The sequence below is a fragment of the Prionailurus viverrinus genome, chromosome D2 (genome assembly GCF_022837055.1).
Source record: "Prionailurus viverrinus isolate Anna chromosome D2, UM_Priviv_1.0, whole genome shotgun sequence".
In the NCBI taxonomy this organism is placed as follows: domain Eukaryota; kingdom Metazoa; phylum Chordata; class Mammalia; order Carnivora; family Felidae; genus Prionailurus; species Prionailurus viverrinus.
The window spans coordinates 48,079,686-48,329,936 of NC_062571.1; the positions used below are offsets into that span (position 1 = coordinate 48,079,686).

General features: G+C 38.7%; 3 protein-coding genes and 1 non-coding gene across 13 annotated transcripts; 2 read left to right on the forward strand and 2 right to left on the reverse strand.

The window, feature by feature from the left end:
* Positions 1 to 35,449: 35,449 nt before the first annotated feature.
* Positions 35,450 to 173,252, reverse strand: PARG (poly(ADP-ribose) glycohydrolase). Of its 7 annotated transcripts, XM_047825474.1 has the most exons (19): positions 172,759 to 173,237; positions 166,425 to 166,491; positions 164,831 to 165,814; positions 163,340 to 163,523; positions 156,973 to 157,095; positions 156,773 to 156,856; positions 151,019 to 151,093; positions 110,598 to 110,690; positions 107,169 to 107,326; positions 97,587 to 97,666; positions 93,148 to 93,208; positions 89,030 to 89,105; positions 82,646 to 82,793; positions 67,398 to 67,476; positions 64,834 to 64,942; positions 55,129 to 55,234; positions 39,843 to 39,971; positions 38,996 to 39,158; positions 35,450 to 35,876 (listed from the first exon to the last, which is right to left on the reverse strand). In XM_047825474.1, exons 1-18 carry the CDS (start codon positions 172,976 to 172,978, stop codon positions 39,004 to 39,006), a joined length of 2,931 nt encoding a protein of 976 aa, XP_047681430.1. In that variant the 5' UTR covers positions 172,979 to 173,237; the 3' UTR covers positions 35,450 to 35,876; positions 38,996 to 39,003. The 7 variants fall into 7 exon arrangements, with proteins under 7 accessions (XP_047681430.1, XP_047681432.1, XP_047681431.1 ...); XM_047825476.1 differs by having other exon boundaries at positions 35,450 to 39,158; positions 173,189 to 173,252; XM_047825475.1 differs by having other exon boundaries at positions 35,450 to 39,158; positions 173,040 to 173,237.
* Positions 173,253 to 173,311: 59 nt separating this feature from the next.
* Positions 173,312 to 200,406, forward strand: LOC125147819 (mitochondrial import inner membrane translocase subunit Tim23). The gene is made up of 7 exons (XM_047825112.1): positions 173,312 to 173,561; positions 175,809 to 175,867; positions 183,158 to 183,251; positions 184,018 to 184,102; positions 187,440 to 187,498; positions 189,261 to 189,371; positions 199,926 to 200,406. Exons 1-7 carry the CDS (start codon positions 173,456 to 173,458, stop codon positions 200,039 to 200,041), a joined length of 630 nt encoding a protein of 209 aa, XP_047681068.1. The 5' UTR covers positions 173,312 to 173,455; the 3' UTR covers positions 200,042 to 200,406.
* On the forward strand, positions 186,273 to 186,476 carry LOC125148530 (small nucleolar RNA SNORA74). Its single transcript, XR_007145609.1, has one exon. It is a non-coding gene; the product is annotated as a small nucleolar RNA SNORA74 (small nucleolar RNA).
* A 1,001-nt stretch (positions 200,407 to 201,407) lies between the features above and the next one.
* NCOA4 (nuclear receptor coactivator 4) lies at positions 201,408 to 226,578 on the reverse strand. Of its 4 annotated transcripts, none has more exons than XM_047825111.1 (10): positions 226,457 to 226,578; positions 210,777 to 210,931; positions 209,381 to 209,521; positions 209,118 to 209,206; positions 208,541 to 208,649; positions 206,693 to 206,785; positions 206,024 to 206,170; positions 203,940 to 204,935; positions 203,354 to 203,494; positions 201,408 to 202,993 (listed from the first exon to the last, which is right to left on the reverse strand). In XM_047825111.1, the coding sequence occupies exons 2-10, from the start codon at positions 210,915 to 210,917 to the stop codon at positions 202,988 to 202,990; spliced, it is 1,863 nt and encodes a 620-aa protein (XP_047681067.1). In that variant the 5' UTR covers positions 210,918 to 210,931; positions 226,457 to 226,578; the 3' UTR covers positions 201,408 to 202,987. The 4 variants fall into 4 exon arrangements, with proteins under 4 accessions (XP_047681067.1, XP_047681066.1, XP_047681065.1 ...); XM_047825110.1 differs by lacking the exon at positions 226,457 to 226,578 and adding an exon at positions 217,895 to 218,027; XM_047825109.1 differs by lacking the exon at positions 226,457 to 226,578 and adding an exon at positions 217,264 to 217,871.
* Between the last annotated feature and the right edge of the window lie 23,673 nt (positions 226,579 to 250,251).

Here is a 250,251-nt window from a genome sequence, read left to right on the forward strand (position 1 = left end):
CCTGCTGTCAGCACAGAGCCCAATGTGCGGCTCAAACTCACAATCCATGAGATCATGACCTGAGCTGAAACCAAGAGTCAGATGTTTAACTGACTGAGCTACCCAAGCACCCTTATTTGGAGATATTTTAAGGTCCGTATGGTCAAAGACCATACATGTTCAATTTACGATTATATCCCCAGCATTTAGCATAATGCCCAACTTATAGTATGTTTTGAGTAAATATTTGTTGGGTGAATAAATGAATGAGTAAATGGACACTTAATTTGGATCCTTAAGGATAAGGAAGTTTGCTGCAGAAAGGCAGGGTTCACTGAAATTTCTTTGATTAAAAGCATTAGAAAATTACTTGGGGGGTTATGTCAAAAAGGAGTTGATAGGAAGACTGTCAACTCATAGATTCGAAGGGAAACTGAGGAATTAGTCTCAGGAAGTAGGGCTGAGCCAGAAATGGACTATCTCATCAAGCCTGTTATGATGTTCAAAACTCAAATTCCAGGAACAGGGAAGCTAAAAGATCTGGCTTGTCCTGAAGTGGGGGATGGAGGCCTGGACTCACTCATCTGAAACACACGTGGGTTGAGAAGCAAAGCAGATAGTTCTTGGGATGCTGGTACAACAAGAAGTAGGAGTGAGTGCTGTGGAGGAAAAAACAACACATGTGTACTGATGACCTTTAACAGAAAAGTACTTATTAAAATGCAGAGTTGTATGAAGGGCTAGGGGAATGGGAAGTGCCTACATGTATGCAGGGACTGGTGGCCTAGGCGAATAGGACTGGACCTTGAACACCATTTCAAGGGGTTTGGATTCTATCCAGTAGGCCATGGGACACAAGCAACATTTTAAGCTGTGAAGGAGATGGTCAGATTTGATTTTTACAGAGCTTTCTCTACCAAATGGAGGGAGGATAGAGTGGTAAAAGGTCGGAGTGAAAATATATCCAGGTGAGAAGCACTGGCAGTAGAAATAGAGAAAGGGATACAGATTTGAGAGACATTTAGGAATCAGCTCTGTAGGATCTAAGGGTTAACGAAGCATGAGTGATGGGGACAATGATAACTCACAGGTTTCTGGCTTTAATGAGTTGGTGGGGGTAATGGAAATTCTCAGTAAACTGAGAAACAGGAAGAGATACAGTTTGGGGAGCATAACAGAAAAGTTTACAAGCTGGAGCCACCAATGAGCCATTTAAAAAAGAGGAGTGTGACTTGGAACAACAGTCAGGAGCAAAGCCCTAGCAAATCAAAGGGCTCCAGAGCCTCCCATTTGTCCATAGTGGTCTTGAGAGTTCATGAGGAAAACAGACAGCAATGGAGGGAGAGAGAACCACACTATGGAGGGAAGCTAAGTCACCAAAGGGGCTGAGCAGTGCAGCCAGAACAGAAGGCACTGCTGTGGAAGAAGTCAGGGCTGCTAGGTCTTCCAGCCTAATTGATGTTCTGCTAATTACACTGATTAAAGCAAACATTTGGGGGCAATCAAGGCTCCCGTGAGGATAGCTGCCAGTCTCAGAAGACTGAGAAGCTTTGATGCATGGCCACATTTTGGTAAACATTTTTACAAAATGCCTGTGTACTACTTCTACTTTAAAAATACACACTTACAAAAACATTAAATGGATCCATGAGAATATAGTTCTGCAATTTATTCCTTTTTTTTCGTTTGTCTTGATGATCTTTGTTTTAATCTCAGGATGTGTAAGACCATCTCATTCACTTTAATGGGTATATTGTGTTCATTGAAGGGGATGTATAATGATTGTATTTAACTTCTCTCCCATTGAATGGACATTTACATTGTTTTTGACACTCACAGAAATAAAAGCCCTCTTACATAAATCCCTTAGCATGTGTGCATCTTTTTTGGTAACATTGATTCCTAGAAGTTTTAACACTGGGCTAAAAGATATGCATGTTCTACATTTTAATAGGTACTGCCTTCTGTAACACCATGCCTATTTATGTTTCCCATTAGCATTTGAGAGTTCCTACTTCCTTACATGTTGCCAAGACTTCTTATTATCAGTGTTTTTAATTTAATTTGTGCCAATCTGATAGTTGAAAAAAACTTCACTTTGTTTTAGTTTGCATAAAACTGATAAGTGAAGTTGAAAATCTTCCTGTATGTTGATGATTTTGCATTCCTTTCCTGTGAATTTCCTATTCGTGTTCTTTGTCCATTTGTCCATTGGAGTGCTTACACTTTTTAATTGATTCACATAAACTCTGTATGTATATTCTGAATAAGAATTTTTTGTGTGTTGTAAATGTTACAAATATTTCTTTCTCTTCCTCTGTCACTTTGTCCTCTGTCTTTTAACTTTGTTTACAGATGCTTTAGCCATATGGTAATTTATGCTTGTCATGTGGTGAATTTTGTCCCCCCAAAATTCATACTCTGATGTCCTAACCCCCAGTACCTCGGGATATAATCTTCTTTGGAGATAAGGTCATTAAAGAGGTAATCAAGTTAAATTGAGGTCTTTAGGGTGGGCTCTAATCCAATACGACTGGTGTCCGTATAAGAAGAGAGCATTTAGACACAGACATCTTCACACACAGTTAACATCATGTGAAACAGAGGAATAAGGCAGCCAGCCATCTGCAAGACAAGGAGAGAGGCCTCAGAAGAAACCAACCCTGGTGACAACTTGATCTTGAATTTCTGGCTTCCAGAACTGTTAGAAAATAAATAAATTTATTTTCTTTATTTTAATGTTTATTTATATTTGAGGGAGAGAAAGAGACACAGGGTGCAGGCAGGGGAGGGGCAGAGAGAGAGACAGAGACAGAATGTGAAGCAGGCTCCAGGCTCTGAGCTGTTAGCACAGAGCCCAAAGCAGGGTTCAAACTCACAAACCATGAGATCATGACCTGAGCCAAAGTCAGACGCTTAACAGACTGAGCCACCCAGGTGCCCCTAAATAAATGTATTTTAAATAAATAGTTTAAACCCTCAGTCTGTGGTACTTTGTTATGATGCCTGAGAAAAATAAATACAGTGCTGTTGTTGGAGGCCCCCACTCCTTGATTTAAGAACCACTCAGAACTCCAGGGTTTTCCCTCAATTCCAGCTTCTCCTGGGGCAGAAGAATACTAATACTATACAGAATTAGTATAGGCATTCTACTACACTATCCTCAGGCAGGATAGGGATGGCTCATTTTATCCTCTCTGTTAGCTCCCTACTAAAGTCTGCCTACAGTTTATGTGTACATTTAGTTTGTTCTTTTCCTCTCCCATCTCTCTATATTATTATTTTGAAGAGACATATCAAAAGGACAGGTCATCAGCAAGAGGCCAGTGTTCCTGGGCAGATTTTATCCTCACTTTTAAAAATGTGTCTTTTGGGGCACCTGGGTGGCGCAGTCGGTTAAGCGTCCGACTTCAGCCAGGTCACGATCTCGCGGTCCGTGAGTTTGAGCCCCGCGTCAGACTCTGGGCTGATGGCTCAGAGCCTGGAGCCTGTTTCCAATTCTGTGTCTCCCTCTCTTTCTGCCCCTCCCCCGTTCATGCTCTGTCTCTCTCTGTCCCAAAAATAAATAAACGTTGAAAAAAAAATTTTTTTTTAAATAAAAAAATAAAATAAAAATGTGTCTTTTACACAAAACAATTGACATAATACTTCACTTACTTAGAATAACTTTAGCATTTCCCATGTTAATTATTTATAAACGTGATCTTAATGGCTTTAAGTATATAATAATATACTTTTTAATATTTTATTTTAATAAAATATAGTACAATTTTCTTTTAATTTCAACATGAGCCATTCTCTGTGGCCTCTGGCCAGACCTCACACTGTTTGCTTTGTTACCACTGTGATTACTGCTCCCACCAGAGTTGGATTAGATGTCATCTCAATTAATCTTTACATTGAAGAGATGAGGAAACTGCCATACACAGAGGTCCCTTGTAAACAACCCCATAGGTGGAGGCAGAGTGATGCTCTGTGTATCGATAAGACATATCAGAGTAGAACTCTGAGACTTCCACTTCTAGTCCCAACACCCATTTAACGGACCTGGCAGCTGAGAACCCACTGAGGTTCTGATATTTGCACAGGATCACAGAACATAGCCAGGTGCAGACACCTGGCCTCCTGCTTCTTCATCCTGGCTCTTTTCACGAGCCAGTCTGCCTTTTCACAAGCTCCACACTCTCCCCTAAAGAGGGCACAACCCAGGAGGCACCAGGCTATCAGGGACTTCCCTGGACAAGCCTCGGCCCCAAAGGAGTCCAACCTCCCCCTTCAAACTCTCTCCTTTTAGTGCTTGGGGATGGTGACCTATGCATGAAAGAAAACTTCGATAACTCAGGTCCCAATAGCTCAGAAACAGTTGATCAGCCTTCAATTTCAAGATATGTTCAAATTAAGCTTAATTATGCATATGGTTGTCTTAAAGCAAATTTATTAAAATCAGAGATATGGGTAGGGGACATTTTAAAACCTAAACTTCTTTTTTTGAGATACTTTTAGTTGTAAGGAATAATAATACAGAGATTCTGTGTACTCTTTACCCAGTTTCCCCCAGTGGTAACATCTTGCAAACTTATAATACGATATCACAACCAGGATACCGATGCTGATACAGTCCAGATACAATACATTTCCATAACAGGAGAATCCCTCATATTGCCCTTAACTACGTCTGATGTTGTCACTATTTTTTTTTTAATTTTATCCTTTCCAATGGGTATATAATGAGATTATGGTTTTATTCTGCATTTCCTCGATGGCTAATGAACATCTCTTCAGTGCTTTGTTTACCATCTGTATATCTTCTTCAGTGAAACATCTCCTGGTGTCTTTCTATCCCTTTTTCTAACTGGATGCTTTTTTTTCTAATTTGATCCTTTACTGTTGAGTTTTGAGCTCTTTATATGGTCTAGATACTAGTCATTGGTCAGCTCTGTGATTTGCAAATATTTCCCCCCAGTCTACAGCTCGTCTTTCTGTCCTCTTACCAGGGTCTTACCCTGAACAAAAGTTTTTCAATTCCGGTGGAATCCAATTTTTTAATTTTTAATTTTATGGTTCATATTTTTGCTTTCCATCTATTTTTTTTTTTTGCCTAGCCCTAGATCCTGAAGATTCTCTCCCTTTTTTTTTCCAAAATTTTTCTATTTTTACATTTATATTTAAGCTCATTATGTATTTTGACTTAATTTTTGTATAAGGTGTGAGACTTAGGCTGAGACTCTTTTTTGTTTGTTTGTTTGTTTGTTTGTTTGCTTATGGATGGGCGATTGCTCCAGCACAATTTGTTGAAAAGGCTATCCTTCTGATATAGGCTGGTCAGGTCTGAGAACCCAGAGAAGTTCCCACAGGACCAACCAAGAGGATCCTTGGCTTTGCACAAGGTAGAAATCAAGCACAAGCCAAGAGGAAGTGAGAGCAGAATTTACTGAATAGCATAAGTGAAAGAGTATAGCAGACCAAGTGTCTGGGGAGACTCAGAAAGGAAAGGAGAGAGAGTCTCATCTTTGCCTGGGTTCTGGGGGTTTTATTGAGGATGGCATTTTGCTATACGTGACCTCTCAGGCATCCAGGAACTGCCAAAACATGGACAAGGACAAGTGCTCAGGTGTCCTCCACAAGTCATTTATGGGGTCTTGGCATCATGGTGTCTAGAGTCAGTGTTTCGGACATAAAAACCTTGCCTGGCCACTCCTTTGATGTTATCTACTGTGCTAGAGGAACTGTGAAGAAATCATTAAGTCCTTGACGTTTACAAGGAGGACATACATTATGTGTACTATACGGCAGGTGTAAGGCAAGGGTTCAGGGCCTAGCAAAAAGAGAGGCAGGAAAAAGAGCATTCCTTCACAAGCTCCCTTCAAGTTTCCCTGTCTCACTTCCTCTGTTGAATTACTTCTAGACCTTTCTCAAAACTCAACTGGCCATATTTGTGTGGCTTTATCTCTGGGTCGAGTTTGACTGAGATATAATCCATATACCATACAACTCACCAATTTAAAATGGTGTTTAGTATATTCCCAGAGTTGTTTCACCACTCCAAAAAGAAACTTTTAACCACCTTAAGAAAAACAAGTTGTTCCAAAACATAAAGCATATTAAAAATTATCTGTGTGTGCTCCAAAGTGGAGAGCAGACCTTCTCTGATAAAGCTGTGATGTAACATTAGTCTGGGCACAAGACTGGAGTGGTCAGCTCCACAGAAAGACCCCAGAAGCATTTTGACTAGTTCCCCACAGTCATAGCTGCCTCCCACAGGTTTCAACTGCCCTCAGCATGGAGCCTTGGACTCTAACCTCCAGAGGACAGACCAGAGTCTCCATCCTGGAAAATGGAACCCCTGCTGCCAAGCGTCAGAATCAAGTCTCTGTCTCCAGCTGGTGCTTTATACTCTGCCCTACGACCGGGGTGGGGGAGGGGGCAGGCATGGAACTTCGATGACACTGGGCTCTCTGTTTGGAGCAGCAGGGTACTGAGGCAAGTTCAGCCTCCAACCCTCCACAGCAACTGAGGCCTCCCACCTTCCAGAGCAAGACCCCAGGAGAGGTCACATCCAGGCACTGGAATGAAGGAAACAATCCAGGCATTGCCCTGGCTCCAGGCTCTTGCACCTACCGCAGTGCCCTCACAGGCGGCTGCACCTCAGGCCCTTCTGCCCCAGCTCTCGGGGTCCGGTGGGCTTCTGCTCCTCCGTGTAGTCAGTTTTCAGCGAGCAAGGTGTCCCTCTGAGGAGGCCTGTTGCAGTGCCTTCCTTGGGAGTCCCGAGGCAGGGGGCCGGCAGCTGGGCTCCCAGCCAAATAGCTCGCCACCACCACCACCGGTGTCTTCCTTTCTTGCCACTCCGGGTGTCGACTCCGAATGGCAGGCATCCCGCTGGTGAACCACTGTTGTCCTGGACAAGCTCATGGACGCCGCCTGCGTGCAGGCCTCCGGTGGGCTAGGCGATATCAGTCCCCGGAGAGCTCAGGCAAGCTCTCATAGGTAGGGTCAGCAGGGGTAGTAAGAGGGCCTTTGGGCTGGAGCCCTGAACCAGGAGTAAGGCTGCGTACTGGGCGAACGCGGGCAGAAGCATAAGGGAGGAAAGCCCCAGGGAGGCTACCTTGTCTGGCTGTTTAAGGGATGAAGGGCCATTTCCTAGAGCGCAGGTTTTGGAGGAGGTAGAGAAAGGAAGAGAGGCTGCAAGGGCGGGTTGGGGCCAGACATCCTTCCCCACTTGTGGGTTTAGGGACGCGATCCAGGGACACAGCCGCACGCGAGCTGAGCGGCGGGAACCTGGGTGGGAACCCCGCGCGGCCGCCAGCTCCCTCTCTGGGGCGGGTCTCTGGACGCCCCGGGGGATGACGCCCGGCAGTGCGCTCGGGTCTTGCACCCCCGCGGTGACCCAACTTCTAGACTGAAAGCACATTTCCCCGCAGACGCGCGTCGCTCCACCGCAGCCAAGCGCGCCAGGCCGAGAACGCCGCCCCAGTGAGTCTCCGAGCCTGCGAAACGCAGTTACTGCGAGCGCTCCGCTCATCAGCCTGTGGTCGCGCCTGCCTGAGCCGGGCTGCCCGCCCCGCACTCGCCCTGAGCTGGAACAGGCAGCCCTGTGTAGAGGTGCGGGGCAGGAAGGCGCCGACCATTTGCTGAAATGGGCTCCTGGAAGGCAGCCCGGCCCACCTGTCGTGGACCTCCTCAGGGAGTCTCCCGGAAGATACAGTCCAGGCCCCGGGAAGACGCGGCCTGTGCTATAAGAAAGCCACAACTCTCTTAAGAGGGGCCCGAATTTCCTGCAAAATGGAGACAGACAGCTTGAAATCCCACACACCATATGAGCCCTTGGGTATGAGGTCCCTCCCAGGCAGGGTCAGACAGCCGGACCCCTACGCTTGCCCTCCTGGGGACTGGGGAAGAGGACAGATGTATCAGAGAAGACTTCCGGGACTGGAAGGAAAGAATGTTGGAGTGAAAGGGAGGAGGAGTGTTGTAGGCAAAGGCGTGGAGGGCCAGCAAGGGTCGGGCAAGTCTGGGGAGGGGTGAGAGCAGGAGCAGCGGGGGCTCTCTGTGGCAGAACACCCAGTGCCCCGGAGCAGGACTTGCAGTTTGGATGGGAGGCATCATCCAGGCCCAACAAGGGGCCTCAGATGTTCTACCTGACATCTGAGTCAAAAGTATAGCATAGGGGATATCGTCAATAATATTGTAACAACGTGTGGTGACAGATGGTAGCTACACTTACCATGGTGAGCATGGAGTCATGTATAGAATTGTCCATTCACTGTGTTGTAGTCCTGCAACTAATATAACATTGTATGTTAACCATACTTCAGTAAAAGGAAACCAAAACACCAAACTCTGTGGAACCACTTCGGAGTTTAGGTAAGGGACATGGTCAGATTTTATCTTAGAAATATCATTCTGCGGGGTGGTGGAGGACTGGTAGGAGACCAGGCAGAGGCAAAGAGGGAGGCCCCCAATGGAGGCCTGTGTGAACTGCCTGCGTACCATCAGGGCCTGAGGGGAGGGCCCCTAACACAGTAACACTGAGGTAGGACAGCCTGGTAGTGGTTCTGACGGAGAAAGAGCCACAGGTGCAGTCCAGGCCCCTGGGGAGTATGCCCAAGGCCCCGTATGCCTCTCAGGGAGAGGATCGCCATGGTTTAGGAAGCCACGGTTCTTGCAGGGCTGGGCCTTACTATTATTATTTGACACCAACAGAATTGTGTTTCCTCACTACCTTGGAGAGCGAATAGGAGCTCAAGAGGAGAGGAGTCCCTGCATTCATGGCGGTTCTGGGGTGGTTTCAGGATATAGGTCATTCTCAGCAGGTTCAGTAAGAGCCCTCAGCTCTGGATATTCAAAGAAGCAGGACACAGATGTAAAGAAGAAAACAAAAGAAAAAACATCAAGGTGATTAACAAAGCAGACAGAAGGCAGACACTCTTAACCGAGTTGCTTTTTAGAGTCAAGATGTTTTAAAAATTGCGATGCTCATTATAGAAATGTTTAAAAGCACAAAAAAAAATTATGAGAAAAAATATTCATATCCTCTCACTCAAACTCAAGCACTTAGTTGAGTTTCTCACTTAGTGTTTTCCTTCATTTCTTACTTAGTTTTCAAACTTTTAACACAGCTGTTGTTACATTGTCTTCTCAACTCACAGAGTCCCTTTTCACTTAAGAATATCTCAAAAGCATTTCTCATTATGTAACAAACTTTCCTGGGTCATCTTAAACATTGCCACATTGAACAAATCACTCCAATCCTGGCCTGCCAGGTTCAGCCTAATCCCTGACCCCCAAACTCCAACGAATCCACAAATTATGAATGCAAATGCCATTTTGCTTTACTTGCCTTTTACATTTTCGAAAGACAGAGAGACCGAGTGTGAGTGTGGGAAGGGCAGAGAGAGGGAGACACAGAATCTGAAGCAGGCTGCAGGCTCCAGGCTCTGAGCTGTCAGCACAGAGCCTGGCACGGGTCTTGAACTCATGGACTGGACCATGAGATCATGACCTGAGCCAAAGTCGGGACACTTAACCAACTGGGCCACCCATGCTCCCCATAAGATTTTTTTTTTTTTAAGTAATATCTACACTTAACGTGGGGCTTAAGCCACAACCCAGTGATCAACAATTGAATGCTCCACCTGCTGAGCCAGCCAGGGGCCCCTGGCTTCCTCAGTCTTATTAACTCCCTTTCCCCCCCTGAAAAATATTTAGGTAACTCTAAGCACAGTGACAGTGACTTATAGCAGTATAATTAACTTCCTGTGGAAGCTAGGAGGAAGTGTAGGCCGAGGTTAGTTAATCAGATTGGGATAGTCTCCTATCTTGTATGAAGCATGTGAGCTACAGTGACAGCCTTAGGAAATAATCAATGCCATTTTAGGCTGGGTTCAGATTGAGGAAGAACTGGGCTATTGAAACATAGAGACCTTGCCTCATTATTTAAACTCCACCACCCAAAAAAGAGTTTGCAACATATTCTCAGTGGTTGACCCAGGAGAGGGAAGGAGATATTTGTCATTATTCACACTGTGAATTACAGCTAGAAAGAGGGTCTCTGCTGACCTTGAAGGAAACCGTAGGCCTTATGTTCCGAGCTCAGAGACCAAGGAACATGAGTGCTCAACATCTTCCAGGAATTGGGCTCCATTGTGGTCAAGCCCTTGCTCTTCAGGTGAGGGTCTACAAGTCAGAGGCATGGGCAGCAATGGGAGCTTGTTAGCAGGCCCTGCCCCAGACCTACTGAATCAGGATCTGTATTTAAACGGCATCCCCAAGTGATATGCCCTTTAAATTTGGGAAGCACTACTCTCTGTAACAACAAGAATCCTTCAGTTTTTTTCTTTCAGAAAAGGTATGACTATATGTTCAGGAATTCCAATCTTTGGGAATATCTTTTCTTTTTCCTCTTTCCAGGAGGCAATTATTTTTCTCCCAAGTGTCACTGGGGAGCATTTTCCACTATGACTTTTATGGAAGATCCCACAGGAATATGAAATATAAGGGCCTTGCCTGTGTGTGACTCACAGATAGACTATATCTTCTCAGGAAGACATTGCATTGTATTTTTAGTAGATACATGTTTAAAGTTTTTGCTATTGTTAAGTAATTATAACCAGCTCTATTTCTTCTCTTTACCATTTTTCCATGGTCGTATCATGAACCAGGCTCCAACTCAGAGAAAGGGGCCAGGTTGTGGCTAGAGGTGCACAATCCCCTTGCTGAGGGCATGGCTGAAGAAACAAATCTCTGGGAGACTGATGAACTCTTAATTCCTTGGTGGTTAAGGAGATGCTGAACTCATCACCTCCAAACTGTTAGAAGCCCACTCCTTCACTACAATTAATTGCTTTATCATAGGAGAAAAACCCTGATACAAGGGATAACTGAGGACTTTTGGCACCAAATCATCTGGTCAAGTCACAATGTCTAGAGTGTACATTGTGTGATGAAATAACCCAGTGTGACGTATTGGGTGGGCCTAGGAGTAGGATAAAGGTGTGCAACAGTCTGTTAAGATACTACTTTTAGTCATTAAGATCTGAGCACTCATGTTGCAAATGGGCAGCAGATGTACAATGGCTTTTGCTTCAATGAATTACAGTTTTGTTTTTTTTTTTTGCTGTTCCTAAGAATATTGTAGCTTAGTTGCTTCTGAACACTAACACCAATTTACAAGATAACATAAGTCATGATGAAAGAGACCTGAAAAGGGAAAACAGGGTTTAATAAACTAGTCTCTGGGTCAGAGCATAATAACATCCTTCTTCAAAGAGCTGAGCTAAGCCTGCAGCCAGGCATTAGTCAGTGACTATCAAAGAGGTCTGCATGCAAAATGTGAATGCCAACTGAATGCAGGAAGGCTCTCCTTTTCCTGACAAGTAAGTTGTCACTCTCCTGAGACTGTACTGTGTGCCAGATCCTGAGACTGTACTGTGTGCCAGATCCTGTGCTGGGGACAGTGAACATAATATGCTCAAGAGGCTTACAGTCAGTGCAGTAGAAGCAGATAAATGAACAGGAAATTATGACCCGGCATAAGTCATGTCTGATGGCAAGTGCAGGGCCCGGAGCCAGAGATGAGAAAAGTTAACACTGGAGTTAAAGCTGGCATAATATCAGTCAAGAGAAAAAACAGCAGAAATCTTGAGTAAATAGTGATGCATCTGGAACCTGGAAAAGAAAAAAAAAAAAGAGCTTGTAGAGGCCAAAAGGGGCCCCAGAGTCCCCCAGACACAGGAAGTGTATTGCAGGGAGCTGGCCTTTCCTGTCAGGTTCAGGAGCAAGGGCTTCCACATGCAAGAGAGGACTTATTGGGGGTCCTCATTTCTGGTCCTGGCTTGCATGCTCTTTCTGCCTGGTTTTTCTGGGCCTGATTTTTCTGGTCTATCTGAAGATGGGGTTAGACCAGATGATCTCTGCAAGTTTCTTTCAGGTGGGACATCCTATAGCTGCTACTATTTTAAAGTTATACAGAACTGCATCATCTCAAATGCTCACTGAGAGTCATCTCAATGTATATATTGTATTGCTTTATGATATAATTTAGTTTTGCTTGTTACAACTCATTGTATCTGTCAGACTACAAAGTATACATGTTAAAAAAAAAAAAAAAAAGGGCAAGCCAGAGACAAAAGGGAAAAGAGAATGGCTTAGGGATGTGAACTGGGTGAAAACAAGAGACCCTTTTCATTCCTGAGTGCTTAGCTTACAAAGGGAACCCCAGCCTGTCTTGGGATGGGATGGATGAAGGCCACTCATCCATCACAAACTTTATCCTTCTTCCACCATCCTCAGAGTACATGTAAAACAAGAATACTCGTTAGTTAACTGGAATCTAATGAGGATGAAATCCAAGCCCACCTTCATTGAATCTGAGCCACACTGACAAAAGACATGAAGCATACAGAGTGAGACTGAGTGCTGGAATCCTGAAAACACTCAACAAGAGAAGTTTCCAGGCCCTTTATCTTAATAAAAGCTGCAGGACCAGGTGGTTTGTATCTTTTCTTTAATTATCTGTTTCCTGAGTTAAAAAGTAATCAATAGCCTATGTCTGCCTTAAAAATAAAAACACCAAAAATAAAACACCTGAAATAAAGAAGAAAAAAAGACAGTAGCATTAAAGTCTATGAAATGGTTATAAAGATGGAGAAGGGGAAGCTGATGTGAGCAAGTATGACAGAGGAGGAGTCATCATCACTCAACAAATACTTGGGGTTTTGCTGTTGGCTCTGTGATCAGTCAGTGCTGGGTACTCAGAAATGAAACAGTCAGTCACTGTTCTGCTAAAGCAGAAAGAGGAGGCAGAACAAAACCCAGTGCTAAGACTTGTATATGCTTACCCCTCAAAGTGTTTCCATGGATCAGCAGCATCAGTGTCACCTGGGACAGTGTTAGAAACGCACAGTCCTAGCTTCGAGAAGAATGCTGGTGCAATTTTGATTGGGATTGCATTGAATGGGTAGATTGCTTTGGGAAGTATTGACATTTTAATAATATTTATTCTTCCAATCCATGAGCACGGAATGTTTTTCCATTTCTTTGTATCTTCTTCAATTTCCTTCATAAGTTTTCTATAGTTTTAAGCATACAGATCTTTTACATCTTTGGTTAAGTTTATTCCTAGGTGTTTTATGACTCTTGGTGCAGTTGTGAATGGGATCAGTTTCTTTATTTGTCTTTCTGCTGCTTCATTATTAGTGTATAAGAATGCAACCAATTTCTGTACATTAATTTTGTATCCTGCAACTTTGCTGAATTCATGTATCAGTTCTAGCAGACTTTTGGTAGAGTCTGTCGGGTTTTCCATGTACTTGACTTCATCTTTGCCAATTTTGATGCCTTTGATTTCCTTTTGTTGTCTGGTTGCTGATGCTAGGACTTCCAACACTATATTAAACAACAGTGGTGAGAGTGGACATCCTTGTCACATTCCTGATCTCATGGGGAAAGCTCGAAAGAATGAAATATGGCCTTTTGTAGCAACGTGGGTGGAACTGGAGAGTGTTATGCTAAGTGAAATAAGTCATACAGAGAAACACAGATACCATATGTTTTCACTGTTATGTGGATCTTGAGAAACTTAACAGAAGTCCATGGGGGAGGGGGAAAAAAAGGAGTTAGAGAGGGAGAGAGCCAAAGCACAAGAGACTCTTAAAAACTGAGAATAAACTGAGGGTTGCTGGGGAGTGGGAGGGAGGGAAGGGTGGATGATGGGCATTGAGGAGGGCACCTATTGGGAGGAACACTGGGTATTGTATGGAAACCAATTTGATAATAAATTTCATATAAAAAAAAATAAATGCACAGTCTTGGGGCACCTGGGTGACTTGGTTGGTTAAGCACTGACTTTGGCTCAGGTCATGATCTCACAGTTTGTGGGTTCGAGCTCCACATCGGTCTCTGTGCTGACAGCTCAGAGCCTGGAGCCTGCTTTGGGTTCTGTGTCTCCCTCTCTCTCTGCCCCTCCCCGCTCTCACTCTGTCTCTCTCTCAAAAATAAATAAATATTAAAAAACAATTTTTTTAATCAAAAAAAAAAAAAGAAATGCATAGTCTTTGGCTCCAGAATCAGAATCTGCATTTTAATAGGAACACCAAAGTTTTAGAAGCAGTGCTCTATATCGTGAGGGGCTGTGGGCGACATGCAGTCAGGAGGAGAAGGGCTGACTCTGCCTGAGAGAGTCTAGAGAAGGCTTCCCCAAGAAAGTCAGTTTGGGGCTGGATCTGCAAAGATGAATAGGAACTTACTGGTTTGAAAAGAGAGGAAGGAAATTCCATTGAAAAAAAGGGGTACGATGAACAGGTAGCTTACTAAGAGAGATGAAGCCGAATTGGAAACATAGGCTGGAATCTGATTTTAAAGATATTTATCCACCATTTAAAGGAACTTATGGGTTCTTTTTTGTTTCCTAAGGATGGAAGTCACATACAGAGGGAGAACATTCTCTGGGCACCGTACTGATGTTTAATCAGTGGCAGGGTGTTCGATGCACATTAGAGGTACTGATGGCTTTGTTCACAGTGGAAATATATTTTCAGGGAGAAAAATCAGGACAGACTAGTGCCCTCCAGGTTTGCTGAGAGAGAATGGGTGTCCATGAATTTGAAGAGAAACAGAAAAGAAAATTTCCACCTAAGGGCTTTTCTTTCTGAAGGCAATAAAGGCAAGGAAACTATCAATTCCCCTAAATGGTATTAAACTGAAACACAGCGCCAAGGGATTGGAAATTAATTATTCTTAGAGGCAAAGTAGCAGCTGTTTAATCTTTTAAACAATCTCATGAAAAGCCAAAGCAGATAGAGAATACTTGCCTCACTTTAGCTGAAACTTCATGCTAGCTCAGGACTCAAACTCCAGTGTTCAGATAAGGATGGTCAATCAATGGCCAGATCAATTGGATGTTGAATTGTTGCCCAGGATTCTGGCTCTAGATGTGATTACCATCCCTATGCAGGCCCAGGCTCTCTTCATCTTCCAACTGCCTGGATCCTTTCAGTGATGAGCCAGAGAAAGCCATGGGGCTTTTAAAAGTGGCAGAAGACATTTGTCCTACCATTATAATGATTATTGACTTCTTAACTGCCCTATGTGTGTGGAATGAGATAGTATATCAAATCTAGCACACATATATATATATATATATATATATATAGAGAGAGAGAGAGAGAGAGAGAGAGAGAGAGAGAGAATCTCAAGCAGCACAGAGCCAGATATGGGGCACGAACCCATGAACTGTAAGATCATGACCTGATGCTCAACTGACTGAGCCACCCAGGTGTCCCAGACAGCTCGCACTTTTAGAGGTAAACTTGTCCTAGCATTTGAAAGTGACTTATTGTAGCAAAAGTCCTTGGGTCATTGGGAATGTTAATTGGAGGCTAAAGTGTATGAGAAGGAAAAAGCAGAGCATTAGCAGGTAGCATTAGATCATGCTGCAATGTGTACAGGTGGCAAAAAAAACAAAACAAAACAAAACAAAAAACACCGTGGGTCGGCGGGAGGCTTCTAGTATTAGCATCTATTAAATGCTGGCCGTAGAGGCGTGCTTTACAGTGTTCACCTCTAATTCATTCCATAGCCCTGCAAGAGAGCTGTCATTAGTCCCCATTTCAAATGAGGAAGCTGCAGCTCAGTGGAGATGGTTATTAGGGACCCATAGCCAGGATGTGCAGAGATGGGATTCATATCTAGGTCAGACTTATTGTTGACCACAGCTCACTACCACTGTGTGAACACTGCTCTGTCACTCAGAAGTCTCTAAGAGCCTGCATGTTTGCTGCAAGTTTGTCTCGCCTTCAGAAAATTCACCAGAACAGCAGAACAATAGACAAGAACCGCATGGGTAAAAGAGGTTATTGAACAGTGATTGTTAAATTATATAAAATTTCTAAAGTATAGCAATGATTATTTTACTTTAAAAGCTTCACTTTACAAAAGGCTTCAGCATAGATTTTACATATCCAGCTTCTAAATGCACTTAGGATGATCTGTTTATAGATACTGAATTTGTAGTCCTTTCAGGACACAGTTGTCATGTCTCTATTTTACAGACAAATGAATATTTCACATAAATGCAAATTTACTGATCCACTTGGCTCCTTGAGATACTAGTAATAGTAAATCAATAAGCATTTATCTATCACTTATTCAGCCAAAGATGCTGTACTAAATCCTGGAAGAGAAATAATCAGGCACCCAGTCCTGCTCTAAAGAGGTCTCTGTCCAGCAGGGGAGATGAATCAAACAAATGCAGAATTAAGTCTAGGAGGTGTTTGTTTGTTTGTTTGTTTGTTTGTTTGTTTTGTGTTAGTGACAATAGGGGGGGAAATTAAAGAGAGAAAGGTTTCACCAGACTGAAAAGTAGTCATGTGATACTCATTAGAGAGACTCAGAAATGAGTATTGGGATCAGGTTCCGGAGGCTTAGGGAAAACTGTGCAGAGCCAATTCTTGTCCCTGGGTTTAGAAGGGAGATAAGAGATAAGAGACTCTTAAATATAGAGAACAAACTGAGGGTTGCTGGAGGGGTTGTGGGTAGGGTGAAGGGCTAAATGGGCAAGGGGCATTAAAGAGGACATTGTTGGGATGAGCACAGGGCATTATATGTAGGGGATGAATCACTGATTCTACTCCTGAAATCATTATTGTACTATATGCTAACTAACTTGGATGTAAATTTAAAAAAATAAAAAGCTAAAAAAAAAAAAAAAGAAAGCCAGCAAACCATGAGAAAAGAGCAAGAGTAGAAAGGAATAGAGAAGAACTGTAAAAACAACCATAAAACAAGTAATAAAATGGCTATAAGTACATACCTATAATAATTACTTTCAATATAAATAGACTAAATGCTCCAGTCAAAAGACATAGGGTGATGGAATGGATAAAAAAGCAAGACTCACCCAAATGCTGCCTACAAGAGACTTATTTCAGATCTAAAGACACATGGAAATTAAAAGTGAAGGAATGGAAAGGCATTTATCATGTAAATGGCAATGAAAAGAAAGCCAGGCTAGCAATACTTATATTAGACAAAACAGACTTTAAAACAAAGCCTGTAACAAGAGACAAAGAAGGGCACTCCATAATCATAAAGGGAACAATCCAACAAAAATATATAACAATTGTAAATATTTGTGCATCCAACACAGAAGCACCCAAATACATAAAGCAGCTAATAATAAACATGACGGAGTAATCGGTAGTAATACAATAATAGTAAGGGACTTTAACACTCCACTTACACGAATGAATAGATCATCCAAACAGAAAATCAGAAAGGAAATGTGGGGGTGCCTGAGTGGTTTAGTCGGTTAAGCATCTGACTCTTGATTTCAGCTCAAGTCATGATCCCAGGGTTGTGGGATCGAGCCCTGTATTAGGCTCTGCCACTGACTGTGGAGCCTGCTTGGGATTCTCTCTCTCTCCCTGTCTCTCTCTCTGTCTCTCTCTCTCTCCCCTACTTGACATATGCTCTTTCTCTCTCTCTAAAATAAATGAATAAATGAATGAATGAATGAATGAATGAATAAATAAACATTGAAAAAAGAATTCCCTTCCTCTTCTGTCAGTGTAGTTAAGTGCATCTTTCTTTCTTTTTTTTTATTTTTTAAAAAATGTTTTATTTTGTTTTGAGAGAGCACAAGCGGGGGAAAGACAGAGAGAGAGACAGAGGATCCAAAATGGGCTCTGTGCTGACAGCAGCGAGCCTGATGTGGGGCTCAAACTCATGAACCACAAGATCATGACCTGAGCTGAAGTTGGACACTCAACAGACTGAGCCACCCAGGGCCCCCAGTGCATTTTTCTTTTTCTTTTTTTTTTAATGTTTATTTATTTTTGAGATGATGCGAGAGACAGAGTGAAGTGGCAGAGGGGCAGACACAGGGAGCACAAAATCTGAAGCAGGCTCCAGGCTCTAAGCTGTCAGTGCAGAGCCCGTCACAGGGCTCGAACTCATGAATCGTGAGATCATGACCTGAGCCCAAGTCGAGCACTTAACCGACTGAGCCACCCAGGTGCCCCTGCATTTTTCTTAACAGATGGCTTGGGAAAAGATATATGTGTGAGGGGGAATTTCATACAAACTTTGACTTTTTGGCTCTTTTGTCTTCTAAGATCCTACATTTCCCTCTCTTGTTTATTTTTTCTTTTCACCACCCAGGCTTCAAAAGTCATTCTTCCCCCCTTTTCTGGCATTTTTGTAAGGATGTTAGGACATACAGAAAAGTTTAAATAATTTTCCAGATAACACTCATATATTTATCACTTGGATTCTACAATTAACATATTATAATTTTTGCTTATTACATATTGGTGAAATTACCTATCCATCCATTAATCCATTTTATTTTTGATGAATTTCAAAGCAAATTGCCCACATGACTACATTTCCCCTTAAGTACTTTATTTACCTTGAGTATCATTAAATAGAGGTCAATATTTCTTTACAATTTTTAAACTTTTTTTTTTTTTTGACAGAAAGAGAGCACAAGCAGGGGAGGGGCAGAAGAAGAAGGAGAGAATCCCAAGCAGGCTCCATGACCAGCATGGAACCCAACCTAGGGCTCAAGCCCACGACCGTGAGATCATGACCTGAGCAGAAATCAAGAGTCAGGAGCTTAAGCTACTAGTAGAGCCACCCAGGCACCCCTCTTTACAATTTTTAATGTAAAATACACATTAAATGAAAAGCACAAGTATTTACTATACATTTGCTAAATTTTAATAATTGCATACATCTGTGTAACCTAAACTGCTATTGAGATATAGAACATCGCCATCACCCTAGACAGCTTTCTTGTGCCCCTTCGCAGTAAATCCTCTACCCCTTACTCAACATTATTCTGATTTTTCCACCATGGACTAGTTTTGCCTGTTTTAGAATTTCCTATAGTGAAACTATATGGTATATCCTCTTTTGTGTGGGTTTGTTTTACTCAGCATAATGCTTTTGAGATTCATCCATGTTCTTTTTATCAGTAATTCATTCCTTTTTATTTCTGGGTAGTGTTCTATTGTATGAATATGGCAGAGATTGTGTATTCTTCTGCTCATGACCGTTTGGATTGTTTCCAATTTGAGGCTATTAGGTAAAAGCTGCTATGAATACTCTTGTGCAGGTATTTTTACATACATGTGCTTATTTCTATTGGGTAAATGTGAGGAGTGGAATTGATGAATCATAGGGTGAGGTCTCTTGAGTTTTATAAGAAACTGGAACATCTTTATCCAAAGTAGTTGTATAATTTTACACTCCCACCAATGGTGAAGGATTCTACTGATCTGAAGGCTTGCCAATATTTAATGTTGTCAGTCTTTTAAATTTTAACCATTTGCACACCTTCTTTGGTGAAATTCAAAACTTTGCCCAATTTTATTGTTATTCCTTTCTGTTGAGTTGTCAGAATTCACATATTTTGATACCATTCCTTTGTCAGATATAAGTCTGGAAATATTCATTCCTAGTCTGTGGCTTACCTATTCATTTTTATGTGTCTTTTGAAGAGCATAAACTTTCAATTTTGGTAGTCTAATTAATCAACTTTATCTCTTATGCTTAATATTTCCTTGACTGACCTAGGAAATTTTTGCCTATCATGAGGATATTCTAAGTTTCCCCCTTTAAAAAAAATGTTTAATTATTTTTGAGAGAGAGAGAGGCAGAATGAGAGTGGGGGAAGGGCAGAGAGGGAGACACAGAATCCAAAGCAGGCTCCAGGCTCTGAGCTGTCAGCACGGAGCCCCATGTGGGGCTAAGGCTCATGAACCGTGAGATCATGATTTGAGCTAAGTCAGACATTCAACTGACTGAACCACCCAAGTGCCCTGTAAGTTTCCCTTTAAAAAAGCTTCATGGTTTGGGGACCCCTGACTGGCTCAGTCAGTAGAGCATGTGATTCTTGATCTCTGGGTTGTGAGTTCAAGCCCCATGTTTTGTGTAGAGATTACTTAAAAATAAAATCTTTAAAATCTATATATAAATAAATAAAAATAAAAGCTTCATAGTTTTAACTTTTATGTTTAGGTCTATGATCCATCTCAAATTAAATACTATATATGCTGTGAGATAGGGGTTAATGTTTATTTTTTTTTCCATGTGAGTATACAGTTATTCCAGTAATGTTTGTTGAAAATTTTCCTTTTCCCATTGGAATTTTCAGGCAACTTTGTTGAATCCCAAATTATAATATAAATTAAGGGTATATTTCTGGCTCTCTATTCTGTTCCAATCATCTATTTCATTATCTTTATTATAGTGTCAAACTCTCTTGATCCCTGTAATGTTATAACTTTTGAGATTGAGTAGTTAATTCCTCCAACTTTATTTTTCTTCAATTTTGCTTTGTATATTTTATGTTTTTTTTTTCATTTCCATATACATTTTAGAATCTGTTTGTTAATTTCTATAATATGTCTGGGGGTTTTCTTTTTTTTCTTTTTTTCTTTTATTGGGGGAGTCTGGGGGATTTTCATTAGGATTATATGAGAAGGAGAGACAGAGAGAGAGAGAGAGAGAGAGAGAGAGAGAGAGAGAGAGAGAGAATATCTGTAAATCAATTTGAGAGAATAGATATCAATATCAACAATATTGAACCTTCCAACCCAGGAGTATTGTGTATCTCTCTGCTTATTTAGATCTCCTTTAATTTCTCTCAGTAAAGATTTGTGGTTTTTAGTGTATAGGTCTTGCACATCTTTAGTTAATTTATTTCCAAGTTAATTTATTTCTGTGCTGATAGCTCAGAGCCTGGAGCCTGCTTCAGATTCTGTGTCTCCCTCTCTCTCTGCCCCTCCCTGCTCATGCTCTTTCTCAAAAATAAATAAACATTAAAAAAAAAAGATTTTCTCTGTAAATGATCATGCCATTTGAAAACTGAGTTTTACTTTCTCCTTTCTGATCTTTATATCTTTCATTTCATTGTTTTGCCTTATTAGAATGGCTAGGACTTCCAATACAATGTCAAATAGAAGTAGTAGAAGTGAGCATCTTTGCCTTGTTCCTGATCTTAGGGGGAAATATTAAATATTTCATCATTAATATTAGTTGTCAATTATTCAGAGATGCCCTTGATCACTCTTATTTCCTCTATTTCTAATTTGCTGAGAGTTTTTGTCAGGGCAGAGTATTGCATTTCCTTTCTAAAACATAACCCTCCTCTCCTAGAAGCAACGCTTTTCAAAGCTAGCACCTAGAGTCCCATAAACTATAATGTCCTTTCCTTTTACAGTGCTCTGATCTGCTAGGACAGTTCTTCAGCATTTAACATTTTTAAATGGCCTCAATGACATGTAATTCACATACCATACAATTCACCCATTTAAACTGTACAATTCAGTGGTTGTTAGTGTATTCACAGATAAATGATCACCACAATTTTAGAACATTTTCATCACCTTAAGAAGAAACCCAGTATTCTTTACCTATCATTCTGTTTTTCTTCCATTCCCTGTCCTCAGCCCTAAGCAACAACTAATTGACTTTCTGTCTCTATAGATATTCCTATTCTGTATTTTCTCATAAATGGAATAGAATGTGGTCTTTTGTGACTTCTTTAATTTGGCATAATGCTTCCATATATCAGTATGTAGCATATATCATTACTTCATTTCTTTTTTATGGCCAATATTTAATTGTATGGAATATACTACATTGTGTTAATCCGTTCATTCACTGATGGATGATAGGTTGTTTGCACCTTTTGACTATTGTGAATAATGCTTCTATAAACATTCACATACAAGTTTGTGTGAACATGTGTTTTTACTTCTCTTAATCTATTCCCTTCTGTTTAATTGTTTGAGGCGGGACTATTTTTATGTTCCCAGCAACAGAGTTTCAGGGTTCCAATTTCTCCACAACCTCACCAAACATTCTTATCTGACTTTTCAATTCTAGCCATCCCACTGGGTGCGAAGTGGTATCTCATTGTGGTTTTGATTTGCATTTTCTTGATGACTAATGATGTTGAGCATTGTCTCATGTGCTTGTTTGCCATTTTTGTACCTTCTCTGGAGAACTGTCTACTCAGATCCTTTGCCCATTTTTTAATTGGGTCATTTTTCTTGTTATTATTGTGTCATAAGTGTTATTTGTATAGTCTAGATAAAATTCCCATATCAGATGTGATTTGCAAACATTTTCTTGCATTCTCTAAGTTGTCTTTTCACTTTCTTGATAGTGTCTTTTGGAACTCAAAAGTTTTAAATTTTGATGAAGTCCAACCTACCTATTTTTTTATTTTACTGTTTGTACTTTTGGTGTCATAGTTAAGAATGCCTTATCAAATCTGAGGTCATGAAGAACTTTTTAATTTTACTTTTTTATTGTGGTAAAATATACATAAATTTAGCATTTCAACCTTTTTTTAAGTGCACATTTCAGTGGCATTAAGTACCTTCACATTGTTGTGCAACCATCACCACTATCCATCCATAAAACTTTTTCATCATCCCAAACTGAAACTTAGTCTCCTTCTAAGTCCCTGGTAAACACTGCCTTCTGTCTCTATGCATTTGACTACTCTAGGTACCTCATGTAAGTAGAATCATACAATCTTTGTCTTTTTTTTTTTAATCTGGTTTATTTAACTTAGCATAACATCTTCAAGGACTATGTGATGTATGCTGTAGCATACATCACAATTTCCTTATTTATTAAAGCTAGATAATATTCCATTGTATGCATACACATTTTGTTGATAAACTCATCTATTGGACATTTGGGTTATTTCCATCTTTTGGCTATTTTGAATAATGCTACAATGAACACTCTTGTACGAATATCTGTCAAGCACCTGCTTTCAACCCTTTTGTGTCTAAACACAGAAGTAGAATTGCTGGATCAAATGGCAAATCAATGCTTACTTTTTTGAGGAACTGCACGATCATTAGGATTTACTCCTATATTTTCTTCTGAGTTTTATAGTTTTTACTTCTATGTTTGTCTTTGATCCACGTTGAGTGAATTTATATTCATGGTGTGAGGTAAGGTTCCAACTTTATTCTTTTGTATGTGACTATGCAGTTGTCCCATCCCCATTGTTTAAAAGCCTATTCCCCACCCCCCCAACCCCAGAATGGTGTTGGCACCCTGGCAAAGAATCAGTTGACCATAGATGTGTGAGATTATGTCTGGATTCCCAATCCATTACACTGATGTATATATCTGTCCTGGTGCTAATAAGTTTTAAAATTGGGCAGTGTCAGTCCTCCTACTTTATTCAGGATTTTTCAGAATTGTTTTGGCTACTATGATTCTTTCGAAATTCCATGTGAATTAGAATCAGCTCATCAATTTCTATAAAGAAGTCAGCTGGGAGGGATTCTGTTAGTGATTACACTGAATCTGTAGGTCAGTTTGGGGAGGACTGCTATCTTAACAATATTAAGTCTTTTGATCCATTTATTTAGACCTTTAATTTCTTTCAACAATGCATTGTATTTTTTAAGTATAAGCTTTTCACTTCTTTTATTAAATTTATCCCTAATACTTTATTCTTTTTGATACTATTGTAAAAGGAAGTGATTTCTTAATTTCACTTTCAGTTGATCCTTGCAAGTATATAAAAATATAATCCATTCTTGTATATTGATCTTTATCCTGCAAACTTGCTGAACTAATTTCTTTTTTTTAAATAAAACTTATTGTCAAATTTGTTTCCATACAACACCCAGTGCTCATCCCAATAGGTGCCCTCCTCAATGCCCATCACCCACTTTCCCCTCCCCCCAACCCCCCATCAACCCTCAGTTTGTTCTCAGTATTTAAGAGTCTCTTATGGTTTGCCTCCTTCCCTCTCTGTAACTTTTCCCCCCATCCCCTCCCCCCTGCTCTTCTGTTGAATTTCTCAGAACCCACATATGAGTGAAAACATATGATATCTGTGTTTCTCTGCCTGACTTATTTTACTTAGCATAACACTCTCCAGTTCCATCCACGTTGCTACAAATGGCCAGATTTCATTCTTTCTCATTGCCAAGTAGTATTGCATTGTATATATAAACCACACCTTCTTTATCCATTTATCAGTTGATGTACATTTAGGCTCTTTCCATAAATTGGCCATTGTTGAAAGTGCTGCTATAAACATTGGGGTATAAGTGCCCCTATGCATCAGCACTCCTATATCCCTTGGGTAAATTCCCAGCAGTGCTATTGCTGGGTCATAGGGTAGATCTATTTTTAATTTTTTGAGGAACCTTCACACTGTTTTCCAGAGCAGCTGCACCAGTTTGCATTCCCACCAGCAGTGCAAGAGGGTTCCTGTTTCTCCACATCCTCTCCAGCATCTATAGTCTCCTTATTTGTTCATTTTAGCCACTCTGACTGGCATGAGGTGGAATCTCAGCGTGGTTTTGATTTGTATTTCCCTGATGAGCAATGACGTTGAGCATCTTTTCATGTGCCTGTTGGCCATCTGGATGTCTTCTTTAGAAAAGTGTCTCTTCATGTCTTCTGCACATTTCTTCACTGGATTATTTGTTTTTTGGGTGTGGAGTTTGGTGAGTTATTTATAGATTTTGGATACTAGCCCTAGATCCGATATGTCATTTGCAAATATCTTTTCCCATTCCATCAGTTGCCTTTTAGTTTTGTTGATTGTTTCCTTTGCAGTGCAGAAGCTTTTTATCTTGATGAGGTCCCAATAGTTCATTTTTGCTTTTAATTCTCTTGCCTTTGGAGATGTGTCAAGTAAGAAATCGCTACGGCTGAGGTCAGAGATGTTTTTTCCTGCTTTCTCCTAATTTATTAGTTCTAAAAGGCCTTCAGTGGCTTCTTTAGGATTTTCAAATACTACATCAAGTTATCTATGAATAGAAATAGTTTTATTTCTTTCTTTCCAATCTGAATGCCTATTATTTCTTATTTCAGTTGTTTAATTGCCTTGGACAGAACTTCCTGTACAATATTGAATAGAAGTGGTGAGAGCATACATCCTTGTCTCATTCCTGATCTTAGGGGAAACTACCCAGTGTTTCACCATTAAGTATGCTGCTACTTGTGGGGGTTTTGTAGATGTTCTTTATTAAGTTGAAGAAATTCCCTTCTATTGCTAGTTGAGTATTTTTAATCATAAAGGTGTTTGGATTTTGTCAAATGCCTTTTTCTGCATCTATTAAGATTATCATGTGATTTTTGTTTTTATTCTATTGAATGATGTATTACATTAGTTGATTTTCAATTTTAAGCCAACCCTGCATTACTGGGATAAACGCCATTGGCCAGGGTATACTTCATTTTATATGTTTGTTGGATTTGGTTTGCTGGTATGTTCTTGAGGATTTTTGACTCCATATTTATAAGAGATAATGGGCTGAAGGATTCTTGTCCTGTCTTTGTCTGATTTTAGCATTGGAGTAATACTTGCCTCAGAAGGATTTGGGAAGCACCAGTGCCTCTTCTAGTTTTGGAAGAGTTTGTGAAGAACTGGTATTGATTCTTTGAATGTTTGGTAGAACTCAACAATGAAGCAATCTAAGCCTTGGCTTATCTCTGTGGTTACTTTTATAAAATTATTTAATCTTTTTATTTGTTATAGATCTATTAAGATGGTCTATTTCTAGCTTGAGTCAGTTTCAGTAGTTTGTGTGCCAGCACACTCCAAAATACATTCCCCTTTCCATTATTTGTTGGCAAACAATTGCACATAGCATTCCTTTAAAGTCCTTTTTATATCTGTAAGATTGGTAGTAATGTCCCACTTTCATTTCTGATTCTAGTAATTTGAGTCTTCTTTTTTTCCTTTGTCACACTAGTTAAAAGTTCACCAGTTATATTGATCTTTACAAAGGGACAGATTTTTGTTTCAGATCTTTATTTTCTATTCTCTATTTTTTTCTGCTCTGATCTTTATTATTTCCTCCCTTCTACTTAACAGATTTAGTTTGTTCTGCGTTTTCCAGTGTTTTAAGGTTGAAGTTTAGATTATTGATTTCAGATATTCCCCCCTCCCCTCCTGGTAATGTAGGCACTTATAAATACAAATTTGTCTCTAAGCACTGTTTTAGCTGTATCTCATAAATTTTGGTATATTGTGCCTTGATTTTTACTCATTGCTAAGTATATTCTGATTTTCCATTTGATTTCTTCTTTGACCTATTGGGTATTTAGGACCACTAAATCGTTTAGAATATATATATTTTTATGTTTCCATTGCTATTTCCATTCTTTGGATGATTACTTATGAAATTTTTTTTTTAATTTTTTTTTCAACGTTTATTTATTTTTGGGACAGAGAGAGACAGAGCATGAATGGGGGAGGGGCAGAGAGAGAGGGAGACACAGAATCGGAAACAGACTCCAGGCTCTGAGCCATCAGCCCAGAGCCTGACGCGGGGCTCGAACTCGTGGACCGCGAGATCGCGACCTGGCTGAAGTCGGACGCTTAACCGACTGCGCCACCCAGGCGCCCCACTTATGAAATTTTTAACATGCATATTAAACTTTCATGTGTAACAATGTCTCACACCATCACTTCAAAAATATAAAAATGTCAGAACATTATTCCTGATCATTTTCCTCCAAAACTCTATGCTATTGCTATCCAATATTTTACTTTAGTCCTTTTTTAAAATGTGTATTTATTTATTTACTTACTTACTTACTTACATATTGAGAGAAAGAGAGAGAGAGAGAGAGAGAGAGAGAGAGAGAGAGAGAATCCCAAGCAGGCTCCACACTGTCAGTACAGAGCCCAACTTGGGGCTTGATCTCATTATTTGTGAGACCATGACCCAAGCCAGAATCAAGAGTTGGGCACTTAACCAACTGAGCCACCAGGGCCCCACTTTAGTCCTTGTTTTTAACATCACAAATTAGGCATTAATGTTGTTCTTGTTATACCAACCATTTTTTAAACTATATTTACATATACATTACTATTTTGTTCATTACTCTTCCTAAAGTATATCCTTTTAGAATTTGATTTAGTAAGAGAATGATAAAAGTAAACTCTTAATTTTTGTTTTATCTCTAAATGTCTTTATTTTCATTCTTGAAAGATGGTCAGCTGGGTTAACAGTTACTCTTCTAGAATTTGTAGATATTATTTCATGAATTTTTATTCACTCAATATATTTTACTCATTATTATATAATTATAACTTGCAATGAATAAAAATCAATATACCAATAATTTTTGTAATTATATAATTATGTTATATTGTAATAATATTCTTATTTCATTAGTTTTATTTCTTTGCAGAGTATCACTTCTGTCTTTCTGCTTTTAAGATCTGCTTTTAGTCTCTTTTATTATACAATTGCACTCTGATGTGTTTAGGTATTTCATCAGTCCTAGAAAATTCTTGTCGAATATTACCTTTGTTCCATTTTCCCTAATCTTTTCTGGGACTCTAATTACACTTATTTGAGATCTCATTCTGTCCTCTACTTCTAATTGTTTTAAATTTAAAATGTTTTTCCACATAAAAAAATCTTCATTGTTTCCACCTGGTCCAGTTTAGAACTGGGAAGTATATAAGCAACTGTTCTGGTGACAGGTGAAATCCCCAAGGCCAGGGACTGAGCAGTGCCCTTCGAAGGCCACTGAATTCAGGAGGTCTCTAATTATGCTTGAGAGTGAGTCTTTCAAAGAGGTACTACCCAAGCCTGTCCTATGGAGATTGTTCAGGCGGAAGCCCATCTTCTTGACGAGTTTCATGTCCTGCTTTAGAAAGTGGTTCTTCAGGAAGTAACAGATAAGAGGGACTGTACTGGCAGAGCACAGAAGATGCAGATCTAGCAGTCCAGCTTTAGTTTCTTCTCTAGAACCATGCAGGTCTCCAAGGCATATAACGTGTATCTGGACTCATATTGAGATGATTCCTGCTATTCTCAAAGAAGGCATGTCACCACACTGGTTTTGCAAGGAGGCATTTGGTGCTTTTGTGTTTACACCTTTCCAACTCACAGATGACACACATTGTTTAAAGTCACACTGTTTTGATTAAAATAATAGCCCAGAGAGAGTTAGGTGTTAGAGGTTTGCAAATGCAAGTCAGCCAGGTAGTGGATAGTGGTCCTGACCTCATTTCAATAATTCTGAAGTATCTGGTGCTTTTTTTGGATATAGGCACTAACCACAAAATACAGTGTTATCAGTGCTGTTAGCCAATTCTTTTGCCAGTACCACACTGTTTTGATTACTGTATTTTATAGAAAGACTTGAAATCAAGTAATGTCAGTCTGCTGATATTGCTCTTCTTGTTCAATATTATGTTAGTTATTCTTGGTCTTTTGCCTTTCCATATAAACTTTAGTATCAGTTTGTCTGTATCCAAAAATAACTTGGCTTGGATTTTGATTGGGATTGTGTTTACTCTATAGATCAAGTTGTGCCTTCTTAAATATAGAGCCTTCCTTTCCATGAACATGGAATATCCCACCATTCATTTAGATTGTCTTTGACTTGTTTAACAGTTTTATAGTTTTCCTCAGATAGACTGTGTATATATTTTGTGAGACTTATACCTAAGTATTTTATTTTGGGGGTGCCAATGTAAATGGTATTGTTTTAATTTCACATTCCAATTGTTTATTCATGGTATACAGCAAAGCAATTGATGTTTGTATATTAACTTTCTATCCTGCAACCTTATAACAGTTTATTAGTTCCAGAAGGTTTTCTGTGTTTCTTTTTGTGGGGTCATTTGTTTTGTCATTTCTTTGGGATTTTCCAGAGTCATGTCATTGGGGGAAAATGTTTTATTTCTTCCTATGTCAGGGAAAAATAATATATCTATATATCTATACATCTAGATATATATACACACATATACCTTTCACTGTCACATTGCATTAGCTAAAACTTCCAGTCTGATGTGGAATACAAATGGTGACAGGAGAGATCCTTGCCATGTTCCTGATCTTAGCAAGAAAGTTCCTCATTATTAAGTATGATATTAACTGTAGATTTTTGTTGTTGTTGTTGTATTTGAGTAAGTTTCCCTGTATTCTTGGTTTGCTGCGAATGTTCATCTGGAATGTGTCTTGGATTTTGTCAAATGCTTTTTCTGCATCTATTGCTATGAGCATATGACTTTTCTTCTTTAGCCTGTTGATGTGATAGATTTCATTAACTCAACCAGCCTTGCAAACTTGGGATAAGTCCCACCTGGCCATAGTCTACTTGTATATGGTCTTTATTGCTGAATTGTATTTGCTAAAACTGAGGATTTTTGCATCTATATTCATGAAGAATATTGGTCTGTAATTGTTTGTGTTTTTACTCTCTTTGTCTGGTTTTGGTATCACGGTAATAAATTGGGGGGTTTCCCTCCTCTTCTATTTTTAGGAAGATATCGTATAGGCATGGTGTTAATTCTTTCTTAAACAGTTGGTAGAATTCTCCAATGAAACCATTTGGATCTTAAGATTACTTTGTTAGATTTATAAAATTATAAATTCAATTCTCTTAATAGTTATATGGTCAAATAACATATTTTATATTGGATGAGTTCTAGTAGTTTCTATTTTTTGAGGAACTGCTTCATTTAAGCTAAGTTGCCAAATATATGTGTCAGTTATTTGCAGTATTCTATTATCCTTTTAATGTCTGCTGGGTCTGCAATGCTATCCCTTATTTCATTCTTCATATTAATAGTTGGAGTATTTCCCTATTTTTTCTTTCAGTTTTGTGAGAGGTTTGTCAATCTTTTGGATCATTTCAAAGAACCAGCTTTCTGTTTCATTTGAGTTTCTCTATTGATTTTTGATCTCTTACTTCATTCAATTCTACTCTTCATTAATTTTTGCATTCTGCTTGAGTTTATATTGTCTTCCCTTAATTTCTTGGAACTTAGATTGATTTGAGATCTTTCCCTTTTTCTAATGTATACATTCAGTGACTTGAATTTTCCTTTCTTAGTTGTGTCCCACAAATTTCTATACATTTTTATTTTCATTCAGTTCAACATATTTTTCTTTTTTAATTTCCCTTGAGAACTAAATCCATGGGCTATTTATTTTTTTTTTAATTATTTTTTTTAACATTTATTTATTTTTGAGACAGAGAGAGACAGAGCATGAACGGGGGGAGGGCCAGAGAGAGAGGGAGACACAGAATCTGAAGCAGGCTCCAGGCTCTGAGCTGTCAGCACAGAGCCTGATGCGGGGCTCGAACTCACGGACCGTGAGATCGTGACCTGAGCGAAGTCGGACGCTCAACCGACTGAGCCACCCAGGCGCCTCCATGGGCTATTTAGAAGTGTGTTACTTTCTAAGTGTTTGGAATTTTTTCTTTATGTTATTGATTTCTAGTTGATTCCATTGCATCAGGGGACGCATTTTATATGATTTCAATTCTTTTAAATCCCTTGAGGTTTGATTTTGGTCTAGGAATGTTCTTAGTATATATTCTATAGGTACTTGAAAAGATTGTGTATCTATAAGTGTCATTTAGATTTTGTTGACTAATGGGATAATGTAGTTGAGTTCTATATCTTTGCTGATTTTCTACCAAATTGTTCTATAATTGTTGAGAGAGGAGTTTTGAAGTCATTAACTGTAATTGTAGTTTTGTCTATTTCCCTTCGTTTCTGTCACTTTTTTTCACATATTTTGTGCATAAATATTTAGTATTGCTGTCTTATGGGTGGATTGACACTTTTATCATTATGTAATATCCCTCTATGTCCCTAATACTCTTTCCTCTAAAGTCAACTTTGATATTAATATAGCTATGTCTGCTTTCTTTTGTTTGCAAGGTGTGTCTTGTATGCCATCCTTTAACTTTCAACCTACTTATTATATGTGAAGTGAGTTTCTTATAGAAACATCGTTCATTTTTGGGGTCATATGGCTTTTTATCCCCCCTGCCAATCTCATTTACATTTAATATCTTTATAGTTAATGTAACTATGATGTGTTAGTGTTTAAGTGTGCCATTATTTTTTATTTTCTGGCAGTTCTCTATTTAACATTTTTGTTTTCTTTTCCTGCTTATTTGTAGGTTAATTGAGCATTTTTTAGAAGATTCCATTTTGATATATCTATAGTGTGTTTGAGTGTACTTCTTTCTATAGTCTTTTGAGTAGTTGCTGTGGTATTACATTATAAATATATATCTTATCCAAGTCTATTGATGTCAACATTTTACCAGATTGAGTGAACTATAAAAACCTTATCTCTATACTCCTTTACCTTCCCATTTATAATTGTCTTAATTATTCCCTGTACCTACATAAAAAACCACAATAGGTAGGTTTTATGTTTTACTTTAACAAATCTTAGAAAACTGAAGTGTGTTGTATTTACCTATATTTTTATTCTCTATGTTCTCCCTGATGTTCCAAAATTCCTTCTTTTATTATTCCCTTTTTGTTTTAAAATTTCCTTTAGTCATTCTTTGAAGGCAGATCTGCTGGAAACAAATTCTTAGTTTACTTTCATCTGAGAACATCTTGGTTTCTTCTTCGTTCCTAAAAGATATTTTTCCTGGATATACAATTCTGCACTGACAGTTTTCTTTCAGCACTTGATAAGTATTGTGCTACTTCCTTCTGGCCTTTGTTGTGCCTAATGAGAAATTTGTCATTTGGTTTGTGTATGTCTTACAGGCTATGTGTCATTTTTTTGCTGCTTTTGAGACATTTTCTTTTTCTTTGATTTTCAGATGTTTCATTATGTGTTTTGGTGGGGATTTTGGGGTTTTATCCTGTTTGGAGTTCACTGAGCTTCTTGGCTACCTTGCAAAATCTGGGATATTTTTAGAAATTATTTCTTCAAAATTTTTTTTTTATCACCCCCACCCTCTTCCTCTTCTCCTGATTTGGTTATACGCTATATATGTCCCTTGGGCTCTATTTATTTTTTCAGCCTATTCTCTCTCTTTTGTTCAGACTGGCTAATTTCTATTGCTATATCATCAAATTCTCTGACTCTTTCCTCTATTTTCTCTATTCCGCTGTTGAACTCATCCATGGAGTGTTTTTTAAATTATTATTATTTTAATTTCAGTTATTTTATCTTTTGGTTCTAAAATTTCCACTTGGGGGGTGCCTGGGTGGCTCAGTCAGTTAAGTGGCTGACTAAAGCTCAGATCATGATCTCACGGTTTGTGAGTTTGAGCCCGGCGTTGGGATCTGTGCTGACAGCTCAGAGCCTGGAGCATGCTTCAGATTCTGTCTCCCTCTCTCTCTGCCCCTCCCCTGCTCATGCTCTTTCAAAACTGAATAAATGTTAAGAATAAATAAAAAAATAAAATCTCCACTTGATTTTTCTTGTATCTTCTCTTTGTTGTGACTTTTTCATTTATATCAAGAGTGTTTGTAATTGTTTGTTACAGCATTTTTATGACAAGCTGAGATCTTTCTGGACCTTGGAATAATAAGTGATATTTCATTGAAAGTTGAGCACTTTGGATATTATGTTATGAGATTCTGGATCTCATTAAATCTTGTGTTTTAGCCCTTCCCCCCGATACCACTCCAGTTGGGAAGCAAGGCACTGCCTCAATACAGCCAGCTGAAGATGGAAGTTTGTGTTTTCCTCTCTATTTTGAGTGACATACAGAGAAAAGGGAGGCTCCTTGGCACTCCTGGGAAGAAGTTGGAGTTCAGGCTCCACCATAGGCTATGGTGACATAATTCTGGCTTGGAAGGGGAGCACCTTGTATCCTCACTTCCCCATGTATCCTCCACTGAATGCAGGAGGGTGGCTGGAAGTGTGTGAGTGGCCTCACAATTCTGAGAAGTGATGAAAAGTCCTGACTCTGTTAGGCTTATTTGATCACTTAATGTGAAGGGGGAGGGCACCTAACAGCAAAGGGGAGTGGAGCCTCATTATTTCTAGGTGGAGGCAAAAGTCCAGTATCCTCATGTGTTCTCCACTCACACTGCACTGGGGAAAGAATCTCTTACAACCCACATGATTGAGGCACATTGTTAGAATCTGGAAAGGGTGGAAGTCTAGGCTCTACACATTATCATCGCTGGTACTGGCTCAGTTTTTTCTGCGGTGTTTGGCTAGAGTAGAGCAGTTATTACATAAAAGTTTTTTGTCTTGTTAGGCTGCCCCTTTCCTGGTCCTTCGGCTACAGAGAGCAGGCTTTTCTTGGGCCTTTCTTTACTTGCACTAAGAATTTCCAGGGAACTCACTACTGTATCGTTCCTTGGTTCCAAGGACTCCCTTAGCCAGTCTTGTCTTCTCTTCCACCTTTCAGTGTCCTCTTATGTTTGTTTTATGTATCACATTCAGGGTTTACAGCTGTACTTAGCAGAAAGAAAAGGGAAAAGTCTGTCTACTCCATATTTTGGAATAAGAAGTCCTTTCTCTATTATTAGTGTCAGGATACTGTGGTAATTAATGTCTTTTAGAAACATTGATTTACAGATGAAACAATGTCTGGGATTAACTTAAAAATAATTTCGGGGTGGGTAATGGGTAGAGAGATAAAGTAAATGAGATTAGCTATGAATTGGTAATTGCTGAAGATGGATGATGTATGTATGGAGATTCATTACTCTATTTTTGTATATGTCTGAAATTCTCCTTAAAAAGAAAACCATTTCCTGACCACCCAGTCTAAGTCATATTATAGGCTCTTACCTATGCTCTCCAATACAGTATAAATGTGATAAGAAGGACCAGTCTATCTTGGTCATAATTACAGCTCCAAAGCTTAAAAGTGGCATAGAGACGGCATTCAAATTACCATGTTTCCTCAAATATAAGATGCCACAGATGATAAAATACCTTTATTTTATGTATTCTTAAAAAAACCCACAAGTTAAATTATGACATAGCATCAATTTTTAAAAGTATTTGAATTTCAGATGCTACAGTATGGGGGAAAAATGCTCATTTTCTAATTAACGAAATATGGCATTTGTAGAATAAAGACTCAGTGAGGTCAAGATAATGATGACAATGCTTTGCAAGTATTCAAGATGAGGGTATATTTCTGAAGGTTTAATCAATTTTGCAGTGAATATATTTCTTCCCAAATATTGAAAATTTATGTCCTAGTTTATAGGTTATGGTTACAAACTTGAACAGAAAATCCAACATTTTGACATGATGGTCTCCACCCTTTCACCACCAAGGATCCCTTTTATTATTTTATCCCCAAGGTCACCATATTTTGAAATATTTTGATATCAAGTAAAACTCATTCGCTAAGCTAATTTTCTTCATTTTTCATAGATTAAATGTGTAGTATTCAAACGGAGGTGATATAATCTCAGCTAAAATAAAAGAAACTTGACCTTTTACCTACCCTACATGACTCACTACAGGGAAAAGTACATTTCCATTAAGAAATCTACCTTTTAGTTTCCAGTGCTACTTTCTCAGAATCCAAGAACTGGTGGAACTGAGATGGCAGGTGCTGGATGGCAGCTCCTATATTAAGTCAAGAGAGGATACTAAGGTAGCCAGCCCATCTTAATGTTACACTATAAGTTAGCCCATTTGTTTACACATTTCTCCAACACAGGAAACTGTGTAAAGGAGTTCAATGTTACAGTGAACTGACATGGTGCAGGGTCTATTCAAGATTCTAAATTGACAGCACAAAAATTCAATTGTTTTTTCTAGGATGAACTGGAACAGAGTAGTGAGAAGAAAATACAATTTGTGGAGTTTTAGATCACTTCCCCTTTGTGTGTCAGCTTAGATCTGAGTGCAGAGGGCAAGTGATTCATCTTTGCACCCTGAGCAGAAACTTCAGTGGATACTCACAGAAGACACCTGTGTCTATGAATATGTGAATGGATGGAAGGACAGTGGTCCTCAGAACCTTCAAGACATCTTCCCAGACCCTGATTTGAGCTTTCTTAGAAGATGGGAATTAGGAAAAGGGAATGTACACCAGGAAACATTACCTTAGGAACCTGGAAGGGATGAAAAACTAATGCAGCCAGAATTCTCTTTACCTTTGGAAAATTCTTCATGCCAGTGACTAACTCTACATTCTTAACACCTAATGTGGAATAACAAATCTATACGTAAAAATTTTCACCAAATGCGTAAGACACACTCTACAATTTTAAGAGACTCTTCTTTTTTTTAGTGTTTATTTATTTTTGGGAAGAGAGCCACAGAGAGAGTGAGTGCAAGCGGGGGAGGGGCAGGAAGAGAGGGGAACAGAGGATCTAAAGCAGGCTCCACGCCGACAGTACAGAGACCAATGTGGGACTCGAACTCACAAACTGTGAGATCATGACCTGAGCCAAGGTCATATACTCAACTGACTGAGCCACCCAGGTGCCCCCAATTTTAAGAGATTCTTAATAATAGAGAACAAACTGAGGGTTGATGGAGGGAGGTGGGAGGGGATGGGCTAGATGGGTATTAAAGAGAGTATTTGTGATGAGCACTGGGTGTTGTATGGAAGTGATGAATCACTGAATTCTACTCCTAAAACCAATATTGCACTGTATGTGAAATAAAATTTAAATAAAAAAATAAAATAAGAGCATGCACATGAACATCTTAAATGTAGCATAATTATTTGAGAAAAAAGAGGTAGTAACAAGGGGGTCAGAATTTCTTTATTCTCATCCTACAAAAATCATGTAAACAATAGCACAGAGCTCTCCTTATTCCCAAGTTCAAAATCATCATTACATGGTAACCCTATATTTAAAATAAAAAGGAAAAATAAAACCAGTTATCAGGCAAACACAGCAGTTTTGGATGTCTTGTATGGGAAACTTTCTCCTTTGGAGGTTCAGTAGATCTGTGTGGGAATCTGATGATGGGGGACAAAGGACACTCTGTCACAGGCACAGAGAACAGTGGTGGCTCAGTGGATTTTAGTAGTTTGTTCCAATAAGTATTCATTCGGACCCCCTTCCAGCCCCCAAACAAGAACAGGATTATATATTTGAACTCAAGTGCCAGCAATGGCTGGTCTTTCCCTTACCTCCAAAAACAACGGATTGGAGCAGATCCACAAGCCTGAAAGAAGAAAGTACAGGACTTCTAAACTTTACTTATCATTAAAGCAGACATACTAGGATTCAGGTTTTCCTTACATCAGAAAAAAGCCATAAACATGCAGCCACACAGATTGGAAAAGACCAAAAAAAAAACAAAACAAAAAAACAAAACAAAATAAAAAACAACCAAAAAAAAAAAAAAAAAAAAAAAACAGGCGAGAATCTATACAACCGCTTCTCTTCCTGTTGAAGTTTTTAAGAACGTAACCCAGCTAATTTTTGCCCCATCATATTCTTGCAGTGGGACAGCTGAATCAGTATTTGGTTTCCAAAGCAATAAATATTGGTTAAACACCTGGCAAGGCAATCATGAAGCCTGGTTAGATTTCCTTTCAATCTCCCCTTTGAGTACCAGTTTGGGTCTGCCTGCCCTTAATGTCACTTCAACCAGCAAGAAAAGAAATAATTCTCTCAGAGATATTTTAATGCACCCCACTGATAACGTCATTCATTATGAAGAATAACTTATAGTAGGAACTTGGTAGAGAACAACAGTGTCAGAGCCTTTGCTCGGTCAGGTCTCTGCCAGAGATGATAGAGTAAGTTTCCTTTCACAAAGAACTTCTGGAGGTTGAGATGATGGTATTCCCTAACCTCTGGGCATCTGTTAGTCCATTGGAAAAATGGGCTAAAATATGCAAAGCAACTAGCACAGTATGTTATTACATACAGTAATACATACAGGAGGTGCTCCATAAATGTTTCCTGGTCAACTATAAAGACTGAAATTTATTGAGTACCAACTATGTGCCAGACCCCACGAACACTTCTTTATATACACTATTCCCTAATAAGTGCTAATAGCCCATTTTCTAGATGAGTTAAATAAGGCTCAAATATTAAGTTTATTTAGAGAATTAGCAAGATACATGGCTAACACTGGAACCTAGTTTGTCTGATTTAAAATCTCAAATTTTTTCCATGACTCCGCATTGCTTCCTTAAACTGTTACTTCATTTCAGTGAGCTAGACAGAAAGCATAAAGCAAGTGAGCTATATTAACATAAGAATTCTAAACTAAAAATACCATTTCATGCCTCAATAGATGAAAGGGAAGATAAACAACATGAAGGAAACAATAAGCCCCTAATGAAAGAGAATAAAAAGGTGCAGTTAAATGTCTTAGAACAGACACCCGTTAATTAGAAGTCTGATTTTTTTCCCTCTTTTTATAGAGGGCATTCCTCCTGTCTCAAAAAATGGACATTAGTTCTCTTTACGTTCCCTTTGATTAAACTGTCCCAATCCCCGAATGTACTGGGACAGAGTAGGCAGGTCTTCTTCTTTGAAGGCCCTCAAAAGAGTGAGGCACAGGTAGATGGCCAAGTCACTAAGCCTGTTCATCAATAAGAGTTGAGTCTTAGAGTCTATGTTCTGGAATATTAGGCTGGGTGGTCTTACCTGGATTTAATGATTTCTCTACCACATGAACCATCCTATACTGCTCCTGTATTGTTTTAAAGAACTGTTCACTTAGTCTTGGAGCTGGGTAAGAGGAAAATGATATGGAGGCAGAAAAAAGAAATGAAATATAACTATGAATGCTTAAACAAAGCTCAGAATGGGTTGGGAAGGAAAGAGAAGACTTTAGCATCAGTAGAAATAAAGCCAGACAACTTGGATTTGGGGAGATGTTTAAAAATCTTAGTACTATGGTAAAGAACTTCATTAATGACAAGTGGCTGCTGTCAGGTGCCAAATTCCGAATAAAAAGAGTTGCAGACATTGGCCACAGCCCCATATTTTCCTGCCAATACTGACACCAGGAGTTTGGACCATCCGCCAAAATTCCTTACTACTAGGATTGGACCTCCAATAGCGTTTTCTGACAGTTGACTATAAACTAGAACTTCAACAGTAATAGGTTAGAACTATTTTAGAAATATGAATAAGTGCTTTGTGATTAAACTCTACTCTCAAAACAGAATCGACTTTTATTGAAACCTCTGAAAGACATTATTATTTGTTTGCCACCAGCTTTAAATGGATACAACTGTAAATAAATGATTTTAAACAGAGCCCCTGATAAAGCCTAAACCTAATCATTTCCTATAATTCCAGTTTTATTTGGGTGTTATGTGCTTGCAAACAGACACACTTAAAGAACATGTATTTATATACATATAAAATATAGATGATATGGGAGTTTCTGACAAATGATTTGTTAATGAAAATTTATTAACTATGTAATCATTGAATACCAGAGAAACTTTAATATATACAAATCATGTGAGTTCTCAGTTCCTAAACTTTGGTTATATGAATATGCCTCAAGCACCAGAGAACAAACAATAATTCTAATTTGAAAAGAAAAAAAATCCCAAGAAACAAAAAAAGCCTTCAACTCCCTTTGTTCTTTTCTTTTTAAAACGCCATTTGGGGAAACTCTTTTATTCTACATTTCCTTCCATCTTGGTCAGTTTCCAAAAAACAGTATTAATAAAAATTGAACAGGGAAAAAAGTATAGACAAACCATTTTAGATAAAGGTGATGTCTCAAAAGAACTATATCTGGAAATTATTCTGTCTTAAATACAAAATCGTTTTGACCTAGGAGATTTACATTATGTAACATGTATAAAAAAATCCTCAACTCTTAATTTTCAAAATTCAAAAACTCAGGCAACACAATCTTAACAAGAGTTGGGGGTGAAAGGCTTACAGGGAGATCTTTAGCAAACCCAGTTAAAAAAGTTCTTGGTTTTCAACTTCTTCCCTGGCATCTGCTAGCTGCAGAGGCAATGTGCATAATATATAGGCATCAAAAGAGACCTGATGGACTGAGCACAACCCTTCATGGGATTTCACAGGAAATCTGATGGGCAAAAGAAAGAAAAGCTGAAGAATGAAGACTGAAATAGAAAAAAATGGAAACAAAATATATCTAAGCATACGTAAGTTAGGATGGAGGGGGCTTACATGTACAAACTGACAACTGCATATGTGTGGAAGGGACTGCATCCTTGCCCACAAACTGGATTATATACACATTTATATTAAATTAAGTCAGTTCGTATATTACACCTGACAATTCAAACAGGATGTTTCTGGTGAGAGGTGGAAGGAGGTTCTATTTACTCAGTTCCTCAGGCCCCAGTCCTCTGTCCTGGCTGGCTGGTGGTCTCTGTACAGGACTCCACGGCATGGTATATGAATGGATAAAGCTTGATGTCTGGTCCGGGGGTCGAACAGTTTCTGCATTCTTCGTTGTAATACCGTAGCAAGAGCTTATACACTTCTCCTGGAAAGTAAAGGCCAGACCAAAACCCCCATTTAGGTAAAAAGATGGATAAAACTACTAAAGAGCACTCTAGTTTTCTCTTAATCTAAAAAACATATGCTCATTTTTGGCTTTTGAAAATAGAGTATGAATTTCATATGCCTGAAAGGCTTTCCTGACATAAAGTTAAAAAGAACAACAACACATAAGTACCTTAAAGAAACTACTTATTAGTTCATGATTACAACAGGCTATACATGGTATAGGTATATGTGGTATTCGGCCACTTATCATTTTGGGAGTTTGTGGCAACTTTACTTCTACATTCAGCTCCCAGGGTAGCAAGGCCTTTCAGGTCCAGCTGAAATACAGAAATGAGCATGCTGTTATGTCTGATAAGTATGACTCAGAGTGAGACCTCTTAGACCTAGACTTACCTTCCTACAGTATCCCTCTTTTAGTTTTCTATATGCATAAAAGTAAAAATGGATACTAAGCACCGGTTTCTTGGCCTTATTTTAATAAGCTGACATACTCATTCAAGATTGCAGATGAAACTTTGCCAGAAAAGGATTCTGCAGACGTTGCCCATCTAAGACTTTGTCTGCCTTTCTCAAAGTCATACTTTTATTTTTTCTTATCCACTTATCCTGGATGGTGGACAATCTATCTAGACACCAAGTGTCAAGACTATCTCCTACTTACCAACGGTTAGTTTCCTTTCAGTAAGGAAAGTGTGCATGTTGTAAATGTCTCTCATCAATTCTGAGTCCCCAAAGGTGAAATAAACCACATCTCGTTCAGCTACAGCAGCTGCCATTATCTGTATTAAGGCTGTAGCAAAGAGAAAAAAACACAGCTATGTTATGACACTTTCCACCAAGACACATTTAGTTCTTTCAACCAGCTAAATTATAGCTAGTGTCCCATAGCTTTATCCTGAATTAAAGATTTATAAACCTAATATAATATACACATTATTAGAAATGGCAAATACAGATGGGTATAAATCATCTATCATGTGACTTTTCAGATATGCTGCTGAGAATATCATGAAGCCACAGGATTCCCACACAAGCACCTTTGTGGGGAAATAAATAAGGGAAGGTGCATCTAAGGCAGCACAATCAAGGCACTAAGTTGGTTGTATTTTTTTTTTTTCTTCTTATGTTAATCTGGAACTAAACTTTTTGTTTGCTTGCTTGATTTATTTTGTCTTATTACATAGTCACCAGTCTTTTGTATCAGAGGAGTCTCTGTGAATTTTCCTGACCAATGCACTTGGGAGGTTCTAATGCTCTCATTAACCCTATAGCAAGCATTCTCAAAATGGGTTAGAGAACACACCCTCATCCCTCCTGCACTCCCAATTACTACAGCAGAGAGGGAATGTTACTGAAAACATTGAACAGTAACTCTAGTTACTGCTGGAATGGGACATTCATTGAGAACCACTGTCCCCAGGAATCAGAGTTATAAATCACTGAGCCTGAAATATATTCCCCAAAATTAATTTCCTTTATTACCTTAATCTCAATAGACAAAACTTATTTTATTTTTCATTTAAAAAATTTTGAAGACTTTACTAATTTTAATTCCAGTATATTTAACAGATAGCATACAATATAGTGATTCATCAGTTCCATATATTATTCACTGTTCATCAAGATAAGTGTACTCTTGGGGCACCTGGGTGACTCAGTTAAGCGTCCAACTCTTTTTAAAAAAATGTTTTAATGTTTATTTTAGAGAGAGAGAGAGAGAGAGAGAGAGAGAGAGCGAGCAGAGAGGAGAGGGAGACACAGAATCTGAAACAGGCTCCAGGCTCTGAGCTGTCAGCACAGCTGAGCCACCCAGGCACCCCTAATCATCCAACTCTTCATATTAACTCAGGTTGTAATCTTGTGGTTATGAAATCAAGCCCCGCATTGGGATCCACTCTGAACTTGGGAGTCTGCTCGGGACTCTCTCTCTCCCATTCCCTCTACCTGTCCCTGACTCGCACTTTCTCTCAAAATAAATAAACTTTTGAAAAAAAAAGAGGGGAGCCTGGGTGGCTCAGTCAGTTAAGTGTCCACCTCTTGATTTCGGCTCAGGTCATGATCTCGCAGTTTGTGAGACTGAGCCCCACATCAGGCTCTGTGCTGACAGCGGCATAGCCTGCTTGGGATTCTCTCGCTCTTAAAATAAATAAACTTAAAAAAAGAAAGATAACTTTACTCTTAATCCCCTTCACCTATTTCACCCAACCTCCTCCCACTACCCCTCTGATAACAATCAGTTTATCCTCTATAATTAAGAGTCTGTTTTTTGGTTTGTCTCTTTTTCCTCTTTGTTTTATTTCTTAAATTCCACATAAGAGTGAAATTATATGATATCTGTCTTTCTTGACTGGCTTATTTTGCTTAGCATTATACTCTATAGATCCAACCATGTTGCTGCAAATGGCAACATTTCATTCTTTTTTTTTAATGGCTGAATAATATTATAAATATACACATACATACATATACATATACATCTTCTTTACCTAGGATACTTGGGCTGTTTCCATAGTTTGGCTATTATAAATAATGCTGCAAAAAACATAGGGATGCATATATACCTTTGAATTAGTGCTTCCATATTTTTTGGGTAAATAACCAGTATTGTAATCACTGGATCGTAAGGTAGTTCTATTTTTAATTTTTTGAGGAACCTCCATACTGCCTTCCACAGTGCCCATACTAGTTTGCATTCCCACCAACAGTGCATGAGGGTTCCTTTTCCTCCACATTTTCACCAACACTTGTTTGTTTTTTATTTTAGCTGTTCAGACAGATGTGAGGTGATATCTCACTGTGGTTTTTATTTGTGTTTCCCTGATGACGGGTAATGTTGAGCATCTTTTTATGTGTCTTTTGGCCATCTGAAGGTCTTTGGAGAAACGTCAATAGACAAAATGTATTTTAAATAACAGTAAAACTGAATATAGGTATAATAAATGCTTTTCACTAGTTACATATTTTTTCCTTCATTAAAGGGGAGATGGGAATCAAACTAAAACATTTTGGAAAACAACTTCTGTAGTTTTGATTTTTGAGAGTATGTTAAAATTCTTATATTCAAAAAAAATTAAAACAATAGGAATGAGAATGGAAAGGAGCCTATAACTGTAAACAAACAAAAACAAATTAGCCTAATTTTATTTCAAAAGAATAACATAACTTCATTGAAAGGAAAAGAAAAAGGAAAGGATGGAAAAAAGAAATAACTAATCCAAGTAACTTATGAACATAATATATGACTAATATACTGTCAGTCTTGGGCAAGGAGAAAAGAATTACAAACAAATCCCAATTCTTTTTACTAGGTTTGCTTACCATAGTAGTTCAAGCAAAACAATTTTGAAACTAGTTTTGAATATATTACAGGATTGAGCAAATGAGTAAATGTGTTGATAGTGTTGGGAGCTGGGGTCCTTACCATGACAGAGGGGACACACAGACATGGAATATGGGAAGCCAAAAGTAACTGTGGAGATGGATTGAAACAGAAGGCACTATTGTGTACTCACAGACTTGTAAAATACATACATTTGTGTGTGTGTGTGTGTGTGTGTGTGTGTGTGTGTGTGCATTCTTAGCCTTGTCTGCTAAAATGCTTTAAAAGACACCCCAGCAGCAATGAGCACATCTAGTGCCCAGATATTGATCTCTAATACCATTCCCCTTTAATTTTTTTAATATTTATTTTTATTTTTGAGAGAGAGCGAGCACGCATGACTTGGGGGGTGGATCAGAGACAGAGAGGAAGACACAGAATCTGACACAGACTCCACGTTCTGTGCTGTTAGCACAGAGCCCGATGCAGTGCTTGAAATTATGAACCACAAGATCATGACCTGAGCTGAAGTTGGATGCTTAACAGACTGAGCCAGCCAGGCACCCCTTTAAAAGAAGACAGCCCAGCAGCATTGAGCACATCTAGTGCCCAGATCTTTGTCTCTAATACCATTCCCCCTTTAAAGGAGCTGGATTCCTCAGGGAAATGCCTGATTCCATGGTTAGGACAGGATAGGTACAAGATAAGCCCAGGATATTTTGTTGTACCAGAAAGTAAAGAAAGTGATCAGGATACAGGAGTCAGTTTGAAGGAGTTCCCACCAGCCAAATCTGGACAAGCTAGGCACCAAAATATTAAGTATAGTAAATAAATTGCAAACCACTGAAAAAGTATGAATTCTTGAGTCCACATATAATAAATAGATAATATATAATAAATAAATGGAGAAAAAGAATGAGGGCTCTTGCTCACTGGAGAACATCAAAGATTAAATGGTAAGCATGGAGGAAGTGATAGCACAGGATAATCCTCCTTTGCAACCATCATGGTAAAGACTGAATCAGGCAAAAATCAGTAAAGAATACCAAATCTAATGGAAATTTTGTCTTAAAGCATCTTCCCACAAATTGCTTATTAGCTACAAGGGAGAGGAAAAAACTCAGTATCTGTACAGTGGAGAAATCAGACAAAACCTTGACTGGGTAATCAAAAATAGCATCACCAATGGGGTCAGATGGCCATCAGGTGCCTCTATCACCTATGCAGTGCTCTGACTGAGAATGTATAACCTCAACCTAATTATGAGGAAACAGCAAACTCTTTTTTATTCTTTAATTCTTTTATTCTTTAAATATGTCAATGTCATAAAAGACAAAGAAAGGCTGTAGAAATACTCCGAATTCAAAAAGAGGCTAAAAGACATGACAACTGAAGGCAGTACCTGACCCTGGACCCTGTATTGGAGGGCAAGAAAGATATAAAGGGTTTTTACGAGGGCACCTGACAGAATTGGAACATAGATGACAGAGTAGATAAAAATATTCTATCAATGTTCATTTATGAGTTTAATAACTGTAATGTGTTTATATAAGAAAATATTTTATTCTTAGGAAACACACACTGAAGAATTTAGGAAAAGGAGCATAAAGTACATAAATAACTTAAGCACAAATGGTTAAGAAAAATTATGCATGTGTTCATATATATAAACGTCCATATATGTACACACACACACACACACACACACACACACACGGGTATTTATTTTTCCTTTCGTAACTTTGTAAATATGAAACTATGTTCAAATAAAAAGTTTTAAGAATTATGTAAGAAGGAAAAATATATTTAAGTTGAACTAGTAAACTTGACATAGTTGAGTATTCCCAAATTTGGGAAAGAATCTAAGACTTTATAATACACGTGAGATTCTAAAACACCAAAGTATTTCCTAATTTCCAAACTAATATTTATTGAGTATCCACAACGTGAGGTACCATTACTAGGCCTCATTAATCTTGGAGTATTGAAAGTAATTAATCTCAAATAGAGATAAGTTTTAATTAAAACTACTCAACCAATTTATGCATATGTTAAAGCTTCGGTACACTCAATTTTAAAAGGTTCCTAATTAACCTAAACTACATATAAAAATGGAAAAATGAATTGTCATTTTCCTCTACCATGAAGTACCATGTCTTACCTTCTAGTTTGAATGAAAATTTGGCTTTAAGTATTTCCTATTTAAAAAAAGAGAGAGAGATCCAAAGAAAAACACTTCTAGTCTTATTTTCTCCTTATATACAGAAATACTAGATCACTGGTCATTTGACCCTTAAGAAAATGAAATATGAATAAAAAAACTTTCACAATTTATCTCCCTATAGAATTTATTTTAAAAATGCTGGAGCTAAGCTTGACAGAGCTACAAAAAAAAAAGGCCAGATCATGGGGCACCTGGGTGGCTCAGTCGGTTGAGCGTCCGACTTCGGCTCAGGTCATGATCTCACAGCTCGTGTGTTTGAGCCCTGTGTCGGGCTCTTGCTGTCAGCTCAGAGCATGGAGCCTGCTTCAGCTTCTGTGCCTCCCTCTCTCTCTGCCCCTAACCTACTCACATTCTGTCTCTGTCTCTCTCAAAAATAAATAAACATTAAAAAAAAATTAAAAAAAAAAAAAGGCCAGATCTTAATAAGAGAAACCAATTCTCACCACATTTTTGGTTTCACATCCATTTCTATTTGGGTACACACTGCAATCTGAGCATGTGCCAGACAGTTTGGGACTACAGACTGGAGACCTGAGTTCAGTCCTTACCCATCTGCTAGCTATCTAGGATCTATGACTTTGGTCAACTCACTTAACTCCCTTGCCTGCATTTTTCCCAGCTATGCTATGAAGGAGTTAGATCAGACGATCCCTAAAGACTCTTTCAGAGTGTAGAATTCCATAATCCCTGCTATAATTTTTCTCCTTGCACTGGATATTAGACTATAAATACACAAGTGAAATTTTCAGAAATATAATCTTGACTCCATATATCAGTAATCACTAACAAAAGATAATTTTAAACAGAACTGTTTTCAGACCTTATTATGTACAACATCCTCAGGAACTTTGCAAATCTAAATAATTAAGTCTCATGATTTAGGTGAATTCTCTTGCATCACAAGTTAGATGAGAATAAATCACAAATCTAATAGGGTATGTGGACTGATTCCAAGTATGATATAAAAGCATCAAATTCTAACTTCAAGCACAACTAGGTGCCAAAATAATCACTTAAATTAACCTGCAGGGAGCTGGGTTTTAATTTTCTTTTTGGCATCAACGTTAAGCTATGAAGAAAATTCAAATAAATATAAATGACATCAAAAAGCAATTCATAAGGTCCTCTTGCAACAAATGAACCAAACCAAAAATGAGTAAAATGATGGATATGCATACCACAGGTGTGGTTTGAGGCTATCAGCATGTAATATTAGTAACAACTGCTACCACCAAGTTCTTAAACATGCTGAATGGTTCTAGCAGCTTTAAAAAGCACAAACACAAGACTTACAAGAATTAACTCAGTTAATCCTTACAAAAACTGAATAAGGTAAATGTAAGTATTACGTCCATTTTGAAAATAAGGCAATATAGGTATCAAAAGGTTTAAGCAGTTTGTCTAGGGTCACAGACCAAAAAGCAGTGGATCTGAGGGTTGAACCCTGGCAGTCTTGACTCAGACGCACTCCCTCAACCACTACTCTGCAAACCTGTCATGCCAAGTCATTCTGCTCTACTCCAAGCAACATACCATGTGCCAGTCCGAAGAATTTCCTCATGTTGTTTACATTATTTAAATGCATGCTGGCAAATAAACCAAATAGTATAGATTTGAAAGTGTTGCTGATGTTTTTCTAATGAAACCCAAGGTGTTTTTTGTGCTCTCACACCCAGTTACACTGAAAGCTCACGGCTTTTTGCTCACTCTTCTCAGCCAACTCTTATTCTGTAGTTGGGGTCTTGTTCTCTGGCTACTGTTTTTAATCAACATCACCGGCAACTTCCACCTCCCCTCCACCTGAATATTACCAAAGGCCCCATCGTTGATCTTTCCACCTGCTTTAAATGCACTCTCTCTTCAAGAATTCAACCATCTCTAGAATGGCAAATCCCAAATCCAGATCCAGATTCAGAATTTGTGGCCAATGAAGATTAAACAGCAAGAGTGCAGACACTGGGCTCTAGGGCATCAACCCTGGTTTGTATCCTAACATTGCTGCATGCTATCCTTGTGACATTGGGCTACTTACCTCTCTCTGCCTTGACTATTTCACCTATAAAGATAAAAATAAAGCTTACCTAATACATTGTTATGAGCTAATATATGTAAGGAAAGCACTTAGTATAACAATTTCTGGAACACAGAATGTTTGTAGACATTCTCAACTAACAACAACGATACAACAACAACAACATACTGGTTTTTGCGAAAGGCCAAATGTGAATTTTGATTCTGACTCCTACTAGGTCTCTCTTTGGGCTTTTTTACTAGCCTCTTTTTGAACCTTGGTTTCCTTATCTTAAAAATGTGGCTACAAATTGAAGGGTAACCATGCAAACTAAAGGAGAGAATGCAGTCTTTCTTAAACATGGCTGATCATCAGTATCTCCCAGACAGTTAAAATTTCCCAAAGCCATTTCCCAGATCCACTAACTAAGTGGCATCTCTGAGGTGCTGATGACAACCATTCCACTCACTCTAGACACCTTGAATGCATTATCATGTACAAGACCCCATTCTAGACACTGGGCCCACAGACAAGGACAATGTAGAAGTGTTAAGAAAGGAATATTCTTATTCAAGTGTGTAAGAGCAAAAGGCTGAGAAAGAAATGGAGTGTGGTGTGTTCTGACAGAAGGAAGCAAGGTGATAAGAAGCCTGTGGTAAGAAAAACTGAACTGAACTGGCCCATACTTCTATTCTAACCTTCCATTTTTTATTGACAGTCACCTCTTCCCCAGTTCTACAAACAGACCTCCCACAAACCCCAGCCAGAGGGATAGGCTGGGTCAACGATAGCATGGTAGAAAATGATTTCTCAGAACTGTCCAGGTTCCTATCTTTTCTAGATCAATGATTTTTCTGGAGTTTAGCTATCTTGATTCCAAAATAGCAAAACAACCAGTAAACACATTATTTAAGTTTGGTGTCAATGGGATATAAGGTATGAAGGAAAATAAATTTACAAAAAGTTTCTATAATTTCAGGGAAATTTTCATTTAATATAAATATGCAATAAAAATCAGCTGAGGGGCACCTGGGTGGCTTAGTCAGTTAGGCGTCTGACTTCGGCTCAGGTAATGATCTCACGGCTTATGGGTTTGAGCCCTGCATCAGGCTCTGTGCTGATAGCTCGGAGCCTGGAGCCTGCTTCGGATTCTGTGTCTCCCTCTCTCTCTCTCTGCCTCTCCCCGGCTTGTGTTCTCTCTCTCTCAATAATAAATAAACTTAAAAAAATAAAAAAAAAATCAACTGAAAAACTTCTGAATCTCACTGGGCATGTGTCCAGTGTTTACTGACTTGCTGACTACAATGATTTGGTTCAATAGATAGGAAAGTGATCTAAGTTGGTCCAATTTTTTAAATGGAGGAGTTCTCCTTTCCACTAGGGTCACTCAGTTGCAGTACTGTAAACCTGGAACTGTTTGGTCTCCAGCTCCTGCCATGGAGAGATAACCAATGGAAATAGAAGAGAATGAAGGTATCATCTTCAGAGAAGCAGGCATTGGAGAAACCAACACACAAGAGGAAGTGTCTGATCCTAGGATCCAGTAATCCCTGAGGCCAAATCTACCCAGTCTTTCTCTGCCATATCAGTAGACAGTGGCCATTCAGGCTTAAGTGATTAGGTAGATTAGCATATCTTAAAACTAAAGAATCCTAATACAGAACTTGGTTGCAGTGTTGGCAGTTGGGTATAGGTAGGACAGGAAGGAGGATCTTTGTGGAATAGTTAACACTAGAGTGCTGTCTTTTTTTTTTTTTTTTAATGTTTATTTATTTTTGAGAGAGACGGAGACAGAATGCGAGTAGGGAAGGGGCAGAGAGAGAGGGAGACACAGAATCCGAAGCAGGCTCCAGGCTCTGAGCTGTCAGCACACGGGGCTCAAACCCACAAGCTGTGAGATCATGACCTGAGCCGAAGTCAGACGCTCACCCGACTGAGCTACCCAGGTGCCCCAGTCTTTTTTTTTTTTTTTTTCATTTTAAATATTTATTCATTTTTGTGAGATGGGAGAGAGACAGAGCACTACCAGGGGAGGGGCAGAGAGAGGGAGACACAGAATCTGAAGCAGGCTCCAGGCTCCAAGCTGTCAGCCCAGACCCTGATGCAGGGTTTGAACCCACGAACCTTGAGATCATGACCTGAGCCGAAGTCGGACACTTAACCGACTGAGCCACTCAAGCACCCCTAGAGTGCAGTCTTAAAGGAATACAGGGAATTAGGCAGATGCTAATAGGCAATTTCAGAAGAATGTGCAAAACCCTAGATTAACGAAAGGCATACAGGGTTGTTGAATAAATTTGTTAAAGAGAAATTCCTTGGGCATATTTTATTTGCAAATCACTTTTAGGTAGCTAAGGTAGGGAATGGGTATAGAAAAGAAAATACACAGGAGTACAACATCAAGATACCTTTAATTACAGTAAACTAGCAAAGGCATAATTTTCTCAAGTCAGGTAACACAGTATGGAGAGATATAAAAAATAAACATTGAAGGAAATGGAAGGAGGAATTGACAAAAATATAATAGAACTTTAGAGTACCACTCAATACCTTCACAAAGCAAGCAGACAAAATTAGAGGGATACAGGGTCTGAGCTAATAAGTATAGAATCTCAAAGACATAGAATAAGTTCTACATCATTCAGAGACATCTTTTCATGTACCAATATAGCATCTACAACAACTGTTATGCCACCAAGAGTAGCTCCAAAAAAAAATTTTTTTTAAATAATAGGTAAAAAGAGGGGAGCCTGGGTGGCTCAGTTAGTTAAGCATCCAACTTCAGCTCAGGTTATGATCTCGCAGTTCATGGGTTCGAGCCCCACATCAGGCTCTGTGCTGACAGCGAGGTGCCGGGAGCCTGCTTTGGATTCTGTGTCTCCCTCTCTCTCTGCCCCTCCCCCAACTCATGCTCCGTCTCCCTCTCTCTCAAAAATAATTTTTTTTAAAAAAAGAGGTAAAGAAACCATTTTATTTTTAAACCAACCATTTAAAAATGGTTTTAAATTATCTCCTAAAAATCTCATGGATATCCGGTGGTACCCTTAGAGCAGAAGCCCACTTCAGTCTCTAACTGAGATGGGATGAATAAAGCCACAAAAAGAAGCTACTTCTAACAATGAAAAAATGCCAAGTAACCTACAGAATCTTACACTCTTCCTGAGTCTACTAGAGAGCTGTGTTGTTGCAAGGCAATCAAAGTATGACAACCCCCTCCAAGAAGATACAAACTATGATCTTTGAAAGAGCACAGGAGACAGAGGTAAGCACCATACAAATGGGTAAGAATAAAACAGCTAAAACTTTAACATAAAATTTAAAAGCCAAGTGTAGACTGGGGGGTTACTTTGGAATAATCAGGAGCCCGAGAAATAGAGAGTTCACACTCACTCAAAAGCTCTTTTTCATAGGCTTCCACAGGGTGCTCAGAAAGATGAAGGGCCAAGAGGAGGACAGAGAGAGCCCACATGGTAGCACAGGCACACAGGAGATGACTGGCTGCTGGTGGGCGACAGGCACCAAACCCCTCCCTCTTCCCCATGTCCCTTCTTTTCTACCCTCTAGTTCTAGGGACATGGGCTGCTTTGGGGCAGAAAGTTGTTAGTAAATGTCTGTTGAATGAATGAATATATGAAAAATATTATCTTAACAGTTGTCAGCAGAATGTATAATGAAAACAGTTCAAAATCAAATTGTTGTAAATTGCAATCCTCCTGTATAGTTAGGCAGAAAGCATATTAACAAATATTTAGTCTTATTGCTAATAAAAGAAATAGAAGTTTAAGGATCTGCATATGCCCATGTTTGCTCTGCATGGTTTTTTTTTAAAACTATCCTTCCTTCCTTCTTTCTCTATTAAGGTAGGGATAAGCATCTGATGGTTCAAAGAGTCTTCGTGAAAGGTTTGGTAAGACCTAGGGACAGATAAAGATGGCCAGTCAAGAAAAAGTTAATATTGGCTGTGTCTTTATCTACTCTCAAAGGGTTTTAGCTTTCCAACTTTTCCAACCTTGTATCATCTCTCAATACTCTCAAGTGGACCATAGCTTCTTGATTCCTTTCTATGCACCTGCTCTACCTCCCTAATACCAGGTCATTAGCAAACATCTCTTTATTGGTACTCTCTTCTTTTGGAGATTCATCTAGGATTTAAATGCCCGCTTTGCCCATGTCTACTATGTGACTGATGAGAAAGTGAGCCTATAAAAGAGGAGTTTATAATGTCTTGATGGCTGTTTTTCTTAACTGAGATATAACTGCCATATAAAATTATGTAAGTTTTCAAATATACACTATGATGATTTGGTATTTGTACATATTAAGAAATGATTATCACAATAAGTATAGTTAACACCCATCACCACACAGTTACAAGATTATTTTTACTTGTGATGAGAACTTTCAACATCTACTCTTTAAGCAATCTTCCAATATGCAATACAGTTATTACTAATTATAGTCACAACGTTATACATTATATACCCATGATTTATTCATTTTATAACTGGATGTTTGTACATTCTAATCCCTTTCACCCATTTCACCCACCCCCATACCCCACCTCTGGAAACCACCAATCTGTTCTCTGTATCTATGAGCTAGGTGTTTTGTTTTTGTTTTTAATATTCCACATAAAAGTGAGATATACACTATTTGCCTTTTTCTCTCTCACTTATTTCACTTAACATAAAAATGCCTTCAAGGTCTATCCATGTCGTCAGAAAATTTTTTACTAAGACTTTTTGTTACAGAAACAATATAAGCTTAAAACAGAAAAGTACAAATTAAAAAAAAAATCTGTATCACTCACCTAGAGACAACCATAGCTAATCTTTGCACATAAACAGATGAACACAGAGAATCTCAAATTTGTGATATTTCATATTTATCATTTGATTTTCAGAATTGTTTATAATATATATACTATGTATTTCCCCCATTCGGCAGTATTCTAAAAACATACTTCCATATCGGCAGTTGTATTTCTGCAATAGTTTTAATGTCTACATAATATTTCGTTACATAGATGTACCACAGTATCTTTCTTTTCAAAATCAGTTTCAGTAAACAATTCCCCACTAAAGGATAAATAACTACTTCTAATTTTTATGATTATTCAAGTGAATGAAGGAGAGGGAATTGTCAAAACGTCACTGTTAAGTTTAAATCTCAATAATTGGGAAAATGAACTATATAATGAAACTCTTTGAATACTATGCTTGGTACTCACCAAGGGGAAACAAAACTGTAATCAGAGAAAAATATTTTTATGCCACAAAGAAAAGAAAGGAAAGGAAGACATTTATAAAGCTTCTCAAATTGTCCATCACAAATGACCAAAGCTTATGGCAGACCTGGTTTTTTGGATTGATGATACGAATCTACTCATTCATTTTACTTCACAGAAAAACAGCAAAATCGTCTGCCATAAGATCAATAAGCCCAGAATGAAAAACAGGTTTCCTCAAATTGAGGATGATAAATAATTTCATAAAACCTAAAAATTCTTTCTTCTATAGATTTTCAAAACACTGAAAATAATAACATGCAGGTTTTGTTTCTGATTATGAAAAAAATGTGGGTGAAAGCCTTTAGAATGAAGGAAAAGATTTCTCTAAGCATGCCACAAATATGTAAACACATAAAAATTAAGTCCACGTGACAACAACCCAACAGGCTGAAATAAATGAAAAAATACCTGCAACATAATATAACAATTAATGATATTTCTTTTTTTTTTTAAATTTTATTTTTAAGTAATCTCTACACCCAACATGGGGCTCGAACTCATGACCCCAAGGATCAAGAGTCCCATGCTCTTCTGACTGAACCAGCCAGATGCCCCAATATTTCCTAATATACAAAGAGTTATTACTATCCATTGAAAAGTCAAAACTATTTCCAAGGAGCTAAATGGGCAGAAGAGTGAAAAAAACAATTCACAAAGCAAATAAAAATGGCCAATAAACATATAAAAACTGTTGAACCTCAGAGAAATTTTAAAAATTGACAAAAATCCCTTGTTAGTGAGGATTCTTATGCAGGGAAGACAATAGAAATTGATACAACCTTTCAGAAGGATAACTTGCAACAAGTATCAAAATATAAAGTATATATGCCTTTGGGTTATTAATCTCACTTCTAGGAATTAATCCTAAGAAAATAATCATATATAACATATGTAATTATACACGGCAGTATTGCTTATAAGATTAAGAAAATAAACCAACTGTCTATAAAGGGAGAACCAGTGAAATAAATTATGGTAAGTAGAAATACATACAACAGAATACTATATAGCTATTAAAAATGTTGACAGTACATTTACATTTGTATGGTTTTCAAAAAGAAGAGGTCAGAGCATAGACTGGTGTTATGTTATTAATGTCAAATGGTTACACAGATTGTTAATAGGAATATCTGAAAAGATGATCGCCAAAAACGTTAAAAATGAACTCTGATGATTTTTACACACTTCATAATATTTTTCTGGATTAAAAAAATAATAAATGTGACATTTTTACAAAAATAACATACTCATAAATAATGACAGACTCAACTATTTTATTCCCAGCGAGGTAGATTTTTATCTATATCTAGTTTGGCTATCAAGGCCAGTTGGCTGTTTTCTGTTTTATTTTATTACTTTATTAACTGTAGTATAACAAAGAATTTCAAAAACCTCGGAATTTCCTGAATGTCTTTGTTATGCTAAGGAGGACTCTGGGTGAGCCCCTACATAGCTACAGGATTGGGATTTTCAGCCACTGACTTCCAGCAAATGGAAGGAGAGTTGAAACTGAGTTCAATAATGGGGCCAATGATTTAATCAACAATACCTATATAATGAGGCCCCAATAAAAACTTTGGACATCGGGGGGCGCCTGGGTGGCGCAGTCGGTTAAGCGTCCGACTTCAGCCAGGTCACGATCTCACGGCCCGTGAGTTCGAGCCCCGCGTCGGGCTCTGGGCTGATGGCTCAGAGCCTGGAGCCTGTTTCCAATTCTGTGTCTCCCTCTCTCTCTGCCCCTCCCCTGTTCATGCTCTGTCTCTCTCTGTCCCAAAAATAAATAAAAAAAAAACGTTGAAAAAAAAAAAAATTAAAAAAAAAAAAAAAAAAAAAAAAAAAAAAAAAAAAAAAAAAAACAACTTTGGACATCGGGATGCCAGGGTCATGAGTTCAAGCCCCATGCTGAGGTGTGCAGCCTACTTAAAAAACAAACAAGCAAAAACACTTTGGACATCAAAGGTCAGTGGAGCTTCTCGTTGGCGAACACACTGATGTATGAGGAGAGAGATGTGCCCTGACACCACAGCGAGAAGGCATGGAAGCTCTGTATTCCCTCACAGATCTCACCCTATGTGTATCCTTTATAATAAAATGTAGTAGCACCTTCCTGAGCTCTATGAGTCATTCTAGTAAATTATCAAATCTGAAGGAGCTTGTGGGAACCTCCTAGATTGGTAGCCAGTTGGTCAGAGATGTAGGTGGCCTGGGGACACCCTGCCCCCAGACTTGCAGCTAGAGTCTGAAGTAGAGGTGGTCTTATGGAGGACTTTGCCCTTAACCTGTGGAATTTGCACTAACTCCAGGTAGTTCATGCCAGGATTGTATTGCAGCACACCTAGTTGACGACAGACCAGTTGGGTTGACACAGAACAGTATCCTTCTTAAGTAATGATACAATACCATTTTCTACGACTGATACTTTTGAGAGTAAAGTAAATGTCATAATTTGGTAAATGGCCAGTAGCTTTGATCAGATTTTGTGATTTTTCTACCATAAACAATAAGATGTAAGAAATGTTTATCCTTCTTGGGTACCCAAGTGGTTCCTTATCTATGTTCTTCATGCAGCTCTCCCAAGCTGTACTCCCACATATATGCACCTCTACTAAAGCATTCACTACTATATTGCATTTTCTATGCTTCTCTCTCATATGCCAAATTGTGAATTCCAAAGCAGGGACTACATTTTATTCACCTTTGCATTCTGAGAGTCTACCACAGTGCCTACAACATAGCAGGTGCCTCACAAGTTTGGTGAATGAGTGAGTCAACGAAATTGCTCTATCAAAATCACTTCTGTGAAGGAAAGTGCTTAACGGGTACTTTGGTTTGAAACTTCATAGTCATTCTGGACTCTTCCATCCCTCTATTCAACTAAATACTGGTCTGGTAGACTAAAGAGATCTTTACAGGGAAATAGCAAATAAAAATAAGTATTCCTTTAAATACAATAAGGAAAAAGAGGATGGTGTCAAATACTGTTTTTCTCTTCAATCTTTGTGGTCTCTTATTGTATAAAACAGAACATTAGAAATCCAAGTTTGAAGGACTTTTTCTCTGTAGTCAAAATGCTTATCATTCTAACAACAACTTATTTACTTACCTTTTAATCTAGCATCACCGCCAAAGGCACCACAGCCCCAGTTTCCTGTGGCTACTGCAGAAAGATTCTCTGAAGAAACTCCAGGACGGAGAAATCCACAGTAAGCCTGCAGGATGAAAGAAACATCACAGTGTGTGAGTGACTAGACACTAACAGTATTTCTGACTGATGTACTAAGATCAGTGGCTATTACCAAGCTTATGCTCTATTTTTTCTTTTTCTTTTCTTTTTTTTTTTTTTTAGGGGCCAAACTAGAGGGAAAACTAGAAAATCCTGGGATTATAGAAGAGAGTAAGAAATGATCAATTCTAGTATTTATTTGTTTTCATGCTGGGCCAAAGCCCTTAAACCAATACAGACAAGTCTCAGTTTCTTTGTCTGATTCAAACAAATATAAATGAAAATATCAAGGTATTTCAAGAACTGATGGGATCCCAATTACAAACTACTAGGAACTGAAGGGAGGAAAGACACTTAACATATAGCTTTATTTGAAGGCTTCTGAACACCATTTTTTCCATTAAGGTAAAGAGTTATCACCACTGTGCTTCCTTAACACTTGCTCTCTCAATTACTGGGACTTAAAGACTAGTAACTGTGTATGGGATTCCTATACCTGGTTATAAAATAATCTTTAAGGTCCCCTCTAGCTCCAAGATTCTCTGGTTTCACAGCTCTGCTTTAAGCTAGAATATTTTAACATTCGCTAGTCACTTTGAGAAAAGTATGATCTATCCTGAGGACACTGGCTAAGTCTTACTTAGAGGAACATTTAATTTTGTACATGAGAAGACTGCAGTTTAAGCCCCAAAGTTGTAGATTTCCATCTCTTTGCTGCCAGCCTAGTTGGTCTTTCTCAGTTTTCTGAAACTATCAGACTATATTAAGAGGTTTAATGTAATAGCAAAGCAAATCTCCCCTGGGTTCTCTCAAGTAGCAAACAAAGCCTAAAATATAGCTTATGTATAATAGTAAATAAAATAAAAAGAATGATCTGTGACAAATGTTCCTAGAGAAAAACCAAGGATAAAGAAAGATGCTTCCATGAAACCCACACATAGAAATACAGTAAATTGCTCTCTGAAGTTTCCACAAAGGTATAAAAATTTATTTTACACACTGTCTGGATAGATTAACAAGGCTATTCCTTCCACCCCCTCCTAGGCTGTAAATCCTGACAGATATTAATTATAAGTTGGTACCAGACCATTATTCAATGCTGTGGTACAGAGCTTACACTAGAACTCACAAATTACCTGTATAATCAGATGCATGGAGCTTCTGAAAATCTCTTTCAGATCAAAAATATCAAGAGCTCAGGTTTGTTTGGGTTTTTTTGCAGGTTCTTAAAAGACACAGAGTCTCTGCCTTTATGCCAAAGGGGGAGAAAAGCCTCTGTCAGAATACACATAACTTTGCCGCTTGCTTCCCTGTCAAATTCTCCTCAACAGGCCTACATGAAGATGATGATTTCTTAGCCTCCTGTTAGTGCCGCCTCTCTTTTACACTGTCAGAATGGCTTTAGTCTCTTCCTATTGCCATCTCTACATATCTGGGCTGACTCCTCTTTAATGAGCAAACATACCTTGGTGAAACCAGAGCCTAACAACAGAGAATTTGAAATATTTATATTATTAGAAGAAAAGTCTAATGTAAAGTGCTAACCAATTGTGCTAAAAAAAAAAAAAACCCAAAACTCCACAACTATCTTGAAAAATGGCCATAACAAAAACAAACTATAAAACTGAAATTAACCGGCATTTCGTGTTTTAAGCAAAACAAATCAAATAATACTTTAAAAAGTTAATCAGAAATTAAAAGATATAAAACAATTCAGAGTAATTAGGTACAAAGAGTAACTATTTGAGGTGCGTGGGTGGCTCAACTAGTTGGTTGAGCGTCCGACTTTAGCTCAGGTCATGATCTTGTGGTTCATGGGTTCAAGCCCTGTGTAGGGCTCTACACTGACACCGCAGAGTCTGGACCCTGCTTTGGATTCTGTGTCTCCCTCTCTCTCTGCATCTCCCCTGTTCATGCTCTGTCTCTGTCTCTCAAAAATAAACATTAGGGCGCTTGGGTGGCTCAGTCGGTTAAGTGTTTGACTTCAGCTCAGGTCCTGATCTCACCTTTTGTGAGTTGGAGCCCAGCATCAGGCTCTGCACTGACAGTTCAGAGCCTGGAGCCTGCGTAAGATTCTGTGTCTCCCTCTCTCTCTGCCCTGCCCCTGCTCTCTCTCTCTCTCACACACACACACACACACACACACACACACACACACACACACTCTCTCTCTCTCTCTCTCTCTCTCTCTCTCTCAAAAATAAATAAACATTAAAAAAAACTTTTAAAAATAAACGTTAAAAACTTAAAAAAAGAATAACTATTTATAGTGATTAAATGCAAAATTCTTTTATTCTGTTTAAACCAAGCATTTCCAAGGTCAGACATAAGAGAGAAGCAGCAAGCTCTTCTAAGTCTCCTTTAGAGGAACAACCCATACTTCTCCCTTCTGCAGTAAGGAGAAATATCCCTCAAATGCTAGAGACCAGAGCAGGGTCACTAATCACGGAATCATTTCCTTTTACAGCAGTAACAGTAAAACAGGGCTTTTACAGCCCCTGCAGTAACAAATAAAGATCAGATAAGGATAGAGACCTCAAAAGAGTGGAGTTGCCAAGTTCTTACTTCAGAGGGAAAGGTACTAGGAGTTCTCAAGAACTCCATGCTGGCAACAAATACATCCCTCCCCCCACCCCACACTCACCGCCAGAGAACTTGAGGCAATTTATCAGAGCAGTAAGAATAAAAAGAAAGCCAGCTCAAACTCTATAGTCACATCCTGACCATAATCACTAATGACAGCTATTTATTTTTTATTAATAAACAACTTTAAAGGGAAAAAGAGGAAGCATTCATACCTTAGGACAGTAAGTAGAGAATACCAAAGAACACTCATCTCAGAATGAGTTTTGATGGGAAGGAAAGAAGAGAAGGAAGACAAAGGTAATTCTAGTATCCCAAAGGATACAATGGGGAGCTTTGAGAAAAGCAAGAGGCAGGAAGAAAATACTGGTACCTAGAGGTAAAAACTAGAGCCCAGCCAGAAAGTGATGAGATAAATACAGAGATATAGGATGGAAGCAAAGAAAGTGAAAAATAAAACCAAGAAAACAGTTGTAAAAACCTACAGGCCCAGAACTGGACCTGGGAAATAGATGGTACTCAAGGGAATAGTCACAAAAATCCATGCACACACATGCATGAGCACACACACTCTTAAGTAAGAGCTCAGGCTTCAACACCAAGTTTAGCAGGCTCAAGTAGATAAAATTAAACTATGTCTTTCATTATAATGGAAATAGATTATACTGTTAGCTAGAGTAATAATTTACAATTATTATTCCCAAAGAGTCACTTATTTGGAGACAATCTACCACTAGTCTAACTTAAATTAATACACAGTTGGTACCACTGCTGATTTTCTGAGGTCTTATAATATTGTGATCTCTTAAAAACAAACACAATATAAAAAGATCCTTAAGAATCTTGTGGAAGAAAATAAAGTATTATTAATCAAGAGTCTTAAAATTGTCCTTAGAGGGGTGTCTGGCTGGCTCAGTCAGTACAGCATGAGACTCTTGATCTCAGGGTTGTGAGTTCAAACCCCACATTGGGCATGGAGCCTATTTAAAAAAAAAATTATCCTTAGATTAAGTAATAACGATTTTGCAAAATTTTCATCTTTTGTAAATTTCTTTTGTTATTTGATTAAATAACAAAGAGGTCTATTACTACATTACGTGTAATGAGAAAAACTTGGGACTACCAAGTTATTCAAAAATAGTAGTTCAATTGTAGTACACCAATCCAACCAGTTTTATGGCCATTAAACAAATTATTATGATGATATTAGAAAATGTGAAAAATATTTACAATATATAGTTGAATAGGTAAAATACAAAGTTATAGGCAACTTTTGAATACATTTTTATGAAACTATTCATGTGGAAGGACGTACAAAAATGAAAACAACTATTTGAAAGGTAGGATCACGAATGACTTTTTTCTCCACAAAATAATTGGGGGAACCTGGGTAGCTTGATCCTGGCTCAGGTCAACAGATAGAGGCCCCTGTGTTGGGCTCTGCACTGACAGCACAGAGCCTGCCTGGTATTTTCTCTCTCTCTCTCTTTCTCTCTCTCTCTGTCCCTCCCCGACTTGTGCACAAGCATGCATTCTCTCTCTCAAAATAAATAAATAAATGTTAATTGTAACATTACTAGATAGACTAAATAAAATGAAAGAATTATGCAGACCTTAGTTTCCTTATGTGTGAAATCAAAGATTGGATTAGGTTATCTATGATTACTCTGATTCTTTATATTAAGAGATTTAAGAAAAAACTCACTAAAAATGACACATTTGGGGCTAATATTTCTGAAAAGTAAAGTGACACATACAACTGACCCTTGACAAGGTGGGTTTGAATTGCATTGTCCACTTACATGCAGATTTGTTTGATAAGTACACTAAAGTATTGCAAATGTATTTTTCTCTTCCTTATGATTTTCTAAATAACATTTTCTTTTCTCTAGCTTATTTTATTTTAAGAATACAGTATATAATACATAAAACATACAATCTACGTGTTAATTAACTCCTTATGCTGTCAGTAAGGCTTCCAGTCAATAGTAGGCTATTAATAGTTAAGTTTTGGGGGAGTCAAAAGTTATATGTAGATTTTCAGCTATACAGAGGATTGGCACCCCCACTTTCTGAGTTGTTCAAGAGTCAACTGTACTTAAGAAAATATTATTAATGATCAGATGTTGAACTCCTCCTCCAGTTTAACACTCTCTCAACTGGGCTATCTAGGCTACCCCAGATGTTGAACTTAGAAATACCAGCATCTAGGGGCACCTAGGTGGCTCAGTGGGTTGTGACCAACTTCAGCTCAGGTTATGATATCAGGGCTCATGGATTCAAGCCTCATGTCTGGTTTTGCGCTGACAGCGTGGAGCCTTCAACGGAGTCTCTGTTTCCCTCTCTCTCCCTGCCCCTCTCCCACTTGCTTCTCTCTTTCTCTCTCAAAAATAAACAAACATTAAAAAAAAAAAAAAGAAATACCAGCAGCCAGTATTGAATGGTTTTGTTAATTAAGCTCTGGTTTAATAACAACCTCTTTCCAAATTTGTTGATGGGTAATAACAAAAAAATCCATAAATGGTGGTGATTTCCTGTTGGGGTGGTCTGTTTGCTTCGTTCAATTTCTGATCCAGAAACCTCTATGAAATGTATTCATTACTTAATATTACTTGAATGAGTCTAACATGGCTAAATACAACTTTTCACAGATGATTTCTTTCTTCCCTTGCTGAGCTATATGCCACTTTTGCAAGCTAGAGTCATAAATCCTTCCAACTACAAAGATAATTTTCCTCTACAGTGTCACCCAGCTGATCCCTCACAGAATTAAACACTGCTTCACAGTATCAGTTAAATAAAAGACAACAGACTCTTCCTTTTAAAAACCAACTCTGCTTGCAGGTCACGATGTAGGTCCAATAGGACAGGTGGAGCCTAGACGGAGCAAACTGTTTCCAAAGGGAATAAAGCACTTTGTGGGACTGCCCTTTCAGTTCGACCTGATGACTAATGCCTAAAAGTAGCAAAAGAGCCCACAGAATTCAGAGATCCACATTGAATTCTGATGGTGAAAACTGGTCTTACGCTCTGTTGCTTCCTAGGTAAAATGAGTTTTCTGTTCCTGCCCACTTTCTCTCTGGCATGAAAAAAAGTTGAACTGTACAAGTCACCTTTAGAGTAATTTAATACAGACTCTTCTGCTTTAAACCCAAGTTTATCAAACACAGCAAGGTGTAAATCACTTAATATTCTCTCCAAGTTGTGTTGTCAGTTTATGTAAAACTCGGCCGCCATACTAAAATTCATAACTCTATTTTAATAGGTAAATGTAACCAATAAATGATGGAATGCTTTTATTTAGAAGACCCAAAGCTATTTGAATTAGTTCTCTAATTAACTTGCCAATGACATTTAACAAAATCATTTACTGCTTTCTTTTTTTCCAATGAAAGAATTAGAAAACTAATTCTCAGGGGCACCTGGGTGGCTCAGTCAGTTAAGTGTCTGACTCTCGATTATGGCTTAGGTCATGATCTCACAGTTTTGTGAATTCGAGCCCAGCTTTGGGCTCTGCACTGACAGTGTGGAGCCTGCCTGGGATTCTCCCTCTCTCTCTGCCCCTCCCCCACTGTGTGCGCACAGATCTCTTTCTCTCAAAATAAATAAATAAACTTAAAAAAAAAAAAGAAAGAAAACTCAATCTTGGCTAAAAGAGAAAATGTTTTGGAATACAGCAGTGAATGAAAGAACATATATTTATCAAGTGCCTTCCTGTGTGCCAGGCCCTGAACTAGGTGCTTGTTCAATGTTAGCCCACATGCTAATGAGCTTACTCTACACCTGTGCTATTTTCTTGTCTTAGAGAATTTAATAAATAGGCTGGTGGGGGGAAAGTCTTCAAAGTTCCTTTAAAAAGTATATCAAACAATAAAGGATACGGAGAAAAGCAATCAACTAGAAGCTTGCTCGCTGTTTAGGATTGTGATTTTAAGAGAAGAAAGAGGTAACCAAGGACATATATGCTTGCAGGAGATTGTCAACGAAATGCAGAGAATATTCTCAGTGATTTAAGATGGAAATAGGTAAAAAGTCTGGAAAGAGACCTAGTTATAGTGATATCTATGTGAAAGGAGTTACATTTTTAAAAAGTGGTTTGAAGTCAGGGGAACCTGGATTCAAGTCCTGACTTCATCACTGCCCAGCTGTGTGACGTGAGGCAAGTTATTCAACTTCTTGAGGCTCCGTTTATGATCTCTAAACTGGAAACAAGAAGAGTATCTACACTTCCCTGGGTGGTTAGGATTAAATCAGACATCAAATTTAAAGTGCTAAGTAGAGTGCCTAGCATGTCATATGCAATCATTTAATGTTAGCTATTATTTTCACTATTGCTATTTGTATAATTAAAAATTTTTTCCACCACTATTTGACCGCAAAGAACCTTTTATGAACTATAAATTAGACTTACTTGCATACTGATATGAACAATGGCAGGTTGAAACAGAGAACTACATACTATAAATCCATCTGCTTCATATGGTTTCATCTATTCCATACTTGAATGGAAAGTAGACTAGAGGCTTTATCTGGCACGTGAAGAATATGTAGGAAATATCTATAAATTTGTAACATTTTCAGTGATTTAAGATAACGTAATTATATCTAAAAAGTTTATCTTAAAAAACTGTGTTAGTAATTTCTAAGAAGTTTAATGACTCACCAACTAATGCATTTAACAAATATTTTTGAGAAGTTCTCATAAGCAAGGCAGTGTGCTTGGGACTGACTGATTTGAGTCAAATAAAACATCTTCTGTTGCCAGGTTAAAGGCTCATTCTTTTTGTATGAAGTGAGTTTCCTAAGGACTCTACATTCTACAAATACTTATATCTAATTTAACCTATTCACATACACCAAGGTTTCATATCTTTAACTTTCTGCTGTCTTTGAGGAGAGGCAAAAAGGTTAGTGCTATATAAATAAGTAAATGTAGAGAATACCAATTGGCCATGGGTAATTAAAAAAGATTTATTTATGCCCAGGATTATTTTTTAAAACTATATTTGCAGATAATTTCTAAATGTGAACAATCTAGCTCCAACAGAAAAGTATTTGTGAGAATATAAATTTTTATCCATAAGAATATAAATTTTTATCCTTTAAATTTTTGTTAATGTATGATTATGGTTAAACACATTCCCTTTACACATATTTCTTTTCCAAACTACCTACTGCTTACATAAATGTCTTCTATTATCAGTGACCATGACCATCTGACAAATTCATATGTGTTTAATAAGGAAGGAATATCTGATAAAATCTAAAGATAAATCTCATTCTACTTGATATGCTATATAATACAAATATCATGTATTTGGAAACAGGAATTTGGAATAGTGAAAGGCTTACATTTAAAATGTGTTGAACATAATAAAAGATATTTTGTTCTAGAATCTCTGACTTTCAGAATCAGGTAAAGGAGAGAAATTATACCTGCTGATATACCAAACAACAGTCTTTCTGCATAGGTTTTCTGAGAAATTACTTTAAAAAAAAAAAAAAAAGAAAAAATATATACACGTGATTATCAGTTACCTAAGTTTAACTTTGGAAGATAGTGCATTTACTTACTCTTCAAAAAAAATTTTTAAACATTTTTTTAAGTTTATTTATTTGAAAGAGAGAGAGAGAGAGAGAGAGAGAGTGAGCACATGCGCAAACGGGAGCAAGAAGGGGAGGACAAAGAGAGAGGGAGAGAGAGAAAATCCCAAGCAGGCCCTGCACTGCTAGTGAAGAGCCAGACTTGAGGGCTCGGTCCCACAAACCATGAGATCATGACCTGAGTGAAACCAAGAATTCGGCACTTAATGAACTGGGCCACCCAGTCACCCCTACTCTTCAAAATTTTTAAGAGATCCCTTTGAGAACTGTAAACATTAAAATAACCTAATAGATTATGTATGAGAAAACACTCAACAATTAGATTCTCAAGTAGATCAGAACACAAGATAATAAATGTCTTTACACTCAAAATATATACCAATGTGTAAGAGTAGTAAAAGCCGCTATGGATTATTTGGTTGTTTACTTTACTAACTATAAGAAGGGCAAGGTGTTTGAGCTAGGATAAGCAGAGTAGCACAGAGAGGCCATTTCTGTGGTAAGACCAAGCAGAAACTGTGACGAGGATATACTTAATGCCAGAAGTGCCAGTCCCAGGGCACTCCCAATCCCCTTGCAATGGTACACTCAGTCTGCTGTCATAATCAAAAGTCTATGTAGGGACTGGCAATGTGTAGCCATGCAAAACCACAGATCTCATTATCTTAACAAACAATCTCATAACAATGTGAGTTACACAATGGTTTTCAGAATTGGGTCAGTTTCCTTGGCTGTTAATTTGAGGATCTAAAATTATCAATCATTTTGGTAAAGCCCTAAATCTAGAGAATAGAATCAGTACTCTACTGTATGATAAGAGTTTATTTATATGGTTAACAGAAGTGAAAATCTGAATAATAGGTATGGCTCATTTTCATATTTCTGTAATACAATTAGACAAATGATTGTAGTAGACAGCACTGAACATCACAGAAAATCACAGATTCTATCATAAATATGCCAAATTATCTAATCAATAAACAGTTTACAAGTGAATCTTACCTATAATAAAACTTAACTTTTATGGCTTATCTGCATCAATCCTAACAGCATACCTTTGCAGAGACATCATTGAAAGGTGTGAAAAAAATTTTTAGCACTCATTCACTTCTATATGGTTTTAAAATAATAATGTTCCAAAGCAAGTAAAAGTACTTGATGAGCTAAATGCATGTGTGGGGCTCACTATCAAGCAACAGTCTATCTGGCATCAGTAATCAAGCAATTACGAAATGGAAAGTACATCTTGTACAAGCTGACAGACCCATTAAATCAGGAGAGCTGTGGGCAGACATACTGACACTGCAAGAATTACCAGAAAGCATTAATTTCAGCATTAATAAAATGGCAGTAAATAGATGACAGTTGCCAGATGAACTAAGAAATGAGGTTACTGGCCTTGTTAAGCTCGCGTCTGATTTTCTCAGGCACAAACTGGTCGAGGTAGCGTCTGAAGTGAAGGGCATCAATGGCGACGATTTCGGTGCCACGCCGCTGCCAGGCGTCCCTGGGGCAGGATGAAAGGGGCAAGATGACTAAGGAAAGACACTCACAAGATATAACCCTTGTGAGGCCGGGTTTCTGAGAATTTGGCAGGGTTAAAATATTAAAAATAAACCAACAAACCAGTAGCCATAGGTATCAGCAAAACAGGAGGGCAGAAAACACCATTTTATTCTTAGATTTCAAGACATTCACATTATAGACTGTTAGGCATTAAACAGTAACATGAAAAATTATCAAGAGATGACAAACATGACCTATTGTAAACAGGTACATCATTTACAGTGAGTCTCAGAAGTTAAAGGATTTAGGGGCCACACAAAAGGAACTTAGCTCTTGGTTTTCCTCTAAGACTAACGAGACGTCATTTGTATCTTGACTAACGCCAAAAAAAGAAGAAAAAAAAAAAAAAAGGTCAAAAAGCTCATTCCTCCTTGGCTTTCAAAGACCTGCTCTTTGGGGCTTGGGTTTGTAACATTGCCATGTATCACTATCATCCAAAACATAACCCCAAGAAGTCAAGTGTTACAAAAAATGTGTACTGTGCACAACTGCAGACAGTGCAAAACTATTTTTAAAAAGACAAACACAGTAAAGCAGACAGTAACACACTGCCTGTGGAAATAAGGACTGGGTGAGATGATTTTGGAAACGTGAAATTCCAAATATTCCAATATTCTCTTTACAGACTTACATAAATTGACATGCCAAGCAACTTTTTCATGCTGAAGAATGGCAACAGAAACCTTCATGTTAGTCTGTAAGTAATTATCAGCAATTAAACATCCACATAATTGTTGCAACCAAATATTTTAATCAAAACAACGAGAGAGAGACCAGGGGTTGGATTTGAGATATTACGAAGAATAAGTTTGCAAGGGTAGGTGGGCAACTGCTGATTCTGAAACAATGGCTCTTTTTCATACATACACTCACTCACACACACACACACACACACACACACACACACACACACTTACTTTCAGGTACCATTTCTTTCTTTTTTCTTCCTTTCTCCAAATTTTTATTTAAATTCCAGTTAGTTAATATACAATATAATACTAGTTTCAGGTGATTCATTAGTTACAAACATCACCCAGTGCTCATCACAACAGCCCTCCTTAATCCCCATCACATATTTAACCCATCCCCCCACGCATTTCCCCTCCAGTAACCCTCAGTTTGTACTCTATAGTTAAGAGTCTGTTTCTTGGCTTGCCTCTCCCATCCCTCCCACCCATGTTCATTTGTTTTGTTTCTTAAATTCCACATATGAATAAAATCATATGGTATTTGTCTTTCTCTGATTGACTTATTTCACTTAGGATTACACATTCTAGTTCATTCGCGTTGTTGCAAATGGCAAGATTTCATTCTTTTTGATGGCTAATATTCCATTGTGTGTATATATGTATGCGTGTATGAATGATGTATGTAGGTATGAATGTGTGTGTATATGTCAAATCTTCTTTATCCTATGATCCAGCAATTGCACTATTGAGTATTTACCCAAAGGATATAAAAATACTGACTCAAAGGGATAGATGCACCCCAATGTTTACAGCAGCATTATCAACAATAGCTAAATTATGGAAAGAGCCCAAATATCCATCAACTGATGAATGGATAAAGAAGGTGTGGTATATATATACACAATGGAATATTATCTAGGCACCATTTCTATAAAAGTTCACCCCTGGTAAACCAATTTTGTGAGGAAGCAAAAATGGCAAAGTATAAAAATATTTTTCAGTCAGAAATAAGGAAACAGGAACAGCAAAGTTTACTGCTGTTAACTGTTCTGTGGCATTAGGCAAGCTTTCTCAACATGTTTCGCCACCTATTTAATCTCACAGAAAAATTCAGGATAACTAAATAAGCCAGTTAAAGGCTTTAAGCTCTAATAAGAACTTATTCTAAATAAGTTTGGCCTTGGAAGTGAACCTCCACTGACTCCTTACAACCTGGAAGCTGACAGGTAAAGAACAAGAGTCCTGGGGTGCCTGGGTGTCTCAGACTGTTAAGCATAGGACTTCGGCTCAGGTCATGATCTCACGGTTTGTGGGTTTGAGCCCCGCATCAGGCTTTGCACTGACAGCTCATAGTCTGCAGCTTGCTTTGGATTCTGTGTCTCCCTCTCTCTCTGGTCCCTCCCCTGCTTGTGAGCTCTCTCTCAAAAATAAAATACACATCAAAATTAAAAAAAAAAAAAAAAAAAAAAGAACAAGAGTTCTGCCCTTCTTGTTCTTGGCTTAGACTTTTGGCTTTTATTTCTCTGTTCTTCCCTTTTGTATATGGAAATGGTAATACTATTTTAACTATTAATGAACCTGTAATACCGAACATAAAAAGGCAGTTACATTTCTGAAATAAGAGTAGATGGGAGACAGAATGTACTAGGTCAAGCCCACAATCCTTAGCTTTTGGTCAAGTGATACTAAAGTCAGAAATGAACTCACCTTTCACTCCCATCTTCGTGACTTCGGGCCCAACGATACGTTTCAGCATAGCCTGTGTATTCACTGTACTGTTCGGTACCTGAAACAAATAATCTGCCATTATTTTTTGGAAAGATTTTTCTTAAAAGCTGCATGCTCTAAAGGGTCTTGTTAATAAACTTATTTCTCCTTTCTAGAAATACCTTATTGGCAAATGTCAACTGAAACAAAAACCAAAAAACTCCATTGGTCTTAATGACTTGCTATTATTTTCTGTAAGGAAGAAAATGACACCTATAAAAGCCACTGCAATGTTTATTGTACACAGATAAATGTCTTGATCAACAGAGAAAACAAAATATGCTCTGTCATACTAATCTCTTTCATGAGGGATGCCTGGGTGGCTCACTCGGTAAAGCATCTGGCTCTTGATGTCAGCTCAGGTTATGGTATCACAGTTTTAAGTTCAAGCCCCACATCGTGCTCTGTGCTGACAGCACAGAGTCTGCTTGGGATTCTCTCTCCCTCTCTCTCTGCTCTTCCCCCACTTGTGTGCTCTGTTTCTCTCTCTCACAAAATAAACTTAAAAAAAATTTTACATAAAAAAATTTCTTTCGTGAGGAGTGCAGTGACTTTTATAAAAGTCCAATGTCTTCAATATTAGTAATCTGATGGTAATATTTAGTTTGTACTATTGAGAAAGCAATTTTACATAATGACATTCCCTGCTAAGAAAAGAGTCATTAAAATTAAATCTAGGACTTGCCTATCAACATGCAAGTGACTTCAAAGGGCATTTTTTTTTTTAACGTTTATTTATTTTGGGGACAGAGAGAGACAGAGCATGAACGGGGGAGGGGCAGAGAGAGAGGGAGACACAGAATCGGAAACAGGCTCCAGGGTCTGAGCCATCAGCCCAGAGCCTGACGCGGGGCTTGAACTCACGGACCGCGAGATCGTGACCTGGCTGAAGTCGGACGCTTAACCGACTGCGCCACCCAGGCGCCCCTTCAAAGGGCATTTTAAAACCAGTATATTGTGATATGAGAAAGGGAGGGGAAAAAAAGCATAATTAAAATTCACTTGATGAGAATGTGCACCAAGGCTGCCACTTAACAGAGATTTCTACTTTTATTTTTAAAAGTTTTTATTTATTTAAGCATAATCTCTATATCCAATGTGGAACTCGAACTCATGACCCTGAGATCAAGTTACATTAAGCTCCTCTGACTGAGCCAGCCAGGCACTCCCAGAGATTTCTACTTCATCAGACCTGAATGTCAGGAGGTATGGTGCCAAAGTGTCCTATTATTTAACTAAATAAAATCATTCCAATTCCTACGATCAGCTCAGTAATCACTTAATTTTCAAGAATCAACAAAACAGTAAAACGAAAAGCTGAAAACCCTGAGCAAGACAATACTTTTCATAAAGAAAAAAGAAATTAACAAAAAATAAACAAGACAACACTGACAACTAATATTAGTGACATTTTTTTTAGTCCAAGTGCCTTAATTTTGCCAGTAAATAAAATGCAAGCAGACTGACTTTTTCAATTTTTTTAAAATGCTTTTTATTTATTTTTGAGAGAGAGGGAAGGAGGGAGAGAGAGAGAGAGAGATCACCAGAGAGGCATAGGGAAGGAGGGGATACAGAATCTAAGGCCAGCTCCAGGCTCCAAGCTATCATCACAGAGCCCGATGTGGGGCTCAAACCCGTGAACAGCGAAATCATGACCTGAGCTGAAGTCAGATGCTCAATTGACTGAGTCACCCAGGTACCCCCTGACTTTTACAGACAGCTAGAACACTATTTATTAACAAATGACTACTCATACAATAAAGGCCCAATACTGAAGATATCTGTGACAGAATATTCAGGGAAAAAATATTATTAGAATATACAGTATTTCAGAAAAAAATATAAAAATAGAAAAGAAGGAGGGGGCATCTGGGTGGCTCAGATGGTTGAGCATATGATTCTTGATTTTGGCTCAGGTCATGATCTCACTGTTCATGAGACTGAACTCCGTGTCAGCTCTGTACTGATAGCGAGGAGCCGGTTTAGTATTCTCTTTCTATGCCCCTCCCCCGTTCTCTCTGTTTCTCTCCCTCTCTCTAATAAAGATTTACCAAAAAAAAAAAAAAAAAAGGAAATGGGGTGCCTGCCTGGCTCAGTTGGAAGAGCACGTGACTATTGATCTTGGGGTTGTGAGTTCAAGCCCGACGCCGGGTGCAGAAATTACTTAAATAAATAAATAAGCTTAGCAGCGCCAGGGTCGCTCAGTCAGTTAAGTGTCCGACTCTTGATTTCAGCTGGTGGTACGGTCTCATGGTTCATGGGATCGAGCCCCGTGTTAGACTCTGCACTGATAGTGCAGAGCCTGCTTTCAAGTCTGTGACTCCCTCTCTCTCTGCCCCTACCCTGCTCTCTCTCTCAAAATAAATAAACTTATAATAATAAAATAAACAAATTTAAAAAAATAGAAAACATGTTTAATAAAAATAAAAATAACTTAAAATCAAGTCATGACATGCTAATTATGAACTGTCAATTCTTCACCCAAAAGAAAATTAATTTCATTTTGGGGGTCAGGTTAACTTCTAACAGGTTACTTAAACAACCTGAAGCTTTTATACACAAAGAGTAGTAAATGTGGTCATTAACACTGCAAATGACCTCTACATTTAACTATTAATTTACAGACAGAGAACAGAGAAACATGTTAAATACCACCATGAAAATGTAATCAGCAACATTTAGACCATGGGAAACTCTATAGGACCAATAGTCTGGGCTGCTTACAAAACATTCATAAGGAAAGTAAAAGAGAGAGGAACCTATGAATTAAAAGAAGCAAATATGACAACACCAATCATAAGAAAGTGAGAGTAGTTATATTAATATTGGATAAATCAGACTTCATGTGAAGGAGTATTACGAAAGATAAAGAGGAATACTTCATAATGATAAAAGGGTCAATTCACCAGAAAGACATAACAATTATGCTTTTATTTTCAATTCACATTTGAAAAATTAATGGAATTCATCACATTAACAGATTAAAGAACCCCACATAATCATATCAAAAGTTGGAGAAAAAATAAAATTCAACACCCATCATGATTAATATTTTCAGCAAAACTAAGAATAAAAAAAAAAAAAAAAGAACTCCCTCAATCTGATTAAGGATCATTACATAAAAACTTACAACTACCTTCATACTCAGTGATAAAAACATTCCACCTAATTCAACACTGTAGTGGAGTCCTAGTGGCTGCAATAAGGGAAATAAATAAAGAAAGAAAGAAATAAAAATAGAAAGAAAAGTCACAAAGAGAATAAAAAAAATAAGACTATCGCTATTTGCAAATGTTATGACTGTTCATGTAGCAAATCCTAAGGTATCACTAGGAAAAGAAAGAAAGAAAAGTTACGGAAAAGGAAGAAAAGCTCGTAAATAAATGCAGTAAGATCAAAGATAAGTCTATATACTAGCAACAAACAATGGGGAAATAAAACTTAAAAATCCATTAATCATAGCATCAAAAACCATAAAATACTTAGGAGTAAATATACCAAAGGTGTAGAAGACACCACTGAGAAAAAGTAGAGAAGATTTAAATAAATGGCGACCATGTTCAGGGGCTTGAAGACTCAATATTGTATTTCTCAATACTGTAATTGCAAATTTTCCTCAATCCTGTTAATATCCTTAGCAGGCTTTCTTTTTTTTTTTAATAGTAATTGAGATGGTGATTCTAAAATTTGAATGGAAATGCAAAGAACCTAAAATAATGAAAATACTTGTGAAAAAAGAACAGAATTGGAGGATTCAGCTACCCGAGTTTAAGATTTACTTAGTTGTGACCTAAGGAAAGACCAATAGATAGATCAATGGAAGTAAATAGAATTCATAGATAAATCCACACTTGTATGGTCAGCTGACTTACAACAAAGGTGCTAAAACAATCCATTGGGGAAAGGATCATCCTTCTGACATGCTATTGCAATAATTAGATATTCATACAGAAAAATATCATAAACTTTAACTGCTACCTCACACTATGAACAAAAATCATTTTGAGATAAAATAACAGGCATCAACATAAAACCTAAAGTTATAAGACCTCTAGAAGAAAACACAGGAAAATGGCTTTAAGACGTTGGAGGTACATAAAAATTTCTTAAATAGGACAAAGAAAGCAGTAACCTTAATAAAAATTTTAAAAGACTGGGGCGCCTGGGTGGCGCAGTCGGTTAAGCGTCCGACTTCAGCCAGGTCACGATCTCGCGATCCGGGAGTTCGAGCCCCGCGTCAGGCTCTGGGCTGATGGCTCAGAGCCTGGAGCCTGTTTCTGATTCTGTGTCTCCCTCTCTCTCTGCCCCTCCCCCGTTCATGCTCTGTCTCTCTGTGTCCCAAAAATAAATAAACGTTGAAAAAAAAAATTAAAAAAAAAAAAAAAATTTTAAAAGACTAGATTAGGTCAATGTTAAAACACTTTTAGCAAAATGCTTAGGCAAGACTGGAGGAAAAATATTTGGAAAACAACTATCTGACAAAAGACTTGTGTTCAGAATACTGAGGAACTCCTAGAGGTCAATAATAAAAATATACAAACAACCCAATCTAGAAAAATAAGCAAAAGACTTAAACATCACAGAAGAAGATACAAAATTGGCCAATGACTACATGAAATACTGGTGAACATCACTAGTCCTAAGGGGAATGCAAATCAAAACCCCAGTGAAATACCACTATGTACCTGACAGAAGAGCTAAATCAAAAAGAATGACAAAACTAAATGTGGACAAGGATGTCAGCTTAACTCCACTTAACAGGTTTGCTTTTTGCAGTGGCAAGGCTTAGAAGTTATGAAATCACATTCTGTGTATTCTAGGTTTATGCAAATGAGAAAAGAGGAAGGCTAGAATTTATGCCATGATGTTGGATGGCAATGAGAGGTACCCATAGGAATTCATGGTTGTTTGTTGGTATGTATATGCGTGTGTGTGGTTAAACCATATACCTCCTGGCTCTGATGATGAAGGCATGGAAGCAATGACTCTCTTCGTAGCAATAAGGAATAACCAATTCAACTCCTGATTTCTAAAAATTACTCTATATCCAGGACTCCTTGGAGAAATGGCAGGGAATATACAAGATTGAGTTTAGAACATCTTTTTATGCCAAAAAAGAAGAAAGTGCATTAAAGAATGATTGGTGCATTGTCAAAGGAACACAATAGCCAACTGAAGGGGCTCTCACTGACCAAATCTGGAATAATTTAGCATCAAAACAGATGCCAATAATGGATTATAACACATTGAATAAAGTAAGAATCCATGCATTATAGAAATTTTAATATACATAAATAAGAGAGAATGGAAAATCTCCCTTACAGTAGAGCGCCAACTACTAAATGCAGAAGGAATGATGGAGTTAAGAAAATGGGTGCTAAAATTAGTGGCCAAATGTTTGATGAGGACAGGAAATTTACACTTTCAAAGTATGTAAAATATATAACTACAAATTAATTAGAAAGGGAAAATACTAACTTGACAGTGGAGAACCTGGCACATCCTACCTCAACCAAGTCCTGACACTTAATATCACAGACACTGAAACAAAGTGGTATTACTATTCTCAAAAGATACATTAGAGCAGGACACATCATTTCAGTGGGATTCCAACTAAAATGAATAAACTGAATCTAGTTACAAAGAAACATTGCGCAAACCCAAAATAAGAGACAATCTACGAAGTAATTGGTATATATACTTTAAAAATATCAAGGTGAACAAATACCAGGAAAGGCTGAGAAACTATCCTGGTTGAAAGGAGTCAAGATGTGATCCACTACCGGAGTAGACTGGGAGGAAAAAAAGCTACAAAGAATATAATTAGGTTAACTGACAAAATGAAAATGAAAATATTGAGTAGGAATTAACTCATAGTTCTTTATTAATGTTAAATTTCCCAATTTTTATAACTTTGCTGTGCTGACTTAACAGAATTTCCTAGTTATTAAGAAATATACAACAAAGTATTTGGGGTAAAAGGGCACAAAGTTGGGGCACCTGGGTGGCTCAGGCAGTTAAGTGTCCGACTTTGGTTCAGGTCATGATCTCATGGTTCGTGAGTTCAAGCCCTGCGTCAGGCTCTGTGCTGATAGCTCAGAGCCTGCAGCCTGCTTCAGATTTTGTGTCTCCTTCTCTTTCTGTCCCCAACATCCCTGGTCACACTGTGTCTCTCTTTCAAAAATAAAATTTTAAAAAAATGGGGGGGGGGGTCATAATGTCTCCAACATACTCTTGGACAGAGATGAGGAAAAGAAAATAGAGAAAGAATGATAAAGCAGATGGGGAGAGATGTAAACTGGTGAATCTGGGTTAACAATATATGGAAGTTCCTTATATTATTCTTGTAACTTTCCTGAGTCTGAAGTTTCTCATACACATGTAAATATAAAAATATCTATACAATATAAATAAGTATCTAAAAAGCTATCAAAAATACTCCGTTTTCACAGATGATTAAAATTTCCCATAACAAAAACTTAAAAGACTTAAACTCAATACTAGAGTTTCTAGTCTATTACTTAGCATACTGCTTCTTAAAAATAATTTTTCAAAAATTTAAAATAATGTATACTTAATTCTTATAAATTCATCTAGAATTTTGGATAAGATACTCAGCTACAAATTAAGAAAATAAACTACAGAATTCATGTTTTTTGCTAAGCCTTCCTGGAAACCATAAGTAGAGTTGGTGGTCCCTTATCTGTGCTCCACAGTACTCTGCACAGAACATCAGTCAGGAACTTCAACATGTTAAATTGCAATCTGAAAGTCAGTTATATTTCTACACAGTAGCAATGAACAATCAGAAACTGAAATTATAAATATACATTTACACAGCTATAAAAAAATATGAAATACTAAGGAATAAACCTGAGAAAATGTAAAAGTATACAGTGAAAAGTATACTACTGAGAGAAAGTAAAGATGACCCCAATAAACAGAGATATCTCATTCATGTGTCAAAGACTAAATATTGTTAAGATGTCAATTCTCCCCAAACTGATCCACAGATTCAAAGCAGTCTTGACTAAAAAGTCCAGCAAGCTTTTTTGTAGATATTGATAAATTGATTCTAAAATTCACCAAAACAACTCTGAAGAAGAACAAACTTGGAGGGCTCACACTACCTGATTTCAAGAATTATTATAAAGCTACAGCAATCAAGACAGTATGAAAACAAAAAGAATAAATCAGTAAACTGAATTTCAAAATTAGAAACTTCCATTCGTTAAACATCACTATTAAGGTCATGAAAAGACACACCACATATATCTAACAAAAGACTTGTATCTGGGGGACCTGAATGGTTCAGTTGGTTAAGTGTCTGACTTCGGCTCAGGTCATGATCTGACAATTTGTGAGTTCCAGCCCCACGTCGGGCTCTGTGCTGGCAGCTCAGAGCCTGAAGCCTACTTTGGAGTCTGTGTCTCCCTCTCTCTGCTCCTCCCCCACTCACACTCTGTCTCTCTGTCTCTCAAAAATAAATAAACATTAAAAAGAATTAAAAAATAAATTAAAAAATAAAAAGAGAAAGACTTGTATCCAAAACATATAAAGCATTTTCAAAAGTCAATATAAGAAAACAAACCCAATTAAAACATGGTGCAACAGTTTCATATATGTAGCCATATGTCAAAACTTCCCTAACTGTAAACTTTAAATATATAGTTTACTGTATGCCAATTATACCTCAATAAAGCTGTGGAAAAGGTAATCTAACTCCCTCACTAGATTACCAGTTTCTCAAGGGCAGGATTATAAGTCATTAACATTTGTGTCTATATTAGCATTTTGTAACGCAAGTATATAAGATGCAGGGGTTGGCCCAGTTGGTGGAACATGCGACTCTTGATCTCAGGGTCGTGAGTTCAAGCCTCACATTGGATATGGGCTTACTTAAAAAAAAAGAAGAAAGAAGAAAGAAAGAAAGAAAGAAAGAAAGAAAGAAGAATATAGAAGCAATTAAGTACTTGCATAAACATAATTATTAACAAACAAAACCGGAAGAACATTATATTAACTGAGGTTAAAATAATAAGTCCAGAAAGACTTAATCAGAAAGTACTATGCAATTGACACATATAAAAATTTCACATTTACAACGACAGGGTGGCATGGTAAAAGGAGCACCACACTGAGATTAGGAAACACGAGGGACCCAAAGTGAATCCTTAAGTAACCAAATTTCTCAGGGGACTTCCATTTCAGCATATGAATATCAAGCTTGTTAATAATTTTTGTTTTGTTTACATCATAGAATTGCTTGGAAAGCCATAGGAGTTTAAAAGTCTTCAAAACCATAAAACAGTTAGTATTGGTGTCATCAAACTTAACTTTATAAAGAGGTAGAGAAACCAAAGACACGTGATTTCATTTACGTGAAGTTTAAAAGCAACCTGGTCTCCTGACCTGACTGGAAATAAAGACAGCTATGAATAGTTCTGTTCCTTTCTAATTTTTGTCCAGCAGTGGACAAGCTCCATTTCCTTATTTATAAAAAACAAAACAAAACTGCCTGCTCTGATCTCTTAACTACAAAAACAAACACCTCTTCTGTCTTTTCAAAAGAAAGTGGTTGAAAAATATAAAATACCAATTATTATATTTCTATTTTAGGTTAAGATGATTTTAGTCTTCCTTCCTAAAAGAAACAAGATTAGATTTATTTCCTTCAGGTATGGGAAATCAAAGATGCATATACAGATGCTTTTGCTCTAAGAAAATTAAATCCTGGTTTTTCTGAGTAGACATCCTTCAAAATTATATCAACTGTCTGTTCTGAAAAACAGATACCCTTGTTTTAAATTCAAATTTATTGATAAACTATGATGAAACACAAAGGTAAAAAGCGATAATAGCAAACAAGAGAAGACAACTGAATGACCTTTGTGGTAGCTCTCTGTGGGTATAGCCTATAAGACTTCGTGCTCACAGACAAATCTTCACTTAAGGAAAAACGAGAAGGAATCCATTAAAATCTGTGCAAGAGTTCATGACAGACTAATGAGTTTTTAGATTTGGTAATACATGTTCTTATCTTCTCTTACAAATAATGAAAAATTTATGAAGAACTAAGGAAAAAATATTTGGAGACTGAAAAAATTCTATGTATCTATGGGTTGTGCTCTTGGAAAGAAGGTTTATATGAAAGCAAAGCCATCTACCCTGCTTTTCTTAGGAGCACTCATACAGTGGTGATTATGCAGGAGATAGAACATTCTTGACTTTCATTCCCATGATCAATAAAAATGAAGAGAAGCTAAACTCAAACTGAGTTTGGATCCTTCCCAGTGAGCTGGTATCATTTAGTTAGCAATGGGCTGTTTTTGTAGTGATGGGCCTTCAGTGTTGTTGTTCTATAAGAAGCATCAATACCATAAGCAGTGGTATCCACTTTTCTACTTTCTAGCAGATCTGCTGACATTCACAAAAGATGTTAAGAATCTGTGACATCTGGGGCAATTCTCTTCAGTAGAGGGCAGGTTTTATTTTAAAGGTACTAACATTCTGTTGAGTAAGTTTTATGTCTAGGCACCTGCTTTAAGTGCTCACCATACAGAAACAACAAAACTCCCAGAACCATGATAACACCCTTTGGTAGTAAAGCTATTTTGCTAGATGATGTAGAAGAACATGAAAAAGGGTAAAAAAGGAAAAGGTTGGGGCGGGGGGGAGAATGCAGTTTCTTTCCTTCTATCTATATTTACTGAAAAGTTTTACCCATGGCTGCCTCCAGGGAGGATCACAGCAAATAGAGGGATAACACTATCTGGATAAACACTATTTGCCTGTTTGCATGACCTGTTTCATATTCATTTCAAAGTCTGATACCAACCAGATACCCCACAATGATGATAAATTTAATTTATTTCTAATTTCTCAAACTCTTCTACAGATTCAGGCAGCATAGTCACAGCCATTAGCTCATTGAGCCTGGATGAATCATAGAAGCAATGGAATTGATCAGGCAGATAGATTGCAGTGCATGGTTAAGAGTCTCCTAAGAAGGAAGATGGCAGAAATCCAACATCAAATAGATGATGAAATGGCCATTTCCATTAAGAGAACATCACATCACAGATATTAATTAGAAGGCACTATAATAGAATTAAGTGGATGTGAGGGAAAATGCTGAGTTAAAAGTCACCCCGGATGTCCCTAGCCTGAAGTAATTATAGATGCGAAGGTGAGTCATGGATCTGCAATTTTCCATTCATTTTACAATAGCTGTAGGTAAGGTACAGAACAGACATAACTCCATAGTGATGATCCTTTTTTAGACAGAGGACAAACTATCTTTAAAAAAAAAAAAAAAACAAAAAAAAAAACCAATTCTAGTATTTTCCTTTTACTATTCACAGGAAAATTACATCTTTTATTTACAGCAACATTAACGGTAGATAAGAGACTCCCAAGTAAAAAAGAAATGAAGCAAATGAAACAAATTAGCTTTGAGTTTAAATGCCCAGCATTCTACCAACTTTTTTATTTTAAGGATGGAAATTCATCTTTAAAACTAAGGAGGGATTCTGTTCTGAATCTTCAGTTCAAATACTCATTTAGCTGCTAAAAATTAAAAATCTTTTAAAGTATTATTTGACACACCCAAATGTTGGAGGCAGTCACATTCCAGACATTAAGAGCTCTCTCAAACATAATGAGACTAATATTTAAAGTATCTATTGGCTTTGGGGCGCCTGGCTGGCTCAGTCGGTTAAGTGTCTGACTCTTAATTTTGGCTCAGGTCATGATCTCATGGTTCGTGAGATGAAGCCTTCCATCGGCCTCTGTGCTGATGATAAGGAATCTGCTTGGGATTCTCTCTCCCTTTCTCTCTGCCTCTCCTCCACTTGCTCTCCTTCTCTCTCAAAATTTTAAATATAACAACAACAACAACAAAATATCTATTGGCCCAACAATGGATTTAGACAGTTTAATTTTTTTGTTCTGCAATTCCTGTACTTTCTTTTCCCCTAATACATTTCAACTGCATCCTTCCTATCTGCACACATGATAAACAATAAATGCAGACAGAGGACCAATAAGTGAGTTGAGACAACACTGAAAATAAAAGGTTTGTATCTTTACATTTCAGTATAATCTGGATCACAACCTCAGAATTCCAGATGAAATACTTCAGGTTATTAACTTCAAATAGTTGAGTTTTTATCCAAGAGGAAGTTTCTTTGCTGAGGCTCCATTCTTAATTTCCCATATAAACTTAAAAAATTAACAATTTACCTTACCTCACCAAAAAGCAGAATCACAGGGATATTATAAAAATAATAAGATATCCAAATACTGCACAATAACTTGTTAAAAGCCTTTTTCTTTTAACCAACAAAAACTTACAAAATATAAGGACACATCAGCAAAATTGATTAAGTAAAAACCTCTGAAAAATTCCTCCTCCATAAAAGCAATGAGAACACTGGCAAAAATTGTGAGAATCAACTTTTTATGAACTGTGGGAATAACCAAAGGCTTGTAGCAGTCTGAGGAGGGTTTATTAAAGAAAATTGGCTGAATCTTGGAAAAAACAATGAGTTTTATGATGTTTTAACTTTCCTTATTCTTATTCAACTCTTGCAAGCTCTAGAGTAGCCTTAAAATCCAACAGTCTGCTATAAACATTGGGGTACAAGTGCCCCTATGCATCAGCATTCCTGTATCCCTTGGGTAAATTCCCAGCAGTGTTATTGCTGGGTCATAGGGTAGATCTATTTTTAATTTTTTGAGAAACCTCCACACTGTTTTCCAGAGTGGCTGCACCAGTTTGCATTCCCACCAACAGTGCAAGAGGGTTCCTGTTTCTCCACATCCTCTCCAGCATCTATAGTCTCCTGATTTGTTCATTTTAGCCACTCTGACCAGCATGAGGTGGTATCTCAGTATGATTTTGATTTGTATTTCCCTGATGAGTGACGCTGAGCATCTTTTCATGTGTCTGTTGGTGTCGCATTCTCAACAATAGCCAAATTATGGAAACAGTCTAAATGTCCATCAACTGATGAATGGATAAAGAAATTGTGGTTTATATACACAATGGAGTACTACGTGGCAATGAGAAAGAATGAAATATGGCCCTTTGTAGCAATGTGGATGGAACTGGAGAGTGTGATGCTAAGTGAAATAAGCCATACAGAGAAAGACAGATACCGTATGTTTTCACTCTTACGTGGATCCTGAGAAACTTAACAGGAACCCATGGGGGAGGGGAAGGAAAAAAAATAAAAAGAGAGGTTAGAGTGGGAGAGAGCCAAAGCATAAGAGACTCTTAAAAACTGAGAACAAACTGAGGGCTGATGGGGGGTGGGAGGGAGGGGAGGGTGAGTGATGGGTATTGAAGAGGGCATCTTTTGGGATGAGCACTGGGTGTGGTATGGAAATCAATTTGACAATGAATTTCATATTAAAAAAAAACAAAACACCAACAGTCTATAATCACAGTGAAAACCACCTAAGGGTTCAGAAAAAGGTTGAAGCTCCTTCAAAGCCCCATTCTCAGAGAACTGTCATCATCTAACCTATCTGGTGGTTCCCTGTAAGACCTCACTCACAAAGCTGCCTTTATTTGACCTGACTTGGAATTTACCCAGTACAAAAAACCTAATCCCCAAGGTTGTTCGTTGAAAACAATTACATGGAATTGCTTAGCAGTATGGCTGCCTGAGGCAGTAGATATCAGTTAGGGCAAGTAATAGCCTTATCAAAAAGTTTCAAAAGAAAAGCTGAGGAATGAGATATCTGTAGGGGGCTTTAAAAAGTTCTTAGTATTCCCAGGAATCTGGAAGTCTATATGTATGACCATGTCTGTGCACATGCTCAAGAAAGACCTGAGAAAGTCCTAAGCTCACTCCTCAGACCTTGAGGCTCTGTGCAAGCAGGAAGTGAAGTGCGAAGTACAAGCAGGAAGGAAGTGTCATTGGCCTGGTTGAGTGCTGAAGGTGAGCCCCAATGTCCACATAGAGCCCTTCACTAAAGACTGAAAGACTTATTGGCTCTAAACATTTAAGCAACCTTCGTCCAATCATTAGCTAACCACTAACCTAACCCAGCAGAGACTAATGGTCACATATAAAAAAGAATACAGACTTTACAGAATTAGTTTAGAAAGGTTACGAAACAAGAGCAAACAGCAACAAAAACAAACTCTAGGCAAAGGGGAAAATCTGATTTTGAGAGTTGCTACATTATTCAAATGTGTGGTTTTCAACAAAAAATTGAGATATGCAAAGAAAAAAGAAAGTAGGCCCATACTCAGGGAAAAAAAGGGAGTAAACTATAACTGTACCCAAGGAGCCCAGATGTTAGACTTACTGAACAAAGACATTAGCTATTTTAAATATATTAAAAAAACTAAGGGAAATTATGTCTAAAGAACTAAATTAAAGTTTGCAAATAATGCCTCACAAATAGAGAATCTCAAAGAGAGAGAGAGAGAAATTATTAAAAAGAAAAAAAAAAAGAACCAAATAGAAATTCTGGAGTTGAAAAGTACAGTAATCAGAATAAAAATTTCAGGGGCACCTGGGTGGCTCAGTTGGTTGAGCATCCTTGACTCTTGATTTCGGCTCAGGTTATGATCCTATGGTTTGTGAGATCAAGCCCCATGTCTGGCTCTGTGCTGTCATCACAGATTGGGATGCTATCTCTCCCTCTCTCTCTGCCCCTTCCCCCCAACCTCAAAATAAATAAATAACCATAAGAAAAAAAAGTTATAAACATTTTTCACTGGAGGGACTCAAAGGCAGTGAAAGGAAGCACAAAAAAGAATCTGTAAACTTGAATATAGGTCAATTGAGATTATCCTGTCTGAGGAACAAAAGAATAGAGAATGAAGAAAAACGAACAGAGCTTCAGAGACCAATAAGACATCATCATGTATACCAACATATGCATAATGGGATTCTCAGAAGGAGAAGAAAAAAAGGGACAGAAAGAATATTTAAAGAAGTACTGGTCAAAAATTTACCAAATTTAAACATTCAAGCAGCTCAATGAACCCCAAATAGGATAAAATCAAAGAGATTCTAAACACGTCATAATCAAACTGTTCAAAGACAAAGAGAAAATCATGAAAGTAAAACATAAGGAACAAAATGTTGATACTCTCTTGAAGGTTGTCTACAAATAAATCTGAGACAAAGAGAGTGGCTTCAAGAGTAGATCTCAGAGTCTTAGTTCAGACACGTACGTCTTTGGAGGTAAATTAGTTGAGTATAAATTTTATGTAACTCCTAGGGAATGGTTTTTCTCTCACTGTAATTTTTCAGAATAACAATCAACCAAATTCTCCAACCCAGTTAAATATTTAGTTTCCCACACTAATCTCAAAGCGGCAACAGATTCAAAAAGGATAAGAAATCTTCTTTTGCAGAAAGATAGAGGCATCAGCAGCTGATGACTGATTATGGCTTTTATGTGGGAATGTTCTTTTAGGTACCTGAATAAAAGACTTAACTTATGTATAGTGGCTGATTAAGAATTTGAGAGGTGGGAGTTAATCACTAATTTTTTGGTAGCTGTTTCACAAGAAAGTACAGTGACATAGTTGTATATCAAGCTAAAAAAAACTTAAGAAAAAAATTTTAATCTCAGTAATAGAACAAAAGTATAAATTTTACTGTATTTCCCTCTCTCCTCCTTCCATATTAACTTAAATCAAGAAGAGGCATTTAGATCATCACACTTTTTCTCTCAGGATTAGAAATTAGGGTAAACATGAGGTTCCTGATTTATTACTATTCAATGAATAGTACTCTGTTGTACTCTCTTTGAATACTGTAAGTATGCTTTTTAAATGTATATACATCTTCATATTGAAGTATAACAAAGCACTTTGGAAACATAATGGAAGAATAATAACAGAATACATGATCAAAGACACATCACTATCCTCTTTTTAAGGGCATAACATAAAATTTCAAACTGGAGGGTAGCGTTTATCCTTGTTCCTCAGATAAAGATGTCAAGAATGAAAAGGTGGGTATCAAGTGTCTTACTCAAGACTAGGAAAATAGAACTGGAACGATTTCCAAAAACCAAGAATAAATTAATCAATAAAAACATTGGGACTAAGGCCAATGATAGAGAAAAGCTGTATCTGGGTGGCCTCTAGTCTTCATGATAGATACTCATAGGTGGGGAAAGCTACTTTATTGTACAGACTTTCCAAAACTAACCTGTAATGATAAGACATTCATTGTGATCCAGCACCTCAGTGAAGAGCCGTGAAACAATTAACTCGGGGTTAATTAAAAAGCGGATTTCTTCTTGCACAAGTCCTGCACCGGTTACACCACCTCCAACAAAACGGTTTGCAAAATCCACCTATTTGGAAAAATGTGGCATGTTAAATGATTATCTAAAATACCTACATATATGATAAAGAAGCACTTTCTCTCTTCCTTTCGTTTCCCATATAAATCAATCCCCAAATTAGTAATCTTCCAACGGAGAACAGACTGCGGTTGACTGCACTCTTTCCATCTCACTCCAGGTAACATCTTTGCATACTTCTTTAGATTCCAAAACCGTAGAAGGAACCTGGAAAATGGAGCTTTTAGGCAAAAGCCTCAGTGTAATCATATAGACTCTTATTTACAAACCTTATATGTACTACAAGGGCCACAAATCAAAGGAAACTTTATCTGGAAAGGTTTCAAGATCATTTCCCTACCATTCACTACTCAATTTCCATTTATGGATTTCATATGACTCTAATATAATTATATCTTTCTTATATACTATGGCAATCAAACATTTGTCCTTAAAGAACTGAAAAATTTAGTAATTGCCCTTTTTTTTTTTAAGTAATTGCCCTTTTTTGGATAACCTTTTTCTTCTGTGAAAGAATAAAGAGATAAAATTTCACCCTAAATTCAGTTGCAAAGCCCAAACTACATGAACATTACAAACTGTTTATTTTTACTATACCTAAGGAGAAAAAAAAAGAAAACAGGAAACCTAGTTTAACAACAAAGACTCATAAAGTTGGCTATTGTTGATAATGCTGCTATAAACATTGGGGTGCACGTTTATGGAAAGAGCCCAAATGTCCACTGACTGATGGATAAAGAAGATGTTTCATGTATATATATACATACACACATACACACAAACACACACACACACACAATAGAATATTACTCAGCCATAAAATAGTATGAAATCTTGCCTTTTGCAATGATGAGAATGGAGTCAGAGAGTATTATGCTAAGTGAAATAAGTCAGTCAGAGAAAGACACATACCATATGATTTCACTCATATTTGGAGTTTAAGATACAAAATAAACAATCACAGGGGAGGGAGAAACAGAGGCAAACCAAGAAACAGACTCTTAACTATAGAGGGCAAACAGAGGGTTACCAGAGGGTAGATAGGCCGGGGGGGGGGGGGGGGTGTTAAATAGGTGATGGGAATTAAGGAGTGCATCGTAGTGATGAGCACGGGTTCCTGTATCTAAGTGTTGAACCAAAAATTGTATAGCTGAAACTAATATCACACTGTATGCTAACTAACTGGAATTAAAAAAAAAAAAGTTAAAAGAAAAACCCAAAGGGGGCACCTGGGTGGCTCAGCCGGTTGAGCATCAGACTTCAGCTCAGGTCATGATCTCATGGTTCATGAGTTCGAGCCCTGTGTCAGGCTCTGTGCTGACAGCTTGGAGCCTGGAGTCTGCTTCGGATTCTGTCTGTCTGTCTGTCTCTCTCTCTCTCTGACCCTTCCCTGCTCACACTCTGACCCCTCTCTCAAAAATAAACATTAAAACAAACAAAAAAAAGATTCAACTAAATTAATATTTCCAATTTAGTTTAAAATTACTCATAAGCTTTCTGTGGAGTACTATAATGGGATCCCCAAGCTCCTATTAATAAAGATGAGTTACACAATGCTCTAGACAAAGCAAATTCTACCTGTCAGTATTATTTGTCTTAAATTTACTAAGCACTCCAGTGTGTCCAACATTATGCGAAGCTCCATGGGGCAATATGTAAGAAATGGTTTCCAACTTTTAGATTACTCTATTTGAGGATTTAGATTACACACATACATAACACCTTGTGTACATACATAGCCACCCACACCCACAAAGATTTTAGTAAGGTAAGAGAGGCTTAAATACTGTACAGAGAAAACATACTCTCTTTCCTCTACTCCTACAGTACTACCACGCTCACAACACTTCTGATGTCAGATGTATGGGTTTCCACACATAGAGCAATTCTGAAACACCAGCTGGGTGTCCTATAATTCAATTCAGTTCTGACACCATCTACCAGGAGTTAGCATCAGATCCAACAGGCTAATAACAATTCAGTCCCACAAGACTGCCCCACTTCAGACACCAACTGCAACTAGAAGTACAGTTGATCGGCTATAAATTGGGGTTCTCATAATCTGCTCTTGTGGTTTGATAAACTCACAGAACTCACAGTAACACTTATTTATGTTTACTCATTTATTAAAAAGGATATAATAATGGATAGAGATGAATAGACATATGAAGTGATAGGGCGTGGTATATGGTAAGAGGCATAGAGCTACCTCTCCCCCTCCCCATGTTCACCAACTTCCACATGTTCACCAACCTGGAAGCTCTTTGAATCCCATACTTTTGGGTAGTTTGGTGGAAGCTTCATCACTTAGGCATGATCAATCATTAGCACAGTCTCCAGTCCCTCTCCTTTTCCCAGAAGATGGGGAGTAGAGTAGAAAGTTTCAAGCTTCTAATCATGGCTTAGTCTTTTTGGTAACCAGCCCCCACCCTAAAGCTCTCCAGGAGCTCACCAAAAGTCACCTCATCAGAACAAAAGACACTCCCATCACCTAGGAAATTACAAGGGTTTTAGGAGCTCTGTGCAAAGAATCAGGGGCAGACACCAATATAGATTTTTTTCTATGATTTTACATATACTTTCAGACTACTGTCAAATGTAAGATTTCTTAAAACCTGTTTGTATTCCCAGGGCACCTGGGTGGCTCAGTCGGTTAAGCATCCAACTTTGGCTCAGGTCATGATCTGACAGTTTGTGAGTTTGGGCCCTGCACTGGGGGCTCTGTGCTGATAGCTCACAGCCTGGAGCCTGCTTCGGTTTCTGTGTGTCCCTTTCTCTCTGTCCCTCCTCCTCTCCTCTCTAAAATGAATAAACATTAAAAAAAATTTTTTTTAAGTTGCTTATGTCTCTAAAGCAATTGTAATTTTTTTTTTAATTTTTTTTTTTAACGTTTATTTATTTTTCAGACAGAGAGAGACAGAGCATGAACGGGGGAGGGTCACAGAGAAAGGGAGACACAGAATCCGAAACAGTCTCCAGGCTCTGAGCTGTCAGCACAGAGCCCGACACGGGGCTCGAACCCACGGACCGTGAGATCATGACCTGAGCCGAAGTCGGATGCTTAACCAACCGAACCACCCAGGCGCCCCTAAAGCAATTGTAATATTAAACAATACTTTGAAGCCTATTCTACAAAAGAGTAAAACAAGATTATGAATTTTTTTATATATAAAAATATACGTGGAAAGACAGAAACTAATAGAAGGTAAAGCAGTCTTCTTTCATTAGAAAAGAACTTAGAAAATACTGAAAAATATGACTGGACAAGATCTTGAAATGAGTTATCACAGAATCATATATAAATTTATATTCAGACATACTAAATCAACACTAAAAAAAGAGTAACTCTGTAGCTTATATAGAAAAATAATTTTGATTCAACAAGTCCATTGATTAGAATTATTTACAATATATAAAGTCATTATGCATTGGGTGATTTATGACTTAAAATATTCAACAAATATTAACTGAATATTGTGCTGGGGACCATGAGATACAAAAATAAGTAAGACGTGGGCCCTGGCTTCACAGCATTTGTAATCTAGATGAGATCCCAGCACATAAGCAGAATGAAAAAATGTTTATTAAAGAACCTATTAGAATATATTTGATCCTTTCCAAATAATACAATTAACTAAAACTGGAGCATGGGGAGGAGAATAGGGGAGTTTACAAGAGGAGATGATATTCAATTTAGATTTTGCTGACATTCAGGCAGAGGGAATAACTGCACAAACACATAGGAAAAACACAGAGCTGTAAGCAGCTCTATGAAGAGTGATAAGCATGTTCCTCACGCCTATCTGTGATGTAGAGTATGTGAAGGATTATGGTTGGTGATAAGGTATTCTTGGAATGATTATAAAAAGAAAAGTTACAACTGGACCTTACACAGGGTCCAATTGTAACTTTAAACTGAGTCTAGAGTTTAAAGAATGAATTGGAAAGGTGTAAAATTAAAAGCAGAGAAGCTGGTTAGGTGACTACTAAATAGGTTTGACAAGAATTACTTAGGCCTCAAATAAGTCAGTGGGAAAGAAACTGAAGAAAAGAGAGGTCCAGCAAAAATTTAAAACAGACAGAACTTAAAACCCAAGAGACTAGCTAAGTAAGTATAATGGTATCGTGAATACAAATGAGAAACAAAGTTTGAGATCAGCTAAACTTAATTTTTACTGGAACAAGGTACATAACTAAAATAAAAAGGAAGTTCTATATAATTTATGTATAACTTGGTAATGATAAATGAAATACATTCAATGTGCATACTATTATTCATTCTTTGAATAAAAGGCCAACATTTATTACTTGAAAGGTATGCATAGAAATAAATACGTTATACTAAACTCAATATGCCCCTGAAGGCAGGGGTCTTTTAAAAAAATCAAACTTTCCACTACTTAAAAAAGTTCTTAATAGAAGGCTTTCTATTACAAGTGAGAAACCTGTTCCAGAACATGAACACAAGCATATGAGTGCTTATTTTTAGTCATTTTCCAACTCACTTCACTTTAAAGCTATTTGTTCAGATTATTCAGTTTCTGAATTATAACTTGATGAAAAGAGAGAAATGATAACAATCCTTAGAGAGGTCTTGTTGCCATTCAGCATAATGTAACTTATATGCTACACAAGGAACTTTTTAAATTGCAATACAGTATTTCTCTGATCTCCTGGGGATACGTAGCATGGGTAGGGAGAATAACTAATAGAAGTCTTTATGGTATTCTTTTAATCCACTGAGGTTTCACATTTCACCTATAATATATTCTAGAAAAGTGGGAAGAATCTCAACCTTGAATGTTGTTAAAAAATTCCTTGCTGAATTGTATTGTGATGAAAGGTCAGCATTCCCACAGCGCTAACTAGCAGTAGCTTTGTTTATTTCATGTGTATTAAGACTCTCTCAGTCAATCTATTACTTTAATGTAGAAAAGAACATCATCAAAATGTAAATGTGGGGGAAAAGTAACATTCATTTGAAGTAAATTTTAAGCCTATTTCAAAATTATTATTTAACAAAAAAAGTAATGATTAAATACAAATTAAAAAAAATTTTTTTAAGTACCAGACAAATATTACTCCAGTTATCCTAAGTATTTCTATTTATAATCTCAAAAAAATCACTGGAAGATGGTGATTTAAAACAAAACAGGGTTTGCCCCTTTGAAGATTTTAATTATAAATGTATCTTTTAAAAGGCCATTCTAAAAAGAATCTCAGTTTCATTAAGCACTTAGAGTATAAATATATAATAACTAGGCAAATGCAAATCAGTCTAGTAATTTTACAGTATACATTAAGTTATTCAAACAAGTTAGTCCACTCTCTGGAACCTGATTTAGATTCTGACCCAATATAAGCACCAAATAAGGATCTAAGAAGAAAAATCAGCAATTCCCAGTAGAAGTGAAATGATGTATAAGCATCTTTCAAAGAAAACTGACATTGTGATGCTCTTATAAATGGGATAAGAACACAAATCACCAACATTTTGCCTCAGATTAGTGATTTTTGAAAAAAGATCACTATCACTACAAAGCAAAAGGAAAACATGTGTTAAGTGTTACAACAATTTAAAGCTAGGTACACAGGGTGTTTTCTTTGTCAACTCCTTTTTCCAAAAATATATGTTTTTAAAGTGAAGGCAATGACACGGATAAATAACAAAGACTGAGAGATGGACAAAATAACCTGCTCTGAAACGGGGAAGAGACAGCAAGCATAGCTGGCTCACGTACCTAAAACTGTTACATATGGGAGAGACGACTTTCTTATCAATCAATTTTAGATGTCTGTGTCCTAAGACCTAAACAAGGTTGGTGGCAGAAAAACCTTTCAAGCTGGTCATCATTTGGGGGCAGAGCAACAGCCTTTAAAGAAAAAGAACAAAACTGCCTAGTGATGGCTTGTCAAGACCATACCCTGGGAACTTCCTCCACTGTCAATCTACAATCAATGTCTGAACTAAGAGGCCTGATGTTGTCCAGATCTTAAGATTTTCTGTCAAAGGCTTTTTAAAGAGGCACACGTAAGAAACAGTACACTGGCAAATAACAGCTTTACCAAGGCTGTCAAGATGATCTGTTTGGTGTTTTTCTCCATTCTGCTATCATGCTTCTTTGCATTAAATCAGTTTAGGAGATGAACAAATAGGTTTTCAAATTTTCTTTGCTGTCACTCGATAAGAGAGAGTCGCAAACACACACACATTGTGATTCACCTACCTGTAGCATGCCTTGACCATTTCCTTCTATGGTACCTTCATAAGTGACATGCAATCGAGTCAGGAGTTTGTCACATCTATAATTTAAAAAGATAATCCTTTACTTTTAATGACAAATACTTCACTACAGAAAAATGTGGAAATATACATGAATATAAAAGACAAATTGAAACTGTTTTGAATCTTAAAAGCCAGAAACAGATGCCTGGTTAACATTTTTGATATAGACGCTCCCAAACTTGTTCTTATTCAAATATTAAATACACATATTTAAATTAAAATGGGATAATATGCTGTTCTGAAACCCATTATTTCTCCTATAAAATATCAGTTTCTTTTCTTTAAGAGTTGAAAAACTTCTCAAAATATAAAAAAAATTTAAGATCTATGAAATGTTATTATGCTACAGTTGGCAACCCAAAGAAAAATACAGAAAAATTTAGCAATAAATCATATATGATGCTAAGATAGGGTCTATTTTCACTAGTTTGATAAACATGAGTGTGTGTGGCAGGGGTATCTTGATGAAAATACATGCCACAGAAATTCTGATCTATTGTATTTTTATATTAATAAAATTGATGGATGAACCTAGTACCTCTAAGTCACAATTATTTTCTTTCCCTTTTATAAGCCATGGTCACTGAGGTCATGCCACCCTAAAACGTGACACCATGGCCTAACAAATATTTTAAATTTGAGAAAATGGCAGAAACAGGAGGGTCACTCTGACCTCCCCTCCTCACAGTTCTTCCCTGTAATAAACCCCTTATGTGCAAGGTGCCCACCCTCTTTCTGGAGAAAAGCAGCATCCTCATCTCCAAAGAAGAAGGGGTATCAAGAATCTAGCAAACAAGCCTTGCTAAGTTTCCCCCAGTTTACTACAATTACCTCATATTTCTTAATCTGTCATATTCCTTAGAGACGTTATCAAACCTAGTATAAAGTATGTGGGTCTGTTTCTTTGGGCTTTCATTCCCTTAAGAAGGCTCCTGCGACATGTACAATTTATATTAAATAAATTTGTGTGCTTTTCTCCTGTTAATCTGTCTTTGTCTGTTTAATTTTCAGACCCAGTCTGGGATCCTAACTGGGTTAAGAAGAAACTTTTTCATCCCTTACTGTGTTTACCTGTCTTACATTATATTAAACAATCAATTCCATTTTATTAATAGTATTTGATGATGACATTTTTTGCTAATAGATTTTCCCCATTACTTACTTAATAAAGAATATAAGTTATAAAAGAATATAACAGATGAAATCCAAATCTCTAACTTACATAAGGGTGGCATTCATGCGGGGGAATTACATATTTTTTAAAATAATTACACATTTTTAAAAACAATTTAACTGGGGGAGTGCTATTTACTTTCTGGGATTTACATTCTTCCTGATTTCAAGGAGTCCAAATACATTTCTGGGGAAGCTCCAGTCCAGAAGACTGAGAGCCTTAAACTCAGCAGGCAATTCAGTACAGATTCTAAGAGGTGCATTCGCATTAACTCATTTAATCCTGATAGCAACCCCATTACCATCTCCTTTTACAGATGGGAAAACAAGACACAGAAAGCATTTAAGTAACCTGCCTAAGTCTCGTAAATGAAGCAAAACAAAGATTTGAACCCAGGTAACCTAACAGTGGTCCAAACTCTTAACCGGTATGCTACACCTTTAGAAAAATTACTTTCCAAATCTCTTGTAGAAAGTAGCGACACAAGTTTGATTTTTTTTTTTTTAACTTCCTTCGTTTGTTTTTTGATCCTATTTTCCTAGCCATTTTATGCTAAGGGAGACTATCCATGAGGATACTACTGAAAAGACAAAGAAGCACGATCCAGAAATCTCTAGTTTGTCAGCCAGGACTTCAAAACAAATCTCATCTGACATCAACTATTCTCCATGATGGAAACTGTCAACATATAGTACAGCTCTCAATAAAATTATGAAATTGCTAGCCACTTTTTAAAAAAGCATCCTCCAACTTCCTGACAGGTGTCCCCTTTTGGCCCAAGCAAATCTTTCATACCACCGCACTAGGAATCAAAGACAGATGACTGTGACTCTCTGTGATTAAGTAAGCCCAGCTAAGGTAGTCACTGGTGACTGCTGGGTTAACTGTAACATGGCAGAAGCTTGGAAATCAGAAAAACCTCCAACTTCCTGGCTCTCATTTAGCCCCTTGCTGTTGGGAACACCAACAATCCTCATCTCTTCTTTATCCTCCCTCTTAAAGTGAATGCATGTTTCTGGTTCTGTGGAATCTGGGAGATTGATTAGTTACATTCTCCAACTCACTTACGAAGCAGCTAAAACAAAAAGAGATCAATGAAACAAAAACGTTAGAAAAGTTATCAAGTCAAATTGTGCCTATCAAAGTTAAGGGGAGTATCTTGATCTTACTCAGGGGCAAATTTATCTCACTGACACAGCAGCCTTGCCAATTGTTGTTGGCATTTTGACTTATCCCTTCTCTCCCAGATGGTAATGTACAAATGGGTGTCCTTTCCCCTTAGTGCCAAATGAATGTCAGATGAAGAGCTGAGATCTACAGCTGAATTAAAAACAAGCCCTCTGCATGATCTATAAAATCTACACAAAAGTGAGATGAACAAAACGTCTGTATTCCTGTCAATACTAACACAAAAGCTAAGAAAAGCAATCTGTACCCTGGCCTGGGCAGATAGCAGCAAATTGTTACTTTTAGTTGTAGACACCATATTTTAAGAGAGACCAATGGCCTGGAGTAGATCAAGAACAAATATAAAGGGTTTAGAATCCATATTATATGTGAAGCAGAGAAAAGAGGAAGTTTAGTGTGTTACCTATGTGCACTGTTAGAGATGGGGGTGGGTCAAGAAAGAATTATGATGTTGAACATCAACAGTGGGACACACTGAGGTGAAAGAGTGAATTTCCCAACACTGAAGCTGTCTGTCATCTGTCAAAGGTAGAGTTGACTGATACTTTTAGTAGACAGCTAGACCAGATGATTTCTTGGGGGTCCCTTTCATCTCTAATATGCCAAGACTCCAAAATACTGTACATGTTCTCTTCCTTTCTGGCTCAATTTTGTTTTTGGTTTTTGTCTTCAGGTTGTTTAAACTTTTACCCACTTCCCTCTATTAATAATCATCTCAGCCATGCAGTCAGCTCCTAATGTAAGTTTGTTTGGTTTTTTTCACCTCACAAATAAACATCTTTGATGGATAAAAAAACATCACAGGAAAGCCACTTAAGCAGATGTGTTTTATCAAGTTAACTTCCTTAAAAGTAAGTCCCTTTCGTCACTAATTCCAAAGGAAATAATTAAAAGCTATGATAAAAATTATGGGAAAATGAAAATGAGAGGCACTGGTCAACACGAATGCATATGCAAAATATGCATTTAGTATGTTTGATCATGTTCTCATGTGCAATGGAAAAGGTGATCTGTTCCTCTTTAGGTGATACGGGGACCTGCTCTAGACTAGGGAAAGTATTGACTAGTTCAGGGCCCCAAGGAACTTACAAATCTGAATGAACTCAGATTGATTATTATTCTTCTCAGTTATCTGTAGGTAAATAATAAGAAAAAAAGCCCCAGTAAATTAGCAACTTCCACAAAATCTGCATGTGAATAGCCAAACTTCAAAATTCTTGTCACTGAGACAAATTCTAAGTAATTACTATTTACATTTTAGTTTAATGAAAAAATTTTCCAACAACTTGTCCTCCAGAATGAAAAGCCATAAAATACATATATACTAACCAAAAGAGGAGGTAAGACTGAACATTATATATTGGTTGTTCTAGTTAATATTAGTGTCTTCACACACAAACTCCTTAATTCTAAATAAGATTTTGTTTCAGAAAACAAAAATAAAAACAAAAACAAAAACAAAAAAATCCACTAAGGCAAACAGTAGAAGTGAAAGGCTTGCAGGCCTTGATTCAGAAAGCATGGCCTTTCTACCAATGAGAGCTATCAATGGATCATTCATGATACGAAACTCCCCTAGCACTAGGGCAACTAAGAGGTTGGGAAACCATTTTTCCTGAGGTTGTGAAATAGAATCCTTGCATGGTAAAAGAGTCCTTCTAATTCTAGGATTCCCAGATTATTTTTATTACTATTACCTTTCCCACTCTGGAAAATCTTCAAGACTCTGTCTTGTAAATGTCACCAAGCCAGTAGGTTCTACAAAAGCAATAAAAGAAAAACACACCCAAAAGAAGTTTTGATTTTGAAAAGATTATATACATTCAGTAAAAGAATGGATCTAACAATGGTTGTAAAACGAATCGGAAAATACCAAGCTTAGTGTTAGAATACAACAGAAGATTGATTTAAAATAATATTATCCTTATAGTAGGAACTCTTGCTTATAAAATCCTTACTGAAAAACAAAACTACACAAACAACAGCACAACAGTTGATACTTACTGGTGAAGTTTTCTAAACTGAATATACTTGTGAAAAATCATTGGAAAAAAAAGGTGCATTAATGGGTGTAGCTTATACAATAAAGACAAAACTGAATTTTAATCTGTAGACTCCTTTTCAAAGAAAGGTCTTGATCCTACACCTGAAGATTGATGAATGTATACACATTTATGCATTTTATAATAAAATAAAATGTCTGTAATTAAAAAACAAATTGTTGGCATGCCCTTTGGAGTTGACATGGTTAAATCCAGGGTTTAGATGATATGCAATCGCTTTACTTACAAGGCACCTTAACTAGAAGGAGGAATTGCTATGTTCTAAGAGGTTAGAGAAAAGAAAGACAACATAGTTGTCAAGGAGGGATAGATAGGAGGGGGATCAAAATGCAGTACATGTTAAAGAAGGATGATCCTTTTCTGTTAAGTTTACTTTTTTTTTTTTTAAACTAGTGGCAAAAACAACAAATAAATCAGCAGGCCAAAAGTAATTTGATTCAAATCGAAGAACAAACTGAAAAGGCCAGGCCACTTCTGTTTTCTTCTGTTAAAAAAAAGAAAAAGAAAGAAAGAAAGCAAGAAAGAAAAAAGCTCTTAAGCAAAGAGATATGTCAGGAACTATTAGTGATAATGGTGGTAGAGGCCCAATGAAAGCTTGACGATCATTTCATTCCTCTGTATGATTCCACATTTCTCTGCTCTCAGTCACAAGCAGTAACAACTCAAAAATCATATGGAGTAGTTACTGTAGAAAACAGAATTTTGTTAATATGGGTTATAAAATATTCTTAAGATTTCCTTAAGTAATTTCTCTAAGGCAAATGGATAGCATATTTAAAACTCATAAGTATGAGATCAAACAATTCAAACACCAGAGAAGCAATTCTATTTATAAGAAACTAATGTCAGTATTATCATTCAGCAAATTAGCAGATAAATAAGAATATTAAATGTCCTTCACATATTGAAATCCTTCATATATTAAATGTCCTTCAGATATATTAGGAGATCCCAAGAGAAATTCATAAATGAATATTGCTGGGAAAGCCAGAAAAAAGGTAGAACATGGTTCCTTGGATATAATTAATATCAGAAATACCTTGAGAGCATTCTTTTTACCTTTCTTCCATAAAAAGGTAACTTTTATGCTAGGTTACTTTGATTAATAAAATATTTCCCTTAATAAAATCACAATTATATGCTGCATATGAATCTTCAATTTTTAAATACTCCATCTATAAGATACTTTATCCAAAACTATATTGAAATTATTTCAGAAAGCCCTTGAAAATCTTTAAACCTCAAGATCCCCACTAAAATATAAAATATAGGGGCACCTGAGTGGCTCAGTCGGTTGAGCATCCGACTCTTGAGACCAGCTCAAGTTGTGACCTCGCAGTGGTGAGATCAAGCCCACATCAGGCTCTGTGCTGACTGTGGAACCTGCTTGGGATTCTGTCTTCTCTCCTTCTGCCCCTCCTGCACACACACACCCTCTCTCTCAAAATAAATAAATAAATAAATAAATAAATAAATAAATAAATAAATAAATAAATAAATAAATAAATAAATAAATAAAAAAAATATAGACATCTGACAACATTGAAAAGTTGGTCCTGACGGAATTACATTTTATCAATTCTAAAAGGCGCATGTTTTTCATGTACTAAACTTCTGAAACTAGGATACAGCTTTCATAATGGAACGTATCTAGCCTTTGCCACTGGTCTAGATTACAGTTGAATTTTTCCAGAGAAAATGTGCATCTGCTTCTTAGTCATCTGGGAGCAACACCAACCTGATCTAGATCTGAATTAAGTCCTCTGTTGCAGGCTTTTGTGGATCACACTGATAATAAGACTTCAGACCCCAAACTTGAGACTTGTGGTTCAAATTCTCAGGGGAGATTTTTTTGTCCTTTCTCTAGCCAGTGCCAAGGTTGGCACTTGCAGTTCCTTTGTTGTCTCCTTTTTGCACAGCCAGGTACATTTCTCAACTATCCTTACACTGAAGGTACAGACCTTTGGTGTATCAGCTTTGTAAGAGAGGTCTCCTATGACTGCCCATCCTGAGTGCTTTTTCCTTCTTAGTGGTACATGACACTTTTTACCATCTACGATATCCTAGATATGATGAAATACAGTACTTTAAATAGGTTTTTATAGTTTCTATTCGGTAGACTTCAGAACTTCTTTATAAGGTAATCATTAACTTGTAAACCTCTTTTATACCACTACTTCCTCCTTAAGCCTGTAGCTTTCCATCCTAAAAACTTGTAAGATATTTCATTACATTTCTACAAAAGACTAAATTACCATGTACAATGAAAAAGCCAGAAAATAAAATGCCTAATTATAATTTATTTTTTCAGCCTAATTCCTAATATTTATGATGGTTTATAAATTTCTAGTTGAAAAAACAAAATTTTAGCTTTTTCCCTCAAATAAATAAAATCCTAAAACTTAGGCAAGTTAGTGTCTAGAGAAGATATACATAATTTGACTCCAAGGACAGAAAAGTAAACTCTGAATTACTTAGGTATAATAATGGAATTCATTCTGTTTAGCACAGTAAATTTATAATAGCAAAAATATACTCATCTTTCCAAAAAATTATTACAAATTCTAATTTGGCTTTATGTCTCACAAACACAAATGAGCCTTCGTTTCCTTAATTATTTTATTCAGTATAATGAACAAAACTAAAAATAAGAAATAGATAACTCTCCAAAGAAGCATGATTTTTTTCCTTAAAAACCAAAATCCTGGTAACTGATTTATTTCCAAAAATCTGAACAATGTTCAACAGCAATACCTTCAAAAAGAAAAAAATGCCAAGTATATTATAATGTGAGATTACATACTAAAGGAAGAATATGAGAATATTGACCTTAAAATGATTCAATGATGTGCTTTAAGGCAAACCAACAACTGAATGGCCAGAACTGAAAAGAACTCATTTCACTTGGCCAGAGTTGACTTTCTCTACGTAACAAAAGCAAACTTTGGGATGCGCTGGTTTCTCTTATAATCAACTTTTAGAAAAGGCCACCACTGATAATAGCTAACACTTATTATTAAGTATGTAACTTCTCATTTAATATTTACAACTACCTTATGAGGTAATTATCATTATTCTTTGATTTTAGAGGTCAGGAAACTAAGGCTTAGAGGTGTTAAGAAACTTGTCTGGGTCACCCAGCTCCTAGGGTAAGAGTGCCAATACCAGTCTATTATTAGCTGGTCGCTACCAGCACTGGTTATACATTTACCACTACTGCCTCAGGTGTCACAATTAGTATCTGGGAAAACAAGATTGTCAGGGTCCAACAGAAAAAGACAAACATGTAAACACTAAGTACAATATAAGAATTTTATAAGAATTCTACAGTGTGTACAGGGGCCACAAAAGAGAGGGATGAGTAAGCAGGCAACTGGCTGTCCTCTGCAAATAAACTAATTGTTAATAGTCAATGCTTCTTTAAATAAAGAACACCTGGGGTGCCTGGGTGACTCAGTCGGTTGAGCATCTGGCTCTTGATTTCGGCTCAGGTCATCATCTCATGGCCCTGGGATTGAGCCCCTCATCATTGGGCTCTGCAATGACAGCACAGAGTCTGCTTGGGATTCTCTCTCTTCCTCTTTCTGCCCCTTGCCCACTTGGGCGTGCAAGCATACACTCACTCGTTCTCGCTCTCAAAATAAATAAACTTGGAAGGAAGGAAGGAAGGAAGAAAGGAAGGAAGGAAGGAAGGAGGGAGGGAGGGAGGGAGGGAGGGAGGGAGGGAAGGAAGGAAGGAAGGAAGGAAGGAAGGAAGGAAGGAAGGACACTCAAAATGTATTTTTTGGTCAATATATTTTCTTTTCAAAGTACTAATTTACTGTTTTTAATTCATGAAAACTTATTAAAGTATGTTCCACTGTTCTAATTTCAGAGTATATAAAAGTCACACATATTCATAGCACACATTTAATGTACATACATAGCATATGCATAAAATCTGGATTATAATATTGAATTATTTGGTCTGGGCAGGAAGGTGTACTTTGAACACAAAATGTTTCTGACCTGTCACTCAATCTGAACTGTCCCCATCAGTGATAAAAATTATATTAAGAATGAAAGAAATTTACTTTTCTCTGTGACTCTTCTAAAATAGCAGAAGAGTGTCTTAAGTTTCTCTGGTTTCCTTGATGAACGTCCTTCAAACAACCTGAAAGAGATCAAAAATAAAGAAAATAAAAAAGGGTGGTTTAAAATGCCTTAATGAAAATATAAATATAAATAAATAAATAAATACCTTAATGACCCACAAAACTACATCTACATTGCTACTAAGTAAAGGAAGGCAATTCTGTAATGACAGAAAACTGGAAAACTGGATTAGAACAGCATATGGAAAAGACAAAAATCAACTAGAACTAGGCTTCTTAAAAGTTGTTCAAGTCAGATGGCACTCTCTAACAACCACATTTCTCCAATCTGTCCTTCTCCAGGGAGAAGGCACCATCTGGTCCCCCAAAGTCAATTAGGCCAGTGAGTAAATGCTTATTTTCCCAATGGCAAACACTAATAATTCACAATATTGCTAGGTAGTTAAATGACTGAACAAAAATGGTACCTGAAAAAAAATCCAAAGGATTGTATTCAGGGAGGGAGGGCAGTGGGTGGTGACAGTAATGACAAGCAGGCATGACAAAGTATTTGGGGCCTGACAATCTTTGGTAATTAAACAGATATACCCTTTGCATAGTGACCAAAACAGTGCCTACTCATCTAGTTTCCAGTAACCTGGACTTGCACTACTTAATTTAGTTTCCTTTGAAATGATGTGGCATTGTTAATGGTAACACATAATGCAATTTATCCTGAGGAAAGAAAAGCAGGGCTTTGGAAGCATATGACCTGAATAAGTAGTTCACTAAAGGATTTCAAACACAAAAGCATGCTTTTGGGCATAAGATCAAGCTTTCCAAAGGCATTTAAAAATTATAAAGCAATTCTGAGCTATAAATGATGAGTTATTATTTATCTGCCTCTAGTCATATACTCTGGCTTTACAACCAGAAACGCTTCAAGTAAAAGTTCACTTTAATAAGTGCCGAAACGGGTGAAATTTTTCATGATTAGGAAAGCAGGCTTATGTAACTATGCAGAGAGGGAAAAGTTAATTCCATGAGAAAATCCTATTGAGCAACTGAAATAAATTAGGAAAAGGGAAGGAAATGTAGATTTCAAATGATCCTGTTTTCAATGACCTGAAATTCTGTATTCAGGGTCAAATTTCTGAGAAAACAATTTATGTGAATATTTATTTCCTGCAAAGAATACTAACATCAGAAAAGTATTTTAACTAAATTTAAAAGTGAACTAATTCAAAAAATAAAGTACAATAAAATTGAGCTGATTTTTAAAAATAGTTTAAGAGAGCCTATATGATCATTTTTACTCATTTGAAAGAACTTACTTTTCTAAAATGTTTATTACAAATACTCTTAAAATCCAGTTGCCTGCTGAAAGAAAGGATCTTTGAGAGAGCAGATTTCAGCTTGGTTTCTTATGCAATGTTGTCAACCGGGATAGAGTTTATTTAAATCAAAATGATAGTCAAAATGAAGAACACGCTTGGCAGTTTAATTAAACATCCAGTATCAAATAAATGTGATTTACTAAATGAATATCTTGGGAACCATTGCAAAATCCCTTTCTAGGTTTACTACTTAGTAGAGGAAAACAGTATGAATACAAAGGCAGCCACCATCGATTCTTAGAGATGAACTGATGCACTATGTGATTCAATTAAAGTAAAAAAGTTCCAATTCCACAGAACTATTGTGTAGTAAGGAGAAAATAGCTGTTGTCCTTAAGAAATAATTCCCCCAAACATAAAAAAGGGTCCCTTGCTTCTATTTGTGGTCAGTTGTTTATAAAATTGCATAGAAGTTCACATATTTCATAACCACAATGACAAATTAGTAACTCTAAGAGACTCTTGGGACTATAGATTTACTACCCTAGCAATACTGACTTTCCTGGAAGATTGTATGGCAGTCATTATCACCTACTACAAATGAGCACCACTGTTTATTTTTTTTTTAATGTTTATTTATTTTTGAGAGAGAGACAGAGTATGAGCGGAGGAGGAGCAGAGAGGGAGGGAGACACAGAATCGGAAGCAGGGTCCAGGCTCCGAGCTGTCAGCACAGAGCCCGACACGGGGCTCGAACTCACAAACCGTGAGATCATGACCTGAGCCGAAGTCGGACGCTTAACCGACTGAGCCACCCAGGCGCCCCTGCTTATTATTTTTTTTTAATGTTTATTTATTTTGAGAGAGAGAGAGAGAGAGGGAGAGAGGGAGAGAGAGAGAGAGAGACATGGCACGAGCAGGGGAGAGACAGAGACACAGAATCTGCAGGAGGCCCCAGGCTTTGAGCTAAGAGAGAGGGAGAGACAGAGACACAGAATCCAAAGAAGGCTCCAGGCTTTAAGCTGTCAGCACAGAGTCTGGCATGGGGCTTGAACTCACAAACGTGAGATCATGACCTGAGTCGAAGTCGGACACTTAACCAACTAAGTCACCCAGGCGCCCCAAGCACTATTGTTTATTTTGCAGGTCCTAACCTTAAAGGTACAAAATCAAAGAGAATCTCAATGTATTCTGTTTATTTGTTGTTCCAAGCCTAATTTCAAATCACTCTGTAACCAAATATCTGGATGGAACATGAAGTGCCATGTGACATGGAAGGAATGAGAGACAAGAAGGAGGTAGGAAGTCAGGAAAGATGAAATAAGTTTAAAACCCTTGCATGAAGTCTAAAATTCCACAACAGGGAAGTCTGAAAGAACTATGCATAGACACCCAAATAAAATGAATTATCCTGGTATGAAAGCAAGTGAAAATAACATAAAAACAATGACAAACAACATAAGCAAAAGTCACAAGAATGAGAGACAGAAATGCACCAGAGAGAAAAGGCACCCACAGAGAGAGAGAGACTCAGAGAGAATGAAGACCTTCTTATACTAATCAAGCACTTTTAGATTTTTTTAACTTCTCAACACCAATTTCTTTTTTTAGGTTTCCAAGTCCTGGGTGTGTATATTTGAAGGCCTATTTTGAGCCAGGAGGCATGCATATGAACATGCACATAAACTAGACCACAATAACCCCTCTACATGTAAGGAGGACATTTTGACATTTAACTGAGTGGTAACTAGAGAGTATTTAAAAAAGCAAGCAGGGGAGCCTGGGTGGCTCAGTGGTTAAGTGTCTGACTCTTGATCTCAGCTCAGGTCTTGATCTCAGGGTTGTGAGTTCAAGCCCCATGTTGGGCTCCATGCTGGGCATGAAGCCTACTTAAAAAAAGTTAAAATAAAATAAAATAAGCATACAGAAAAAGCCAGTCAGGCAACCTCACTTTTTGTTATAAACAAAACTTTTTATTTTCAAGGAAATAAGTCAATCGAGGGTCAGATACTTATTAACTATTGTTTTTCTTTCCATACATATAAGGAAAATCATAGTTCAATAAAATCTTTCCCTGAATAGAATATTGATAACATTACTGGAATTGGATTCTAGACACACACAGGCACACACCCATGTGATTTCGAGTTAAGGATTAATCCCATTAGCACACAGTAAATCAAACCCAAAGCACTATAACTTCCACTTTAAAATGGATGCAAATAATAACCTGGAACCCAGCCACAAAGTCATTCTTGGCTTTTCTGTGAAGCACTCTGCCATATGGCCCCAGAAGCACTTTCAATCCAGGGAAGAGGAAGATGTAAAAGCCTCCTGGGCTGATCACTGCTGCAACCCACAATTAATCTCTGACCATCAGTTTCTAAGCAATCTCAGAAGCATCAATGCTAATCACATTGGAAGCCTTTATATGAATGTTTAGGCCCTGAAAGGCAAGCAGGGGAAAAGGTCAGGGGTATTTAACATAACTAAGCAGGGCTGGAAGAACACAACAATAAATAAAAACAGGAAGACTTATTCAATTTATTGACATCAGCCTCCTACCACATACTCTTAACCATTTTTCTTATTCAATCAACTAGCTAGCCATAGCTCTTTTGAGGCTAAATACACTCACACACACACAACTCCCAACTGCCAGAAACTATAATCATAAATAGCAACTAGGCCAAAAAGAAAACACCACCACAACAAAATGCTCCATAATCAGCTTACCAAATGGCTCATCAAATTAGGTACTTGATCTTTCATAAGTCACATGAAAAAGGGGAACTATTGGTTGTTTTCCATCTCTGGAGCACACTCAGAGCATTTTGCTCGAGAAGAAGCGAGACATAACGAAAAGAGACATAACGAAAAGTCTGATGGAAGACAGTGTCCTGCTTGTTCTGCTGACAAGTCATTTACTTTCACTGAACCTATTAGTATAGAAGGTTCCCTACCTAGAAACTTCCACAGATAGAATCAAAGTAAGCTGTCAACAGACAGCATCAATGATCATGTATAGTCATCATTCCTGCTTTTTGCTAGTTTAGGCTTATTAAACACATACTATCTCAGTGAGAGCCAGGTGCTGCCAGGATTCCTTAAAACAATTGTGGTTAAGCCATACAGAGAAAGACAGATATCATATGTTTTCACTCTTATGTGAATCCTGAGAAACTTAACAGAAACCCATGGGGGAGGGGAAGGGGGAAAAAAAAAAGAGGTTAGAGTGGGAGAGAGCCAAAGCATACGAGACTCTTAAAAAATGAGAACAAACTGAGGGTTGATGGGGGGTGGGAGGGAGGGGAGGGTGGGTGATGGGTATTGAGGAGGGCACCTTTTGGGATGAGCACTGGGTGTTGTATGGAAACCAATTCGACAATAAATTTCATATATTGAAAAAACAAATTAAATAAATAAATAATAAAAAAAATAAAGACTTATAAAACAATTGTGGAAACTACCACAGGCTTTACCTGCCCAACATTCTGGTGATCAAAAGAACATCTGTCAGCCAGAAGACAAGAATATGCCTGGTTTCAAATCTCCAATGGATTAAAGTCTCATTTTCTGAAAATACTATTGGGATACCATAAGTTTAAATCCCTCATGATCTCACTCTGGACTGATGAATAGTTTTGGTTCATTTTACAGACCAAGGATTATTTCTAAGGGTAGTTCTAGTTTCTGATTAGCTATGAGTTAAGAAGTATTAATCTGGTTCATTCAAAGGGAGGCTGGATAGCAGAAAAGGTTATGAGACAGCTTCTCGAAGCCAACTTTATCTTGAGTTTGAATCCCAACTGTACCAGTTAACTTGATGACGTAATCCTACCCTCTCTAAGCCTCCATCTCCTCATGGGAAAAATGAGAAAACAATACCTAATTTATAAAACTGATGCATCAAGTAAAAAATAACAGCAAGGTGATTAACACATAGCAAGTACTTAATAAATATCAGGTATTGTTATTAAGAAGTTGGGGCACCTGGGTGGCTCAGTTAAGCATCCAATTCAGCTCAGGTCTTGATCTCACAGTTCAGGGGTTCGAGCCCCGGATCGGGCTCTGTGCTGACAGCATGGAGCCTGCTTCAGATTCTGTCTCCCTCTCTCTCTGCCCCTCCCCACTCGCACTTGCGTGTGTGAACAAAAAAAGAATTATTCTCATGCAAAAAAAAAAAAAAAATCCAGATAGTGCTGAGTAAGCAGAGATACTTGAGATGAAATAGGACATTACATAATGCCCAGCAAAAAAAAAAAAAATCCACTCATTTACATAAAATGCTTATATTGTTCAAATCTATATTCCCTTCATTAAGAAAAACTCCTCCGCCTCTTTTTCCATCAAGCCTAACAAGCTGACACTCAGAGCCAACCAGCTCAGCCTTCAGGAAAAATGCCCATGCACAATGAAAAAGATAAACACGCCTTTGCCAAGACGTTCCAGCATGCTCCTGTCAGAAGTTTAGCTGAAAAGCAATGATGCTTTAAAATTAAAACGTGTATTAAAATTGATATAAATTCAGGTAATAGCGGCAGGAAATGGGATGTCACAAAAGCCAAAGCTTCCCAAGACTTCTTGACTTCTATCTGTCAGCCGTTCCAAACCTGAGGTCCACATTACTGTTGAGAAAAGAAGGCTGCTAGTGTAGCAGGTGCCCAGCCCTCAGAGGGCCCTGTGGACTTGTGCTTCTTTCACACGCTGACTGTACAGTGAGGGTGAAGGGGGTTATGATACCCTATATATGGGGTTATAGAAGGGAAGGAAGAAGCTACCCACATTAGCTGTTTGGGAAAGGCTCAAAAAATCTGTGGGCTTCCAACCTCAAAATCAAAGTACAAAAATCACCCATTCTTTTCATTAACTTTGTCTGATGATTGACTTGTAACTATTTTTCTTCTGATTATAAAAGTAATACATTCTTGTTAAAAACAATTTTTAAAATATAGTAAAGGATGAAGTAAAAGCATTAAATGTGTTTCTCTCACTACCCAACGGGAATCATACTTTAATTCATTTTCTTGTCAGTCTACTTTCCATGCTTATACATGTACTGATGTGAACATAGAGGTATGTTAACAGATACAGGTATTTTAACATAATTGAGATCATATTCTATACGTAACTTTTCATTCCTTGTGAAAGCCTACAATTGCTAATTGAAATCATGCTTAATCTTCTGCTCTCTTTCTGTGCTTTTTCTTGTTTTACCTGATGAGGAATGTGTATTTGTAGTCATCCACAGAGAGCTTAAAGCTCTTAAAGAGGAAAGGGCTATAAACATTTAACCATGATACAGGACTAACATTATCTGTGAATAGTTTAAATACTCTTTTTTTTAAGTAAACTCTATGCCCAACATGGGGCTCAAACTCATGACCATGAGATCAAGAGTTGCATGCTCTACCGATTAAACCAGCCAGGTGCCCCTAAATACTGAATTCTTTATGGGTGAAACTTAACATCTGAAATTTGGTTATACACACACACACACACACACACACACACACACACACACACATATATATATATATATAAAGTGGGGTTGGATAGGTGAAAACAGAGCAAAATAAAAAATTCTGGTTAGTACCAAACTTGGGTAAGTAAACATGGGGTCATGATACTGTTCTCTTTATTTTTTAGCATGTTTGAAAATATCTGTAACAGATCTTCAAAATAACTTTTTTGGAGAAGAGTCTCTCTGAAAGAACCTTAACTTAGGAAGAGAATGCATAGCTCTTATCTAAAAAATAAATTTAAAAAGTATATAATTAGGTCAAAGAATCAATCTGAGAAAGCTTATAACTAAGATATCAAAGGTTTATCTGAGGGACAATCAAGAAACATGTACTAGCTGACTACTCATCCTGTGGAAACAAACTATAAGTGGCTATGGAAACACTAACTCTAAAGCATTATTAACTAGACCTACTTCTTACCAAAATCAAAAATCAGAAAAACACAAAACCACTGGATCGGCCTTCAGTACTTTGGATAGAAATTTGAATAATTTACAGCATCCCTGGTGATCCTGGAGCTAATCAAACATTTATTCCAAATAAACAGAGAGACTACTTACTGTATGGAGATTTATAAATATAACGAATACTCTTCATGGAAACAGATAATTACATTTCTACAGAATTAAATTTCCATTGTTTACTTACATACCAAATTTGTCCATTTCCTTTTCTGTATTAAAAAGGAAAATCTGCAAGAGATGCATAGCCCTTAACTACAAGTGAGTAGAAAAAATTCTTTAACAATTTCTCAAATAAGCAAAAAAAAAAAATATATTTAATAAACAGGTTCTTTACACAATTGCAATTGCAGATACCAATGCTGTGTTTTCTCTCAATTCTATCCCAAATGCTAAAGAAATCAAAGGCAAAAACTTGAACTATATATGGCTTAAAAATAAAATATCTCCTAATTGCTAAAGATGAAGTTTGAAACGTAAAAGACAATAGATTAAGAATGAAGGGGGCGCCTGGGTGGTGCAGTCGGTTGGGCGTCTGACTTCAGCCAGGTCACGATCTCGCGGTCCGTGAGTTTGAGCCCCGCGTCAGGCTCTGGGCTGATGGCTCAGAGCCTGGAGCCTGTTTCCGATTCTGTGTCTCCCTCTCTCTCTGCCCCTCCCCCGTTCATGCTCTGTCTCTCTCTGTCCCAAAAATAAATAAACGTTGGAAAAAAAAAAAATTTAAAAAAAGAATGAAGGATCTAATTTTAATCCTAACACTCTTCCACTAACCAGTCAATTTCTCAAACATTTCATCCATAAATTTTATTTTCATTCACTCAATGTGGATTTACTGAAGGCCTACAATGCATGAAATTTAATGAAAGATTCAGATCCCACTGAAAGGATTAAACAAGCAATTATAAAGAAGTAGGGTAGGTGGTACAGCAGGAAAAGTAGAGAACACAAAAGGCACATGCCCAGTTGTACAAACCCAGAAGAACCCTGGATGCCTCTCTTCACCCACTCACAGTTTGTCACCATCACACTGACTTGTTCTTCAAATGTCATCACACCTCTACCCCCACTGCTACACTATCCCAGCTATCAACCTCTCCTTCCTAGTGCATCGCAATAGCCTCTCCAGCTGGGTAAACTCACTGTACTTCGGCCCCTCTCCACTCAGTACCCACAGTGTAATCAGAACAAACTTTTGAAAATGTAAATCTGATCAGGTGCATCAGCTTCCCCCTCCTCCCATACCAAATCCTTTAATGACTTTTTATTACCTTAGGAGGGCCTTGCAGGCACAGTAGGATGGCCTACTGGCCCCCATCCCCTGCAGCCTGTCCTCTCTCTGTGCTGCAGCCGCACTGGTCTTCTCTCAGGCTCTGGGCATGTCATGTCCTTCTCATCACAGTGCCCCTTTGAACATGCTGTACCCCTCACCCAGAATGTAATCATCTCTCCTTTCCTCCTTGGTAAAAACCCCTACTCACCCTTTGTACTTAGTTCAAAAGTTATTTCCTCAAGAAAAAATTTTACTAAACTATATTAAACTATTATTAAAGTATATTAACCTTTGTCAAACGATATCCTTCTATAATAGAGTATTATAATGCTATGTACCTCTTTTTTATAGAACAGAGGTACATATAGACCATCATAGGAACCCAGGGGAATAGCAAACCTATCCTGGCAAGATCAGAGCTATCAGAAACAGTGATACTTGAACTGATGCTCGAAGAAGGAATAAAAGCCTCGTGGAAAGACACAGAAGTCAGAAACTGGTTTGTCCTTTCTCTTGTAAGGCACTTAACACACTAAGAAAAATACTGAAATTGCTTACTGTATATTTGAACTAAATGACTAAATACTATTCTCTTAAAACAAACTTAGCTAACGTACTGACTCAAAACTAGGTTAACAACATGTCCCTCACAATTGGCATTTACACAAAGAGAATATGGTATAAAATGGGTATCTCTTATTGGAATTTTAAATAAGTTTTCTTATACAAATGACATTGTTTTTCATTGTTTCCCCATTCCTTTCTAGTGTTGATAATGGAGAGTAACTATATAATAACAAAGATTTTCATTGAACTTTAATGATCTTGCCTACAAAATGGCAAAAATACCACTTAACTCACTGCATTATAAAGATTAAATTAGATAATTGGACATAAAATGTTTGGTCTATGGCAAATCACTGGACAAATATTAGTTCCTTCTACCCTTCTCTATTTCACTGTTTAAGAGGTGTTCTCTGAAAACATACCGATTGAAGTTAATGTCTGGGTAGCTAGAATACTCAGATTTCATCTTAGCATTTCGCCGTGGAAATGTGCAGAAGAAAGCATTAGCTAAAAGACTGGCAATCTGTTCCTGTGACATTGTGATGGAATGATTCATCTTCTGTTTCAGGAGCGGTATTGGCTGATAGAGGAAACAAAATATACAGACAAGAAGAGCCATAATTAGTTTAGCAATTTCAAAAGCAGAGGCACCAAATTGCATTTGCTAAATTAAGGCAGGAATAATTTCAGGCCACTCTTGAGTTCTTAAATCAGCAACACTGTTGAAGTCAAGGGCAGTTCATCAAGGATGATTGGAAAAGTGTACTTGTTTGACAAACTGCAGATTTCTAATCAATAATGATGATAGTGAAGAGAACACAAAACATTACTTATTAGTGGAAAACAAGATTGTTTTAGCAAGTAAGAAATAAATACACATTATCCATGTAATGAAAAATTAAAACAAAAGATGAAACGGGAAATTGCAACACCGAATGGAGCTATTATAGCATATGCTAAATTTTATTCTCACTCATATTAAACATTGCTGGACAGAGCAATTTTTCTATTGTAGTCCTAAATAAAATGATGCTAAGGAAAATAATTCAATAAATAAGTCTTTTCCTTCCAATTCTGAATCACACTTCACTTTGACAATTTCTTTGAGACCGAAATCTAATTTTATTAAAGCAATTAATAGGACATGTGTATACACACATATGTATAATGTGTAAGAAGATAGGTATTTCCTTTATAATCATTTTAAGTCAAGGAAGATACAGGACATTTTTCCTTCAAATTTTTTATGACTGAAACGTCTTCTAGTTGTCCCAAACCCAAATTCACTGATCTTTTCTTTTCAGTAAATTCACAGGACCTAAGTATTGTGTTCAGTGGGTTTTATTCTACTTTAAATGTTTAAAATGTATGTTTTTAAAGATATGATAGTAAAGCCAAAGACCAACTGCCAGTATACATATCAGTTTTTAAGTTTTAAAATGCTCCAGCATAATATTTAAGGATGCTTTTCTTTCTACCTTTCAGTAAGACCCAGAACTAAAAATCCTGGATATGTGCATTCATCTCAAACCAGTATACTATACATAGACAACTGTCCTGATCATATTTCAGCAAACACCAAAGTGAAACACAGGAAAGGCAGGCAAGACAAATCAAAAGTACAATGATGTAACAACTTTTTTCTAACAGAAAATATACATCAATGCTAGACTAAAAGTTTCCTAGAAAAAAAAAAGGTTAAATTTGCAGTTCAACTATTTCCCTTGTGAAAATACAAAGGTAAACAAACAAGGGAAACCTAAAGAATCATTATAGTTTCCAAAAATCTCTCCTTTTAGGCCTTAGCAATTACCATTTCTAAGAAAGAAGAAACAGAGACCTCATATTGATTTCCATTTCCCACCCTATGCATTTATTTACAACTCAGAAATGCTTTTAGAAAAGGTGACAATGTATCAATGATTTAAAGCAAACTGTTACTTAGTTTTAGCTAAAAATGAGCTTTTAGGGGAGCAAGGGTGGCTCAGTTGGTTAAGCGTCCAACTCTTGATTTGGGCTCAGGTCATGATCTCACAGTTTGTGGGACTGAGCCTCATGTCTGGCTCTGCGCTGACAACACACACCCTGCTTAAGATTCTCTGTCTCCCTTTCTCTCAGCCCTTCCTCCCAGTGCATGTGTGAGCACTCTCTAAATAAACAAACATTGTGTTTTTTAAAAAAGGAGCTTTTAACTACTATTTATGAAGTTATCCATAAAAATGAGTTTAAAAATTAATGGTGATATTTTAGGCTTAATGAATGATAAATGCAAACATTCTTAACCCCCAAAATAATCAACAGTATGATTTTAAATAGAGTAACTGGGGCACCTGGGTAGCTCAGTCGGTTGAGCGACTGACTGCAGCTCAAGTCATGATCTCATGGTTTGTGAGTTCAAGCCCCACATTGGGCTCTGTGCTGACAGCTCAGAGTCTGGAGCCTGCTTCAGATTCTGTCTCCCTCTCTCTCTGCCCCTCCCCCACTCATGCTCTCTCTCTGCCTCAGAAATAAATAAACATTTAAAAAAATTTTTTTTTAATAAATAAATAAATAAATAGATAGAATAACTGATTTCTGTTTTCTTAGAGGAGAAATCCTAAAAAGTCATACTTGGGGAAAACTGAAGGATGTAAATCTTTTTTTTTTTTTTTTTTTTTTAAGTAGGCTCCATGCCCAGTGTGGAGCCCAATAACCGGGCTTGAACTCACCACCCTGATATTAATGCCTGAGCTGAGATCAAGAGTTGGGTGCTTAACCAACTGAGCCACCAAGGCACCCTAGAAGATGTAAATCTGATTATCAAATGCTTAGCTAGATAAAAATAAGAGTGGTTTAATATGAACCAAGATTTTTCAAAAAGTTCATGTCCAAAATGTGTTTCCTTTAATTTCCTTTTTATAAATCTAAAATTTACCTTTTAGATTCGGTCTAGAGAATGTTGATGTGATAAGTCATTAAATAACTACATATGCAGCTCAATTTGCCAAAGATATACTTTGATATCAAACTGAAATGTTAATTTTCACAGCAGAGATTTACTTTTCTTTTTTTTAAGATATTTTTTAATGTTTATGTATTATTTTTGAGAGAAAGAAAGCAGAGCACGAGTGGGGAGGGGCAGAAAGAGAGGGAGACACAGACTCCAAACCAGGCTCCAGGCTCTGAGCTGTCAGCAGAGCCCGATGCAGGGCTCGAACCAACGAACCGCAGGGTCATAACCTGAGCCGAAGTCAGACACTTAACCAACTCTGCCACCCAGATGCCCAGCTCATGGTGCTTTCTAACTTTTAAAAATGAAAGAAAGAATCTGGTATTAATCAAGAGTCAGTTAAGTGTCCGACTCTTGATTTTGGCTCAAGTCATGATCTCACAGTTTGTGATTGGAGCCCTGTGTTGGATTCTGTGTTGGACCCTGCACTCACAGCACAGAACCTGTGTGAGATTCTGTGTCTCCCCCTTTCTCTGCCCCTCCCCTGCTTGCCAGCTCTCTGTCTTTATCTCAAAATAAATAAATAAACTTGAATTGTTCTAAATCCATTAGTATGTTTTGGGATAATGACCTCTTTTTAAGTTAGAGACTGTTTAAACAAAAAGAGAATAGGAAGTCTAAGTAAGCAAATATCAACAGAGTAAACTGAAGCTCAGAAATTGAATGCTGCATTTTTAATGTCCTTTTGCAGCATTCCCTCTAGCCTCTAACCCTTTCTTCAGTATAGCAAACTCCTCATACTCTTTGACACAAACTGTTTCCTATCTCTCTCTTCTCTCTCTTTGACCCTGACCATTACAGTTTAAAAGAAATTCAGTTGAGTCTCAAGAAAGCTATTGGGGAAAAAGTTATTTCTACTAACCTGGGTGCAAATATTTGGCAAACAGAGTGCAATTTTTACCATATCAGGCAAAATCGACTGATATAAATGTTGAGCTTCTGCTTCTTCAAGTACCTGAAAACCAATAAAATATTTTAGTGAATAATAACCAATGAACAGATGTTAATTATGAAATTAAATTACATACCTGCTTTTCACAGGATCCCATAACGTACATTATCAGTATCATCAAACTCATGTAAAAGTATACCAATATGGGCACTAAGGTGGACTCAGGTAAACTTACAAATTCATTTTCAAATATATGTAATTTACCTCAATAACCTCTGAAAACTAATTAAGAATCCCAAATATCACATCTCTCTCATATCAACATTTATAATTAAATAAAACACTTGCAAATGAAAAACAGTACATCCTGCCCTTGCTTACAATTAAAAACTGCTAGACCAGTAAGGGTTCTCTCAGAAACCTCAAGAATCCATCTAGCTTCAATAGTCTATAACTTAAAAGAAATCACCATAAAAGCTATAAAAATTATTTCAGAGCACAGTATAATTTTCAAATCTAACATACTGGGTAGCAAACAATGAAGTTTCTGATGACCTTAGAGTTTTCCTTTTCTAGGCACCCTTGGGAAGTTAAAACCACAATTCCCATATCATAATGTGATGCACATCAAAGATAACATTCACAGCCCATTTTACTTTTATAATTTCCCATCTCTACAGGCTTTAGAAATTAGGTCTTTTAATCCAATTTCTAAAAAGTCAGGGCATTTCTTTAAAAGTACTAAAAATGATAATACTGTTAATTTGGAAATTAACCAATTTGGAATTAACTAACCATTTGGAAATTAATGTTAACAGTCAAGATTAAAGTAAAACATTTCTCTACTTAAAATTACATTTGAACTAAAGAAAGTCTCACTTATTATCTAGTCTGATTCTGTCATTATTACTGAGAAAAGAAAACTGAGGCCAAGGAGGTTACCTGACTATCCTAGATTGAGACTGTCAATTAGTAATTAAATCAAAACTAGAACCCAAGTATTCTCACCTCTACTCCACTGCTCTCCCCACCTCTCTATGTGACCATGGGATTACTGAGAATACAGACCTTCACAAACCTACAGATTTTCTTTGCTGTAAACTAGAATAAAGGAATATTCATTCGCCTATCTGCAGCTGCACAAGGTATGTGTGTAAACAGAAAAAGTAACAAGTTATTTTACTCTGGTTTTAGAGGGAATTTCTAACACTAAGAATTTTCTTTATCCAGCTCTCTAAAAATCAAACTATACTTACCTCCCTCTTTAAATTGGGACAGTAGAAAAACTAATATTCAGAATGAACAGAAAGATATTTACAATTCAGGGAATTTGGGATTCAATTAATCACAGATACCTAGAAAACTAAGTGAATAACATAAGACAATTATTAATTCTGGGAAAAACAAAAAGTTGTGCTAGAAAAGCAATCATATCTTAGATATGAACAGTGTTTTTACCACCCTGGTTTAAAAAACAGAATATTGATCTTCATTGAAATGAATATGATAACTATAGTGGGAAATGGGAAGTAGAAATAACGCTTATGTTAACGGTGAAGGGGGAAGTGAACGATAGCTAAATCCTAATCCTCTATTAGGGGAAGTTAACACATTTAAAAAAAAAAAAAGAGTTTGAAGTGGTTAAATGGTTGCCTCTTCATTATAAGCCTCTTTACTATAATAAAAATAAAAACAAATTGAAAAAATATACAGTCATAGAAGTCATTCTACTATTTTAGAGGTACACATTAAAGATACTTGCTTTCCTTTGCCTGAAAATGCAGAAAACATTAACACATTTGTTTAAAAATTCACTTTTCGTACTTATAATTCATCCTTTTGCTTCTTAAAACATATTTTGAAATAATTATGGATTCATAGGAAGTTGCAAAAATAGTATAGAGACGTGCAGTTTACCCTTGACCCAGTTTTCTTTAATGGTTACATTTTACATAATATCAAAAAACAGAAATTAATACTGGTACAGTGTGTATCATTCTATGCTATTTTTTATCACATGTACATTTGTGTAACCAACAGCAAAATCAAGATACAAACCTTGTTCTCTATAATCTTTCTCTCCTGCTACCCATTTAGTCACCCCCCTCCTTCCTCCAACCATTCCTAAGCCCTACCAACCACTAACCTGTTTTCCATCTCTACAATTTTGTCATGTTATATAAATGGAATCAAACAGTATATGTCGTTTTAAGACTGAATTTTTGGGGGTGCCTGGGTGGCTCAGTTGGTTAAGAGTCCGACTTCGGCTCAGGTCATGATCTCACGGTTTGTGAGTTCGAGCCCCACGTTGGGCTCTGTGCTGACAGCTCAGAGCCTGGAGCCTGCTTTGGATTCTGTGTCTCACTCTCTCTCTGCCTCTCCCCTGCTCATGCTCTGTCTCTGTCCCAAAAATAAATAAAACAGTAAAAAAAATTTTTTTAAAAAGACTGAATTTTTCATCCAGCATAATGCCCTTAAAATCAACTGAAGTTGATACAAGTATCAATGGTTAATCCCTCCTTATTGCTAAGTAGTATTCCATGGTATGAATATACTACAATTTGTTTAACCATTACTCACTGAGGGACATTTTGTTTGTTTACACTTTTGGGCGGTCACAAGTAAAGCTGCCTTTTACTTTCAACTTGCCTATATCATTATGTCTGAAATGATTTCTTATAAACAACATACAGTGCATCTTTTTTATTCACTTGGTAAATCTCTTTTTTTGTTTAACGTTTATTTATTCTGAGAGAGAGAGTATAAGCAGGAGAGGGACAGAGAGAGAGGGACAGAGAGAATCTCAAGCAGGCTCTGCCCTGTCAGCAGAGCCTGACATGGGGCTGAATCCCATGAACCACGAGATTATGACCTAAGCCAAAATCAAGAGTTGGATGTTTAACCAAATGCTCCCACTTTGTAAATCTCTTTGAATTGGTAGGTTTAGACCACTTAATTTACATTTAATTTAGGGAATATTCATTTCATTTTTTATTTTCTATTTATCTGTTCTTTTTTCTTCCTTCCTATGGGCTACTTAAACATGTTTTAGAATTCCATTTTTATTTATCTAAAATGTTTCTGAGTACATCTGTTTGAATAGATTTTTTCTTTATTGGCTGTTCTAGGCATTACATTATATATAACTTATGACAGTTTACTGGTGTCAACATCTTACCAATTCCAGTATAGAAATTTTACCTTAGTTCAAGTCCCTTTATCCTGCCCCATTTATAATTTTCAAATTTCCCTACATAGAAAGAACCACATTAGACCATACTATTTTTGAAAAACAGTTAAAGACAAAATGTCAAACACAATTTAAAATACTCAAGAAAAGTCTATTATATTGACTACATGTTTACTCTTTCTGTTGTTCTTCTGTCCTGATGTTCCAAAATTCCATCTTGTATCATTTTCTTTCTGTTTCAAGAAATTCCTTTAGACATTCTTTTAGGATAGGTCTACTAATGACAAAGTCTCTCCTTTTCCTTCATCTAAACATCATGGTTTCCCCCTTTATTCCTGAAGAATATTTTCATTGGATATTGAATTGTGGGTTGACAATTCTTTCCTTTTAGTCCTTTGAAAATATTTTATCATTTCCTTCTAGTCTCCATGTTTCCTGATGAGAAATCCACTATCATTCAAATTGTTTTTCTCCTATAGGCAATGTGTCATTTCTCTCCTAAAGCTTTCAAAATGTTTTCTTTGCCTTTTCAGAAGTCTGACTTTTAGGAAGTCTTGGCATGGAACCCCTGTTTGGGGTTCACTTGTCTTCTTCACACTGCAGGTTTATGTCTTTTGTAAAATTTGAGAAATTTTCAGCTATTATTTCTAGTTTTAAGCTACTAATTCTTCTATTTTTTCAGCCTTGTCCTCTTTCTCCTCTCCTTGTGGTACTAAAACGACATGAACATCAGATCTTTTGTTATAGTCCCAAAGGTCCTTAAACTGTTTTTTTTTTTAACATGAAATTTAATGTCAAATTGGTTTCCATACAACACCAGTGCTCATCCCAACAGGTGCCCTCCTCAATACCCATCACCCACCCTCCCCTCCCTCCCACCCCCAATCAACCTTCAGTTTGTTCTCAGTTTTTAAGAGTCTCTTATGTTCTGGCTCCCTCCCTCTCTAACTTTTTTCTTTTTTTCCCCTTCCCCTCCCCCATGGTCTTCTGTTAAGTTTCTCAGGATCCACATAAGAGTGAAAACATACGGTATCTGTCTTTCTCTGTATGGCTTATCTCACTTAGCATAACACTCTGCAGTCCCATCCACATTGCTACAAAAGGCCATATTTCATTCTTTCTCATTGCCAAGTAGTATTCCATTGTCTATATAAACTACAACTTCTTTATACATTCATCAGTTGATGGACATTTAGGCTCTTTCCATAATTTGGCTATTGTTGAAAGCGCTGCTATAAACATTGGGGTACAAGTGCCCCTATGCATCAGCACTCCTGTATCCCTTGGGTAAATTCCTAGCAGTGCTATTGCTGGGTCATAGGGTAGTTCTATTTTTAATTTTTTGAGGAACCTCCACACTGTTTTTCAGACTGCACCAGTTTGCATTCCCACCAACAGTGCAAGAGGGTTCCCGTTTCTCCATATCCTCTCTAGCATCTATAGTCTCCTGATTTGTTCATTTTAGCCACTCTGACTGGCGTGAGGTAGTATCTCAGTGTGGTTTTGATTTGTAGTTCCCTGATGAGGAGCGACGTTAAGCATCTTTTCCTGTGCCTGTTGGCCATCTGGATGTCTTCCTTAGAGAAGTGTCTATTCATGTCTTCTGCCCATTTCTTCACTGGATTATTTGTTTTTCGGGTGTGGAGTTTGGTGAGTTCTTTATAGATTTTGGATACTAGCTCACCAAAGGTCCTAAAACTGTTTTTTATTCAGTCTATTCCCTTTCTGTTGTTCCAAATGAATAATTCTGTTGTTCTTTTTCAAGTTCACCATTTGTTTCTTCTGCCATCCCATTTCTTCATTGAGCTCATCCACTGCATTTTTTAAATTTCCGTTATTCTATTTTTCAGTTCTAAAATTTCCATTTGGTTTTTCTTTATAGCTACTATTTCTTTGCTAGAACTATTTTTTCATTGTTTCAAGCAGGTCTATAATTGCCCATTGAAGCCTTTTGTGATGGCTGCTTTAAAATCTTGTCAGATAATCCTAGAAGCGCCTGGGTAGCCCAGTCAGTTAAGTGTCCAATTAAGGCTCAGGTCATAATCTTGTAGTTCATGGGTTCGAGCCCTGCATTGAGCTCTGTGCTGACAGCCCTGAGCCTGAGCCAACTTCGGATTCTCTCTCTCTCTGCCCCTCCCCCACTCATTTTCTGTCTCTCTCAAAAATAAACATTTATAAATAAATAAATACATACATAAATAAAATCTCATCAGATACTTCCAATATCTCTTTTATATTAAGGTAGGTATCTATTGATTGTCTTCTCTCATTTCAACTCAGATTTTCCTCATTCTTGGTAAGGAGTCATTTTGGTTGAAATCTGGATACTGTGGGTATTATGTTATGAGATTCTAGACCTTATTTAAATCTTATTTTAGCAGGTCTTCTGTAACAGGGGAAGGCAAGAGCTGCCTTATTACTGCCAGTTCAGAGTAGAAAGTCAGGTTTTTTACTTGGTGAAGAGTGGGGGAGGCATCCTGTACTACTCAGTTGGGGGTAAGAGTTAGACCTCCCCACCAGGCCTCTACTGTATCTTTTCTAGGGCCCCACAGACCCTTGTTGGTCAGTCTTCTCTCCACCTTTCAGAGTCTTCTCATATTTATAAAAAAATTTTTTTAATGTTTTTATTTTTGATTGAGGGAGAGAGAGAGAGAGAGAAAGAGAGAGTGAGGGAGAGCGAGCACGAGCAAGGGAGGGGCAGAGAGAGAGGGGGAGACAGAATCCAAAGCAGGTTCCAGTCTCTGAGTTGTCAGCACAGAGCCCGACGTGGGGCTCGAACTCCTGAACCACAAGATCATGACCTGAGTCCAAGTCAGACGCCCAACTGACTGAGCCACCCAGGCACCCTGGAGTCTTCTTATGTTTATATAGTGTCCAGGGTTTTTAGCTATATTAAGCAGGAGAGATGGGGAGAAATGTCTACCCAAACATTTTTAACCTCAAGACATTTAACCTTATGTGTCTAAATGGGCTGACAGCTGCTTCTCCTTTGGGCACCTGTACTTGTCTTTTAAAATTGACATATGAGTAGTTGCTGCCATGCTTTGCTGACTGTCACAAGCTTTAAAATATCACTTATTTATCTGATAAAGCATTTTTGTACTGGACTTCTTCACAACTGTCAACACTTCAGAGCTATGTCTAAAGCCGCTTTGGAAACAAAAACAAGAACATAAAAAACGTCATTTGAGAACATAACCAACCCAACTACTGCTTGAGACAGAATGCATAATTTAAAAAGCTACCTTGATCTCAACCCCTCTCACATATTATTATTTTTATGTGAATGTTACTATTTACAAATTATTATTTATTATTAATCTGTACACTGCAAACCAAGATACAAGCGGTGAAAGGTTTTTAAAATGTAAATAATTTCGGGGCACCTGGGTGGCTCAGTCGATTAAGCATCTGACTTTGGCTCAGGTCATGATCTCACAGTTTGTGGGTTCGAGCCCTGTGTCAGGCTCTGTGCTAACAGCTCAGGGCCTGGAGCCTGCTTTGGATTCTGGGTCTCCCTCTCTCTCTGTCCTCCTCCCCTCCTTGCGTTCTCTCTCTCAAAAATAAATGAACGTTAAAAAAATTTTTTAATTAAAAAATTAAAATGCAGGGGCGCTTGGGTGGCTCAGTCGGTTAAGCGTCTGACTTCGGCTAAGGTCATGATCTCACGGTCTGTGAGTTCGAGCCCCGCGTCAGGCTCTGGGCTGACAGCTCAGAGCCTGGAGCCTGTTTCAGATTCTGTGTCTCCCTCTCTCTCTGCCCCTCCCCTGTTCACGCTCTGTCTCTCTCTGTCTCAAAAATAAATAAACGTTAAAAAAACAAATTAAAAAAAAATTAAAATGCAAATAACTTCTTCACTTGCAGAGTAACAAGAACCTTAAACAATAAATAACAGTTATAATACATCATATATTATGTTTATTTATAATAATGGTGATGATGATTATAAGGAAAATAAACATTAAATAGTAAAAAGGAGAGCTTCATTAAATTTTCCCAAAAGTAAAGCCCTGCCCTCTACTGGAAAGTCTGCATAGATAATTATATGTAGCAAGTGTTTCTGCATATGAATGTGTGTGCGTGTATTGTGTTTTTTCTAGTCCCACAAATCCATTATGCATGTCTCAATTCAAAATTGACACGAGTTCCAAAATTATAATACTATTTAGTTCATTGCTTCTTTTTAAACTTTGAACCTGCTTGTTAATTCAACTGGCCAATAAACAAAAATCTTGAGTATTTATTATGTGCCACTGTGCCAGGAACGAAGACAAAGCTCTATGCTCTCTCTGTGACCCCCTCAATAGGTCAGCCTTAACTCTGAAGGGCAGTCATCATAGTGACTGTGGAAAGGCTAGTCCTTTAGCAGATAGAAACATGGACAAACTACTAAAATAAAGTAACTGATTTGCCAAATGCCAGAACATTATGAATGATTTAAATATCTAGAAGAATGCAAATAAGAGATGTTTACTTATTTCTTCTTTCATAGAATACTTGACCAACTAAAACCAAATCTGTGAAATGTGCTCTAACACTACAGACATATTCATATGTGCCTAAGTACAGTATCTAGCACACAGAAAGTATTAAATAAATAATGACTACTGAACTTTGAGAGAATAAGTGAAATCTGTACCTGATAAAATCAGGAAACTACCATCATTTTACTAAAGGAGGAAGTTTCCATAGATATACTTCTTCAAACAGTTCATAGCAAACAACTTTTAAAAAGTGTCCAGTCACAAATCAGTGAACATAATAAACACCTTAAGCCATTCCATTTTATCTACTGGTCTAAACCTAGTTAGATCCCAGTAAAATTCTGAAATCACTAATAATCTACTTTAATGAAAACGTTCAAAAAAATTTTATATGTAAGGTCTAAACTACATATAAAAAATTTTATTTAATTATTAAATGAAATTTTAAATTTTATTAAATAATTTTTCAAAATAAAAAGTATATCACACCCCAAAATCTGAAGAGGAAAAAACTCATAATCCTATGACCCTGAAATTAAAATAACTGCTCAGCTTTGTTAGTTTTTAACTAAATGGTATACTATATTTTTCTGTGGCTTGTTTTTTGCCATAAGAGAAAGCCATAGAAGTCCTTCCATGTAATAGAATGATAAATGCTACACAGTATTCCATAGTATAGATGTATAATTCTCTATCGATAGTAACTATTTTTCCCAACCTTAAATGAAAATTTTAAAAATACAGCAAAGGGGCGCCTGGGTGGCTCAGTTGGTTGAGAGCCCAACTCTTGGTTTCAGCTTAGGTCATGATCCCAGGGTCATGAGATCGAGCCCCATGTCTAGCTTGGCACTGAGCATGGAGCCTGCTTTAGATCTGTATTCTCTCTCCATCTTCCCCTCTCCCCTCTACCCCCTGCTCCCACTTACTCTCTCTAAAAAACAAAAACCAAACAGCAAAGTAAAATAACTATACACTGAATACTCATACACTCAGTAGTTTCTATGATTACATTTTTCTATATTTACTTTTGTCATATATCTACCCATCCATCAATCCATCTTTAAATGCATTTTGAAGTAACTGGGGACATCAGTACTTTCATCACTTCAGCCTGCATGTCAGTAAGCAGTATAGTTTAAAATTTAATATTTAGTTTAATATTTATTTACAGTTTTTTTCCTTTGAGGTAAAATTTACATACAGTGAAATAAGCTAACCTTAAGCGGTATACTTAAGTGGCGTGTTACCATTCAACAAATTTTTACAAGGGTATACACCTGCATAACCCAGACCCCTACCAAGATATAGGACATTATCAAAACCCTAAAAGTTCTCTCATGCCCCTTCCCAGGAAACTCCTATCCCCACACCTGAGGGACTACCATTGTTCTAAATTTGTTCTATTATAGATTAGTTCTGCCTCTTGTAAAACTTCATATGTTGGAAACAAAGGACCTGTTCTGTTTTATGGAAGGCTTTTTCCCCCTCAACACAATATTTTATCAGTGATTTTGTTCCCTTTTATTATTTTATTCCACTGTATGAATACACCACAATTTGTTTATTCATTCTCTTGCTGATAGACAACTGAGCTGTTTCCTGGTTTTGGCCAATAGGGAAAGATGCTATAACTTTCTTGTACAAACACAAGACTTTTTGTGTACATACTTTCATTTCTCTTGGGTATAGAAAGCAGCAGAATTAATGGGTCATAGGGTAGGTAAATGTTTAGTTTTCTTTGTTAAGATTTTTTAAATGCTTTTTATTTATTTTGAGAGCGGAGGCACACATGAGCGTGTGCAAGTGGGGGAGGGGCAGAGAGAGGGAAGGAGAGAGAATCCCAAGCAGGCTCCGAGCCTTGTCTCAATCCCACAAACCGTGAGATCATGACCCCAGCTGAAATCAAGAATTGCTTGTATAACTGACTGAATCACGAATGAGCCACCCAGGCGCCTCTAAAGGTTTGTTTTCTAAAGAACTGCTACATGTTTCCCACAATACAAGATAGTAGTATGACTGTACACTCCCAACAACAAAGTATGCGAATTCCACTTGCTCCACATCTCTACTTACAGTTGGGTCATTTTAGTTTCAGCCTTTCTAGTGCTTATGTATTAGTATTTAGAATACATAAATACAATTCATTTATTTGTTAGGTAAACTTGTTGCAGATATTTTGCCCTGTTTTTAGTTTGCCTGTTCATTTTCTTAATGCCTTTAGGTGACAAATATTCATTAATTTTTTTATGGCTAATGCTGAGTCCTATGAAATCTCTGCCTAAGTGACAAAGATGCTTTCTTCTAGAAGCTTTATGGTTTTAGCTTTTGTATTTAGAATTCTTTTCCATACATGCTGTGTAGGGGAAAGTATATGTATATCCCCCATGCATATATCCAGTTTTTCCTGCACCATTTGTTAAAAAGAGGTTTCTTTTCTCCCATTCGATTGCTTTGGCACCTTTGTTGAAAATCAAATGATTATATGACCATGGGTTTTCTTGGCTGTCCACTGAGCCATTTGCTTCTTTGTTACATTTTGTTTCTATTGAAGTTTAATTAACATACGATGTTATATTAGTTTCAGGTATATAACGATTCAACAATTCTATATTACTCAGTGCTTATCACAATTTGATTCTCATGCCACTGTCACACTGTATTAGTTTCCTTAGGCTGCTAAAGCTAAAGCTAAGCACAAACTGTGTGGCTTAAAACAACAAAAATTTATTCTTTCACAGTTTTGGAGGCTAGAAGTCTGAAATCAAGGTGCTGGCAGGGTCATTCGCCCTCTGAAAGCTCTAGGGAAGAATCCTTCCTTGCCTTTTCCTAGTTTTGGTAGCTACCAGCAATCCTTGGGGTTCCTTGCCTTTTAGAAGCTTTCAAGAAATCGTAGCTACGATTATGATGATACATATTTTACCCTCTTACTTGTTTAACATTCTACTACACTTAAATGACTAAATACGCAACAAGACTTGGTTCATGTTTCCCTGTGAAGCCTTCCCTGATTTTCCTAATTGCTCCTTCTTCTGTGACTCTATAGTCACACACACATACCTGTATTATAGCACTTATTATAGCTTATTATAATTATTTACATGGTTTTTCCCTCTCCTCTCATCTGTGAAACACTGCAAAGGCAGGGAATGTATTTCATACAGCTTGTATTCCAGTACCAGGCACAGTATTTAGTACTCATTATTTGCTGAATAAAGAGTTAATGAAAAGAAAAACATCACATTTTATGTTGAAAGTATCGCTGAAAAATAGAAAGCACAAAAACTCTAAAGAAACTATAGCTCAAAGAAGGTAAAGCGATTTCCCACACTCACACTTAGTGGCATAAATCAGGACTAGATGCCAGGGCTTTGTCTGCCAGGTTTTAGAGTACAGAGCACTGGCCAAGAAACTGGTAGACTATAGAGGTGCAGATCTGCACTTACTCTCTGTGTTAACAAAACATTTCTCAATTCTTTATTTCCTCATCCATAATAAGGATCATTCTAACTCTGTTTAACTTACAGAGTTATGAAGGCTCAGATGTAACAGTGTTTTATGAATTCTAAAGCCCCACACACAAATGCAAAGTAACAGTAATAATCATAATCTAATGGGCCAGTAAATCACTACCTTACTGGAGCCTCCCTGTTTCTTCATCACCCCCACATCAATTAACTGCCAAGTCCTACTGACTGATCCAGCAGGAACTTACATATTCATTACCTCTTCTTAATCACTACTACTAAGCTACCCTGACTCAGCCCCTCATCCAATCTCCCCAAGAGTGCTATAACAATCTAACTGCTGCCCTACTGCCGGCCCACCTTCAGTTTCTGCCCAAGTACACCCAGGTGTGTCCCTGCTCCACTTGAAAGCTTTCAATGCTTTTCAATGCCTTTACAATACAGTGCAAACTCTTTGAACTAATAACCAACTATTTGGCCCTAGAATGTTCATCTAGTCTTGTTTAGCACATGCACACACCACCTTCTGGGCATTTTACATACCAGGCAGCTCAGCAATTTACTCACCACTAGCACCTACCTGTGCTGCCACAGATACAATTTGTGCTACACCTGTATCTTTCTTACTCAAAAATTTTTTTAAATGTTTGTTTATTTTTGAGAGAAAGAGTAGGAGCAGGGGAGAGGCAGAGAGAGGGAGACACAGAATCCGAAGCAGGCTCCAGGCTCTGAACGGTCAACCACAGAACCTGACCAAACTCCCAGACCGCAAGATTATGACCTGAGCCAAAGTCAGGCATTTAACCGACTGAGCCACGCAGGTGCCCCTTTCCTACTCAACTTTAAAACTTACCTAACCTTTTGATGTCCTGCTTAAACAACATGTTGCTTCAAAGTCTATCCAAATTTATTCACCAGGTAGAAGGTAACTCTCCCTCTTACAATTTATCTGTACTTTTTTTTCACAAGACACTTAAGACTTTCTGCTTTATATTGTGGTTATTTATGGATATGCCTACTCCTGCTTACTAGAAGTTCCTTTAAGACACAATTTATGTTGATTCACTATGCCTAGAACAGTGATATTCATATGTAACATTATGTAACATTCTCAATAAAAATATTTGTTAAATTAACTGACATTTTGTATCATAGTTAGGTATTTTACAAATTTTCCTCTTCCTCCTCTCTACTGTCTATGAGAATCTCCACTGCTTAGGGCAAATACTAGAGTTTCTTTCTTTCTTTCCTTCTCTTTTCTTTCCTTCCTTCCTTCCAAAGAAAAATAAATTGGAGCACCTAGGTGGCTCAGTCGTTAAGCATCTGACTTCGGCTCAGGTCACAATCTCAGGGTTTGTGAGCTCCAGCCCCTCTTCCAGTAAAAACACAAGCTCCACTTTGGGTGAGCCCTGCTTCTCTTTCCCTCTCTCTCTCTCTCCCCCTCTTCTTCTCTCTCTTTGCCACTCCTCTCTTTCTGCCCCTCACTCGCTTGTGGCCTCTCTCTCTCTCTCTCTCTCTCCCAAAAAAAGAAATTAAACTGCATATGGATTGAGCTTTCTATAATATACCTAAAACTTTTTAATCTGTAATACACTTAAAACCTACTGGAGCTACCTCTAGAGCATCCCAAATCTGAGAGACAGGTTCATATTTCAGAAATTAAAAAGAAATCACTTAAGTCAGAATTATCAAGATCTTTGAGATCCACCTATTCTTCAGGGACGTTTTTAGACTATAAATTTAAATGTTAGAGAGAAAAAAAACAATTATAGCACTAAATTATGTAAGAGTAAAAAATCAACTGGAGAAGGTGAATGTTTCCTACATTTATTTGTGCGTGACTCAGGCTGACACTTTGAAGAGAAGAATGTGACAGCTTACAAGAAAACAAACTCACTCACTCCCCTTAATTTCTGAAGGCTCATGCAAGTCTGACAGGCCAACCACAGGGTGATCTCTCATGTGTATCATCCATGACAATTATGGCTTCAATAAAAATGTTCTCCAAATTTTAATAAAGCCCAATTGGTTTTCAGGAAATAGCTAGCCTAATCTCTTCATATTTAAGAAAGCGTATTTCAGAAATTAGTGAACTTATTTGTGCACCTAATTAAGGCTGTCTAAAAATTTTATCTTAAAGCATGAAAAGAGGTATGAAATGAATGCAGTGGAGGAGGACACGGTGATATGAAAGGCTGAGCGCTAACAGGGGTCAGTGTTGGTGGCACAGGGTAAAGAGCTATGCTGAGAGGCCATCCTGCCTCTCTATTACCTTTGTTGGTTTTCCTCTTCAAACAGCAATTAAGAGTTTCCCTGTGAATTTTCAAAGTGCTGTGACTAAATGTGGGAAGCACATTTAAAAAAATCACAGCTCATTATAAGCATTTGAAATGATTTAAGGATAATACAAAAGAGGTCTTAGAGTATTTATCTTGCAACATACACTGGAAATAATCTGTACCTGTCATTATATTAATTTGATTGTTGTTTAATATGGGGAAAATCAGGCTGCTATAGACACTTCCTATTCTTCCCCATCATTGGTTATCGGGAGCAGAAGAGGAAAAAAAAAAAAAAAAAAAAAGGAAAAAGATTGCTAATCAGCGGAATCTCATCTTATTCTGAATCTCCAAGCCCAAAGCGGAGCTCTAATTAGCCAGTACAGGGAAGAGGAAGGAGGAATGAAGTGAGAAAGAGCTTTCCTGGGGATCCTCACAACTCCATTTCCAGTCTCTCCCAATCACTGTTCTATTGCTCAGGACAGAACTCTGCACTAGTTTCTTACACCATTCAGAAAACAAGCCACCAATGTCTTAAAATTCATGCATTTTTGTAGATGGGTGTGGAAATTTCACCATTATATACTCCTAAATCGAAATAATTAACAACTAGTCTGGGAACACAACCAATTTGGGAGGAATATCTTCATCTAATTCTTAAAACAAAATATGCCTCTAATCAAAAACAGCCACATCATTTCCTACACAAATTTCATTAGATTATACATGAATAGGATTGTGTAGGTTTATGAAACATAAAGGAAGCTCTTCTCTAAACAGTATTTACTGACAATGACAATCTTTTTTCGTGCTAATAATAAAATGCACAGAGTATTCTTACCTTAGAAAGGACAAAATATAATAACACAACCTCATTATCCTCTGTCTCCAAAGAAGAATTTACTTCTCAGTACTGTTATGGTAAATGATTACTCTTTAGGGAACAATCCCACACTAGCACAAGATACTCTGATAGGTCTTTCTCATCTCTCACTCCTATTACCGTATGACTGCATGGCCATATCCATCAATCATGTTAGCAAACACAACCAAACCACAATGCTATTATGGAGAAGCTAACACATATTTTCAATACCATATAGTCACACTATTATCCATCTTTTATAGCCAGGCAATCAAACTGAACATGACAAGATTTCAGACAAATAGCTAATGGTAATATAAGTTTTCTTCTAGTCCTGGAAGCAAGATGAACTTAATTTGTTCAACAAATATAAGTGCAATCTTTTACTATGGTTTATATTTTTAAATTTAACAAGAATATTTTTGAACTATAAGAAATACTTTAAAATTACTTATTTTTATTTAAAATTTTTTTTTGAGGAGTTGCGGCAAGATGGCGGCTTAGGAGGACGCTGGGCTCACCGCACGTCCTACTGATCACTTAGATTCCATCTACACCTGCCTAAATAACCCAGAAAACCGCCAGAGGATTAGCAGAACGGAGTCGCCGGAGCCAAACGCAGACGAGAGGCCCACGGAAGAGGGTAGGAAGGGCGGCGAGGCGGTGCGCGCTCCATGGACTGGCGGGAGGGAGCCGGGGCGGAGGGGCGGCTCGCCGGCCAAGCAGAGCCCCCGAGTCTGGCTTGCAAAAGCGGAGGGGCCTGACGGACTGTGTTTCCACATCAAGCGCGACTTAGCGTCTGGGAGGTCATAAGTTAACAGCTCTGCTCGGAAAGCGGGAAGGCTGGAGGACAACCAGAGGGAGAGCTGCTGAGCACCCTGACAACAGAGCTCAGTTTGGTGGGGAACAAAGGCGCTCGCCAGCGCCATCTCCCCCGCCCATCCCCCAGCCCAAATCCCAAAGGGAACCGGTTCCTGCCAGGGAACTTGCTCGCTCCGCGCAAACACCCAACTCTGCGCTTCTGCGGAGCCAAACCTCCGGCAGCGGATCTGACTCCCTCCCGCTGCCACAGGGCCCCTCCTGAAGTGGATCACCTAAGGAGAAGCGATCTAAGCCTGCCCCTCCTGCCCCTGAGCACCTTCCCTACCCACCCCAGCTAATACGCCAGATCCCCAGCATCACAAGCCTGGCAGGGTGCAAGTAGCCCAGATGAGCCACACCACCCCACAGTGAATCCCACCCCTAGGAGAGGGGAAGAGAAGGCACACACCAGTCTGACTGTGGCCCCAGCGGTGGGCTGGGGGCAGACATCAGGTCTGATTGCGGCCCCGCCCACCAACTCCAGTTATACACCACAGCACAGGGGAAGTGCCCTGCAGGTCCTCACCACGCCAGGGACTATCCAAAATGACCAAGCGGAAGAATTCCCCTCAGAAGAATCTCCAGGAAATAACAACAGCTAATGAGCTGATCAAAAAGGACTTAAATAACATAACAGAAAGTGAATTTAGAATAATAGTCATAAAATTAATCGCTGGGCTTGAAAACAGTATACAGGACAGCAGAGAATCTCTTGCTACAGAGATCAAGGGACTAAGGAACAGTCACGAGGAGCTGAAAAACGCTTTAAACGAAATGCATAACAAAATGGAAACCACCACAGCTCGGCTTGAAGAGGCAGAGGAGAGAATAGGTGAACTAGAAGATAAAGTTATGGAAAAAGAGGAAGCTGAGAAAAAGAGAGATAAAAAAATCCAGGAGTATGAGGGGAAAATTAGAGAACTAAGTGATACACTAAAAAGAAATAATATATGCATAATTGGTATCCCAGAGGAGGAAGAGAGAGGGAAAGGGGCTGAAGGGGTACTTGAAGAAATAATAGCTGAGAACTTCCCTGAACTGGGGAAGGAAAAAGGCATTGAAATCCAAGAGGCACAGAGAACTCCCTTCAGACGTAACTTGAATTGATCTTCTGCACGACATATCATAGTGAAACTGGCAAAATACAAGGATAAAGAGAAAATTCTGAAAGCAGCGAGGGGTAAACGTGCCCTCACATATAAAGGGAGACCTATAAGACTCGTGACTGATCTCTCTTTTGAAACTTGGCAGGCCAGAAAGAATTGGCACGAGATTTTCAGGGTGCTAGACAGAAAAAATATGCAGCCAAGAATCCTCTATCCAGCAAGTCTGTATTTAGAATAGAAGGAGAGATAAAGGTCTTCCCAAACAAACAAAAACTGAAGGAATTTGTCACCACTAAACCAGCCCTACAAGAGATCCTAAGGGGGACCCTGTGAGACAAAGTCCCAGAGACATCACTACAAGCATAAAACATACAGACATCACAATGACTCTAAACCCGTATCTTTCTATAATAACACTGAATGTAAATGGATTAAATGCGCCAACCAAAAGACATAGGGTATCAGAATGGATAAAAAAACAAGACCCATCTATTTGCTGTCTACAAGAGACTCATTTTAGACTTGAGGACACCTTTAGATTGAGAGTGAGGGGATGGAGAACTATTTATCATGCGACTGGAAGCCAAAAGAAAGCTGGAGTAGCCATACTTGTATCAGACAAACTAGACTTTAAATTAAAGGCTGTAACAAGAGATGAAGAAGGACATTATATAATAGTTACAGGGTCTATCCATCAGGAAGAGCTAACAATTATAAATGTCTATGCACCGAATACCGGAGCCCCCAAATATATAAAACAATTACTCATAAACACAAGCAACCTTATTGATAAGAATGTGGTCATTGCAGGGGACTTTAATACACCACTTACAGAAATGGATAGATCATCTAGACACACGGTCAATAAAGAAACAAGGGCCCTGAATGAGACATTGGATCAGATGGACTTGACAGATATATTTAGAACTCTGCATCCCAAAGCAACAGAATATACTTTCTTCTCGAGTGCACATGGAACATTCTCCAAGATAGATCATATACTGGGTCACAAAACAGCCCTTCATAAGTTTACAAGAATTGAAATTATACCATGCTTACTTTCAGACCACAATGCTATGAAGCTTGAAATCAACCACAGAAAAAAGTCTGGAAAACCTCCAAAAGCATGGAGGTTAAAGAACACCCTACTAACGAATGAGTGGGTCAACCAGACAATGAGAAGAAATTAAAAAATATATGGAAACAAACGAAAATGAAAATACAACAATCCAAACGCTTTGGGACGCAGCAAAGGCAGTCCTGAGAGGAAAATACATTGCAATCCAGGCCTATCTCAAGAAACAAGAAAAATCCCAAATACAAAATCTAACAGCACACCTAAAGGAACTAGAAGCAGAACAGCAAAGGCAGCCTAAGCCCAGCAGAAGAAGAGAAATAATAAAGATCAGAGCAGAAATAAACAATATAGAAACTAAAAAAACTGTAGAGCAGATCAACAAAACCAAGAGTTGGTTTTTTGAAAAAATAAACAAAATTGACAAACCTCTAGCCAGGCTTCTCAAAAAGAAAAGGGAGATGACCCAAATAGATAAAATCATGAATGAAAATGGAATTATTACAACCAATCCCTCAGAGATACAAGCAATTATCAGGGAATACTATGAAAAATTATATGCCAACAAATTGGACAACCTGGAAGAAATGGACAAATTCCTGAACACCCACACTCTTCCAAAACTCAATCAGGAGGAAATAGAAAGCTTGAACAGACCCATAACCAGCGAAGAAATTGAATCGGTTATCAAAAATCTCCCAACAAATAAGAGTCCAGGACCAGATGGCTTCCCAGGGGAGTTCTACCAGACGTTTAAAGCAGAGATAATACCTATCCTTCTCAAGCTATTCCAAGAAATAGAAAGGGAAGGAAAACTGCCAGACTCATTCTATGAAGCCAGTATTACTTTGATTCCTAAACCAGAGACCCAGTAAAAAAAGAGAACTACAGGCCAATATCCCTGATGAATATGGATGCAAAAATTCTCAATAAGATACTAGCAAATCGAATTCAACGGCATATAAAAAGAATTATTCACCATGATCAAGTGGGATTCATTCCTGGGATGCAGGGCTGGTTCAACATTCGCAACTCAATCAACGTGATACATCACATTAACAAAAAAAGAGAGAAGAACCATATGATCCTGTCAATCGATGCAGAAAAGGCCTTCGACAAAATCCAGCACCCTTTCTTAATAAAAACCCTTGAGAAAGTTGGGATAGAAGGAACATACTTAAGGATCATAAAAGCCATTTATGAAAAGCCCACAGCCAACATCATCCTCAACGGGGAAAAACTGAGAGCTTTTTCCCTGAGATCAGGAACACGACAAGGATGCCCACTCTCACCGCTGCTGTTTAACATAGTGCTGGAAGTTCTAGCATCAGCAATCAGACAACAAAAGGAAATCAAAGGCATCAAAATTGGCAAAGATGAAGTCAAGCTTTCGCTTTTTGCAGATGACATGATATTATACATGGAAAATCCGATAGACTCCACCAAAAGTCTGCTAGAACTGATACAGGAATTCAGCAAAGTTGCAGGATACAAAATCAATGTACAGAAATCAGTTGCATTCTTATACACTAACAATGAAGCAACAGAAAGACAAATAAAGAAACTGATCCCATTCACAATTGCACCAAGAAGCATAAAATACCTAGGAATAAATCTAACCAAAGATGTAAAGGATCTGTATGCTGAAAACTATAGAAAGCTTATGAAGGAAATTGAAGAAGATTTAAAGAAATGGAAAGACATTCCCTGCTCATGGATTGGAAGAATAAATATTGTCAAAATGTCAATACTACCCAAAGCTATCTACACATTCAATGCAATCCCAATCAAAATTGCACCAGCATTCTTCTCGAAACTAGAACAAGCCATCCTAAAATTCATATGGAACCACAAAAGGCCCCGAATAGCCAAAGGAATTTTGAAGAAGAAGACCAAAGCAGGAGGCATCACAATCCCAGACTTTAGCCTCTACTACAAAGCTGTCATCATCAAGACAGCATGGTATTGGCACCAAAACAGACACATAGACCAATGGAATAGAATAGAAACCCCAGAACTAGACCCACAAACGTATGGCCAACTCATCTTTGACAAAGCAGGAAAGAACATCCAATGGAAAAAAGACAGCCTCTTTAACAAATGGTGCTGGGAGAACTGGACAGCAACATGCAGAAGGTTGAAACTAGACCACTTTCTCACACCATTCACAAAAATAAACTCAAAATGGATAAAGGACCTAAATGTGAGACAGGAAACCATCAAAACCTTAGAGGAGAAAGCAGGAAAAGACCTCTCTGACCTCAGCCGTAGCAATCTCTTACTCGACACATCCCCAAAGGCAAGGGAATTAAAAGCAAAAGTGAATTACTGGGACCTTATGAAGATAAAAAGCTTCTGCACAGCAAAGGAAACAACCAACAAAACTAAAAGGCAACCAACGGAATGGGAAAAGATATTCGCAAATGACATATCGGACAAAGGGCTAGTATCCAAAATCTATAAAGAACTCGCCAAACTCCACACCCGAAAAACAAATAACCCAGTGAAGAAATGGGCAGAAAACATGAATAGATACTTCTCTAAAGAAGACATCCGGATGGCCAACAGGCACATGAAAAGATGTTCAGCGTCGCTCCTTATCAGGGAAATACAAATCAAAACCACACTCAGGTATCACCTCACGCCAGTCAGAGTGGCCAAAATGAACAAATCAGGAGACTATAGATGCTGGAGAGGATGTGGAGAAACAGGAACCCTCTTGCACTGTTGGTGGGAATGCAAATTGGTGCAGCCGCTCTGGAAAGCAGTGTGGAGGTTCCTCAGAAAATTAAAAATAGACCTACCCTATGACCCAGCAATAGCACTGCTAGGAATTTATCCAAGGGATACAGGAGCACTGATGCATAGGGCCACTTGTACCCCAATGTTCGTAGCAGCACTCTCAACAATAGCCAAATTATGGAAAGAGCCTAAATGTCCATCAACTGATGAATGGATAAAGAAATTGTGGTTTATGTACACAATGGAATATTACGTGGCAATGAGAAAAAATGAAATATGGCCTTTTGTAGCAACGTGGATGGAACTGGAGAGTGTGATGCTAAGTGAAATAAGCCATACAGAGAAAGACAGATACCATATGGTTTCACTCTTATGTGGATCCTGAGAAACTGAACAGGAACCCATGGGGGAGGGGAAGGGAAAAAAAAAAAAAAGAGGTTAGAATGGGAGAGAGCCAAAGCATAAGAGACTGTTAAAAACTGAGAACAAACTGAGGGTTGATGGGGGGTGGGAGGGAGGAGAGGGTGGGTGATGGGTATTGAGGAGGGCACCTTTTGGGATGAGCACTGGGTGTTGTATGGAAACCAATTTGTCAATAAATTTCATAAAAAAAAATAAATAAAAATAAAATTTTTTTTTATTTTTTTTAATTTTTTAAAAAAAAAATTTTTTTTTCAACGTTTATTTATTTTTGGGACAGAGAGAGACAGAGCATGAATGGGGGAGGGGCAGAGAGAGAGGGAGACACAGAATCGGAAACAGGCCCCAGGCTCTGAGCCATCATCAGCCCAGAGCCCGACGCGGGGCTCGAACTCCCGGACCACGAGATCGTGACCTGGCTGAAGTTGGACGCTTAACCGACTGCGCCACCCAGGCGCCCCTAAACATTTTTTTTAATGTTTTTATTTTTGAGGGAAAGAGTGCAAGTGAGCGAGCACAAGTAGGAGAGGGGCAGAGAGACGTGAACAGAGGATCTGAAGCAGGCTCTGCGCTGACAGCACAGAGCCCTACACAGGGCTCGAATTCAAAAACCATGAGATCATGACCTGAGCCGAAGTTACACACTTAACTGACTGAGCCACCCAGGTGTCCCTTACTTATTTTTACTTTTAAGTAACTTTTAAGGTAGTTCAATGATAGCTTCTCATACATAATTGGAAAAATAATTTGCCATATAAACCAAGTAATGTGCATATATAAAGTGCATACATATATATTACAGTGTTTAATTCTTAATTTAATTCTTAAATTATACAGTATGAGTCAACAATCAATATTATAGTACAAACTTCACTCTTACTAACAAAAGGCTGAAACGCATGATTTTCCCACAAGGTGTGAGGGTGCCCCCTGGTGGCAGATTCCTTGCAGAAAACAAAGAAATGTATTAACAGAAAATAAACACTATTGCAATGAAAATATCCTTTAAAAAATTTGACCAAGTTCTACTCAACAACTCAGTTATTTCAGGCAATACCCAATGTAGAAAAAATTCAAAATGTGATCAAAGAATGTTGAGAAATCTCTGAAGTTCACTGTGAAAAGATCTGACCAGCAGCGATTTCCAAGTAGCAAGACCAACAAGATATCTAACACAGAAGGAATCTGAGAGATGACTTCAGCCAGCACAGAACAAAACTTTCTAAGCTGTCCAGGATGGTAGCCACCAGCCACATGAAATGACTTAGCATTTGAAATGTGGCCAAGTGTGACTGAGAAACTGAATTTCATATTTTATTTCACTTTAAATTTTTAAAAAATGTTTATTTATTGAGAGAGAGAGAGAGGAGGAAGGGGCCGAGAGAGAGAGAGAGAGAGAGAGAGAGAGAGAGCATCCCAAGCAGGCTCTGCACCTGTGCTTGGGCACAGAGCCCAATGCAGGGCTCAATCTCACAAACCATGAGATCATGGCCTGAGCCAAAGTCAAGGGTTGGATGCTTAACCAACTGTCCATCCAGGCACTCCTATTTCACTTTAAATAGCCATCTAAGGCTTTGGCTACTGTTTGGACAACACAGATTTAGTCCTACTTGCTACTGCTACTCCATTGCAGAGAAAGTCACCAGAGCAATCCAAGGAAGAGTCAAAGTTTCCAGACATATGTAGAAAAGGATGGTACAAAACACATATGACTAAACCTTTACCTTTTGTTTGGGGATATTTATTTATTTGAGAGAGAGAGAGAGAGAGAGAGAGAAAGAGAGAGAGAGAGAGAGAGAGGGAGCGTGAGCACAAGCAGGGGAGGGGCAGAGAGAGAGAGAGAGCGCGAGCACAAGCAGGGGAGGGGCAGAGAGAGGGAGGGAGACACAGAACCCAAAGCAGGCTCCAGGCTCTGAGCTGTCAGCTCAGAGCCTGACGTGGGGCTCAAACCCAGGAACCACAAGATCATGACCTGAGCCAAAGTCGGTTGCTTAATCAACTAAGCCACCCAGGCACCCTTGTTTGGGCATTTTTAAGTACAACTAATTTAATTCAATTGCACTGAGCTACTTTTGGTAACTGCAATTCCTCTTAGAATACAGAGGAGTCTAAAAATTGCCCAGTATTCCTTTTGAAATAATTCTGGCTTTATAGCCTATATAAAACTGAAGATATGTGATGACTTGTATAGCATTTAGCTACAAGAGTTTAAACTCAATTATCACCTGGGGTATCCATTCTTTTCTTACATGTAGAGAATAAAAAGGCAAATGGGTCCCTGAACTGTGGATTAGCTGAGTTCAGGAATCCAAAAAGAGAACAGCCCAAGTGGCCCCACATCTACTTAAGTACTCTAGTAGTATGTTGCTGTTTAGTTCAAGCACCTATTGAGTATTCACTTTGTCTGGGACATCACATTGAGCACTGTGAGGGAAAAACACAAAGGCAGACAACCCAAGGTGTCTGCCCTCCAGAAATTAACTACTTTTTAGGGTAAAAATGGCACACAAACAACCATAAGGGTTTTATGTGTGCTGGCCTTACCTTTTCTTGATACCAACTGCCAATCCCAAGTGATCAGCTATCACTTTATATAAGTAATTCCTAAATCTTCCATTAACAAGCTGTCGCTTAAGACCCATATCCCACATTTTTTAAAAGTTTATTTATTTACTTTTGAGAGACAGCATGTGAGTATGCATGCGAGTGGAGGAGGGGCAGAGAGAGGACAGACAGAAAGCCAGGCAGGTTCCATACTACCAGTGCAGAGCCCATCCTGGGGCTCAAACCCACGAACCGTGAGATCATGACCTAAGCCGAAATCAAGAGTCGGATACTTAACTGACTGAACTACCCAGATGCTCTGACCCACATTTCTGTGTGATCTACTTTCCTTGACTATCTTGAAATTAGTTTAAGAAACATTTACCAAGCACCAGCCATAAGCTAGAAAACACTAAGATGCCCTGGAGAAGTTCAGCCTCAGGAAGGACGCAGACATTTAATAGATCATGCGTTATGCGGCAAATGCATGGAGGTGCATGCAGGACTACTGAAAGCACAGAGAGAAGTTTTTAGTAGATACTAGCAAGAGAGGAAAAGAGTTCTTGGAGGAGATAAAGACTGCTGGGTCTGAATAGGTGGATTAAGAGCAAGCAAACGGCATGCCAGGGAATCACAAACAACAGTCATTAGAATATCAGGTTTGGAGCAGGAAAGTGGCAAGAAATGATGCTGGAGTAGTGGCAGAGGCAAGGCCATGGTATACCATAAATATAAGAGTTGAAAATAGATGAGGTGCCACATAAGGTTTGAAGATATATGCCTCAGATAGTTCACTGTGTGTGAGCAGCATGAAGGATGGATTTGAAGGGAGCAACACTGAGCATGGGGCTCAGCTGGATGACTGTTGCAATATACCATCTGAGTCACGACAACGGCGTGGATTAAACAAGTATGGTAGAAATAGAGGTGAGGCTCAAGAAGTGTTCAGGAAGTAAAATTATGGTGTCTTAATATAAGAAGATGACAGAGAAAAAGAGCTAAAGATTTGAGTGTACCCGGCATTAAGTGGTATTTAAAGCTCTTGACACTAGGTTAAGAGATAGGGACTTAACAAAGAACAAATCAAATCACAGAAAGGTAAAGGGACATGAACAAGGACAAAGTCCATGACAGAAGTGACAGCTACACTAGCACTAAAGGATAAGCAAGGTTAATCAGGCCTTTGGGAGAACGGTGATGCCAGAAAAGATATAGGGACATAAGTATCCTAAGGTATAATTCCATTTTGGACTTGCTGAATTTAAGGAATGGAATAAAACTAGTGTTTCCTTTGAGATAACAAGAAAGAGACGAATAAGGAATATCCTGTTCATTGGAGGATGCTGAGTGGTATCCACAGCCTCTATCCATCAGAGGCCTGTAACACGAACCGAAAATGTCTCCAGGTACTGCCAAATGTCCCCTGGGAAGCAGAATCACTCCTGAATGAGAACTACCACAACCAACTATAGCAGTGAAGAGCTAAAACTGGAGTGAGAAGCACCTGGGTTGAAATCCTAGCTTTATCACTTGAGCAGCCTTGATTTCAGTTATTTGTAAAATGGAAATGTTAGTGTTTACCTAATGGGGTAGTTGTGATAACTAAGTGAGATAAAACATACCACTCACACTGTACTTAGTACATAGTAAAGCTCCCAGCTATAAGGACCTCCACTGTCTCTACCACATAATCAAACAGGATGTTGTAGCAAACATCAAGGAGATCATCTACAGGAGGAGAGGAGGGGCGGAGGAGAAGGGGTTAAGTTTGGGAGGAAATAGGGCTAACCCTGGATGGGTAGGAGTTTGCAAGTGAATTGAAGCTCAAATGGTCTCCACTTTAGGATGTCCAGGCTCAAAGAAGGAAAGGATTATAAAGGAAGATGGAAGTCAACTACAGGGAAAGAGGTTGAGCATTTGGCTGCTCAACCAGTGAGCTGTGATAGTAATTAACTTTCCACTCCCAATGGAAGATGCCTTTGTGCTACAGATTGAATGCTTTTGTCCTCTCAGAATTCATATGTTGAAACCTATTCCTCCAATGCAATGGTATTTGAATGTGGGAACTTAGGGAGGTTAATTAAGTCATGAAGGTGAAGATGTCATGAATGGGATTAGTGCCTTTATAAAATATAAGAGACCTTACACAGCTCCCTTGCTCCTGCCTTGTAAGACAGCCATCCATGAAATAGCAAGCATGGTCTCACCAAACACCAAATCTGCCAACACCTTCATCTTAGCCTTGACATCCTCCAGAACTGTAAGAAATAAATTTCTGTTGCTTATACACCACCCAGTTTATTGCATTCTGATATTAGCAGCCTGAATGAACTAAAACACCTTGTTCATATCTGAGCTGGGCTTCCCAGGGTGGAAGTGGATCAGACCAATAGCATTACTTGGGCCTTCATTTGAAAATATTCCATATTTCACTATGCTGGAAATGGTTCTTGTTGCAGAAAATGTCTTTTCATAGTGCTTTTCAAGTAATCAAAGAGCATCTGAGGCAACAAGGTACCATGCCACTAAGCTTACTAAAAACTTCTTTAACACTATAAAGAATTATTGCTCAGACAGCTTAGACCCTGACTGCCTTGTGCCGTGAATCTTTACCTGTCATTTACCATAGTAATAAGTCACAGGTACATACTTTTTACGACTAGTACCAACAGTAAAATATGGAGAAGATTATTAGCTCAGTCCTCATTAGATGTAGCTACAATACTCTGCTGTTACTAAAGAAGTACTCCCTGAATCAAGAGGACAATGGACCTATTTAGCCCTTATTAGCTAGTTTACCACACTGTGTATATAGATTACACATTGAAACAGTATATAAATTTGAAAAGCAAGTTGACATTCTGTTTTTATTTCCTTTTATTTTTATCTTCAGATATTGCATACCACAAAAATCCTTCCAGTTGTTAAATATGACCTTACATGTAAATAAAAGTGTTAGCAGCTTACTTAAAAGAAATATAGGGGCGCCTGGGTGGCTCAGTCCATTGTGCATCTGACTTCGGCTCAGGTCATGATCTCGCGGTTTGTGAGGTCGAGCCCCGTGTTGGGCTCTGTGCCGACAGCTCAGAGCCTGGAGCCTGCTTCAGATTCTGTGTCTCCCTCTCTCTCTGCCCCTCCCCTGCTTGTGCTCTGTCTCTCTCTGTCTCTCAAAAACGAATAAATGTAAAAAAAAAAAATTTTTTTTTTAAAAGAAATAAAGAATTTATTTTTAATGAGTAGGAGAATAAGAAGAGTAAATGTAAATTAATTTAGTAGGAATTATAAATCAAGGCATTACAGCCAATTGAATAAAAACAAAACAAAACAAAACAAAACACACTTCAAGCTAGTTGAGAGAAATATAAATCATGAAACAGATTAAAACACGGAATTATTATCACCCCTCTACCAGGTAATAAAATCAATGCCACAGCAACATTGAAAAGTAATGGTTTCCATAGTTATTTGAACCAAATGATTAAGGCTGGAGTTACAGGACATTAATGTACTAGCTTTATTTCATTATTAGAATACAGGAAAAATTCTACTGAATGGATTTTTACTTTTAGGTATCTATAATTTTCATCCTCCTTGTCCTCTACACACACGAATACAATACAGTGTTTCACAAACACAAAATAACAACACTAATTTCATCAATGACCCAGTGCATGGAAGGTTCAACTAAGACTGATTATTCATAATAACTCAAAAAGTTTATAAAGCAAGGTGCCTCATTCCAACTGGAACAATTAGTCCTATGGAATATGCACTATTTAAAATAAATCATGAATTTTATACCCTCAATGTATGCTCCAATCCAAAAGCATACCTTAACCACACCAGGGGGGGAAGTCTACATATTTCACATGAGTCTAAAATTTAATATTTCAGTGACTACGATTAGCTCTCTTTTGGCTCTTCCAGTTCTCATGAATTAAATTAAGTCAAGCTGTAAAGCAATGCAGACCGTATTGATTCTAGAGACTGTCAGTCACCAGGGGAAGAAGCCCAAAAAGGCTACATTTCCACTGAACTCCAAATCAGAGGTTTGAAAGTTAGAGAGATAAAGACATTAGCTGTAGTCTTATGAAACATTCAAGGCTGCTTTCATTTGATTAGGAATTTGCTACAGGCTTTTTATGACAAATATAACAAGGACACTTTAAATCTTTTAAGCTTTGGGGCGCCTGGGTGGCACAGTCGGTTAAGCCTCCGACTTCAGCCAGGTTACGATCTCGCGGTCCGTGAGTTCAAGCCCCGCGTCGGGCTCTGGGCTGATGGCTCAGAGCCTGGAGCCTGTTTCCGATTCTGTGTCTCCCTCTCTCTCTGCCCCTCCCCCGTTCATGCTCTGTCTCTCTCTGTCCCAAAAATAAATAAAAAATGTTGAAAAAAAAATTTTAATCTTTTAAGCTTTGAAGAAAGATCCAGAAAACAGATTAGCTATGAAGAACTGCACTTAATTGGAAACCAATGAGGAATGTGTTTATATACATTCATGAATTACTTCTGCATTACCAAAAAAAAAAAAAAAAAAAAAGGCTATCGTTGCCACAATCTTTATTGGTTATAGGTTAAAGAAATTTGCTCTGATCTGAAATGGTGATTACGACAACCTGCTGCCTTACGTCACTATTTCCCAAACTATTCTAGAAAACACTAACATTCCATGAAATGTTTATAGAGCTGGGGGGGGGGGGGTAGGGAGCACTGTCAAGAGAGAAAAAAGAAAAAAATCCTCTAATATTTTTGTTCTAAAATTTTTAACAGAGAAAAAATACTAAGCATATCCAACATAATTATTAAATAAGCTGTCCTTAACAGTATGTCATGCCCCAGAAAGCCAGGAAGCCCACAATATACCATTTATATACAAATGTACTGATGCTCAAATGATACGTAAACATGCTACTATTGTGTTTTATGCTATGCAATGACAAGTGACTTATGCTATGATTTTTGCCTAAAAACTTCAACATATCTTAACTTTCTATCACATAAAAAATCTATGAATCAAAACTTAACAATTTCTTCCAGTCATGACATCATATATGTAAGATAAACTTTTTCTGTAATCCTATTTTTTTTAATGTTTATTTATTTATATTTTTGAGACAGAAAGGAGAACACGAGCAGGGGAGGGGCAGAGAAAGAGGGAGACAGAGAATCCCAAGCAGGCTTGCACTCTCAGTGCAGACCCCAGTGCAAGGCTTGAACCCACAAACCATGAGATCATGACCTGAGTCAAAATCAACACATTCAACCAACTGAGCCAGCCAGGCACCCCTAATTTTTTTTTTTTTTAATTTGAGAGAGAGAGAGCACGCGCATGCGTGCAACCCAGGAAGAGGGGCAGAGAGAGAGAGACAGAGAGACAGGGAGAGAAAGAGAGAGAGGGAGAGAAGAGAGATAGAATCCCAGGCAGGCTCCATGCTTAGCACAGAGCCTGACATAGGGCTTGATCCCACCACCCTGGGATCATGACCAGAGTGGAAATCAAGAGTCAATGTTCAACTGACTAAGCCACCCAGATGCTCCTATAATCTAGTTTAATACAAGCTCATCTTTGTTTTTTGAGTTTCTATAATTTCTTAAACTATCAATAATTATAATTTTTAACGTATTGTTCACACACGTTCAAAATATTTTAAACACAGATATAACAGTATATCCCTCAATCTTGGAAATAATGAATTCTAATGTACTTGTCTTTAAAATTTTAAATTACAGGGCACCTGGGTGGCTCAGTTGGTTAAGTGTCTGATTCTTGATTTTGGCTCAGGTCATGATCTCATGGTTTGTGAGTTCAAGCCCCACACTGGGGTCCATGTTGTCAGTGTGGAGACTGCTTGGGATTCTCTCTCTCCTTCTTTCTCTGCTCCTCCCCACCCCTCATGTGTGTATACACCCTCTCTAAATAAATAAGTTAAGGGGCGCCTGGGTGGCTCAGTTGGTTAAGTGTCTGACTTTGGCTCAGGTCATGATCTCACAGTTCGTGAGTTTGAGCCCCGCGTAGAGCTCTGTGCTGACGGCTCAGAGCCTGGAACCTGCTTCAGATTCTATGTCTCCCTCTCTCTCTGCCCCTCCCCAGCCTGTACTCTGTCTCTCTCTTTCAAAAATAAATAAACGTTAAAAAAAATTTTTAAATAAATAAATACGTTTTAAAAAACTTTAAAACAAAACAAAACTGGTTTTCAAAGAGGAATATATTACTAGCCTAATCACAGCAACAAAACCTTTCTACTTTAAAGTGTAAGTTTTTCCGGGGCGCCTGGGTGGCGCAGTCGGTTAAGCGTCCGACTTCAGCCAGGTCATGATCTCGCGGTCCGTGAGTTCGAGCCCCGCGCCAGGCTCTGGGCTGATGGCTCAGAGCCTGGAGCCTGTTTCCGATTCTGTGTCTCCCTCTCTCTCTGCCCCTCCCCCGTTCATGCTCTGTCTCTCTCTGTCCCAAAAATAAATAAACGTTGAAAAAAAAAAAATTTAAAGTGTAAGTTTTTCCATCTTTTATTTGTAAATGTCTACTCATTCCTATACTCCTACCTCTCACTCTCTACTTTAGCAGTCACAGATGTAATAATCATAATCATAATCATAATGCCCTCATTTTGTTATTTATGGCAGCCTTTATGGATAAACCAACAGAAGTGAGGAAATAAGAGGCCTATTCATTCCTATATTTTCTATCCAGACATAAAATGGAACATGGATATGAAAATAAAATAATCACTAAAACCTTTAGGTTTCCTTTCAACAACTAATCCATTTGCTGAAAAAGTTTTCTGCTTACGTCAGTTTTAAAATTTAAAGTTCTTTATATTGAATAAATTAACATTTACATTTATTGTGAAGTGTATTTTCAAGAAATACATAGAATATATATACACACATATATATACATACATATATATGGTCTAATGAATATTCATAAAGCAAACATCCATTTTTTAACTACCACCCAAGTCCAAACACAGAAGCCAGGATCACAGAAACAGAAGTAGTCTCTCTTAAACATACCCCCTCACACATAACCCTCTGGAATTACTGGAGCTTTAATGTGTCATGTAAATTACACAAGTTAACTCACTGAGAATGAAAAGAAATAGTGTCACAGATGTTATAATATGGAACTATTTAAGACATCTCTAAAATGCATTAATGGGGAACTTTTTCTAATATATAGGACATTTTGTTAAACTTTCCTGTGAAAAAAATGCTAGCAATGACAATTTATTTAGAATATAAATTATAGAAATGCTTGGATTTAATTTCGTGGAACACCACACAGGAGGACCATAAAACACAGATTATTTGTTCCTAGCACTTTCAACAGCTGGCAATGAGGAAGACCAATATTAGCACTCAAGATGCAAAAAAAAAAACCACTAACTAATGGCCATTTCAACTCACTAGCATCTAAATATCTAACTGTAAATTACAAAATAACACATAGATCTCTGTGATCTTTGCTAGATTCTGACAGAAGTAAAAACTCACTCTCATCCCAAATAAGGATGCTCACATAGAAGGATTAGCAGGATTCTAGGTCTTTTACTTCTTGCATTAAATACTAGTGTAAATATTAGGTAAAACTGTACCATGGAATGACACTAAATGACTGTGGATATTAACACCTCTTTTTATAAAGGTTTAGTTGCAAAATCAAATATGCACAGAATTAGCCAAAGCAAGGTTTTATTAACAGCTCCAAAATAAACTTAACTTTTGCAGTTAAAATATTAAAATTAGTATGATGTTAAATTTCAACTTTATTTTTTTCCTTACAAAGGCACTCAGAGTTCAATGTGACATTTAAGTAAACAATTTCCAAAAGACTGCTAATAAACAACATTTAAGAAGCACTCCTACTCTAAAATGTGGACACAGATAATACCAAGCAAATATAATTCATTTATAATTTAAAACCTAGCCAACAATTGTTTCCCTTGCATTGAAGACCTCATTTTCCTCCTCCAATCCCATTAGCACATATGTCTAACATTTCTTCTCACTAACCACTGCGGGCCTGGGCAATGTTATCTCTGTGGGCTGTGACATGGTAAAGATCTAGGTTATTAATATCTTTGGAGATCTGATGGACAGAAAAACACACAACTGTATTAAACATCCAAGGTCTTCCATTAAGTACACTGATGACAAGAGAATAATAATCACAACAAGGAAGAACACCCTTGAATCTCGAGATATGCTTTACACAAACAGATGTCCTTAAATCCCTAACACTGGAATGGCTGAGCAAATGATCTATCAATTTAATGGAGTATTATACAACAATTAAGACTAAAGATGAGGAGCAGCACCTGGGTGGCTCAGTCGGTTAAGCATCCGACTCTTGGTTTCAGCTCAGGTCACAATCTCACGGTTCATGAATTCAAGACCCGCACTGGGCTCTGTGCTGACAGTGCAGAGCCTGCTTGGGATTCTGTGTCTCCTTCTCTCCCTTCACCCCTCCCCCACTCACACTGTCTCTCTTCTCAAAACTAAACTTAAAAAAAAAAAAGACGAAAGATGACGGGCACCTGGGTGGCTCAATCAATGGAATGTCTGATTCTTGGTTTTGGCTCAGGTCATGAGTTTGAGGTTCATGGGATGAGCCCCACATCAGGCTCTGCACCAAAAGTGTGGAGCCTGCTTGGGATTCTCTCTTTCCTCTCTTTCTGCTCCCCCCCAAAGTAAATAAACATTAAAAAAAAAAAAAAAGACTAAAGATCAGTTGAGCGTCTGACTTTCTTTTGCTCAGGTCACGATCTCATGGTTTGTGGGTTTGAGCCCCGCGTCGGGCTCTGTGCTGAGCTCAGAACTTGAAGCCTGGTTCGGATTCTGTGTCTCTCTCTCTGTCCCTTCCCTGTTTTTTTTTTTTAATTTTTTTTTCAACATTTATTTATTTTTGGGACAGAGAGAGACAGAGCATGAACGGGGGAGGGGCAGAGAGAGAGGGAGACACAGAATCGGAAACAGGCTCCAGGCTCTGAGCCATCAGCCCAGAGCCTGACACGGGGCTCGAACTCACGGGCCGCGAGATCGTGACCTGGCTGAAGTCGGACGCTTAACCGACTGCGCCACCCACGCGCCCCTGTCCCTTCCCTGTTCACACTCTGTGTCTCTCTCTCCCTCTCTCTCAAAAATAAAAATTAAAAAAAGTTTTTTAAAGACTAAAGATGATAAAAAACTCTGTAACATAATTTTATAATATATCCTAAAATATCTTAAATATATTCTTATATCTAAATATAACTACAAAATGTTAAATATATATACAAAGACTTGAAAAAAAATAAATGAATATTTGGTAAAGTTATAGGGACTCCTCCAACCATCTGCACATTTACGAAGTAAAAAAAAGCAGAAGGTCAAAAATGCAATACCTCCTCTCTCTAAAGAACTGTAAAACTATCATCAGCACCTTGGTAATCACCTCATATTTATGGTCTACACTAAACACACCAAAACTTGCTATATATTACCCTTACAGGAATGCTTCTGGGCAAGGTCACCTGATAAAGGGGAAACAAGGTCCTGTCTGAGTACTTTGATTAAGAAGAGAGATAAAAAAAAAAATGACTACTTTACCTCATAGCAAGGTGACAGGTATTTTAATCAATGGCATGTTTTACTGCCGTCATAAAATGACAGATTTAACATTACTTTTTACCAAAATTAACAACTGTATCCAATTTAAACCCAGAAAATTACAAAATACAAATAAATCATGTATATATGACAATTGAAGTGATAAAGATGATATCAGTTTGGTCAGCTTTGCATCAAAAATGAGATCTCTGTAAGAGTAAGAGATACATAGATTCAAGGATATTCTGATACCAGCATAAGTCTTCTGTTACTTACTTTATGCCTGGCGCTTAACTGACTGAGCCACCCAGGCGCCCCATATGCCTGCTATTTAGTATCACACAGGTCAAAAACTTGATAAGGTAACCCTCCCTGTATTACTGGTCCTACCTCAAAATGCAAAATTGGTTTGGATCCTATTAATATCATAAAAATTGGCCTTCACAGCTAACTCCTTGCAGAAATTAACAAGCTGACCCTAAAATTCACGTGGAAATGCAAAAGATCCAAAATGGCCAAAACAAACTAGAAAAGGAACAAAGTTGGAAGACTCACACTTCCCAGTTTAAAACTTACTTCAAAGTTTAGTAATCAAAACTGTGTGATAGGGGCATAAAGACAGACATATAGATCAACAGAACAGAACTGAGAGCCCACATAAATGTTTATGGTCAATTGGTTTTTGAAAGAATGCCAAGAAAAATCAATAGGGATAAGAATAGTCTTTTCAACAAATGGTTCTGGGACAACCAGATATCCACATACAAAATAACGAAATTAGATCTCTACAATATATGAAAAATAACACAAAATGGGTACCCATCTGCAAAACAATAAAAGTGGGCCCCTAATTCATACCATATACATATTAACTCAAAATGGGTCTTGGACCTAAGCGTAAGAGCTGAAACCATAACATTTGGGGATGTAGGGGCACACGGGTGGCTCACTTGGTGAAGCACCTGACTTTGGCTCAGGTTATGATCTCAGAGTTCATGGGTTCAAGCCCCGTGTCAGGCTCTGTGCTGCTCAGAGCCTGGAGGTTGCTTCAGATACTGTGTCTCCATCTCTCTCTGCCCTTCTCCCACTCACGCTCTGTCTTGCTCTCAAAAATGAATAAACATTTGGGGCGCCTGGGTGGCGCAGTCGGTTAAGCATCCGACTTCAGCCAGGTCACGATCTCGCGGTCCGTGAGTTCGAGCCCCGTGTCGGGCTCTGGGCTGATGGCTCAGAGCCTGGAGCCTGTTTCCTATTCTGTGTCTCCCTCTCTCTCTGCCCCTCGCCCGTTCATGCTCTGTCTCTCTCTGTCCCAAAAATAAATAAACGTTGAAAAAAAAAATTTTTTTTTAAATGAATAAACATTTAAAAAAAAAATCATGGAAGAAAACAAAGGAGTAAATCTTTGTGACTTTGGATTAGCTTTTTAGATATGACAACAAAAACAGAGACAAAAAAAGTCAGACTGTCAAATTTTTAAAAAATTTATGCTTCAAAGGATACAAGAAAATGAAAAGACAACCTATAAAATAGAAAATATCTGCAAATCATATTCTGATACGGAACTTAAAACTTAAAGGACCTTACAACTCACTAATAAAAAAACAGGGTGCCTGGGTGGCTCAGTCAGTTGGGCATCCAACTACGGGTCAGGAGCCTGCTTCAGACTCTGTGTCTCCCTCTCTGCCCCTCCCCAGCTCACACTGTCTCTCTCTCTCTCTCTCTGTCTCTCTCTCTCTGTCTCTCTCTCTCAAGAATAAACATAAATAACATAACATAAAATATAAAACAAAATAAAATAAAATAAAATAAAATAAAAATAAAATAAAAAACAAATAATTAGGGTGCCTGGATGGCTCAGTTGGTTAAGCATTCCACTTCGGCTCAAGTCATGATCTAACCGTTTGTGAGGGTTTGAGTTCGAGCCCCATAAAGGGCTCTGCATTGGTGATGTGGAGCCTGCTTGGGATTCTTTGTCTCCCTCTCTCTCTGCCCTTCCCCACTTGTGTTCTCTCTCTCTCAAAATAAATAAATAAACTTAAAAGCAACAACAAATAACCCAATTTTTTCAAAAGCACAAAAGATTTGAATGGATATTTCTCAAAAGAAGCTATACAAATGGCCAATAAGCACATGAAAAGATGTTTAACATCAGTCATTAGAGAAATGCAAACCATTTCTGGTGTGAGATACTTCTTCACACCAACCAGAATGGCTAAAATCAAAAGGACACACATTAACAAGCAAGAAATCCTTGTGCATTGTTGGCATGATTATGTAACAATGTAGCCACTTTGATCAACAGTCTGACAGCTCTTTAAAATATGAAACAAGTTACCACACAATCCAACAATTTCTAGGTATACATTCAAGAGAAGTGAAGAAATATGCCCACACAAAAACCTACACATAAATGTTCACAGCAACACTAATGATAATAGCCAAAAAGTCAAAACAACCCAAACATCTATCAACTTATCAATGGATAAACAACATGCGGTATACTCACGCAATGGAATATTATTCAGCAATAAAAAGGTATCAAGTATTTGATACATGTTACAACATAGGTAAACTTGTAAACATTGTGCTAAGTGAAAGAAGTCAAGGGATTTCACAGACTATTTGTGTAATATATTTCCTTTAACTATCTCTCCTCTATACATTTTACACTCTACCACTCAAATACCATGTCCTCTATAATATCTGTCCCGTGACCCAAATAAAACTCTCTTCCCCTTCCATGACCCACTACACTCTATTATAGTCATCTACGGACATGCTTTCTGATGATTAAGACTGTCAATCAATTCCCCATCTTTAATAATACAGTGCCTTCTATATAAGAGTGTTCAGCGTTCTTTAAGGGACAAACACCATCACAATACAAAAAACACAGGCCTTAAAGTCTAAGAGTCCTTCATATATTCAATGAATGGTTACCGGTCAGCTATTTTGGCTGGAACTGAACTGAGCTCAAATCTAGATTCCCCAAGGGGCACCTGGGTGGCTCAGTCGGTTAAGCGATCAACTTCAGCTCAGGTCATGATTTCATGGTTTGTGAGTTCGAGCCCCGTGTTGAGTTCTGTGCTGTCAGCTCAGAGCCTAGAACCCTGCTTCAGATTCAGTATCTCCCTCAATCTCTGCCCTTCCCCCACTCAAACTGTCTCTCTGTCTCAATAAGTTTTTAAACATTAAAAAAAAAAATCTAGGGGCACCTGGGTGGCTCGGTTAAGCGTCCGACTTCGGCTCAGGTCACGATCTGACAGTTCATGAGTTTGAGCCCCGCATCAGGCTCTGTGCTGACAAGCTCAGAGCCTGAAGCCTGCTTTGGATTCTGTGTCTCCCTCTCTCTCTCTACCCCTGCCCCACTCACACTCTGTCTCTGTCTCTCAAAAAGTGAATAAACGTTAAAAAAAAATTTTTTTTTAATCTAGATTCCTCAATACTTCATTGGTGAATTCATTCAATATTTGTATAATGTTGACCAAATTACTTAAGCTCTCTAAATCTACTTTCCTCTCTAAATTGAATGTACTATCTATATTTTACAAAAATGTTTGAGGATTAAATTCAATAATATATTCCTTTTGGTAATATGTCTTCAATAAATACTGTTTCCTTTTTTCCTCCGTTCCTCAAAAGTAGCTGAACACATTTCTTCCAGTCTATGAAAAAATGTAATATTTAGAGGATATACCCAGGAAAAAAATGATCTCAAACTTTACAAGTAATTTCAAATTTATAATATGTATTATAAACCTCATGTTTTATTAGTAAAATTACCTGCTTAGAGTCTGAGAAGTAATGTCATTTCAACTACAGAGTTCTCATTCCCATAATACCACTATAGTTGCTAGAAAATTACTTTATCCTAACCAAGAGTTACTCTTCTAAGAGGCTTGAATTATCTTATAGGAACACTTTCTTAGGCAACAAATTTAGCAAACATAGTAAGACTCTGCAGAAGATACTATACAGGGTGCTTTATGTGTTATCACACTTTGGAAGTCTAAATATATAGAGGGGGGCACTGCGCTACAGGACTCACACATTGAGAGGAGAACTGAAAACCAACACAACCTTCTAGAAAGGTGAATCGTTAGTATGTATTGAAGGCCTAAAAAACCAACATACCTTTTGATCCAATGATTATATTTCTATATCCTGAGGAAATAATCACTGATACAAAAGATTCAGGCACCAGGATGTACACTGTAAAATAATATTTTTAAAAATCCATATTTAGGGGCGCCTGGGTGGCTCAGTTAAGCATCCAACTTCAGCTCAGGTCATGACCTCACAGGTTTGGTTTTTGAGTCTGTGACCCGCATCTACTTGAGATTTTCTCTCTCTCTCCCTCTCTACCCCTTCCCCACTCATGCTTTTTCTCTATTCAAATAAACAAACTTAAAAAAAAATCCACATTTAATATGCACAGGTGGATAAAATTACATTTTTTTTTTTAAATGTTAAGAGTGATTGTTTCTGGGAAGCAAAATCATGGACAATTTTTATTGTTTTGTTTATTTCTACAATTCAGATAGTGTTAATGATAAAAAAAAAAAAACCCTTTTTTTAAAAGCAGTAAAACAAACTTTTCACAGGTAAAAAAGTAATAACATATTTGATTATTGCTCCAGAATTTTAAGTGATTTCAGATACATTAGTCAGCTAGATCCTTAAAACATGACATTAAGGTAGAGTAAGTGGTTATTTTGTTAACAAATAAGGACACTAAGGCTGAAGTCACGTGGCCTGCCCAAGTTTATACAGAGTTGAGACTAAGAACCCATGATTCTCTTTTTTTTTTAAGAGCCATTTTTAAAAATATTTATTTTTGAGAAAGCACAAGTGGGGGAGGGACAGAGAGAGAAGGACAGGAGATCTGAAGCAGGCTGAGCAGATGTGCCCAATGTGGGGCTTGAACTCACGAACTGGGAGATCATGACCCGAGCCAAGCCAAGGTCAGAACCTGAACTGACTGAGCCACCTAGGTGCCCCCCTATGATTCTCATTTCCAATTCTATGATCTTTTCTGCACCAGTGGTTCTCAAAGTAAGGTTCCCAAACCAGCAGCAACAATATCACCTATGAACCTGTTAGAAATGCAAAATGTCTCAGGTCCTACTCCAGACCTAGTTAATCAGATTCTCAGAGAGGATGGTGGGCTACAATCTGCATTCTAACAAGCCCTCCAGGATTCAGATACATAATAAATCTGAGAGCCACTGCTGTATATCATGCTGTGTCATTCTTTATGAGATAATAAAAATATTTCTGGAAAAAAAAGGATGGTGGTATTATTTATACCACTGTCAATTGCATTATATTTTTAGGCTCTTCCAAATTAACAGGAAGTAGTGACTACAGATTGACAATAGTCTTAATGTGTAATTACTGACAATGTAATTAACCACTTTCTTTTAAATTACCAGCAACAGTCCAAAAGGACAGACAGATCTTCCATATAATAACATCACAAGAAATGAACTGATAAGAACATTGGAACATCACTGGCTAAAAATGCTCAGAAAAGAGTCTGTTATATTTAGGTATGTTGTATGCATTACAGGATATAGGAGCAGGAATCAGAAAAACAACAATTTTTATTAACTTGAACCATTACTTTTTAATAGTCTCCTGACTTTGGTATCCCTGAAAACCAGTATGACTACTTGATCTGTTGAAATCCAGTCTATAATACTTAAGGAGCACTCACTATATGTAAGGCATTATGTATGTGCTACAGGAAACACAAAACTAAGAAATGACACAGTCTCTGTTCCACAAAACTTTTAATGTCGTAGAGGATGTCAACATCTCATCAAGAATAAAGCAAGGCAAAGAGAGAGTGCCACAAGATAAATTTAAAAATCCACATGGAAATTCAAAGAAAGGTGACATCTCATTTTGGAGGGATCAGAAAGGAAAATGTGAGTCTGGGGAGACAGAATTTCAACAGAGGTAAGTGGCATATCAGTCTTTTATTACAGAGAAAATGAGGCAGCAATTAGGAGGGAAGGATGTGTGCCGAGGGATATCATATTCTGATTGCAGACAATAGTGGAAAGAACACTGCTCTAGTTACAGTATCCTGTCATGAACAAACTATGTCACTTTGGCCAAGAAAGCCCATCTCTAAATCGCAACCACTCGTTTATGATAGGAATAACGATAATTATGTTATTTGCCTCAGAGTCATTTATCTGAAAAAAAGGCCAAAGAGGGAAAGGTCTCAATATAAAATACATAGGACAAGTTCAAAGTTCAATATTTATTCTCTATTAGGTAAGACAGAATTGTGTAAAATTGAAAATATTTCATTCAAAATGTTCCCGCTCCAAAATCAGTACTAATTATTAGTAAATGGAGCATAAGTAATATGGATAACTAAAAATAATGTGAGCAAAAGAATCAAATTGTACAAACATAAGAAAATGGACTCTATATACAAGTTATCTTTCTTTGGGGGGCTTACTTACCTAGCAAAAGTAATTAGCAGTTTCTTCTAAAACTAAAAATACATTTATCAAACAATTCAAAATCACACTCTTGGGCATTTATCCCAGAGAAATGTTCGTGCACTATGTTCTTACAAAAACCTGCACGTGAAAGTTCTAAGTAGTTTTAGTTGAAACAGCAAAAAATTGGAAACAACCCAAATGTCCTGAAATCATCTATAGTTAAAGTGTGATACATCCATATCATGGAATGTTATTTAGCAATAAAAAGGAACAAACTATTGGTGGATTCAAAGGAATTATATTGAGTGAGAAAAGGCAATTTGAAAAGGTTACACACTGTAACCTTTCTGAAATAACAAAATTATAAAGATGGAGAACAGACAGTGGTTGCTGGAAGTTAGGTGGGAATTTGTGTGGCAATAACAGGCAGCACCAGTGAGCACTGTGGTGATGGAATAGCTCTGTACCTTGGCTGTGGTGTGGTTACACAAAGCTACGGTTATATAACTACACTCACAAATGAGTACAGGTATAACTGATAAAATCTAAATAATCCTTTATGTCAACTTCCTGGGTTTGGTAATATATTGTATTTATTTAAGCAATTGACATCAGGGAAGGTGGGATGAAGTGTGCACAGGACCTCCCTGCACATTTCTTTGCAATTTCACATGAATCTATCATTTCAAAACAAAATGTTAAAAAAAAAAAGTATACTCTTATATTTTCAAATAGCAGTGGATGACACCTATTCTTCCAACACTACTATGAAAGTGGTATTCTTACCCATTGAAGATGGTATACAAAATTACTACAATTTCCTGTGGAAAATAATTTTACAACATAAACCCAGAGCCATAAAAAGTTTTTTTGTGTCCTTTGACCTAGCCATCTACTTACTGGGAATCACTTAAACAAACAATATCAAATCTGGAAAAACATATATATATATATATGTATGTGTGTCTGTGTATATGTGTGTACACACACACACACACATACACACGTAAAGATGTTACTACACTGTAATTGAGAACAGAGTAAAACTGAATGCAACCTTGATGTTTCTAATCATGACGTATCAAGTAGCCATTAATAATGATGATTGTATAACAATAACAGTATTCTCTTCATGAGAGAAAAAAGAAAAATTCAAAATTAGCAGCTAAAATATACATATAACAGGAAATATTTTTCACAAAAATAAAGGATAGTAATTATGTTAGTGTGAAAGATTTATGGGTATTTTTCTCAAAATTTTTACAGACTTACATCATTTTCATAGTTAAAGAAATAAGCATACTTTTACCTTATCCCAGAAATCAACCAAAGCTGTGAAGTCCCATTTCTTAGAATATGCCACATTATATTTCAAAATAGCATCCTATGGAAAAAGCATAAACAAAACCTCATGACACAGTCAAGTAATTTACTTATGAATAACCTTTCTCCTTTATGAACTACTTCCAGTAAATTTCTTAACCAGCATTACCCTTCCTCTTACCATTAGCTTCTCCACATCAGTAGCTATGAACAAACAGAATACACACTAATTTATTATTCACTTAAGAAAAATGAGATTAGAGGGGTGCCTGGGTGGCTCAGTTGGTTGAGCTTCCGACTTCGGCTCGGGTCATGATTTCAGGGTTCGTGAGTTCGAGCCCCACATCAGGCTCTGTGCTGACAGCTCAGAGTCTGGAGCCTTCTTCGGATTCTGTGTCTCATTCTCTTTGCCTCTCCACAATTTGTGCTCTGTCTCTGTCTCTCAAAAATAAATAAATGTAAAAAAAAAAATTTAAAAGAAATGACAGCAAAGGTTCTTTAAAAAAAAATGCGATTAGAAACGTCAAGTAATAGGAAAAAAAAAAAAATCCAAACTCTTAACGTTTACATTATAAACAGAAATGATAGACTCTCAGTGGACAAAAATGGGATCTTGGAGATAAAAAAATTTAAATATTATAATGATTGTTGGCTATCAATAGGGTTACACTATACATGCAAATATATAATGTACTTGTAGTATTAAAATTTCATGGGAAGAGTACTTTCTGGGAGAGATGGCAATAATGAAATAAAGATTGAGAAATACTGCCCTAAGGCATAAAATTGGTTTTTTGCCTTTATTATCAGCTATTTTTTATAAGCTACATATAAATGGTTATCTTCCTCCAGCAGTTCATATAAATTACTTATTTATGTAGTGAAAAGTCAAAATAGCACGCCATCTACTGGTGTAACATTTAACTGAATAGGCAGTACTTTTTTCTTGTTACCAGCAATAAAAATAAAACAGGTCCCAAAAGGAGTCGCTTATGCCACCAACCAGAGACAAAACTTAATTAGTTTCAGCCTCTCCCACAAATGGAATCTTAAACCAGTCAATGAGGAATCAGATGGTCAGAACTAGTTAATCAGCCTGACAGAACTCTGCCATCCCCTACAGGAAGGTGACCACCACAACTACTCTATTTTTTCCTAATATAACTTCCTTGCTCCCACTCACTTCTGCCTATAAAAGTCTTTCATTTCCTACAGCTTCTTAGAGTGTCTTTCCATCTGCTATATAAGATACTGCTTAATTCATAAATCATTGAATAAAAGCCAGTAAGATCTTTAAAATTTACTCCGATGAATTTTATTTAACACCAGAGTGGGGTATGCATAAGACAATCCAGTAGTCATGCAGAAAGAACTATTACAGTGGATGCAGGAACAGCACAAGGATTGAAAATCTGCATGTAACTTCTGACTCCCTCCAAAATTTACCTACACTAATAGCCTGTTGTTGATCCGAGCCTTAGTGATAACATAGTTAACATGTTTTGCATGTTATATGTATTATATACTATATTCTGACAATCAAGTAAGCTAGAGAAAAAACATTATTAAGAAAATTATAAGGAAAAGAAAATACATTTACAGTACTGTATTATCAAAACAATCTACACGGGAGACTGGTACAGTTCAAACCTGTGTTGTTAGAGGGTCAACTGTATTTACAATTATATTTTATCTCATCCTTTTAAATTTCTACTTTGGTTATATTTTATAATGTACCTATTATATTAACAAAATAATAAACATGTAGAATTTATAAACAACTATTTGTATTTATAGTACACACCCCCAATTTTGTTTTACTGAAGGTGTATGTAAGTTTGAAAAATAGTTACATTATTATAAATCTTCTAAATTTCCTCAGAAGTTACTGTTTTTCTTAAAGTTGTTTTTTCTTAACATTTATTTATTATTGAGAGACAGAGAGAGACAGAGCATGAGCATGGGAAGGGCAGAGAGAGGAGACACAGACTCTCCAGGCTCCAGGCTCTGAGCTGTCAGCACAGAGCCCGACGCGGGGCTCAAACTCACAAACCACAAGATCATGACCTGAGCCAAAGTTGGACGCTCAACCAGCTGAGCCACCCAGGCGCCCCCATAAGTAACTGTTTTTAAAAATTAATACTCTGCCAAAGAGTTTCCTGAAAAATATTTCATGCCATATAAACAATCACCAAGCATCCAGATTAAAAAGTGAGTCAACAATGCATATTATTACTTGGATTCAGGGGATATCCAAGTTCCTTCAAAAAGGAAAAGCGTCAATCATAAAATAGTATGGTAAGAAAAAGCTTTTATTTTTCTCACAGCCACGATATAAAATTTTCCATTAAGAAAGAAAATTTTAAGGATTTTTTCTAATCACTGGTATCTGACTTCAGAACCTCATACAAGGTATTAATTAAATAGCAAAGTCTATTATTAATAGAGATTAAAAGGACAAACAACACATGTACTGCAACAAACTGTTGACATACTCAACAACATGGATGAATCTTGAAAGTTTTCATTCTGAGTGAAAGAAGCCAGAAATACTAGCATATGTACTATGTGATTCCATTATGTAAAATATAAACTAATCTCCAGTAAAAAAAGAAAAAAGAAAAAGGCAGATCAATACTGCCTGAGGACAGTTCAGAAAGAGGAATCAACTGTAAAGGGATTAGAGGAATCTTCGGAGGTGACAGAAATGTTCTGTATCTTGATTAGGGTGGGGGCTTGACGAGTATGTGCAGATGTCAAATGTCATCAAATTACATACTTTAAAAGCATGCATTTTCTTTTATGTAAATGATTCCCTAAAGTTAGTAAGAAAAAACACTTTACACTCTAAAATTCATACTCTTAATTCTTTTATGGGATTTATAATTAGCAATAACTCTTGACTAATATTTACTTTTACTTTAGTCTTCAAGTCTCAAAAGTAGTCTACCACAAGGTCTCCTATTAAAAACTGGATGCTATTCTGTATTCTCAGCTATCACCTATTGAGGTTTCTTTTAATTTATAATTCATAATAAGCATAATTAACGCACGGACAGGTCCATTCTTTGTAAATCATCAGACACATCATTTGTAGAAATATTACTGTGTAAACTAATTTTTAAGGAGACAATTCTTTTAAAAATTGTTAACATTTCTAACCTCACTTAACTCAATATCAAATAAAAGTGGCAAAAAGATTATTATACTCAGTAAGAGAGACTTAATGTTCCTCCCTCCATAGTGTTCTTTCAGCAAAGAAAACAATTACCATAAGCAGATAGAAGAAAATCTCAATGGATTACTCTGTTCTGGTGAATCTACCATAAACTAAACAAGAAAAGGAAATTCAGAGTAAAGCAGTTACCTCTTCCTAAAGTAATCATTGGCACACTAAGGAATTGATAAAGAGGTGAGCAATTTAGAACACTATGATTATTCTGCGTTCATGCTTAAAAGAAAAAATATGAAATTTTAAATAATGCTGTTTCTAAGGCCGTAAGGACCTAACACAGTGTTTCTCAAATGGAGTATAGATAGTACTCTGGGGTGGTCTGCTTCTGTTTTTGTGAGTTTATAATTGTGGTTTTAGAATACAAAGGACAAAAGACACGGTGGAAACGATGGCTGGTGCTTTAAACAGATAAAAATGGTGAAAATTTTGAGCCACCCTAAGATAAACTGTAGTTCAGGACTGTCAAATTAGAAAGAACCTGGACTCCAATGCTCACTATCATATTTATTTGTAAGCTGATGTTCTCCATACAGATCCCATCTTTGCATCTACCAACATCCACCAGTTGTTTGTGATTAGTAGTAAGTAGTAAAAACAAAATGAAGAATTTTTTCTTTCACAGTATTTTTAATTTTTTTTTTTACATTTATTTATTTTTGAGAGACAAAGACAGAGCACAAGTTGGGGAGGGGCAGAGAGAGGAGACACAGAATCCAGAGCAGGCTCCAGGCTCCGAGCTGTCAGCACAGAACCCGACGCAAGGTTTGAATTCACAAACTGTGAGATTGTGACCTGAGCCAAAGTCAGACACTTAACTGACTGAGCCACCCAGGCGCCCCTCTTTCTATGGTATTTTAAGTCTCTCAGCATACTATTTTGAGGTTCACATCAGCGGTTAAAAACTTTTGTGCAAATTGGGGCGCCTGGGTGGCGCAGTCGGTTAAGCATCCGACTTCAGCCAGGTCACGATCTCGCGGTCCGTGAGTTCGAGCCCCGCGTCAGGCTCTGGGCTGATGGCTCGGAGCCTGGAGCCTGTTTCCGATTCTGTGTCTCCCTCTCTCTCTGCCCCTCCCCCGTTCATGCTCTGTCTCTCTCTGTCCCAAAAATAAAAAAAAATAAAAACGTGGAAAAAAAAAACTTTTGTGCAAAAAGGGAATACTGAATACAAACTGTTTTCATTATGACAACGAACATAACTCAAGTGATGGTTCATGATGCTTAAAATGGAAAAAAATCAACTAATATAGCTCTAACTGTAAGTACAGTTTATATTTAGTTTCATGTTTGTACATATGCAGTTAACATTATTCTAAAAATAAATCAACAGATCCTGGCACTCCCTGATAATTTCTTCCATTTAAAAGAAGTACATTACAAGATTGAGAAACACTATCCGTAACGAATGAAATTTTCAAAATACATTATGGTACAACATACCAATGTTTTTCAATATAGAGAAAAAATAGGAGCTATAGAGACATATGGAACGTTTAAGAACAACTTGTTAAGTATAAATGGAAAAACAGTATAAAACTTAAGAATCTTGGGGAGCCTGGGTGGCTCAGTTAAGCATCCGACTTCAGCTCAGGTCATGTTCTCACAGCTCGTGAGTTCGAGCCCCGCATCAGACTCTGTGCTGACAGCTCAGAGCCTGGAGCCTGCTTCAGATTCTGTGTCTCCCTCTCTCTTTGACCCTCCCCTGCTCACACTCTGTCTCTGTCTCTGTCTCAAAAATAAACACCCATTTAAAAAAAAAAAAAAACTTAAAAAAAACACTGAGAAACTGTGCACAGCAAACTAAGTCTCTCAAAGAAAATGAAACCCATTTTCACACAAGTATAGAAAAATCTGTTACGGTTTATAGTTATAAAAACTTTAAAAGTTTACATGGCTATAGTGCCAAAAAACATATACTCACTCATATTTTAGATATTAGAAAAATAATCTAATAGTTGCCCTTATAGTCTTAAGTGAAATATTGAAAAAAAAAATAAAAAGTGAATGATTGCCAAAATGTAAGATTAATAAATAATCAGACTGCTAGAAGCTATATTAACAGCAATACAAAACAGAATGTTTAATGTATACTTTAATCATTAGGAAACTCAGTTCCCCTTGGGCAAATATAGCTGAAGTCATAATTCTTCCCTGATTTACTTTTAAAGACATTTCAGAAACATGATAATTCTAAAAAATAAAAGAGAAGCTTGGTCGGAAGGAAATTGGATGGGGAATCAAGAAACAAAGGTCTTATTCCTGTTTCTCCAAATTATTCTGTGTGGCTCCAGGCAAGTCATTTACAACTCTCAATTCTTCTACTCATTTCCTAGTGATGGAATGGAAACCAAGAATGTCTCTTAAGAAAGTTCCTCAGGAAACAAGCATTTTGCATACCAATAATGCTGTTACCTGAGTCTACTAAAGATCAGAAAATGTCTTGGAGGGAGATACAGGGCCCATCTCAAAGAATGACAAACATGAAGCAAGAAGAGCAAAAACAACTACCTTCAGGTTTTGGGGCCGTGTGAATTTGTTGAGAAGTGCAGTCTGAATGAGCTCCCACCGGCTCCCTGCAGTTCGCTCACCATTCTTTAAGGAAAAGGAAAAACAGATTAAATTATCTGTTGGATCACAGAATCAGCACTCAAATAAGCACACACTAAACTGATTTTCAAAGACTAAAAGAACATATGTTCTGTACTTACCTCATCTTCCACAGGGTACAAGTTTTGTTCTGAACAAGGCATCTTAACATGCTTATTGTCCCACAAATCTTTAAAATGTGTTGGAAAAGGTTTAGGAACTTCTCCTGCTCGCAAAAGGTCTACCTGAAAGAGAGGGAAACAAGAAAACTCTAAGTGCATAAAAACTAGGTGTATATTGCACAAAACAACCCAAAGAAAGCAGCCAAAGCAAATGCTATGAAATACAGACCAGCTCCTAGGCAAGAAATCTCAGAAGCCTTCTTCAGCTGTTCCTACTCCTTATCTTCATTTGATCAGCTTCCAAATCATCATGTTTGGTCATTCTAGCTCTACCCCTTCTAGGTCCCTGGTCCTCATTATTGCTTACCTTCTAGGCCCCCATAACTCCAGCTGCTCCCAGACACATTCATCCCCCATTAAGCCCTCATCCCCACTTGGGAACATTATCTTTCTAAAGTATTCCCAGGCTTCTAATCCTACAATGGCTCCCCTCTATGATTCCAAATGAAGTCCCCAGTTTTTAACATCCCCTCTTACCCATACACTATCTGGTTAAACATCTATCATGACCTTCAACACTCAGCTCAATTTTCATTTTCTTTAAGAAGTTTTCAAAACTTTTTAAGGACAGTTTACTCCCTCTTGTTTTATTAGATCATTACCATACCAGATCACACCTGTTTTTCCTTCTCCCACTAGACTATAAACTTCTTGAGAATAATAACCATATTAACTGTGGATTCGGAATATTTATGATAGAACCTGACTTATGTGTTTCTGTAAGTATACGTATAGAAATATATACATATGTAAATATATACGTATGTGTACACATACACATATGCTGCTTATAATAAGCATTAAGTAAACGTTTGAGAAATGCGATATTTGAAACATGAAAAATTATACATTTTACCTATTCTGGACACTTCATATAAATGGAATTATACAACATATGGCCTTTTGTGTCTGGCCTCTTTGGCTTGATGTAATGTGTTCAAGGTTCATCCATGTTGTAGCATGAATTAGTACTTCACTGCAAATAATCAAACCATCACAGTAACATAAAATTTGAACTGTAATATGTTATGAGTGAAAGGTTCGTGGTGTATGAGAATCTATTTCAGACAATTCCAACTTACCGGTGAGCTTAGAGAAGGTTTCCTTGGGGTGCCTAGGTGGTTCAGTCAGTTAAGCATCTGACTCTTGGTGTTGGCTCAAGTCATGACCTCACAGTTTGTGAGTTCAAGGCCTATGTCAAGCCCTTTGCACTGACAGTGCGAAGCCGACTTGGCATTCTCTCTCTCTACCTCTCTTCTGTGCCCTCAACTCATGCTGTATCTGTCTCTCTCAAAATAAATAAACTTGAAAAAAAAATACTAATAAACTCATCAAAAAAAAAAAAAAAGACTTCCTTGAGGAAATGGCAATTGAGCTGAACTTCAAAGGATAAAAAGAACTAGGAAAAAGAAGAAAGGAAGACTGTTCCTCAAAAAGGGAACAGCTTATAGAAAGGAAGACTATCCAATAAGCACTCAAGAGAAATAAAGTTGTAGGAGAAGACCACCCAGAGAGAGAGAAGAAAACAGTACCTATGGAAAAGCCTTGAGGAGCTCTAACAATATTTAACACACATGCCAGAAAAACTAAAGGAATATAATAAATGGCTAAGGAGACAGAAAGAAAACTAGGATTATATGTTATCATAGAAGCCAAAGAACGAGAATAGTCAGAGGAAAGAATTGTGAAGAGTCAATAATTATGCTAAAAGTATTTTCAACTCCAGATGAAGTCCCCAAAGGTGACTTTGTAAAGATATCCCATGTAATCAGAGGTGACAAAACAGGTACCAGTCCAGCTCCACAGACAGGGAAACATATCATATATATGAAAGTATGCTTTGTGTGTGGGCATCTGTATGTGCATATGTGTGTGTATATGTGTTTGTGTGCCTGCATGTGTGTTTATCATGTCTTTAAAGATAATCAAGCACCAAATGACATGCCCCTGCAATTTCAGACTGCCTTTTTTCTTAAATTTTTTTTAACGTTTATTATTGAGAGACAGAGAGACACAGAGCATGAGCAGGGGAGGGGTAGAGGGAGAGGGAAACACAGAATCCGAAGCAGGCTTCAGGCTCTTGAGCTATCAGCAAAGCCCCTGACGTGGGGCTCGAACTCACAAATCGCAAGATCATGACCTGAGCTGAAGTCGGACGCCCAACCGACTGAGCCACCCAGGCGCCCCCCCCCCCTTTTTTTAATGTTTATTTTGAGAGAGAGAGCACGCATTCAAACATGTGCTAGAGCGGGAAAGGGGCATAGAGAGAAGGAGAGAGAGAATCCCAAACAGTCTCAGAGCTGAGGTTCGATTTCACAAACCACAAGATCATAACCTGAACCGAAATCAAGAGTTGGATGCTTGGCTGCCTGAGCCAACCAGGCGCTTCCAGACTGCCTTACATTTCTAATGGTAAATATCAGCTTTACTTTACTATTTTAAATTTCATAACTATTAATATCTGGCATCTTGGAAATGTAACTTGGGCTGTTTATTTAATAACTATTAATTACATATATATCATATTACCATATTCAGAAAAAAGAATCTAGAAGTTAATCCACCAAAACTCTGAAACAGGACTGAGAGACTTGGATTTTGAGTTATATACTATCATATGAGACCTGCATCTTTTTTTACAATGACCTTGTACTACTTTTATAATAAAAATTAAGATTTTAAAGATTCTAAAAATTCAAACGTTATTGGATATCTAAAAATAAACAGTAATTACAGAGATTAAAAAATGACGGTATAGGATAATTTGGGTTTTCTTTATGGGCAGTGGTATAAAGAAAGGCAGTAAAGTCAAAATATCACTTACCTCCCCAATCTCTTCTCCAAATTTTCTACCAGTAACATCTTGTCAGTCACTCGGCCTTTTCTTAATTTTACCTGCATTTTCCCTCTTCACCCATATTTAAGAATTCACCATATCCTATCAATTTTACCTCAAAACAAAGCAACCAACTATTTTCTTTTTTATTTCCACATTACCTTATCTCAATGATTTTCAAACTTTCTTAAATAGCAGAACTCTTTTTCCCCCTAAGAAATCTGACATTAATTCATTATATTTAAATCAAATAAAACTATTATAATTTTTATAATAACTTTTACTTATGCTAGCATCAATACGTGAAATTGAGACTAAGAAATACAAAATTCGAAATTGAAAGCTAGGGATCACAGCTAAAGCTTGTATCAACCTACTACTCAATTTACACTTAAATCTCTCTCAGTATTGGGAATGCAAGCTGGTACAGCCACTCTGGAAAACAGTATGGAGGTTCCTCAAAAAACTAAAAACAGAACTACCCGACAACCCAGCAATTGCACTACTAGGCATTTATCCACGGGATACAGGTGTGCTGTTTCGAAGGGACACATGCACCCCCATGTTTATAGCAGCACTATCCACAATAGCCAAAGTATGGAAAGAGCCCAAATGTCCATTGATAGATGAATGGATAAAAAAGATGTGGTATATATATACAATGGAGTTATTACTTGGCAATCAAAAAGAATGAAATCTTGCCATTTGCAACTACGTGGATGGAACTGGAGGGTATTATGCTAAGTGAAATTAGTCAGAGAAAGACATATCATATGACTTCAACTCATATGAGGACTTTAAGAGACAAAACAGATGAACATAAGGGAAGGGAAACAAAAATAATATATAAACAGGGAGAGGTACAAAACATAAGAGAATCATAAATATGGAGAACATACTGAGGGTTACTGGAGGGGTTGTAGGAGGGGGTATGGGCTAAATGGGTAAGAGACACTAAGGAATCTACTCCTGAAATCAGTGTTGCACTATATGCTAATTTGGATGTAAATTTTAAAAAATAAAAAATAAAATTAAAAAGAAAGAAAGAAAATCTCTTTCACAGTATTAAGAAAATTCTATTCACTAACCTAAATAGTGTCAAATGGTAATTTTTTTTGTTAAAATATTATTTTTTGTTAAAATATATTAAGCATTTTCAAGTTTGAGTGTGTTTGTTCTTTTATTACAGGTTTTTCAGTTAAAAATATAATTTAGAAAACACATGTTGTGTCAAATTTCCTAAGAACCCCTGAGCCACTTTACCGCAGCACAATTTGATAATTACAGTCCCCTTCCTTTTCGTTTCTTACCTGCTAGCTAACTTTCTGTAGCTTCTTTTTTGAAGAAACAACTTCATTGAGGTAGATAAAGTTTACTGATTTTAAGAGCTCTTAACATCCCTTATCTGTTTCCAATGGATCCTCACTTCCATTTTCCTTACACACAGCTGTGTGATTAATCCTGCTACAGTAATAACTATTGTGTGCACAGACCTTTTATCAATTTCCAATACCTACAGACTCAAGTCCAATTCCTGGCACTTGAACCCCTCTATGATATGGATCCAATCCACTTTTCAAGTCTTATCTTCCACCATTCCCCATCCAAACTCTAAGCTCTAACAAACCAATTATTTTCAATGTCTAAAACAAATAGTTTTTCAACCACACAGAGCTGTTTGGTTTTTTTTTTTATTTTTATTTTTGAGAGAGAGAGAAAGAGAGGAGGGGCAGAGAGAGAGGGAGACACAGAACATGAAGCAGGCTCCAGGCTCTGAGCTGTCAGCACAGAGCCTGATGCTAGGCTCGAACTCACAAACTGCAAGATCATAACCTGAAGTTGGGTCCTTAACTAACTGAGCCACCCAGGATCCCCACTACATAGCCCTTTTTTATAAAGGTTATGTATCTGTCTTGGAATTCTCTTGACTTACTAACTCCCCCTCAGAAATGTCTGGTCATCTTTTAGAGCTCAGTTCAAACTCCACCACCTGTTCAATGTTACTTCCACTATAACCATGAAAAAGAATTCTATACTTCAAAATATCTAATCACATCTAGACTAAGTTGTATAATAGCAGAGATTTTTTAGGTAGTTCCTGTGAAATCTAATATAGAGACTAAAAAGTGAGATGACTATTTAAAACAACCCAATGAGTGACAAATCTAAAATTGGATTATAATGATGGTTGCCTAACTCAGTAAATTACCTAAGTATCACTGAAATGAGTGAGCACTTAAAATGGGTAAATTGTATCTACCTCAATAAAGTTGTTTCTTCAAAAAAGAAGCTACAGAAAGTAAAAAGAGGATACCAGGGACTAGTGAGAAATGGAAAGTTATTGTTTAGCAGGTACAGTTTCTGTGTGGGATAATAAAAAATTTCTGGAAATGAATACTGGTAATAATTGTACAACATTGTGAATGTACCTAATGCCATGAAATGGACACTAAAAATGGCTAAAAGGGTATATTATGTATATTATGGTAAAAGTGTATATTATGTATATTTAACCACAATTTTAATTTTTTTTTTTAACTTTTGAGAGTGAGACAGGACGTGAGTGGGGGAGGGGCAGAGAAAGAGGGAGACACAGAATCTGAAACAGGCTCCAGGCTCTGAGCTGTCAGCACAGTCAGACGTGGGGCTCAAACCCACCAACCGAGAGATGATGACCTGAGCCGAAGTCGGGAGCTTAACCGACTGAGCCACCCAGGCGCCCCTAACGACAATTCTTAAAAATGAGGTTGGTTTTAGACATGTTGAGTTCGAGACACCTCTGGAATAGTGATGGTGATGCCTAGAATAATCTAGAGCTCAGAAAAGAGGGCAAAACTAGAAAATGATTTGAGGATACTGAACCATACACAATTTTGAACCTTAGGGACTAACCCATTACAGATTAACCCACTACCTAACAAATAGTGGGTGCTCAACAAATACTGTCAATTGAATTTAAAACAAAAAGAAAGAATCCAGTGACTTTTAAAAAAAAAAAATACTGAAAAAGTCAATTGCCTTATGACCTGACAACAATTCATCTTATGGATGTATTAAGTACTGCATTAAGAAAGCTACTGTTGGGGCGCCTGGGTGGCTCAGTCGGTTGGGCGTCTGACTTCAGCTCAGGTCATGATCTCGCGGTCCGTGAGTTCGAGCCCTGCGTCGGGCTCTGTGCTGACAGCTCAGAGCCTGGACCCTGTTTCAGATTCTGTGTCTCCCTCTCTCTCTGACCTTCCCCCATTCATGCTCTGTCTCTCTCTGTCTCGAAAATGAATAAACGTTAAAAAAATTAAAAAAAAAAAAAAAGAAAGCTATTGTTATATTTCTCCAATCTATAGACTTCTTGGTACTTTGTGCAGAAAAAAGAAACAGTTTCTGTGCCTTGGGCCTGTTTTTCACATTAATAAGTACTGCAATAAATGAAGACTAAAGAGTCTTCTCTCCTTATAGGTAAGAGAAAATACCTACCCGAATAGTTACTGTATGATTAGTAGATGGTCTCAAGAGAGGCAGCCGGTTCCCACACCGAGGCATTCTTCTCATATCCTCAATAGGAGTTCCAAGCCATTTCTTATCTGGAGAAAGGTGAGGTGGAATGTATTTAGGTATCTTCCTTTCTGTCCTTTGATGCTTGATTTCACATTGTTCTTTTCTAAGGTCAAAACAAACGTATTCAGTCACAAATCTGCCTATTTAAATTTCCTTAGGTACACAAGTATAAAACTTACCCAGAATGTTATTGTTTAAAACGTCCCAGACTTGCTATCTCTCCTTCGTATTTACAATCAAAAGAAAAACTAATAAAACATGGTAAAACTGAAGAGCTTATTTTCAAGTCTATGGAAGCAATTTATTTTTAAATTTTTTTTTCAATGTTTATTTTTTTGAGAGAGAGAGACAGAGCACAAGCAGGGGAGGGGCAGAGAGGGAGACACAGAATCTGAAGCAGGCTCCAGGCTTTGAGCTGTCAGCACAGAGCCCAACGCGAGGCTGAAACTCATGAACCATGAGATCATGCCCTGAGTCAAAGTCGGCTGCTTAGTTGACTGAGCCACCCAGGCACCCCACGAATTTCTGAACACATAAAATCACCTTCCAAAAAAAACCGGACCATGTAAGAATATGAGCATTGCCAAATGAGGCATGGTTCACAGTGTCAGCTACTTCTCAGGTCTCTAGACAACAATTTTCAACAAAGTGAGCTTATTGTGGCACATGTGATAGAAAATATCACAAATTATGGAGATTAAGATTCCAAATGGAATAACTGCAAAAATGTAAGCTTTGTAATCAGACAGACTCAGCTTTAAATCTCAGCATTACTACCCACAAGTTATAATTTCAGTGAATTCTCTAATTCAAATCTCAGTTTTCTCATTTATGAAGTACATCACCTGCCTGCACATCAGAGCATTAGAGGAGAAAATGCAGTATTAATGGCCTAGAAAAATGGCTAAACAGAAGCTACTATCAACCTCATATTTTTAAATTCTGATTATCCCCACAAATTTCAGAAGGAAGATCATGAAACTAAAAAAGTCCAATTAATATTTATTTACTTCTTGTTTTCTGTCCCTGATCTTTTTGAATCTAGGTTTAAATTTAGCATTAACATGGGGTATCTGGGAGGCTCAGATGGTTAAGCGCCCAACTTTGCCTGAGGTCATGATCTCATGGTTTTTTAATTTGAGCCCCACATTAGGCTCTGTGCTGACAGCTCAGAGCTTGGAGCCTGCTTCAGATTCTGTGTCTCCCTTTCTCTCTGCCTCTCCCCTGTTCCCAACTCTGTCTCTCTATCTCTCCAAAATAAACATTTTTAAAAAATTACACATTTATCATAAAGTTAAAAAGAAACCAACTATTTCTTTGCTTCAATCTAAACCATAACTCTGTTAAACCCCCTTACAAAATTATAAAATGTATTACACTATTGGAGACACTCTTGTGGAAAAAAATTACCTTTTGTCATCTACTTTAGGCAGTCTCATGAAATGATCTGTGATTTTAGTATCCTTTTTTCCATGTTGCTTGGAATTCCTGCATTCTACATTTAGGCTAGAAATACTTCCAGATGGTTTGGCATTTAAATCATTCATTCCACTGCGAGTCTCTCCTCCTTCAAATTGAAAATGTAATTGAATTTCACCTCCTTTAGAAGAGGACCGTTTCCTCAATTCAGTGTCGGCTTCTCTTGCTTGGAACCTTGAAGGTTTACCAGCTGTTTGGGAGGAATTGCTATCTTCTTGCTCATCAAAACCTGGACTTGTCTCTTCATCTGCCTCTGAGTCCTGACAACTATTTTTGGAATTATCTACATCCATTGGTGACTCGGGTTCACTCTCTTTCTCAAATGGAGGAGAATTTCCTAAGCTACTCTCCTGTCTACTCAGTTTGTTGGCATTTTTCAGTCCACTACCAGCATCTTCAGAGCCAATGTCTGACAAGGGACTCTCTGGCACCACATCTATCTCTTCCGGCTGACAACCTGCACAGTCTTCTACAGGATGGCAAGACTTGCTGCACTTCTGGTGGCTTCTGGCTTCTCTGGCCTGTTCATCTTCTGTGGTCTGCTTTGCATTTGCAAACTTTACAGGTGTCAAAAATTGCTGATTATCTCTACTCTCCTCACTATCTGTGTCACTGTGATCATCGTTTCGGGGTGACTGATCGTTAGCATTACTGAACTGCTCTGGTATCAGAGTTACTGTCGAAGGTTCACTTTCCAAAAGCCGCTCTGTATGTTTCCCTTCATTTTGCCACTTACACATAGCTGCAGTCTGATGCTGGTTCAAATATTGTGTACTTTTTTCAACAGGTGATTTATCAAGACTTAGTTGAGAAACATTTTCTAATTTTTCCACATTATGTTGATAAAAGTTATCTTTTTGTACAGAACTCATCATGGATTCCAGTCTTGTATTATTGTTTTCTTTACTGTGCAAACTACAACAGAATAGAAAGAACTAATGAGGCAATAGAACTTGTGATACAATAGAAAGAACTTATAAAAAAATCACTTATCCAACCACACAACCACACTACCACTACCATAGTAATAATTAGACTACTTGTGATTACCTAAACACGGAACATGCTCTTTCATGACTCCATCACTTGGTACATATGCCTGTAAAGCCCTTTTCCCAACTCATGCCTGGGAAACACCTGCTCTTCCTTTAAATGTTAAACTGGACTCACCTCCTGGCAGGCCTTCCTGCAAAGGTGAAGCTGATTGTCCTATATACTAACTACCACTGTTCTGTTTATATAAGACAGTGAAGTCTTATTTATCACACTATGTAATGATCGTGTGTTTTTGAGTATGCCACCACCACTATACTCTATCTTAGAAACAGAGACTATTCCTCTTTCATCTTTGTATTTCAAGTATATAGGACAGTCCCTGATACATTAGACTCTAAAACACTATTATTTGTAATCTGAAATAATGAATAAATGTAAAGAAAAGTGGGATCAAGCGAGGAGAAAAAGCATGAAGCAAAACATTCATGTATCATGTTATTCATTTCTCTGTATAGGCATGTTTCTATACCTTTCTGCTTCAGCTGTCTTGATTCCTTTAGTGTCCATCCAACTGGTAATAGTCTTTTGTTTGAAAACTGTAAAAAAAAAAAAAAAAAAAAAGACACACACACAGACACACACACACACACCAAAACAATTATGTATATGCATACATGCCCTCAAAGAGAAAATACCTATAGCAGCATTTATACACATAAGCCATTGTGCTAGGTTCTGTGGGTTAAACAGATTAATCATTCCTGCCACACTCAAATAATGGGAGATAAGACAGAAATATTATATAAATGCATCTGGCATAGAGTAGTAAGCAACATGCCCCTAAAAGAGCTGGTATGGACTAATGGGTGAGAATTCAGGCTCTGTAATCGACCGACTTGGATTCAAATCCTAGTGCTCCCATTGTATTCCTAAGCAACTTTGTGAGGAATCATTTTTCTGTGTCTCAGATTCCTTATTTGTAAACATGCAAATTAACAGTACCTCTCCTGGGGTTATTATGAGGTTTAAATGAAATAGCATGCAAGATGTTTAAGGCACAAACTGGTATACGATCAATAAATAGTTCTTAACTAACTTAAGTTAGTTCTTAACTACCTTAGTATTAAATGAGATTAAAAGGAATTAAAGTATTTCTGAGAAAAGACTTTAGGGAACTAGAATAGGTAGAACAGTCTGATAAATAGGGGTTGAATTGTGCCTTGAAGAATAAACGTAGTCACAAAGGGAAATCATAAGCAAAGGCATCAATGGCAAGGAAAAATAAAGAACTTAAAAAGAAATCAACACAAAATATGATTGAAAAGTCAGCTACCACAAAGAGGTATGGAAAAGTGTTAAGTTACACTCAGAGCTGTAATTCCAGAATTCAAATCTAAGAGGCTCTCAGTCATGCATGATAGATAGCCTGGAGTGCAAATCTGAAGGGGCAAGAAGGAAGACCCTATTGATAGAAACCAGCAAGGAAGCTATTGGTGTTAAGTCAGAGGTTCCCAAACCATCTGAATCATTAACGGGCTGATAACTAATGGATCCCAGGGCTAGACCCCAGGCCTATGAATCAAGCTATATATGTGAGGATGGAGTCAACAAAGGAAGCTAGAATCTGTATTCTTTTCAAAAAGTGACTCAGATGATCAGCAACTAGGTTGGAGAACTAATGGTCAAAGGCCAAAACTAGTCCTTGTGAGAATAGAGAATAAAAGTTGAGAAATGAGAGTCATTACAGACTTCATAATGATAGAAGTTAAAGGTGACACTGAGCTTTAAGTTTGAGAGACTTAAAAGATAGTTACAGCATTAAGTAAAAATGTAGGAAATATAAGACAACTGGATTTAGGGGAAAATATGATTTGGTCAAATGTGAACATACTAAATTTGAGATGCTGAAGAGCTGACTAGATAGAAATGACCAGCAGACAATAGCAAAGGTAGAAGTGATAACTCAGTTGAAGAAATGCAACACAAATAAATGTAAACCACAGTTTACATAAGCATTAGAAATAAGCATGCTTTCAAAATTAATTAAACTATGGATTAAATGTATGTAATATTTTAGTATAATAAGATATAAAATCTTAAACATTCTCAACTATTCCCCAAACTGCAATGTAAGAATCTAGGCACCTTAAGTCATAGACTCATTTTTATTTGCTTAGGTCTTCTCAAATACCATAATGTGAGCAAAACAGATGTTGTCCTAAATATATGAAAATATACAGCTTTATCACTATATTTGAGTCCCATATAATTCATTCCTTACATAAAATACTAACATTCCAACTAAAATTCTTCAATTAGCATTTTAAAAAGTTTCTATCACAAAAAGTATTATATTTGATATTCCTTATTAAATACCACTATTTTAGTGCTTTTATTAAGTTAGCACTTCTACAGAAAATCAGGCTTCAGACAAAAAATTGGTTTCAATCAGAAGAGGATGAACAACTTGATTCTGAGACTTCTTCTGTAGTTCCATCTTTCTCTATTTAATTTCATTATATCAAACACAAGTATAGAAAATCCTCAAATTACAAACCAGCAGGGAGCCAAAACTTTGCTTTTTGAGTCAGTGTAGAATTTAAAACACCTTTTGGGGCCCCTGGGTGACTCAGTCAATTAAGCATCTAACTCTTGATTTTGGCTCAGGTCATGATCTCACGGTTTGTGAGACCAAGCCCCGTGTAGGGCTCTGTGCTGACAGAACAGAGCCTGCTTGGGGTTCTCTCCTCTCACGTGCTCTCTTTCTCTCTCAAAATAAATAAATATTTAAAAAATAAAACATCTTTCTCCATAAATATAAGGATTAAATGGTATGCAATAGCTAGGTTCCTATAATAGACATAAACACAAAGCATAGCACTATAAAGGCAAGTCTAGAGAACCGAAAGACTGCATACATCATTTCATAAGAAACTATGAAGTGTTCTCCTACAGCTCTGACATGAGAATGTATTCTCTCTCCAGTTTTAAGTTTCCTAGTATAAACAAACTGAGGGTTGATGGGGGGATGGGAGGGAGGGGAGGGTGGGTGATGGGTATTGAGGAGGGCACCTTTTGGGATGAGCACTGGGTGTTGTATGGAAACCAATGTGACAATAAATTTCATATATTGAAAAAATAAAAAATAAAAAAATAGTTTCCTAGTATAATTCCTGAAGCCTGAGAACGGGATAAAAGAGGAGCAAGAGGTGAGGAACCACTATTTCCTGATAATAAAACATTCCTTAGTCCTTCTGAGAGCCCTACTTCTCTTTCCAATACCACTACTCTAGCTTCCAAAGGTTTCTTTTGCAAAATTTCACAGGACTGCTTCAGAGTTTTACCCATTATTACCAAAATGAGCATTAAAATTATGCTTCCCACATTACCTGGGAACTTCTTTCTTTTTACTAGAAATAATCACAGCAAGCAAAAAGGAGGGTAAAAGGTGATGAAAAAGATAAAAGATCTGGAGTCAAGATCTTGGACTGAGATCTTTGCTCAGTCACTTAACTGGTACTTTACTTCTTTGGGCTTCACTTCTATTTCCTCACCTATAAAATAGGATTAACAATAAATATGTACTTCAAGGCTTATGTAGATCAATGAGAGAAAATATGAAGTGTCCAGTCTCACAAAGTAGAAACTCAACAATTCACCCAATCTCGTTTTCACTGATATCAGCAGTCCTCCAACTTTATTCTGACTTCACACCATTTACACTTAATCTCAGAACATCACTCAGTAACCACTGTATTAGTGTCAATTAGCATATCAAATAGGTGCTATAGACACAGGCAAAAGACACAAAATGCTTTGAAATTCACCTGCATTTCAAAGGAACACCTCAAAAGTCTCTTTATCAGCAGCAAGATAAGGTATGGGAAGGAAGGGTGCGGAGAGACCAAAAAGTGATGGACAGGGGGAGTTCTGAGATGAGGAAAGAGGTCTGATGATGCTTTTGACAGACAGCACTGAGGCTGAAGGAATGATTCAAGGGAAGGGAGACAAACCAGCTCGTCCCCCCACAACCACCACCACCCATCACTGACCTACACTTGGACCGTGCCTGGAGCAGGGAGAGAAGCTCTAGGTAGCTATAAAAGGCAGAAAAGGGGAGCTGCCATCAGAATGTGAATAGCACCCTGAGTTCTATGCAGGGTTTGCAGTTTTCAACCAATAGAATATGCCCAGGAAGGTAAATAACACAAAATTTAAAGATGTTGAATGAACATCCATTTCCTTTTCTCATCTACTTCTCCTAGGATGACTATATATTAAAATGTTAAATACCAAGTTCCTAAAGAATTCCAAATTTGAAACAATAGTTTTTGTTTAGTCTGTGAACATTTGTTAACTGGTGTCCTGTGCCCAGTATACAGAAATAGTAACACATAATAAAGTACAGCCCAAGTTTTAATTTGGTTCCTCTTCTGCAGAAATCTGCAGGAAATAAGATTCAACCAAGAGGGCTGACTGCCTCCCTCCACTTGCAACTAACTCTTCCACCTTTATATGGAAATCAGCCTCTCAGATAGGTTCAGATACAGTACTTGGAGGTCACCCTCAGTTGCCCCTCCCCTCCACTCTCCATCACCAAGTTCCCTGAAATCTTCCTAAATCTTAAATCCATTCCTTCCTCTCCATCTTCAAAATAGCACCAATATCAAAAGAACAGGTACATCACTTTGGACAAGTGCATTTGTTTCCTATAACTGGTCTCCTGGTCTAGTCTTGACTTTCTCTAACCCAGTGTTACACAAACTACAATGGACTTTTTTTTAACAAAATACATACAACATAAGAATGCATCATATATAATAGGTATTATTTCATGAAACATGTTTGTAATAAATATGGCATATTTACTCGGTTCATAGATTTCCTACTGTTTGTACCAGGTGAAATTTATACAGCAGACTGCAGTCAGAGAAGTCCAAAGGCCACTAAGGCCATCTTTTCTAAAATACTAACCAAATGTTATCTCCCTTCTTAAAAGCTTTTTAGTGGCCCTCCATTAACCACAGAATAAAGTCTAAACTTCTTGAAATAGCACTAAAGTTTGTCCGTAACAAGCTCTGCCCCTCTTCTTGGACTCATCTCCTGTCACTCCTGTCATCCTGTGCTCCAGTCCTACCACTTTTGCACATGCCATTCCCTCTGCCTATTTAATTCTTTCTCTCCTTGATCTACACAGTAAATCCTGCTTATCCTTCAATATTTACTTCAGGTGTACTCCCCACTGCCTCTAAGTCCTGAGAAAACTAAGTTTATATCATTCACCTGAAGACTGCCTGATCTCTGTCCAGTTGACCAATGCATCCTTTTTGAAATGCTCTCTTCCCTGCAGGACACAACAAAAGCCAAGATTTTCTCCTACTTTTCTGGCTACTTCTCTTCAGTCTACTCTTAAATGATGGTGTTCCTAAAGTTTCTGTCCTAGGTCGCCTTTATTTTCTCTACATGCTGTATATGATCTGATCTACTTCCATAGCACCGATCACCACGTTTATACCAAGAATCCCCAAATCTGTATTTCCAGCAAGATATATTTCTTATGAGATACAAAATACATATCCCATTCTCTCCGAATCCATCCACTTCTCCCCTTTCCTACTGCCCACAACCAAGTATAAACCATCATTATCTCCCACCTACACTAACTCCTTTAGTCTTGGGCCTGCGCTTCTGCTCCCTTTCAATACATGCTTCATTTTCTACACATCAGCCAGAGACCTTTAAAAAAGAAAAAAAAAAGGTGTGTGTGTGTGTGTGTAAACATGCATGTGCACGCATGTGTGTAAAGTCACTCCCCTACTAAAAACCCATTAAAAGCTTCGGGTTGCCCTCAGAGATAAAACCCTTAGCATTCAAAACCCTTAGCATTACCTGTATGTCCCAGTATGATCTGATCTTTGCCTACCTCTCTGCAGCCCTATCTCACTACTCTCCCCTGTTGACAGTATGCATCAGCTATACTTCAGGAACCCTCCCTTACTTCCTCTTTTTTAGCTAACTCTTCAACATTCTTCACTCCTCAAAATAAGCATTTCATCTTCTGGGAGAATATCTTTGATCCCACAGACTGGATTAAGTACTTCTGACTCTTGGGGTGCCTGGGTGGCTCAGTTGGTTAAGCATCTGACTTCGGCTCAGGTCATGATCTCGTCGTTCATGGGATCGAGCCCTGTACCCGGCTCTGTGCTGACAGCTCAGAGCCTGGAACCTGCCTTGGATTCTGTCTCTCCCTCTCTCTGGCCCTCCCTCGAGCTCTCTCTCTCTCAAAAATAAACATTTTTTTAAAAGCACTTTTGATTCCTAACCCTAACTATATGTCCCTCACCTATCAGCACAACCATTACCTCTTGTTACGTGGACTTCTTACACAATTGTCTATCTCTGCTGATGGATTTTAGGATCTGAAGACAGGCCAAGTTCAACAATGAATGCCAGAGACAAGTACAATGCCAGGTAATACTAACAGCCCTGCACCCCGGGGTGAATCAAGAGAAATTGTCACCTTCTTTGCAGCTTTCTTTCCATCTAGAGGTTGAAGCTTCACATACACAATTAGACCTCCTTAACAAGGCAATTTCTGAGTCAAACCCGAGGAAAGCAAACAGGTGGAGTCTACTACCATTTTCGGCCTTGAGTGACTGCTCATCAGGGTTTCTCACCCCACCAATGCAAGTGGGAAAATGTGGCCGCATTCCCCCACTAAGCGGCCTTAGTGACTCGGCAAGAGGGCCTCAGAGTAGTGCACACAAGACCAGAAAGGGGACGACTGGAGTTCCTGGGTCCTCAGAGACCAAGAAAAGGTTTGGGCCAAAGGGAAGGACAAAGATCTTTATTTCCCCACGTACCAAGCGAGGTGGCGCTGCCTCTGTGCGGTCCCGCCCGCCCCGGGACGCAGCCTGACGAGGACGGTGGGACCCTGAACTGCACGGGAGCGTCCTTGGGATCGAGAACGCGCCTCTGCCTGCCGGGGAAACTCCGGGCGTCCGAGGCGGCCGGCGGAGAAGTTGCAGCGGTGCCCCAGCGGGGTCGCTTGGTGCAGGGCTCACAGCCGGGGCCCGCACTCATGCTTGGGACCCGCAGCGCACAGTCCCCGGGCCGGCCCGGGCGGAGAGCCTCATTCACTAACCCTGAGAGGGACGGACTGCGCCTCCTCCTCGGCGCCTCCCGGCACCATTCCCTCTCTGCCGCTGCCTGCTTCTGCAGTTGCTGCTCCGCTGGCCTCCCGAGCCAAGCCCTAGCCAGTCGCCTGCCTTCCCTTTCCACAGGCACCCCCACCTGCCACAGGACGCGCCGCTTTGATTCTGGCTTGGTTCACTTTCCCACCACCGGAAGGCGGCCGTCAGGCGCTTCCGACTTCCGGGACGTACAGTTGTCGCAAAGCGGAAATGCAAGGATTAGCGCGTACCGGCTCCCGGAAGGTCACCGTGTGAAGGAGGCAGTGGTAACGCGGGTCTCCCCGCTGTTACTGGGGAGCAACGGCCCAGCAGAAGAACCCAGCCTCAGGTGGCAGGGAAGAGCAGACGGGCGGTTTGCTGCAACATCATGGAGAGCGGCGGGGGAAGCGGGAACAAAACTACAGGGGGGTTGGCCGGCTTTTTCGGAGCCGGTGGGGCAGGTTACTCGCACGCGGATCTGGCCGGCGTCCCGCGTGAGTATCGGGCCTAGGTTGTGAACATTTCTCAGCGGTTCTTACGACTCCGCCAGATGTGTAGCGTGTACTGTTCCTTTTTGGGGGCTGACGTTCACAATCTTAGTACCAGTGGTGGGGTTAGTGTGTTTGCGCTGCCTCTTTCAAGATTGAACCAGTTTTTGGAGCCACGGATCCCCGAGAAGTTCCGTTTGGGTGACCTGGACTCAGGAGATGTTGCATGTTCTTTTTATATCCAAGCACGGTGCCTCATTTTTCCTCCCGCACATTCCTTGTGCGTTGGTCTGTGTGCTTGGCTCTAGATTAAGAGGAGAGCCCAGCTCTGCAAGTAAATGCATTCCAAACAACGAGTCTGTAAATAACTTTTCAAACACAAAGTTCTGTGTTTCGAAACCACACAGTAGCCGTCAGGGCAAAACATTTAATAGTGCAAATAGCCAAGAAAGAAACGGGAGTCGAGCCTGCGGGAGGAGCTGAGAAGCGAGCTGCGCTTTAAAAGTCACTTACGGACTTGAAGAAAAAAAGTTAATTTTAGGAAAGGAAATATGCAAGATCGAAAGTGCAGAAGCATGAATGTCCTACCTGTGCCCTTTCAATCCTGTGAATATGTATTCCAGATGTCTGTGACTTTGTGGGTGTTCAAATGGATGAACAGAACTTGTTCTGATTCTCCAGGTACTTTATGCTCAAGAACAAAAGAGCCCAGTGTCACCTCTGCCAAAACTGAATCTGGAACGCATTTTACACATACGTCTTCGGAGGTCTGAGTTTTGGAGTACAGAGGGCACTACCTTAATGTGACCAAGCATTGTTACGTTAATTTGATTAAGATTTGAAGGTAAATTGAGAAATGGAGGGATGAACACCGTTCACTGAGCACACCTGGGATCAACCAACGACTTTTCTGGATAGAGGACTGCCAACAGTTAGATGACTGCTGCGTTCAGTGAACTGAGCCAAGTAACACAAATAAACACATTTCAGTTATATGTTTAAGTGTACATAAAGCCATCAAAACCGGGTCATGAGATGGTGATGGGAGCAGGATGCCGTTTGAGAGTGGGTCAGAGAATGCAACTAGAGGGTGTTGACATTTGAGCTGTGACCTGAATATAGTATAGATCGGAGGTGAGGCAGGTGTACAAGGGAAAATAGTCCAAATGCCCTGAGAAAAAACAAAGTTGGCATGTTTAAGGAACAAATGATGGGCCAGTGTGTCTATAGAGTTGCAAGGGAGTTGGAGTAGTAGGAGATAATGAGATGAGGAGGGCAAGGAATGACCACTAATGCAGTGTTTTGTAAACCATGGTAGGAAGTTTGGATTTGATTACAAGTGTGAATGGAAGCCATTAAGGCTGATTTCCTTTTCTTAAAAAAATCACTTTAGTTGCTATATCGGAAGTAAATTGAAGGGATTAGAGCAAGTGAGGAGTCCATTTAAGTAGGAGATTGTTACAGTAGTCTAGGTGAGCTTTAATGGTTGGACTAAGATGGTAGCAATAAGGATGGTGGTAAGTAACGAAGTTCAAGATACTGAATATAGAATTCATATTGATGAGAAGACTTGAGTATTTCATAGATTGTGAGCAGTCAACTGAGGTGCACAGGATTCAAGGATTAAATTTAAAATATGAGAAAGCTGATTGACATATTTTTCTGTCATCAAAGTTAGTGGGATTCAAGTGTGGCTGTCTGTAAATTTCCATTTTCTTTTGTTATGACCCCCATGCCTATGGTGATAACCCGAGAACCCTCTACACTGCCACAGCAAATCTACTCTGTCAGCAGCTGTCAATACTGCTGAAGGAACTGCCTTAAAATATTTATATACAACACATAACCCAAGCACTGTTTTTCTCATGGAATTGATTGGTCTCTTGTCAGTCTTATTTTGCAATTTGTATAGACGTCAAGCATCCTTGTAGCAAAGTAGAGAGAAATTAGCTTTATAATTGACCTTGGCTATGCTCCCTGCTACTTTGATTATTTAATCCACATTATTGCCAATATCTTCTTGGTATGACAGCCTGAACTCATACCATTTTCCTAGTGTAAGGCATGGTTTGGTATTCAGGACCTCAGGAGGAGGCAGCCTCAAAACTGCCAGACAGGATGAGCATAGAAAAGGAGAAATTTTCATATTCAAGTGAGCCTATAAATCAAAATTGGAAAACGAAACAGTGTAATTAACACTAAATGAAATAACTTTTTAGAATTTCATTGCAATATGCTTTGTTTTCTCTCTAGTGACTGGTATGAACCCTCTGTCTCCTTATTTAAATGTGGATCCACGTTATCTCGTGCAGGTAAGATTAAGACTAGTCCTTTTATGAATTTACTAGTTTGGTGTGTTATCTTACTGTTTAAAAAAAAAAGTTTCTTACGCTAACTAGATCTACGATACATACTTCTGGAGGCACCAACTCTGGTCTCCATCCACCTTTTTTCTTTGTTCTGAAACTCTGGGGATTTGGCTTGCGTCTCCCTGATACTATCCCTTTAAAGGGTTTTTGAGGTTCAAGGTGTGTTTTTTCTCCCTATTTAAACATTTGTAAAGTATACTAACATAAAATTTACCATCTGACCCATTTTTAAGTGTACTGTTCAATGTTACCAAATGCATTTATAAGATTAGGCAACAATTACCACCTACCATATATATAACCCGTTTCATCATGTAAAACAAACTATGCCTGTTAAAAAAATAACTTCATTCCACCCTCCCTCCCACCCATCCCATGGAAACTACCCTTCTGCTTTCTGTTTTTGATACTCTAAGTACCCCAAATAAGTGGAATCGTACTGTATTTGTCTTTTGTGATTGGATTATTTCATTTAACATAATGTTCTCAAGTTTCATCTATATTATAGCTTATGTCAGAATTTCTCCTTTTTTAGGCTGGATAATATTTAATTGAATAATATTCCATTTTGCTTATCCATTCATCTGTTCCTGGACACTTGGATGGCTCCTGTATTTTAGCTACTGTTGATGTGAACATTACACTAATGTGTACAAATGTCTTTTCCCAACTCTCCTTTTAATTCTTTTAGTTACATATCCAGATGTAAAATCGCTGGATCTTAGGGAAATTTTATTATTTTCTGAGGAATTGCAGCTATACCATTTTACATTTCATTGGATCTCATAAATTTTGACATGTCGTTTTCTTTTTTATTCATCTCTTAAGTAAAGGGTGTGTTATTTAATTTCCATGAATTTGTAAATTTTTCAGTTTTCTTTCTGTTACTGATTTCTAACTCCTACTGTTGTGGCTGGAGAGGATACTCTCTATGATATCTTTTAAAATCTTTTGAAACTTAATTTGTGTCCTTACATGATCTATCTTGGAAGATGTCCCACATGCACTTGAGACATATATCTGTGCTATTATTGTTCGGCAGAGTGTTTTGTATATGTCTGTTAGATCTGTTTGCTGTTTGATTTATTGTGTTAAGTCCTTATTTTCTTACTACCTTCTGTCTGGTTATAATGTTTGCTATCCGTTATTGAAAATAGATTATTGAAGTTTCCAGTTCTTAGTGTAGAAATTTCTATTTCTACCTTTAATTCCGTCATTTTATATTTAATGTATTTTAATGGTCTCTTACTAGATATGTTTATAATTTAATCTTTTTACTGCATTGAAACTTCTTAATATTTTTATGACCTTTTATTATTATGTAAAATCTATATTTTCTGATACTCATATGTTCACCCTGTTCTCTTTTGGTTATTATTTGCCTGGAATAATCTTTTTCTGTCATTTCACTTTGGACCTCTTTGTTTTTGGAACTAAAGTAAACCTCAGTGTAGTTGGATCATGGTATTTTTATCCATTGTGCTGATCTTATGACCTTTGTTTACAGAGTTTGATCCATTTATATTTAAAGCGATTACTGGAGCCACCTGGGTGACTCAGTCTGTTGAGCATCCAACTCTTGATATCAGCTCAGTTCATGATCTCAGGGTAATTGGATCAAGCCCCATGTCGGCCTCCTCGCTGAACGCAGAGCCTGCTTGGTATTCTCTCTCTCTCTCTCTCTCTCTCTCTCTCTCTCTGCCCCTCACATGCACGCTCTTTCTCAAAATAAATAAATAAAAACTTCTAAAAAATAAATTAGGCATTGATTTCTTAGACATGACACCAAAAGAATAAGTTACTGAAAACAACTGATAAATTGGTTTTAATAAAAATTAAAAATTTTTCTACTCCAGACTACACACTTAAGAATAAGGAAAAGACAGTTCACAAACTGAAAGAACATAACTGTAAATCATTTAATATTTGATAAGGACTTAAATCAAGAATATGTAATTTTTTAGAAAACTCTTAAAACTCATTTATAAGAAGTTTAAAAGTGGGTAAAAGATCTGAACAGACATTTCTCCAAGAAGATACACAAATGTTCAATAATCACATGAAGCATGTTCCATATCACTTACTAGAGAAATGCAAATCACAAAAACAAAGTGAGATACCACTTCACACCTGCTATAGCTATAGTTAGAAACACAGGCAATAACTGATGTTAGTAAGGATGTGGAGAAATTGGACCTTCATGCACTACTGGTAGAAGTGTAAATTGAACTAGCTGCTTTGGAAATAGTCTCACAGTTTCTCAAAATATTAAAAGTAGGGTTACTGTATGACCCAGTAATTCCACTCATAGATATATACCCAAGAGAACTGAAAACATATGTCCACACAACAAATTATACATGAATGCTCATATCAGCTTTATTCTAAATAGTCAAGAAGTGGACACAATCCAAATATCCAAGTTAAGAATGGATAAACAAAATGTGGCATCTCCATGCAAGGAGATATTCTGTAGCAATAAAAAAAGAATGCAGTAATGATGCTTGCTACAACATGGGTGAACCTTGTAAACTTACTAAATAAAAGAAGCCAGTCATAAAAGACCACATACTGTATGATTCTATTTATATGAAATGTCCACTACTGATAAACATAAAGAGACAGCAAATTGAGTAGTGGCTGCCCAGGGTAGGGGATAGATGGAGAATGACTGCTAACAGGTATGAGGTTCTTTTTGGGGTAATGAAAATGCTCTGAAACTGATTATAGTCTTTGTTGTACAATTGTGAATATACAAAAAACTCAAAACCACTGAATTATACACTTTAGGTGAATTATATGGTATATGAATTATATATCCATAAATTGGGTGGGTTTTAAGAGTAATGGTTAGGACTTTTTGTTTCAAGATGAAACACTAAATATTTGACCTTTGAATTTCTTGTTGAGTGTGTTTGTTTGTTTGTTTGTTTTTTTAATGTTTATTTTTGAGAGACAGAACGCGAACAGGGGAGGGGCAGAGAGAGAGGGAGACACAGAATCTGAAGCAGGCTCCAGGCTCTGAGCTGACAGCACAGAGCCCAACATGGGGCTTGAACTCACTGCAAGATCATGACCTGAGCCGAAGTCAGAAGCTTAGCTGAGCCACTCAGGCATCTCTTGTTGAGTGTGTTTTGAATAGAAGCAAGTTGATTAGGGCTTGTTTAAAATTTGTTTGTTTTTGCTGGAAGTGTTTGTCAAATATTATCTACACTGTAGGTTTATTGCTTTTATTTCAAAAGTACCTCTCAGTATTTTACTCAAAATTTCAAAACTAATCAAATGTAGTTTGCTTAAATGTTGGATTTAAGCTTAAAGGTTATACTGTAGCTCCATTTAAAAATACAGTAACATTGGGACCCTGCATTGCTAGGCAGGGCCAAAAAGGTTAGACATCAAAGAAAATTCTGTATTTTAAAGAAATTGTGATTCTTGCTTAATCACTCACATTTGTAGTGACATCTCCCATTCAAATGTTAGAGGGACTTCAGAATTGAAAAAGTTTTCTCGTCTCATTGTCTGTTTTTATAAAAACCATGGAAAGCCTAAATTTAAAAACTGTACCTTAAGTAAGTTGCATTTTGTGGAACATTTTTCCATACTTTTGAAAGACAGACATGTTAAGTACTACTTGTGAACTCACCATATACTGATTTTTGGCAACAGCTCTTATTTGAGGCACCATTTGTGGTTTCTCTTACTATTGATTTGTGTTGTCACCACTTTTGCATCCTCGCCAATACGTTAAATATTATATTAAGTAAATAGTCTTCCTCTTTGTTAGGCCAGATGAACATCCAGTATAAACAAGGAGAATTTGGGGCGCCTAGGTGGCTCAGTCGGTTAAGCGGCCGACTTCAGCTCAGGTCATGATCTCGCAGTCCGTGAGGGCTGTGAGTTCGAGCCCCGTGTCGGGCTCTGTGCTGACAGCTCAGAGCCTGGAGCCTGTTTCAGATTCTGTGTCTCCCTCTCTCTGACCCTCCCCTGTTCATGCTCTGTCTCTCTCTGTCTCAAAAATAAATAAATGTTAAAAAAAAAAAAAAAAAGGAGAATTTGGGGATGCCTGCGTGGCTCAGTCAGTTAAGCGTCCAACTTTGGCTCAGATCATGGTCTCACAGTTCATGGGTTCGTGCCCTGTGTCTGGCTTTGTGCTAACAGCTCAGAGCCTGGAGCCTGCTTTGGATTCAGTGTCTCCCTCTCTCTCCCTCCCCCCTGTTCGCGCTCGCTCGCTCGCTCTCAAAAATAAATAATAAATAATATTTTTTCAAAAAACAAGAATTTGAATATTTCTAACATGCAGTTGAAATATAAATATTTCACATAATCTCAGCCACCTATTTTATCAGGTACACTGGTGCCCATCCTTGGATTTGTTTCTTTTCTGTGGTAGTAAACAATGGTATTGGTGATCTTTTAGTGGTGCTAGTGTCCTACCCTGTCAGCAGCACAAGTTGAACTTGAACTTTTCAGTGTATCTTTCCTACATACATTGTATAAAGATACTTTGAGATCAGCCTTGGTAAGTGGTTATTTTTTACAGTTTAAATTTGGTTTGCAGAAGTCTTTTTTCTATAACATCATAAACTGTTAATCCTATTTTTATAGAAACCAAAAGCCTTAATTTTATGAGATTAATATAATTTGGCTAGTGTCCCCTCCCTCAAAATATCTTTGGAAATTTTTTAAATTTTTTTTTTTTCAACGTTTATTTATTTTTGGGACAGAGAGAGACAGAGCATGAAAGGGGGAGGGGCAGAGAGAGAGGGAGACACAGAATCGGAAACAGGCTCCAGGCTCTGAGCCATCAGCCCAGAGCCCGACGCGGGGCTCGAACTCCCGGACCGCGAGATCGTGACCTGACTGAAGTCGGACGCTCAACCGACTGCGCCACCCAGGCGCCCCATGGAAATTTTTGTTATATGACACAGTTGAGATTAATAAGCCCCGGTGACAATTAAGCATCAGATTGTTTCCAGGTGGCTCTGGGTGTGAATTGATGTACATTTGCCTTCATCCTCATAGTACTTTTATCCCAGTTGACCCTAGCAAAGAGTGAGTTGGAGATGACATGCACTTGTGCTTATTAATGTCCATCCTGACCGTTTTCTTAGTTTCCTGTTTGTAATACATGATCCATTTCTGGATTGAAGAAATATGTATCTCATTAAATCACATGGCATTTCTAAAAACCTCAAGCCAGAAGCACAACTTATTTTTATTTTTTAAGTTTAATTACTTATTTAGAGAGAGAGAGAGCCTGAGCCGGGGAGGGTCAGAGAGAAAGAGAGAGAGAATCCCAAGTAGGCTCTGCACTGACAGCGAAGAGCCCGACATGGGGCTCAAACTAATGAACCATGAGATCATGATCTGAGCCAAAACCAAGAGTCAGGCGCTTAACCGACAGAGCCACCCAGGCACCCCTCCAGAAACACAATTTAAAACTCAGTCATTAATAAGGACAAGAAGCACCCAAAATTCACAAAACTGTGTAATAACCTAGGATCTCTTCAGAGTTTGTTTGTTGTTGCCCACCAGACCATTTGTGTGATGAGAGTAGCTGTGCTTGCTTATTTGTGCATTTTTTGCTGAGAATGTATGCACAAGCCAGAAATAAAAAGCCAGTGCAGAGCTGTAGCTCACTGAAGTTCCATATTTGGTAAAGGGATGTTTCCTTGTTAGCAAGTTGCCAGCAGTATTTTAACCATTTTTGTATAGAAAGTTTGGCAATTATGTATTGAATGTGTTCTTTATAAGAGTATATTATAGAATCATGGGGCGCCTGGGTGGCTCAGTTGGTTAAGCATCTGACTTCATTTCAGGTCATATTCTCACAGCTCGGGAGTTCAAGCCCCACGTCAGGCTCTGCTGACAGCTGAAAGCCTGGAGCCTGCTTCAGATTCTGTGTCTCCCTCTCTCTCTGCCCCTTCCCCACTTGAATTCCGTCTCTCTCTCTCTCTCTCTCTCTCTCTCTCTCTCTCTCTCTCTCTCCGCCCCTCTCCCCCTCTCCCTCTTCCTCCCTCCCTCCCTCCCTCCTTCTCTCAAAATAAACCTTTTTTAAGAGTATATTATAGAATCAATCATATACTCTTACAGTAGCATTTTCAACTTGGGATTTTTGAGTGACTCAGCATTCGTATCAAGTTTGTGTATGCATTTACTGGAAAGAGAGACGATGGCTTTCAAAGATTATCAAAAGAATATATGCTCCCCCAAAGAGTTAAAAATTATTTATTAAGGGGCACCTGGGTGTCTCCATCAGTTAAGTGTCCCACTGTTGGTTTCAGCTCAGGTCATGATCTCACAGTTTGTGGGATTGAGCCCTGCTTCACGCTCTATGCTGACAGTGCAGAGCCCGCTTGGAATTCTCTCTCTCCCACTCATACTCATTCTCTGTCCCCCCCCACTCCGCTTGTACACGTGCATCTCTCTTTCTTTCAAAATATGTAAAAAAGAAAACTTAAAAACAAAGGAGAATTAAGGGTACCCGGGTGTCTCAGTTGGTTAAACATGACTTCAGCTCAGTTCATGATCTCATGGTTCGTGGGTTTGAGCCCCACATCGGGTTCTCTGCCCCTCCCTTGCTTTATTATTTCAAAAATAAACAAACATTTAATGTATAAATATAAATAAAATTTTAAAAAGGAATTATTAGGAAGGTAATTTTGCCCTTGCATAACTGATCCAAACTTTTGTGCTTTTATAGTTTCTGCCCTTTCTCTTATTTCATTTGGTTTTACACATGGTAAATTGTGCTTGATAATAAATAGTAGCTACAGAATGAGAGTTGCTCTCTTTTTCCACGCTGGTTTATTTCAATCCAGTAACCTGTGACTTGTCATACCTTTCAGTTTCCCTTTCTCTAGAGCTGTGCTTCCTAAACTCTCTAGCACTGTTACTTCATATTCATCATTAAGTAAGGTAAATTAAATTGATTACAATCTGTCAGACTTACATTGAGAAACTAAGTTCCTAAGAACTTAGAAACTTAGTTCCTAAGAACTAAGCCTCCTAAGAACTAATGAGTATAATTGTATATGTTGTATATTTCATTCCACTTTGATATAGGGGTTGCTATTGCACAAAGTTTTATTTTGGTTTGACTAAGTATAGTTGGGTTTTAGTTAATTTAAGGGTTTACTTTTTGTGAAAAACTACTTTGACAAATGAGGAAACATTTTGCAAGTACTGGGTCTTGAGGGGAGCTCAACTCAGTTTTCATTATTACCTTTTTAGGATACAGATGAGTTTATTTTACCGACTGGAGCTAATAAAACCCGGGGTAGATTTGAACTGGCATTCTTTACCATTGGAGGATGTTGCATGACAGGTGGGTATGATAATTTTTTTTTTTTCAGTGTCCTCAATCCACATAGTCAAAAATGCTTAAAATCCGGGGCGACTGGGTGGCTGAGTCAGTTGAGCATCTGACTGGGCTCAGGTCATGATCCCAGGATCATGAGATTGAGCCCTGCATTGGACTCTGTGCTGAGCCTGGAATCTGCTTAAGATTCTGTCTCTCCCTCTGCCCCTCTCCCCTAATTGCACACTTGCTGTCTCTCTCATCTTTTTTTTTTTTTTTCAACGTTTATTTATTTTTGGGACAGAGAGAGACAGAGCATGAACGGGGGAGGGGCAGAGAGAGAGGGAGACACAGAACCGGAAACAGGCTCCAGGCTCTGAGCCATCAGCCCAGAGCCCGACGCGGGGCTTGAACTCACAGACTGCGAGATCATGACCTGGCTGAAGTCGGACGCTTAACCGACTGCGCCACCCAGGCGCCCCTCTCATCTTTTTAAAAGTGTTTAAAATCCAAAGCAGTTCAAATACTGGTTTCAGGGTTTTAAAGAATCATTATTTAGGGGCACCTGGCTGGTTCAGTCAGTAGAGCATGTGACTCTGGATCTTGAGGTTGTAAGTTCGAGCCCCACATTGGGTGTAGAGATTACTTAAAAATAAGATCTTTAAAAATAATAACAATAAATCATTATTTTTGTTTATCTTTGCCTATTAAAAAGTAAAAAAGAATCAGAAGTGCAGTTGTTTTTTAATACAAAGCTGCATTATTTGGATGAATTGTTACTGTGATTTACTAGGGGCTGCATTTGGAGCAATGAACGGTCTACGGCTAGGATTGAAGGAAACCCAGAATATGCCCTGGTCCAAACCAAGAAACGTACAGTAAGTCTTATGTAATCATCTAATGTAGTGATATTTGAATATTAAACTACTTTGTTGGCTTGATGAACACAGCCTTGAGATGACACATGTTTAGAGTATTGACATATGTTTTGATCAATTTTTTTATTTTCTTACTGAAAATAAAAGAAACTAAGGAATCAAGTTAGTGAGACTAAGGTTTTTAAAGGAGTGATTTTTGAGTCAGTGTCCCTCAATTAGCTGGTGCTACCCTATCCTAACTTCTACACCTTTTTCATTCTGCAGTTCTACATAACATGCTTTTCAGGTTGTTGAATTGCTAGTACATTATTTGGATAGTTTGAGGGCCTGCAGAACCATAGGACATGATAGTAAATAAGCACGTAAGAGTGATTGCTGGATCTGCTCTCATTCCAATTGAACTTTTTATTGATTTTACTCTCAATTTCTGAAATGGAGGGCTAACGCAAAGTTATCATGAAATTCTTAAAACTTAGTAGTAGTTTCTGAATCTTCTCAGGAAATTGAAGTTTGTGGAAAATGGAAAGTAGTGCATCTTCACCCTGCCTAAAAAATAAACGTGACCAGTCCATGTAGATATTCCCTAAATAATATATGAGTGGAGTCACACAGTATGTATTCGATGGCTCCTGGTCTTGGTTCAGGACACATTAAGCTTTATCTTCTTTATATGTTGTTTAGCCAGCAGATGGCAGCAGGTGTGCTAGAATTAGACCTTGGGAATCCTGAAGGCTCGTCAAGTTTTTCATATTCCTGTTACTGTGGATCTTGCTTTACTAGGCCAGATCCTTGTATATTTTTACATTTATATTAATATTTGTCCCTTACTCCAATATTTTTTTTTTTTACTTTTTTGTGTTATGGAGAATTTTGAAAATGTACAGAAATAAACAGTAGTATAGTGAAGACCCATGAACCATAACCTCTCCTCAACAGTCAACCAACCAGGATTGGGACCAGTTATGCACCATCTCATTCTCCCCTCACATATTACTTTGAAGCAAATCCCTAACATACCATGAAATACCAATTTGAAGATGCGGCACCTGGGTGGCTTAGTCGGTTAGGTGTCCGACTTTGGCTCTGGTCATGATCTCACAGTTTGCGGGTTCGAGCCCTACATCAGGCTCTGTGCTGACCACTTGCTCAGAGCCTGGAGCCTGCTTCAGATTCTATGTCTCCCCCTCTCTCTGCCCCTCCCATGCTCGTGCTCTATCTCTGTCTCTGCCTCTCAATAATGAACAAATGTTAAAAAAAGTTGTTTTTTTTTTTAATTTTTTTTTTTATTAACGTTTTTTATTTATTTTTGGGACAGAGAGAGACAGAGCATGAATGGGGGAGGGGCAGAGAGAGAGGGAGACACAGAATCGGAAACAGGCTCCAGGCTGTGAGCCATCAGCCCGGAGCCCAACGCGGGGCTCAAACTCCCGGACCGCGAGATCGTGACCTGGCTGAAGTCGGACGCTTAACCAACTGCGCCACCCAGGCGCCCCAAAAAAAGTTTTTTAAATACCAATTTGAAGGTGAAGTTCTCCTAGAAAAGATAACCTTTGTCTCTTAAAACAGTGACAGTATTGTTTGGGCAGGGGGTGCAGGGAGAGAGTCACATTTGCAATTTTTAGATCAGATTTTTTAAATCTTCTGTATTACTTTTTATGTAACCATTCTGATATTCCTGGGTAGGAAGCATTTAAAATAGGAGACAGCCTCAGGGTTAAACCTCCGACCTTGATTCAGGTCAGGATCTCATGGTTCCTGAGTTCAGGCCCTGCCTCAGGTTCTCTGTCCCTCCCTTGTGCACTCTTGCTCTCAAAAATAAACAAACATTTAAAATAGGAGACAGCCTGTAAAAATTGAAAGGACAGGGTTTGGGTCCAGACAGATCTATATAGCTTCAAAGTCTAGTTCCATTATATACTATTTTTTGGTCTTAGGTAAATTTTTTTCTACCTTCTGCCTTTAAGGGTTATTAAGAGGTGATTAAAGTTGGTAAGGGCCCAGTAAGTGGAGATATATTGCCCAAATTGCATACCAAAGAATTTCACCAATTTGCAGTGTTAAACAGCCTTTAGAGATAATACAAATTGTTGTTATTGGGCATTAATTTAAATGAGTTCTCTAACTCCATTAAATGAGTTTTTTCATTCTTTGTTATTACAATTTCATAATTTCCAGCAGTAGTCAGCTGTCCGGATAGAACCATTCCTGTGATGGTGTTACACTGCTGGGAGAGGAAAGTCCTGTCTTTTTCCTCCAGTTGCCTCTGTCACTGTTCTGGTGGCGCCTGGCACTGGTGTGAGGCAGAACTGTGCTTCCTTGAGAGTGTGCTAAGCGTTCACTTGGGCCGCTTAGTTCTAGTCTGGGAGCAGACACAGCATGTGCTTTCTCCACATATTCTAATTAGATGGTTTTTTCCTTCTCTTTGAATACTTCCCTGTAATTCTGCTGTATTCTGTAACAGTTCACGCTTTGATTCTATTTAATATCTTGAGTATATTCTTCCTCCAAAAAAATTTAATTGTAAGCTAGATTATCCATTAGAATGGTCTTTTTCTTTTTTTAATGTGGATCAATTACTGTAAACTTCTCTATAAAATACATTCTAGGCTATCATTCAAAGCTTTTCTATATTTGATTTATATTTATTTTTAATAATAATAATTTTCCTTACTCATTGCCCAAAAATGTTGGAAGTTTAACCTTCATTTATATTTGTATAAAGTAAAAGCCAGCCTTACTAAATTCTTTTTTTTTTTTTTTTTTTTTAATTTTTTTTTTTTTCAACGTTTATTTATTTTTGGGACAGAGAGAGGCAGAGCATGAACGGGGGAGGGGCAGAGAGAGGGGGAGACACAGAATCAGAAACTGGCTCCAGGCTCTGAGCCATCAGCCCAGAGCCTGACGCGGGGCTCGAACTCCCGGACCGCGAGATCGTGACCTGGCTTAAGTCGGACGCTTAACCGACTGCGCCACCCAGGCGCCCCAGCCTTACTAAATTCTAAGGAAGTATTAAGGTATCTTTTAAAATTAAGAAAACCCTGGGGACACCTGGGTGGCTCAGTTGGTTAAGCATCCAACTCTTGATTTCCTTTTCAGGTCATGATCTCATGGTTCATGAGATTGAGGCCCTTCACTCTCTCCCTCTCTGCCCCTCCTCCACTCGCACGGATGTACTTCTCTCCCTCTCTCAAAATAAATAAACGTTTTTTAAAAAAATAAAATTAAGAATACCTGAGTGTTGGGTTTATACATTGTAAATAGCTACAATTATGGTTTTTCAAAGTGCTGGAGAAATAATGATTCTAAGTACAGATTCTTTCTCTTTCTGCCCTGGTAGGATTTTGAACATGGTGACTAGGCAAGGGGCACTTTGGGCTAATACTCTAGGTTCTCTGGGTAAGTAGAGATCTCACTTAATAATAAATCATTAATGCAAAGGATATATATGTATCATGAACAATTTGACCTGCCAAAATTCTGGCCCTAGGATATTAAAAATTGTATTTGAATCTACTCTGATGAGTAATGTAGGTAATACTAAGGAAAAGACCATGAACAACATAACAATAATTCCAGATGCTAATACCATTTTTCAGTGTTTTAAGTCTTTTTAGATATTACATACTGTCCTGTCCAAGCAAGATACCAACCCATGTTTTAGGTAGATATGGAGTCCACATAATTCAGGTCCAAGTCAAATGCCTTTGTATGTTAAGAAAGGTTCAAGGCCCTGTAGTAAGATACAGATTAATGCAACCCTTTTGCTATGTTTTCCTAATAGCCTATTCAGCATTCTGTTTACCTAAGTAGGTTTCCCAGACTGAATTTTCAGAGGTGTTATAGGGCCTTTGTAGATAATGAAAACATTTGCAGTTCTGAGCAAGGGGTAATTTAGTAGGATTTAGGACCAAATGCTTTCATATTATACTATGTATGAATATTTGACTCTCTTGATTATTCATAGCATATAATAAATGTACCTGTGGTACTTATGCTCTAAGAACCAAAAATTTCTTTGTAACTTGGTTGAAAGTCTGAAAATCTTTTAATTGTGGCAGATTAAGTAAGGGAAATTTTAGGTATCTCATTGAAAAAATAGAAAAAGCATCTGTTGTGAAAGAATAATAGCCTAGCTTTGTTGTGGGATTTGGAAGCAGTACACTTTCACACTGTAAGGTCAGATTGACATTTGAGATCCTAGTAAATTATTGCCTCCATATGCTACTCATGTCCTCTTTGCCCCCACCCCATACACAGTCACCCTCCTTTGTTCCTGTTTGGTTGCTTATATATCTCCAGAGTGAAAAGCCATCCTGCTCTGCCCAAGGACTTTCTTAGTTTTAGCATTGCAGGCAAGTCTCAGTCCTAGGAAAACTGGGATGGCCAGTTGCTTTGTATGTTTCTGATGTAATAGAAGTTCAGTTTCAATTAAATAAGTTGAAAGGGTAAGAAGAGCCTTTATAGAAATATAAGAATATCACAACAGAAGGGTTGTAAGGCTGAGTTTGGTGTAACATTGAAGGGTCAAATAAAGCATAGTTTCGAGAAAGGTAAGGAAAAGGATTAGTAGGAATCTTTACAGGTACAAGAGATAGATAGTTTTGGGGAACATCTTGTTAAAACTAAATAAAGCTAGTGTTACAGTTTTTGCCTGTGCCAGAACCAAACCTCAATTTTTTTTTAAGTTAACATTTCTCTTAGAATAGAAATGCATGTGTTTTTGTTTCTAAATTCAAAGTATAGCTATTAAGAATAAAATATAAGTGAAAATTTTAAATATTTTTCCTGAGATTCCAAGAAAAATGGAACTTTTTGTAATTAACTACTATTGGTGTTTCTTCTGAAGCTCTTCAAAAATTTTCTTTGTATATCTTGAGTTGTACACACATGTGCCCGCTTTACAGGCTAATGAATATAGTTTTTCCTACTTTTTGTTCGGAGTATGTATTATTCCATTATATGGAAAGTCCCTTTCTGGGTCTATCCGCTTTGATGGGCATTTTATTTACAAGCTTTTGCTGTTACAAATACTGTTCTAGTGATCATTCTTTTATATCTTTGAATGCTTATAGAATGTCTGTAAGATAGATTTATCTAAATATAATTGCTTTACTGACTTCCAATAACTTTATTAGTAATCAGTCCATTTCCCCTGTAGCTTTGCTCTATAGTGCATTTGGTGTCATCATTGAGAAAACACGAGGTGCAGAAGATGACCTTAACACAGTAGCAGCTGGAACCATGACAGGCATGTTGTATAAATGTACAGGTAGGTACTGTTGAATGAAGAGCTATCTCTGAATACACTTTGAAGTATGCTTTGAAAATGAAGTATCCACAGATTTCAGAGCACACTTAACACATTTTTTGCAGTGTAATGGAGTGTTCTCTAAAACCTCATGGGTGTTTGGGGTTTTGTTTTTGTTTTTTTATTTTGATAAAGTACACGAAACATAAAATTGGCCATCTGAACCATCTTTAAGTGTAAGTTTAGTAATGTTAAGTATATTTATGTTGTTGTGGAGCATTACCTTCATCTAACTCCAGAACTTTTCTTCATCTTGCAAAACTGAAACTCTGTATCCAACATCATTTTCCCCATCCTTTAGCCCTTGGCAACTACCATTCTGCTTTCTAACTATGAATTTCAACTCTGAGTATTTTAGATATTTCATGTAAGGAATAATAATACTGCATTTGTCTTCTTGTGACTGGCTTATTTCTTTTGGCATAATATCATCAAGGTTCATCCATGTTATAGCATGTTTCAGAATTTCCTTCTTTTTCAAAGATGAATAATACTCTGTTTTACATATATACCACATTTTCTTTATCCATTCATCAGTCAGTGGATACTTGGATTGCCTCCATCTTTGACTACTATGAATAATGCTCCTATGAACATAGGTGAACCATTCGATTTTGAAAAAATAGAACCCTAAGAGTTGAATCAAAATGACCTGAGTGAATATCAAATATCAAATCCTTCTCTAAGATGGAAAAGAAATTAGCATTCACTGTGTTATACCCCCAGTTATAAGCACTTAATATAACTTATTAAGAAGTGCCCCGGTGACTCGGTTGAGCCTCCAGCTTTGGTTTAGGTCATGATCTCACGGTCAGTGAGTTTGAGCCTCACATCAGACTCACTGCTGTCAGCACAGAGCCTGCTTCAGATCCTCTGCCGCCCCCAACGCTCCCGCCGCCCCCCCCCCACAACCCCCCCCCCCACTGCTCACACATGCAGTCTCTCTCAAAAAAGTAAAAGTTGAGATATATATATAGGACTTATTTTATTTAAAACTGAACTGATAATCATCACACCCCAGTTTTATAGATAAGCACAGTATTAAGAGGACCTCTTTCAAAAGGTCCTAACTAGTGATGGGCCCAAATTTTTTTTATCACATTTCTGCTTTAAATGGCTTAATTAAGCTACTTATACTCATGCCTCTGAAAATTACTTTTGTTTGATTTTTTAGACATTAGACACTTGATTAACTGAGCTAATTCTTTTTAGAAATTCCTCCATCAAAATTTCAGGTAGCCATTTTTGCTAGAAAGAGAAGTCTCAACAGGGTTATGGAATCCAAGATTTCCTGATATATCTGAGAGTAAGAGGTTTTTTCTGTATTGAAAATGGATCACATTTGGGGTGCCTGGGTGGCTCAGTCGGTTGGGCGACTGACTTCGGCTCAGGTCATGATCTCGCAGTCCGTGAGTTCGAGCCCCGCATCGGGCTCTATGCTGACAGCTCAGAGCCTGGAGCCTGTTTCAGATTCTGTGTCTCCCTCTCTCTCTGACCCTCCCCCGTTCATGCTCTGTCTCTCTCTGTCTCAAAAATAAACGTTAAAAAAAAAAAAAGAAAGAAAATGGATCACATTTGGAATTTTATCCCTAAGAGCTCACAGTACTTCTTACTTGTGTGCATGTACTCATGTAAACAGAGCTCCCAGGTGGATTAAGACATTACATACCTTTTATGTCCATGAAGATGTTACCTTGACATAGAAAAATCGTGTTAAAAATACTGGGGCATCTGGGTGGCTCAGTCAGTTGAGTGTCTGACTCTTGATTTTGGCTCAGGTCATGAACGCATAGTTCATGGATTCAAGACCCACGTCAGGCTTCATGCTGGTAGTGCAGAACTTGCTAGGGATTCATCCTCCCTCTCTCTCTGTCCCCAACTCATGTGCATGTGCTTGCTTGCTCTCTCTCAAAATAAATAAACTTTAAAATATTTAGATATTAGAGTAATTTAAAAAAATACTTCACATTGAAAATCTTTAGGGTCAGACAAAAGAATTTAAAACTTTAACTGCAGCACAAGGGTTCACTCAGCAAGAGTTTACTTGGCCCAAACTATGCTTACAAAAGATGAAATTAATATTTGAGAAACCGATTTCACATAAAAATATGGAATTCCAGCTTCTTTTGAATAAATGGAAGATACCAAGCTTACATTATTTGTGTTGGCAAATGGCTGGGGTTGAGTGGGAGCTGCTGTTACACCAGTTGATGGGCACTGAAGTTCTACCTCAGTACCACTAGTCCCTGACTTCTTACTCAGGGTAAGCCGCTGTGGCATTTCCTCTGCTGAGGGCATCCCTGAATATAAGAATGTACTGAATTACCATCTTAAGACATATTACGCATATTTAAAAGATAGAAAAGGCTGAATTCTTGATATCGAAAGACATGGGAGCCTAGCTATCTGTGTCTGGGACTTCCTTGCAGTCATAGCATTTATAACACAGGGTGGGACACCTTCAGCTTAAATTATGAAAGAGAAAGTTCTTGGCTCAGAAGAAAAAAAGCAAAAACAAATTGATTCTAGGTCAGGTGACATGTAGATTTCATTTTCCATTGCAACTGTGAAACATAGATGAAGTATCTGACCCAGAATTCCAACGTTAGCTCATAGTTTCCTGGCCGAACAATTTAAATTTAGCTCAGCACATCAGAATCAGTATACAAAAGCAGAGCAGTATCTTTCATTGATTTCTGGTTTAAAATAACCCTAAGACAGAGCACAGAATTAGGAATTTTGTGTGGTAGGAATACAGATACAACTTCAGCTTCTAGATTCAGGGATTTAGAAAAGGGGTGAGACACTCTTTTGGTCTAGAGCCAGCCCAAACTGTTAAAGACACAAGTTTACATTTAGGGAATGGCTAATTCCTGCTGACCAAAAATATTTCCAACTCTTCAACAATGGAAATTAAAGAGGAAGTTTGAAATTAAAGTAGTATAACTCAACTTAGATTTGGAGCTACTTTCGTGGAAAGAAAAATCATGGGGAAAAATACATGAGAAAATGGGTAGTTGTCAGAACAAAAGGAGGCTAATTTAAAGGAATATTTCTGATGGGATGATTTTAGTTTAAATCCAATGTTTAATGAGTTTAAATATTTTTCAGAGGGTATTCAGACGGTCATTAGATTTTCTGTGGCATGTGAAAAGCTGTTTAGTAATAAACAGTATTCTATCAGAACAAGAACAGCTGTAGTTTTGCTCTTGTTCATAAGCTTAGGACTAGTGTTTAAAAGGCCTGGTCACTAATCTTCAGAAACAAGGCATCAGCAACCAAAAGATATGGGTCCCCCCTTTCCCCTCACAAAAAGCCCCTGACCTTTTCATTCTATGCCTTCCATAAGAAAGTCATCTTAGAAAAGCAAACTAAATAAAAGTTAAAAAGACCTACAAATCCATTTCATCATAATAAGTAAATGTAGGGCTTATTATTGTTAAAAGGTACTATTTATCAATAGGTTCCAGGCCTTCAGAATTAAACTGTATATGCTAACCATACTTTTTTGATGATTTCTTTATTTCTGTTACTGGCAGCAGTATTCTTCCAGTAAATTAAGACAGATGTAACATATATTACAGGCATAGGGCTGTAATATATAAAACATTTCGACAGATCACTTAAACCAACAATCCAATTAAAAAATGGAGTAAGGATTGACAGAACACTTCAGGGAAAAATACAAATCACCACTAAACAATAGAAGTCACTAAATCTTACAGGCAACCAGGGTAAAGCAAAATAAACCATTAAGATAATATTTTTCACCAAGTATCTTTTAAAAAGTGATGATAGGTAACTGATGTTTACCAGAAGGGAAGTGACACCTAATATTGACAGAGGTAAGCAAAGCAGTCGACATTAGTTATTAATATTTTAAATTTGTAGATCTTTGCTCAGCAGTTTATCCTACAGCATACTAAGGCATACACACAAAAAAGGGGTCTGGACCACCATAACCACCACAGGAAAGCAACCAAAAAGATGAAGAATCTGGTGGGAAAAATCGTCCTAAGAGGACAGTAATATGGGGAGGCAAAAACAGCAGAGATAATTGAATGCTTGCATGGAAGAACCTGGGTTGCTAGGAAGGGACCAGTGGGGTGGAGGTGGTCCTGAGGAAAGCCCGAATGTCAGCTGCTCTGCTGTGACAGTCACACGTACTGCTTCCACTCTAACAAAGAAAAAAAATAGGGAGGCAGGAAACGTCTGTTCTAGTGTTCCGAGTCACCTTTGGTTTCTGCCCTTCTCTTCTGTGTCCCTTCACTTCATCATTTGTGAAGTTCACTACCTAGCACTTGAGTTGCCTTTTCTCACAAGGCTGAACTTCTGCAACAGTATTTTTCATTAGCCATTTTGACTTTGGGCTTCTACCTTCAGTCTGTCTTATCCACTATTTCTGGTTTATCTTCCAGTATGGTTCTAATTCTAGTAATCACTTTTCAAAAACCTTTGATGATGACACACTGTGTTTCAGCCTAAATTTAAACTTCTCATCCTAGCCTTCCTTGCTCTAATCCTCTCCCATTTTCAGACCTTTCTCCCACACTGTTCTTGTGTATGTTATATGACCAAATATGTAAATTTGAAATCCAATCCATCCATAAGGCCCAGTTCAATTGTTAATACCTCTTTCAATAGATTTCCTTTTTTGGGGGGGAGGGGGGCAGTGATTGAACTTTATTTAGTTTTGTTTTTTTTTTTTTTTAATTTGTATTTATTTTTTTAATTTGCATCCAAGTTAGTTAGCATATAGTACAACAGTGATTTCAGGAGTAGATTTTTTTAATGCCCCTTACCCATTAGGCCATCCTCCCCTCCACAACCCCTCCAATAATCCTCTGTTCTTCTCCATATTTAAGAGTCTCTTATGTTTTTGTCCCCCTCCCTGTTTTTTTTTTTTGCTTCCCTTCCCTTGTGTTCATCTTGTTTTGTATCTTAAAGTCCTCATATGAGTGAAGTCATATGATATTTGTCTTTCTCTAATTTCACTTAGCATAATACCCTCTAGATCCATTCATGTAGTTGCAATTGGCACGATTTCATTCTTTTTCATTGCTGAGTAATACTTCATTATATATATATATATATATATATATATATGTATGTATGTATATACATACACCACATTTTCTTTATCTATTCATCAATGAACATTTGGGCTCTCTCCATACTTTGGCTATTGTTGATAGTGCTGCTATAAACATTGGGGTACATGTGCCTCTTCGAAACAGCATCCCTGTATCGCTTGGATAAATACCTAGTAGTGCAATTGCTGGGTCATAGGGTAGTTCTATTTTTAATTTTTTGAGGAACCTCCATACTGTTTTCCAGAGCGGCTGCACCAGTTTGCATTCCCACCAGCAGTGCAAAAGAGATCCTCTTTCTCCACATCCTCACCAACACCTGCTGTTGCCTGAGTTGTTCATGTTAGCCATTCTGACAGGTGTGAGGTGGTATCTCTTTGTGGTTTTGATTTGTATTTCCCTGATGATGAATAACGTTGAGCATTTTTTCATGTGTCGGTTGGCCATCTGGATGTCTTCATTGGAGAAGTGTCTATTCATGTCTTTTGCCCATCTCTTCACTGGATTATTTGCTTTTTGAGTTTGATAAGTTCTTTATAGATTTTGGATACTAACCCTTTATCTTCTTTGCAAAAATCTCCCATTCCATCGGTTGCCTTATAGTATTCCTGATTGTTTCCTTCACTGTGCAGAAAATTTTTATTTTGATGAGGTCCCAATAGTTTATTTTTCCTTTTGTTTCCCTCGCCGCCAGAGAACGTGTTGAGTAAGAAGTTGCTGCAGCTGAGGTCAAAGAGGTTTTTGCCTGCTTTCTCCTGGAGGATTTTGGTGGCTTCCTGTCTTACATTTAGGTCTTTCATCCATTTTGAGTTTATTTTTGTGTCTGGTGTAAGACAGTGGTCCAGGTTCATTCTTCTGCATGTCGCTGTCCAGTTTTCCCAGCACCACTTGCTGAAGACACTCTTTATTCCAGTGGATATTCTTTCCTGCTTTGTCAAAGATTAGTTGGCAATATGTTTGTGGGTCCATTTCTGGGTTCTGTATTCTGTTCCATTGATCTGAGTATCTGTTCTTGTGCCAGTACCATACTGTCTTGATGATTACAGCTTTGTAATACAGCTTGAAGTCCAGATTTCTTTTTTTTTTTTTTTTTTTTTTTTAATCTATCTTGGAGGCGATTCAGGATGGTGAAAAAGACAATGGGCTTTGGCGTCAAATGGGTTTGACTTGACCAGTCACTAAACAGCTACACCAAGAGAGTAACTTGTCTGAATTTGTCTATAATACGAGAGCAACCAGTATTCCCTTCATAGACTCGTAAATGAAATCACCTATAGAAAGTGACTTACCTCCTACCATAAGCACATTTTATACCATTCTTAGAAGGCTTAACACAGTTTTCCTGGTATGAAGTCAATAGGCAAAAAGTAAGATTGAAAAATCAAGAACTAGCAAGATAGTTATGTTTTTTAGAAACAAGATAAAGAGCAGAGAATGAAAGTAGTTGCCTTTGGAAATAGAAATTAGGGTGAGGATGGTGAGTGTGCCACATTGTTGTGTATCACTAAAATCTTTTAGCACTTTTTAAATTGTTTATATGGACTACTTTAATAAAAAGTGAAAGTGAGCAAAGACCTTTATCAACATAATAAAAATGAGGTATTTGGGGCGCCTGGGTCGCTCAGTTGGTTAAGCATCTGACTTTGGCTCAGGTCATGATCTCATGGTTGATGAGTGTGAGTCCTATGTCCAGCTCTGTGCTGACAGGTCAGAGCCTGGAGCCTGGTTCAAATTCTGTGTCTCCCTCTCTCTCTCTGCCCCTCCCCTACTCATGCTCTGTCCTCCTTAAAAATAAATAAACACTTAAAAATTTTTTTAAATAATAAATAAAAATTAGGCATTAGATTACAAGGGTGGAGTGGGGAGACACTGTTCAATGGGTACAGAGTTTCAGTTTTGCAACATGGAAACAGTTCTTTGGAGATGGATGGGGTGATGATAGCACAACAATCCCAGAAAACCTAGTGCTACTGAACTATACTATTAAAATGGTAACTTTTATATATGCTTTATCTCAATTTTTAAAATAAATTCAATAAAATTTTGGAAAGTATTTAATAGCCATGACAGTGTGTAAATAAGGCAGTTCCTCTAAAACAGGGGCCAAGAACACCTGCTGGCCAAATCCCTGTCTGTTCACTGTCTTGAGGCTAAGAATATGTTTTATGTTTTTAAATATGGTTGACCTTTGAACTCCGTGAGGTTGAACTGTACAAAGTTTTCTTTGATCAGCACAGTACTATAAATAATGTGTTTTGTCTTGAGATTTTCTTAGTAACATTCTTTTCTCTAGCTTGCTTTATTGTAAGACTGTAATACATAATTCACATAACATATAAAATACTTACTGATCAACTGTTTACATTCTCAGTAAGGCTTCCAGTCAACAGCAGGCATTAGTAGTTAAGTTTTGGGAGGACTCAGAAATTGTACTTGGATTTTTGACTGTGCAGGGCGAGGGGGTCACATCCCTAACCCCACACGTTGTTAAGAGTTGACTGTAGTTACATTTTAAGTGGTTATATAAGTATCTACATAATAGCCTTTGGGCCATGAAAGCCTAAAATATGTACTTTCTGGCCACTGTAAGAAAAATATTCTGATCCCTGCTCTAAAGTAATTGTCAGTTCAGTATGTTAGCTCTACACTAATCCAGCTCTATACCCCACAAACAAGGTACTTAAGTATTCTGGGCCTTATTTTCCTATGTTTAAAAGAGATAGTATTTGTCCTTTCTGGAAGAGTTGTGTAAGGACCAAAAAGATAGAAGGTAAAACTGAAACACCTGGCTCACATTTGTTTTGCTTTATAGACATTGACCGTTGGCCTTCTTGCTCAAAGCAAGAATATTTGCTAATCAACTTCCTGTGCTTAGTTGGGCAAAAGTTGGTTACAGAAAGCCTAAAGGCAAGACCCTCAAATGTTTAACACAACCAGTTGGAAAACACTGGAATTAATAGAAAGTTAAAACTAAAACATGGCTTGGTGTGTGGTAAGAGGCTATCCTTCAATCAGAATTAGCTGTGCTTAGTAAGTCAAACACTGCCTATGTTTAGCGTCTACTTGGTGGAAATAACTTTTTTCTAGCCTTCAAAGAAGTGACATTTTGGGGCGCCTGGGTGGCTCAGTCGATTCAGTGTTGGACTTTGGCTCAGGTCATGATCTCATAGTTCGTGAGTTTGAGCCCCGCATCAGGCTCTGTGCTGACAGCTCAGAGGCTGGAGCCTGCTTCAGATTACGTGTCTCCCTCTCTGCCTCTCCCCAACTCGTGCTGTCTCTCAAAAATGAATAAACATTTAAAAAAATTTTTTTAAAGTGACTTGTTTGAACTAAGTTTCATTTTGGTCAGAAAGTAGAAAGCTTTCCGGGGGATCATAAGAGACACTTAATGTGCCACTGATGTCCCTAAGGTCTTAGTCTTGTAGTTTACAGTTTCATTATGTTACCCCTAGTGCCTCTGCCCAGGGAGGCTCTTTATTTGATAGCTAAGAACTAATGTGAAAATCCTTCCAAAAGTAGAAATTAGGACACTCAAAGCAAAGGACCAACCGTAAGGAACAGTTTACAGCTATTTCCAAACCAGTGGGCAGAGTTCAGAGCCCAGTGGATCTGTAATCAACTAAAGATCTAGGGGAGTTTTCAGTGTTTAGTCCCAGGAAAACATCTGCAAAATCATTGTGCTTTCAGTTATCTGCCCTGCATCATTTTTCTGCTAATAAACAGCAGTGAGACCACCTTTCTTTTGTGTCGACTCAGAATGGAGTACTATATAACCTGCTCGAAAGAATCCTCATTACACACAAAGTTTAGATTTAATAACTGAGCCATACTGATGCTGTTGCAAATATCATTTATTCTCCTGTGCTTCATAGTTTATTTTCCTCGTTTTAGTCATTTGACCTAATTATAGTTTACTTTCAGCCCCTAGAACTTTTTGTTGACTTACTAGTCAAAGACATGAAGTAGATTTTTATTAAACTGGGTAGATTGTTTTTGAGTTAGCAGGTTGAGTGTATATTACATTTATAATTTTCCAGCGGCATTGAATACAGGGGCAAAATCCAACTGCCATACTTAGTCTAAACATAGCAAGAGATGATGTGGGATTCAAGGAGAGAGCTCCCATTTAATTTTTTTTTTTAATTGTTTCTGACCTCTCCTCCCCATCCCCCCCACCCCTCACCCCACCCCCCCTCCGCCGTATTTGACAGCTGTTTGTAGATGATGCCTGCAGCTTCTGTCTAAGAGAGATAATTAGGGCACTTCATGTTGGAAGCCTACACAGGTCAGCTATCAGACATCTTCAGACTAGAGAGGATCCTGAAGGGAGTGGCCCTTTAATCTATCGGCTGAAGCCATCTGGCAGGACATTCATTGCAGGAATGCTTGGTCTGAAGTGTTCTAACTCAGCAACATCACTGAATTTCACAGAATTTACTGGTTTGTACCCAGAGGGCCTCTAGGAAGGTAATCACAGGACCACAGCTCCGTTCCACCTTTGCCTTCCTAACACAGGACTTAAAATGAATACTCCATTGGTACAATGTGGGCTTCCTGACATTTATGGTATCAACTTGTTTGTAAAACCATAGAACATCAAGTTATTTCTTAAAAGCTTATTTCGGTGCCCCTAGTCCTCTTACTAGACTTGGGGACTGTTTTCAGGTAACTGATGAAAATGTTTTTGTTTTTGCATTTCAAGTGTAATCCATATTGCTAATCTTTTTTCACATGAAAAAAATTGTTTTGTTAAGCAAAAACAGTTCAAAGTCTAATCCTTGGGTTGTTTTTCAGTAAGTATAATGCTGCTCGGTGCCTTATTGCTCATTAATTGTAGATTGTCTGATATATCAGTGTAGGAATGGAGGAGGGGGGTGGGGGTGTCAGTACCTAACTCGAAGCTTGATTATAGCCATCTTATCACCACTTCTTGAGTCTTCAAAGTTAACAGAGGACCTGTCCAGAGTCCAAAGATAATGTTAAGACTGTTTCCAAAGAGGGTGTCACCTTGTTTATATTATAGCTGTAAATCAATTGGTGGGGCTTGTGGGTTCTAAACAGTATGACTAACGGGAAATTATTGCTTTGTTTGGGACTTCAATAATATGCATGAGATCTTGTCTGAAGTGTGGGAACAAGTGAGATTGAGAAAAATCAAATTATTAATGCTCATGATCTTAGCTACAAATTGTAAAATTAAAAGAAAAAATGGTTGTGAATGAGTATTAAACTGGTGATTTAGGGATGTTTCTCTTGAACCTGTCTTGGTTTCTTGTATTAACTTTAGGACTTCTGTTTGAGATGGAATATTTACATATAAACAAATCGTGTGCCTCAATTTCATGATAACATTATTTAATCCTTTGCTGCTAGGACACTGTGTAATACAAGGCTGTTTTGTTTTTGTTTTCTTTTCCTTTCCCAGGTGGTTTTCGAGGGGCAGCACGAGGTGGGCTAGCAGGACTGACGCTTACCAGCCTCTACGCACTCTATAATAACTGGGAGCACATGAAAGGCTCCTTGCTCCAACAGTCACTCTGAAGATTTGCCAACTTGTGAATGGAGGACACTTTAGTAGCAATCCAGATCAATTTATAGGTCAGTCTGGAGTTACTCTTTCTTCCTACAATTAGTTTGAAAAATTGGAGATACCAGTTTGCTGTGGCGAAGATCATGGTTGGTTGACCGGGACTGGCACTCTTTCCAGCCCAAGCTGAAGCCAAAACCCTCTGGTGGCTGAGTAATGTGGTTCTCCCTTTCCCTCGAATTGGGAAACTACTTACTCACAGAATTCACGTCGTGATGGTTGTCGATAGTATATCACCGCATTTGTTTATTTAATGATCTGAAACTGTAATGTTCCCTTGTATTCCCAATAAAAGGTGAAAACAGAACTAAAGTCCTAACTCCAGTGTAAACACAGTGGATGTCTCCATTTAAAACATTTTTCTGGGGGGACCTGGGTGGCTCAGTCGGTTAAGCATCCAACTCTTGGTTCCAGCTCAGGTAATAACTTTATGGGATTGAGCCCCATGACAGGCTCTGTGCTGACACTGCAGAGCCTGCTTGGGATTCTCTCCCTTTCTCTCTGGAAATAAACATTTTTAAATAATAAAAACATTTTTCTGGGCATAAAGTGAAAAGTGACTCTTAAAAGCATTTCTGTCTGCCCCCATTAGGCCCAACACATTTTCATGGTTGTGTTGAAATGAAGGGCTACTTGGCACCATTAACAGCTAGGTTACAGTTATTCTGCCATACAACTGACACTCAACCTCAAGATACTTGAGATCTAATGAGTAGAATAGTCTGTCCAACATTCATGCTTAATTCTTTACTCATTAACTCCTCTCCTTAGGTAATTAGAAACAGATAATTAGAGGAAATAGACAAGAGCTACAAGGGTTTAAGGAAGCCTTGGGAAAGCTAAAGGAGGTAAGGGCAAGTCACTTAATTTTCTGAGTTTTGTCATCTATGAAATGAACTTAAATAAAACTGTACTGCATGTTACACATATACACAATAAATACAGAGCAACTAGTGGTTATTATGATGGGAAAGAAAAGAGCAAAGGTGGGGCCTTTTGCATGCACCTAGTAAGGAATTTGACAGGAAAGCACTGAACCTTGGCTGAAGGCCTGGTTTTTAAGAAAAGTGAGTTTAATATATTTCATACAGAACAGATTAAAAATTAAAAAGAGTAGATCTGAAGTCTTCAGGAAAAGCCTAAAAATGAAGTTAGTAATATACCTATCTTTTGCTAATTTGTTTCATAAAAATACACTAATATTTAAGTGAATACAAAAAGCAATTTATGTTCAAATTTTTTAGCTGTACTCCTAACCAAAGCTTAATGTGGTAGAATATTTTGTGACACGGTAGTTTTTACAAATACACACAACACCTCTGGCTGTTATGCTTTTAATGGAGGGAGGTACAAAATGCATCAATGCAAAAGAATGTTTTACATACTCATTAACATAGTGATGAATGTAAAATCAGGAATACATTGTTAAACCTCAAAAACTACAAAGTTTCCTGCAACCTAAGATAATGGAAAAGGCTCCTTAAGTTTTTACCTGCCACTTTTATTAAAGTTCTAAGTGGTATTGGGGGGGTGGGGTGGGGGACCAAAAAATAGGTTCTTTTCAGCTGTGGTTCAAGCCTAACAAAGCTGTATGGCCAGGACTATGGGACTGTGAAGTTTCCCTAAAAGGACTTTCTAGATGACCACATCACAAACTTTAAAAGTTAACGATAACACAGGCAAGCTGAGTGGCCTAACAGTTTAAAAGCCTGGAAAGCAGCTAAGTTAACTCACTTTAAAGAATTTAAAAACATTATAAATCCCACTTCCTACAGAGAAACTTCATAAAGCATATATGTGACTTTTAAGGATACCGAGAAAACATTAAGTTTTCATAAAGCTTCATAAACACCCCAAGGCACAAGTGTTCAAAACAGCCTGTTCACTAAAAGGGCACTGCATTCTACTCTTGGAGGTATAGAGATGCTATGCTTGCAGTGAGAGGACACTTATTCTATCCCTAGTTAAAAGCACCAGGTGTCAAGCTCAGCTTCCATTTACACAGGATGCACCAATAACCCTTAGGATAGCAAATAGCTCAAATACTGCATTTCTAACAGGTCTTGCCTTTTGCTCTTTTGACTAGTCAGCACTAGGGTTCTTTTGCCTGGAGTTGAGAGTATTTTGAAAGTGGCTAGGACTACCCTGAATACAGTCTTGAAGCAATGTGGAGCTCTTCTAAAAGCTCGGGAGATAAGTTAGTAACTTAGAAAAGGGAAAAAGAAAATTTGCAGTAGCTGAGTCTCTCAAAAGGAGAAAAGTAATGTAGAATCTGACATGTAGGCTAATTTTATAATGTCAAAAAACGCCCAGATTGTTAATACACATTTTGGTAAGAAAACAATCATTATATTGGCAAAGTTAACTATTTGTGTGAAATATACTATATTAATTAAACAGAAAAATCATTACTTCCACCACCAACGGAAGAAAACCCACAGCAAGGGAAGCATCTAAAGGAGGGCAATCAAAAGGTTAGGGAAGTTTACTAGTAGCTTTTGAATACATCGACACACCTTGATTATAGAACTATTTCATTTTTAAAACTACAGTGTTGTAATGTACTTCTAGTAACAACCCAATCTAAGGAGCTGTAGAGGCTTATGAAAAAGACCTATCCACCAAGATGCTGTGTTTCTAGTGGAGGGGTGAATTTAAGTTAATACTTCTGTAAGAAGGAACTGAATCACCTCAGCATCGACAAAAAGCCTTTTTCTTTTACACAGTAGCTCATAATTTGATGACTTATTTCTCTTCACTAGTTCAAAGTTAGGCAGGAAAGGAATGAAGCTGACTGGACAGACCCAGAAACACAAGGATTTGGCAAGCCGCACAGTCACTCGGCTCATGGAGGTGTGATAATCTGCAGAAAAGTTGTTTGACTCCAGTGTTCCATCCTTTCACATCTGTAAAGAAGGCCCACAGATTAAAAAATCAACTATAGGATAAAAGCAAATCTCTTCCCACCTTAAGGCGCTAATTTCTCAATAAGCTATTAGAAATTCCCCTGACAGCTGTATCCTCCTGAAAGGTCACTTTCAAGTGTGTCCTAGTTACTTCATAAAGCAAGTTCAAGTGAAATATATGAAACTGCTATGATCCGCCCCTGACCCTCATCTGCCTAATACACATACCATTCATAGGAAAGGGGTTCAGTGGGCAAAGTATGAATTCATACAGAAGACAAAACCTTTACAAGCAGCTAAAATCTGTAATTATTTATTTATTTATTTTTTTTTTTTAACACCAGGGACATGTACACCCACCTGTAGAGGAGTTCGATACAACCACTTTTCTTTGTCAACTTTAAGCTGCATACAGGCAAAGAGATCACAAACTGCTGGGAGGCCATAACGGTCTTGGGGAAAGTTATGTTCCTCCTGCAGGGGTGAATTAAGTAATACTTCCTGCAAGAAGACAAAAAGGGCGGGTTGTTACATGACAATTGGGAGGCAAGAGACCAACTTAACTCATTTTCCAAAGAGTGTAGCATCTATAAGGAATATTGTAATAACATAAATGTTGGCCATTCTCTCTAATAAGCAAAAGCAAAGGTACAAATGTTTAATCTCTTCCATAGACAGCCAATAAAAAGGCTGGTGGGTTTTGGTTTTTTTTTTTTTTTCTTTCCTGCAGGATGGGGACTGGGGACCTGGAAAATATGTAAAAATCTCAGTCTGAATAATTATCACAAATCTTCCATTCTGTTCTAACATGGCATCAAAGTTAATACTGAGGCCAAATAACACTACCATATTTAAGGATCTGGCCCGTTTGCAAGATTTGGGATTAATTAAAGTATAAATCTATGAAATACATTTAAAATGGTGTTATTCTGATGCCTGTGCTCACCTTGGCCTTCTTTCGAAGTAGCCACTTGTCTTCCCCTGAGGATAACTGGCTGAGGTTTCCCATCTTGTTTCCTGGCAAAACCCAGTCAGCTGTGGCCACGGGGTTCACAAGCTTTTGTTTGCCAGCTCTGTCCTCAGTAATAGGCACTTCCTTGGGACATCCTTCTTTGCAGGAGGGTGTGATGAGCCACTCTGACAGGGGACTGCTCCTTATGATTTGGAAGGAATTAGCAATACTAGAAGGAGCCACTGCCTTTGATGTCTTAGCTTGTTCTGTTGCCTCTTTTCTGGAAGGACAGAGCCACACACTCAGGGAATCTATACACTTGTCAGGCTCAGGATTTGGTTCCACAGGCACACCATTTTTATCTTTCCCTTCTTTCTTCAGAAGCCACTTACACAGAGCTTCCTTCTCACAGTTTTCATCACACACACACTCCGCAAAGCTCGTACAGGGCTCATTGGCTCTGCACACCTCCTCTACTTTATATGGCTCCTGATGGTTCTGGACAAGCCAATCCTCAGTAATCACGCTGGGAGTGGACAAGGGTTTCTTAGCCTCTAAGTGGTCATTCAGGCACTTCAGATTGCCCAGGTTTTCAATCTCCACACCTTTGGGCTGGTTGCCCCGACAATTGGTGCAGGAATCGGGCTTGAGAAGCCAATCACTCACACTATAGGGCTCCTGGAACACCTGAAACAGGAGCTTAAACTTCTCACTGGCTTCACAGCTGCCTTTGCCAGGCTTCTCCAGCTTCTGGGATTCCTGAGGAGTCACCAGCCAGTCAGAAAGATCCATCTCATCTTGATCAAGAAGCTCCAGATCTCCAACCTTTTCAATTTCAGTGGAGTAAGAACTGGTAGTAGAACGGCTATTACACTTTTGGTAAGTTGGTTTTTCAGGGACCTCTTGTTGCTGACTCTTGTGGAGCCAGTTTTCTAAGCCCTTCAGGTTGCCCCAGACATTACTGAAGAAATTGCAGGCTCTGGCAGAAGTCTACATAAAAAGTACACAGTATTAGTTCACCAGTACATTATGACTGCATATAAGAGTTCTATACGCAAATTTATTGCACTGCCCAGTGTTTCCAAATTTAAGTATGGAAGGTCAAGACACAAAGGATTTCTCTGCTGGGATATTGAAATATTGAAGAACATAAATTTATTTTCTATAGCTTTTAAAAAACTGAAAGATACTAAATACCAACTATGAGAAAGCATCTACAGCATATTTGATAGAAGAAAGGCTAGCAGTTCTACATAATATGCTTTTATGAAGAAGACAAAAATGAACAAACGATGATTAGGCAGGTCATCAAAGGCCAAGAAACGTGAATAATAACCTCCATAATCAAAGAAACTTCAAAACAAAAGTAAAATGTTACTTTGTATCAAATTCAAAAAAAAAACAAAGAAGCTTATAAATGATTACCACTATTAGAGAAGTTTTAGGGAAGGAAGCACCCTCAATATATTATACCAAATATTCTTCTGAATATAAATTGCTTATCAGCTTCCTGGAAAGCCAAACTGGCAATACTTATCAAAAGTCTTGAAGGGTATGCAGAATTATAATCTAGAAATGCAATTTCTAAATTTCTAGGATTTTACTCCTAAGGAATTAATCAAGAATGAGCATAAATTAACTCCTGACTGTTCAGAGGAACTTTATACCTAGAAAAATTGGGAGTTTAAGTTACAGCCAATCAATGAGATATACTATTAAGGATTTTATGGAAGAAATTAAATGAAAGAGAAATATATTCATGCTCTACTAGTGAAAAAAAAAATCCGCTAGCCAAAACAGGATTTAAGTATATGTACGCATAAAAAAAAAAAAAAAAAATGGAAGTATACAAATGAAAATGTTAAAACAGTTATCTCTGCATGTTGGGGTTATGGGTTTGTATTTCTTTAGAGTTCTGTTTTCTAACCTTTCTATCCATAGTGAAGAGGTATCACTGTTGTACTATAAAGTCATAAAAGTATTTCAAGACTTAAAAACTAAAAGACGTACACTACGAGTTAAAAACTAAACCCATCTACTACTGCATCTACTCAGAAACAATAAAAGCAGCAACACACCTGACTATTCTCCAAGGTCTGCTTCTGGGTAAGCCAGTCCTGGAGGTTGGTGCTGGGTATGTAAGGAGCCTGCCGACCAGTGGCGGGTTTGTTTCCAAGGAGCCATTCGCTGAGAGGGACAGCCATGGTGCTGGATGCTGACTTCTGCTAATCACATGATACTTCACTGCTTAACAAGGCCATGCCAAATACCGTCAAAAGTTCACCAGGAAAGGAGACCCAAGCTTTCTAATTTTGGCTTCCAACTGACGGCACAAGTGACATGACTTCCCTAAGGCTCCATCTTACAAGAAGTATATCTCATCTCCAGGGTTCTTCTCCACTCAAAACATCTAGCAGCCTATATTCATTCACACTGCCTTAAGAAGTAAATCATCTCTATGAATTATGAAGAGAAGGTTCCCCAAGAGAGAACCACCCCAGACAGCTAATGATAATTTCTTATGGATTGCTAACAATGACTTTCTCTCTTAACATCTATAAAACCTCTAAATTTCTATCTCTCATTCAGTCTCAAAAGGAGCATTTAATTGCATAAACTAACTCAATACCACTTGTGCCTTTTTACAAATAAATGGTAGCAAAAAAAAGAAAGTGATTTAATCAAAACCCAAAAGAAATATAAGCCAAGTAATAACTTCGTTACCAGAAAAAAAAATGACATTTTACCTGTTCTGGCAATGGGATATAGCCTCTTTTCTCCAGGAAGGACCCAATATTTGATGATGAACTAGCATGAGCCATCAGGTGCTCAGGAATTTGCTATAAAATAAAAGCAAATTAATCTTTGAAATGCAAATTATGCTTTCATCCCAAAAAAGTGAAACTGTAATTCCTAAATGTCAAACACAGGAAGCCAAGCATTACCATTTCACTAAAATAAATATTCTTTATACTAAACTCGATGACCTACAAATAGTTATGAAATCTGAGAATTCTCTATCACATAACTATCATCATACAAGAGAATTCACCAGAATTGGTAGTATTACTGCTTTTAATAAAACCCAGGTGAGAACATGTTTGGTTCCTCAGACTAAAGACCATGCAAGGTGCACCTGGGTGGCTCAGTCGGTTAAGTATCCGACTTGTGAGTTCAAGTCCAGCGTAGGGCTCCTCACTGACAGCAGAGAGACAGCTTGGGATTCTATTTCTCCCTCTCTCTGCCCCTCACCTGCTCTCTCAAAATAAAAAACTAAACTTAACTGGGGCACCTGGGTGACTCAGTCAGTTGAGCATCCGACTTCAGCGCAGGTCATGATCTCGCAGTTCGCGAGTTCGAGCCCCACATCGGGCACTGTGCTGACAGCTCAGAGCCTGGAGCCTGCTTCAGATTCTGTGTCTCCCTCTCTCTCTGCCCCTTCCCGCTCATACTCTGTCTCTGTCTCTCAAAAATGAATAAACATTAAAAAAAAAAAAATTAAAAAAAAAAAACACTAAACTTAAAAAAGACCGAGAAATAATTCTGTAAGAAATATGTCAAAGTATTTAAAAAAGGGGTGGCTGGCTGGCTCAGTTGGTAAAGCATGCAACTCCTGATCTCAGAGTTGTGAGTTCAAGCCCCACGCTGGGTGTAGATTACTTAAAAAAAAAAAAAAAAAAACTTAAAAAAATATATATATGTCCAAGTTACTTAAGGACATACAAGACTGGGGCGCCTGGGTGGCTCAGTCAGTTAAGCATCCAACTCTTGGTTTCGGCTCAGGTCATGATCTCTTGGTTCAGGACATCAATCCCCATGTCAGGCTCTGTGTTGCCAGTGCAGAACCTGCTTGGGATTCTCTCTCTCCCTCTCTCTCTGCCCCTTCCCCGCTCACTCAACTCTCTAAGATAAATAAACTTAAAAAATAAAGAGGGGGGCACCTGGGTAGCTCAGTTAGTTAAGCGTCCGACCTCGGCTCAGGTCATGATCTCACAGTCAGTGAGTTCGAGCCCTGTATCAGACTCTATGCTGACAGCTCGGAGCCTGCTTCGGATTCTGTGTCTCCCTCTCTCTCTCCCCCTCCCCAGCTTGTGCTCGCTCACGCTCCCTCTCTCTCTATCTCTCAAAAACAAAATAAAAAGCAGCACCTGGGTGGCTCAGTCGGTTGGGCATCCAACTTTAGCTCAGGGCATTATCTCATGGTTTGTGATTTCGAGCCCGGCATCAGGCTCTGTGCTGACAGCCCAGAGTCTGGAGCCTGCTTCAGATTCTGTCTCCCTCTCTCTCTTCCCCTTCCTTGTTCGCACTCTCTCTCTCTCAAAAATAAGTGAACATTAAAATATTTTTTTAAATTTTAATAAAAAAATAAAGAAATACAAGATGAATTCTGGCGATTATCCATGAATCAATACACATTCCAAGAACTACCACAGCCTAATGCTCAATCAACTTATTCAGAACATGAAACTTCTGAAGTTTATCAAATTCTCAAGAAAGCCACTATTCATAGGAAAAATGTGATGTTTTTAAGACCATCTGTGAGTCCACAGATCTGAGAAGTGCACTATGAATTATCTGAGATCAACACCACTCACAATGGTCTTGAGGGATCCAAATGTGGTGATGGCCTGGCGCAGAGCAGTTGTGTCCGCTTCAAAAAGTAGGACAGTCGAATCTTCAGGTTTGAGGGTCAGATTGCCCAGTCTGGAGAAAAAATAAAACCTGGCTTTTTTAAGGAGTAACTATTTAATCCAAAACAAAGCCAAACTGTGAGTAATCTGAAATGACTATACTTTTCTAAGAAACTCATCACAGGTAGATGACTTAACTACACACCACCCAGTATAATATTAAATATATAAAGTAGGATGACCTTATCACAGAAAAAAAGAAGTTAAATCCAAGACATACAATGAGTTACAAAACTGACTTTTTTTAGCAGCGCCTGGGTGGCTCTGTCAGTTGAGTGTCCAACTTCATCTCTCAGGTCATATCTCACAGTCCGCAGGTTCTAGTCCCACACTGGGCTTTGCGCTGACAGCGCAGAGCCTGCTTTAGGATGCTGTGTCCCTCTCTCTCTGCCCCTCCCCTGCTCTCAATAAATTTTGACTTTTTAAAAAATGTATCAAAGTCAAAGAGTCAAAAGTCAAAACAAGCAAAAAACATCTTTACCTCTCTAGGCACACAGAGACTTGATTGGCTAGATCTTTGTTTTGGGTGCACTCCAGTTGATGAATAAGACAATTGAACTGGCCCAGTAACTGTAAGAAAAATTGAAACCGTCTAGCCACACTGAGTATATCCAAGTTAACAAACAGCACTTGAGATTAAACTTTTACCTGATCTATATTAATGCTACATTATAGGAAAGGCATTCTCTGGAAACCAAAAGCCACAGTCAAAACCAATTACAGCCTTGCAACCAACCACCTTACCCAGTAGAGCTGTTGGGCCTGCTGCTGAAGTGTCTCTTCTTTAAGCTGATAGATGAGATCCACCTGTTCATACAGCCACACCTCACGGCTTCGAAGGCATTCCAGGTGGCGGCTTATGCAGCTGTGAATCTGGGCTTTGACCTAGGAAATGCATACCTGTTAGCTTCACTCCTGTTATAAGCCCGAAGAATGGTGTTACCCACAGAATGGTGAGGTACTTACACTTTGGGGGGGGTCACACATCCTTTTGGTTATCCAATGACCTCTATGGAGCATCTCCCCAGAAAAACACATACTATATACTCAAAATTTTGCCTCTAATTTCAGGGTTTAGGGTCCCGAAGCCCACCCATGAAACCACCAAAGCCCCATGGACCCAGTTTAAGAATTCCAGACATAAAGACATTCATAGGCTCAAAAATCCTCATTCAATACACCCTCCCTCTGAAGAGGAACCGGTTTATTTGGGTGGCCTAAAGTAATCAAGAAAAAATAAATGATATGCCATGTAACACTGATCCCCCTCAGTTTTCCATATAATTTGAAAACCTATAGTCTGACAAATTCATCAGTGGAGTAAGATAGGAGTATTACCTTAATAGCTAGCCCTTATCTGTTTTCTCACTCTACAAATGAGCAATCCATTTACAGTAAGCCAATTCAGTAAAGAGATGTGCCACTACATGTCAATAGCTACAAGACCATTAGGGCAGACAGTTTAAGCAAAACTATAAACTAAATGTTTCTGGAAGCATAAACGGCGATTCAGAAAAGGACAAATGTAAAAATCCTAAGGAAAGAAATCAAAACAGCCATAAATTATCTGAGAATTCACATAAGAAACGATTTTTAAATAAGTTTTTCTATATAATAAAGTTTTATTTCAGTCATGTAATACTTGGTCTTCCAAGTATTGGAAGTATTCCAAGTATTGGTCTTCACCAACACAGTACTAGTAGGCCAATGGAACAAAAAGATTTCCTTCTGGCTTGCTCTAACAGATAAAGTTATTTACAGAACCATGCCACCAACAAAACCATGCCACCACCAAGTTAAAGGATGGTAGGGGACATGATGAAGTGCCACCCTTTATGCAACAAGGACACAGCTGAGCAGTAGTGCTCATTCATTTTGTTATGTTTTATTGATGGCAGTGCTTGGCACAGGGACCACACACAATGCAAGCGGAACTCTTTACAGTGGTACAAGGTTTTCCAGACTCTTCTACCATCTGTTTAATCTCCCTTGGGGATCAAAAGCATTAACATTTCAGGCATACCGTGCAAGGCATGGGGTGAAACTTTCTGATGGCACTGAGAAGTCAAGCCCTTGGCCATGCTCTAACCAGCCCTGTGCTAAGAGCCCAGACAAGGGAAGAAAAAAGCGCACATCACACCTCTCGCAAGTTATCTTTAATTTGCTGTTCAGCCCGGAGAACTCCACCAATAGCAAGCTCCAAGTCCCTCCGTGCATCACAACACCTCAAAAGGGGTTCTCTATTACTGGAGCAGCCACTCTGGTCCTGTGAGGTACTCATTCTGCTCACTGTTCCTTTGAAAGAAAGAAAGAAAAAATCTAAATTGCACTGTAATTGCAACCAAAAACCACCTTTCAATCATCCCCCAACTGATCATTCCAACCAGTTCCCAATAACTAGCATAATTAGATTACTTCCAACACATGACCCAGCACACAGTATACTCAAAAAATACTGCTTCTTCCTTCCTGCTCAACACTACTGCATTCCTGACATATAATTCTAGGCATCTAGGTTAGTGACACTTTACATGTGAACAAACTGTTCCTAAAAAACACCAATTTTCCTGACCTGATAGGGCAATTATATAGCCTCCAAAAAGTTAAAAGAACACTGGAATGTAAATTTTTATTTATAACACATATAAAATCATAGGAGGCATGTGTTCTTACTTTACAGTTTTAGAGATGAAGACTAAAAGGTCTAGAAAGATCCATAATTATTTTGAAAAGTAGCGACAAACCAGTAATTGGTAAACAGAATTTAGAACATAGTTTAGATCTAGCATTTGCCTATATTTATTGAGAAAGAGGAAATTTTAATATATTTCCTCTTTTCTCTTTTAGATGGGACTTTTTTTTTAATTTAGTAAGAACTAACTTAGGGATGGTTTCATAGCTAAGAAGTTTTCAAGAATTTAATCTAACAAAATACTTTCACAGGATTCTGATAAGGGAAATGCTTACAGGCATTGGTGTGGGCTGCTACAGGAATTTTCTACAATCCTAGGTTTACAAGAGATAAGAAACAGAAGTGGAAAGAACAGCACATAACCAATGACATAATGAGACTGAGACAGAAGCACTGGAAAACAATGAAGCAAAAGCTTAACAAAAAACGCTGGAAGAAGTTTGTGTCTATCCGGGAAAGATCTAGAATCAGAGATCATTTGTAAACACTTAGAAAAAAGCAGTAATCGGTGTAGCCCAGCATGTGTTCACTAAGTCACTAAGCCCTGTGATACCAAAGTTTCTTCCTTCTTGAATAGTTTTAGTAAACTGGCCACTCAACGTAATCCTGCAGCCACAATCTATCTGGATGCTCGACAGTGCGGCCTGTGACAAGGTTACATACTGTCTTCGAGGACAAAGTGAATATGAGCTAAACAGAACTATAACTAAATGGATTATTTTTTACAAACAACTCAAAGGATAACAGACTGAAGCCAGTGTGTGAAGTTTTTAGAGGTATGTTTTCCCCTATTACTCAACTGTTTTCCTTAAGTACCTGGATAAAAACAGAAGACAGACATTAAAGTTGGGGTTAACACAGGACTTTGACAAAAACAGATTCCAAAACAATCTCGACATAGCTGTTAAATCTTATAAAACAGAATGTAAATTTTTAAAACTTGAATGGGGGAAGATAAAGTAAAAGAGAATAAAATGTTTTTAAAAGGATGAAGATTTTTAATTGAAAGTATAGCTCTACATGAGTTAGCACTGTGCAGGGTCTAAGAAAAATAACGAACTATTTGCATTTACCAACAGTATAGCATTTGTCACAGGACTAATCTGTTCCATATTTATTACATTAAATTTGAAATTGTTTTCTGAATAACACACTTTAGAAAACACATTTAAAAAAGGGAAAGGGACTCTAAAAATATGAAAAATTTCTCTAGGAAGGGAAGCTGTTCACCCTAGATAAGTTTCTGGGAGGACATGATTACTACACTCAAATACTTGGCGACCTGTCAAAAAAGACTTAGATTTGTTCAGAATCACCCACAGGGAGTAGAGGAGGATTAACATGAGACATCTGAGACCATATATGAAAGAACTATCGGTTCTGAAGGCAAGGACCTTCTGAGAGATGGCTGCTCTTGGCTCAACAGCAGTCTACCCAGTGCAGAGTCCTCCAGATGACTGACACCTCATCTGAGACAAAGCGAACTTTGGCCTAGACTGCATCTCCATGCCTAGGTTTAGGACCAGATAGCTAGCTAGAAACTAGAAAGGGACAAAAGCAGTGTGATCCCCACCCTCAGAAATAAAATGATGGGGGAGCATCTGAACGGCTCAGTCAGTTGAGCGTCTGACTTTGACTCAGGTCATGATCTCACGGTTGACAAGTTGGGAGCCCTGCGTTGGGCTGTGTGCTGACAGCTCAGAGCCTGGAGCCTGCTTCGGATTCTGTGTCTCTCTCTCTGCCCCTCCCCCATTCATGCTCTGTCTCAAAAATAAAATAAACATTAAAAAAATAATAATAAATAAATAAAATAAAATGATGGGAAGAAGAAGCCTAACAGGCTTTCTTTTCACCACCTCAGGAAAAGATCCAAGTGAGGAACTAGAGATCCTATAAGGAACTGAAGGCAATTCAGGAAATTTCCAATTGTTTTGTTACCTTAGTCTGTTTCCCCATAATGACTTTTTTTTTTTTTTTTAATTTTTGAGAGAGAGTGCGTGGGGGCCGGGGGCAGGGAGAGAAGGGCAGAGGAAGAGAATCTTTTTTTTATTTTGAGAGAGAGGGGGCGCAAGTGAGTGAGGGGCAGAGACAGGGGGAGATAGAGAAGTGGGGCTCACCGGATACGGGGTTTGTGAGAGAGAGACAGAAAGAGAGAGAGAGAGACAGAGAGAGAGAGAGAGACCTAAGCAGGCTCCACACTCAGCACGGAGCTCAATCCCATGACCCTGGGATCATGACCTGAGCTGAAGAAATCAAGAATCAGATGCTCCACTGACTGAGCCACCCAGGCGCCCCTCCCCATAATGACTTCTAAAAAGGAAGGGCTTCCTTAACTAAATTTGAGAGGAATCGCTGTGGAAAACTTTTCCACCCTCAAAACACCAACACCAGCTGTAAATACTTTGCTAACTTTTTTTTTAATTTAATGTTTACTTATTTTTGAGAGAGAGAGAGAGAGAGAGACAGACAGACAGACAGACAGACAGACAGACGGTGAGCTGGGGAGAGGCAGACACAGAATCCAAAGTGGGCTCCAGGTTCCGAGCTCTCAGCATAGAGCCTGATGCGGGGCTGGAACTCAGACCACGAGATCATAACCTGAGCCAAAGTCAGACACTTAACTGACTGGACCACCCAGGCGCCCCACTACTTTTCTAACTTCTTTTTCACACTGGAAGCTGCCATGTGTTAAGCATAGGAATTAGTGTACACTTGGTGCACACTGTAGGGACTCTGAAAAATACAAGTGAACACAACACAAGTGCAACACAAGTGAAACGCTGGCTCATACTTGGAGAGCTGGAGTCACCTCATTACCACAAGTTGCTGCACTTTGCACTTAAGAGTTCTATGCAAGGCATGTTTAGTTGTCTTGCCAATTATTAACCAAATTTCACCTGTGCCAAATTTCCCATTCTTAGGTCCTCACCATTTGTGAGGAATGCAACAATGCCTGGCACAGTATAAAATTTAATCAATAAAATTAAACTAGAATGCACTTCACAATGTCAAAACCCGAGCTCTACATCATATGGGTGGCACATTCAAATGCATTTAGGTGCTGACTGTTATTACTAGATCCCTATAGATGTTTTCAATTCAATCACAAGTACCATACAACTGTCTAATGAGAACAAAACATGGCAAATTGGTTTTTCTCCTTATCAGCTATGGACAGAAGGCAGGATGAGATTTAAGTTACAAAACTGATTTTTCCCACATATTTATCACATGTTTTCAAATTAAAATGAGTGTTATCCTTCAAAACAGTCATCTTGTTAAGAATAAGGCTCTTTAGGGGCGCCTGGGTGGCGCAGTTGGTTAAGCGTCCGACTTCAGCCAGGTCACGATCTCGCGGTCCGGGAGTTCGAGCCCTGCATCAGGCTCTGGGCTGATGGCTCGGAGCCTGGAGCCTGGAGCCTGTTTCCGATTCTGTGTCTCCCTCTCTCTCTGTCCCTCCCCCATTCATGCTCTGTCTCTCTCTGTCCCAAAAATAAATAAAAACGTTGAAAAAAAAATTAAAAAAAAAAAAAAAGAATAAGGATCTTTAGAGCTCATTTGTCAGTCGCTAAGAAAACCTGTTTCATTTCCTTATGATCAGTCCCAGGATGCTTGTCTCTCTGCTGCCTTTGGCGGTCTCCCCCACCTCCCTGTGCAGCAGTGGAGGGGACAGTCAGCTTCTATAGCCTAGATCCCAAGAAAGTAGTTATGCAAAGGCTTCCCTTTTTGTACTGCAGTGAGGAGGAAGCCCTCAGAATGGAAATCAAGAACACCACTACGCAGGTGAACTCAAATCACAATGAGGTGAAGACTGACCTAGCTTAATGAAAGCTTTATGAAAGGTCACATCCAAAGAGACATGTATGAAATTACTAGTGCATATGGTCATTTTCAACAATCCACCATTTGTTTCAGGTTTGAGAGCCTATTTTGCCTATTTTCTTACCTGTAAAAAGACTGGACCAAATCAGCTCTCAATCTAAAATTCCAATCAATTAAAGACTATTAACAATGTTCTTTTTTGGGGCACCTGGGTGGCTCAGTCAGTTAGGCATCTGACTTCGGCTCAGGTCATGATCTGACAGTTTGTGAGTTCAAGCCCCACATCAGGCTCTGTGCTGACAGCTCAGAGCTTGGAACCTGCTTCAGATTCTGTGTCTCCCTCTCTCTCTGCCCCTCCCCTGCTCATGCTCTCTCTCTCTCTCAAAAATAAATAAGTATTTTTTTTTAAATCTTTTTTTTATTCATCTTTATAATCCAAAATACTGCCCTACCACCTTCAAAAGAAGACTGCCTTAAATGTATATTTTATGAGACAAAATCTAAAATTTAAGTGCTTCTAAAACTTCCCCGCCTCTAGGATTCCTGTCCTAGGTTTGAGGGTAGGGGGAAGTAGGAGGGAGAGACACACGTACCCCTAAAATAAAGCTCCAGGAGAACCCAGAACTCTCCCAAAACAAGAATTCTACAAACTATATATGCCATCTTTGCACAGTGGTTGGCACAAATCTAATTATGAAACCCAAAGACCTTGAAACCAGAATTGAGCAACTAACCACAAATGAAACTAAGTCATTATCATATGGTTTAACCATAAAATTTCCAAAAAGCAATAGCCCTCTTGTGACCAACACAAACCACAATTTCATGTTGAAAAACCCGGGGGCTCCTGGGTGGCTCAGTCGGTTAAGTGGCCGACTTCAGCTCAGGTCATGATCTCGCGGTCCGTGAGTTCGTGCCCCGCATCGGGCTCTGTGCTGACAGCTCAGAGCCTGGAGCCTGTTTCAGATTCTGTGTCTCCCTCTCTCTGACCCTCCCCCTTTCATGCTCTGTCTCTCTCTGTCTCAAAAATAAATAAACGTTAAAAAAAAAAAGTTGAAAAACCTGGAGCGCCTGGATGGCTCAGTCGGTTGGGTGTCCAACTTCAGCTCAGGTCATGATCTTGCGGTCCATGGGTTCGAGCCCCGCATCGGGCTCTGTGCTGACAGCTCAGAGCCCGGAGCCTGCTTTGAATTCTGTCTCCCTCTCTCTCTGACCCTCCCCCATTCATGCTCTGTCTCTCTGTCTCAAAAATAAACATTAAAAAAAATTTTTTTAAGTTGAAAAACTCTTTGACATCTCTTTAGTAGACTATTCTCATTGTACAGATGAAACCACAAAAGGCCCAGACAGTTTAAATGATCCACCTAAAGGACCACAGCCATAACAGGTTTGGGTTTAGAACTGAGGTTCTTAAGGTCTAGTCCGGGATGTTCTGTGACCAACTTGTTCTTCTTTTAGTGTATTATCACTCACAAATTATTTTTATTTACCAATTCTAGAGTCTGAAATTAACATCCCAAAAACAACAAAAAGAAATTAACATTCCAATAGAATACTATTGTACTACTGAAATAACTTACATTAAGATTCTGTCCATTTTCATAGTCCTCAATAAATTAAGACAGTTTTTCAGAACTTTCTTCCTTAAATAATGCTAACAAAATAAATAATACTCGTGCACATCATGACAGGTTCAGAATAATCAAAACACTGCCAAGTACCAGTCCCAAGCAAGGAGGACAGGAGCAGCAGCCCTGGATCTGATCCCACATCTGTATCACAATCACTCAGAGTTCCATCCGTCTGTCTGAACAAAGGCTTAAACAAGGTCATCTCTAACTGCACCTTCCAGTTCTCAGTGTTTGTCACCCTTCCCACCTAACCTCCTCTCCAAGAAAAGAGGTCCACTTTTTAGTTATTTTCCTGGCATCCAAATCATTGCTAGAAACCCACACACTAAAAACCAATCCACAGCATACATCTATGTTTTACTGACTACTAAATTTGAAATACTGCCAATTTGTTATCTTTGATGAGACAATATATAATAGACCGTTGGTACAAATTTTCAGGAAAAAAAAATTATGAAATAATAGTCCACATTCCATTTTACCTTGAGACATTTCTTCACATGTTCTTTCTTCTTGTTAAAAAAAAATTTTAAGGTTTTTTACTTCACAATTCATTACCTCAAAGGCTATATATCTTACCCTAGCCCCAGCCCACTTTTAATTCTTTATCAAGAAAGTATTTTTGAAATTCAGGATCTGATTCTCCGTAATTTTTTTATACCTGGCAAATAAGGTTAATGCCTGAAGAGACTTACACAAAATAAGATAACAATGAAATCTCCATAGCATATTTTAAGATTACAACTTCAGAGCTTACTGCCCTAGGATCTGTCTACCTTCATACACGGAATTACAAGCAGTCAACCCCAGCACATCAAATTTCCGAAGCAGTAACTGAAACTGACCACAAAATTCCCCACCTAAAGCCAAGACTTTTCTAGTTCAAAAGCAACAATGACTCATGCAACTTTCCAGGTTCCCCCACACTTTCTAAGAGCACAGTAGCCGGTATGAGCCGCAGCCCGCAGGGTCGCCTCTCAGCACGCATGCGCGCAGCCAGGGCCACAGAGCCCCTTCCTCAGCCCAGCGCGCCGAGTCGACTCAGAGCGCTCCCGCTGCGGCCCAGGGCTGCCCGATGTACCCCGCAGGCCAAGTCTCCGCCGCGCCACCTGCCTGGCGAGCCGGAGGCCCCTTTATCCTGGACTCAAGGGCCGAAGGTCCCCGCGGCCACGGGCCGCGCCCCGCCCCGCCCGCTAGTGGCAGCAGCCCACGGCGGCCGGGAACACGCACGCACGTCGGCGCCGGGGGCGGGCCTGGAGGACCCGCCCCTCGGACGCCCCCATCCTGCCCCTCCAGCCGGAGGCCCCCCGCAGCCTCTCGCAAAGCTCCACCCCCTCCCCGCCGCTTCCGGAAGCCAGGGGCCCACAGACGCCAGGGGGCTCCTCTCCAGCGTCCCCTCCGCCCTGCTGCTCCAACTCTTAGCCTGTGTCCACCTCGCTCTGTGCCCCAAATCGTCGAGACTTTGAGGACTTAAGGGTTATGCTGCTAATCGTTACAGACAAATAACAAACGTGGGTCAGTCAGAAGGCTTACGGAGTTATTCTTGGAATGTCCCTTCCCAGTAGCTTACGCTTCCAGAGATCACCCCTGTCAGCCCAGCTGAGGTTCGGCCCTCGTCTTTTGTTCCAGGCCCTCTCAGACATCCCCTCATATCTGTGACACACCTCTACCTGTACCCTAGTGTCTGTCTCTCACAACAATCACATGCTGGCACACAAGCCACACACAGTCCAGTGCCGCTGTTAAAAGTCATGAATGCTCTTCATTCAAAAAAAGCTTGCTTAGAGCACCTACCAGATGCCAAGCACTATTTTAGGTGCTGAGAATACGAAAGTTAAAATGAGAGCCCTACCTAGAGAGGCAGTAATACAAAAGAGAATGGACTCTGGAGCTAGACCATTTGAGTACAAAACTTTGCTTCCCACTTAGGTGCTGTGTGACTACAGGCAAGTCACTTAACCAATCTGTGCCTCAGTTTCCTGGTCTGTAAAATGGGGACAATAATAATGGACCCAACTCAATGAGAATTACATGAATTGATACATGGAAAATGTTTAGGACGCTACCTGACACAGTATTCCTGAATGATTATCGTGCTAATGGTACTTCTAGTCTGGTGCCTTTTTCTCCAAAAACAATCCTTACAGTCTGCATATCCAATCAGGCCAGAAGACAAAAGCTAGACAGCACAGTCATTCCCTTCCAATCAACTATATTAATGCAAAATACTTGCTCTTGTCTATGTATATGAAATGATTTTTGTAAATAATAAGAGTAAAGAAAAACCACATGACAAAAAGCAAACACAAAAGGTCATCACCTTCAGTTACGCATCCCTCAGATTTCAGATGAACAGTTTGTGGAGGTGCCTGTTTTATCTATCATGCACAAAGTTTCTGGGATCCAATTTCAGACATTACCAAAAATAATGAGAAAACAATTTCTTAAAGTTTTTTTTATTCATTATTATTTATTTTGGGCAGGGGTGGGGAGGGAGAGAGGGAAAGAGAGGATCCCAAGCAGGACCCACACGCTGTCAGCGCAGAGCCTGACACGGGGGCTCAATGCCATGAACCATGACACCATGACCTGAGCCAAAATCAAGAGTCAAATGATTAACAGACTGAGCTACCCAGACACCCCATGACCCTTTGTACTTTAAGTCAAATGGTTAGAAAGGAGGAATTCTCAGTCTATCAAAACATAACTGATGTCAAAACTTTTTATCTTTTAGGTGTCCCTATAAAATACAATGTAAATACAATAGAAACTATGTTGACCATCACCTACATAACTGATAATCCCTACACTCGCTCTAAAAGATCCTGACCAACGCCTCTACACCCTAAATGCTCCAGCTCTCCTTCACTTGAATTCCCAAGTTACAGTTACTAAAAGTCAGTGTTTTGTCAGCTTATGCCAACTTTAGTTGTTACTACAATGATGTGATTTACTAAGTATTACATAAACATAAGAAGGCTGGGGAGGAAAAAAATCATAAAAATCTAGAAGAATCCTGCATTCAAACCATTTTGCAGGCTCCTCTTTACTCCCTTAAGCTTAATTATTTGCCCTTGCATCTTTATACAATGTTTACGTTCTAAAGGGTATTTTACTGTCTTCTGCTTCAAGATTTCTATGCTTGCTATCTCAGAACAAGTGAACCATCCACTCCCAGTAGATCATCTCATCTAAAGAGAACATAAACTATAACTTTCCAATGACTCCCCACTTACCTACAAGATACAGTCCAAATTTTGTATAAAGGCAATAAAGTTCTCTATTTTCTTGTTCCAACACGGCTCTCTTGCTGTTTCCCCAAAGGAACCCCCACACCGTGATCTGCTACACAGCTGTTCCATGAAAAGTCCAGGCTGGTTCACCTTGTCCAGCTTGGCTCTCCCAACTCTCTCTGCCAGCAATACCAGTTCCCTTCTCCCCACCTGTCCACTTTCTAACTATGCCCAAGTCGCCACTACTGTGAAGCCTCTCCTGACCAAGCACCCCTGTCCTCAATAGTTTTAGCCAACAGGGTTAGCTGCTGCCTCCTCTGGACTCACTACATTCTGAACAGGTTTCCAGTATGACACCTGTAACATGCCACATTATTACACATTACATGCCTGCCTCCTTAACTTGAAGATTCCCAAGAGAAGGTATCATATCTTACTTGGCTTTGTTCACTCTAATGCTTAACAGATAAGCCTGGTAAGGGTGTCTTGGCATTAACCCCTTCCACTCTACATGCTCTACTGAATTGACTTAAAGAGAATGGTGTTCCTGGAGTTGCACAGTACTGTGACCCTAAACTCAACAGAGGCTTAATATATGTTTGATAAGTGGATGGATGAATGAGTGATAAACAAATGTTCAAGTTCAGACTTATATAATAAGTACAGTACAGTTCTTCTTCAAACACAGATAATCACCTTGATGTGACACTAAGGCCTGCATTAATTCAGAAAGGTTTTTCAGAGGTGGAAATGTTTCTAGCAGAAGGCTTAATTTTAGTTTTCTTTCAAACAAGACAAAGGTATTGCTTTGGCAAGGGTATTGCTACCGAAACCATGATCCCAGGATATGCACAGAGAAAAAGTATCTTTCCTGACACCAGATCTATCAAAGCTCAGCTATACAGATCCACAAACATCAGCAAATCTGTAAGTTAAAGGGGAAATAATAACTATATTTACAGCCAACTCTGGATATTTTTTTTCCCCTTAAGATTTTGCAGTACCACAGAAATTCTAGCTGACACCACAGAAGTTTGGTAGGCTTTCAGAACTGAGGCCCTGCCCTATTTTCAACTTGAACTTTCTGGCCATAATACAGTCAAGGATAGGAAAACATGTTACTTATCCACTATCGCAGTAATACCATTTTATCCCCGATTTTATGATAAGTATCTTGTGGTTTTTCCCACAGAAGTGAACATGTGATATAATATTTTCCCTTCTCTAAAGCTTGTGGGACTAGCAATAATGCCAAAGTCAAATTCAAAATATACCTAAGGTTATGTTCTTATGAAATCAGTAATTGTCCAAGTATTAAAAGACTTAACTTCTTGGGGTGCCCGGGTGGCTCGGTTAAGCCTCCGACTTCAGTCCAGGTCTGATCTCGCCGTTTGTGAGTTCGAGCCCCCGCATCAGGCTCTGTGCTGACACCTCGGAGCCTGGAGCCTGCTTCCGATTCTGTGTCTCCCCCTCTCTCTGACCCTCTCCCTCTCACCCTCTGTGTGTCTCTCAAAAATAAACATTTAAATTTTTTTTTTTTTAATTTTTTTTTTCAACGTTTATTTATTTTGGGGACAGAGAAAGACAGAGCATGAATGGGGGAGGGGCAGAGAGAGGGAGACACAGAATCGGAAACAGGCTCCAGGCTCTGAGCCATCAGCCCAGAGCCTGACGCGGGGCTCGAACTCACGGACCGCGAGATCGTGACCTGGCTGAAGTCGGACGCTTAACCGACTGCGCCACCCAGGCGCCCCTAAAATTTTTTTTAAAAAAAGACTTAACTTTTCTATGACCTTACTGACAATCAAAAACCTTTTAACCTATTTTGTCAGCTATTCACTCCTTCAATGAACCAAATTATCACATTTGTAGAGGACTCTAAGTAATGCTGGATAAGAGGACTGGAAGCCTCAAAAGTGCCCCCAAACATACTTCTAGCCCCAGAGAAGAATATCTTGATTCCACTGAATAATCAAGTCAGGCAAAATCAGGGATGATGGCTTGGGATAAGAATGGCTAAGAGAATTAGAATGAATCATTCATATCAGAAGAAAAAAGAGTGCTCTCAAAATAACAATTTTATTCACTTGCCAGTGAATCTACTGAATTCAAAGAGAATAAATACCATGTCAGGCTCCGAGGTACTGTAGGCTACATGGGATGTTATGACTGAATGTTATAATTTAACAAGCAAAGACAAGCTGAGAAGGACTATACGGCAGCGCCTTTAACTGACAAGCACAGAAACACTATTTAAAGGGACTCAGTAGAGTAAAAGTGCTCAACTTGGCCCCCAGATCAGCCTAGGCCACTGGCATTGTTTCTGTGCTCTATGTTGAAACAAAGTATTCAGACATACTCATAACTGAAACAAAGCCTAAATGAAAATGTGGACAAAAGCTTTATGAAAACTAAAAAGTAGCAAGAAGAGTAACAAAAATGCCATGGACATCTATAATGCCTTCCCGAAAACTGTGCTTAAGCCAATACATACACACTGGTTCGTGCCTTATGGTCACTTTAGACTGGCAACCTAACTGGTATATAAACAGAGACAATGATTCCACTAATTTCAGCAATGCCTCAGAAAGTACAGTCTGAACCAGGAACACATTCTATTGTGCTCATCATGCATAGTGACAAGTCTTAATTCTCTGAGGCTCAGTATACTTCTTTCAAATAACTCAAAGATTAATATATTTTAATTTATTTTTTAAATTCCAGTGTAGTTAACATATAGTTGTATTAGTTCCCAGTGTACAATAAAGTGATTTAACAATTTCATATATTAACTCAGTGCTCATCAAGGTAAGTGTACTCGTAATCCCCCAAAGATTGATATATGTAAAGCACTTAGAATAATGCCTAACACATAGTAAGAGCTATATAGGCATTAAAGTTTCCCCCATTATCCAAAAGCAGGGCATTCTGTGCAACCTTTCGTAAGTTGAAATGGCATAAAGAAGCAATTACCATTAATTTATATGGAAAAATTTTTGAGCATTTCCAGGCCCCAAAAATAACCTCTCTGAGGATTTTATGATGCCTTACGACATATCTTTCTAATGGATGCACAAAATAAATTGACATAAAGCACTAATGCTCACAGACACAGTTCAAAGCTGTGATGGCCTGCTGCTGAGATGCTGAGTGTAGTTCCCAGGGAAGGAGCTTGGTGGCGCCACTCTAGCTGCTGGGGAGGCACGCCGCCTCTACATCGGCTCACTGCAAAATAAATGCTGAACGCTATATTCCCTTTTCACCGTTTTTTTTGTAAAAGCAAAACTCCTCTTTGGATTTCTTTGGTTAGCAAAAAAAAAAAAAAAAAAAATATAACGAGTGCAGGTCTTTTGTAAAAGCAAAGTGGTATAACACATGCTTTAAAAAATCAAGGGATATCTGCAGCTACTTTTATCACTCTTGGTCAGAGAATGGGGTATGATAATAAAGAAGACATTTTATTATGTAGCCCGTATATTCAATAAGTCACCATCATCTCTCTCCAGTATTCCCGCAGAAACCTCATGACTGCTGCCCACCCCACCCCCACCCCCACCTACTCTTCTCTTTGCTGGCTCAGTCCAGCCACCATTGCTTCCTTGCTGCTCCCCCAGCATACCAAGGATGCTTCCACCTCCGGGGCCCTTGCACTTTCTTCCAGAGAGCCTCATGTCCACTCTTTCACTTCCTTAGGGGATCTGATCACTTCCTTAGGCTGTCTTCCCAGTGAGGCCATTGCTCACTATCCTATACAGACTAAATCTTCCTTCCACAGTCACACTTAATATATGTTTTACTCCATAGTACTTACCACAATCTGACATGAAGAAACCATTTATTTTCTGACCCCACTTCAGAAAACACATTGAAAGGTAAGTTCCACACAGGAAGAAACTTTGTCTTTTTGTCCACCATTATACAGTATGTGTTCAATAAATATTCGTTGAATAAATTCAGTAAACATTTAATATATCTTTGTGCCAAGGCTTTCTTTTACACATTATCTCATTTAGTCCTCACAAATATTTAAGATACATATTATTGCAATTTTAAAAATAAAGAACCTAAGGCTTAAAAAACAACAACAAAAAAAAGAAACTAAGGATTGAGGAGGTTAAATATATTACCTACAATCACAAGCTTCCAAGTGGAGGAACCAAGATTTAATCTTTAATCCCAGGTCTGAGTCATAACTCCTTAGCCACACAATGTATGTTAAAGGGGTCATTTAGGCATTGAGATTTTATGTATTCATTCAACAAATATTTACTGTGTGCTTAAGCTGACTATACTTATGATAGTCCCTGAAGCCACAACGGTGAACTTGCTATCTAGAGGAGAATTGTGCCACTGAGTCACCAAAAACTCAGCAGAAAATACTAATTATTTGAAATAAGAGACAGAGTTAAAAATCCATCAGCAGCGGCAATGACTGGCTCTGAATGTTCTCCAGTATGGTAACGCTTCCCCTACTCTAGGAGGGGAATTATTATAAAACATTAGCCAAGAGGCTTTTGAATGGGGGTAGGGATGTGTCAGAATATCCTGCACGGTTTTCTGAAGCCCCTACACAAGTTCCTGAGATTCTGGTACAACTAAGCCATTTAATAAAATGGGGTGGAGTGGGAAGTCCTCCCTAATTCTAAAATAAGATCGCTCCGCCTCCCCCACCCCCCCCCCACCCACCCCCGGAGAATCACATTTTCCTTCCCTTACATAGCTCACCATGCTTTCCCACTTTTGAAATACCTGTTTGACCAACCGTGATAATGTAATAACAGAGGTTTATTTAAACACAAGATACCAGGAGCGCCTGGGTGGCTCAGTCGGCTGAGCGTTGGACTTAGGCTCAGGTCATGATCTCATGGCTCAGGGGTTCCGGCCCTGCGTCGGGCTCTGTGCTGACAGCTCAGAGTCTGGAACCTTCTTCAGATTCTGTGTCTCCCTCTCTCTCTCTCTGCCCCTCTCCCACTCGTGCCACGTCTCTGTCTCTCGAAAATAAACATTAAAAATCTTTTAAACACAAAATACCATAGGGCTGCTCCGATGGCTCAGGCGGTTAAGCCTCCGACTTGGGCTCAGGTCATGATCTCATGGTTTGTGGGTTGGTGCCCCACATGGGGTTCTGTGCTGACAGCTCAGAGCCTGGAGCCTGCTTCGCATTCTGTGTCCCCCTCTCTCTCTGCCCCTCCCCCACTCATGCTCTGTCTCTCAAAAATAAACAAACATTAAAAACGCAAAATACCGTAAAACTTTAGACCCCTATGATTTTCCCTAGGGACTCAAAGACAAAAGTCTCATAAAAAGGGGGAAAGGAGAAATAAAATGTGAGGGATATTACGGGGCTAGACCTTACATATATTATCTCATTTATTTATCTTAACAACTGGACAAGCTAGCAAACATCCCAAAGAGCAAACCAAGTAACTTCCCTAAGCCACAAGATACACGCACCACCTCCCACTTCCACTGTACCATCTGGTAAGTCTTCCTCAAAGAGCCTGATAGTCTTTAAAGTTCAGAAATGGCATGCTAGGACCCCAGTGCAGAAATGAGCCAACTATGATCACCCGTCTCACCCTCACCCCAGGAAGTTATTCAAGAGACCTTACAACCACATTTCCAAATTACCAGATAGGTGGTGGAAAGCTAAATCTGTCCAAAGACAGTTACGCTACGGTGAACCTTACCCTGATTAGAAAATGCCGAAAAATGCTGCTGTGAAAAAAGCTCTGCTTTTGTGACCTGACAGACTCTGACTGCTGTCATTCTTGATCGCATTATCCCTTGTTGTATCACATGGCACGTAACGCTGTTTTATATCATTGTTGGCCCGCCACAGGAATTTAGTTTCACGAAAATAAGCGCTGTGCCCCTTTGTTTTCATTGCTATAGCCTTAACCCCCTGAACTCCTAGGCAATGAATAAATGATTGCTGGTGGAATGAATCAAGGAATGAGCAAAACTTGCTCTTCTCAACTGTAAAAAGGAGAGGATCAAGCTGCCTCTCGGGCTGTATTACATGAGATGTGCTGGCACTCAGAGGGCTGAAAAAAACATGATCTTCCTCGCGTTTCCACCCAGCAGTGTAGGAATGGATATGCCTCCGGGCCCATTCTGGAGAAACGGGAGTCTCTCTGCCCCCAAGAGACCCTGGCGAGAGCAAGCAAAACCTTGCAGCTGTCACTCCCGGGGCCAAGAGAAGGCGGGCAGAAAGAAGGTGGTGGCCCCCGGGCAGAGTGTTGAGGCCCGGGGAGAGCGCAGCCTCCGGCCGGCCGACAGTCAAGAAAAGGTGACCCCCGGACAGGACGGGTCGAGGGAAAGGCTGGCCGGGAAAGGCAGGCCCAGGCCCGGTGGGCAAGCGGTCATGGCGCCCTGGAACAGCCCGCAGTGTGAGGGCTGGAGGAGTCGCGCCGGCCCGAAGGGCCACTGTGGTTCTTACCAGCTCCAAGCGCAGCGCCCGGCGACCGGAGTGGAAGCTTCCTCGGAGAGAGACCGGCCCGAACAAGTAAAGGGCCGAAAGGAAGAGTTCTCGCGAGAGCACAACCTTCCTCCCACGCCTCACGCCACACGTCTGACAGTCTCGCGAGATATCTCCTCGGGTCAGCCCAAAGCCCTTGTCCGCCCTCTAGAGAGCACAGAGCGCAGGCGCACACTCGCCCCCGGCGCTGGAGGTCCGTGTGTCCTTTCACCGTTCCTGAGTAAATCAGAGTAAGTGAAGCAAACGTGTTGAGGGCAAACTCTGTGCCAAGGATGATCCTAAGTTAATGTCTCGTATCAAATGTCCTCATAGATAGATTTTAGTTTTAATAAACAGATGCAAAAATAAATCAAAACACAAAAGGACAAACCTTGTATGATTCCACCCAACATAAGATACGTTGAACAGTCACCTTACAGAGACAGAAAACGAAATGGTGGTTGCCACAGGCTGGGGGAGAGGACTTACTGTTTAATGAGTGCAGACTTTCAGTTTGGGGTGATGGAAAGTTCTGGAGAATGAATGCTAACGATGGCTGCACAACAATGTGTATGTAATTCCACTTGACTGTAAACTTAAAAATGGTTAAAATGGTAACTTCTATGTTCTGTATATTTTGCTTCATTTTTTTAATTTTAGTAAATAAATAAATGTCAGAGTCAGATTTCAAACCGTATCATCTGAGTCCAAAGTGTATGTTTCTTTGCACCACATCATACCACTGTGCGCATCCCACGACCCTGTACTGCTTCTCAAAATTTGCCCAGTGTGGCATTACCCACATTAGAGCTTTTTTGTTAATTTGTGACCAGATATGAATACAGGAATCTTTCTGTGGTCAGTTTTGACAGAGGCCCCCAATACTTAGCTCTCTGCTCCCCATGTTTGCCAGCAAGGTGAAGGACCATCAAAGTAGGTCCCACCCAAGAGTGACAAGGGGCAAGGCAATCTAAGCAGAAAGCAATGGGAAATGTGGGTTCAGATGCAGAAGCTAAAAGGCAGTCAGAGCCTGTATTGGAGCCTTGGAGAAGGAGGAGTAAGGCATGTTGGTGCAGCCCACAAAAGCCCCAATAAGGAAGAAAATCACCCTAAACACTGCCACAGACAGAAGGAGCCAAGACTGTCCCTGACCCTTAACTCTCCTGTCCCCCTCCTCAATTCAGATGCAGACTCTGGATTTATACTTTTTTGTAACTACAAGTGACCAAAGCACTTTTTGATTACCTTAGGACCAAAATTCTCTTCAGGGCCCTGCCTAGATTGCTCAACTAGTCCACATAGCATATTTAAACAGGTAGGGTTAAGGGGCAGAGGAAAAATAAAGCTCTTTACCGACAAATTGTTCAACAGAGGACTGTTTGCTTGTTTGTGATCTGTCACGTACACACAGGCACAGGACTCTAAGCCCCAGGGCAGCGGGGACCTTGTCTCTCTTGTTCATTGCTATAGCCCCAAGCCCAGAGCATTACCTGGCCTAGGCACTCTAAGTAAAGACCTGTTGAGTAAACAAATGTTCTCTAACACAGAAACAGCAAGAGATGATCAACAGTATCACTGTTTTAAGTTCCTAAATTTTGGGGTGGTCTGTATGCAGCAAAAGATACTACAGCTCTATACTCAAGCCATTTCCATCTACAGAGCAGAGTGCCTGGCCTTTTAATACCCCATCAGGATGTGTGTGGTCCTGGAGGCACTTCTCCCAGGCTGCCCTGCGCCAAACTGCCATAACCTCAGGGTGCCTAGCTGGCTCAGTTAGTAAAGTATGGGACCCTTGATCTTGGGGTCATGAGTTCAAGCCCCATATTGGGCCTAGAGCTTACTTAAAAAGACAGAAACAAAAACGCAAAAAACTGTCCTAATCTCAAGCAAGCACAGAGGTATATGAGGGACTCGGTATGAAGCATGCTCTCTGAAGAAGAGGAAGGAAGGATAAACATGAAAAATGTTTCTCCAAGAAAATATGGGATCCGATTTCATCTTGAAGACACATGTATTTTTTGGATTGTTCACCAGATAGCTGGATACCAGGGCAGCACATTGCAGACACATTAGAAGTGACAGTCGCAGCAGCGGTGCCTCGAGCAGGGGACATACGGTGGTCTATTGCAGTATACGTTATAAAAACATAACTTCTATTCATATTTTCCATCTCCTTGCAATGTTTGCATGCTTTATAATACATGTAATTTGTAAACTAATGCATACATAATTTATGAACTAAAAGCATACACAGATTCAAGTGTTTTCTCAAAACCTTTTTTACGGGTAGATAAGGTTACACAATCATAGACTGTTAGAGGCCAAAAAGAACAAGGCCTGGCCTGGGAGAACGTGGGCCCTCTCAGGCTGGAACCCCTAGGCCCACTGGAAGCACATTACATTACAGGACAATACAGGTCCTCTCTGGATCATTCTGTTCCACCACCTTATAGTTGCAGATCTACTTGTTGAAGATTTTCTGGCACTTGGTTTTTGTCATAATGCACGGTTGTAACAGGGCTGTCATTGAGACGAGAGCAAGGCCTGCTAGAAAGGATAGGATGCCCAGCCTCCCCAGGACCAACTCTGTTACAGAAACACCCACACTCCAACTGTCTGGGATACCCCTCAGCAACCTAAGGTCACTCTAAAGTGCCGCCTTTAGAAACCTAGACCCAAACACATAGAACCTGGACTAGCAACACATAGACCATCCCTGGCATCATTCCTAAATTCCATCCTGCTTGCACAGAAGGACAACAGTAAGTTCTGACAGGTCCAGAAGCAGATCTGGGCCCCTGTGGGGCCCGGCAACTTGTGCCAGCCTGACTCTGCTTGCCCTCCCTACTCAGGAAGTGCCTGCAGTACTGAGGTTTGAGTATGGGAAGGGAATGGTTGTCCCATCCCTGGCATGGAGGCCATTTAGGTAGGAGCTGGTTCAGCCAACAGGAACAAAGACTCACTCCAGGCAGGGATCATGGAGCTCAGAAAGAATCTGATGAAACCTGGATGTCACCAGACAGAAAACCAGTTCTGAATTCAAGCTTGGAGGCTTGCTGCTCTGAAATCAATACTCAAAAGACAAGTGACGGTGGGAAAGGAAAAGTTGCTTTATTTAGAAAGCTGGCAGGGTGCCTGGGTGGCTCATTAGGTTAAACGTCCGACTTTGGGTCAGGTTATGATCTTGCGGTTTGTGGGTTGAAGCCCCCTGTCGGGCTCTGTGCTGACAGCTCAGAGCCTGGAGCCTGCTTCGGATTCTGTGCCTGCCTCTCTCTCTGCCCCTCCTCTGCTCGCGCTCTGTCTCTCTCTCTCTCAAAAGTAAATAAACAATAACAAAAAAAAAAATTTAAAAACAGAAAAAAAGCTGGCAACCTAGGAACATGGTGGACTAACATCCCAAACACCATCTTCCTTGTCCATGTGAAGCCAGAGAGGACTTTTTTTTTTTAATGTTTATTTATTTATTTGGCTAGAATTCACAAACTGTGAGATCATGACCTGAGCTGAAACCAAGAATCGGACACCTAACCGACTGAGCCACCCAGGTGCCCCGAAGCCAGAGAGTTTTAAAGGGGATAGTGCAGGACATGAGGGGGGACACCGTGTGCAGGAGAAGCTGGTGCTCAGGTGGGTCATCGTACGCTGACATGATGCTGAACAGACATGCTACCATCAGTGCCAGCTGTTTTCAAGTGCAGTCAGGACTTACCTCCGGGGAAAGTCTGATCCTTCATTCCTCAAGGCCAGCCAATTGTCTGCAAAATCTCAAGGAAAATAGTTTGGTTCTGCTACAAATCAAGGGGCTTAGGTCAGCAAGCAAGCAGTGCATAAGCTTGAAGCAAGTTAACTTTTTTTAAATTTTTTAAATGTTTATTTATTTTTGAGAGAGAGAAACAGAGTGTGAGCTGGGGAGGGGCAGAGAGAGAGGGAGCCACAGAAACTTCATCAGGCTTCAGGCTCCGAGCTGTCAGCACAGAGCCCAACACAGGACTCAAACCCACAAACCATGAGATCATGACCTGAGCCGAAGTCAGACACTTAACCGACTGAGCCACCCAGGTGCCCCTTGAAGCAAGTTAACTCTTAAGACTGATTGGTGGGCTATTACATGGGGACCATCTCCCTGGGAAAATCCACCCACACATTCAAAGGTGCAAACAATTTTAGGGTTCACTGCCCTCTGGAAATACACCTACAAACCTCAGATTTAAATTGCCCCTCCCCAAAGTGTACACAGAAGAAGCCCCCATGGCTCTTTGTGATGTTTCCATCCAAAAAGTGACCCTTGACTTATTTTAACAAAAGAGAACTTTTCAATACTCTCTCCCAAAGAGTAGAAACCAAAGTGAGAACTGAAAAAAGATTTTCCCAGGGCACCTGGGTGGGGGTCCTGGGCAGTGGAGGGGAGACCAGGGCAGTCTGGGCCTGGGCCTCCAACCTCAGGCTGGATCGCTGCTGGGCAGCTTGAGATCTGGACAGCATTCCCCTAGAAAATACAATAGGTCAAAAAATTCTCCCAGATAAAATGTAATCACACCCTCTATTTTTCTATAGCAAAAACAAAAACAAAAACAAAAACTTCATGAGAAAAACTCAGTAGGCTGTGAGAAAATTACAGGGAAAAGAAGTTGACTCTGAACAGTAGGGAGAAATGTAGAACAATGTGCCCAATGGGATAGGCAATGTGGCAGGAAAGAGGGGAGGCTCACCTTGAGCCCAGACTAAATAAATGTCAGTTACTGACCCAGGGTCAGGGAACACAGAACTAGCATAGAGAAGGCATTAAAATATTGAGTTAATTAATGTATATGCAAAAGCTATTTAATATTTATACTCACCTGATTATCCCTATTTTACAGTAAGTAAACTTTTACAGGCTCAAAGAGATTAAGAAACTTATCAGGGTCACACAGCTGCTTTACAAGAAAATGGAGGTTCAGACTCAGTTCCTCTGGCATCAAGGCTCTTCTCACTTCACTCTTTTCTACACTAGGTAGGTGGGAACCTGGGAAGAGGGTCATATTGGCATAGCTGTGATGATGGAGCGCTGGAGGCAGGAGAGAGTGCCAAATCTGGGGGACATGGATGCATTGGCCACTTTGGAGATGCACTCTTATGTCAGAGAGTCATTAGCCCTTAACCTAGCCCAAAACAATCACACTCCAGAGTCACACTAACACTTGATACAAAGACAACGTCAAATTTCTGGAAACACAAAACCAAGGATTAGCTGTAATATGCAGTGACCCAACCAAGGCAATACCTGGGAACCTGCTTCAGCCAGTCAGTCTCCCAATCCAATATCCCTCTTATTCCATTAAGCACTTAGCATAGGGCACACTCAGTAAATGTATTTGGAACTATCCAGACACTTAACTTCTGTAGCACACTCAAGTATTTGATTTAAAGTGCTTATTTCTCTACTCACTGGTGGTGTCATAAGACTCCCTGAGGCACTTGTGTTTTGTGGGTTTTTTTTTTTAATTTAAAATTTTATTTTAGAGAGAGAGCGCATGTGAGTGAGGGAGATGGTGGGGGAGAGTGAGAGAGAGAGAGAGAGAGGCTTTTAAGCAGGCTTCACACTGAGCGTGACCTGAGCCAAAATCAAAAGTCAAAAGACAAGAATCAAAAAAATCAAAAAACACTAAACTGACCCAGCCATCCAGGCACCCCAGGCGCTTGCTAAATTTCAGATTCCTTATCTCCTACAGATTCTGATTCAGTAGGTTCTGGGATGGGTCCCAGGAATTTGTATTTCATCAAGCTTCTCAGCTGAGTCTGTGATCAGGCAAGTTTGGGAAAATGCTATTTATGCCAATGCTTCTGTGATCAGAGCTGCTCCTGTTCTTGCAAAAGACTATAGGCCAAGGTTGGCGTGAAGACATCAGGTAGATTGCAGGGGAGGGGTGTGGAGAGTGGCTCTTATGGATATAGCTGCTGAGGAAACAGGAAAATTAGGGCCACAGTGTGGGTACTCTCTATCACCCCAAGTACCCTACCTACCAGTAAAAAAGGTTTTGAGCAAACACTTGAATCTGTGTATGCTTTCAGTTTATAAGTTATATGTATTATAAAGCATGCAAACATTGCAAGGAGATGGAAAATAAATGTGAACAGAAGTTATGTTTTTAAACGTATACTGCAATAGATCACCGTATGTCAAACGAGTGTCTTCAAGATGAAATCGGATCCCAATTTTCTTGGAGAAACATTTTTCATGTTTATCCTTCCTTCCTCTTTCAGAATAGACACTTCAAGAAAAAAGAAGGCCCTCCTCTTTAATCAGACAGCTATTGTGAGCCTGGGGCCAAGTTTTTTGTTTTGTTCTATTTCTGTTGGATTATCTCTGCATAAATGCCTCATTTCTCCACTTTGCTTTGGTTCTGATCCCCAAATGCACATGTGAAACATCGTGAGTATTTTAAAATTTATGCCTGGGCCCCACCCCAGAACAAAGAGATCAGAATCTCTGAGCATGGGGTCCAGTCTGCCAAAGTTTTAGAAAACTCCCCAAGTGATTCAAATGTTCGACCAAGGGTGAGAGCCACTGCTTTAGATCCTTGGCGATCCCAGTGTGCTTGAGGAGTGGCATCAGCACCCCCTGAGGCAGTATTACACATGCCAACCCTCACTCCCACTCCAGGCCCACAGAAACAGAACCTGTATTGTAATGAGATTCCCAGTGAGGCTGCATGCACATTACAGTTGGAGGAGCACTGCTTTGGAATAGTTGATGGTTTTCAACCCTGGCTGCATGGAGGAGTTGATGAAGAATCTTTTAAATGCGCAGCTCTGGGGCGCCTCGGGGACTCGGTGAGTCAGGTGTCCAACTCTTGATTTCGGTTTGGGTTATGATCTCACCGTTCGTGAGTTCCACCCCCATGTTGGGGTTTGTGCTGGTATCGCTGAGCCGGCTTAGGATTCTCTCTCCCTCTCTCTCTGCCCCTCCCCTGCTCATGCTTTCTCTCTCTCTCTCTCTCTCTCTCTCAAAATAAATAAACATTGAAAAAAAATTTTTTTAATGTGTAGCTCCTACCCCAGAGATTTTGATTTACCTGGGATGGGGCCTGAGCACTGGTAAGTTTCAAAAACCCTCCAGGAAATTCTCAAACAGCTAGGGTTGAGAACTACTGTCTTATATAAATGGCATATTGCAATCCCTCATTTTATTTTATTTTTTCTCTAACTGCCCTAACCCTCCTTCTCATGTAGACTCAAAGGCCTTCATCTGCCAACGGGTTACATCTACCAGGCTGCAATAATATAATAAACATTGAGAAGCCAGGACTTACCATTAGATAAACCGCCTGGAGTGTTCTTATTAGGTATGACACAGCACTGAGCATTGCATAAAGTCACAAAGTTGGCCAAAACCCTGAGGCTGCCCAGAAGAACGTTATGTAATGTAAAGCAGAGGTGGGAAGGAGAACCAATGAATTCAGATGGTAATCACTGAGTAAAGTGTCCTGTACCAGGATCCCAGCTGGACTGTGGCAGGTGGTTTAAAGGTGGAGCTCAGGCAATCTGGCAAAGGAATAATACTCAGGATTACCCTCAGGTAGTCTAGCAGAGGAATAAGACCTAAACATATTACTTAAAATAAACTGGAGAAAGAGCTAAAATGTGAGCCCCAAGTCATAGAAAAATGAGAGTGTGCTATTTTATTACAGAGAAGGTTCAAGAAACCCTTGTGGATTAGTGATTTTTACCTGCTTTTTTCAGAGTATGTATAATTGAAAGTATAGAAATGAGGCAGTAAAGGGACTTTCAAGAAGATGATAAAACACCGACAAAGATACAGAGACAAAGAAAACGCAGTAGGAGACCTGATGGCGCTGAGTTAGCCAAAGTTCTCAGACCATGAGGCTAAGAACCTCATTTCCAGAAAAAATTTTTTTTTAATTTTTATTTATTTTTGAGAGCAAGAGACAGAGTGTGAGTGGGGGAGGGGCAGAGAGAGAGGGAGACACAGAATCCAAAGCAGGGTTCAGGCTCCTAGCTGTCAGCACAGAGCCCGACACGGGGCTCAAATGCATGAACCATGAGATCATGACCTGAGCTGAAGTCAGATGCTTAACTGACTGAGCCACCTAGGCGGCCCTCATTTCCAGAAAATTAAGGCATCTTGAGGGCTGCAGGAATGTATCAGTCCATCTAGGCTGATACTCTATCTGTGGGACAAAGAAAAGTATCAAGTTGCTTTTCTCAACATTTTGAGATGGGCAAGCTAGAGAAATGAATTTTAACATGAGAATTTCAGGAACCTTTTTAAAAGTAAGATGGGCCTGAGGGTCTTTGTTCTGTAAAATGTATAAAATTAATTATGAACTGATGCTTCTTAAAGTAGTGCTACTGATACAAGAATAGAAAGACATAGGGAACAAAAATAGAAAACCCAGAAAATGTATTTCTAAATATATGTTAAAGTTTAACTAAAATAAGCTTAGCCTTTGAAATCTGTACAGAATGATTATTCAGTAAATGGTATTTGATAGAAGAAGTGGTAGACTATTTGGGAAGAAACAAAACTAATTTCCTACTTTATTTCCCACAATGAAATATATTCTAAAAGGATTCAAAGGCTAAATTTTCACAATAAGATCATGAATGAACCCAGGAAATACAGATATTTATCTTATTCTAAGGAGAAAAGAAAAATAAATAGGTTTGAATATGTAAAAGTTGTGAGTCCATAAACAAAATTGGAAAGCAATGAATGACCAAATTTGGAGAACAATTTTGTTATATGAAGACTTTCTGTGTATCAGTGGGAAAAAAGAAAAACATCCTAGCAGAAAGATGGCAAAGGAAATAAAGCGGCAATTCACACACACACGGACCCAAACAGAAATGATGACCAAAAACATGAAAAAGTTCAACTTACAGATAACACAAGAAATGTAAACACATTGATAAAATTGAACCATATGGGGTGTCTGGCCAATTGGATGGGGCTCCCAAACGTGGGTCCATGATGGATCGGGTGAAACTGGTGAAAGAATTCATCTGAGGCAGAACAAAGGAGATAGGAATTTATTGAATACACCACAAGGGAGCTGCAGGCAGGACAGCCAAGGAGAGGCTGCCTGCAAGGAGGCAGTGGGAAGGGGCAGCTTTTAAAAAGGGAAGATGAAGGGTACTTGGGTGGCTCACTTGGTTAAGTGCCTGACTTTGACTCAGGTCATGATCTCGTGGTTCGTGGGGCTCTGTGCTGACAAGTCAGAGCCTGGAGCCTGCTTCAGATTCTGTGCTTCCACCTCTCTCTGCCTCTACCCCCTCCCCCTCTCAAAAGTAAATAAACATTAACAAATTTTTTTAAAGAGGGAAAATTTTTAAAGAGGGAAGATGAGGAGGTATGGCATTCTTTCATTCTCCCTTTTTTGGAATTCTCCCTTTTTTGGTAACTAAGCCTGGTAGTAAGCAGCCCATTGGTCAGTTAGAGTTTATGGACATTTTGAGGTGGGTCACCTGATGGGCTTGTCTGTATTCAGCCTGGTGGTGGTCGCTGTGGGCCCTTTCTACATTCCATCCCTCAAGCCTGCTTGCCTAAAAGTAATCTCTACACATAACAGAATAGCAAGAATAATTATTTAATTTCTAATACCCAGGGGAAATAGAGGTATCTATGGGAAGTGAAATGCACAAGGATGGTTTCTGTAAGAGCAAATTTCCCAATGACTGGCACAGTGCCTGGCACGGAGCAGCCTCGCAGGATAGGATGACACCAGGGTTAATACAGGTATTCCAGAGCAGGAGAAAGATCCTGACATTGTCACTCAGTGCCATAGTTAGAAAGAGCTCATCTGCCACTGATAAGGTGCTGGCAGGAAGGTTAATCTTCTCCCCACCCCCTCATACCCCACTCCCACTGCCTCCACCACCCCCCCACCCCCCTGCAACCCCAGGAGCCTGAGTGATGGGAAAAGGATGTTGTGAGCAGGGGTGAGGAGGAAAGAAAACAAAATGAGCAGTTCTCCTCAGATGTCTTGTAGCCAGCTCTGTCAGATTGATTTTCAACGTTTGCTCCTATTTCAACTTTCATCTTTATAGACTGAATGTGCCTTAGTTTTCCCTTTATTTTAAAATTTATTTCAGATGCATACATGCACACATGCACACATACACACACACACAATTCACACATGTGATAGAAACAAAGAGAACGTGGTGATGAGCAAAAGAAAAAGTTCTGCGGTTGTACTGTCCAAAGAGAGCTACTGTTAGCATTTTGGAGGAGTTCCTTTAAGAGCTTTCTAGATATATTTCCATGTAGCAAAGGCAAGAATCACATGCACATATCCCCAAGTTGGGACATCATACATATTGTTATACATAGGCTATCACGTATTGTTATACACTCTGCTTTCCTCATTTAGCAATGCTATGGATGTGTTTGCATGTCAATAAATACAGGTCTGATCACTGTTTCAGTGAGGACATTTTATTCCATGGAATGGCTGAGCCCACATTTATTTGGTCAAGCTCTTGTTGAACACTCAGTTTGTTTCTTTCCTTTTTTTTTTTTTTTAATTTGGAACATGAAATTAGGAGTTTTCTCCCTTAGATTTTATCCTTTAAATAAAATTTTCTCCACACTTATGCTAATTTTCTTAGGATAAATTCATAGGGGTAGAATTTCTGGGTTAAAGGTATTATTATTTCATTATTTTCTAATGTGGTAGATGGAAAATGTTATTTAGTTTTTATTTACTTTTCGTTGATGATTGGCAAGACTTGACATTTTTGGTATACTTATTGGCCAACTGTATTTCTTCTTTTTTGAGTAGCCCATTCATGTGTGTACTTTACCTACTTTTCTGTTTTGGGGGGCTTATTTTTTTTCTGGCTTTACTAGTCTCTTAATATTTTAAGGATATTTAATTTTCAACTGTTACAAATGTTACCAATAATGTCCTCAACTTTTCATTGACAGAACACCGATTCTGGAGTTAGACCTAAGGGATGAGAAATTTTCCTTGTTTTTGATTTTTACCTTGAAAATTATATGTTTTGACATACAGAGATTTTAAACATTTATTTAGATTTGTAAAGTATCTATTATGTGGTTCCTGCCTTTATTTATGTATAGTTCATGGTTAGAGAGGTCTTGAGGCCTCTTTTGGGGGTTTATCACATTTTGAAACATTTTAATTCTGAACAACTAATGTATGCATAAGATAAACACATTTTTTAAAATGCCTTTCTTACACCTGTCTCCCGGTCTTTCAGTTTCTCTAGATGGGTCTCATGGCTGTTGCTGATTCTACCTTTCTGGAGATGGTCTGTACATATATGTGCGTGTGCATGCTTTGTGGAGGATAATTCATAGGGCATTATGCACACTGTTCTGCATCTTGCTTACTCCTCTTAGTGCTCTATTCTTTTTGTGTTCACATGCCTTTAAGCCTTACTCTCACTTTTTAAAAAACTTTTTATCTTGAAATAATTTAAGACTCACAAGCAATTGCAAAAACAGTACAGGGGGTTCCAGTGCACCATCACCCAGCTTCCCCTAGTGATAATATCTTAATCATAGCACATTTTCAAACCCCAAAACTTGACATTGGTACAGTTGTGAAATAGTATAACTAAACTGTAGACTTTATTCTGATTTCATAAGGTTTTTTTCAGGTGTGTCCAGCTCCCATTGAACACTTTTCACTTGGATGTCTGGGCCTTCTCCACCATGTTACTTTTTTTTCCCCCAATATTTATTTGTTTTTGAGAGAGAGAGAAAGAGCACAAGCGGTGGAGGGGCAGAGAGAGACAGAGACACAGAATCGGAAGCTGTGTCTGATTCTGTGTCTGATTCAGCACAGAGTCCAATGCAGGGTTCAAACTCATGAACCATGAGATCATGACCTGAGCCGAAGTCAGATGCTCAACTGACTGAACCATCCAGGCACCCCACCACCATGTTACTTTTGAAACAGGGTGAGGTAATTGGAGGGACATGTGACATATCACATTGTCTCTGTCACTTGCCCAAAGTAACATCAGACATTTCCTAACGTCTTCACAATTAACAACCTCCACTGGATGGCTTTTATAAACGTCCTTGATACATTTTCGTTTTATGTCTTTGTGTGTGTGTGATAAATCTGGTGTAGTAGGAAAAGTCTAGGATTCATACACTTTTAAGATCTTTTACGTATTTGTTCCATACCTTTTCCCATAAAGGTGGAAATAAGGAAATATAAACGGATGTAAGAGATCAGTGCAAGGAAAAAATGATTTAAAATTGGCCAACTACTCCATGGCTTCCTGGGTGTGTGATCCTGGGAATGCAGGTGAAAGGAGTGGCAGGAATTTCCTCAGTGTCACCTGGGGAGTACTTAGCATGGCAGGCTTTGCAGGCAGACAGACCTGGACTAGAATCCTGGTTCCAAAATGTTTGCTGTACGATCTTGGGCAAATTACTTAACCTCTCTGTGCCTAATTAATAATCTAAAATGGGGATTATAATAGCACCTATTCTGGAGTTGCTCTGAAAATAAATGAGATAAAACATGCTAAAAGTAAAAAGTCAGATCAGGTCTCTACTCCACCAGTTCTTCATTTCGCTCAGAGTCCAAGCTAGAGTCCTTCCATGGCCTGTCAGCCCCTCCAAGATCCTTCCTTGCCCCCTCACCCCTCTGGCCTTGTCTTGTACATTCCATCCCAGCTGCCCTCAACCTCCTTGCTGGCTGCAGACACCCCGACCTTTACTCAAATGTCACCCTCTCCATAGGCCCCCTCCTGAGCAACCACACAACATCACACCCACATGCCAGCCCTCACACTACCTTCTTCCTCACCTTCCCTCCTTTATGTTTCTACAAAGCACAGATCATCACCTACCTAAGGCACAGTGATCTGCTCACTCATCATTGTCCGCCTCCCCTCAGCTACACCATCAGCCCCTTTAGGGCAGGCATTTTAACTCTTTTGTTCGTGGCTTTATTCCCAACACTCACAAAAGTGCCTGGCACATTGTAGGGGCTTAACAAATACTCGTTGAATGAATGAATGACCAAAAAGTGCTTAGTACAGTTCCTGACACCCACCATATGCTCTGTAAATGGGAGCCATAGCTGCATTGCTGCTGTTGTGTAAACTGAAAACAACGGTCACAGTCATCAGGCCTTCAGTGAGATTTAAATTAAGCCATATAGAGGTGCTTGGGTGGCTCAGTTAGTTAAGTGTCCGACTTGATTTCTGCTCAGGTCATGATCTCAGTGTTGTGAGATTGAACCCCCCATTGGGCTCAGCACTAGGCTTAAGATTCTCTCTCTCTCCCTCCCTCTCCCTCATCCCGCCAACTCTCGTGTGTGCATGTTCTCTCTCTCTAGAATAAAATAAAATAAAATAAAATAAAATAAAATAAAATATTCATTGTAACAAACTGTATTATGGCTTTTAAGCAGCAATGACTGTAAAGTAGCATCTGAGAGCTGGAATAGCTCTCCCAGGATTGTGTGCTCTGGCTTTACAGACAAGGACTGAGACTGGGAGGGGGACGGGGTGGGGGTGGGGGGAGATGGAGCGATTAGCTAGTAAATTGCAGAGTTCCATACACTGCCAGAGGGAAATGACTATAGTCTCGGGGGACAGGGCAAAGGATGGAGGAAGAATGAGGGTGGATGCACTTCACGTCATCATCCAAAATATAGAAATAGTGGTACCAGGCTGCTTCCCTCCCAGGGGCTATCGTGAAGACTCAGGGAAGTGACAGATGGCAGACAGAACACAAAACACCCTATAAACTAGACTTTCCTTGCTGTAATTATAACAAAGAATGCTCAGGAGTTTTCTAGTAGACAGCTATTGGTCTAATTCTTAATCTCGTGGGATGAGATGAGCTGTCTTTGGAATGGGAAGTACTGTTTTGCCGGCAGAGTCTGAGTCTTGCTAACACTTGATTGATCAAGTGGCAATGGGAGAGAATATGCCATCCTCTATCACCACCTAAAACCTAAAAGCTATTTTCTAATGTTTATTTATTTTTTGACAGAGAGAGAGAGAGAGAGAGAGAGAGAGCGCGCACTTAAGTGGGAAAGGGACAGAGAGAGAGAGAATCCTACAGGCTCCATGCTGTCCGTGCAGAGCCAGATGCAGGACTCAAACTCACGAACCATGAGATCACGACCTGAGCTGAAACCAAGAGTCTGACTCTTAACTGACTGAGCCACCAGGCGCCCCTAAAGGCTGTTTTATGATGGGCTTTACAAAGCAGGCTTCGAAATGGAATCTTCATAATGGACACTGTTCCTATGGAGAATTTCTCATGGAACCTACAGAGCCAGACAAGAATGGTCAAGGCACATTTTCCCACTGTGCCCCAGGCATACCTTACATCTTCTCAGTGGCTGTTTACAGGAATTGGGACTACAGTGAGAAGTGGTGTTACCTCACCTGACTGCAGTTTGTCATACAAAGGAGTATGGACTCCATAGGATGTCAACCAGCATGTGAGCTCCTCAGCACCCCATCTATCACTGTGCCCACACAACCCCTACCTGCCTCAGCTCTACCCCATAGAGCTGCTCAGCAGTCCTAGAGCCACATGGCCAGCTGGGCCCCCCTCGGGCTGATGCCACATCAGGGTTGTGTTCCTAGGATTAGCAGAGCCCCCACTCGCCAGTCTTCAAACCCAATACTTGTTTCCCATCGGGCACTCTCCCATCCTTTTCAAAATGCTCCCAGATTGTTATCCCTTCTCTTAAACCTCACGGCCACCTGTGCCTTCTTTACACCCAGAAGATACCCTCACTTCTTATCTTAAAGAGAACAGAGATGAGAACTGCCCCTCCCATCTGTTCCTTGGGCTTTCCCTCCAGGTCCCTTGCTCTGGATCCCATTCCCCCTACACATCTTCCCAGGGACTTCCTCCAGCCTCCCTCATGACAAGTGGGCTCGAAGGGGCAGATAGAAAAACATCCAGTATGGGAGAATTGCTGAGTTCCCAGCCAGGGAAAGAACAATCCTCCATGAAGGTCCACCCAGCCCCCTGTCAGTTTTTCATTTTAAGGCCTGTGATGCCCCATGGCAAGACCAGCTTCTGTCTTAGTCAGGATCTTGTCAGCTGTGTTAGAAAAATGAACTCAAATGAGCACAGGCAAAAGGAAGTGTTTTGGTTTCAAGTGTTCAGTCCAGAGGTGAACTAGCTTTCGTATGTAGGATCTCAGACTGTGTCAGACCTTATAGTTTTCACTCTCCAGAAACCAGAAAGATGGAGGCCGACCCTATTCCATATGTTAATTTATGCAAAATGAACATTTCCATTTACTTTTCAAAGACAGTAAGATAAATTCCCTTCCATGTGCCCAAAGATGCAGCAGAAGGTGTTTTATAGCATCGGGAATGCTGTAGGGTGAACCCCTCTCTACACTGGGCAAGGGCGGCAGTGGGACAGAGATTCTGCAGTTCCAAGAGAACCCCACAGTGTGGCTGTGAAGCCACTGGAAGAAGGCAAGTGGGGTGCGTTTCCAGGGCCAGCGGGGACACTGAATGCCATGAACCATGTCTACCAGGGGTAGGTGTCAGAAGAATGTTTGAGGCTAACAAGCCCGAGACCAAGAAGACTGCTGGTAGGTAATCTTTTTTTCCCCTGGAAGGCAATTAGAAAGCTTATCAGAGGAATGTGAACACAACAGATAAAACGCTGAAACAAAGAGGAGGAGCTAAAGCGAACAGGTCTGGGATTAACCACTGAGAAATCTGGGAAATGAGAAACCAGGTTTTGCTCCAGACAAAGGAGGCCCCAGGCATTCCCTGGGAGCCTCAGAAATCTTGTTGTCAAGTGGATTAAAGGCTATGTAGTCAAGGGTTGTGTGTTTACAGTTTAGATCAACTGCACAAAGACCCTCAGGAACCACTGCCTCCCTGAACTTGATGGGTGTTGTCCCAAAGACAGCACCCCGTGTGAAGTCGGTGCTTGCCTCCTTAGGAGGATAAGGTGATGACAGTAAGTCTCTGGTAATGGACAGTGGTTCCTTCTTTCTGGAGTGCTATTCACAATGTTGAACAACAGGCCTGACTCAACCACTGACCCATTGGTCTGTCTGGGGGACCCTGCCGTGCCAGGTATTACCTCTTCCACTTCTGTCTGGTGAGGTGTGGAGGGGCCTAGATACCCTGAATGGTGAGTGGAGTCACACAGGGGTCCCCACCAGTAGCTCTGAACTGACGCATGCCAGCATCGTCAGTCCTGATCCTCTCTTGTCAAAGCAAATGTGGCACCAGCACAAGAGAGAAGACAGTCACCAGCAGGCTTCACAGTCTCATTGTGAGCACTGCTGTCCAGAAGCCCCACAGGATAGAGGGCTAAGAGGTAGGAGTGGAGCAGAGCCAACCATGAAGACTTTCACAATTGCCTGCATGCGTCACCTCCCTGAGTTTGCGCTAACTGCTGCACTGCAAAACAGGCATTCACACTCCCATTTTACTGGTGGGATAACTGAGGTTTAGATGGATGAAGAAATCTCTCCCAGGTTTTCAGGTGGTGAGAAAGAGGCAGAATTTGAACCCAGGCCTGTTGACTCAAAGCCTGATGCTGCATCCCTCACACACCTACCTGACAGGCCTGCAACAGTTGGATTCAAGTGAAAAGAATTAAAGAACCGTTGAGCTGGAGCACCAGGATGGCAGCTGCTACCTGGATGGGGCCTTCAGGCCAGGGCATCCACTAGCCTCCTCCTTCCCCTCCTCCTCCCTTGACAATGAATGTGAGCCACCCATGACCTTTGGCATTGGGGAATTCCAATAGATGCCAGCGAGCCTAATAACTTAGGAAACAGCCCACTTGTTTTCATTTTTATTTTTCAAACCATCCTCCTTTAAAGTTTATTTATTTTTTTTGAGAGACAGGGAGAGAGAGAAAGAGAGAGAGAGAGAATCCCAGGCAGGCTCCTCCCTGTCAGCACAGAGCCCATCGTGGAGCTCGAATTCACGAATTGGGAGATCATGACCTGAGCCAAAATCAAGAGTCAGACGCTTAACTGGCTGAGCCACCCAGGCGCTCCAAAACCACCCTCCTTTAACAGGTGTTCACTAGCAATATAAATGCCTGTCAGATATAGTTACTAATCTTTGCCATGGTGGTCCAGGTAAAAAGGAACATATACTGCTAATTCAATGGGAGAACTTGGGCAAGTTGCCCACCTTCCCTAGGTCTTGTTACCAGGCAGAGAACCGGTTCTGAGCTCCGGCTCTGCTGTTTGCCACTTGAAAATCAACACTCAAGAGATAAATGACAGTGGGAAAGGAAAGCTTGCTTTCCTCACGAAGCTGGCAACCTGGGAGGATAGTGGACTAACATCTCAAAGACCATCCTCCCCACCGGTGAAGCAGAAGAGCTTTAAAGGGGAAGACCCAGGAAATGGGGGGTGAGGTGTAGGGGCCTACATGCAGGAGAAGCAGTGCCCAGGCAGTTAGTCATATTTTGACATGACCCTGAGCTGACTGCCTGGCATCAGTGGCATCAGCTGTTTTCAGAGGTGTTTATGCATTACCTTCTGGGAAAGTCTCAAGGCCAGCGGCCTGCAAATCTCAAGGAAAGTATGTTAGTTCTGCTACAGACCAAGAGACTTAGGTCAGCAAGCAAGTAGCACATAAGCTTGAAGCAATTTAACCCTTAACTCCCGGTTGGAGTGCTGTTACAGTCTCAGATTCCTCTTTGGCAAATGAAGGAGTCAGCCCTCTCTTGGGGTGGCAAGCTCAAATGCTTACACAGCCAGTCAGGTAACATAACAAATGAAGAAGAGACAACTTCCCCCAAGCAAATTCGCTTTCTCTCATTTTCCTTGAAATGCATGTCACCTCTAGTCTATTTCACTTTATCTCAATTTTGACAGACATGTGTATAGCAAATACATTTTGATGAGCTTAAAAATAAAAGTTATTTCACCAGCAAAAATGGGCTTACTCAAGAATAGTAGAGAATTGCAACTTGGGACAAGCAAGCTATGGCAAAAACCATAGGCTAGTCCAACAAAGGAAAGGAATGTTATTTTATGGAGAAGGAAGAGGAAGTTGGGAGGGGGTGTTTTGAAGGAAAGTCTCTTGGAGAAAAGCAGGAGTACAGGGTAATGACAGTTTTTAACTGGTTTTGTTGCTGATGTAGGAGATGCAATGTACATTTCTCCCGTTGGTGCTCATAACTGATGATTCTTTCCTGTTGACAATTCTGTTGGGGTCTGAACTGACAGTTCTTCCAGTAATTGATGCAGAGTAGTAGGACTGGAGAGCTCCCCCTGCTGGCCTCCTGGCTGCATTTTAGTAAGCTTTCCCTTGATCAATGTTCAGTTTTTACTGTAAGAGGGAACTGGGCAAATATGGCGATAAATGCCTCCTGACAGCACAGTTTTTTTTCTTGTTTTGTTTTTTTTAATGCTTACTTATTAATTTTTGAGAGCGACAGAGAGAGCACAGGCAGAGGAGAGACAGAGAGAGGGAGACACAGAATCTGAAGCAGGCTCCAGGCTCTGAGCTGTGAGCACAGAGCTCAATGTGGGGCTTGAATGTGAGATCATGACCTGAGCCGAAGTCAGAGGGTCAACCAACTAAGCCACCCAGGCAACGCTCAGCACAGTTTTCAAAGACAGTAGGGATGGTTGACATGTGCTGGCCCAGGAAGAAAACTCTCACCCCTAGACTGTGTACTTATGCTCTCCCTTTCTAAAATGTTCTTCCCCTAGATATTCACAGGCTCACTCCCTCACTGCAGGCTGTAGCTCAGAATAGTGTTCTGCTTGAAGTACTCTTTTCTTCCACACTGCTTTTTATTCATAGCATTTACCACTACCGGATACTATCTTATGTATTTGTTTATCTCCACTGAAATGCAAGTGCCATGAAGTAAAAACTTGACATATCTTGCTCATCACTGTATTCCCGGCACCCAGAACAGTACTCAACAATTATCTTAAATGAATGAATGAATGAATACTAACAAGTTACTTTTAGGGTAAAGGGTTGGAACACTGAGGGGTGGAGGTTTACTTTTCATTTTACACTTTCTGTACTATCTGAACTGTTCTCATCTCTTGCATATATTACCTTAAAACAATTTTTTTTAACATTTATTTATTTTTGAGATATAGAGAAAGAGCAAAAGCAGGGAAGGGGCAGAGATAGCGAGAGACAAATTGGAAACAGGTTCCAGGCTCTGAGCTGTCAACACACAGCCCCATGGGGGGGCTCGAACCCATGAACCATGAGATCATGACCTGAGCTGAAGTCGGACATTTCATTGACTGAGCCACTCAGGAGCCCCTCGTGTCAATTTGATTCTTAATCCAGCTAGAAGGACCCTGGAAGGGGACAGGAATTCTTGCTCCCTGCCAGGAATAAAACCTACACAGCTGCTACCTTGATCTTGAATTTCCCAACCTCCAGAACTGTAAGAAATAAATTTCTATTGTTTAAGCCACACGGTTTGTGGTATTTTGTTATGGCAACCCAAGCCGACTAATGCAACAGGAAAGAAAACAATCCAAATACAGTAAGTTCATTTTAAAGTTCCATTCATGTTTGAAGTAATTAAGTACACCACCCATAAAATTCTGGGTGAAGTGAAAATGGTATTAGATTTCTGATGTATTTTAAATGTATTACATTTATTGCACAATAAACATACCTAGGTTGAGATGATATTTGAGGACATGGCCCCTATCCTCCTCGGTTAACCTCCCACTGGTTGGTCAGCACATGTGCTATCTTCCCAACTACTCGGAAAGGTCCCTCTCTTTTCCTTTCCACCCAGGTACTCTGTTTCACAAAGCCCAAGCTCACACCTCATACAGGATCTAATTCCATATTGCTTTCTCCAGTCATCTTTACTTTACCCTTATCTCCCTTCCCACCTACTACATTACAGAAAAGAAAACTTAAAAGTGAATAAAGATATTTTCTTATCTGGTTTGTCCTGAAGTTAAAAGGAAAGATTAAGTTAGATAAATAATGATAATATTTAAGGTAGATAAACATACAGTCCTGTGTCTATTTCCCTTAAATCAACTGCACAATAATGGGATGGTATGGACAAATATCAGCCAACACGGCTTGCCCCTTCCTCCCACCCTACTCTACTTCCTGGTACCTCTAGACTGAGGGTAGGGTACTTTGGACAGTAATTCAGGAAGAAGTGACTCAATGCTGAACTGTTCATTTCAAAATGGACTTTCATAGCCCATGGCAGAGATAATAGCTTTAGAAGAAAAAGGTTTTGGGGGCCATTAACAAAACCAATTCTTAGCCTGAACACTAGGCACAGAAAAATACCTACCACCAGCCAAACTAGATGAAGATCCCAGAGTCCTGGGAAGAAAGAGAGGTGGAGAGGGGAGTAATAGACTGAGTCACTGATGGGGGTCCCTGAAAGGGAGCTCTTGCCCTACCATTTACCCACCCAGGCAGGTAGCAGAGGAAAGGGTGATGGCCATAGAACCCTCAGGTAAGTGGCACAGTCTTTGAGCAGGAAAGGAAAGTTGTATTCACTTCTTGTAGGGCCAAGGGAGAGCAAGCCAGGTCTTCAAGCATCCCCACAACAGTGCACATGGTGACAGCAGCACTATGGACAACAGCTGCTCCGTCTCCTGTGCTCCCAGCATGGTGAGGGAACATAACTAAAACAGGCCCTGTGGCCTCTTAGAAGATATCAGGCCTGCAAGATCCTTGCAATGAAGACAAACAGAACTTCTAGTGCATGGAAGGATATTTTTGGAAACATTTCCAATATGTTTTTCTGTTTTGTAATTCCTGTTGCCTTGTGGCTTCCCACCCATATGTCAGGGACAAGGTGGCTGCCACCTGGAACAAAGGGGTCATTGTTCCATTTGGGGCCTCAACTGCTGGCTTCTGTTTTGAGTTCCTACCCAGACAATGATCTTGAAGGTCAGGCCTGTTTCAGAAAGAGATTCAAGGTTCCTTAAGATTAGGATACCATGTATCTGTGTTTATATCTATTATCTCACTTTTTAAAAAAAATCTATTTTCACATTTTTAAAAAAGTTTATCTATCTATCTATCTATCTATCTATCTATCTATCTATCTATTTTGGGAATGCATACATGCACCTGAGCAGGGGAGGGACAGAGAGCGAGAGAGGGAGAGAGAGAATCCCAAGCAGGCTCCCAGCTGCCAGTGCAGAGCCCAACTCATAACTCTATCCCATGAACCTTGAGAGCATGCCCTGAGATGAAATCAAAGGTTGGACGCTTAACCAACTGAGCCACTCAGGCACCCCTATTGTCTCACATTATGAAGAAGAGCCCCCTTTGGCCTTTTGGGAGCAATGGGAATGTTCCAAATTTTTATTGTGGTGGTTATATGACTACTCATTTGTCAAAACTCATACAACTGATGACTCAAAATAGGTGAATTTTACTGTATATAAATTATATCTCATAACTGATTTTTTAAAAAGGCACAGGATGCTGAAACTAGCAAATGGAAGTTGAATGAGGAACAGAATACTGTATCAATTCAAAGTAACCCCTCCAGATTGCTCATTAATTACAATTGAAAAAAGAGCAATTTCGATGGAGACTAAGTGATACTACCTAAAAAACAATTCAATCTAATTGCCAACAATGGGGTTAAAATAAGCCTCTTGCTATGATGCCCTAAGGACATTCCTTGGTGGAATTCCTGACAAAAATGCGTATCTTTATATAATCACAAGGAAATATCACATGAACATGTTCTACACAATAGCTGGCCCATACCCTTCAAAATATCAAGGCCATGAAAGATGAAGAAAGGCTGAGGAGCTGTTTCAGATTAAAGGCAACTAAATAAATATGACCGTGGATTGGATCCTGGTCTCAAATCTAGAATATTTGGACAACTGGTAAAGTTCAAATATGGAGTGGATTAGGTCATTATTTTATTGGGGTGTGTGGGTAGCTCAGCCAGTTGAGCAGCTGACTCTTGATTTTGGCTCAGGTCATTATTCCAGGGTTGTGGGATTGATCTTTGTGTTGGGTTCTGGGCTGAGCATCCTGGAGCCTGCTTAAGATTCTGTCCCTCTCCCCTGTTTGCACTGTCTTTCTTTCTCTCTCTAAAAAAAATAAATAAATAAAAATAATTATTTTATCAAAGTTAAATTTCAGGATTTTGGAATGCCTGGCTGGTTCAGTCGGTGGAGCATGTGACTCTTGATCTCAGGGTAGTGAGTTTGAGCCCTGAGTTGCATGTAGAAGATTACCTAAAAATAAAATCTTAAAAAAAATAAAGTTTTAGAGTTTTGAGAAGCGTACTGAGGTTTGTTTGAGAAAAAAGCCATTGTTCTCAGAATAGTGACACAAATATCCATGGGTAAAGGGGCATGATGAATGCAAATTACACTCAGATTGCTCAGGCAGAGACAGAAAGAGGAAAGGAGAGCTCAACTGGGACATAATGTTAACAAGTTGGTGATTCTGGGTGAAGGGTACACAGGCTTTTTAAAAAACGATTCTGTAACTTTTCTGTAAATGTGAAACTGAATTTTAATTTCATTACAAGTTTTTTTTTTAATTTTTTAATGTTTATTTTTGAGAGAGAGAGAGAGAGAGTGCATGTGTGCCCGTGTAAGCGGGAGAGGGACAGAGGACGGAGGATCTGAAGCAGGCTCTATGCTGACAGCAGAGAGCTCAATGTGGGGCTCGAACCCATAAACCATGAGAGCATGACCTGAGCTGAAATTGGATGCCCAACCAACTGAGCTATCCAAGGCACCCTGAAATTAAAAGTTTCAAAAAGTGTCCTCTTAACAGTCAATAAGCACATAAAAAGTGAGCGCCACTTTATGCTCACTAGGATGGCTGTAATCAAAAAGATAAAAGCAAATGTTGCCAAGAATAAGGAGATATAGAAACTAGATGCAGTTCCTTAAAAAGTCAAATACTAGAGTTACCATTTAATACAGCAATTCCACTCCTAGTGTTGCAGGATTCTTTACCTCAATACCTGGGATTTGTTGTCTCGCCACTTCGAAGAATGAATACGTGGACAAAAAATGAGCAGTAGGCAAGTTTCTTAGAGTAAAAGATCAGAAAGTAAGAATACTACAAAAGCTCTCTTTACAGAGAGGGGACACTCGAAAGTGACTACAGGCAGGGTTTCTTGTTTTATAAGGTTCTGGTCCCCCCCCCCCCCCCCACCTCCCCACCCCGGCTGTTTCCTATTCAGCTCCTACCCTCATTGGCTTGATAACTCTAGGTGCAGGTTTGTCCATTCCTGATTGGCTCAATTCCATTGTATGAAGGGTGGTCTATGGCCATATCATTCCTTGTGGGTCTTAACGTTTTATGGCCTAGTACTGATTAGGCCTAAAGTTAGCTCTTTTGTCAAATTCCTGAGGGAAACCTGAAGGGGAATAGGTGGTGTCTGTTACATTTTTTAGAGGAACCTTATATCTGAGGGGGTTTGCTGTGGTCAGACATTCCCAGAATCTTCCAAAATATGTATTTTTCCCCACCCAAGGACTTCAGGTCCTAATCTTTCCCCCTCTGCCTATTTTTATCCTATCTTTCCCTATCATACTAGGTAGATACCCAAGAGCATTGAAAACAGGTACTCAGATATATACTTGTACTCAGATATATTAATGTTTATAGCAGCATTATTCACAATAGCCAAGAGGTAAAAACAATAGGTAAAAACAACCCAAATGTACATAAACAGATGAGTAGCTAAACAAAATGAAATAGAACAGTATTCAGCAATAAAAATAATGAAGCATTGAAAGAGGACTTAAATCACCTCCATCTTGACCTCAGTCAGTGCTTTCTAAATCATTAATTCTTCTTTC

Coding starts and splice junctions, on each gene's coding strand:
- PARG (XM_047825474.1), bottom strand. CDS start 172,978: ATGAGTGCGGGCCCCGGCTGTGAGCCCTGCACCAAGCGACCCCGCTGG. Junction 107,327..110,597: donor TGCCAAATATTTGCACCCAG/GTTAGTAGAAAT, acceptor TTCCTCTATCAG/CCAATACCGCTCCTGAAACA. Junction 82,794..89,029: donor ATGGTCAAGGCATGCTACAG/GTAGGTGAATCA, acceptor TTTTCCAAATAG/GTGGATTTTGCAAACCGTTT.
- LOC125147819 (XM_047825112.1), top strand. CDS start 173,456: ATGGAGAGCGGCGGGGGAAGCGGGAACAAAACTACAGGGGGGTTGGCC. Junction 187,499..189,260: donor TAATACTCTAGGTTCTCTGG/GTAAGTAGAGAT, acceptor TTTCCCCTGTAG/CTTTGCTCTATAGTGCATTT. Junction 189,372..199,925: donor CATGTTGTATAAATGTACAG/GTAGGTACTGTT, acceptor TTCCTTTCCCAG/GTGGTTTTCGAGGGGCAGCA.
- NCOA4 (XM_047825109.1), bottom strand. Junction 208,650..209,117: donor GTCTCTGTGTGCCTAGAGAG/GTAAAGATGTTT, acceptor TTTTTTCTCCAG/ACTGGGCAATCTGACCCTCA. Junction 203,495..203,939: donor TACTTCGAAAGAAGGCCAAG/GTGAGCACAGGC, acceptor GTCTTCTTGCAG/GAAGTATTACTTAATTCACC.